This window comes from Bactrocera tryoni, unplaced genomic scaffold, assembly GCF_016617805.1.
Source record: "Bactrocera tryoni isolate S06 unplaced genomic scaffold, CSIRO_BtryS06_freeze2 scaffold_11, whole genome shotgun sequence".
Lineage (NCBI taxonomy): Eukaryota > Metazoa > Arthropoda > Insecta > Diptera > Tephritidae > Bactrocera > Bactrocera tryoni.
The window spans coordinates 3,935,527-4,180,959 of record NW_024395824.1 but is presented as its reverse complement, the minus strand read 5'-3'; the positions used below and the strand labels follow the sequence as shown (position 1 = coordinate 4,180,959).

Genomic DNA, 245,433 nt, shown 5'->3' with positions numbered 1-245,433 from the left:
GCCATATGTTGATGGAAAGGACTGTTTTTAGGGGTTTTCCAGCAATTATTCGAATTGCCTGCCGTAAAAACCATCCTTGAACCTCAACGAACATTTTAAAAAAAGAATTGGCAAAATTGGTCGAGGTGTTGTTGAGTTATGCGCTTAGCAACACATTTTGCGATTCATTTTAATATATAAGATAAAGCGCGGGCCGTTTCAAGACATATCATCATATCATTCAGTACAATTTAATGAATAGAATAAGAGGAAAAGGACGTTCTTGTATAGTATCGGGTGATTTTTTAAGAGCTTGATAACTTTTTAAAAAAAAAAAACGCATAAAATTTGCAAAATCTCATCGGTTCTTTATTTGAAACGTTAGATTGGTTCATGACATTTACTTTTTGAAGATAATTTCATTTAAATGTTGACCGCGGCTGCGTCTTAGGTGGTCCATTCGGAAAGTCCAATCAAGAAATTTTCAGTGAATGGGCCCTAGAAAAGTTGGCAGAAAATCCGCTTTTTTATCGACAAATTTTGTTCAGCGATGAGGCTCATTTCTGGTTGAATGGCTACGTAAATAAGCAAAATTGCCGCATTTGGGGTGAAGAGCAACCAGAAGCCGTTCAAGAAACCTGCCCATGCATCCCGAAAAATGCACTGTTTGGTGTGGTTTGTACGCTGGTGGAATCATTGGACCGTATTTTTTCAAAGATGCTGTTGGACGCAACGTTACGGTGAATGGCGATCGCTATCGTTCGATGCTAACAAACTTTTTGTTGCCAAAAATGGAAGAACTGAACTTGGTTGACATGTGTGTTTCAACAAGATGGCGCTACATGCCACACAGCTCGCGATTCTATGGCCATTTTGAGGGAAAACTTCGAGAACAATTCCATCTCAAGAAATGGACCCGTAAGCTGGCTACCAAGATCATGCGATTTAATCGCCTTTAGACTATTTTCTTGTGGGGCTACGGCCAAGTCTAAAGTCTACAGAAATAAGCCAGCAACCATTCCCAGCTTTGGAAGACAACATTTCCGAAGAAATTCGGGCTATTCTGGCCGAAATGTTTCGAAAAAGTTGCCCAAAATTGGACTCTTTCCGAATCGGATTACCTAAGACGTAAAGCCGTGGTCGTAACATTTAAATGAAATTATCTTCAAAAAGTAAATGTCATGAACCAATCTAACGTTTCAAATAAAGAACCGATGAGATTTTGCAAATTTTATGCGTTTTTTTTTTAAAAAAGTTATCAAGCTCTTAAAAAATCACCCGATATATATATGATCATTTAAAAAACTCGAGTTAAATATGGAGTTATACATATATAAAAATGATCAGGATGATGAAACGAGTTGAAATCCGAGTGATTTTAGTAAAAATTAAGATACCTTAATAAAGCATTGTAAACGTGTTCATTTGCAAAAAGGTGAGAAGGATTTAATAAATGGGTGGAATCGGACAACTGCCAAGCTCGCAAAACGCTTTTGAACGAAAATCTACAAAGTGCAACCACTAAAGTAAAAATGCAATGGCTCAGGAAATCGCAGTAGCAAGAAGAACACGTGGGCAAATTTTTAGAAAAAATGGGCGTGTGGTCGCCCTGTGAGGTGTTTAATGTAGATATCTTCTTAAATGTTCAAGTTATAATATCCAAATTCGCTAACAACCAGTCACTTAAAGACCCCAATTAACGCTGTAAAAAATAGGAGAAATCGCCCCCGCCCATTTAGCGGTTCTATTAAAAATTACTAAAAGTGCGACAATTCAATAAATAAATGCGCCAAGGGCAAAAAAATTTAAAACTGGTATAATACAAGAGGATTTTATGGACGATCCATATCCACCAAACTCCATCTGATTCTTACACTTCTCAGTTTTCAAATGAAGTACCAATGATTTAAACTATGAGCAAAGAATAGTAAGACTTTGTTCATAATTTTAACATTTATAGTTTATTCTTCAAAATCTATTTCGTCTCCCTCAAAATAATCTCACTTGGCCCCAATACACTTGCGTCAACGTTATTTATAATCCTCGAAATATTTAAAGTCAGTTTCCGGAATAACATTCAATGTGCGTAGCAATTCACGTTTAATGTCATGATTTGACTCAAAACGGGTTTTCCGGATCAGTCGTTAGAGTTCACTGAATAGCCAGAAGTCACATGGAGCTAAATCAGGCGAATTCAGTCATTCTGGCAAGATATTGGTTGAAAATGTGGCGAAAAAGATACATGCAGTAGGCTCCTTTGACGAATAGCTTCGCGAAAACGACACAATACAAATAGTATTCCTTGTTCCCCGTGGACAGTTTGGCCTTGTCAACAGAATCTTGATTTTTGACCTGCTAAGCTGTGGTTTTTCGGCTTCGGGCTACCTTTGCCGCGATATTTGGCCAATCTGATTATCTGTTATCGAATCGTAAACTTATACTAAATTTGATCGATAGAGGTGAGCAGTATCATGATCAGTTATGACCCCGGATCCTAAAAGGTAATCATGTATCCTCCCTGGGGTAAAATATAATGTCTCATATGTCACGATTTTAATTCTCTTTCCAGCACTGAATTATCTGACTTTACTTTTTCGAAATTAAAAAGACTATATTGCTTTCTCTTAATAAATATAATTGTAACGCCTTGTTTTAACGTATTTTAAAAGGTAGCTGTTGAATAGTTGCTTGAAATTTCTATTTCTATAACAGAACAGCTTTAGATCTCGATGCTTAAAATACTCTCTTGCATTTTATGACTCGATTTATTCCGCACGCGCTCCTCGCGACGGGAGGAGTGTAATCGCTGGGTTATTATTATAACCTTTTACCACGATCTCTTGTGCCAAATTACAGTTTTATGTCTTAATTTTCCGCTTAGTTATTGCACTTTATAGATGTTTGTTAATTGGCGTTTTGAGGACGTGGCAGTGGTTCCATAACGAACATTTACACCTAATTTTCAGGAACATATCTGAATTATTACTCAAATTATCATTTGCACAGATGGACAGACAAACGGACATACAGACAGACACACGAATTACCCCTCTTAAGAGTGAGCATTCTTTATTGGATCGACCGAATAGGCCTCGTCTAGCACGAGGTGAAGAAAATAAAGCAACCGTAGCCGAGAGTGTCCATGAAGACCGTGGAGTGTCGATTCGGTGCCGTTCGCAGCAACTCGGACTGACGTATGGAATGACTTGGCGCATTTTACGGTGAGATCTTAAATTGTTATCATGCAAAATACGGCTTGTTTTAAGAACTGAAACAGCTCGACCTTCCCAAGGGATTTCGCTTCGCTCTATGGGCTCATAAAAAGTTCCAAGAAGAACCGACGTTTTCGAACCAAATTTGGTCAGCGATGAGGCCTATTTCTGGCTCAATGGGTATGTAAATAAACGAAATTGCCGCATTTGGGACGAAGAGCAACCTGAAGAGTTGCCAATTCATCCAGAAAAAACAACAGTTTGGTATGGATTGTGAGCCGACAATATAACTAAAACTACGTATACTTCCTATACAACACAATTTTAAATTCCACCTAATTCTTTCACTTTTCAGTATAAATATCAAGCACCAATGAATACCATCTATTCAATTAAACTGTTCAAGCCACCATATACTGAATACGTGTACCCCAGTGGCTGACTTTTTGCCGAAAATATCGGTCAATCAGTGAGATATGTTATTTAAATTCGGGTAAAATATTTCTATGACAATAATATTATATTATATATATGTCAGAAATAGGTTGAATCGGGTCAGTATTTCTTTAAGCTCCCACATACCTAATAGAAATATTTTCGAGCTTCCAGTTAACTATGTCCCACATACATATATCGGCCAATCGGTGGGGTCATTTTAATGAAATTGAGAAAGCGTATTTTGCTAACAGCAGTGTATCTTTGTGCCTAAAATAATAAATTCGGAAGTAAATTTGTCTTAGCTCTAATATAACTGATATTCATGATTTCGAATTTTTTTCCGTTTGACTTTACTCCATATATAGGTTTGTTTCCCTCGCGGTTTATTAGTGATATTAAATTGCATATAAACAGTACAAATAATGACTTTACACATTTCCAGAAGCAAAATAATTTAAATTTGAGCTTCGGAAAGACTAATTTACAAAATTTGATGACCGGCAGAATGTAAGGTTTGATTACGCTTAGCTAAAAATCATTTTACTGCAGCACATCCCGTTAAACAACATTGCAGGGCTTATTGTTGTCTGCGTAAATAAAAAGATTTCTTGCTCTTGACACATCGACCGTTTATCCGCCCGCATAAAACGCCATAACTGACCTGCACAATAAAACGCAAGACCGTTATTTACTTATAAGGATCACATGAGAGAGGGGAATCTGTGAGTTTGGAACTTTTAAAAATGTGGGCGTTGTCCATTCTCTAATACGTTAAATGTGCAAATCATCCAAACCACTTATGCTAAAACGTTCTCAAGATAAATCTTTTCAGCACCTGACCTCATAGCCCTCACCTCTCCCCGCAAGTGTAAAAATACGTGAAATTGGGTTATAGCTCCGGCCACTTCCCATAAAACGGTTCTGTTTAAAACTACTAAAAGTGCGATTACCTTTAAATAATTGTGTTAGACACACAAGATTTTGCACCCGAGGTGATTCCGAAAAGGTTTGTAGGAGCCGGTGTAAAATTAGACAATGTCCGTGGTACTGTCCAAATTTTGGTTGACTTAATGCCGTAGATATCCTAGTAATATTAGTTTAACATTTAATATAGATTTAAATATAAAAAATTGATTTACGTGCTACTTCAATTGGAACATACTTTATGCCGAATATATTACACAATGTGGGAGCTACCATATGTAGGTATGTGTTTATTAAATTGCTTAAAAATATATTAACGAGTATACCTAAACAATTTATTCTAGACCTTGGACCACGGTAGTTTCTTTAACATATGAATTACATATCTCATCGGTGGATGATTTTAATATAACTTTAGCTGACACAATGTAAAATATAGCAATAAAACTAAATGAGTAAATAGCCCATAATATAATCTAATAAAATATATGGAGTGATTACAATTCATTCACGATTTCGTCGCAAATAAATGCTTAATGCTTTCACGAAATTTTCACACTATTGCAACATGTTGTTACAGAGTATAAAAGTTTTGCTAACATAACTTTTATAATTTAAAATAAACGAAATACTGACACGTGAAACTTCGATTATCCCGAATGTGTTGCAAGCCCAGCGGCCCAGCGTTTCAATTCTTCGCTAGTGCGACATTGTGGGAACGGCGTCTACTTTTTTTTCTGATGTTGCGAATGAGTGTTTTTTCACTTGCAAGTTTCAGCGGGGGCCTAAATAACGCCATTCCAAAGGACGCAGAAACCAGCGCAACCACTTTGTCTTTACAAAATTATGCCAGCAGCAAGTTCAGTAAGGAAATTTTGTCGATGACCTCTGGTGCGTTTAAGAAAAAAGACCTCCTTGTCCGCCCTACGACCATACAATGGATAACCATTTTCATTCGTTTGCGTATCTTTTAAGAGTGCGCGGTCATTTGGGCTGATATTGACGTCATATGACATGGCGTCTTGGAGGTTTACTTAGCTTTCAGAAAGCAACTAGCTCTAATTTAGAGTCATTCATCTTTATATATGGTACATATCCACCAAGAATTTAGATAGTAGTGTCCTACAGCGTGAAAACATTTTTAAATTTATTTCACGGACCAATATATGGAATAAGTAAAAGTCAATGCAGGTTACTTTTTAATTTGCGTTGGTTTGAGATATATTAAGTGCTCGATAGGTACGCACTCTGTCTTATACCGTCTGTCAGTCTCCGCGTCATCGTCTCCCACAGAAAGCACCTGTAAATATTGTGTATGTTCATTAAGTGGTGCTAACGGTGTTCCTGTGTGGTGATGTACTTGGCTTTGTACTGTGGACGTACACAAATATCTATCCACAGCGCGAATTTTGTCCGTCCCGAATGAGGTCATGTGAAATTCATAAGTTTCACTTGTAAATTATGCTTTCGAGGATCCCTAGGATTTTTTTTAATTATGAATAGTTACTTTGCCCCTAGAATAACACATTCCCACGTTTTTTTCCTTCCATTTTAATTCCCCACACTGCGACACACATTGCCGATACTGCAAATTTTTATGATTATTAGCCAACGCTCTGCTTCACGCTGAGCGAGTCGTCGAGCATTTGTCTCATCTACTGTCTCAGCAGCTCACGCTGATTAGCCATTAGCTAGGCATGCTCTCGATATCGAAAAATTGTTTCATCAGGTGTTTGAGTGGACTACTGTGTGACCATACGGTGAGCGTTGTCTTGCTGATTCTTCAGATGCCTCTGATGAACGTCAAAAGCGGAAGTTTATCTAGCTCTGACTTCTGCCTGATGTGCTCATTGCTCATATGTGCGCTGTACTGCATGTTCTGCAATTGTTATGGCTTGAGCTTCCTGTGAGTTTTTTGAAAGATTTGACTTAGGTTTACGGGTCGTAATTAGATATAAAACAAAATGTTAACAAGTAAGGAAGAGTTAAGTTCGGTTGCAAACGAACATATTATATCGGGTGATTTTTTAAGAGCTTGATAACTTTTTAAAAAAAAAAAACGCATAAAATTTGCAAAATCTCATCGGTTCTTTATTTGAAACGTTAGATTGGTTCATGACATTTACTTTTTGAAGATAATTTCATTTAAATGTTGACCGCGGATGCGTCTTAGGTGGTCCATTCGGAAAGTCCAATTTTGGGCAACTTTTTCGAGCATTTCGGCCGGAATAGCCCGAATTTCTTCGGAAATGTTGTCTTCCAAAGCTGGAATAGTTGCTGGCTTATTTCTGTAGACTTTAGACTTGACGTAGCCCCACAAAAAATAGTCTAAAGGCGTTAAATCGCATGATCTTGGTGGCCAACTTACGGGTCCATTTCTTGAGATGAATTGTTCTCCGAAGTTTTCCCTCAAAATGGCCATAGAATCGCGAGCTGTGTGGCATGTAGCGCCATCTTGTTGAAACCACATGTCAACCAAGATGCTAACAAACTTTTTGTTGCCAAAAATGGAAGAACTGAACTTGGTTGACATGTGGTTTCAACAAGATGGCGCTACATGCCACACAGCTCGCGATTCTATGGCCATTTTGAGGGAAAACTTCGGAGAACAATTCATCTCAAGAAATGGACCCGTAAGTTGGCCACCAAGATCATGCGATTTAACGCCTTTAGACTATTTTTTGTGGGGCTACGTCAAGTCTAAAGTCTACAGAAATAAGCCAGCAACTATTCCAGCTTTGGAAGACAAGATTTCCGAAGAAATTCGGGCTATTCCGGCCGAAATGCTCGAAAAAGTTGCCCAAAATTGGACTTTCCGAATGGACCACCTAAGACGCAGCCGCGGTCAACATTTAAATGAAATTATCAAAAAGTAAATGTCATGAACCAATCTAACGTTTCAAATAAAGAACCGATGAGATTTTGCAAATTTTATGCGTTTTTTTTTTTTTTAAAGTTATCAAGCTCTTAAAAAATCACCCGATACTAGTGAAACTTGCAAGAACCAAAGCCAGGAAAATAGTTTAAGGTGTAAAACAATCATATAGAGTAAAGTCAACAGGATGTTCGAAAATCCTTATATTAATTATATAGGGGTTAGGCCAAGTTATCCCACTTTAGTAGTTTTTAACAGTACCGTTGTATGGGGAGTGAGCGGGGCTTTCCATCGATTTCATTCATTTTCACACTATTTGTAGTAGTTCTTGTAATATTCGTGCCGGGGATTTCGAATTTCGTTGTTGTAGCTTCAGTGGTTAAGGAGATATGCACATGAACTTGTTAACTTTTTCAAAAAGGTTAACAGGTGCTTTTGCTACTGCCATTAATTTAGTACTTAGTTATGACACTTTATATGCTTTGTGTTAATGGCGATTTGTGGGCGTGGCAGTGGTCCGATTACGCCCATCTACGAGCTCGAATTTTTTTTGTACTAAGGAACCTGTATACCAAGTTTCAAGATATCTCAATGTTTACTTATGTTACAGCTTGCCCGGACGGACGGACGGACGGACTGGTAGACTGACAGTCAACCGGACGGACGGACTGGTAGACTGACAGTCAACCGGATTTCAACTCTTCATGTCATCCTGCTCATTTATGTATATAATTCTATATCTCTTTCACTTAGTTTTAGGTGATACGTATAACCGTTAGATGAACAAAACTATGATACTCTGTAGCAACTGGTTGCAAGAGTATAAAAATAATACTCACTGACCAATATATTCGGTACAAAATTTGTTGCAGTAATGAAAATTATGAGTAGAAGTAAAAGGGAGTTGGGGGAAATATTGACTCGATTTTATTTATTTTAACCTATACTACAGACTAATAAAATGCTCACAGAGTTTCATCAAAGTTCCTCACATACAATCATCAATTATATGCGGTAAAATCAGAGGCATGTTCGAAAATCCTGATATTTCTTATATAGGAGCTAGTTGAAGTTTTCACCGATTTGTATCCATTTTAGGCACAAAGAGACACTGTTATGAAGAAAACATGCTCTATATGCGGTGCAAAGTCACCCTAAAGTTCGAAAATCTTTATATTGGGCATTAAGAGTGGGAAGTATTTGTCCGATTTGAGATACAGACATACCATTATAAAAAAAGGATTATCCCTGACATTTTCGATCAAAAGTCAACTATAGGTACCAGTGGCTAAATATTCGGTACCTAGAGGCTTGAACAGATTTAATTTAATTTAATTGATTTTTTGTCATAAGGTCGCATACGATTAAGACATTATTCGTGCAAAATGTTATCACGTTAATTGCTTATTGATTTGTGTACTGGAAACTGAACGAATCAAGTGGAATTTAAAATTGTGTTATATGGGAAGTAGGCGTGGTTGTTGTCCGATTTCGTACGACTTTTACACTGAGACATAAGAATGTAAGAAGAATGCCGCCCACTAAGTTTTGTCGAAATCGGTTGATCAAGTCTCTAGATATGTAATTTCACCAAAAAGTAGGCGGTGGCGCGCCCATCGTCCAATTTTCACACCATCTCCCATAAAGCTCTCGCATACCATCTCGGTGATAAAATTTAATGTGCCTGGCCTATTTAGTTATTGATTTATCGCGATTTTAGTAGTTTTTAACAGCGTTATCCTCCGATTTCCTCAGAAGCCCACTTTTTCAAAAAAAAAAAAAAAACACTTTGCTGCTGCGATCCTTTGTACCAAAAGACAGCTTTATACCCTAATTTTGTGCTTAATTATGGTTTTTTATATTTTTCGGTTAATGGCGATTTGTGGGCGTGGCAGAGAGAGAATTTTGTTTTGTTGTACTAGAAACCCAAGTTTCATTGAGATATCTCAACTTTTACTCAAGTTACAGCTTGCACGAACGGGCGGACGGGCGGACAGACAGTCAAACGGGTTTTAACTTTTCTCGTCATCCTGATCAATCATTAAGTAAACGAAACTATAATATTCTGTAGCAACTGGTTGCAAGAGTATAAAAATTAATATCTTAGAAATATGTGTGAAATATTAATAGATGAAAATATCTATAGAAATTGTAGCTAAAATATTACCTCTACTCTATCTTAGTCTCGTTGAATAAGAAAAAATACCTCAGTCAAATAATTATACACACAAGTATAGTATATGCGAAATTGTTTTTCTGTATAACTTGTGTTGCGCCAAAGGCACTACAAACATACCTGGTATACAATTCGTTTAACATTAAAAAAACTCATGCTCGCACCGCTCTTTCTAAAGAAGTAAGTCGCAACTTACGTAAAACATAACTATACAAGGTGCTTTCCAAAGTAAGCAGGACTTAAAAAAAAACAAAACAGAACAAATGATTTTTTCGGCAAAATCAATTTTTTTATTCAAAATAATCTCCTCCTGCTTCAATACAATTTTTTGCATGGTCCAAAACCATATCGAACGAGTGTTTTAGTATGCCGGTGCAAGCCTTTTGAATGGCCTCTACGTCTGCATAACGCTTTCTTTTCATAGGCAAATACATTTTTCCGAGAAGCAAGAAGTCGCACCTGCCATATCAGGTGAATACGGGGAGTGATTTATGGTTAAAATGTGATTTATGGTCAAATAATCGTCCTTCGAATGTTGGATTCTGAGCAATTTTTGGTCGTCAGTCAATTTATGCGGAACAAACCGTGCACACACCTTTCGTAAGCCCAAATGTTCCGTCAAAATGCAATAAATCGGTGTTTTGGAGATGTTCAGTTCCATTTCCATGAATTTCAATGATGATTTCGGCTGATTTTTGATGAATTCACGCACAGTTTCGATGGATTTTGATTGGATCACATGTTGTTCGTCATTTATGTCCTCACGACCACTTTGAAAATGTTGAAACCACTCGTGCACTCTGCTATGGGATAGGCAATCATCGCCATAAATAAACTTGTTTCATCAACTGAAACGTTTCGGTAAAAGTTTTTCCAATTTTAAAACAAAGTTTAATGTTGGCTCGTTGTTCGAAGCTAATTTTTGCACCGATAACACATACATACTGACACTTAAAACGCAATAACTTCACTTTCACTCTATGAAATGTCATTAAATTCACTGTACAATCGATAAAGATAGCAGATTCTAACGCTCCAGTCGACATATAGATGGCGTCACCAGGAGGCGCTAGATTCAAAAAGTCCTGTTTACTTTGGAAAGCACCTTGTATATGCAAAATTAACTATTTGTGTTCTTCCTGGTGCCAAGTTAACATAGAACTTGAAAAAAAGAGGGGTATAAGACAAGAAAAATAAATTAAATTATTTGATTTTTTGAGAAAATGTGAAAATGTATTATCCGATGAGGATCGTGAATAGATTTACGGAATGAGTCAACCTGGCATGAAAGTTACCCAGTTCGAGGATCAGCGAGGAATTCCTGCAGAAAAAATGCATACATCATTCATGCAATATAACAGCTGTAAGCGCGCAACAACCCTAATTTTATAAAATATTTAAACTTAAGGAATATACATAAAAATACAACTCCAAGTATTTATTAAGTTTTAATTGTACATTAAAATGCAACCATATAGATGTATGTCCCGCAATTTGTCTGTGCTAGCTCATCTATGACTTACCCTTTTGCGTTGGCTTATTCTCTTTTGATTAGGTGGGGGAGTGGTACATACACCTCCAAGGAGCACAATTATTTTAGCGAACGATCGAATTATTGAAGTTAAATAAGTTACGAATCGATTTAAAATAAGTGTTTTACTTTGGTAAACGCCAACAACAGCCTTAGGCAACTAAAACATGCAATTTTAGCCGAACATGACAAATTTAATTCATATGTGCGTTCTTAACAAACTGATCTGAGTCAATAATTCATCGCGTCCAATTTGTGAAAATGCAGATTGATACATAAGTGCCTAAGTTCGAGTGTAGCCGAACATTTTATATTTTACAACATGCAAGAATCAAAGCCAGGGAAATATCTTAAGGTGCGAAACATCAAACAGAGAATCGGAATCCAATCAATTAGATTGTCTTATATGTACAAGGTCTGTCGCAAAAGAAACAGGACTGTTAAAAAAAAACAACAAAAAATTAATATTTTTCAAAACTTATATTTGTTTTATTCAAAGTAGTTTCCTTGTGCTTCGATACAGCGTTTAGCCCGGTCAATTAGCATTTCAGATGAGTGTTTAAGGTAATTTTTCGGAATGCTCTTGAGAATATCGGTCGTCGCCTTTTGGATAGCTGAAATGTCCTGAAACCAGTGTCCTTTCATGGGCAAATGAAGTTTTCCAAATAGGTAAAAATCACAGGGTGCCAGATCAGGTGAGTAGGGTGAGTGATTAATGGTTAATATGGAGTTTTTTGTCAAAAAATCAGTCACAAGCGTCGACCGATGACACGGCGCATTATCGTACAACAGGTGCCAGGATCCTGCCTCACGGTATTGTGGTCGAGCACGACGAATGCGTGACAAAAGACGCTTCATAACACCAAGGTGAAACACAGCATTAATCGTTTGGCCAGGTGGGACGAACTATCGATGTACAATACCCTCGGAATCGTAAAAACAAATCAGCATTGTCTCTATTTTTGACTTCTGAAGACGACCGACTTCTGATCGTCACAGAGGTCCTCACGACCTTCTTAAAATTGCTTAAACCACTCATGCACATTACTACGGGATAGGCACTGATCACCATAAACTCTTTTCATCATTTGAAATGTTTAAAACAAAATTAAATACTTGCTTTTTGTTCAAAATGCATTTTACGACCGATGAGCAAAAGCTGCTGTTACTTGTTGATCGATAACATCGATTGTGGTTATCCAATGGTCTTAAAATTTTTACGAAATGACAACAAGAGATCAAACTTTTTATTTCATATAGCCACCATTAGGTGGTGCCACCAGAAACAGTTATATTTAAAAAGTTCTGCTTCTTTTGCGAGAGACCTTGTATATTAACATGAAAGGCTATTATGTTATGCACGCATAACCTCCGAATTACAGGAGAGAAACATGTGAAAATTTGCTTTGGTATACTTTTACTCCGGAGTATGGGGTCATGTGTAGAAGTCACTCATAATTCCCGTCCTGCTGTATGGTGCAGAGGCCTGGATGACGAGTCGACGTTACGAGTTGTCGAAAGAAAAGTTCTGCGAAAGATTTATGGTCATTTGCGCATTGGCCACGGCGAATATCGCATTCGATGGAACGATGAGCTGTACGAGATATACGGCGACATTGACATAGCGAATTAAAGACAGCGGCTACACTGGCTAGTTCATGTTGTCCGAATAGACGAAAACACTCCAGCTCTGAAAGTATTCGACGCAGTACACGCCGGGGGAAGCAGAGGAAGAGGAAGACCTCCACTCCGTTGTAAGGACCAGGTGGAGAAGGACCTGGCTTCGCTTGGAATATCCAATTGGCGTCAAGTAGCGAAAAGAAGAAACGACTGGCGCGCTGTTGTTAACTCGTCTATAATCGCGTAAGCGGTGTCTATTTAAATTAAGAAGAAGAAGATACCTTTACTCCAGCAGAAGGTCTTAACGCCTTTCCGCAAAATCACTGACGAACGGCTGAACCGAATAGGGTGAAAATTTGTGAGGATGTAGAATTAAACTTCTGTGCGGTCAAAGGCTACTTTTTGTCGTTTTATGTTTAAAGTCAGAACAACTCATATATAAACAAGTAAGGAAGGGCTAAGTTCGGGTGTCACCGAACATTTTTTTCTCTCGCATGATACAGTGATAATTGAGATTTCATAATTCGTCATTTACATATTTTTCAAATACCGTATTTGTGTAAAGTTTTATTCCGCTATCATCATTGGTTCCCAATGTACTATATATTATACAGAGAAGGCATCAGATGGAATTCAAAATAGCGTTATATTGGAAGAAGGCGTGGTTGTGAACCGATTTCACCCATATATCGTACATGTCATCAGGGTGTTAAGAAAATATTATATGCCGAAGTTCATTAAAATCGGTCTAGTATTTCCTGAGATATGGTTTATGGTCCATAAGTGGGCGACGCCACGCCCATTTTCAAAATTTAGTGTTTCTGACGTTTTTTGTTAGTCGGTTAACGCACTTTCAGTGATTTTCAACATAACCTTTGTATGGGACGTGGGCGTGGTTATTATCTGATTTCTTCCATTTTTGAACTGTATATGTAAATGCCTGAAGAAAACAATTCTATAGAGTTTGGTTGACATAGCTATAGTAGTTTCCGAGATATGTACAAAAAACTTAGTAGGAGGCGGGGCCATGCCCACTTTTCCAAAAAAATTTCGTCCAGATATGCCCCTCCCTAATGTGATCCTTTGTGCTAAATTTCACTTTAATATCTTTATTTATGGCTTAGTTATGACACTTTATAGGTTTTCGGTTTTCCGTTTTTGCCCATCTTCGAACTTAACCTTCTTATGGAGCCAAGAAATACGTGTACCAAGATATCATCATGATATCTCAATTTTTACTCAAGTTACAGCTGGCACGGACGGACGGACGGACAGACAGACACCCGGATTTCAACTCTACTCGTCACCCTGATCACTTTGGTATATATAACCCTATTTCTGACTCTTTTAGTTTTAGGACTTACAAACAACCGTTATGTGAACAAAAGTATAATACTCTCCTTAGTAAATTTGTTGCGAGAGTATAAAAACATATATTACAAATCTTAAGCATGTGTTCAATATACATACATGTATGAATCATTTGAAAACGTTTACATTGGCTGCACCGAAGCTAATACACACTTCACAGGTGCATTTCTTTTAGTAACTATGTGTTCACTTTGTATATGCTATAGTAATCCGATCTGAACAATTTTTTCGGAGATTATGCTATTGCCTTATTCAGTAATCCATGTCAAATTTCGTGAAGATACCACGTCAAAAGCGAAAGTTTTCCATACAAGCCCATGATTCCGACCGTTCGGTTTGTATGGCAGCTATATGCTATAGTAAGCCGATCTGAACAATTTCTTTCGATATTACATTATTTCTATAAACAATAACTCATACCAAATTTCGTGAAGATATATCGTTAAATGAGGAAGTTTCCCAAGCAAGCATTTGCTTCCGATCATTCAGTTTGTATAGCAGCTATATGCTATAGTGACCCGATCTCAACAATTTCTTCGTATATTACATTATTATCTTAGAAAATAACCTGTGCCATTTTTTGTGAAGATACATTGTCGAATGTGAAAGTTTTTCATATAAGCCCTTGATTCCGATCGTTCGGTTTGTATGGCAGCTATATGCTATAGTTAACCCATCTGAACTATTTTTGCGAAGATTACATTGTTGCCTTAGAAAATAATCTATATCAAATTTCATGAATATATCCAGCACTTGATTCCGATCGTTCAGTTTGTATGGCAGCTATATGCTATAGTAAGCCTATCTGAACAATTTCGTCGTATATTACTTTATTATCTTAGAAAATAACCTGTGCCAACTTTTATGAAGATACATTGTCAAATGTGAAAGTTTTTCATACAAGAACTTTATTCCGATCGTTCGGTTTGTATGACTGCTATATGTTATAGTGGTCCGATATCGGCAGTTACGACAAATGAGCAGCTTCTCGATGAGAAAATGACGTTTACAAAATTTCAAAAAAATATCTTAAAATCTGAGGGACTAGTTCGTATATATACAGACAGACGGACATGGCTAAATCGACTCAGCTCAACATACTGATTATTTATATATATACTTTATAGGGTCTCCGACGCTTCTTTCTAGGTATTCCAAACTTCGTGACAAACTTAGTATACCCTGTTCAGGGTATAATAATATCTCATAGCTACTGATAAAGTACAGTCATATTTGATCATATGTATGTAAAGGGATTAACTGGTAGTTGTTACTGACCAAGAAAAAGCTGAATCATAACTTTATTACGCAAAGCTCAAAAATCTTCGGGAAGTATTGCAAAGACCAACTTTGTGTTTTCTCATGTCCACTACTATCTGGGCTTTAGCCGTAAATTTTGCCGGAATGTCGAAGAAAACATAACCATATGATTAGACGTGGGCGTGAGATACGCCAACTTCTACCTAGTCCTGCACTGTTATACTTCTTCTTTATTGGAGTAGACACCGCTTACATGGCTAAAGCCGAGTTTACTCCAGCGTGTCAGTCGTTTTTCCTTTTCGCTGTTTGGCGCCAATTGGAGATTCCAACCGAAGCCAGGTCCTTCTCCAACTGGTCTTTCCAGCTCTTCCTCTGCTCTTTCCCGCGGGTACTGCGACAAATACTTTCAGAGCTGGAGTGTTTTCGTCCATTTGGATGACATGATATAGCCAGCGTTGCCGCTGTCTTTTAATTCGTTGTACTATGTCAATGTTGCCGTATATCTCGCCGTGGCCAATGCGAAAAGGACCATAAATTTTCGGCAGAGCCTTTCTCTCGAAAACTCGTAACGTCGACTCATCAGATGTTGTCACCGTCCACGCCTTACACCATATAGCAGGACGGGAATAATGAGAGTCGCATCGAGAGAAGACTTTACTTCTCAATTACCTACTCAATCCGAAGTAGCATCTGTTGACAAAAGTTATTCTGCTTTGGACATGGAGGCTGACATTGTTGTTTCTGTTAATATTTTTTCCAAGATAGACGAAGTTATCTACGAATTCAAAGTTATAACTGTTAACAGTGATAATCGATGGGGAATCGCGCTCCCTCCCATTGTTGGTTTGATGACAGGAGATATTTCGTCTTGTCTTCGTTCACTACCAAACCCATTTAGGGAGGTACTTCCTGATACAGACGCCACTTTTGATATTGCCATTCGTCAGTTTACTCACCCGAATTAGTTTTTCGGGGATACCAATGCAGACATCGCAGTACAAAGGCAGCTGCTTTTCGTGTTGAGAAAAGCAGCTTAAAATCGACCAAGAGGTAGTGCGTGTCGATTCTTTTTTCATGGTCAGTTGTTGATTTTCCAGCCCACACTGATAAGGTTCAATCAGTTTGTTGATGGTGGACTTAAATCTTTTACACAGTACGCAGGATAGAAATAATATGCGATGTTGAGTAGGATTATCTTTCGGTAGTAATTGCTCGGGTATTCGAACTTTTTCATGGTCGGGCAATGGAACGTCCGCTCCAACGTCATCGATTGAAGAATCGGGTTTACCATCTCATGGTGTTATGCTTTCATTGCCATCCACCATGCTGAAGAAGTGTTTTTTAGTTGCTCTCAGCACCAGTCGCTGGACCTCCTTCGATTAGTCACCGCATATTTTCGTAGAATTTTCGAACAATACCAATATCGGCCAGCTTGTCAAGCTCTTCGTACTCACGCATTTCGGACTCTCTCTTTTTTGTCTGCAAACGCGTCTCGCGTTCCTCTTCAAATATCGGCATCTACCCTTTTCCGCACGTGTTTTGGATTTCCGCATGTGTTGTGCCGCTTCTACGCGGCACTCCTCATCGTACCAGCTGTTTCTCCGAAAATTAATGGTTTCGGTTGCAGCTGTACGTAAGGAAATTGAAATGCTCCCTTATAACGAGTGTTCACAGACATCATGATTGCAAGTCGAGTAGAAAATCGCTGGGCAGTCTGTTGTGATTGGAGCTCCTCGACGTCAAACCCTTCCTTGTGTTTGTTGAGTGCGTTTTTGCTGCTTAGATTTGGGTGCGTATCTTGGCTGCAACAAGATAGTTGTCCGAGTCGATGTCAGGCTTCTTTGGCCACCCTGACGTTAAAGTCGCCTAGCACGATTTTGACTCGGACTCGGACAACTATCTTGTCCTTTTCTTCCGACGGAGCGTATTCGTAAATTAGCGATATGTTGAAGAAAGAATTTCGCTTTGATGCGGATTATGTCTAGACATTCATCCTCCGGGGTGAATGCGTCGTAATCCTTAATGCGTTACCCATGGTCGTCAACAAGTGGGGAGTCACTCATCCAAGGTTGTTGTTAGCTTTTCATTAGGGGCGAGCGGTGTCGCGGATTCAGGTACATATATAATTCATACATTGACTAACATCCAACATCACCAGGTTTGTTGGAAAAACGAAAATTATTATACATATGTAGTACATACATATATGGGAGTTGACGGTAGGGAGATTCATTAAGGTACCTCACATACTATCACCAATCATATGGAGTAAAATTGCTGTGTTTGTTATAAGAGGGCTAAGTCAAATTTTGCCCAATTTTAACCAAAGAGCAAACCCGGTCTCTTATTTTCATTGACTCACTATGAAATTCGAAAATCGTTCTAGTGGGTATATAGGAGCTAAGGGAAATATTGATATATACTATTATCATGAAAGGTTTATCCAAAATTTCTATTATATATCTCACCCATCCACCGATATTTGTGGTAAAAAACAACCATAGGTACTGGGGTCCAAATATTCGGTTTCTAGGGGTTTGAACAGTTTTCGTTGGATTTAGACAATTTATATAATAAGGTTGCATACTATAAAGGTACTATTCGTGCAAAGTTTTGTTGCGTTGTATAAATTGCTTGTTGATTTGTATGCCGAAAGGTGAAAGAATCAAATGATATTTAAAATTGTGTTATGTAGGAAATAGGCGTAGTTGTTTCCCGGTTTTATTTATTTTTCCACTGTGACATAGCAATGTTAAATAATGTACGGAACTTTGTTGAAATCGGTCGAGCAGGTCGCAAGATACATAAGTATGTGATTTCACCTAAGATAGTGCGGTGCCACGCCTATTGGCCAATTTTGACCTTCTTCTTCTTCAAAGGCGTTCACACCGCTTACGCGATTTTTCTTTTCAACGGAGTGAAGGTCTTCTTCTGCTTCCCCCGGCGGGTATTGCGTCGAATATGTACTTTCAGAGCTGGAGTGTTTTTGTAGCACCTGTTGGCAATAGTTATTCTGCGTTGGATTTCTAGACTGTCATTGTTGTTGCTGTTAATGCTCCAATTCCGACCTATCCTCTCATTAAGCTGTCTAGTACCATGTCGGTGGTAATACTTAATGTCTCTGGAGTATTTAGTTATTGATTCACAGCGCTTTTACCATAGTAGTTTTTAACAGTACCGTTATGTGTGGAGTGAGCGTGGCTGTGATCCGATTTTAATTATTTTCAAATTGTCGGTAAAGATTCTTACAGATTTTATCTTGAGAAAATTCGTTTATTTTTGTTTGGACGATTTAAGAGAAATGTACATTAAACCTGTTAGGTGAAGGGTTTAGCTAACACGTGTCTCTTGCTACTGCGATCCTCTTTATTTTATTATAATGATTTGTTGTGGTATTGTATAGGTTTTCCTCCAATGGTGTTTTGTGGGCGTGGGAGTTGTAGGACAGACAGACACACAGATTATAACTTGTCTCACCTCCTGATCATTTAAATATATATATAAGTAAGCACTACTCACATGTAAAAAGTATTGTAACACAATAAGACTCAAACCAAATCGCTGAGACTGCGACACGAGCAGTGCAAATCTGTGGGAAACGCAACGTCAGCGAATACCCAACCCCTTGCAGAGGTAAACGTATACCCAGCGTTCGGTACAATTAATTGCAATTTTTGGTTCTATGCTGGAATTCAATAAAAAAGCTTAGCGACAGAAAATATTTTTGAAGTTATACTTCTTATACGAGTTCGGAAAAGATTGCGATAGATTCAGGTTGCGCAACCTTGCTCAATATGAATCTACGCAACTTTGCTCAATATGAATCTACGCAACCTTGTCTGCGAAGATGTTCGAGCAGCAAGCAAAGTGGTGACAATCGGCGATCGTTTGTTCGTTTCTTTCGGCACAGCTCGGCTTTTCTACCAACAACACAATGTTGCCATGTTTATGCTGTTGTTGTTTTTGTAGAACAATGTTTCAATTTTTGGTTGGTGACATATTCAATTAAAAATAAATTCTGTTGGGATTTGAACCTACGTGCTCGTCGCAACTTTTCAAGCGCTTACCACCAACACCATTGACACTTGTATTGCGTTTTCCTAATTATGGTTTGGTTATGCATGAAAAAAATATACTATGGATCGCCGATTGTTACCTCTTTCCTTGCTTTTTTTTTAAGTAGGAGGAAGCATCAAAAGCCGAAGTGCGGAACTTTAATCCGCTAAACCTAACCTACTCCCAACTCCAGACTCTCCCACGGAACCACCTGATTAGGTATTAATTGTATTATCCTCATTTCCCTAGCGATTTCGCCATCTCTAGATATTTGGGACACGTAGTACTCAGGGCTGAGTGCGCTCCTTTGCAAAGCATGCAGCTTGGATCGTTAGGTACATAACTTCGCTACATGTCCACCGGCTCCACAACGTGTGCATAGAGACGACCTGTCCACAGGGTTGCAACATTTGTGCGCCATGTGCCCCAGATGGAAACACCTGAAGCAACGGGGAATAGGGGAGTATTCCCGGAGTCGACATACAGACCACCCAATCTTTATTTTGCCTACCTTTAGCGCAGTTTTGGCGTCCTGGGCGCGCAGGCATAAGATAGCTATTTGTGTTCCGCTTCGGGTCTTTCGTATGCTCTTAATGTTTATTTTTCCCAGATTTTCTATTCCGCACTCTTTTTGCAAAGCTTCGCAAATCTCTTCTGGAGAAGTTATTTAGTCCAAATCCTTGCACATAATCATGACGTTGTGGGTTTTTGGCTGTATCACAGCCATTTCCCCGACCACTCCTTCTAAGGCACTTTGGAACGATTCGGCTTTTTTATCCGCTTGGTTTTTCAGTTGTAATAACAGATCTCTTTTCAACGTTTTTCTTATGTACGTTACGCTTGAGCCCAATTCCTCTAAGCCACTGTCGCTTTTTGTTTTCCGGAGAATATCCGCGTATGATGCACCATCCTTTTTCGTAAGTATGATGGCGTCTGGCCTCGATCTTATTTTCTGTTCGAGTGGTCTTCGTTTCTTAACAACGTCCACCCAAGCTTCGCTTGCGTTGAGTCTAACCGTTGTATTGGCTTGCATTAATTTCGCTGTCTCGCTGTAGGTGGGCTGATCCATTTTGTTAACATTTTTCGGCTTTTTTGTTGGAGGTAAAAAGCCTATTGTCTCACGCAGCCTTTTCGGGGTATTTACCTCCTTACCTATTGGGGAAACCTGGGATGCTTTCCCTACCATAATCCTTTTGGGTAGGTTTTTTCCGCCTTTCTCAGCCTTAGCATGTAGCGCCACTATGTTGCTTACCAAGTCGCGCATGGCCTGGTTTATGTGCCTTTGGCCAGCCATCATGTTCTCCAATTCCTTTATTTTATTACCCAACTGGTTAAAGTTTTGGGTAGTTTCGCTACTTTGTATTTTCTCAGAAGGTTTGCCACTTTCAATTATGTCGGCATTTTCGCATTCTCTTTTTGATCCAGCAGCGGTGGATATCTCATTTTTTCCGTTAGGAGGTGTTCTCATAATTTTTGAGTTTCTTTTAAAAGGATTCTCGGGGGTGCATCCACTACTGTTCTCAGAGGCCATACCTCAATGAGAAAATAGTTGGAAGCTACTGACAATAGGTATGTTCAGTCACTGCCCCTAAAACCTCGCTTATATTTTGAATAGTTGGCAATGCCAAAACCAAAGGGAATACGAAAAAGGAGAAACAAAAGGAGAACAGCTGATCAAAACAAAACGGCAATGCAAAAATTAAGCACGCGCTTTGTTTGGATTGCTGCTACAGGGGAAAAATAATCTGCTTTCAATAAAAAACACAGAATATTTGCGGGTAAGTGCAAATGAATTTTTATTAAAAAATACAAATTGTACTTATCTTTTCTTGAAGATTTTGTGTCCGTTTTAGTTATAATAGCTTCCGAAAGCCTCTTTCCTTGCTGCTGCTGCGCATATGTATGTTTGGATGCTTGTTCATTATTGAAGTTATACTGATTTTTCTTTCCTTTGCGAATTCTCAACTACTTTATGTGCCCTTTTGTTGAAATACCCTGCGTTGGACCATTTTTTGGAAATCGACCCGCGATGACGAAGTATTGTCGTTTTATCTGACAGCGTGAGGTTAAGAAGTTCATTTCTAATTTTGTCTTGTGGCATATTAGAAATGATGCTTTTTCGAAAATCGTTCGCTTACAACGGATAAAACGACTTCTGAGTGGTGATTTTAATGAATAAATTCCTTTTGGTTGAAATGCTCTGCGTTGGCCGTTGAAAAGTTAAGACTATATTTCTCAGGATCATTCATTTCTTCAAAGAAATTAATGACCTTTAGAAATATGCATATTTGCATTATTTCGCTGTCATTTCCATATTCCGAGCAATAGAATTTCTATGGCATAAGTAAAGTAATGGCCACCGATTATCACCCCTTGCCGCTGTAGCAGCTTCGCCTACAAACATGGGTAAATATGTATGTATGTATACGTATGATCGTGAATACATATCGACGCAGATTTTTGCGAGAAGCACCAGAAAGTTGTGCAATTTATGATTTTTAGCTTTTGCCATCGTCGCGAAAAGACGACTTGTTGGCAAAGGCATGCTCGGGGAGATAATAAATTATAATAAATTTATAAAATGTGAATTTAAGTTTTCTAGTTTTCTTTCATACAAAATGATATGCATTTCTTGGTATAACTTCATCCGCGCGTAGGGACTCCACGCACCTTTTTTTTTTATAAAACAAACTTGAAAGTTCTTAACTGGCGCCCTAGCAGGGACCCGCGCGCGAAGTAGCAAAAAGAGCCTTAAAATCAGTAAGTAAGCGAGTGCAAAACTTAATTAAATTAAAAACAAAAAATAGAATACACATAAATGCAAGAAAAAGCCTGAAAATAAAAAAGTAAAGCTACGCAAGTGTGAAAAAAATAATAATGTCTGTGTGACGAGTGGCTACAAACGTAGCACCACGAGGGATTCAGCAAACATCAAGACACCGCAGTATCATCCGAGACCCCGGGGCCAAAAAAATCCTATGGAAAGCTAGAAACTATTACTGTACGCTATACTAATTATTATTACAAAAAACTATTTACTCTTGTAACTAATTGATTTTACAAAAAATTTTAAAATTATTGAAAAAATGTGACTGACATTACAAAGGAAAAGAAAAAACTTAAATTACTGTAACAAGAAAATTTTTACTGTTGTAATTAATTGTTTTCACAAAAAAAAATTTTAATATTATTGGAAAAAAATTATTGCTATTACAAAGAAAAAAACTATTTACTGTTGTAATTAATCGATATAAAAAAATTTAACCCATTGGGAAATATAAAAGAGGAAGATAGAATCTTAAAAGAGTGTGATAGGGTCAAGAATACCCTTGTAATTTGTCGTACTCCATAAAATGGCTCATGATGATTGATGATTCGGATAAAAGGGTCTTAGGAACCTTCGAAAATCAGGGGACTCTGGTCCAGCGCCACGATGACATTGCGACCTTCTATCAAAAAGTTTACCGACACCTTTCCCTTATATTAGAAAAAATTGTATGTCTCGACTTCCACTGCTAAAAGAGTGAGTAATTGTGCGTGCTACACAAAATAAATAATTATCGTGGAAAGAGGCAAAAAGTTAACAAATTATGCTCATCTATCCGAAGGATCCAAGACACGGTATTCAGATGCAATTGACTATATAATTATAAATAAATTTTAAAAGTAATTCATTTTATTAAGACACCATCTCCAGGGCGGGGTAATTAAAAAAAAGCTTGAGGAAATGGAATAAATATGTACAAAACCCTTATTAAAAGTAAATACTCTAAAATCCGAAAAGCCGCTTAAGTCCACCGATATAAACAAAATACCGAATTTGGAAAATAAGGTTGAATGCTCAACGGATGAAGAAGAATTAGCTAAAGCAACTGAATGGATTTAAAAACAGACCGGTTAAAAAACGAAAAGCGGAGTATTCTCCTGATCTTCCGGAAAAAGCAGATGAAGCTACATTAAAACCGCTTCACCAAAAAATAATCCGCGGCCTCCACCAATTATGGTGTCTGCAGATGCAAACGGCAGCAATTATCAGCAACTAAATGCTTTTGCAAAATCGGAAGCAAAAAACAATTTTACTATCAAACTTTTAAATAATGGACTATATAAGGAAACCACTTTCTCCATAGAGGACTACAGATGCTTATCAAAAGCATTTTTGAGTGTAGCTTGGAGAATAAGCAAACACGGCAAATAAAAGTTATTATAAAAAATTTGCAGAATTCTTTTGATCCAAAATCTATAATTAATTACATAAAAGAGCAAGGATTAAATTCGCTGAGTGCTGTCAATCGACTTCAGTGGAAAACCAAAACTCTCCTCTAAAACTATATTAAATTCAATTGTTTCTATTGAACCGATAAAACTGCCTAAAATGATACCACAATAGAAAAATTGCCAACTATCGATGGTGCCTAGTTGCCAAAGAGTTACAAAAAATACGAGCTAGCACAATTTGCCACAAAAAAGTGTTGGTCTAGCATAAAAGATCCTGTAGATTTCGGAAAAAAATAATGAAACTCATCAACAAGAAGTTCCTAAAATTATAGCTGAAACATCAAAAAAATCTACTTTTGCTCATGTTTTAAAAGTAAATAACAATGATAATACTGTTATTTAATAGTTATATCCAATAACATCATTTTAACACAGATCTTTTAAAAACTCAACAAATAGGACGAATTCAACACCTCTTTACAAAATCGCTTATGCAAGCTTGAAATATATCTTTTTAATACCAAAGATGTCTAAATTAATAAAAATTCTGCTATGGAACGCAAATGGGTTAATTAAGCATAAGAATGAAATCGAAATTGTATTGAACTCGGAAAATGTTGACGTATGTATGACATCGGAGACACATTTTACCTCACAAACCTATATTAAAATTAAAAACTATGAAACTTACCATACAATTCATCCTAGCAATTGCGCCCGTGGCGGAAGTGCAATACTAATTAAAAATACGATTCAACATTTTGAGGAAGAAAAGTTTTCAACTGATAAGTTTCCAGCTACAACAGTGACTATGTACCGAGTTTAAAGTCTAATCTCACTTACCTCTCTGTATAGTCCTCTAAGGCATTAAATTCAACTTGAAGAGTACCAACAGTTAATAAACAGACACAGGTATACTATAGATTCTTAATGGGTGAAGATTTCACTGTAAATAACACGCACTTCAAGTCTCACGACTACAAAGAGGAGAGAACTCTATAAAACACTGCAGTCAACCGGAAGTTATGCATTCTCAACAAGCTTATCATCATATTGGCCATAAGATCACCAATAGATTCCACACCTAATAGGTTTTTGCAATGTCGGCAAATTATCCCGGAACTATTGGCCTATCAATCAGGGTTATGACCTTAACTCGGATCATTCTCAAATTTTTTAACCTACATATAGTGAAACCGTCATTTTTAAAAACAAAACAGCGGCTTTGTATAATAAACGTACAGATTGGGAATACTTAAGAAAGATCGTGGAATGTTTTGAAAGTAAATATGACTATATATTAAACACAGACCAGTTGGAATCTGAACTTTTACATTTTACACGCATCTTGGGAAAGTACACTTACAGTTAGGAAAATTGCTGTAAAATGTCAATAATAATAATAATACCCAACGACGCGAGGGGCGCAATCCGCAAACGAGCGGAATTAGCCGAGTCATAAAAGGCAAGAGAGTTTTAAGCGTTGCGATCTTAAGGTGCTCAGCTACATAAACAAATTAATAATTAGATTAAAGTAAGTTTATTATTTTTAAATGTTACTTGTTAAGAGTAGATAAAATATTTTTTTTAATGATGAAGAGTGAGTCTGTTAGATCAAATGTGCTGGAATGAGAAATGAAATCGTGACATATACGGCGGAATAGTTCGTTTAACTCATAATTTGTTCTAGAAAATTTTAAATGTAAAGGTCTAAACTGCCTGGTAGAGCGAGCGGCAACGTTAAAGTTAATATCAGATAAGAGAGATGGGCTACAGACTGACCCATTCCTTAGTTTTACAAGAAATATTACACCAAGCATCTCCCTACGACTAACGAGTGTCGGGAGATTTATAAGTTCTAAACGGTTAGTGTAAGAGGATTTAAACTGGAATCCCAATGCAAATGATTTGAGGCAAAAAGTAAAAATTGTTTTTGAGCGGACTCTAACTTCTCCGAATGGACTTCATAACTAGGGTTCCAAACCATAGACACGTACTCTAATATAGGCCTCACCAGAGATGTAAAAAGATTTTTTGTGGTAAGCGGATCTCTAAATTCTTTAGACCAACGTTTAACAAAACTAAGAGCGCCTTTATGAGGTCGCTATTTCCGCAAGACAAGTGCTCTATTCTTAGAGAAATAAAATCAGGACTTCCACAAGGTAGTGTGCTGGGCCGTCTACTTTATATTATATTCACGTATGACTCGTAGATTGTAATTGTACAACAGTCATATTTGCAGATGATACCGCGTTGCTTGCTGTTGGTAGTAGTGAACACGAGTCAACTACTAATCTCCAAAAAGCTGTAAATAAAGTCCTACAATGGGCCAAGAAGTTACAGCTAAAACTGAATGAACATATTGTTTTCACATACGACAAGATACAACCCTTATAAATTTTCAAAGACGGTGCACGAATACCGTACTTTAACTTCGCCAAATACTTAGGAATGACGCTTAACTCTAAGCTGCGGTGGAAAGTTCACGTGAAGAAATAAACAAATCAGTGTTATCGGTCGAAAATAAATTACTTATCTACAAACAAATACTCAGACAGAACAACTCTTTCATCCAACAATTTTAAAACTAAGACTAATCAAAGCGTCTTGGCATTGTAAATGTGCTGATATAAAGCGAGATCTGGGCGTAAACTCCGTTAATGCAGAAATATTAAAAATTGCAGCAATACATAGCAAGATTGCTACAGAATAGTAACGAAGAAGTTACCATGTTAACTTCTAGAGATAGACCTCCAAGACGACTCAAACGCCTCAAGACCGGCGATCTTTCCAACTTGCCAATATTCTTCATATTCATATTCTTATTCATAGTAATTATGTAACTTTGTAATTATACGTTTAATCATATTCAAGTTTCTTGTTAGTCTTGTCTTTTATCTGAACTAGTTGCAATGTATTAAGGGGTCCCGGTGGTCTAGAATTTTCAAAAAATCGATTTTTTTTGTTTCATAATTTGAAAGTATAGTCCTTTAAGAATAATATACTGTAACATTTTTGGAAGGATATTCGCATTATTTTAGCTTCTACAGCCGTTTTAGCAGGAAGCGCGCGGTCGAGGGGCTCAATGAATGGATGTTTCGTACGTCATTTATCTCAAAACCACTTTTTTCGGCGTGCCGTTGACGAAAAAAAAAAAAAACTATCCATCTGAATCACTTGAAATTTTAATATGGTGTTTCAAAGATCAGTGTCTATCGCTGGGACTACGATCAAATTTTAATTTTAAGAACTTCGATTTTTTTCGTTCTAAACCTGGTCCAAAAATAGCTGTTTTCAGAATCTGCACTTCAAAAGCGCGAAATTTTTTTAATTTTCGGCTTTTTTTTTTTATTGTAGTCCCAGCTATAGCTGCACTCCTACAGATTAATAACACTGTCGAACATTTTTGGGATTATTGTCTGGGGGGTGAGAAATTCCAAGTCAGGGTAATGGTACTAGGTCAGTATAGTAAAACCCTCAAAGGGTTTGGCGTTCGTATGTGTCAGTTTTTATACCCTGAACAGGGTATATTAAGTTTGTCACGAAGTTTGTAACACCCAGAAGGAATCGTCGGAGACCCTATAAAGTATATATATAAATGATCAGTATGTCGAGCTGAGTCGATTTACCCATGTCCGTCTGTCTGTCTGTCCGTCTGTCTGTATATATACGTACTAGTCTCTCAGTTTTTCAGATATCGTTTTGAAAGTTTGCAAACATCATTTTCTCTTCAAGAAGCTACTCATTTGTCGGAACGGCCGATATCGGACCACTATAACATATAGCTGCCATACAAACTGAACGATCGGAATCAAGTTCTTGTATGGAAAACTTTCACATTTGACAAGATATATTCACGAAATTTGACATATATTATTTTCTGAGGCAACAACGTAATCTCCGCAGAAATTGTTCAGATCGGTTAAATATAGCATATAGCTGCCATACAAACTGAACGATCGGAATCAAGTTCTTGTGTGGACAACTTTTACATTTGACAAGATCTATTCACGAAATTTGGTATATGTTATTTTCTTAGGCAACAATGTAATCTCCGAAGAAATTGTTCAGATCGGTTAACTATAGCATATAGCTTCCATACAAACTGAACGATCGGAATCAAGTTCTTGTATGGACAACTTTCACATTTGACAAGATACATTCACGAAATTTGGTATATGTTATTTTCTAAGGCAACAATGTAATCTCTAAAAAACTTGTTTAGAACGGATTACTATAGCATATAGCTTCCATACAAACTGAACACATAGTTACTAACAGAAATGCACCTGTGAAGGGTATTTAGCTTCGGTGCAACCGAAGTTAACGTTTTTTCTTGTTTTTTTATGACCTTTTGAACTTTTTCCTTATCTTGATGTTTTTTCGCTTAGTTGTAACATTTTGGCAAAAACGTAGTTTAACATAACTCGCGAACCACTATTATCTATTTTTCCAATCCATTAGACGGTTGTAGCAGCTTTTACACACTATATTTGGTACCCAATTTTCGTTCACTATAACATAAGAAAAAATTGAAAAGGTCATAAAAAAACTGACACATACGAACGCCAAACCCTTTGATTGTTTTACTATACTGACCTAGTACCATCACCCTGACTTGGAATTTCTCACCCCACAGATTAGCTGTTGTACTGTGAAATTTAAAAGGTCATAAAAAAAACTGACACATACGAACGCCGAACCCTTTGAGGGTTTTACTATTCTGACCTAGTACCATCACCCTGACTTGGAATTTCTCACCCCCCAGATTAGCTGTTGTACTGTGTAATTTATTGTGTTTTTATGTTTCAGATGTTCTGAAAAGTCAAAATCAACAACGGCACCGGGAGTCATTTTTTAAGATAGCTTTTCTTGGACGCCTTTTTTAATATCGTTAAAATTTTTTTTTTAACAAAAAAATATTTTTGTACTTTTCATAAGTGTATAAATAAACTGTAAAAATTTTAAATCGATTTCTCTTTTTTGAAAGAGGGTTCTAGACCACCGGGACCCCTTAATAAAATAAAATAAATGTCTCGACTTAAGCGACGAGTCCATACGGACTATGACAAATTCGTATAAAGACAAAGCCCTCGACACATTTGTTAGAGGGCTAAACGGAGATTAACATCGTCTTTCCAGCATACGAAAAGCGACAACCTTGCCACAGACTCTACATCTATGTCAAAAACTGTACAACATGACAAATAATAAACCATGCGAATTACACCCACAAACCCAATATTCAACCGCCACCACGACCTCCACGAAATAATGCTTTTAATAATTTTAATCGCAACAGAGCTTTTAACCCCGAGCTAACATATTTCTACTGGCCCAGACGAAATATCAATCAACATGCTTTCGGTCGTCAATCAAATCGGTATCTCCAACAGTCCAACAATTATATGAAAAATAATCAAGGATTTATATCCACGTTCAATAACTACGCGAATAAACCCCATTGCCCGATGCCATTACTGTAGGAAATACCTCCTTTAACAACAGACCGAACTTGCAACGTAAACCACCACCTCGATGGAAGTAGAGCAATTAGATTAATTACCAGAAAAGACCTTATGCCTTCCAGAACAATCGACCACCGAAACGTCCGATTTCCGCACAACTGACACATCCTCCAAATAAAATACAACGCAATTTCTTTACTAACACAATAGAGTTAGTCTCGAACGGATTATATGACGACGTTTCCCACCGGAAATCCGGTTGACTGTCTGTCCGTCCGTCCGTGTAAGCTGTAGCTTGAGTAAGTAATTGAGATATCTCGATGAAATTTTGTATGTGGGTTCCTCAGTACAAAAAAACATTACGAGTTCGTAGATAAGCGTAATCGGACCACTGCCACGCCCACAAATCGCCATTAATCGAAAACATATAAAGTGCCATAACTAAACACTAAATTAAGGTATAACTTTATAATTTTAAAAGACGTAAAAATTTGCCGCCATGTTGGCATTCTTTTAATTTTCCTATGTCACAGTGTAAAAATGGTCGAAATCAGACAACAACCACGCCTACTGCACATATGGCACAATTTTAAATTCCACTTTTTCTTTAACTTTCCAGTGCACAAATCAAAAAGCAAATGATATAACAGGAATATCTTTTTACCTCATTTGCCCTTTAATAGAAGTTGCTAACTCAATTTACTTCCATTTACACTGCTTACATTTATACACATACATAAATTGTACTCATAATTCTCATTATTTATGTCATTGCTCAAATCTTTTAAAGAGTAATTATGTTTGTGTACTGTGACCAAAAAATAAGGTGACATTGTATTTATTTTGAAAATTCTTTATATATTCTTCCAAATCAATTTCATCCCCTTCAAAGTAATCCCCTCCCGATGCAATGCACTTATGCCAACTGATTTTCTAATCTTCGAAGCACTGGTTGTAGTCACTTTCCGGAATGGCCTTTAGTTCCGTCATCGCTGCGGCTTGAATCTCCTCTATCGTATAAAAACGGTGTCCCCGGAGACTGCTTGGTGAACAGGCAGAAGTCGCACGGCGCCAGATCAGGTGACTACGGTGGTTGCGGAACGATATGGGTTGGCGAAATTATCACGAATTACGAGGGCAGTATGGGATGGAGCATTATCGTGGTGTAAAAACCATGAATTGTCTTTCCACAATTCCGGCCTTTTTAGCCGGATAGAATAATTTTCCTTGTTGACTGTTTGACCGGTTGGAAGGAATTCATAATGCACAACACCACGATAATAGAAGAAAACAGTAAACATGACCTTTATTTTTGAGCGACTTTGGCGCGATTTTTTCGGTCTCGGCTTTCTTTTGGCACGATATTCGCTCGATTGATCGGTTGTTTCGGGGTCATAAGCATAGATCCAAGTCTCATCGCCAATTATAATGCGTTTCATGACACCCTGGTAGTCGGAAAGCGTCGTTTCACACACTTCAACGCGACGCCGTTTTTCCAAAAAATTCAATGTTTTCGGTACCAGTCGAAATTTGATGCGCTTGAGGCCCAAAACATCCTTCAAAATGGTATTGGCTGAGCCTTTCGATATGCCAACTTCATCAGCAAGGTCTCTAATTGTTAATCGACGGTTTTCAACACCAAATCTTTGATTTGTTGAACGTGAGCTTCGTCGGTTGAGGTTGATGGTCCCCCTGGACGCTCTTCGTCTTCCGACACGTTCACGGCCGGCTTGGAACTCACTATGCCACTTGTAAACATTTTTTTTAGACATTGCCTCATCACCAAAGGCTTTCTGCACCATCCTCAACGTATCCGCAGAAGAAAATTGATTCCGTAAACAAAATTTAATGCAAATTCTTTGCTCAACAAATTTCGACAACGCAAAAAACGAAAAACTCACTTTTAGCAGCTCACAAAACGACACGTATCTCAAACACTAATGAATATTTTGACATGAAATTTGACATAAATGTGACTGACAGTACTACCAACCTAAAAAAAAAATAGTTCTCCAAATCCTTTGACGCGCGCAGTTTAAATTCAAATGTCACCTTATTTTTTGGGCACAGTAGATACATATTAACAACATTGCAAATAATACACACGCTAATGAATCGTATAACAGGAGCACATTGGTTGGTTATTCGGTCGGTCGAGAGAAATATAGTTACTGCTTGTACATTAATTTGTTTCACACCCCTGCATTTTTAAATAATAAAATAAAGCAAGAAACCCGCTTCTTGCTACAAAATTTTGCCGCCCAACGTAGGGCACTATAAAACAACGTAACGTTTTTAATGCAAAAAAATTGCTGTGAAAAATATGCATTTAAAGGGTTTTTCGGTAGCTACGCTACAAAAGTAGACCAATGGGTACAGCAGACCACGCTATATTTTTCCCTGTTCTTTCGACATTTATCTTCAGTAAGGTTTGCCATTTCATCATGGAAAGATAAACGATACAACAAAGGTTCGAAATTATTAAAATTTACTACCGAAATTCGGAGTCAGTGGCTTCAACTTTAAGAGTGGGTTTTTCAATAAGAGCGATACAACAGTTTGTTTCAATAAAACAAAAACGGTTTGCGTTATCAATGAAATTATTTATTCCTGTGAAAGTACATTCGTACGTACTCCATGAGTATCCATTGCATCCAGAAAGAATTACTGTTTGGTGCGGTTTATGGTGATGATCAAGAACGGAATTTTACTGTGAATGGGAATCATTACCGCTCAATGATAAACGAATTCATTTGGTCAATAGGACGGCGCCACAAGTCACACAGCAAATGTTACAATCAATTTATTGAAAACCAAGTTTGGTGAACGTGTTATCTCACGAAATGGTCCAGTCAATTGGCCGCCACGGTCGTACGTTTTGACGCCGTTAGACTATTTTTTGTGAGGCTACATTAAGTCGTTAAGCGACGATTCATAAATTTCGTAAGAATATCGAACGTGAAATTACCGCAGTATCGGCCGATTTATGCTTGAAAACCGCCGAATGGACGAATCGTTCTGCTACAAATCATTTCCATCTTGGATACAATGCACCCAAGTAGAACGCCACTGTCAGTTTTCGCATTCATCCGACTTTTCGTCACACCATAAGTTCGAGTCCACCAATCGAGTCCACGCAATCACTAAGCTTTTTTGTGTTCTTTGCTCTAGCGATAAACACAAAATTATTGAGTGTTCTCAATTTAAGGACATGAACTCGAATCAACCCTACGATGCCGCCAAGAAATGCGACCACAGTATTAACTGTCTAAGCAATGGTCATAGAGTAGCGCAGTGTGCGTCGAAGCATCGCTGCCGCACCTGTAACAGAAAGCATCATATGCTTTTGCATCATGACAACGCGACTCTGCCTACACTTGCAAGAAAAGTATCACATTGGCATTCGCAGTATAGCTGATTCAGTTACCAATCTTTTGCTACAGTTTGGTATCACACTGCATATTGCATACCCACCTGAAGCTGAAATTGACACAATAAACTGGAACTTGCCAGCCAACACAACTTTGACTGACGAAACCTTTATCAAACCTCGACGCATTGATCTGTTGCTTGGAACAGAGGCATTTTTTGAAGGTTTCGTTGTTGCTTAAATGAATTTAGCTTCATTGCAAAAAGACTGTTTGGCTGGCTGATTTGTATAAGATACCTGTTGGAAATATATATATATGTGGCAACACTTCCCATCACTATTTTCCGTTATCCTCATCTCTTTGCATACTACTTTGTAAACCTTTCTTATACTCGCTTCATTTCAGTCTATCACAATAAATCAAACCAACAGGTTATGGGCCCAGGGCACTGCTGTGTGTCGACATTCGCGAATTTGAAATTGTGTGTTAGACTTGTGCGCTCGCGTTGTTGTGTGTTAATATAGCGAGACTGTGTGTCGGTATTTAAATTCGTAAACGCTAATAATTATACTGTCCGTCGGTGTAATATAGTTTAAAAGACAATGAGCTCGTTTTTCCAAATAGAAAAATTGGACGATTCCAATTACGCGTCGTGGTCGGTGCAAATGAAAAATGTTCTTGTACACTCCGATCTGTGGGGCGTTGTGTGTGGCCGTGACGTCAAATCAGACACTATGACGATTGCGGAAAAAGCAGCATGAGATATTAAAAATGAAAAAGCATTGGCTTCAATTTTACTTTGTGTAAAACCGTCACAAATAAACCATGTGAAGCATTTGACAAGCGCATTGTTAGCATGGAATAAGTTCCGCGAAATACATCAGCCAAAAGGGCCTGCGCGAAAGATTTTATTGTTTAAAAAACTATTACATCTAAATATGCTTGAAGGGAGTGCTATTGCAAATCATATAAACGAATTTTGTGGAATTCGCGAGAGTCTCTCTGAAGTAGAAGTTGAACTTCCAGAGGAAATATTAGTGATAATTTTATTATCAAGTTTGCCGGCGCAATATGAAAATTTTGTTGTTGCAATGGAAACACGGGACGCATTACCATCATTTAATGCGTTAAAAGTGAAATTACTGGAAGAGGGTGCGCGGCAATGTGCAATTGAAGAAAAACAAGATAAAAGTACAGAAGTGCTAATGCAAGCTAAGACATGCGTATCTAGTAATTTCCAGAACAAAAACAAAGCAATGTGGTGAACACATAGACGGCGACAGACTGCAAACTACATCTGTCAAATATTAAAATACACACGTTCTTAAGGCCAGTGTTATTTTGACAGCTGCACGACTACACGACTGCAGGCCGACAGTTGTCGTTCTCGCTAACTTCAATATCCTCCTATTTTTGCCAACGACAGTAGGACGACAGTAGAGTTGACAGTAGAATGGAAGATAGAAAGAGGAGGTAGAGTGGTGATGCCACTAATATGTAAAATGTAAAATTATTCACAGCTCTAACAAACTTGACGTTATTTTACAAATAAAAGCATAAAATAGCTATATTATAGCTCTATTATATCATTTGTAATAACGATTGGTAATTTAAAGCAAAAATATTGACCTATTTACTTATTTTTTGCATAAAAAATTTCACTTTGAACAAAATATTAAAATTTCATTGAAGTGAAAGGAATTAGTATGGCCACAACGAAATTGTGTACATACAAAATGGACAACTGCGTTGTTTTGTGTACATGCCGGCCATTGTGTTGTTGTTGCTTCTCAAAATGTACATGTAGTAAGATGAACAACGACGTTTTCAGTTCACTGTCGTTCTGCTGCAGTCTGTCGGAGTCATTGTGTTTACACTTCAAGTGTAGCAAACGGTTTAGAAAACAACAACAAGAACAGTAAAAACGGTAAAAATGCCAAGTGTTTCAATTGCGGTCGGCGTGGACATTTCGCAGCAGCATGTAGACAGCCGAAAAAGAGTGAGTGCAAGCAAGAAAGCAACAGGGTTGAAAGGTCTTGCTTTATGATGCATACAAAAACGAATAACGGAAACGTGTCGGCGACGCATACTTGGTGCGTGGATAGCGGTGCAACTTCGCATTTGTGTTGCGATCGCAGCTTGTTTACAAAATATACGAACGCTAGTGAAAAAATTTGGTTAGCTGGTGGACAGTGTATTGACGCAGTAGGCCGTGGCGACGTTGACGTCGGCGGTACACTGATTACATTGAAAAATGTTTTGTATGTACCAGCATTACAATATAACTTTGTGTGTGAGCAAAGCAGTAGAAAGCGGGAATACAGTTTCGTTTGACCATGTTTGCGTCGAAATTAAAAATAACAAAAATTGCGTGTTATTGAAAGCGTTGAAGGACAATGGACTTATTATATACAAGAGCGATCATAACAAATGTTTAAGCACAGTTACACAAAACGATACAGAAAGAAATGCCTTTAAGTGGCATAATCGGTTTGGACACGTAAATTTTAATTGTTTAAAGGACATGTCAAGCAACCAATCAGTGTTTGGGTTAAAGATTGGTAAAGTGCCGAATGAAATAGTATGTAAGACATGCGCAAAAGCAAAAATAAATGTGAAACCCTTTCCTCAAGTTTCAGAAAAGCTTGCAAAACAGTTACTTTCTGTAGTGCATAGTGACGTTTGTGGTCCAATAAATTGCACATCAATTGGTGGTTCACGATATTTTGCTACATTCATTGATGACAAATTGCGATACATGAGTGTATATTTTTTAAAAACGAAAGATGGTGTTTTTGAGGCATTTAAAGAATACTAGGCTATGGCAGAAAAGCAAACCGGATGTAAAATTAAAAACTTGAGAAGCGATAACGGTTGCGAATATATATCAAATGTGTTTGATTCTTATTTAAAACAAAACGGTATAATGAGACAATTAACAGTGCCTTATACTCCGCAGCAAAACGGTGTAGCGGAACGTGCAAATAGGACATTGGTAGAAATGGCTAGAGCAATGTTAGATTATGCGAAAATTAAGCGAGCATTTTTGGGCAGAGGCAGTGAAAACAGCTGCATATATACGTAATCGAACAGTGACAAAAATTCTCGTGAACAAAACGCCACATGAATTGTGGGTGGGTACGAAACCCAGTGTATTGCATTTTAAAATTTTCGGTTCGACGGCAGTGGCTCTCGATAAAAAACAATCAAAAAAGTTTCACACTAAAGGTAAAGAGTGCATTATGATCGGTTATTCAGAAATAAGTAAGGGTTATCGTCTGTATGATCAAGAAAGCAGAAAAGTTTTTGTCAGCCGCGGTGTCATCTTCATCGAAAAGCCTAATGACACTCAACAGGCAGATACGAAACTCATCGAATTCGACGAAGGTGAACTGCAGGGCATCGTGTTGCCCACAGTGCAGTTACATAGTAAAAACAACGATGGCGAAGTAGCAGATACTCAAGTGGTAAACAGCGAAGGTGTAGAAAGTGACCAAAGTTACGACGACACCAATAATGTACGTGATGCAGTAGCGATTTGTCGAGGTAGGCCAAAATTGTTGCATACTGGCAAAAGAGGACGTCCGCGAAAACAATACAATGAACTCCATTTAATGTGTGATGAGTCAGTAGAGACACCAAACAGTGTTGCAGAGGCGTTGAATAGCGAGTCATGCATTTATGTAAGAAATTCGAAAAATGTAACGAATTTAATTGCAGTGTACGTAGATGATTTAATCATTGCGAGTTCGAATAAGTCTGAACTAATCCAGATCAAAGCCGACATAGCAAGCAAGTTTGACATCGTTGACGGTGGTCAGTTAACGCATTTCTTGGGCATGGAAATAGGGCGATGCGGTGAAACGGGAAGTTTGACATTGTGTCAAAAGCTGTACATTTTAAGGTTGCTTTAAGAGTACAATATGGAAGATTGTAGAGATGCTACAACTCCATTGGATGCTGGGTTTACGGTTCATTGCAGTAACGAAATGTGCAAGAAGGTCGATAAAGTGCAGTATCAATCAATAGTAGGCGCGCTAATGTATTTAGCAATATCAACTCGTCCTGACATCATCCATTCAGTTTGCAAATTATCTCAGCGTAATACAGATCCACATATAGAGCATGAAGCTGGAGTAAAGCATTTACTACGGTATTTGAAGAATACAGCGGATTTTAAATTACACTACGTAAAAACTGGAAAAGACATTGAGGGCTTTGCAGATGCTGATTAGGGTAGTGATCCAACTGACCGTAAGTCCTATACGGGGTATGCTTTCGTAGCAGCTGGTGGTGTATTCTCTTGGGAATCTAAGAAACAGAGCGTCGTAGCTCTAAGTAGTACAGAAGCCGAGTATATAGCATTATCTGCGGCAGCAAAAGAAGCAGCGTACATAACCAAACTTCTAAAAGAAATGGGTTTTGGCAAGAGCAGACCTATGGTAATAAATAACGATAATCTGAGTTCCCAAAGTCTGGTGAGGAATCCAATTTATCATGCACGGAGCAAGCACATTGACATCAAATTTCATCATATCCGGCAAATGTACATTAACAATGAAATAAGTAGATTTAAATTATATTTCAACAAACAATGTGATGTCAGATATGTTAACTAAAAATTTACAAAAGTTAAAGCATTTACAATTCTCAAAAGAGATGGGTATATATTAACAGATATAAGTAAATAATTTTTGCAAAGTGTTGAGAAGGAGTGTTGGAAATATATATATACGTGGCAACACTTCCCATCATTATTTTCCGTTATCCTCATCTGTTTTGCATACTACTTTGTAAACCTTTCTTATACTCGCTTCATTTCAGTCTATCACAATAAATCAAACAAACAATACCAATCGAAGCACAATACGCCTTCAAAATCATGTCTACTATTTAGCGACGAAAAAAAATGCATACCTTTGGGAGCTCGAAACTGTCGCCTGGAAAGCCAAACCTATGCCTAACCAACGGATTTGTGAACGTCATTTAAGTGCCACAACACATCAAGATACTACGCCGTCTTTTGCATTCGTCAGAGACTTATTCTCAGTACGTCTTGTTCATGGAAGAGTACGAACGTCTTGGTCACATGTCTGTAGTAAAATCGCAGAACTTTGATGAACCACACTATTACATACCACATGACGGCGTACTGAATCCTACATTCACATCAACAAAGTTACGAGTATTGTTCGATGCCTCTTACCAAACTATGACACAAACATCGCTAAATTACTTATGTACATTTAGTTGGACCAACGATCCAATCAGAGCTGTACATGTTGCTGCTGCGCTTCCGTTTGTATCTTTATACTATCACAGTCACTAAATATGCAGATACTTGCTAAATAAAAATGATCGTAAATTTCATTACATTCTTTGGCGCGCTTCTTCAGATGCAGATCTTCTTACAAACCAGCTCAACACTGTGACATATGGTACTGCTTCTGCTCCATATCTAGCAGTGCGAAGCCTTCACTACTTCGTTCTATGTTGATGATTTTCTATGTGGTGCGGATGACACAGATGCCCTACACACAGTAAAGGAAGAAATTCTTGAAGTGCTTTGACGCGGACAGTTTCCTCTATCCAAGTGGCATTCCAATCACCCAGATTTCATGGAAAACCAAACTATGAAAGAGCTAAGCATTGCCGACGATTTTACAGCAAGTGTACTTGGGGTGACTTGGAATCAACGCAACGACACTTTGTTGTTCTCATTCACACCAAAGCAAGTTCACAAGTCTGTCCCAAAGCGTACAATACGGTCTATCGCTTCATCGCTTTTCGATCCACTTGGAGTGATCTCACCACTCGTGATAATCTCCAAAATAATTCTGCAGGAATTGTGGCTGCTAAAATTAGATTGGGACGAGTCGGTACCCCAACATATACATCAAGCCTGGAATTGTTGCTTAGCATATCTTAATTCGCTTCCATTACTCAACCTGCCTCGCTATTGTTTGCTACCAAATGCGTGCATACGGATCGGCGATTTACACACACACAGAAAACTCCGGCGGACAGGTTTCTGTACATTTACTCACGCCGCACCAGTAAAACGAGAGTCTTTTCCAAAGTTCGAACTTTGCGGTCCCCACCTTCTCGCTTGCCTGTAAGCTTTTGGACTGACTCGCAACTAGTTCTACATTGGGTAAAACGACACTCTGTTACCATGTCAACGTTATTGGACAACAGGGTACCTGACATACAGGAACTGACTGCAGGGGGACAATGGAGGTATGTGCCTCCCAAAGAGAACCCAGCCGACCTAGTATATCGAGGCTGCCCTGCTGCTGAGCTCAAATCTTCGATATGGTTTTCTGATCCTGACTTTATGAGGGAAAATGCGATGAAATGGCCAAGGCAAGAAGACATTTGCTGTAGTTAAGGAGGTATATAAATTACTAGATTGATGTCATTGATAGTATCGGGTGATTTTTTAAGAGCTTGATAACTTTTTTAAAAAAAAAACGCATAAAATTTGCAAAATCTCATCGGTTCTTTATTTGAAACGTTAGATTGGTTCATGACATTTACTTTTTGAAGATAATTTCATTTAAATGTTGACCGCGGCTGCGTCTTAGGTGGTCCATTCGAAAGTCCACTTTTGGGCAACTTTTCGAGCATTTCGGCCGGAATAGCCCGAATTTCTTTTCGGAAATGTTGTCTTCCAAAGCTGGAATAGTTGCTGGATTATTTCTGTAGACTTTAGACTTGACGTAGCCCCACAAAAAATAGTCTAAAGGCGTTAAATCGCATGATCTTGGTGGCCAACTTACGGGTCCATTTCTTGAGATGAATTGTTCTCCGAAGTTTTCCCTCAAAATGGCCATAGAATCGCGAGCTGTGTGGCATGTAGCGCCATCTTGTTGAAACCACATGTCAACCAAGATAAGCTAACAAACTTTTTGTTGCCAAAAATGGAAGAACTGAACTTGGTTGACATGTGGTTTCAACAAGATGGCGCTACATGCCACACAGCTCGCGCGATTCTATGGCCATTTTGAGGGAAAACTTCGGAGAACAATTCATCTCAAGAAATGGACCTTGGTAAGTTGGCCACCAAGATCATGCGATTTAACGCCTTTAGACTATTTTTTGTGGGGCTACGTCAAGTCTAAAGTCTACAGAAATAAGCCAGCAACTATTCCAGCTTTGGAAGACAGCATTTCCGAAGAAATTCCGTCTATTCCGGCCGAAATGCTCGAAAAAGTTGCCCAAAATTGGACCACCTAAGACGCAGCCGCGGTCTTCAAAAAGTAAATGTCATGAACCAATCTAACGTTTCAAATAAAGAACCGATGAGATTTTGCAAATTTTATGCGTTTTTTTTTTTTAAAAAGTTATCAAGCTCTTAAAAAATCACCCGATATAAGCTCGTATCTCTATTGTCTGCGTCTTATCGTCTGGCTCTTTCGGTTCAGTGATAAATTCAGACGAAATTCTAGGACAAACGCCATTTCGCCATCTCCTGACGAATTATGACGTGTTGAATTATCTTCAATATTCAGTAACAACATTTTCCAAACGATATTCAATTGCTTCGAAAAAACCAAGCTCTAAGGAGTAACTTGAAGTTTCTCACTCCATTCTTGGACAACGTAAACGGTTTTGAACTCGTAAAGGTTGGTGAACCTTTGGATTATGCAAATTTACCAAACTTGCAAAAGCATCCGATTCTACTAATCAGCGATTCCCAATTTGTACTAAAGTACGTTCAATACCTAAATTTGCGAAATTTTCACGCAGGCCCAAAGGCATTGGTCGCCTTCATCAGATTAGAATTTTGGATTGTCAACGCTAGAGTTGTTGCTTGTGGCATCGTTCGTTCCTGTGTGCATGCGTTCGTTACAATCCAGTGTTGTTACAACAGGTAATGGGCACACTACCAGTTACACGTATTACACCTGCACGCCCATTTGAACGTTGCGGAATCGACTTTTTTAGACCAATAAACACATATCTTCGAATTCGAGGAAAACAAAGTCATACTTAGCCGTATTCGTGTGCCTCGTAACTAAAGCCGTGCACATGGTGGAGGTCTCCGACCTATCAACAAACGCATTTCTGAAAGCATTGATGCGAATGACTGATTGTTACCAATTTTGTGGGCGCATCTAACCAGTTAAAATACCTAAAACAGTTCTTATTCAAAACAGAAACGTTAAATTAAATCTATAAATATTGATTATCTGAATTTATTAATTTTCATTTTATTCCACCCAGGGCACCTTACTCCGGCGGCATCTGGGAAGCTGCGAAAGGGTTGCTAAATCGTACATTGCAAACACTAAATTGACATTCGAAGAGTTAAACACCATTGCTGTAGAAGTAGAAGCCATTAACGCCCGCTTTGTTCAATGTCATCAAATCTTAACGACTTTGGTGCACTGACAAGTCAAATTTTATGAGTGATTCTTTGCGTGGCTTGCCTGAGCGTTCACTAGAGCTCAAGGCTGTCTAACGTCTTGATCGTTACAACACAATCACTGCCATCAAGCAAAGTTTTTGGCGTTGCTGGTCTGAGGGCTATATAAACGAACCACAAGCCCGTGTAAATTGAACAACACCTTGACCTAATCTCATTGAGGGTGCTTTAGTGATCATACATGATGACAATCTGCCACCGCAACGCTGGAGGCTAGGTCGAGTCGAATCAACCGGGCTTGGACGAGATTGCCATGCTAGAGTGGTAAATATTCGAACTGTCAATGGCACCCTTTGCGCGCCAATACTGTTGGGCAGTTACCCGTGCTCCAGATAAAATATTTGCATTGTTATTATAAATCGCTTTTTATCTCATTTGCCCTTTAATAGAAGTTGTTAACTCAATTTACTTCCATTTACACTGATTGCATTAATACACACATGTACGCATACATACGTACATTGTATTCATAATTCTCATACTTGGGGGTGACCTTGTAAGGCATATATCGGCCAATATGTCAGATATCTTACGTAATAAAATTAGGAGAGCGTGGTTTGGTCATAACCCTGTATCTTTGGGCTTAAAATGTATACTATTCGGTGAAAACTTCACCAAGCTCCCACACAATCGGGGATTGTACGTGAGGAACTTTCATGAAACTCTGCGAGCACTTTATTAATCTGTAGTATTGGTTAAAATGAATAAAATCGAGTAATTATTTCCCCCAACTCCCATTTACTTCTTCTCATAATTTTCGTTACTGCAACAAGTTTTGTACCGAATATATGTGTATATTATTTTTATACTTTTGCAAACTAGTTGCTAGTACCATAGTTTTGTGCATCTAACGGTTGTACGTATCATCTAAAACTAAGCGAGAGAGATATAAGGTTATATGTATATATGGTATAAATGATCAGAATGACGAGACAAGTTGAACCACTTAACCCTTAATAACCCACTGGTACCGCCAGGAACCAACCGCTTAAATTCAAATTTCTGTTTAACGAATTTTATTTTAGAATTTGCTTGTCATTATAAGACCGTTAATTAATTCATGCGCCATATGCTAATTCTATCCCCACTTGTAATAAACGTCAGTTTGCATGTTTGTATTGAGTTGAGTGCATCAACCACATTTTTAGTGAACTTTGTGAAATCGCGTTTTTGCAATAATTTTTTTGTGAATAATTCGTTAAAATCGGAACGGGAAAAAATCTCAAAGTTTAAATAATAGTGTAAATAAGCTAAGATAAGTTTTATAGGTAAGTAAATTTTATTTGTTTGTAAGATTTGTTTGATTTTTTGGTTGGTTCCTTGCGGAACCGTCAGGCACCCGGAGTACGAAATTTTGCAAATATGAAATTATATACAAAATGATTATACTATGGCTTTTTTGTAGTTTTTTCAGCAATGTCTCGTAGAATACGTGATTTTCGAACTGAAGAAGAGCTAAGTGAGTTCGTTAATTCCATTGCGTGGTCGGAAAGCGAAGACGGCGCCGATTTTTCTGCTGATGACAGTGATGTAGACCCCGATTTTTACTTTAGTGCTGCTTTGCGTAGTGAAGATTTAGAAGACGAAGTGGCAGATGTTCAGAACATTGCTGACTTAGCTGTTGTTCAGAATGTGGCAGATATTGCAGATGTCGATATCGGCAATCCAGTTATAGAAGAAAATAGTGAACCAAATCAATGTAAAATATCCCTTTCTCTTATACGAAAGCTTTTTGTTTCTAAATAAGATTTTTATTAGGCATGGATGTTGCAGAAGAGCCAGTTGTTGTAGGTGATCACGCCCGATGGCTAGAGTATGCCACAATGTTTGAAGGCGTATGGATTGACAAAGAGTCTGATGTATTCAAAAAACCGTTGTGGCGAAAAAGAAATCTTCAATTATACGCTAATTGGATAAGATTTCGAGGTGATGAGGCTTTGACACCGGAGATATTGGCATTGCATTCGCCGCTTCAGTTTTTTACATTTCTTATGTCAGATGACATTATTTCAAATATTGTGGAACAGAGCAATTTGTACGCAATACAACGAAACATTGAAAAACCATTGAACACCACGTCTGATGAAATAAAACGTTTTATGGGAATCAGTTATTATATGTCGGTGTATAAATATCCCGGAATTCGATCATATTGGGGTAACTATGGTTTCAAGCCAATCATGGATTGTATGCCAAGGAATCGCTACGATAAAATTCGCCAATTCTTGCATTTTAATAATAACGATGAAATGCCACGCTCTAATCGTGACAGGCAGCCTTCCGCGTCATGCCAGCAACTGCCATCAACATCATCGGATGCTGCGCGCAGTTGCAGACGTAATCGGGTCTCTGAGGCAGTTGAAATATATGGACAAATACCACAACACGATTCGGGATATGATCGTTTGTACAAAATACGCCCAATACTCACGGCACTAAATAGGAACTTCAAAAAGGTTCCAATGCGAGCAAGATTATGTGTTGACGAGCAAATCTGTGCGACGAAAATAAAGCACTATATGAAACAATACATGCCAGATAAGCCGCACCCATGGGGTGATAAATTATTCCTACTGTGCGATGATTCCGGATTTTGCTACGGATTTGAAATTTATTCCGGCGATGACGACCACCGTCAAGACAACGAACCAAACTTGGGGGCGTCAGCAAATATTGTTGTCAGATTAGCCCGCTCGATTCCGCGATTTGTAAATCATGCAATTTTTTTTGACAATTATTACACTTCGATTCCGTTGATGGTATATTTGCGAACACAAGGCATCTATTCACTTGGGACTATTCGCCGTTCACGAATTCCATTGTGCAAATTACAGCAGAAATTTAAAAATCGTGGTGATTGGGAAGAATACGTTGCTTCATTTCACGGAATTGATGTTACAACTGTGGCTTGGAATGACAATAAAGTTGTCAACATGGCTTCAACAATGGCTGGAATAAAGCCATATCTTGCGGCCAATGGTGAAACGCCTGCGAATGCACCTACCATTGAACGTTACAACAAAAAGAAAAAAATTACAGAGAGCATTCAATGTCCAAACGTTATCCACGAGTATAACAAATACATGGGCGGCGTTGACCTCTTGGATTCGTCACTGGGTCGTAGTCATATTCGCATAAAATCACGAAAGTGGACAAACCGATTATTCTACCACATGTGTGATATGACTATCATCAATGCCTGGATGTTATATAAGCGACATCATGCGGACACCAATCAAACTGAACCCAAGATGGTATTGCACGAATTTGTGTCAGAAGTTGCCCAGTGCCTGACAAAATCTGGTACTGATATGAGAATTGGAAAAGGTCGACGAACAAATTTGGAAGTAGAAATATCTGCAAAACGTCAACGTCCCATGTCTGGTCCGCTACCACCACGTGACATTCGCCTAGATAACGTTGGGCATTTACCAGAGTATGTGAAGGAGGGAAAGCCGCGATGTAAGAATCCCAATTGCACATCTCGTACAAAAGTACGATGTCGAAAATGTGGAGTACATTTGTGTTTTACACCAGAAAAAAACTGCTTTGCTGTATTTCACCAGAACTAAAGCCAATAATGGTGTAGTATATATTTCTGTGGTGTATCCTGTATATCCTTGTCTTACAATAAAAAAGACAAATCGACATGCAACAGCACACAAAAACAATGACCAACATCGAAATAAAAAAGTTTTTTTTTTAATTCATCTTGTTTATTTTTGAAGTTCGGGTGCCTAGTGGTTCCGCTAGGAACCAACCAGGGTTTTTCTACCTAGCTGAGGTAAATTTCACTTGCAAACAAAGTAATAGAACAAAGCTTGTTCAGAATCATGAGTTTTATAACATATATTTTTTTGAGCTCAAAAAAAAAAATCAGGCTATTAAGGGTTAAGCTACAAGAACCAAATTTGCTGAGATAAATCAATAACTAAATACGTCAGAGACATTAAATTTTACCAATGGTAAAAGTATGAAAGAGATTAATGGGGGTCGAAAATTAGATTCGTGCAGTTTCCAGTACATAAATCAAGAAGCAATTAATATAACAATTCAAGACCCTAGGTACCGAATATTTAGACCCTATTTAGACCTATAGTTGACTTTTGAATGAAAATGTCGGGCAATATGTGACATATATAACTGAAGTTAGGGGATAATCCTTTTCTTATAATGTTATGTCTGCATGTCAAAAATGCACTGATAAAGCTTTTCGTGGCTACTTTGTACCCAATATATCAGCCAATATGTCAGGTATCTTAATAAAATCAGGAGAGCGTGTTTCGCATATAACAGTGTATATTTGTGCCTAAAATGGAAACAATTCGGTGAAAACTTGACCATCCTAATGAGAGTCAAAAAAGAGGAAAAAGTGCAGAAACTGGAAAATGTATCACGAAGACAGCCAAGAGTGAAATATTGCTGGAAATAAAGGAATCTCAAATGGAGAGTACGAAAGAATTAAAGAGTGAAATAAGCAAACTACTAGGAGATAAGGCACAAATCAAAGCCCTTTCCCACGAGACTATGGTTGAAATACGGGACCTGGACGAAATCACCACCAGAGAGGACATTGCGGTTGCCATTCGAAAACAAGTGAATAAACTAAATAGCTTTGACTTGAGTCAATAAGAAACCTCAGGGCGGCTTATGCGGGAACACAAGTAGCGGTAATAAGCCTCCCCGCGCAGGAAGTAAGGATACTGCCAGATGCGAAAAATTTAGAATAGGCTTGGTAGTTTGTAAACTAAGAGAAAAGCCTAATTTAAGAAGGTGTTCCAGGTGCCTGGAATATGGACATTTGGCGGCAGCATGTAGTAACTCTGATGTTAGGAGCAAGTGCCGTCTAAGATGTGGCGAAGAGGGACACTTCGCACAGACGTGCGACAAAACTCCGTCTTGTAGTGCTTGCAAAAATAGTGGTAGAGAAAACTCGAGCCACCAAATAGGCAGTAAGAAATGCCCATTATACCAAGAAGCGTACAAAAATACAATAAATGAAAGTCATTTTACTAAACCTAAGTCAGTGCGATGCTGTGCAAAGTTGCTTATGCAGACGGCGAAGGTAGACGTAGCAATACTATGCGAACAGTATAAAAACTTAGATAACGCTACATGGGTATCCGACATTATGAGCAAAGCCGCCATTTGTTCCTGCGGAGGCCAAACTTTCCAGAAAAAGCCGCCATTGGAAAAGGGCTATCTCACGCGAGCCAAGGTCTGTAAAATCAACTTTTATAGCTGCTATATATCTTCGAGTGCTTCACAAGCCTCCTTTGAAAGGATACTGGATGACCTGGTTCAGGAAGTCCTAACAATTACGAAGAACGTGATAGCAGGCGACTTTAATGCATGGGCTGTGGAATGGGGAAGTGTTAGTACAAATAAGCAAGGAGCCGCTCTGCTCAAGGCCTTTACAGCGCTCGAAGTGGGGTTATTGAACACGGCAAATAAAAACCCCTTTGAAAAAAATGTCCGTGGCTCCGTGATTGACATTACTTTTGTCAGCAGCCCGTTTGTACGAGCAGCAAACTGGGAAGTGTCTGACCCTTATACGCATAGTGACCACCTGGCCATTATAATGGAGATCGGAAAATCCAGGAGAGGAAAGTACAGACGCGTCAGTGAGGTGCAAACTAGAGGATGGAAAGCCGAAACTCTAGATGAAGATCTTTTCCGCTTCATGCTGGATGACAATCTGGCAAGTGTAGAAGATACGGCAGCCGGAGATATAAGTGAGACATATAAGCAAAGCATGTGATGCCTCCTTATGCAGAAAAGCGCTAACGTTCACAGAAAACCTGCCTACTGATAATAGTGAAATCGATAGCTTGAGAAATGACAGCAGCAAAGCCAGGCGAGTTTGCCAGAGAAGACGGAGATTGCCAGAATACGTCAACCTACATGAAAGTTTTAAAAGGAAACGCCATGATCTTAAAAAAGTTATAAAAAGAAGTAAACTCTCCTGCTTTTAAAGAACTCTGCGAAAACGTTGAGGACAATCCATGGGAAGATGCATACAAAGTAGTTGTGACAAAATTTAAAGAAGACAAAGAGAAAACACCGATATATCCCACGCTATTAAAAAGCGTCGACTCTTTTTCCTACGCAATCAAATATGTTTACGGTCATAGACTCACCATTGGTCACCGACGAGGAATTGATAGAAGCAGCCAATGGGCTGGGAAATACGAAAATTCCGGGCCTAGATGGAATCTCCAACAAGGCGTTGAAAATTGAGACAACACCCGCGACGAGTCTCTCTTCAGAGCTCTTTAACCGCTGTTTGCAAGAAGGCGTCTTCCCGAAAATATAGAAGAAACAGCGACTGGTCCTTTTGCAAAAATCAAACAAACCGGCTGGAGAACCAAGCTCGTATCGTCCTCTCTGCATACTGGACACGCTTGGCAAAATTCTAGAGCGAATAATATGTGTACGATTGGAATACCATCTAGAGCAAGAACTTCTAGAACTCGCCGAGACCAAATATGGTTTTCGTAAGCAAATGTCACCGAAGGACGAGATGGATGTACGGCACAAAATAATACTGAGCAGTCGTAACATTTGACGTTAGAAATGCGTTCAATTCTGCTTATTGGCCGTATATAATGAGCGCTTACTCGCTTAGAATTATCTCCACAAACCTGTCGAATAGACTATTACTTTATGACACCGACGAGGCACTAATAGAGTATAAAGTGACGGGTGAAGTACCGCAAGGCTCAATTCTGGGTCCACTGAAATATAAATATCGACGGCTATGTCGTGACTACCCAGCAGTCATTAAAATACCTAGTCGTTACAATAGACACGTAGTTCAACTTTTACACTCACATTGAGAAAGCAAGTGAAAAAGCAGCTAGAATAACAGTTGCCTTATCGAGAATGATGGCCAATATTGCAGGACCAAGCCAGGGCAAGCGAGCACTCTTGGCTAAAGTCAGTCAGTCAGTGCTAATGCACGCGGCGCCTATTTGGGGACCAGCAATACACAGTAAAACGTACGCTTATAAAACAAGATCTGTGACGCGGCTGAATGCGATAAGGGTGATTAGTGGATTTCGCACGGTTTCGCACGAGGCATCTGGGGTTATAGCGGGTTTCATGCCGCCAGACATGGTGCTGGAACACAAAAGAGTGTATGAGAAATCCATAGGCAGTAGAAGACTCCTGACAACTACAGAGCGAGCAGGAGAAAGACGGAAAAGCATATTTGAGTGGCAGAGGCGTTGGGATGTACCAGAAAAAGGAAGTTGGACGTACACTTTAATCAGAAATAGCCAAGAATGGGTGGTGAGAAAATACGGATTATTACTCGATGCAATTCCTAACCGAACACGGATGCTTCCGACAATATCTATATAAATACGGATACGATGACGGAACAGAGTGTTCAATCTGCTGTAATGGAAGTGAAAGCGCGCAGTACATTTTTTTTCCTGTCCAAAATATGAGGCTGACGGAGCAGATGTAGAGACTCATATAAAAGAGCGGGTGACCCGAGAAAATATCGTGCACCACATGATAAAACGTAAACATTTGTGGAATAGAGTGAAAACATGGTCAGGAATTGAGAAAAAAGGGAGACAACCCAATAGCTAAAAATTAATAACTAGCGAAGAATAGACGATAAAAGTATCCATGAAGTGTCAATCTTGGCTGAGCCTGATTCAACGAAGAAATGCCTAACGGCAGTCCCGTAGGATCAGAGAATTGCAGTCGGATTTAAGGGTTTAGTACGTGGGTGTACGGTACGCAAGTCCAGCATAGGATGATATTCTTTGTCGGGCGTGGTCCCGAAAGAGGTATAGCGTGCAGAATGAATCGTGCATGCCGTCGAAGACTGACGGTATCTACGAAAGATTTCCCCTCCAAAACCTAAGCAAAAACAAAAAAAAACAACTTCATTACACACCACATCTTCATCACACACCACTTGTTATATTCCACATCACGAATACAACAAACATGAAGACACCATACCAAACTAACAAAAGAGACCGATTGAGAGAGCACAAGTCCCTTTTGATTTCGATACGACACCGCCATGGATAAGATGATACGAAACTTTTTGATTCGAATTTTCAAAACTAACATTTTTTATAACATTTGCCAATGAAGCCACTGCTGAAAAATATTAGATTGGGTATTTTGCAATTTTCACACTACTCTATATTTTTTAAACATGAGAAACTAAAACAATTCATAAAAAGTATTACAATTTGTATGCTAGTGCTAATAAGTACGTAGGTAAGTAAATATGTATGTTTTTTATAATTAATGTAACAATTCAAAATAATAAATAAACAGAAAAACAAATCAATTCATAAAAAACATCACATATTCAAGAGAAATGTATTCAATATATATATATATACTTATATACTATAACTTAAAATAATATTGACATATATATTAGATATAATGTATATTTCGACCACACATTTCTTTATTTCTGTCATTTTCGATAAATTATACAAAAAACTAAGTTAAACACTTTGAAAATGCATATATAAATGTTAAAATGCAAAATCATTAAATAATTTACATAAACATTTATTTTATCAAAATATTTTCCCACAGTTCAATGAAATTTCATTTCACACTGATTTTGTCAGTTAATTATAGCGGTTTATTTATGGCATCCCGCCTTTTCTTATACCAGTTCGAAATTCCCTGATCTCCATCGCTGTCAAATAATCAGGGAACGCGTTTGAGAGAAAAATGAGAGCCAATACGAGAGTTTCGTATCATTTTATCCATGACAACGCAGACGAACGACCACGGGTCTCTTTTTATTCGATCACTTTCGCAACGTAATTTTTTCCGTTTATTAATATCAACGGTAAGTAGAGTGAAAAGGTGCTCAAATTATATATGGTCCATCGAGCCGTACCGAACCGCACCATTGGCTTTGACCAAAAATAAATACTGAACAAAAAAAATATGAATAATAATTAAAATTATGGTGAAAATAATATAAAAAATAAAAAAAAAATATAAATGCGGTTAAGTTTAGCGAGAAAATCGAAAAACCAAAAAAACATAAAATGAAATAAAATAAAAAGCAAATATATACATATATACATTGTATATGCACAAACATATGTATTCATGCATATGAAAAATAAAAACCGAAAAATCAAAAAACAAACCCAAAGGGGAAGTGACTAGTGACAAAATTGCGGTGACAAATTTTAAATATACGGTATATTGCAAGTGCAGTGACCCGTGACAATACCACAACAAAAAAATACAAAAGGTGACAGTGGATAAAAGTGCAGCAGGTTTATATGTACATGATCGATAAAATAATATATAAGTTAAAAAACGTTTAGTTATTTTTACTAAAAGAAATGTTTTCTGGGAGCTATGCTTCTTTATTTAATTCCACTTAAGAACTAAAATTTACAATTAATTAATTAATTTATTTATTTTATTTATAATAATTCATATAACAAAAGAGTTTTATTATATAAATACATAAACGCAGCACTGGCTACGAGGCCTTCAGCCTCTTTCCAACGGTACCTTCAAATCGCGGCGCCAAAGAAATCGGAATTGTGCCCTCTGGTAGACACATACAAGTAGGTAATTAGTGACATGAAAATTCTTAAGTGTTTCTAATGCAGTTTGATACCCTGAAGTCAAATCGGAAAACAGATTTTTTCTATCACCCACAAATATTCTGTAACTTGTGGCTTTATATTTTACAATTTCATTATATTGCATCAGCTCATATTTTTATACGATCAGGAATTTAGCCGGTTTAGACCGGTTCTGTCTGCTTGTTTGAAGGAAACAGCGTATTTGACGATAATTTATTTTACAAAATTTATCAGTAGACTAACGGTGTTCGAAGCGGTTACATGTTCTATGTTTGGATAGCAAAGCGTTTTTGAGTTCACATTCTTTTACGTTTCTGAAATTACTGTGTTTAAGATTTTTAGGTAGAATGCCTCCTAGGCAGTGCGTAAGTAGTGCCAACAGTTTTTGTTATGTGTGCGGTGAACTAACTTTTAAATCGCAAAAACGTAATTTTACTCCGCTTGAGCTAAAAGCTTACGAACAGTATTTTGGTGTTAAAGTTGGGGACCATAACATAGCATGTGCCCCTCATATCTGTTGTAAAACTTGTGTAACATCGTTAACAGCTTGGTTAAGGGGTTATATACAGTTAGGATTTTCAAAAAATCGATTTTTTTTTTGCGTTTTCTTAATATATATATATATATATACATATATATATCTGAGTATACACCAGTGATCTGCAGTGAATACTTGGCTTATGAATACACTCTCATATTCATGAATCACCCCCAATATTCACTCACACTTGCTCTCACTAAAAATATATCGCTCACACTTGGCTTGGCTTGCTTCTCTGTACACAATTGTTTGAGCTATTCGTTGCTTACCATTAGATGAGTTGTTTCTTTTTTTTTATTCAATTATTTCTTAAGCCTAAATGCAAAGCTTTATCTTACATTTTAGAAAGTGGAGAGCTTAGGTAGATGAGTCCCTGAAGTTTATACCTTCTCTAACCACGGAACTATGGACTGACAATTATGTGAACAGAAATTTTTTATGCGCAACACTTCATTTTTTCGACGGTTCCAATTTAAAAAACATAGTTTTGGGTATCAAGTCTATGGATTTCGAAAAATCAACAGGTATAAATATTCAGAACAAATTACTTTTAATTTTAATTCCATTGAAAGGAACTGAATTATCATTTTATAAAATAAAATGTAATTTTATATGTGATAACATAATAATGTAAGTATGTATGTATATGTGATTTTTTTTAATAATAGAGAAAATTAACACAAAATATGAAAATCCAGTTTTTTATTTCATTATATCTAGTCATTATTAGAACCAGTTACAAAATCCTTGTTGTTATACAATAATATAATAGTAACTCTTACTAATTTCGTAATGGATTTCTTAGCCTTTGGTTCATAGCGTTACGGCTCAAGTGGCTCAAGTGGCTTGTTGCCACAATTGAGCTTCTTCGTATATTCACAAGTGTTTTGTGTTCATGAATGTCAGAGAATCCTAAGCAAAGATTCATAAGTATTGTGAGCTCATAAGCAAACACTTGTGAATATATGCTTCATACAAGCTAAGCAGCTCACAAGCCAAAACTCTCTCTTTCATAATTGTAAGTGAGCAGTATTCACACTTATACTCATTCCGTGAATAATTTGCTTGCTTCATACTCAATTTTTCGCAAGTGGCTCAAAGTTGTGTTTAACTCATTCACTGCAGATCACTGGTATACACACACAAAATTTCAAGTCGATCCGAAATTCGAATTTCGAATATTTTCGAAGTTATAGACTCATTAGTGAAGGCGCGCCGACTACATGTAAAGTGCTTTCAAAACTTTAAACTCGTTTTTCTCGAAACGGTGTTTTCAAAGTCGGTGAGCAAGATTTCTCAGAAACGCCTGAACCGACCGGTCTGAAATTTTTACACAAGCTTCTTAACTATATTTTTTAGTAATTAATCGAAGGATTTCCCTTTCGATGAAAATTTCTTTTTTTTATAAACAATTAAAGACCCGAATTTTGGTCGAAAATCGAACCTTTTGCTTTGAGTAGCCGCCATTTTGTCAAATTTTTTTTTTTACTAATTCCTTCGATCAATCACTAGATTATTTATTATATAAATGAAATTTATTTGGTTTTTGCATTTTAGATGATCCAGTCCAGAGATATCGTGTTCACCGCAAGAGGCCTTTTTTTTGCGGACCTCTGCAAAATTGGCAATATCAACGTTCCCGATAACTATTTTTGGCAATAAAAAATATGTGAATATAGTTTAAGGTTGTTATAATATACCTGCCAAGTTTCAAATCAATAAACCAAATAACCAAAACCAAAAAATTCTTGAAAAATGCCTTTTTTCGACCTCCTAAACGTATATGACCCCTTAAAATGTTCAAATAATAAAATGCCTTTTGGAGAAAACCTAAAGACCATATTACAGACTGCTATTTTTGCCTCCCGCATATTAAAGTTATTGTACCGAAGTCTAAACATACGGTTAACACGTTCGCGTTCATTTGAATTTAGTGGGTGCCTGCCAGATAATCACTTAATTTCACAGGTTAATTTTCTTAAATAGTCTGAACAAATTAGGGAATTCCCGCCATTACCGGAATTCCCGCATTTAATTTTTCAAGAGCATTTTTATATGTGCGGAAGAAATTGCGGGAATTCCTTATATTAATTCTTTAATTCTTTATTTTTAATTCTTAATTCTTTATTTTTACTTAAATATTTTTATTTTTTATTAAATACAAATATTATTTTCTGGTATGATATATTTCAAAGCATTCGGCGGGGCATAGCGCTGGCTTGTCAGGACAGTTCTTGCATTGAAAGCTTGTCTCCTTCCCGACTCCGTTTTCTGAACACACCTTACATATCTTTTGGTAACTTTTGTTTTTTCCTTGATTGTTATGTCCGAAAGGTAAGGAAATTTTCTCCGGGAAGTGATGGGTACTCATGTCTATTGGACAAGTCGCACTTTGCGCTTTTGGAGGGCGACCGCGAGATGTTACGAGATTTACCAAATCCTTGCTTTCAGTAGCATTGGCTTGTAGATTGAACAAGCTTACTATAAGTTCTTCACGAAAATCTAGAAAGGAGCAGTTCGGATGAAACTGTTTGTATATGAAAAATGAGTTCGATACAGCCATGTCCAGTATGTGAAATAAAACCTTTTTGTACCATCTAATTGTTTTTCTGGGACTTGAATAATACGACAATAATTGGTCGCCCCGATCAATTCCTGCCATGTTCTCGTTATAAGCAGCAACGTCTATCGGTTTCATCTTCTTTTGGCCTCTTCTATTAGTAATTTCGATTAAACGTTTGTCTTTCCAATTGTCACATAAACATTTCCTGTTCTTCGCCAAATATACTCGCCTCTTTTCAGTTTCTTACTGATTATACATTTAGGGCTCGGCCTACGATTGGAATGTAAAGTGCCAGTAGAATGAGTTTTATATTGTAGTAGCGTATTGGACAAATCAACGCTGTTATAATAATTATCCATATACAAATGATAACCACGATTGAGGTATGGAGCCATAAGTTTTAAAACTACAGCTTTTGTTTTGGATCCTGTGATCTCTTCACCAATATCTTTTCCAGCACATATTTTTACATTTAAAATATACCCATCCTTTGTGGTAAGTTCGTAAAACTTTATACCATACCGAGCTCGCTTTCCCTTGTTGTATTGTCTAAAGTATAACCTTCCTCTGAAATGCATAAGCGATTCATCTAAAGACAAGGCTGTATCTGGTTCATACGCCTTTTGAAAGTTTTTCAAAACCAAATCGAGCATCGGCATTATTTTTTTCAGTTTTGTATCTTGATATTTTTGTTGATAAGGCATGCTGAAGCATCTTAGAATTTGCTGAAAACGTCTTCCAGACATTACAGCACTAAATATTGGTTGATAGTATAAGTTATCCTTCGAAAACATTTTCCTTATCGGCGGTTTTCGGTTTTGGCCTTGTAATAGGCACATGCCTAAAAATTGAAGCATTTGATATTTTGTTATTGCAGTAAATTGCATCTTAGGCCGCTTTCGCGTTGAAGGCTTAGGGTCATTATCTTCCAAGTGAATCCCATAAGCATTGGTGGAAGAAAGTAATAACTCCATGACGTCATTATCAAACAATTTTTCAAATATCATTAGCGGGGATGTTTCGCTATCAAATTCATCCTGAACTCCCCAAGTAGCAGCAAAGGGGAAAAGTGGTATTGGTTTTGTTGTTTCACGTCAAATATCGGTATCATCCTCGTAGATGGAATCTTCCTGATATGTTGTGTTATTTTCACTCTCATCGTCATCACTGGAACTAAACTTGTCCTCGTCTAATGAGTATTCGTCTTCTGAATCACCAAATATTTCGTCCACCAAATTTTGCAATATTTTATTAGTCATATTTTATTACAAAATACCATGTACAACTTAGGCAAAAATTTTATTTGTTTTAGTTTTGCAAGAAAAAGTAAACTTTCGCATTTGTCACACTCAGAGAATCAATTAATTTCAACCACATGAATTTCCTATGCACTTTTGTCGGGATTTCCCGCATTTCGTTTTATTGAAACTTCCCCTCAACAAACAACAAATGACTGGCACGTTAACTTTGAATGGGGATTCCCCAAATTAAATTTGTTTGAATTGCGGTTGGCCTGTCAGGGATGGTAGTTCACAACTTTACCAACACTAAAAATGTGCAGTGATAAGAAGTGAACCATTTTTGAAGGTTGAAAAGTCCTATTCAAATAGCGCGGGAATTCCCGCAATTGTTTTATTGAAGTATGTGTTAAGTACTGTAATTTACCATCAGTGAACAACTTCTTAATCCCAAAGCACCAGAAACTTGGAGTCTCGATGAAAAACAAGAATCGACTAGCTCTTCAAGTGATGTTACAGAAATCGCAAAGGAAATTACAACCAATCCTTTACTTGATTTACCAGGATGTTCAACAGTACCGCATTTCATTTCACAGGGTGAACTCAATGGCTTAGTTAGTTCGCCTTCAAAATCGCAGTCCGAACTTTTAGCATCCGGACTAAAAGATTGAACCTTCTCCAAAGTGATGTAAATATAAGTTATTACAGAAAAAGCAGAAAGACCTCACAAATTGCTTTCTTCAAGAAGGGGATCTAGTATACTGATCCACGTGATTGGAGTCTATTCATTAATTCCTTTTAACTTAGTTTAAAGGCGGTATTGGTTCATAACGGTAACAAATATCCTTCTGTGCCCTTAGCTCATGCGGTTTATATGAAGGAATCATATAAAAGATGCTAGATCTTTAGGGTTTTGTCAGGATTCTGATTTATTATTTAAAGATTGTATCTCGTACAATTTTATTTATAATTACATAGTTCAATTATAATAAATATACTCGTTTTGAAAGTTAAAATAAAATGAAAACTAAATGATTATTCACGAACGATGTTGACGCGACGACGTATCTACTCCGACTACCTTTCTCGTGTTCTTGGTGCGCTCGTTCTTTTGTGTTGCAGGGATGCAATTATGCGGTTGACCTTACACATATGAGAATATGAAGGTTCTTTTAGAGCACATCGTTATCATAAGTATGGTTGGGCAATATGTGGTGACCTAAAAGTAATAGCCCTTCTATGCAACTATGCATCTAGGATATACGAAATATTGTTGTTTCCTTTGCGAATGGGACAGCCGTGTGAGAGACTGTCATTACGTACAGCAGTGGCCAGTACGCCAGGCACTCACTCCGGGATAAAAAAAACTTTACCAGTGAACTTCTAGTTGATCCCAAAAAAGTATTACTAACTCCTTTGCTTATTATATTGGGCTTAATTAAGAATTTTGTTAAGGCAATTGGCAGAAACGGAAGAGGGGTTTTGTACCTGAAACAAAAATTTCCAAGAGTCAGTGAAGTAAAGCCATTCAAAAGGCTTGCACCGACATACTGGCGGCCATACCGGCCAACGAGCTAAAACAGTCGTTCGACATGCTTTTGAACCATGCAAAAAGCTGTTTTGAAGCTGAAGAAAACTATTTTGAATAAAAATAAATTGATTTTGCCGAAAAAGCCATTTGTTCTGTTTTTTTTTTTTTAAGTTCCGTTTACTTTGGAACGCACCTTGTATTATTGAAGTTTAGAGAAAAAGGTTTTCCTGATAATATTATACCTTTGGACCAAAAAAGGGTAAAATCGGGTTAAACCATTACATTACCTCATATCAAAGTGTTCGCAATTCAGGTTTGTACTGTGCCTAAAATGGATAAAAGCGGGTGAATACTAAGTATATATTTTAAAATATTTGGTCGTTTTTTGTATTATACTACCGATTTCTTCCATTTTCACACTGTGATATAAGAATATGGGAGAAATGTTACGTACCAAATTAAGTCTGAATCGTTCAATGGGGTCCCGGGATATGTCATTCCACCAAAAAGTGGGCAGTGCCATGCACATTGTCAAATTTTCACAACGGCTCAAATAAATCCATCCCATAACATCTCGGAGGTAAATTTTTAGGTCTCTAGCATAATTAGTTACTAATTTATTGCACTTTTATGCATCGGGGTTATCTTCCGATTTTATACATTTTCACACTGCTGGTAGGGGTTTTTACAGTATTTGCACTAGGCCAATTTGGTTGTTATTGCTTCAGTAGTTTAAGAGATATGTACATTAAGCTTGTTAGAGGGCGGAGCTACGCCCACTTTTACACAATTTTTCCCACAGGTGCCCCTTGCTACTGCGATCCCTTGTACCAAATCACAGTTCTATACTTTAATGTACTACTTAGGTATGTCACTTTATAGGTTTTCGATTAATATCGATCTGTGAGCGTAGCAGTAGTCCTATCACGCCTATCTACAAACTCGTAATATGTTTTGTAGAAACCCGTATACCAAGTTTCATCAAGATATCTCAAGATTACAGCTTGCACCGACGGACAGACAAACCGTCACCAATTACAATAAAATTTGGTATTTTGTTATGTATTATAGGTCATAGACCTTAGAAACTCCTTTTTTCTCATGGGCGGGATAACCTTTTTATTTGCTGGAGATTTCCGACAGAGTCTTCCTGTAGAAGAGGTACGCGAGCAGATATCATAAAAACATGCTTAATACCGTTACCCCTGTGGACATCGATTGAAAATATACAATTACGGACGAATATGAGAGCTCATCATCATCATGGAATTACTGGTGGTGATTTTCTACAGCAACTGCCTAACTTTGGGAAGGAATTTTTCCCACTCCAAATTTAAGCAGTATTTGTAATATTCTTCTGAATGAGTCTCTAGGCCCAATAGTCCATACTTTAAAAATTTTTATAGATGCAGAATACCCTGACATCAAGAACTTGCACGAAATGAAATTTCATTGGTTGTTTTCTAGGGCAATATTGTCACCCAGGAATGATAGTGTCACCGAAATAAACGATATAATTATTCCCTAAGAAGTAAAAAAATTAGAAATCGATTGACAACGTTGCTAACATCGAAGACGCGGTCTATTATCCCCAGGAATTTTTGAATTCTTTCAACCCTTCTGGACTGGCACCACATGAATTGACTTTAAAAATTTGAATTTCAATTATGCTTTTGAGGAATTTAAGCTCTCCTTGCAAGTGCAACGGGACGAGGCTTGAGGAATTGAAGAACAATTTAACTGAAGCAACCTTTATCACCGGTCCAGCAGCTAATCAACTAGCTCATATACCGAGGATTCCGATGATCCCAAGTGATCTGCCAATCCCATTTAAACGGGTTCAATTTCCGGAGAAAATGTCTTTCGTTCTAACTAGAAACAAGATTTAAGGCCAAATTTTCGAATTAGTAGGGACCGACCTAAGAAAGGAATGGATTACTCATGGCTAACAGTATTTTGGTCTATCGCGGGTCGAATGACATGCAGTAAATTATTTTTCAGGTGTAGAGAAACGAAAATAAATTGTAAAGACCTTTTTACAAAAATGAAATAAAAGAATAATAATACAAAAAAATATACTTTCATGTTCGAATATTCTTCATTTTACTCATTTTTAATGACACCACTCAAAAACGAGAAAGTATGTGAAGGAGAGTATGTACAAAATTATAACTTTTGAAATGATTGTTGAATCCCCTGGTGAAGCCGGGGTGGGCTGCTAGTGTAGTAATGAAACCCCTTGTTCAAAACCAATCAAATGAATTGTTGAACTGTATAATATACATAAGTTCTTATGCTAGAGATTGTAAAGGTATAACATGGATCAAAATTTCAAGTTGCCTGAAAAGGTAGGATAACCGTAAGGTGAAAAATATTGTAGATTATGTTCAATATGACGGGTATGAAGGGTATAAAACTGGTGATTGTGACCAAATTATTCGTTGTTACGACGAATTGCTAATCGATCAGTTTCTGTTTTTTATCATATGAGCTACAATTTACGATCTGATTTAGTTTCATTTTAATATCTAATAGTGATGAGCGATATTGCGACTTTTCAATATCTGAGATTTCAGTGACAATTTTAAAGCACTGTGGTTTTATATAGCCATTGCGATCATAACTAAGACAATGAAAATATGAAAGCATTTGTACTCTATATTAAATTTTTAAATTCATCACATAAGCTTCGCTTTTAACCAAGAATTCCGTAAGCAGTTGTAACTTCAGATTACTTCTTAAAACTTTGAAACTTATTTAACTAAGGCATGTATTAAAAATTTTTATTTAAAACAAGAAAAAACGTCGGCAAACTTCGGCTGCATTGAAGCTAATACGAGGTGTGTTCAAAAAGTATCGCGAATTTTGAATTTTCGCGGGTTACGTATTTTCTAATTTCTAATTTTTTGTGGCGTTATGTTGGTACTCATGTCTCTCACTTATGCCGACAAGCTCGGCCATTTTGAATGTTCATTTAATTGTTGACAGCTGCTTTGCTTGCACGTGTTTTGGATCGTCTTCGATTTTTACCTATTCAAGAAAATGGATCAAAGAACCTGTATCAAATTTTGTGTGAAACACGAAATTAAGAGCGCGGATGCATTCCGAATGTTGACTGTGGCATACGGAGAAGCTACCTTGGACCAAAACAACGTTTATCGGTGGTACAAAATGTTCTCAGAAGGCCGAGAAGATGTGAACGACGAAGAGCGTGCCGGACGCCCGAGCACTTCAACAACAGACGAAAAAATTAACGAAGTGGAGAAAATGGTATTGGCCAATAGTCGAATCACCGTTAGAGAAGTTGCTGAGAACCAAAACATATCGATTGGCAAGTTATGCGCAATTTGCGCGAAGCAATCCTCCAGAAACGCCCGGATTTGTGGAAGAACAAAAATTTGCTTTTGCACCACGATAACGCCCCTTCATAGGTGCATTTCTTTTAGTAACTATGTGTTCAGTTTATATGGAAGCTATATGCTATAGTAATCCGATCTGAACAATTTTTTCGGAGATTACCTTAAGCAGTAATCCATGTCAAATTTCAGGAAGATACCACGTCAAAACGAAAGTTTTCCATACAAGTTAACGGCAGCGGCCACACAGAGATCTAATGATAAATATAAACAAATTGTATCTTCCTACAGTATTACTGCTTGGTCAGCAGAATACTTTAATTAATAAGAAATCAATACATCACTTGTTTTGATAAGCAAGCATAATTCAATATTCCATTATTTGTTTTGATAATGGAATATTTGGAAATTCAATGCTCTGGCATTTCATCACTTATTGTAATGCCAAAGCATCTTTAGTAATAAGCATAGAATTGTAAGAATATAAACATAAGTGCTTTTACTAATAAAGTCAGTGTATAATCGGCAGGCGTATTGATAGATCATCTTGATGATCGAAGCGCACCATATATTATCGCACTCAAACCAACACTTGTGTTTTATTTCTACCGCGCGTAGCGGAACGGAATACATTTTTTGAATACTTCCCACGCAAGGGAAGTTAATTTACAAGCCCTTGATTCCGATCGTTCGATGTTTACGACAGTTATATGCTATAGTTAACCGATCTGAACAATTTCTTCGTATATTACATTATTACCTTAGAAAATAATCCGAACCAAATTTCGTGAAGATACCACGTAAAATGCGGAAGTTTTCCATACAAGCCCTTGAATCCGATCGTTCGGTTTGCATGACAGCTATATGCTATAGTTAGCCGATCTAAACAACTTCTTCGGACATTACATTGTTGCCTTAGAAAATAATCTACACCAAATTTCGTGAATATATCTTGTCAAATGCAAAAGTTTTCCATACAAGAACTTTTTTCCGATCGTTCAGTTTGTATAGCAGCTATATGCTATAATTAACCGATCTGAACAATTTCTTCGGAGATTACATTGTTGCCTTAGAAAATAACATAAACCAAATTTCGTTAATATATCGTCCCATCGTTCAGTTTGTATGGCAGCTATATGCTATAGTTAACCGATCAGAACAATTTCTTCGAAGATTACATTGTTGCCTTAGAAAATAACATATACCAAATTTCGTGAATATATCTTGTCAAATGTGAAAGTTTTCCATACAAGAACTTGATTCCCATCGTTCAGTTTGTATGGCAGCTATATGCTATAATTAACCGATCTGAACAATTTCTTCGGAGATTACATTGTTGCCCTAAAAAATAACCTGTGTCAACTTTTGGGAAGATACATTGTCAAATGTGAAAGCTTTCTATTCAAGAACTTGATTCCGATCGTTCAGTTTGTATGACAGCTATATGTTATAGTTATCCGATATCTGCAGTTCCGACAAATGAGCAACTTCGTAAAGAGAACATGATGTTTGCGAAATTTCAAAACTATATCTTAAAAACTGAGTGACTAGTTCATATATACGAACAGACGGACGGACGGACAGACAGACAGACGGACATGGCTAAATCGACTCAGCTCAACATACTGATCATTTATATATATACTTTATAGGGTCTCCGACGCTTCCTTCTGGGTGTTCCAAACTTCGTGACAAACTGAATATACCTTGTTCAGGATATAAATATTGGCATATTGCCCTTTTTATCGTTAAAACGACCGTAGAAATATTGGGTTGTTAGTTCCACTCTAGGATGCCTATTTGGAATATGTTTCCTTAAATTTCTTAACGATATTTTGCATTAAAGTTTCGAATTAAAAACTTTACATTTTGTATTTATTTCATGTACCACTTCAAACATCTGCCATACTTCACTTATTTTCTTTGATAAATTTCTTTCCATTACTAAAAATCATAAGAACGTAACACTTAAAAGTTAAAGCTGTTATGACGAAAAATCGTATATAGTACGTATTTACTATACTAGCTAATTTTCTGCTTTTGCGATCATAAGTAACTCTATTAAACTGTACGGTTAAAAAATGGCAATTTTCACAATCGCAATTAAAGGAATCGAACGGCTATCACAATTCACTGGATGGAGCTGCTATCGCAATTCACAGAATCGGAATGCTACAGGGTTTGTCCACAAAGTATTAGGACTGATTTTCTTCCGTCGCGGCTGCATTTAGGAGCGTGCGAGTTATAGTTTAGGAACAAAAAAAAGAGCTTTAGCCTTTTTTCCACAACCGCTTTTATTAAACTGAATCTTAAGACTGACTAACTTTACATTTCTAATTAGTTTACTTACTACTTATTCTAATGCTAACTGTACTAACATTCTTTGTTAGTTCGCTTCTAATATTTGGATTAACTGTTTTATCGTTCCATATTAGCTTATTTACTTATATATATTTATGTATATATATATTTTATATATATATGTACATTAGGGTGATTCAAAAAAAAAAATTATTTATTTTTTTCAATTGGTACTCGCAAAAATAGGTTCCTAGACACCTCTAAGAAAGCCTCTCCAAATATGAGTTTTTAATTGTAAAGGGAAGGTCCTCCGTTTAACGGTTTTCTATTTTTTCTTATTATCAGATATAAAAATTTATATCTCGCTTCCAACTACTTGAAAAAATATCTTGTTAATTAGGTTTTGTAGGAAATTGAATGCTCTAAAATATAGTCTCTTATGTTTTTTTCGTAAACCCAACCGTTTAAAAGATATTAACGGTTGAAATTTGACTATTTTTGGAAAAATTCTTTATTTCTTATTAATTTTATAACTCAATGAAAAAAAATTATTATGAATGATGAAACACATAGTTTTGTAGGAAATTTCTGCTCTATAAAAATGGTCTACTATGATATTTCGGTTTAGTTAACCGTTTACGAGATATTCATCGTCAAACATCAATGCATATTAGGGTGGATGAAAAAAAAAATTTTTTTTTCGTTTGGTACTTTGAAAAATAGGTTCCTAGACACCTCTAAGAAAGCCTCTCCACAAATCTATTCTTAATAATTTTTTTTCATTGAGTTATAAAATTAATAAGAAATAAAGAATTTTTCCAAAAATAGTCAAATTTCAACCGTTAATATCTTTTAAACGGTTGGGTTTACGAAAAAATTATTAGAGACCATATTTTAGAGCATTCAATTTCCTACAAAACCTAATTAACAAGATATTTTTTCAAGTAGTTGGAAGCGAGATTTAAATTTTTCTATCTGATAATAAGAAAAATTAGAAAACCGTTAGGCGGAGGACCTTCCCGTTACAATTAAAAACTCATATTTGGAGAGGCTTTCTTAAAAGTGTCTAGGAACCTACTTTTGCGAGTACCAATCGAAAAAAAAATTTTTTTTGAATCACCCTAATGTACATATATATATATATACTAGCTGACCCCGCATACGTTGACCTGCGTGAAATTATGTGTTTTGAAATGAAAAGAAAGTTGAATTTACGTTGGAAATATCAATAGCAACCGAAGGTATTAGCAATCGCCGTTTTTCGGGTGGATTATGTAAACTCGTCCTAAGGAATTAGTTGAGAACACACCTGGATGTCAATCCATGTATAATATCAAGGCATTTTCGAATAGAGCAATGTGCTCGCAAACGAATCACTGACGCAAGTTGAGAAAAAACTCGTCAATGTAAATTTTGTTGTTGGAGGTGTTTCCGCTGGCTGTACTGTATTCTCTGGGTTGAAAAACACTCTTTAGCCATTCTCCAAATGAACTGAGACGCACAAAATTCGAAAAACGTTCATGAATTGCAAAAGTAAATACCCTACAAAGTGCTTTATTGCAATTTACATATCGACCGTATCGTTCAAGACCAATATTGATATGAGTTTTGAATGTGAATTAGACAACATTGGAGAGTATAGTACGATCCATATGTTGTCAACTTCGATATTCACTACTCTAAGTTGTATGGTCGTCTGATGAGCTACAACGATAGAGTGGATATCCATCATTTCCAGTTTGCGATTCCGAAAGAAAAGCAAGTGGATAGTGTTTCGTGCATTTATTGTTAGACATACAAACCGAAGTGGGATTGTGGTGTCCGCAAGGTCCATGAACCATATTGGTTTCCATCACTTCGTTTAGTACTGGATCTTTCTCTACATCAGGAATTTCCGCAGAAATGATTTCATCCATTTGATCTTTGTATGTACGTCTGGTTGGTGGCATTGTTAAAAACGAAAATCCAACTGAAAATAAAATGATCTCATTTTTTTTTCTGTTTAACCATGTATACCAAATTGTAATATTGTGTAGTCAGCAAAAGTTACCAAAAATCGAAATAAGGTGAATTTAACTTACCGTGATTAATAAGCACTTATTAGCAAACAAAAAACTTCTTAGTCTTTAAAACAAAACGAACTTTATCAAAAACTTAATAAAATTTACATGAAAACAGATTACCACAATTTTTTTTTAATTGAATGACGTTGACATATAAATTGAATTACGTTTACATTTGTTACGCGCGTTTTTTAAAATATGCAAAATGAAATGTATATTTTTCAATCTTTCTGAGAGATTTTCTTAATATTTTTTTCCATAAGAACCTTGTACAGAGTATTAGAAAACTACAAAAAAAAAAAAAATCAGCCAAATCGGTTCAGCCATTCACGCGTGATGCCGTAACAACGCACTCGTTGTCCTGCGTGAAATTATGTGTTTTGAAATGAAAAAAAAAGGTTGAATTTACGTTGTGTTAAAAATCATTTATTTTCGATTTTTTTAAATTGTTTCAATGTCACGCAGTTTGATAAGCAATATTTTTTGGTTTCTATTCCGGTGCGTAAATGTACAGATGGGGAACTCGGGAATTCGAGAAAACCCATGCAATCGTAGTTGCGATAATTTGGCCAATTTGGCATAAACATTCGTGATGAGTTCATATTTCGTTGAAGTGAATTGACAAAAGGGAGGTGGAATTGATATCAAACCATTGGAATAGAAATTTGCCTATTTCCAATTCCTAACGAATACGATGTAAAATGTCTTCGGCAATGTACTTTTGTTTGTGTTCCATAATTGACGCGGATTTGAAGGCTGATATGTCGAAATGACCATCGCGAAAAGTGTGCGCAATGACTCAAATCAAACTGAACAACGTACATTTATTAATAGCAACCGAAGGTATTAGCAATCGTAGTTTTTCGGGTGGATTATGTAAATTCGTCCTAAGGAATTAGTTGAGAACACACCTGGATGTCAATCTATTGGTTGGCATTGCTTTCTGCGTACCTATTTCTTCGGCGATGCATTCCATGCATAATATCAAGGCATTTCCAAATAGAGCAATGTTCTCACAAACGAATCACTGACGCAAGTTGAGAAAAAACTCGTCAATGTAAATTTTGTTGTTGGAAGTGTTTCCGCTAGCTGTACTGTATTCTCTGGGTTGAAAAACACTCTTTAGCCATTCTCCAAATGAACTGCGAAACGCACAACAGTCGGAAAAGTCGATTTCACCAAACTACAATATCAAACATTGGCATGAGTTTTGAATGTGAATTAGACAATAGTGGCGAATATGGTACGATCCATATGTTGTCGACTTCGATATTCACTACTCTAAGTTGAATGGTAAATGTCCTGCCATTGTCGTCTGAAGAACTACGACGATAGAGTGGATATCCATCATTTCCAGTTTGCTTTTCCGAAAGAAAAGCACGTGAATATTGTTTCGTGCATTTATTGCAAGTTTTATATTGTGGTGTCCGCAAGGTCCATGCACCATATTGGTTTCATCACTTCGTAGAATTATGGATCTTTCGCTGCATGAGGAATTTCCGCAGAAATGATTTCATCAATTTGATCTGGTGTAACCACCATCCACCATTCAAAGAAGAATGTGTGCGTGCGGCAAACCTCGTTTTTGCAACTCAACAGAGTACATCCAGCATCTGACCGCACCATACTTGTATATACAATATATATATTATACATACGTTGCTTCAAGATAAAATCCATCAAATATAGTAGCTGTTGTTTGAAAAATCTTGCTGTATTATCGTGATGATCGCTTGCTGATTGACAGCGATCCATAATTCCACACATATGTCATCGCATCCTGGGAGTCTCATGTAGTTCATGTTGATACGTTGATGGCAAAAAGAACGCCGACCGATAATAGCGCGATGTCTTTGTTGCCTCGTAACAAATTTCAATCTGTAATTGATCACTTCGTTTGAAACACACATAAAGTTTTCACTGAACAATTTTCAATAATTTTTCTTTTAAATAGCCGGAATAAAAAAGCAAGCGACCGAAATTGAAAGATTCAAATAATTTGCAAAACAAAATATTGAAAAACAAAACAAAAAAGGATTGTATGAAAAGTCACTTTTTGGAAATTTCCAATTTTTCGACTTTTCCTTATGAAAAGTATATGGTTTTTTTTTTTCTATCTAACCCTTTCCAGATCCACAGCGAACAACTTCTGATTTCATGAAGATTGGTTTCGCCGTTCTCGTGCGTTAGCGTTACTAACAAACAAACAATCATTTTCACTTACATATGTACATACAAATCGGTTCAGCCATTCACGCGTGATGCCGTGACAACGAAAACGGTTTCATTTTTATATATAAGATATAGTATGTATATGTTTTTAGTTGAGTTAGCGTTAGCATATCCGAAATACGCTCACTCTCTTATTTCACAACTAAGCCTAATGTGGAACCCAATTTAAGTGTTTACTATATTTATAATTACTACATGTTTAGTGTATGGGAATGTAACTCCTCCACCCTTGGATTCGAGATTCTCCTGAATTTCGTTACAAAAATATATAACAGTTTTATTAAACTCTAATTAATTCAGTGGAATAAAATAAGTTCTTTTTTGTTTTTTTCTTTTTATAAATGTGTAAATTGTTAACATTTTTAATTTAAAGTTTTAAATATGATTTTAATAGCTTAGCGTATCTATGTATATTGCTTAAACAAAAGAAACGTTATTTATATTAATATTAATATAAATTATCATACGTAATTATTGTTTTATATTTTTACAATTTTATTTTCAACAATGGTAAGTACATATTTATTAAAATTGAGACGATCGATGGGAATATAGGTTATATAGTATGTACGTTTTCTAGATTTCTTTTAATAAATTTCGGTTCTTCTTTGTGTCTAACGCTTTCGTAATTTCGAATGAAACCTTCTTTCCTTGTTTCTAGGTAATTTTCCTTTCTTGTATTGTGTTTGGAAATGATCTTCAGTTTTGCTTCTTCTAACCGATTTTTAATTATGCTTTCATTAACTTTGTTGTTTTGAACATCTAAAGATGTAGCTTTTATTGTGGTATGAAATGAATTGTTATAAAGTTTTACGGCTTTACACATTTGAATAGTACTTGGAACTTTTTCTTCTAAATTTAGGGTTCTGATACGTTCGGTAAGAGTATTATTTATTCTTTCTACATCTGAATTTTCCGTATGGCTATGTGGTTTAGTGGCATGAAATTCTTAATTTTCTCTATTTAAAAATTCCCGGATTGGTTTTGAATTAAATTCATTATCGAAAACAAACTTTTTTATATGGCCTTTAATTGACAAAAATTTATTAATTTTATCTATGATCGTTTGACTATTTCTATCGGGTAAATGGAAAGAAATGACATGTTTTGAAAATTTGTCGATAAATATTATAAATGACTGTTTACTGTTAGCATAAGTATCTATGCGAACAATTTCATTAACTGTATTTGGTATTTCGGTAATTTAAATTTAACTTTGATCGGATTTCTATCATAATTTCCACCATTACATATGTCGCAATTATTTATTATTTCATGGATATTAATTTTTAGTTCTGGATTATATACTTTATGCTTCATTCCCTCGTAAGTTGGAGTAATGCCTGAATGTCCTACTTCGATTTTATGGAAAAACGATATTTGTCTCTTTAGTTCGTATTCATCTTCGATGGCTTTGGTAAAGTTTGTACAGTTTTTAAAAGAAATATTTTGATTGTTTGCGAAAGAATTTGAAAGTATTTGTTCCACTTCATTATGTTTTTTTTCATTGAGTTCAAAATATATAGCGATCTTACCTTTTTCAAAATGTTTATTTACAATATTAATAACGTTGTGAGAGTTAATATCTCTTATATCGATAAAAATGCGTTTGTTTTTGAAAATATTTTCTACTTCTTTTTCTTTTGCTTCGACAAAAATTAATTGCTTTTTGAAACAATTTACGACTGTATTGAGAATTTAAAGTGATTATAAAGATTTTCTTCATGAGAATGGCTAGTTTGGACTTCTATTGAAAGCATTGTTTGGTCTTGTTGTTCACCAGCGTTTAAATCTTTTATTTGCAACATTTTGTTAAGGGTCATTCCTAAATTTTCGGTATTCACCATGTTTATTTCATCACTGTTAATTTGACTTAGAAAATCTGCTATTTTATTTACCGGTTATATAATCGATATTTACATCGTACTCTCCCAATTGTACTAGCCAACAATGTAGTCTTGGATTTATATCCTTACCAGAATTTTTCTTTTGTAGCCATTTAAGTGGTTGGTGATCTGTTTTTAGATCGAATTCTCTTCCATTTAAGTAGGGTCTGTAGTATTTTACTGACCACACTATTGCTAATGGTTAGTTTTCGATGGTTGAGTAGTTTTTCTCGTGAGTATTTAATGTGCGTGAAGCATATGAAATTGGGTGGCCATCTTGTATGAGAACTGCGCCAATAGCAAAGTTGCTAGCGTCTGTAGTTAATTTATATCTTTTTGCAAAAATTGGATACCTTAAAATGGGGGGATTTGTAATAATATTTTTTAAATTTTCGAAAGCGGTTATATAACTTAGGTTATAAACGTTAATCTTTGCATCTTTTTTCAGATATGCGACCATAGGATAAGCTTTTTTAGAATAGTCCTTTATAAATTTCCTGTAAAAGCCGGTAATGCCTAAGAAAGATTGCTTTTGAGAAATTGGTAACTTTAATTTTTGATAACTTTGACTTATTTGGATTTGGTTTTATTCCTTCAGGAGTTAGTATATGACCTAGAAAGTCTGTTTCTTTCTTTTAAAAACTGCATTTTTCTAAACGTGTTTTCAATTTTGCTTGTTTTCGTTTTGTAAAAATTTTCCTCATATTATTTATATGTACTAAAAATCCAAATGCCGTCTAAGTATACAACGCATATCTTGTTTATAAAATCTCGAAGTACTGAGTTCATAAGACGTTGGAATGTCGATGGAGCATTTTTAAGACCGAATGGCATTCTTAAGAATTCGTAATGTCCTAACGGAGTAGAAAACGCTGTTTTCTTTCTATCGTTTTCATCTACCAGAATTTTATGAAATCCTTTCGCGAGATCGATAGAGGAAAAATATTGTGCTCTTCCTAGTTTATCCATGATACCACCGATATTAGGTATCGGGAATTTATCGCTAATAGTAATTTCATTTAATCTCCTGTAATCGACGACGATACGCCATTTTTTATTTCCGTCTGCATCCGCTCTTTTGGGGACTATCCACAAAGGGCTGTTGTAAGCAGAGTTGCTTTCTCTAATTATATTATGTTCTAACATTTCTTTTATTTGTTTTTGTATTTCTAATTCTTGAACTTGGGGATACCTACAAATTTTAAATGGGTCTATCGTTTGTTGTAATAATTTGATGTTTGATTTCATGAGTAAAAGAAAGTTTATCTCCTTCTTTGAAAAATAATTCGTTAAATTCTTGTATAAGATCTTTTATCGATTGGCTTTCTTCGATATTTAAATGATTCAAGTTTAAGTGTTTCATATCACTGAATTCGAGTGCGCAAATTTCCGCTTTTTCATATAGAAGTCGTTGATGAAAATGAATTATGTTTCCTAATATATCAATAAATGTGTTTTCTACATCAATTTTAGCTTTAAAAGAAATAAGAAAATTTTGTCCTATAATAGCTTCGTATTTGTTGCTGTTAAAATCTATTACTTTCCGTGATAAAGTACCTAAGACGTTAAATTCTTTCGGAAAAGGTGTTACAATTTTATATTTTATTTCGTTAATTCCTTTGATAGTTCCATAGCATAACGGTTTGGAAAGTTTTGCCTTCTGAAAATTTTCGAATAGGGCGTTTGGTTTTATGATGCTAGTTGTTCGACCTGTATCTAGTAGGCATTTAATTCTGTGATTTCCTATTGTTACTGTTATTATGGGGAGTTGAGGGTTTGAGGCGGTGTTAAAAAATCTACTTCTTTTTCTTCACCATTCCCAATTTCCATCAACTTTAAATTATTAGACAAACGACTTGTACTTGGATTGTAATCAACGCTCATATGAGTGCTTTTAGTTTGTCTAGGTAAATTTGGTTGAATTTTATTTGTAGAATTGTTGTACCCGTAATCGAAATTATTCCGATTGTTGTAAATGTTACTATTAAAATTTGTATTACGTATGTAATTGTTATTGTTCCCGCTTTGTTGTCTATTGTCGTTTGTTGGTTTGGTTTGTCTATTGTCTGAAATTTTATTATGTTCGTAAGATCTATAATTTTTCTTGAAACCTTCGTAATTTGCTTTGTTTTTATTGTCATACTTTCGATGTCTATAATCTATCGTTTTTTGTCCTGCAGCAATTTTAATTTTGAATATTTTACGATTATATCATTTAGTGTTTCCGTTTCGGTTATATGTGCCCTTAAAGGCCCATCGATTTTCTCTAACAGTATATCAACAAGGTCCCTATCTTCCTTTTTGGGGTTTGTAAATGCCCGGTTTTAAAGCATCAAATATGAAAATTTCGTTTATGTCTGCTTTACATTTTTCAAAAATTATAAATAATTCATTAAGATTACTTACTTTGACCGTCCTACAAAAATTGAATACCTCTGCGTATGTCTTCCTTGGACGAGATCCTTGTAGAATTTTGGCTTTGAGAGCTTCCCACAAGGAGTTGCCCTTCAGCTCTCTGTTTTTTTTCCTTTTTTTCGTTTGCTCTAATATTCATACAATGTTGAATGAGTTCCTGGTCCGTGCCGCAGATAGAAATGTTGGTTTCGACCGCTTTAATAAACGCTTTTGGATTGTGATGGTCGTCTTGTGGCTTCATTCGCCGGAATTGGTCCATGATGTCCCTTGATGCCATGTGAAATCTGTAGAACTCTGATTGTTGGTTCATTTGTAGTTTTAGTAGATTATGAGCATATTGTTGTTGCATTTCTTGTTGTTGGGTTTGTAGCAATTCTTCTTGCCTTACGATAACCCTCTCCAGCTCGGCGATGGTTTGGTTTAGATTCTCCATTGTTGTATTAGTTGAAAATAAGTCGTTTTAATTGTGGTTTGAAGATGTGGTCCGCGGAGTATTTCTTTTTGGACCAGTTGCGTCTTTTTATTAAGAAAACTTTAAACGTTCTAGAAACTTTTTTATTTGTATTTTGTTTCTCTTTCTAGATGCACATGAACTTAGTTAGTTGTATGCCGCTGTCCTTATAATTTTTCGCGTAACTGTATAGTCTTCGCTTTTAGAAATTTTCCTTTCCTTTTTTTATTAGCTCTGGTAATACATAAATATATTTTTCCTGTTTTCAATATTTTCACTATAACCAGTGTTACTGTGTTTTGTTTTATTTTGATGGTTATATTCGATTGTCCGTATATATTTTTATGTTTTAGAAATGTTTTTTTTTCTTTTTTTTTTAATAATTGTTAAATTGTTTAATTTTCACAAAAATATATTAACTCTTTCTCTTAATATATTTTCGTTCTCGTTTTATTTCATTTCTTTTATTTTATTTTTTCAATATAAATATATTTTTTGACACATGTGAAAAGAACGTTTTTCCAATTAAAAAAAATTGATGGAGAATAAGATAGGTAACACGCTTTACTACTTTATGCTGAAACTTGGCTTTAATTTTGTTACCATGTGATTTTTTTTAACTGTGAATTGGTTTTGTTGGTTCCGCAAAAGTATTTGTGTTTAACTTGCTGTTTGTTTTTTTTTGTGGCGTTTCACAAAACGGTTTTAAAAATGTAGTTGCTTTTTTTGAAACTGTGCTTTATACATACATATATATACGTATATACATATGTCGATACTGTACCTTTTAGACAATTTTGTTTTATATTAAACAGTATAATTTTACTGTTTTTTTCGAAACTGTGCTTTATATATACATATACATATGTATGTATATTAGGGTGATTCAAAAAATTTTTTCTTTTTTTTTTTCAATTGGTACTCGCAAAAATAGGTTCCTAGACACCTCTAAGAAAGCCTCTCCAAATATGAGTTTTTAATTGTAACGGGAAGGTCCTCCGCCTAACGGTTTTTCTATTTTTTCTTATTATCAGATAGAAAAATTTATATCTCGCTTCCAACTACTTGAAAAAATATCTTGTTAATTAGGTTTTGTAGGAAATTGAATGCTCTAAAATATGGTCTCTCATGATTTTTCGTAAACCCAACCGTTTAAAAGATATTAACAGTTAAAGTTTGATTATTTTTGAGAAAATTTTTTATTTCTTATTAATTTTATAACTCAATGAAAAAAAATTATTATGAATAGATTTTTGGAGAGGTATTCTTAGAGGTGTCTAGGAACCTATTTTTCAGAGTATCAAACGAAAAAAAAAAATTTTTTTTTTTTGATCCACCTTATATGCATTGATGTTTGACGATGAATATCTCGTAAACGCTTAACTTAATCGAAAAATCATAGTAGACCATTTTTATAGAGCAGTAAATTTCTACAAAACTATGTGTTTTATCATTCATAATAATTTTTTTTTTATTGAGTTATAAAATTAATAAGAAATAAAGAATTTTTTCCAAAAATAGTCAAATTTCAACTGTTAATATCTTTTTAAACGGTTGGGTTTACGTGAAAATTATGAGAGACCATATTTTAGAGCATTCAATTTCCTACAAAACCTAATTAACAAGATATTTTTTCAAGTAGTTGGAAGCGAGATATAAATTTTCTATCTGATAATAAGAAAAAATAGAAAACCGTTAGGCGGAGGACCTTCCCGTTACAATTAAAAACTCATATTTGGAGAGGCTTTCTTAGAGGTGTCTAGGAACCTATTTTTGCGAGTACCAATTGAAAAAAAAAAAAAAAATTTTTTTGAATCACCCTAATGTATATATGAATGTACATATGTATATACCGCAATTTCCGTTGTTACTGTACCTTTTTACTATTTTGTTATATATTAAACAGTATTATTTTACTGTTTTTTTTTGTGTGAATGTGAATGCGAACTGTGCTTTATATACATATATATATATGTATATACCGCAATTTCCGTTGTTACTGTTGCAAGCTGTAAATTTTAGCTTTGTCGATACTGTACTTTTTTGTGATACGTGACACTAGCACTTTTTAGCACGACTTGAAACTTTTTGTAAATGTTTAGCACTTATTTCGCTTCTCTCTTTCTTCAAGATTTTAATGCTTTTTGTTTAACGCTTTATTTTCAGTTAACATTTTTCATTAGATTTTTTATAATTTTGGGTGTGATTTTCACCAACAAATTTTCTGATTATTTTCACTGTAGCTTTTTAGGAAATTTGAGTTCGATTTTCACCAAAAAATTTCTTTTTGATTTTTCACTGTAGCTTTCGTTTGTTATAGATTTTTGTACCATTTTCGCGCTTTCCTTTTTTTTGTAAAATGAATATTTTAGTATTTATTTTAAACTTTTTGCACTTGTTTCGTTTTTGATAGAATTGTGTGCTATTTTCGCACTTTTCTTTTTTTGTAAAATGTATATTTAAGTATTTACTTTAAACTTTTTGCACTTTTGTTTCGTTTTTTATAGAATTTTGTACTATTTCCACATTTTCTTTTTTTGTAAAATGTATATTTAGTATTTATTTTAAATCTTTTGCACTTTTATTTCGTTTTTTATAGAATTTTGCACTATTTTCGTACTTTTCTTTTTTCGTAAACTGTATATTTTAGTATTTATTTTAAACTTTTTGCACTTTTGTTTGTTCTATATATCTTACTAATTTCACTGCTTTATGCATCGTTTAACTTTTTGTAATATTAATATTGATTCGTTTTTTTCTTTTCGGCATAAAACCATCGATTATTTTTTCAATTAAACTTTTTATTTATTTTCGGCAATGCGTTTGTTCGATTTCTTTGCTCCTTTGAGTTTACCCGACTGCGCCAGTTATAGCTTATGAATAAAAAAAAGGCTTCGGCCTTCTAATTAGTTTACTTACTACTTATCCTAATGCTAACTGTACTAACATTCTTTGTTAGTTCGCTTCTAATATTTGGATTGACTGTTTTATCGTTCCATATTAGCTTGTTTACTTATATATATTTATGTATATATATATATAGGTGTATATATATATCTGTTTTTAGTTGAACTGGCGTTAGCATACCCGAAATACGCTCACTCTCTTATTCCACAACTAAGACTAATGTGGAATTTTATGTTAGTACAATATTAAGTGTTTACTATATTTATAATTACTACATGTTTAGAGTATGGGAATGTAACTTGCGCGCACCGACTGAATTCGGAAGAGGGCGTTCCTAGCTAACGAACAAGTGGTTGGTCAGCTGTCTGCGAGCACCTGGAGCATCAGGACAACCGAGGTGTTTCTGTGAGTGGTGCATGCCAAAAATGAAGCGTTCGTTAAAGCGAAGGTACATGATTAAATTATGTATGAAACTCGGTAAATCTTCGACAGATCTTTTTGGAGGGCCGGGAAGAGGTCGCTGATAAAGTCCGTGCTGGGAGACTTGCGACTTGATGGTTCCAAAAGAGCTCACTGACGACAAGAAATTGCGGCAAGTGGAAGTGTGGCAAGCAATTTGAATCCAAGCAGCATGCCCGTGACGCCTTCAACGTTTGGAAACCGGCAGTAATTCTATATCTAGTATTTATCGAAAATATCTATTAGAGTCCGTACATAGCTATGTTATACTAGTAGAAGAGGAAGATAAAGACACGTACACGTCAACATAATTGGCCTACTGAGCGTACTATTCGCAACAAGTTCACCCAACTTGAGACCGAGAATTCATTATTGCATAATATTCGACCGAATAGACCACATCCAGCCGTAGCTGAGAGTGGAGACCGTGGAGAGTGGATTCGGCGCCGTTCGCAGCAACTCCGACTGACGTTTGGAATGACTTTGTGCATTTTACGTCGAGATTTTAAATTGAGAGCATATAGCGTGTGCAAGAACTGAAGCCACTCTACCTTCCAAGCGACATCGCTTCGCTCTATGGGCTCTTGAAAAGTTCCAAAAGGATCCGATGTTTTCGAGCCAAATTTTTCTTAGTGATTGGAGGATGGGGTCATGTGTAGAAATTCACGCAAGTGAGGAAAGTTCTCTGATCGCCATTCACTTGGGAGTGGCCAGAAACGATTCTTTTACATATGACTCAAGCAGCTCACGACTTCCGGTCTTTGACCAAGTATCCTCTGGGTAGCCTAAGAACATCCGTTCGAAGGTGAGCTAAAGTGAGAAGGCGAAACATCCTCTGCATAGGGTTGTGCGCTGGGTTTGGGACCCGCCACGTAAACAACAGTACCAATGAAAAACGACAAACAGCCTCGGATGAGAAACCCCTCTTTTGATGACGACCATGGCAAACGAAATAAGGACAACGATATCAGGGCATGCACCTGGAATGTCCGGTCCCTTAATTGGGAAGGCGCTGCTGCCCAGCTGGTTGATGTCCTCGTGAAAATAAAGGCTGACATCACCGCCGTCCAAGAAATGCGATGGACGGGACAAGGACAGAGACGAGTAGGTCCATATGACATTTACTACAGTGGCCATATAAAGGAGCGCAAGTTTGGTTTGGGATTCGTGGTGGGAAAGAGACTCCGTCGCCGAGTACTGTCATTCACTCCGGTGAATGAACGTCTAGCCACAATCCGCATCAAAGCGAGGTTCTTCAACATATCGCTGATCTGCGCCCACGCTCCGACGGATGAGAAGGACGATGTGACCAAAGATGCCTTTTATGAGTGCTTGGAACGCACTTATGAGAGATGCCCCGCCACGGTGTCAAGATCGTGCTTGGCGACTTTAACGCCAAGGTGGGCAAAGAAGGCATCTTTGGCACTACGGTCGGTAAATTCAGCCTCCACGAGGAAACATCCCCAAATGGGTTGAGGCTGATCGACTTCGCCGGGGCCCGAAATATGGTTATCTGTAGTAGTAGATTCCAGCACAAAAAAATTCATCAAGTCCCTGGCTGTCTCCGGATCGAAAAACTACCAACCAGATCGATCATGTTGTGATAGACGGAAGACACGTCTCTAGTGTTTTAGATGTGCGTGCGCTCCGAGGTCCTAACATCGACTCGGACCACTATCTTGTTGCAACCAAGATTCGCACCCGCCTCTGTGCAGCAAAAAACGCACGCCAACAAACACAAGGAAGGTTCGACGTCGAAAAGCTGCAATCACAACAGACTACCGAACGATTTTCTACTCGGCTTGCACTCCTGCTCTCTGAGAGCACTCATCAACAACTCGGTATAAGGGAACTGTGGGACGGCATTTCAAACTCCTTACGTACAGCTGCATCCGAAACCCTTGGCTTTCGGAAAGTGCAAAAGAACAACTGGTACGACGAGGAGAGCTGCGTCGCAGCGGAGAGAAAACAGGCTGCCTACCTCGCAACGTTACGATCGACCACAATTCGTGCGGGATGGGATAGATACCGAGATTTGAAGAGGGAAGCGATACGCATCTGCAGACAGAAAAAGAAAGAGGCCGAAATGCGTGAGTATGAAGAGCTTGATAAGCTGGCCGACAGGGGTAATGCTCGAAAATTCTACGAAAAAATGCGGCGGCTTACAGAAGGTTTCAAGATCGGAGCATACTCTTGTAGAACCCCCAAAGCTGATCTAGTGAACGATGCCCAGAGCATATTTAAATTCTGGAGGAAACACTTTTCCAGCCTGCTGAATGGCAGAGAATGGGCAACGCCAGGAGAAAGCGAACCCGATTCCCCAATCGATGACGATGGAGCAGACGTCCCATTGCCCGACCATGAAGAAGTTCGAATAGCAATTACCCGCCTGAAGAACAACAAAGCGGCAGGGGCCGATGGATTGCCGGCCGAGCTATTCTAGCACGGCGGCGAAGAACTGATAAGGAGCATGCATCAGCTTCTTTGTAAAACGATTGGAATTTAAGTGTGCTATGCCCAATCCATAAAAAAGGAGACAACACAATCTGCGCCAACTACCGTGGGATTAGCCTCCTCAACATCGCATATAAGGTTCTATCGAGCGTATTGTGTGAAATATTAAAGCCCACCGTCAACAAACTGATTGGACCTTATCAGTGTGGCTTCAGACCTGGAAAATCAACAACCGACCAGATATTCATCATGCGCCAAATCTTGGAAAAGACCCGTGAAAGAAGAATCGACACACACCACCTCTTCGTCGATTTCAAAGCTGCTTTCGACAGCACGAAAAGGAGCTGCCTTTATGCCGCGATGTCTGAATTTGGTATCCCCGCAAAACTAATACGGCTGTGTAAACTGACGTTGAGCAACACGAAAAGCTCCGTCAGGATCGGGAAGGACCTCTCCGAGCCGTTCGATACCAAACGAGGTTTCAGACAAGGCGACTCCCTATCGTGCGACTTTTTCAACCTTCTTCTGGAGAAAATAGTTCCAGCTGCAGAACTAAATAGAGAAGGTACCATCTTCTATAAGAGTGTACAGCTGCTGCCGTATGCCGATGATATTGATATCATCGGCCTTAACACCCGCGCCATTAGTTATGCTTTCTCCAGGCTGGACAAGCAAGCACAGAAAATGGGTCTGGCAGTGAACGACGGCAAAACGAAATATCTCCTGTCATCAAACAAACAGTCGTCGCCCTCGCGACTTGGCTCTCACGTCACTGTTGACAGTCATAACTTTGAAGTTGTAGATAATTTCGTCTATTTAGGAACCAGCATTAACACCACCAACAATTTCAGCCTGGAAATCCAATGCAGGATTGCTCTTGCCAACAGGTGCTACTTCGGACTGAGTAGGCAATTGAAAAGTAAAGTCCTCTCTCGACGAACAAAAGTCAAACTCTATAAGTCGCTCATAATTCCCGTCCTGCTTTATGGTGCAGAGGCTTGGACGATGTCAACAACTGATGAGTCGACGTTGCGAGTTTTCGAGAGAAAAGTTCTGCGAAAGATTTATGGTCCTTTGCGCGTTGGCCACGGCGAATATCGTATTCGATGGAACGATGAGCCGTACGAGATATACGACGATATTGACATAGTTCAGCGAAATAAAAGACAGCGGCTACGCTGGCTAGGTCATGTTGTCCGAATGGACGAAAACACTCCAGCTCTGAAAGTATTCGACGCTGTACCCGCCGGGGGAAGCAGAGGAAGAGGAAGACCTACACTCCGTTGGAAGGACCAAGTGGAGAAGGACCTGGCTACGCTTGGAATATCCAATTGGCGCCACGTAGCGAAAAGGAAAAACGACTGGCGCGCTGTTGTTAACTCGGCTATAATCGCGTAAGCGGTGTCTACGCCAATTAAGAAGAAGATTAGGCCCAAGGACGAAGAGCAACTTGAGGAGGTTCAAGAGCTGTCATTTCATTCAGTAAAAACAACTATTTGGTCTGATTTTTGTGTCGGTGGCATCATCGGTCCATATTTCTTCAAATATGATGTCGGCGAGAACGTAACCGTTATCGCAGCATGATAACCGACTATTTGGTGTTTGGAATTGAGCTCGTGATCTAGGTGAAATTTTGTTTGGTCACTAAGATCTTGTGGTATTACAGCGTTAGACTTTTTCCTGAGGTGATAGTTCGATTTAGACCTTTCGACTCAATGGATGGACAATCTGAGACGTAGCCGCGGCCAACATTTGAAATAGATAGACTTCAAAAAATCAATGACAAAGGATGTTCCTTCGAATGATAATAAACATTCCCAATGTAATTTGAAGCTTCTCTGTCTTTTCTTTTAAAAAAGTAGGAAATTCTAAATGGATCACCCTTTATGACATTCCTTATTTAGTTTTTTGGTATAATGTGGGATTGTTATATGAATAAGTTTTTATTGTCATTCTTTTCATTTTAGTAAATAAGTCGAGGCATCATTACACAGGACGTTCAGATTTTTGATGTTGCCTTTTTTACCGCTGCCATTTTAATAAGTATATCGTATCTTAAACGCTTTGAGTATGTAATTTGGAAAATGTTTACTTTTAGGATCATTATTTTATTGCTGTCGATCATCATGGTATTTCTGCAAGAATTTACGAAATGTCACGTGGTTTTTATTACTACGCCAAGCCTCATAATGAAAGACAACATGGAAACGATCAGCTTAAAACAGATTAGGCTAAATTCAAACCCCAAACTCAATAATTACGTATGTTTTAATCTGCGTAGTTTCGTAGGATATGAGTCTTTACTTAGCCGCCGTAAGCTATCTGTTTCACACATACTCCTAATCTACTATTTATGCAACTTTTTGTGTGCTGCATCGTTACCAGCAGTAATCCCTTTAGGTAAGTTATTAATACATATCGCAGGTAAATAAACTATCATTCAGAAAATATTTTCTGTTGCTAAATATCAGTACAAATATACGTACATACATACCTATGTGAAAGCGGAAAATATGTTCAAGTTTCAGAAAATTTTTATATTAAAAAAGAAAGGAAGCTTTATTCTTACTAAATAATTGATGCTCTCGCAATTTGGATGCAAAGGAAATATCTTCAGGCATTGGTTAATCTTAAATTAAGTAAGGAATATAGCCGAGTTAACAACAGCGCGCCAGTCGTTTCTTCTTTACGCTACGTGGCGCCAATTGGATATTCCAAGCGAAGTCAGGTCCTTCTCCACTTGGTCCTTCCAACGGAGTGTAGGTCTTCCTCTTCCTCTGCTTCCCCCTCCGGGTACTGCGTCGAATACGTTCAGAGCTGGAGTGTTTTCATCCATCTGGACAACATGACCTAGCCAGCGTAGCCGCTGTCTTTTAATTCGCTGAACTATGTCGATGTCGTCGTATATCTCGTACAGCTCATCGTTCCATCGAATGCGATATTCGCCGTGGCCAACGCGCAAAGGACCATAAATCTTTCGCAGAATTTTTCTCTCGAAAACTCGTAACGTCGACTCATCGGTTGTTGTCATCGCCCAAGCCTCTGCACCATACAGCAGGACGGGAATTCTGAGCGACTTATAGAGTTTAGCTTTTGTTCGTCGAGAGAGGACTTTACTTTTCAATTGCCTACTCAGTCCGAAGTAGCACCTGTTGGCAAGAGCAATCCTGCGTTGGATTTCCAGGCTGACATTGTTGGTGGTGTTAATGCTGGTTCCTAAATAGACGAAATTATCTACAACTTCAAAGTTATCACTGTCAACAGTGACGTGAGAGCCAAGTCGCGAGGGCGACGACTGTTTGTTTGATGACAGGAGATATTTCGTTTTGCCCTCGTTCACTGCCAGACCCATTTGTTTTGCTTCCTTGTCCAGCAATATCATCGGCAAACGCCAGCAGCTGTACACTCTTATAGAAGATGGTACCTTCTCTATTTAGTTCTGCAGCTCGAACTATTTTTTCCAGAAGCAGGTTGAAAAAGTCGCACGATAGGGAGTCGTCTTGTCTGTAACCTCGGTTGGTATCGAACGGCTCGGAGAGGTCCTTCCCGATCCTGACGGAGCTTTTCGTGTTGCTCAACGTCAGTTTACACAGCCGTATTAGTTTTGCGGGGATACCAAATTCAGACATCGCGGCATAAAGGCAGCTCCTTTTCGTGCTGTCGAAAGCAGCTTTGAAATCGACGAAGAGGTGGTGTGTATCGATTCTTATTTCACGGGTCTTTTCCAAGATTTGGCGCATGGTGAATATCTGTTCGGTTGTTGATTTTCCAGGTCTGAAGCCACACTGATAAGGTCCAATCAGTTTGTTGACGGTGGGCTTTAATCTTTCACACAGTACGCTTCATAGAACCTTATATGCCATATTGAGGAGGCTAATCCCACGGTAGTTGGTGCAGATTGTGGGGTCTCCTTTTTTATGGATTGGGCACAGCACACTGAAATTTCAATCGTTGGGCATGCTTTCGTCCGACCATGCCGGGCAATTTCTATTCGAACTTCTTCATGGTCGGGCAATGGAACGTCTGCTCCATCGTCATCGATTGGGGAATCGGGTTCGCCTTCTCCTGGCGTTGTGCGTTCCCTGCCATTCAGCAGGCTGGAGAAGTGTTCCCTCCATAATTTAAGTATGCTCTGGGCATCCAGGATATTCGAGTGTTAATAAATTTGTATGTTAAACAAAGCAGGGTTAAGTTTGGGACGGATGAGCACATTGTAGTCACACAAATTGAAGGGAACAAAGGCGAGGAGACACTTTAAGGTGTTATATTAAAAAAGTTGAGAAATAGTTAAGTATACATTGTTCCACGAAATGGTGAAAGGATTTTATCATATTTTGGTATCTTATTTGTTTATATTAAATATCATCTCAAATGAGCTCTACATACATTTATTACACCACTGTGGAAAACGTCAACCAGAGAATCGGAACTCATTATAATATGGACGTGAGGTTTGGACAAAGTTCTAGATACATTCCATTTTTTTTTAAGAGAAATTCGGCACTTAATTTTATGAAAATATCACATATTCAAATGAACATAAACGGTTCAAAATCTGGTGGTAGTATGCTCACAAATAGGTTTCCATTCAATTATAAGAAGATGATTCACACAATCACCAACATTTCAGGCACAAAGTCTCCTGGAAAAACTGGGCCAGGTGATATATGGGTTTAGGTAATTCGTGGACTAATTTCACAAATTTCCGGTTTTAAACAATAGTACATCGAATGCTATCATTTAATTTCTAAAGATACCCGGGAAAATTCTTACAAGTAGTGGCAAAATAGTACAAATGTAAGGAAGACATGCTCAGTGTACGCTAGTGTTGGTTTCAACATTAATTGCTCGACAAAAGGTCGAAAGAATTAAAATCATGTTTGGTATCTTAGACTCACTTAGTCTTATGACGATGTTTTATTTCATTTTCAAATATTAGTATCAAGATCAACCTAGTTAGCTCAAATGAGATGAATAATCTCGTAGGTTAGGTCTTTTACATCTTTATTCTTTGCCGCTAAAATTACTCGCTAACTCAACATTCATAGCTAGTAATGATGTTTGTTGATATGTTCGTCTTCCGATGAGACAAAGTTACAGAAATTATGAAGAAAATTAAATCAATCCGCTCGATTTATCAACAGTTACTCAACCATCACCGATTGTCAACAATTGCTCAAAGAAATCTTCAGCAGATTTACCATTAAGCAACGCAGTCATTCATTTCACAATTTTGCGTTGGCATTCCTAACCTGATAAATAAACTATTGCACATGACATAACACATGTCTTCGATCAAAAGTAGGTAAAGCATTATTATGTATCGCTTTATTCATCTCAAGATCGTTATTTCTGGATACGAATTTGAAGCAAAATATTTTCAGAAGTCGAAAAGAACTGGCTTTGAACATAAAAGGATACAAAGTACCCTATGTCCGTCCCCTGGTTCTAAGCTACCTCTCCACCAATTTTCAGCTAAATCGTGTCAGCCGTTCATGAGTTATAAATAGTGTAACTAACATGACTTTCTTTAATATATACATACCTGCACTTGTACTTGCAATGTATCAATTGGTTTCGCAACAGAAAAAATTAATTGCAAAAAGTACGAAAACCCTATGTTATTTAAATCGGAAATAAATTGTCGTTGCGGCACGGGTTATTATCAATATTAAGAGCTCATATGGGTTTCATAATTTTTTTTAGGGTATTTACTAAAAATTTTGAGGGCGCTGCAGACTCGAAAATAAATTTGGAAAATAACGGACACCCTATTGTATATAGATATGTAGTTTTTTATGGTTTTTTTTTAAGTAGTGAAATATTCAAATAATTCTTACAAACATAAATTTTGAACAAATGCTAATGATTTGGAATATAGTTTTTCTGTTTATCAATTGTGGTAAATTTAAACACAAAGAGGTAAGAAGTATTCTATGTCCGTCCCCTGGTTCTAAGCTACCTCCCCACAAATTTTAAGCTAAATTGATTCAGCCGTTCTTGAGTTATAAGTGGTGTAACAAACACGACTTTCTTTCATACATATGTACATATGTCGGAATACAGTTGTCTTCGATAGACATTGTTGTAGCGCAGCGAGTTTCGGTTTCACACTTCCCACTATCAAGTTTCACACTTCACAATATCAAGTCCTAAAAACGTTCGACTCTACGTCATTTTCTTCTTTTTGTGCTTACCACCGAACCACACTCGACGATAGCGACGTCACGCTGTCGCCCCGCTAAAACGGTACTTTTTGAAGTGGCAACAAGCAGACAACCAATCACAGCACAATCAGCGGCTGATGCAATATATCGGGTGATTTTTTAAGAGCTTGATAACTTTTTTTTAAAAAAAAACGCATAAAATTTGCAAAATCTCATCGGTTCTTTATTTGAAACGTTAGATTTGTTCATGACATTTACTTTTTGAAGATAATTTCATTTAAATGTTGACCGCGGCTGCGTCTTAGGTGGTCCATTCGGAAAGTCCAATTTTGGGCAACTTTTTCGAGCATTTCGGCCGGAATAGCCCGAATTTCTTCGGAAATGTTGTTTTCCAAAGCTGGAATAGTTGCTGGCTTATTTCTGTAGACTTTAGACTTGACGTAGCCCCACAAAAAATAGTCTAAAGGCGTTAAATCGCATGATCTTGGTGGCCAACTTACGGGTCCATTTCTTGAGATGAATTGTTCTCCAAGCCTCTCAAAATGGCCATAGAATCGCGAGCTGTGTGGCATGTAGCGCCATCTTGTTGAAACCACATGTCAACCAAGTTCAGTTCTTCCATTTTTGGCAACAAAAGTTTGTTAGCATCGAACGATAGCGATCGCCATTCACCGTAACGTTGCGTCCAACAGCATCTTTGAAAAAATACGGTCCAATGATTCCACCAGCGTACAAACCACACCAAACAGTACATTTTTCGGGATGCATGGGCAGTTCTTGAACGGCTTCTGGTTGCTCTTCACCCCAAATGCGGCAATTTTGCTTATTTACGTAGCCATTCAACCAGAAATGAGCCTCATCGCTGAACAAAATTTGTCGATAAAAAAGCGGATTTTCTGCGGACGTAAAGCGCGAAACACATTTCGAACCGAACACTGATTTTGGTAATAAAATTCAATGATTTGCAAGCGTTGCTCGTTAGTAAGTCTATTCATGATGAAATGTCAAAGCATACTGAGCATCTTTCTCTTTGACACCATGTCTGAAATCCCACGTGATCTGTCAAATACTAATGCATGAAAATCCTAACCTCAAAAAAATCACCCGATATTATTAACTATATATATGATAGAGTGGCCCAAATACCTATAAGGAAAAAGAAACGACAATGGGTTAAAGTAAAGAGTGGACAATGGGTTAAATTAAAGTGAAAGAGAATGAGAAAAAAACTCGAACAGAGTTGCGCAACACAAGTTGCTCGTGTAAAGGTAATGGGCGACAGCAAAAGAGAATCGCCCGAGAATTAGCAACAAAAGTTGCTTCATGTAATCGCGGACTAAGGAAATTTCCTAAACTGTATTTACATACACTCACACACGCATACCAACATCCACACACTATTAGGGTGCGCCGACATGGCCATCCTACCAGTACACGACCTCGTGCAATTTTACTAAAAATGCTACGTTACCATTCAATCAACTTATAAAAGTTTATTCAAATGTAACTTCCAATTTTTCATCTAATCTTATAATTTCCATTGATAAATTACACCTTCATATTTCTGTTTCCTTCTTAACTAATACAAAATCTTTTTCTTTAACACAGCTCATTTTCACATTGTCATTAACCACACATGTTTTACATTATAATATCCAATGCGCCACACACCATGATCACAACAATTGTTTTGTACTTGTGCCCACATTATTATTACAAACATCATTATAAGCCCTTAAGGCAACTGTACTGTCTCTTTGAACTTTCTTTCTTTATTACTGTCTCTTTCAACAGTGTCTTTTTCAACTTCTACATTACTGTCAATCAAATGCGCTACACGCCATGATCGAAACAACCATTAGTCTGTTTTGCACTTGTGCTTGCATTATGATATGAGTACTCTGCCATTTTCTTTGGCCAGCCATTCATATATTTTGTCATTCTTATTCGTTTACTTCACTCTCTTTAGTGATTTCAACATTCTCAACATCTTCATTCTCATTTTCTTCAGTAACTTCAACACCTTCAATACTTTCACTATTCTCATTTTTGCTCTGTTCTCCGTTCGCAACGGATTCTCTACTTGCAACAACATCCTCATCATCATCATCATACGGGCACTTCGCCTCTAGCAACCTTCTCAAATCTTCGCGTGCATATCCACAACTTACCCCATTGGTCAAGGATTCCAAAAAGGTACCTGTCACCTTTTAGAACCTTTACTACTTCAAGTCCCTTGAATTTCGGACTTAACTTGGTCTGATGTCTTTCTTCACCTTCAAGTAACACAAAATCCCCAACTTTGTGTCCAACTACTTTTGCCTTACCTTTACCAAACCGCCTTTCATCACAAAATGCAGTGGCTAACACATTCTTTCTGACTTGCACTTCCACGTTTGGCAGATCAACAAAATTTTCTATGTCACCAGGCGGAAGCAATCCTTATTTGTGTTCCACCTTTTTCAATAACATTTCTAAAGGACTTTCTTTCGTAATGCGGTTGGTTGTACAATTGATTGCCAACTGCACCTCTCCTAACACATCCTGCCAAGACTGAGTTCCAGTTTCAATCGCCGTTAGCATATTTTTTAACGTGCTCATGGTTCGCTCCACTTGACCATTAGCTCGACTTTCACCAGTGGCTATCAAATGCAAGTTTATTTTCTGATCTGAACAGAATTGACTGAACTTTGCACCTGTAAAACACCTTCCCTGGTCAGCTATTATTTGGTTTGGTACTCCAAACAATGAAACAGCGGATTGAACGGCTCTTATGCAACTCTCACTGTCTAATTTAAGGCTATGACTAAGATAGACGTATTTGGTAAAAGCGTCTACCTGAACAATAATATACTCCTTCTGGTCACTCTTGCCACTTAATTTTCCTGTTATATCGATGTGGATAGTGTGCCAGGGAGTAGTGACTTTTGGTATTGGATGCAATTCAGCCTGTATTCTCCCTGAGGTGGATTTTGACATTTTGCAAGTGATGCAGTTGTCAACAAATTTTTTAACATATTTTGACATATTGTCAAACTAGTAAAAGTCGTAAGCTTTATCCATTGTCTTATCAAAACCTAAATGCATTATTGACTCATGAACTTGGTTTACATCAGACCATCTGAAAGCTCGTGGCACCACTGGTAAACAACGGGTTTTGCAATTTCTCTTTATTTTCCGATGAAGAACTCCCGCCTTCAGTTCATAGGTTTTCGCAATATCTTCAGGCAGAGAAAACTCTTTTAATTTTTTTACAACTTCGACCATGTCCGAATCTCGACGCTGTTCGGCAATAAGCCAGTTGTTGGAAACTTCAGCTAAATTGACATTTTTCTCATCGACTAATTTTGTGGCCGAAGTAGACTTTGTTAAAGGAGGATTTCCCGATAAAAAGTCAACATGTACCATTCCTTTCCCTTCTCTATACTGAATATCGAATGTGAATGACTGCAAATAAACCCACCAACGCTGTGCTCTGGGGGTTAATTCTTGTTTATTTTTCGACGTTTTCAGTGAGTTGCAGTCAGTATAAACAATAAAGTTCCTGCCCAACAAATAATATCGAAAATGTTTAATGGAGTTTACAACAGCTAAGGTTTCCAACTCATACGAGTGACATCTTGATTCTCCGGGTGAAGTGGTTTTGCTATAGTATTATATTACCTGAGGTTTGTTATTAATTCTATGTAATAAAATTGCACCGTAACCACTACAGCTTGCGTCTGTATGCAATTCGATTGGATAAATTGGGTCAAAGATAACAAGAACTGTTTTTTCAGTAAGAATGGCAATGACCTTTTTCCGTATCTGCTCATGTTCTGTTTTCCAAATAAATTTATTTTTGTCTGCAGTTAAGAAGTATAACGGTTTCATTAATTGTGAAAATCCCTTATTAAACTGTCGGAAATAAGATGCTTACTCAATAAATTGTCTGAGTGAAGTGATTGACTGTGGAGGCGGAAGAGCTGTCAACGCTAAAATTTTCTGTGGGTTTGGACGAATTTCATCAGCACTTACATTGTAACCCAAATATTGTACCGATGTTTTCAGAAAAGAACACTTTGTTAGGTTGAATGAAAACCCAGCCTCGGTTGAAACATTTAGAACAAGCTGTAATCTTTCTAACGCCTCGCATTTTGTTGAGGCAACTATCATAATATCGTCCATATAGACGATAACAAACGAATTTGCTAAATCCCCTAGTGCCTGCATTACTAATCGTTGAAAAATCGAAGGTGCGTTTCTGAGCCCGAATGGCTTAGGTAAAAATTCGTATTGGCCATCTGGCGTTACAAACGCCGTGTACTCAATAGACGCTGAATGTAAGCGAATTTAATAATATCCACTGGCCATATCTAGACATGTAAAGTAATTAGCTCCTCCAAGTCTATTTATTTGATCTTGTATAAGTGTTAACGGGTATTTATCAGCGACTGTATTTGAATTTAGCTCTCTATAGTCAACACAGAGTCTGTCTGAGCCATTTTTCTTTACCAATAATATGAAGCTTGCATAAGATGAACTGCTTGGCCTAATTATATTGCATTTTAGTGATTCGTTAATTTTTTTTCGAACTAAATCTCGCTCACATGGACTTAAATGATATGGCCTTCTTTGTACAGTTTTTGTTGGATCAATAAATCTAGTTTTCATTTCACCAATTCTGACTTTAGTACTTGGGAAACCAGTTATAAATGAATTTGAGTACATTGCTAACAATGAATGTAGGTTTATTTTGTCTTGTCCCTCAAGCTCAGTATTAATATCGGCTGGCTCACTGCCAGTACATAAATTAACCATTTTGGTTCTTGAAATTTTAACTTGATTTGATGAAATAACAATATCAAAACCCTGATTAAGTATTTCACGAACAATGCCAATGTCATTTTGCATATCATCATCGCCTATTACATAAAACAAAATTTCAATACAATTACCGTTAATTTTTACATTACTTAATATTTGTGCAGTACTACATATTCCATTACTGCCTATACCTTTCAGCATAACAATTGTATTGAATCTTTTACCAGAAAATTTTATACTTAGCTTTTCCTTCATTAACGAACATTCCGATCCAGAACCAGAGGTGATTTCAAAAATTTGGTCCCTGTGATTCAGGCATCCTTTAGGTACTGCAACTCAATCATAGTACGCCATGGTCCATCCAATGCTTGAGGCAGATGGGCAGATTCCACTTCTGATGTCGGAATACAGTTGTCTTCGATAGACATTGTTGTAGCGCAGCGAGTTTCGGTTTCACACTTCCCACTATCAAGTTTCACACTTCACAATATCAAGTCTAAAACACGTCTGACTCTACGTCATTTTCTTCTTTTTGTGCTTACCACCGAACCACACTCGACGGTAGCGACGTCACGCTGTCGCCCCGCTAAAACGGTACTTCTTGAAGCGACAACAAGCAGACAACCAATCACAGCACAATCAGCGACTGATGCAATAATGAGGAACTTAGTCTTCTAAGGAAATTCCCCTAAACTGTATTCACACACACTCACACACGCATACCAACATCCACACATTATTAGGGTGCGCCGACACATATAATATATAGGGTATATGAGGAAACTATCGGTTTTGCACAATTTCGCACCGAAGAAAGGCTAATGTTATGTACGGAATATTTTTATCATTTTACAAATATATATGTAAATGCCATCGCTATAAAAGCTTTATTATTTATACTTTGGAATCAATCCCTATCAAAACAAATGACTTGATATGTAAGTGTGCTTAAATACCATTATATACCTTTTTGAATTTTTCAGTTTGGACATTCCATTCGAAAGGTATCAAAAGTTTAAAATTGTAAGTCATTTGAAAAATGTGACATGGTTGCCGCTCAAACTGCTAGGTTAGGCGCATAATTGATATTTGGTTTTCAAACTGACGTCGAGCAGGTTCAAGCTCTTAAACCATTTAAAAATTTGAAGAGCATAAAAAAAGTGTAGGACTATTATTATTTATTCAAACTACTGCAGTTTGTATACAAACATATCTTATGTATATTATCTTTTTATAGGATTACTGATTTCAATAATTTTTTCAGAATAGTTATTGATCTATTTGAGGGTACTAGTTTCAGTAAAAAATATATACACCTATTGCAACTTTTCTCATTAAATTATTACCTGTAAACATACATACAAAATTTACCTATTATTCCTACCTACCTACGATTACAATCTACCTTCAAATATATTTTGCCTGTTGAGATGCCCCTAATAAATAATAAGAGAGGAGTCAATGACAAGAAAAAAAGTGTTTTGTTTTTTAATTAAAGACAAAATATATGTACATATATGTATAATAGCCACCGCTATAAAAGCTGAGTAGCGCGGTCGATCCACTACGCAGCAGTCGTGTGTGGAATTAAATAAATTTTGCTAGAATATATTGTCTATACTGAATGTATATATACAATATACTTTAAATTCGTTTAGCAGGTAATTCAGCCCGAAGGATGGGGTCATGTGTAGAAGTTCACGCAAGTGAGGAAAGTTCTCTGATCGCCATTCACTTGGGAGTGGCCAAAACCGATTCATATGGCTAAAGCAGCTCACGACTTCCGGTCTTTGACCAAGTATCCTCTTCTTCTTCTTCTTAATTGGCGTAGACACCGCTTACGCGATTATAGCCGAGTTAACAACAGCGCGCCAGTCGTTTCTTCTTTTCGCTACGTGGCGCCAATTGGATATTTCAAACGAAGTCAGGTCCTTCTCCACTTGGTCCTTCTAACAGAGTGGTGGTCTTCCTCTTCCTCTGCTTCCCCCTCCGGGTACTGCGTCGAATACTTTCAGAGCTGGAGTGTTTTCATCCATCTGGACAACATGACCTAGCCAGCGTAGCCGCTGTCTTTTAATTCGCTGAACTATGTCGCTGTCGTCGTATATCTCGTACAGCTCATCGTTCCATCGAATGCGATATTCGCCGTGGCCATTGCGCAAAGGACCATAAATCTTTCGCAGAATTTTTCTCTCGAAAACTCGTAACGTCGACTCATCGGTTGTTGTCATCGCCCAAGCCTCTGCACCATACAGCAGGACGGGAATTATGAGCGACTTATAGAGTTTAGCTTTTGTTCGTCGAGAGAGGACTTTACTTTTCAATTGCCTACTCAGTCCGAAGTAGCACCTGTTGGCAAGAGCAATCCTGCGATGGATTTCCAGGCTGACATTGTAGGTGGTGTTAATGCTGGTTCCTAAATAGACGAAATTATCTACAACTTCAAAGTTATGACTGTCAACAGTGACGTGAGAGCCAAGTCGCGAGTGCGACGACTGTTTGTGTGATGACAGGAGATATTTCGTTTTGCCCTCGTTCACTGCCAGACCCATTTTCTGTGCTTGCTTGTCCAGCCTGGAGAAAGCATAACTAACGGCGCGGTGTTAAGGCCGATGATATCAATATCATCGGCATACACCAGCAGCTGTACACTCTTATAGAAGATGGTACCTTCTCTATTTAGTTCTGCAGCTGGAACTGTTTTCTCCAGAAGCAGGTTGAAGAAGTCGCACGATAGGGAGTCGCCTTGTCTGAAACCTTGTTTGGTATCGAACGGCTCGGAGAGGTCTTTCCTGATCTTGACGGAGCTTTTGGTGTTACTCAACGTCAGTTTACACAGCCGTATTAGTTTTGCGGGAATACCAAATTCAGACATCGCGGCATAAAGGCAGCTCCTTTTGTGCTGTCGAAAGCAGCTTTGAAATCGACGAAGAGGAGGTGTGTGTCAATTCTTATTTCACGGGTCTTTTCCAAGATTTGGCGCATGCTGAATATCTGGTCGGTTGTTGATTTTCCAGGTCTGAAGCCACACTGATAAGGTCCAATCACTTTCTTGACGCTGGGCTTTAATCTTTCACACAATTCCCTTCATAGAACTTCTTATGCGATGTTGAGGAGGCTTATCCCACGGTGGTTGGCGCAGATTGTGTTGTCTCCTTTTTTATGGATTGGACATAGCACACTTAAATTCCAATCGTTGGGCATTGTTTCGTCCGACCATATTTTACAAAGATGCATGCTCCTTATGTATCACTTCTTCGCCGCCGTGTTTGAATAGCTCGGCCGGCAATCCGTCGGCCCCTGCCGCTTTGTTGTTCTTAAGGCGGGCAATTGCTATTCGAACTTCTTCATGGTCGGGCAATGGAACGTCTGCTCCATCGTCATCGATTGGGGAATCGGGTTCGCCTTCTCCTGGCGTTGCCATTCAGCTGAGAAGTGTTTCCTCCATAATTTAAGTATGCTCTGGGCATCGTTCACTAGATCAGCTTTGGGGGTTCTACAAGAGTATGCTCCGGTCTTGAAACGCTCTGTAAGCCGCCGCATTTTTTCGTAGAATTTTCGAGCATAACCCCTGTCGGCCAGCTCATCAAGCTCTCCGTACTCACGCATTTCAGCCTCTTCCTTTTTCTGTCTACAAATGCGTCTCGCTTCCCTTTTCAACTCTCGGTATCTATCCCATCCCGCACGTGTTGTGGTCGATCGTAACGTTGCTAGGTAGGCAGCCTGTTTTCTCTCCGCTGCGACACGGCACTCCTCGTCATACGAAAACCATTGGCTTCGGTTGCAGCTGTAGTGCTCTCAGAGAGCAGGAGTGCAAGCCGAGTAGAAAATCGTTCGGCTGTCTGTTGTGATTGCAGCTTCTCGACGTCGAACCTTCCTTGTGTTTGTTGGCGTGCGTTTTTTGCTGCACAGAGCGGGTGCGAATCTTGGCTGCAACAAGATGGTTGTCCGTGTCGATATAAGGACCTCGGAGCGCACGCACATCTAAAACACTGGAGACGTGTCTTCCGTATATCATAACATGATCGATCTGGTTGGTAGTTTTTCGATCCGGAGACAGCCAGGTAGCTTGATGAATCTTTTTATGCTGGCCGGGTAATGATCGAAAATTCTACGAACAAATGCGGCGGCTTACAGAAGGTTTCAAAACCGGAGCATACTTTTGTAGAACCCCAAAGGTGATCTAGTCACTGATGCCCAGAGTATACTTAAATTATGGAGGGAACACTTCTCAGCTGAATGGCAACGCCAGGAGAAGGCGAACCCGATTCCCCAATCGATGACGTTGGAGCAGACGTTCCATTGCCCGACCATGAAGAAGTTCGAATAGCACTTACCAGCCTGAAGAACAACAAAGCGGCGGGGGCCAATAGATTACCGGCCGAGCTATTCAAACACGGCGGCGAAGAACTGATACATAAGGAGCATGCATCAGCTTCTTTGTAAAATATGGTCGGACGAAACAATGCCCAACGATTGGAATTTAAGTGTGCTATGTCCAATCCATAAAAAGGAGACCCCACAATCTGCGCCAACGACCGTGGGATAAGCCTCCTCAACATCGCATAAGAAGTTCTATGAAGGGTATTGTGTGAAAGATTAAAGCCCACCGTCAACAAACTGATTGGACCTTATCAGTGTGGCCTTAGACCTAGCAAATCAACCACCGACTAGATATTCACCATGCGCCAAATCCTGGAAAAGACCCGTGAAATAAGAATTGACACACACCTCCTCTTCGTCGATTTCAAAGCTGCTTTCGACAGCACAAAAGGAGCTGCCTTTATGCCGCGATGTCTGAATTTGGTATTCCCGCAAAACTAATACGGCTGTGTAAACTGACGTTGAGTAACACCAAAAGCTCCTTCAAGATCAGGAAAGACCTCTCCGAGCCGTTCGATACCAAACAAGGTTTCAGACAAGGCGACTCCCTATCGTGCGACTTCTTCAACCTGCTTCTGGAGAAAATAGTTCCAGCTGCAGAACTAAATAGAGAAGGTACCATCTTCTATAAGAGTGTACAGCTGCTGGCCTATGCCGATGATATTGATATCATCGGCCTCAACACTCGCGCCGTAAGTTCTGTTTTCTCCAGATTGGACAAGGAAGCACAGAAAATGGGTCTGGCAGTGAACGAGGGCAAAACGAAATATCTCCTGTTATCACACAAACAGTCGTCGCACTCGCGACTTGGCTCTCATGTCACTGTTGACGATCATAACTTTGAAGTTGTAGATAATTTCGTCTATTTAGGAACCAGCATTAACTCCACCAACAATGTCAGCCTGGAAATCCAACGCAGGATTGCCCTTGCCAACAGGTACTACTTCGGACTGAGTAGGCAATTGAAAAGTAAAGTCCTCTCTCGACGAACAAAAGCTAAACTCTATAAGTCGCTCATAATTCCCGTCCTGCTGTATGGTGCAGAGGCTTGGGCGATGACAACAACCGATGAGTCGACGTTACGAGTTTTCGAGAGAAAAATTCTGCGAAAGATTTATGGTCCTTTGCGCAATGGCCACGGCGAATATCGCATTCGATGGAACGATGAGCTGTACGAGATATACGACGACATCGACATAGTTCAGCGAATTAAAAGACAGCGGCTACGCTGGCTAGGTCATGTTGTCCGGATGGATGAAAACACTCCAGCTCTGAAAGTATTCGACGCAGTACCCGCCGGGGGAAGCAGAGGAAGAGGAAGACCTCCACTCCGTTGGAAGGACCAGATGGAGAAGGACCTGGCTACGCTTGGAATATCCAATTGGCGCCACGTAGCGAAAAGAAGAAACGACTGGCGCGCTGTTGTTAACTCGGCTATAATCGCGTAAGCGGTGTCTACGCCAATTAAGAAGAAGAAGAATTATTCAAAAAGTACCCGGAGAAATAAAAACATACAAATCGATAGACAATTTAATTGAAACAACTATTATCACCGGCCCAATATTACAATATTAATAAATATCGTTTACAAGGAAGCTCTTACTCAATAAATTATTTTTTAGGAGCAGAGAAAGTGTACTATAAAGGCTTTTTACAGAGCTTAAAAAAAAAATAATAATAATACAAAATCATAGACTTTTTTCAAGAACGTCCAAATTGTTTATTTAAAATTAATATTGAATTAATACAAAATTTATTTAGAAAAATTAAATTTTTTATTTGTATACGCTTGCAAGCGACTGCTCCGCTTGCTTGTTCAACAACGAGTGCTTCTCACTCGATAAAATTGTCGGTGACAGCTCGACCTCTCCTGAGATTTCGTCCTGGAAGGGCGATTCGTCGTCGCCATCTAACTCAGGGCTCAAGGTACACCATGGTTGAATATTATCTAAACTACAAGTGTTACAATAACGTCTTTGTGTATGCGTTGAATCTGGTAGATCTTCAATGATGTATCTACCGTAGTTTAGTACTTTCGCAACTGTATATAGACCTTTGAATACTGGATCCAGCTTATGTGACTCGCCTGTCGCATTATGAACTGATCGATGACCCCTAAGTCCCCGATATCGTATTTTCGTGGGGACTGACATCGTTTGTCGTAACGGTTCTTCCATTTGGTTCTCTCTTAATGCTCCGTTGGCTTTATCGCCATCATGTAATGGTTGTATCATCCTGTTATAAGTGAGGTATCTTAGATTGAAATAAAATACGAGTTCATTTGGCGTAAATTTGGTGACCTCATTACGTCAGGTAGGAGATCAGAGGTGTTTTTACAGCATTTTTATTGTGTTGAATATCGATGAACTCCTTGAATTGTTTAGAAGTGAATGCTGTACCTCGATCAGACGTTATCTTATGTGGTGGCCCAAAGATTGCCATCATGTCTTCAAGTGTTTTCAAGACTGATACTAGTTTGGTATTACGAACAGCTTTTAATATTACATTTTGGTAAAATAACATAAAATTACAAATATATATGAAAATCCTTACTTGCTGCGTTGAAATGGTGCGACTTGATCAATAAAGATATGCTTAAATGGGATCGGCAAAATATCGCTTGCGTACATTTGACTTTCAGCTTTTCCCCCTTTAACTTTGTTTAAACGACATTCATCGCATGCTTGTATGTATGACTTTACATACCGTCTCATTCTAGGATACCAAAAGTATTTACTTATTCGTTGTAGTGTTTTCTCTACTGAAAAATGCCCTTCGTCGTCGTGACATGACTTAACAACTCGCCATATTGCTGCTTTTGGAACCGCTAGCCTTAACCGATCTCCTACCTGACGGAATAATCGGTTGTAGTTCATCGTATAATCGGTTTTCATTTGTTTAATCGTAGCTTCATCTGTAGTTATTCTACCGTGAATTATGTTGTTAATACGAGTATGCCATAAACTCTCATCTTGGAGTTGCATTGAGTAAACCCAATCGTTAACCTCTGGTGTATTATTAAGCTGCAATACTTTCTCTGCTAAAGGGTTTAAACTGGTTGTGGTCTCAATCGGCGCTCGACTTAGAAAATCTTCATGTTGCATTTTCGAACCCGATCGATGTTTTAATGGAGCACCCAATAGATATACCCGTAGTCGTTCAAGCGTCCCGACAATGGCTAAAACTTCTAGTTCCTGTGAAGGATAATTTGCTTCGGCTGCGTTACATCGTCTGCTGTAGTAGTGAACTGGCTTCCAATTGTCATCTTCGAGTTGAAGCATAACCCCTGATAACCCTATGGAACTGGCATCAGTAAGCACTTCATGACTTTTCATTGAATCGAATCAAACTAGTACTGGTTGATTAGAAAGCGCTCGTTTCAATTTCTCGAACGCTATAGCATGTTTGTCTGTCCATTTAAATATCCGCCCCTCGCTTTAATAAAGTTGTTAGTGACTTTACCGTGCACCCGTAGTCTGGGCTGAATTTTTAGCTTATAATCTTGTTTCTACGAGTACTTCGTAAATTTCGTATAAGTTGAATTATCATTTCTTGGAAAACTATCGGAGCACATCGTAACCCAAACGGCATTGCGTTGAACTCAAATAATCCCTCCGGAGTTATAAATCCTGTCAACTTTTTACTATCCTCATGCAATGGAATCTGGTTGTATGCCGCCGTCATATCAAGAGTCGTTAAAAATGTATTGACTCCAAGCTTTGACAGTTGCTCCTCTATAATTGGCATTGGAAACTGCGTTTAATGCTCGCAAATTGACAGACATTCTGTTATTTCCATTCGATTTCTTTACAATTACCACTAGAACTGCATGAGGTGATCGCTTTTGACGTATGATATTATGCTTTAACAATTCGACAATAATCGTTGCCAATACTGGTCTTTGTATAAAAGGCACTTGATATTGTCTACCTACAACTGGCTTCTCGGTGTTCACCTGAATTTCCATACATGTAGTCTTACATCATCCAAATTTTGCCATGTCTTCTGCGAAACAGTCATCGAACCTTTGTAATAACTTACATATATCATCTAGCTCGTCAACATTCAATGTTTTGTCAATATCGTAAATTTCCGCAGGTTTCCTCTGTACTTGCATGCTGCCCGATTGAATAACTAAAGTACAATCTTTCTGGCATAAAACAACTCTTCCAATAAACACGTGGTATGCCATCAGGTAAATACTTCGTATTTATTTTGCAACCATCTATTTGTAATTCGACATCGATATCTGCTGTGCTAAAACTGTTGCACTTCCAAAACCTTCTAACCCCTTAATTCTCACTTAAAACTTTCTCAATCGTTGGCTTATCGGAACGACAAAACTTTGCTTCGTGCCCCACCTTGTTGCATTTACTGCACCTAGCTTTACGATGCGGTTTGGTACATTTTGCTGCGATAAGGCCAAATTCATTGTAACATTTAATAAAATTCTTGCCCGTATTCGCATTTTGCGCAGAAAAATGTTTGAAACTTATGACTTGGTGACCGCAATAAATACGACAAGTTCTCAAGTGACCGTAACAAATCATTGCATGTTGGTAATCTCATTGCCATAAGAGTTCGGGTTTTATTATTATTGTTTAACCCCCCAATAATGTACGCATTAATAGATGCTTCGTCAATCTTACCTCATCTACCAATATTAAACATTGCAAAATACATTGCGTTAACTCATGTCGTTTGTGCTTCAACATTTCCCTGTGTACTTCTGATGCGCTCATCGAGAATGGGAAGTCATGTTGGAAGGCTTCTACGAAAGCAGACCATCGCTGGAACACATTTTGTGCATCAAGCTATTCTTTGGACACGCCTTTTAACTTAAATTGAGCTTACAACAAAACCTCTTGCTCACACCAACCATATGCCTGTTGTAATTGCGTTACCTTTCCAATAAATTGCTCCGAAGTTAACGTTCCCTTTAATGGGTCAAAATCAGGTAATAATTCAATGATTTTGTTTCACTTCCGTTCACGTTGTGTCATAGTTTCCAATGGTGATAACCCTATTGTCGTCATTGTATTATTAGTTTCATGTTGTGGAGTCGTACGCATTGCCGCCTGGCCAGAGATTGTGTCATTAGATGAAAAATCGTAGCTATTTACATTGGCCGGAACAGTGGTTTTACTTGGCGCTAACGATGTATGTATGTCTCACCTGAACAGCCACAAGATCACTCACAGACTTGGAAAGCCCCGAAATCATATCACGCATCTCCTGAGTATATGCTGCCGACAATTCTATGTACAGCTTTTTTTTAATTTTCAAACGTTGTTACAATTAAAAAAAAAACTAGTTGCATTTGATTTTTTTTCCTTTTTTATTTGTTGGGGCTTTTTCCGTCGCCATGAACAACTCTCTGCTGCCTCTCTTTGTGATTTCTCTTAAAACTTATAGAATGGTTCGCACTGAATTACGTTCACTCTTTGCCCGTCGAGAAATGTTGAAATATTTCCATTACTCGTTGATTCTGCTAATTTCTCACTGCCGTTAGAAAAAATTACTTCCCCTCTTCTTCGTTCGTTCGCTAGTTACGTCGGCGTTGTAATCGCTTGCAAACTATTTCTTCAAACGTATTCTTTTCCACATTTTTTTTTTGGGTGGCGTTAGGGAAATGTTTAAACTTTTACTTGGAACTCAAAGTCCTCTTCTTCGCGGAGTGTCACTTATGATGGAAATAATGTATAATTTTCAACTTTTGGACCCCGTGAATCCGCCCTTGGTCGAAAGAAAGGTGCTGTCTTTCCAACAAAATTAGAAACCAGATTATCCCTCCGACTACCAGACCACTGCAGTGGGTTTCAGAGGAAATCATAGCAATAAAAGAATGCCTCTTACACTATTTATAACTCATAACGGCTGCACCGATTTAGCTGACAATTGGTGCGGATATATCTTAGAACCCGGGGACGGACATAGCTAGAATACTTTTTTTCTCTTTATGTAAAAATCAGTACAATTCACTAATACATAAATTATATTTTAAATCAAAAGCATGCGTTCAAAATTCATTTGGGAATCATTTGAACAGGTATTTTAACACATCTAACATAAAATAATAATAATAACAAATATCTTTATTATTATACTGATTGTTTCTACCGAGCAAAGCGGTTTATGTTTTAGGACGCACCATGGGGAACCGGTAAGACATTTTTATTATCAGATTCTGGCTGAACGACGCACCGTAGAACAGGTTGATTTGATTGAAAAATTTAAAGGAGAAAATGGTACGGTACACATAAGGACGAATTAACATGAATTTAAAAATGTATTTAATAAAAAACTATAAATATCATTGATAAAAAATAAATTAATTGTTATAAATTAATAACTTTGAAAATTACTTATTTGTTACAAACCTGAATTTAAAATTTAAGTAAATATAATAGGTATATTTTATGTTTACTTGTGCTTAATAATAACTTGAAGAAAACTCGTATTAAACGTTTTCAAATTTGAAAGTAATCCACGAGGATAGTCTTACACCGGAAGTAATGGATTCGTTTTTATTCATACGTATACATACTTATACTATTTTACTGCATTGAATAATGTACACTATGTCCTCATCAAAGCGTGGATAGCCAGTCGGTTCTGAAATCACTAAAGGTTTTATCAAATATAATGAAATAAGTCATGATCTCTTGGTGGATTTCATATCTCTTTCACGATAAACCTGCATAGGGTTCCACGACATAATGATATCAATGGTGAATGTGAAGCAGTAGCATCAGTCAGAGCTGGCCTCACCCTACAACTAGACTCTGAAAAAGAAGGAATTTATATGCCTCTGACTACTTGTAGATATTTAATCGACAAACATGTTAAGTTTCTGAAGTCAACATTCTGACCAGAAGCAGGCAGTCCTGGCGTAAATGCAATATGGTCCGCATAACTCTAGTAAGAGTGCTAACAGATCACTGTGTAATTAGCTGACAAACCAGCAGACTGGAAACACCACACAAAATTTATTTTAAAAGCTGTCAGGAGAAGAAGAGACTATAGAAATCTTCTATTCAAATTAAAGACTTCGTATAAGGAAAGAATCGACACTATTGGCAGAGGGTTTTTGGCGATGTCTCGTACAGGTATGCTCAAATAAAACTTTTGTACGGATGAACTTCATCAGGAGCGGATAAAACATAATGGAGGGATGGGATTTTAGTACCGGTAGTCTCACAATGGGCATCCAAAAGACAGACATCCAATCTGCCTCCCCCTTATTACAGTGGACTCGCGAAAACTCTAACTAATGAATTAACTAGTTGTTCGAGTCTTCGAATATTATGTATTTTTATTTATCTATTTATCTATTCGTTTATTAGTTTTTATACTTACAAAAGTGCTATTAAGTACTATTTTTCTTGCATTATTCAAAATATTAGAACTCTGTGGTTTACTGTTTAGCGATTCATGACTAGTTCATTCAAACTTTTTTATTTTCATAAATAATACAAGGAAGATGTGTATGTAAGATGTAAGTTGATTTCTAATTGTTAAACAAAATACAGTGATTTTTGTTTGACGTTTCTTATTTTCGGCCGAATCCAAACGGCTTTTAATTTTTCTTGGGCTAACTCTTTCAGCAGTTATGCGTTCTGCTTCATTTTCACCATACGCCTCAAATTCATCTTCAGGATTGCTTTCTTCAATGGATTCCTCAACAATCAGGTCTTTATTCCAGTTATTTATTTCTTCTTCTGTAAAAGTAACCTAATAAAAATTTAATGTTTTTAAACGTGTTTTTTTTTTATTTTAAGTCACCACCGTGCTTCCATTTGGTTCATTCATCGGAGAAAGTGGCTGCCAACAGTTGTTAACACATTCTAAAATTTGTTTTTCTTTTTTTACGATTCCCCAAATAGTGGATTTAGCAATATTGAATTTTTTGAATGGAGCTGTAACACATTCACTATTTTTGACTGCATTAATTATTTTAGCCTTTTTTGCTATGCTTAAAACATTTAATTTTCATACCATTAAATATACTTGACCTTAACCGGGAATGACATTGCTTGCTAATAAAGAATATTAATTAAAAGCGATGCAAACGTAAGAAAACAGCCGCCAGTATAGCGAATTCAAAAGAAAAGTACCGTTATTAGTGGCCAATAAGGCGCTTTTAAATAAAAAAAAGGTGCGTGGAGTCCTTACGCGCGGATGAAGTTATAATTCTTAGTGATATTCCAAGAAATGCATACCATTTGGTATTAAAGAAAACTAGAAAACTTAAAATCACATTTTATAAATTTATTATACACACAAAAAGAAGAATAAAGCAAAGTCTAAATGAAGGAACTTTGACTAGAAAAGTAGTTCTGTCTCTGTAATCATCTCTCTTTTGTAATCCATCAACACGCGTTGAAGGCCTAGCAGTTATCGGTGAGCGTTCAGAAATTGAAATCATATTTTCATCACTTATCAATATACTTACTACATGTGCGCGCATTGACTTGCATGTTCATACATTCATATATACTTATATGTACATATGTATATTTGCATACATTGCCGAATAATGCACAAGCATACAAACATACATATGCGTACACATATGAATATGTCACCAACAAAAAATTGATCTTCACAAGTCAATATGGCAGCCAAATTGGCGAAGAACAAGTGAAGTACATTTTACAACAAAAACGGTTGCATTCATGAACGCAGGGGCAAATTCCACAAGCGATCTCGCTTCATGCATAAAAACAGAGGCCGTAACATCTCCCCGTGCATGCCTTTGCCAACAAGTCGTCTTTTCGCGACGATGGCAAAAGCTAAAAATCATAAATTGCACAACTTTCTGGTTCTTCTCGCAAAAATCTGCGTCGATATGTATACACGATCATACGTATACATACATACATATTTACGCATTTTGTAGGCGAAGCTGCTACAGCGGCAAAGGGTGACAATCGGCGGCCATTACTTTACTTATGCCATAGAGATTCTTTTGCTACGAATATGGAAATGACAACGAAATAATGCAAATATGCATATTTCTAAATGTCATTAATTTCTTTGAAGAAATGAAAGGAATGAATGATCCTGAGAAGTATAGTCTTAATTTTTCAACGGCCAAGGCAGAGCATTTCAACCAAAAGGAATTTATTCATTAAAATCACCACTCAGAAGTCGTTTTACCCGTTGTAAGCGAACGATTTTCGAAGAAACATCATTTCTAATATGCCACAAGACAAAATTAGAAATGAACTTCTTAAAACCTCACGCTGTCAGATAAAACGATATACTTCGTCATTGCGGGTCGATTTCCAAAAAAATGTAAATGAAGACTAACTCACAGAAATGATCCTGTAAAGTATAGCCTTAATTTTTCAACGGCCAACGCAGAGTATTTCAACCAAAATATACGCAAAAATAGTGGAGAATTCGCAGAAAATGAAAGACAAACGAAAGAAAAAGAAGCATAACTTCAATAATGCACAAGCATACAAAAATAATGCAAAAGCAAGGAAAGAGGTAACAATCAGCGATCCATTGTATATTTCTTTCATGCATAACCAAACCATAATTAGGACAACTCAATACAAGTGTCAATGGTGGTGTTGGTGGTAAGCGCTTGAAAAGTTACGACGAGCACGTAGGTTCGAATCCCAACAGAATTTATTTTTAATTGAATATGTCACCAACCAAAAAATGAAGCATTGTTCTACAAAAACAACAACAGCATAAGCATGGCAACATTGTGTTGTTGGTAGAAAAGCCGAGCTGTGCCGAAAGAAACGAACAAACGATCACCGATTGTCACCGCTTCGCTTGCTACTCGAACATCTTCGCAGACAAGGTTGCGTAGATTCATATTGAGCAAGGTTGCGCAACCTGAATCTATCACAACCTTTTCCAAATACGTATAAGAAGTATAACTTCAAAAAAAACGCGTCTAACAATAACAGTGCACGCATGGGCCAGTGCACAACTTCTAGCTGGTTACTAAGGTGAACATGTTAACAAACAACAGTGCGAATATCCATAGTGCAAGTTTATTTACTAGTTGACCCCGCAGGCGTTGTCCTGCGTGAAATTATGTGTTTTGAAATGAAGTGAAAGTTGTATTTATATTGAGTTGAAAATCATTTATTTGCGATTTTTCTACATTTTTTTTCAATGTAATGCAGCTTGATAAACAACATTTTTTGGTTTCTGTACAGAGAAGATGGTTCTCCAACTCGTGAACACGCCACGTATATCTGGCCGTGTGAAAAACATAACATTTCCAGATTTATGCCACACACTTCTAGCGACTATCCTTGAGTCCTGCTGATTGTCATCTCAAATGCACTGGAAACTAAATACGTTTGAATTGAAATGGCAAATCGTTGGAACTAAAATTGCGCGTGAACTCAAGCAATCTTAGTTACGATAATTTGGCTAATGTTCTTATAAATATTCGTGATGAGTTCATCTTTCGTTGAAGTGAATTGACAAAAGGTGGGTGGAATGAATATCAAACCACTAGAGCAAACGGATCACTGGCAAGTTGAGAAAAAACTCGTCAATGTTGGTGTTGGCGGTGCTTCCGCTGGCTGTACTATATTCTCTGGGTTGAAATACACTCTTTGGACTTCTCCAAATGAATTGCGAGATGCACAACAGTCGGAAAATGTTCATGAATGGCAAAATTCATTGCAGTTCACGTATCGACGCATTTGAGACTTTCTGATTTCATCTCGGTTAAGGCCAATAACTGCTTGCTTTGGTGACCTACGTGCGAAAACATTTGATTTGAATACTCAACACCGATATGAGTTTTGAATGTGAATTAGAAAATAATGGCGGATATTGTACGTTTCATGTGTTGTCAACTTCGATATTCACTCCTTTAAATTGAATGCTGAATGTTCTGCCATTGTCGTCTGGTGAGCGACGCCGATACTGTGGATATCCACCATCATCTATTTTTGGATATTTACACTCGTACAGCAGTTAAAAATTAACAGTTTTGAAATTTGTTTTTTTACAAACCATAATCATCGGATTCCCTTCAAAGTGGTTTAGTCCATTTTTCATTTCATGCAACGGTTTATCCAGCTATAGTGAACAAGAAAACAACCCAACTTATATTTATATATAAGTTGTCGTATATGATATATTTTCGTGTACAAAATAATGGAAAATTTTTTGTTCGTAATATCTTATCTATATACAGGTATAACTATAAACTTAATTCTATTATTTTAAGGTAATACATACAACCATAAGATAAACAAAACAAAGCTATATGTCGCGAAAATATCCATGAGCAAAAAGTCTGTCAAAAGATCTTGAAATATTAACATAAGGATATGAAATTAAAATCAATTTCGTTCATATGTTTGTGAATTTGCAACGTGTTTTTACAGAGTGTTAAATGTCCAGAGGATGGAGTCATGTGCAGAAGTTCACGCAAGTGAGGAAAGTTCTCTGATCGCCATTCACTTGGGAGTGGCCAGAAACGATTCTTTTACACATGACTCAAGCAGCTCACTACTTCCGGTCTTTGACCAAGTATCCTCTGGGTAGCCTAAGAACATCCGTTCGAAGGCGAGCTAAAGTGAGAAGGCGAAACATCCCCTGCATAGGGTTGTGCGCTGGGTTTGGGACCCGCCAAGTAAAAAACAGTACCAATGAAAACTAAACGACAGCCTCGGATGAGAGACGATTGATGGCGACCATGGCAAACGAAATAAGGACTACGAATTGAGGGCATGCACCTGGAATGTCCGGTCCCTTAATTGGAAAGGTTCCGCTGCCCAGCTGGTTGATGTCCTCGTGAAAATAAAGGCTGACATCACCGCCGTCCAAGAAATGCGATGGACGGGACAAGGACAGAGACGAGTAGGTCCTTGTGGCGTTTACTACAGTGGCCATATAAAGGAGCGCAAGTTTGGTGTGGGATTCGTGGTGGGATAGAGACTCCGTCGCCGAGTACTGTCATTCACTCCGGTGAATGAACGTCTAGCCACAATCCGCATCAAAGCGAGGTTCTTCAACATATCGCTGATCTGCGCCCACGCCCCGACGGATGAGAAGGATGATGTGACCAAAGATGCCTTTTATGAGTGCTTGGAACGCACTTATGAGAGATGCCCCCGCCACGATGTCAAAATCGTGCTTGGCGACTTTAACGCCAGGGTGGGTAAAGAAGGTATCTTTGGCACTACGGTCGGTAAGTTCTGCCTCCATGAGGAAACATCCCCAAATGGGTTGAGGCTGATCGACTTCGCCGGGGTCCGAAATATGGTTATCTGTAGTACTAGATTCCAGCACAAAAAGATTCATCAAGCTACCTGGCTGTCTCCGGATCAAAAAACTACCAACCAGATCGATCATGTTGTGAAAGACGGAAGACACGTCTCCTGTGTTTTAGATGTGCGTGCGCTCCGAGGTCCTAACATCGACTCGGACCACTGTCTTGTTGCAGCCAAGATTCGCACCCACCTCTGTGCAGCAAAAAACGCACGTCAACAAACACAAGGAAGGTTCGACGTCGAAAAGCTGCAATCACAACAGACTACCGAACGATTTTGTACTCGGCTTGCACTCCTGCTCTCTGAGAGCACTTATCAACAACTCGGTATAAGGGAACTGTGGGACGGCATTTCAAACTCCTTACTTACAGCTGCATCCGAAACCATTGGTTTTCGGAAAGTGCAAAAGAACAACTGGTTCCTACCTCGCAACGTTACGATCGACCACAACACGTGCAGGATGGGATAGATACCGAGAGTTGAAGAGGGAAGCGAGACGAATTTGCAGACAGAAAAAGAAAGAGGCCGAAATGCGTAAGTATGAAGAGCTTGATAAGCTGGCCGACAGGGGAAATGCTCGAAAATTCTACGAAAAAATGCGGCGGCTTACAGAAGGTTTCAAGACCGGAGCATACTCTTGTAGAACCCCCAAAGCTGATCTAGTGAACGATGCCCAGAGCATACTTAAATTCTGGAGGAAACACTTTTCCAGCCTGCTGAATGGCAGAGAATGGGGAACGCCAGGAGAAGGCGAACCCGATTCCCCAATCGATGACGATGGAGCAGACGTCCCATTGCCCGACCATGAAGAAGTTCGAATAGCAATTACCCGCCTGAAGAACAACAAAGCGGCAGGGGCCGATGGATTGCCGGCCCAGCTATTCTAGCACGGCGGCGAAGAACTGATAAGGAGCATGCATCAGCTTCTTTGTAAAACGATTGGAATTTAAGTGTGCTATGCCCAATCCATAAAAAAGGAGACAACACAATCTGCGCCAACTACCGTGGGATTAGCCTCCTCAACACCGCATATAAGGTTCTATCGAGCGTATTGTGTGAAATATTAAGGCCCACCGTCAACAAACTGATTGGACCTTATCAGTGTGGCTTCAGACCTGGAAAATCAACAACCGACCAGATATTCACCATGCGCCAAATCTTGGAAAAGACCCGTGAAAGGAGAATCGACACACACCACCTCTTCGTCGATTTCAAAGCTGCTTTCGACAGCACGAAAAGGAACTGCCTCTATGCCGCGATGTCTGAATTTGGTATCCCCGCAAAACTAATACGGCTGTGTAAACTGACGTTGAGCAACACGAAAAGCTCCGTCAGGATCGGGAAGGACCTCTCCGAGCCGTTCGATACCAAACGAGGTTTCAGACAAGGCGACTCCCTATCGTGCGACTTTTTCAACCTGCTTCTGGAGAAATCAGTTCGAGCTGCAGAACTAAATAGAGAAGGTACCAACTTCTATAAGAGTGTACAGCGGCTGGCGTATGCCGACGATATTGATATCATCGGCCTCAACACTCGCGCCGTTAGTTCTGTTTTCTCAAGATTGGACAAGGAAGAAAAACAAATGGGTCTGGCAGTGAACGAGGGCAAGACGAAATATCTCCTGTCATCAAACAAACAGTCTTCGCACTCGCGACTTGGCACTCACGTCACTGTTGACACTCATAACTTTGAAGTTGTAGATAATTTCGTCTATTTAGGAACCAGTATTAATACCACCAACAATGTCAGCCTGGAAATCCAACGCAGGATTGCTCTTGCCAACAGGTGCTACTTCGGACTGAGTAGGCAATTGAAAAGTAAAGTCCTCTCTCGACGAACAAAAGCCAAACTCTATAAGTCGCTCATAATTCTCGTCCTGCTATATGGTGCAGAGGCTTGGACGATGTCAACAACTGATGAGTCGACGTTGCGAGTTTTCGAGAGAAAAGTTCTGCGAAAGATTTATGGTCCTTTGCGCGTTGGCCACGGCGAATATCGCATTCGATGGAACGATGAGCTGTTCGAGATATACGACGACATTGACATAGTTCAGCGAATTAAAAGACAGCGGCTACGCTGGCTAGGTCATGTTGTCCGAATGGACGAAAACACTCCAGCTCTGAAAGTATTCGACGCTGTACCTGCCGGGGGAAGCAGAGGAAGAGGAAGACCTCCACTCCGTTGGAAGGACCAGGTGGAGAAGGACCTGGCTACGCTTGGAATATCCAATTGGCGCCACGTAGCGAAAAGGAGAAACGACTGGCGCGCTGTTGTTAACTCGGCTATAAGCGCGTAAACGGTGTCTACGCCAATTAAGAAGAACAAGAATAGTTTTGTCCACTTAACCATTGTTTATGTTACCTTAGATTAATCGAGATAGATAAAGGATAAGGTAAATATAAATTATCACGATGACGAGGCGAGTTGTAATTCGCATATTTGCTGACATGTATGTCCCTCCTTCTGTCTGATCAAGCTGGAATTTGATTAAAATTGAGATATCGTAATATTTCGGTACACATGTTCCTTGGCAAAGCAAAGGGACTTTTTCATAGATAGGCGTTATCGGACCACTGTCAGGACCACAAACCCCATTAAGTCAAGACATATATGTGACATACTAAGGTTCTTCGTCTTTAATGTCGTTATGTCAAAATCGTTCTTCCTCTTCGCTTAGCGCAAATTGGAGACCGCAACTGTGGCCAGGTTCTTCGTCAACTGGTATCTCCTTTTTTTCGGCGCGGATGTTGTAATATCAATATCATTGGCGTTTGCCAAAAGCTGTACACTGACATAGAAAATTGGTCCTTCTCGATTAAGCTTTGCAGCTCCAATTATTTTCTCCATCATTGGATCGAAAAAGTCACACGATATGGAATCGCCTTGTCTTAAACCTTGTTTGGTATACAACGGCTTGGAGAGATCCATACCAACTCTGACGGAGCTTTTGGTATTGCTCAACCTCAGTTTCGTCGACGAAGAGGTGGTGTGTGCCGATCCTACTTTCATGAGTATTTTCCAAAATTTGGCGCATGGTGAATATAAGGTCCAATAAGATCCAATCAGTTTGTTGACGCTAGGCTTCAATCTTTTACACAAAACCTTGTATGTGATTGTGCTTATCCCAAGGTCTTTGATGCAAACTATGGGGTCTTCTTTTTGTGGATTGGGCAGAGCACAAAGATGATTATGAATGCACCTTATCAGTTCTTGGCCGCCGTATTTGAAAAGCTCGGTCCGCAATACATCGGCCCCCTCCGCTTTGTTGTTCTTCAGACGGGTAATTGATATTCGAACTTTTTCAAGGTTGGGAATTGGAACATCTGCTCCATCGTCATCGATTGGGGAATCGGGTTCGCTTTTTTCTGGCGTTATGCTTTCACTGCCTTTCTGCAGGTTGGAGAAGTGTTCCCTCCATAATATTAGTACGCTCTAGCCATCAGTCACTAGATCGCCTCCGGGGGTTCGAGAGTTTGCTCCGGTCTTGAAACCTTCCGTTAGTCGCCGCATCGTTTTGTAGAATTTTCGAGGACTACCCATATCGGCTCGCCTTCTTCTTCAATTCTCGGTATCTATCCCATACCGCATTGTAACGTTGCGAGGTAGACAGTCTGTTTTCTCTCCACTGCGACACGGCACTCCGTACCAGCTGTTCTTTTACATTTTCCGAAAACTAATGGTTTCGGTTGCAGCTGTACGTAAGGAGCTTGAAATGCCGTCCCATAGTTCCCTTATATCGAGTAGCTGACGAATACTCTCAGAAGCAGTAGCGCAAGTCGAGTAGAAGACCATTCCGCTGTCAGTTGTAATTGCAGCTTCTCGACGACGAAACTTCCTTGTGTTTGTTGACGTGCGCCGTGTTGAAGATTTTCGCTTTGATGCGGATTGTGGGAAGTACTCGGCGACGGAGCCTCTCCCACTACGAACCCCATACCGAATTTACGATCCTTTATATGGCCACTGTAGTAAATGTCACAAGGACTTACTCGCCTCAGTCCTTGTCCCACCCATCGCATTTCTTGGATGGCGGAGATGTCAGCCAACAACCAGCTGGATTGCCGAACCTTCCTATTTAAGGAATCCGTAATATATTTGCAAGGGTCGTCATCAAAAGGGGGTCTCTTACGTTAGCTCGCTCTCTAACGTATGTTTTGCAGCCCATATGATACTTGGTCTAAAACCGAAAGTCGTAAGCTGCTTCAGCCTTATGTAAAAGAATCGTTTCTGGCCATTCGCAAGTGAATAGAGCTCAGAGATTTTTCCTCACTAGCGTGAGCTTCTACACATGGCTCCATGCTCCACCGTAATTAAGCACGTATTTAAGATATGGAACTATAATTTGGTGCAAAGAATGTCTGTAACAATAGGCACGTATGAGTTAAAAAATTTGAAAAAACGGGCGTGGCCGTGCCCTCCAATAAATGTAGATCTCTCCTAAACATTTTAAGCAATAATAACCAAATTTACGCAGGAAAAATTAATAAAACAAAGTGTATGAAAGGAGAAGACAACTCCTTGCGCAATCCATGTAAAGCTACCGTTAACAAGTAAGAAAAGGCTAAGTTCGGGTGCAGCTGAACATTTTGTGCTCTTTCAACTTGCAAGTATCCAAGCCAGGGAAATATCTTAAGACGTAAAATGTCAAACAGAAGATCGGAATCCAAGCAATTTTATATCTACCTATACTCTTTGTCACTCATACACTGACCGACATATTCGGCATAAGGTTTGTTATAAAAACGAAAATCATTATGTGTAGTTTATGGAAGTTGGGGTAGTATCGACTCGATTTTATTTTTTTTATACTAAAAAAATATTCCCAAGGTTTCACAGGTACCTCACATACACACAAATCCCCCGCAAAGTCATGGGGTGTTCGAAAATATTGACAACTAGTCTAAACCCGCGGCTCCGCTTGCTCATTGTTGTCAATAATATCATTATACTTGTACATGATAACAATACTTGTATGATGGAATAGGCAATCTAAATGTTTTATTGATTTCGTAAATCAATTAATTTTTTTATCCATGATGACTAGGATTAAAAATAAAAAATGCATTAATTTTTTTTAATTGTAATGTGTAAGTTTAGCAATCAGTGCTCTAGTGCATTTAAGATAATAGTTCTGTGAGGGCTTTGGTTTAAAAGAGTGGAGTATAAAAAAGTTAATTCAAATTTTAATTTTTTATTAGACTATATTTCTGATATAATCCTTCGGTTGACATTTTTCATAGCAACTAAATTAAAATTTTTGGTTGTATTTATCTCACATATATACAAGTATGTACATATGTATATCATTTGAGGATGACTACAAAGTAATTTTCGCTAACGCGAAGCAAAATCTAGGAATAAAGTCAAGTGAGTCTATGAGTATAGTTAATTTAATACCAAATTTAATTGTAATCCGTTTACGATGTCGTCGAATAATGAATGTTAAATTCTTTCGAAACATTTTTTATATACAGTTTTGTGAATAACTGAAGGCATTTCTAGGGCTTTGATCGTTGCAAGTTGAAAGAGTATGAAATATTCGGTTACACCCCTTTTTTCTTTTTTATGTAGCCATTTATTATCTGCGCAGATTTGTTCCAGATATTGAATTGTTAAGAAATTTAAAATTAATACGAAGCTGTGAAACTACCAAAAGGAGAGTTTGTGGCCAGATGACACTTAAATAAGTACTTGTGCAAAGCTTAAGGAATATTTGTGAGCTATTATGCACTCATCTCAAATTATGATTAAATTTTTTCTTGTTCAGAAAAAACAATCATTATAATTCTTATACATATGTAAACTCTTCCGGTAGCTACATATGTAATGTTATTTTTTGTTTTTGAAGTTTAAAATATTTAAATAATTCATAAATATTGAAGACGTGCTTATGTTTTGAAATACAAGGTCTGTCGCAAAAGAAACAGGACTGTTAAAAAAAACCACAAAAAATTAATATTTTTCAAAAATTATATTTTTTTATTCAAATTAGTTTCCTTGTGCGTCGATACAGCGTTTAGCCCGGTCAATTAGCATTTCGAATGAGTGTTTAAGGTCATTTTTCGGAATGCTCTTGAGAATATCGGTCATCGCCTTTTGGAAAGCTGAAATGTCCTGAAACCAGTGTCCTTTCATGGGCAAATGAAATTTACCAAATAGGTAAAAATCACAGGGTGCCAGATCAGGTGAGTAGGGTGAGCTATTAATGGTTAATATGGAGTTTTGTGTCAAAAAAACAGTGACAAGCGTCGACCGATGACACGGCGCATTATCGAGCAAAAGGCGCCATGACCCTGCCTCACGGTATTGTGGTCGAGCACGACGACTGCGTGACAAAAGACGCTTCATACACCAAGATAAAACAGAGTATTAATCGTTTTTGGCCAGGTGGGACGAACTCTCGGTGTACAATAGGGTGGGTCGATTCCGGACTTTTATCGATTCGGGATTTCTAATGATGCGGAAAAGTTGCCTTACTACTTCCTGATTCCAATGCAACTTTTTGTTTTGAGATCGGATTGCATCTTCGGAAATTCGCCAAAAATCGTGAAAATGTCTACCTAGCGTCTGAAATACGCATCTCATGGCAAAATTTATAAAACAAAAGTTATTTGTCACGTCATTTGCTACCGAAATGGTAGTGATGATGGCCGTAGGACGAACCGTTGCCGAGGTACGAGCGAAAAGGCGGCGCGCCACAGCGCAAGGTGAAAATTGTTGCAGCTCTCAGCTAACCTGTAGCGCGTGGAGGTGGCTGCTCTTCGGGTTCCTCCCAAGTCCAACCCAACGAACAAACCATATGTCTGGCTTGTTTTAGTCTGAATCTGTGTCAAATTTATTGATAAAATCAGATTTTGTACTAAAGTTTGGCACTTGTTGCCTAGATTTCAGTGTAGAGCGTAGAAAACGATCACGAGATTGGGGGCCAATAACTTTAGAAGATGCCTCTGTCACCAGTTTGACGGTTCTCTCGACTGCCGCGGTGTGAGAGGGGAATTCACTAAATTTCCATACCTCTGCAGTGTCTCCCGACAGGCCTTTTATGAGTTCTTTGTTAGAAACTGAACAAAGAACTGGTGGAACAGCCAAGGTAATAGTGTTCAAGTTAATCATATCGTAATAATTATTAGCTTTGAAATTCAGCTTTGGCACTTTATTACATCTAACCCTTCCATTTACAGTGTCAGACTCTGCTTCTCTGGCTGCCAGAAGACGGTCAAGGGCCAACTTTCTGACTTCTATCCGTTCGTCAGTCATCATACTAAGGAGAATGTTTTCTGGAAGAGCAAAGAAAGCATTCTGTTGAATGGATGAATCGACAACCTTGCGCAGTTTAGCAGATAAGTATCTCGACCTTTGAATTGCAGCATAGAGATGGCGCGAGCCGTCTTTGTTTGAACTGTTGAATCTTATTGAAAACCACAAAGGTGAGTAAACTGTAAGTATGTACTTGACCAAAATCTTTATTTCCTTTGTTGGTTTGTCAGTAGAAATGTATAATCTCAGAATTCTATTTGCACAGGTGAGCCAGCGAGATTTGCACATGTTACTTGGATGCATCGACGCTAAATCTGAGGAACATTGACCGGAAATAACAGCTTCTGATATTTTATAGAGATAAGCTTGGTCTGTGCTAAGTTGGGTCGGATTAATAACCTCAGAAGGTAATTGGCAGGATGGAAAATTTTCAAATTTGACAACAGGCAACTTCTCACAATCAGGGAGCGTTTTACCTATGTCGCCAGAGAATGTATTTGGACTCTTTGAGACACAATCTATGTGTTCGAAAAGAGCACGAAATGGAAGTTCGTTAAAATGTAGAAGACAAACAACCCACTGTAATGGCCTACCTATTCTTTCTTCTAGTTTCGGAATGATTCCACCTTTCCAACCTGTGTTCGTGTTGGTGCTATCAGTACCGACAACTTCTAGATATTCCACATCAACTGAATTGTCTTGTAAATGTTGCCATATAGCTGGCGTCTCATCCTCAGCTGACCCGGAAGGAGAGGTGACGTGGCCAAAGTAATGACAACCAGGTTCCGCTATAAGAGAAATATGTTCCTCTTTGACAGTGTCGCGGTAGTACTTTTCTCCTTCGCTGACTTGTGAAAGTGTATTGTCTTTGCGGCCGTCAAAATAGAGCCCATATACAGAGTCAATACTTTCGGTGTTTTGGAGCTTAACTCCAACACTTTTGTTTGCCCGACTAATCTTGCATTTGTCAGTGACAATGCTAGACTGATCCTCTGTTATCAAACCTGCTTTTTTGGCATCCAGAAAAGCAGATGAAACAATCAAGGCCGCTGCTCCATCACTTACTCCAAATCTTTGGGCAGCTAAAGCAGTGTGTTCTAATACTAGTGTGTTTTGTTTGATTTTAGAGGATGGAAGAGAAAATTCATCATCAGCATCGTTTTTGGAAGAATCCATGTGCGACGCACTTACATTGTTGTCGTCTGTATGAGAGTCTGGCTGATCTGAATGGTCACGTGTTCTAGCTGATACTTTTGTGGTAAGTGTTGATGTTGAATGACGCTTTGAAAGCTTTTCTTTACGTTCATTTTTCTTTGTAATCTTTTTTGTTTCAGGTAGATCAACACTTCCAATGCGACCAATTCTTCTGGTTCTCTGGTCCAAGAGAAATGGTTGTTCATTGATAGGAACTTTCCTTTCCTTTGGACAAGTGCAAGAAGAAAAATAAATGCATTTACAAGCAGCGATGTCAAATAATTTTCCGGCAGAAGAGACAAAGTCGTCTCTTTTAGAGCTCAAACCTATTGGGTTCCTTAAAACATTTGTTTAAGACTCAGAAATTTCATATGGTATGTGGTGAGCGTTTGTACAACTCTGGTGTGTGAAACTATCGGAATAGATGACTTTTTGAAAGTATTTTCAACCTTTTTTGCAACTATTTCTGTAACCTCTTTACTCCTAGGTTCATAGTTGCCGCCTCGGAGTCGCCCTATACGAAATCTTTCAAACTGATAACACAAAAGAACATCCTGGTAAGTAGGTAACTGGGACTCAGAGAGATTGTACGGATATATGCCAAACACAGGACATTTCTGTCCAAATTTAAATTTAGATACAGACATTTTGAGTTCTGTGTTCTGTTGAGAGAATATAAGTGATAGCACGCGGCAAAATCAACGAAGAGAGTGAAGGAATTCGATGAAAAAATATTTATGTGGACACCAGTCCGAACAAATTAAAAAAAAAAGTGTCGTATGGCGCAGGGAAATGAATGTAAGTGATAGAACTCGGCGAAATCACCGACAAGAGTGAAGGAACTCGAGGAAAAAATATTTGTGTGGAGACTATCCGAACGTGTCCTTTGGCGTAGGTGAATGAATGTGAGTGATAGCACTCGGCGAAATCAACGTCAAGAAGTGTGGCCGCAAGCCGATTTTCACCTTGCGCTGTGGCGCGCCGCATTTTCGCTCGTATCTCGGGAGCGGTTCGTCCTACGGCCATGATCACTACCGTGACGTGACAAATAACTTTTGTTTTATACATTTTGCCATGAGATGCGTATTTCAGGCGCTAGGTAGACAATTTCACGATTTTAGGCGAATTTCCGAAATTTCGAGGCCGGAGCTGGGGTTGAAGATGCAATCCGTTCTCAAAACAAAAAGTTGCATTGGAATCAGGAAGTACTAAGGCAACTTTTCCGCAGTATTAGAAATCCCGAATAAAAAAAAGTCCGGAATCGACCTACCTTAGTGTACAATACCCTTAGAATCGTAAAAACAAATCAGCATTGTCTTTATTTTTGACTTCTGAAGACGACCGTCTTCTGATCGTCACAGAGGTCTTCACGACCGTCTTGGAATCGCTTAAACCACTCATGCACATTGCTACGGGATAGGCACTGATCACCATAAACTTTTTTCATCATTTGAAATGTTTCAGTAAACGTTTTCCCAAGATTAAAACAAAATTTGATATTTGCTCCTTGCATTTTACGACCGATGACCAAAAGCTGCTGTCACTATTTGATCGATAACATCGATTGTAGTTATATAATTGTCTTAAAATTTTGACGAAATGTCAACAAGAGATCAAGCTTTTTATTTCATATACCCACCAATAGGTGCCGCCACCAGAAGCAGTTATATTTAAAAAGTTCTGTTTCTTTTGCGACAGACCTTGCATAATTTTTTTTATTTGTGAATTGCTTATGAACTGTTAGGGCACAAAACGTTTTCTTGCTTTATTTTATTATTTAAAAATACGGGGGTGTAAAACAAGTTAATGTACCCGCAGACACTATGTATCTCTCGACCGACCGAATGACCAGCCAATGTGCTCCTGTTCACGTTTCATTGGCGTGTGTTTTATTTGCAATGTTGTTCATACATTTACAAGATTTGAGCAATGACACAAATAATGAGAATTATGAGTCCAATGTATGGATGTCTTTTTTTCTTTTTTGTAGTAGGAGGAAGCATCGAAAGCCGGACTGCGGGACTTTAATCCGCTAAACCTAACCTACTCCCACCTCATGTCTCTCCCACGGGACCACTAGACAAAGTATTACTTCATGGGAGAGAAGAAGACGTTTAAGTCTCCTCTATTGCACGGACTGTCTGACGCCTAATCTGTTCTAAATGTCTCAATTTTGTCATAATTTGATTTGCCGCTTTGCTGACAGCATTCCACTTTACAGAGGACTCGCACATAAGTGCTGTCAAATTTTCCACCGTGATACTACCTCCAGTGGTGGTTTTCAGCTTTTCCCTTATACTAGAAAACCGAGGGCAATAAAAGAACACGTGTTCAGAGTCTTCTATACACTCTGTACACGTCGGACAGTATTGACTAAAGTCATGACAATATTTGAATAGATAGCTTCTGAAGCAACCATGCCCACTGAGTATTTGGGTAAGGTGGAAATCCAGGTCTCCATGTTGCCTACCTATCCACGAGTGTATGTCCGAAATCAGTCGGTAGGTCCACCGTCCTTTGCATGAAGTTTGCCACCGCTGCTGCCACATTGCAATGCTTTTTATTCTCTCATCTCTTTTTGCTGTGGTAGACGTCTCTGATAAGTTATATATTCGCGCGAATTCGTCTCCCTGGATGTCAATCGGTGCCATACTGGCTAATACCTCAGCAGCGTCATTAGAAATGGTTCGGAAAGCACTTATCACTCGTATTGCTGAAAGCCTATGCACTGTGTTAATTGGTCTAGCATATGATTTGGTTTCTAGCGCCTGTATCCATATTGGAGCCGCATACAGGATCACTGAACTTATTGCCTTAGCTATTAAACATCGTCGGCTGGAACGCACACAGCCTTTATTTGCCATCATTCTAGATAACGCATTATATATTTTATTAGCTTTACTTGGCGCATTTTCTAAGTGTTCTTTGAACTTGAGTCTTGAGTCCACTATTACCCCAAGATACTTCAACTGCGGCTGTGAAGTAATCTCACATTCTCCTATGGTCAGCGATATTTTCTCCTCAATTTTCCTTGAGCTTATGAGCAGGACTTCTGTTTTCTGCTCAGCCAGCTCTAGACTCTTGGTAGTAAACCATCGGCGCAGACCATTTATGCTGTCATTGCATTTGATCCGGAGGTAATCCAGATGTTTAGCTACGGCTATCACTACGAGGTCATCCGCATAAGCGATTGTTTTCACTTTTTTTGGTTGCGGTATTCTTAACACCCCGTCGTACATTAGGTTCCATAACAACGGGCCTAAAACCGAGCCTTGCGGTACTCCACTGGAGATAGTGTAGCTCTGAGTGCCCTCGTCCGTCTCGTATAGCAATATCCTATTTTGGAAATAACTCATTATAATATTTATCAGATAATGAGGAGCATCTATATCGTGTAGAGCTTTTATTATATTTGCCCAATTTGCGGAGTTGAACGCATTCTTCCCATCCAGGGTTATTAGCGCGCAGTATTTTTTCCTGCCACCTTTCCATCTTTTTCCACTTATTGCACATTTTGCAGTATCAACTACTTCTCTTAATGCGTCAATAGTGATAATCCGCCGGCTTTTTGGATTGCTAACTCCAAGCGGTTTCTTACAATGCTTTCGTACACTTTCCCAATTGTGTCGAGCATGCAAAGAGGTCGATAAGATGAATGTTCTTCTGGTGGCTTTTTTGGCTTTGGGAGTAGAACCAGACGCTGTATCTTCCACGGATCAGGGAACACCTCTTCTAATATACACGCATTGTACATATTAACAAATAGGCTGGGCCTTAGAGTTATGGCTTCTTTAAGGGCTTTATTTGGTATACCATCTATTCCGGGCGCTTTAGAGTTTATGATGTTTTTCGCAATAACCAATAATTCGTCTTCTGTGACTAATAGGGGTGGCTCCGTAGCTTCGTTTCGTTTAATATTGGAAATTGAGGCATGTGTTGAGAATAACGCTTCGAAAACATTTTTCATAAAGGATGCGTTCTTAGGTTGCTGCGACTTATTTTAAACTTCGACATACAAACTTTGTATGCCGTTCCCCAGGGGTTTATGTTCGCTTCTTCACAGAGCTTTTCGAAACAGGATCTCTTACTACGGATAATGGCTGACTTCAGGAGCTTTTTTTGATATTTAAATGATTCTCTGAGTCTGATTTCGGTATCACCTCCCTGGTTACGCTGTATTCGGCGTCTAACTGAGTGACAGAGCTTCCTCAGCCTGGCGATTTCGTCGTTCCACCAGTACACCGGCTTCCTATTTATATTGTGTCTCGTCCTGCGCATAGTTGCGTCGCATGCTGCAACTAGCTCCTTTTGCACAGCGGATACTAAGTGGGCGGCATCTTCGCCTGATGCCTTTGCCGCACTCCAGACGCTTTCAAAAACGTCAGTATCAAAGTCTTTTTGCCGCCAACTTCGTTTTCGAGAAGTATTTCTACGACAGAGTTCCGTTTCCTGTGAGAACGAAACTTCGGCAATTATAGCCATATGGTCGCTATTTGTATACAAGTCTGACACCTTCCATTTAGTATGCCTGCTAAGCGCGCCGTTGGCAAACATTAGGTCTATTACTGATCCTTTATTTCCCTTTTGAAAGGTATTTTGTGTGCCACTGTTTAAAATCATAAGGTTTGTTTGACTCAAAAATTCTAGAATGAGCCGACCACGATGGTTTGTAATTCTGCTACCCCAAGCAGTAGACCATGCGTTGAAATCTCCCGCTATTATTATTGGGGATTTGCTTCTGATTTCTAGAGATAATTATGGGTTTCATTGGAGCGAGATGTGAAGGCTTGTCCTTTGCAGGCCCATATTGCTGCTTTGCCACTTATATCTTTACAATAAGTGCTTTCCGAACGTTGAGAATATTGTTCGCTTAATATGGCGACATCTATGTTTTCTTCTAGCACCGTCTGTTTTAGAAGGTCTTGTGCTGCAGCGCAATGATTGAGATTAAGTTGCAGTATCTTCATTTTTTCGTTGACTTTAACATATCTGCGTATTTAGAACAGGCCGTACTCAGAACAGAGTGTTCCCCTTTGCAGAGCATCAACTCGGGGAATTCGTGCATGTCTTTGCCATGTGACCTGGGGTTCCGCAACGAGTACAAAGGGATGACCTATCAATGGGGCTGCCACATTTGGGTGCTATATGTCCTAGTTGGAAGCACCTAAAACAACGAGTAATAGGTGAAAATTCCCGGAGACGACAAATAGACCACCTGATCTTTACTTTACCGCACTTAAGTAAAGTTTTGGCATCCTCAGCTCGTAAGCATATAAGAGCTATTTGAGTGCCACTTCGAGTTTTCCGCAAATTTTTTATATTTTGCTTCCCCAGGTTTTGGATCCCACACTCCTTTTGTAATGCCTCACAGATTTCTTCAGGGGTGGTTATCTCATCCAAGTCTTTACACATAATGGTAATATTATGAGTTTTTGGCTGTATTACGGCCATCTCACCAATAACTCCTTCTAGGGCACTTTCGAACGTGTCGGCTCTCTTTTCTGCTTGATTTTTTAGTTCAATTAGCAGGTCTCCTTTGAGGGTTTTTCTAATGTACCTCACGTTTGAACCCAGTTCTTCAAGGCCTCTGTCGCATTTTATTTTTTTCAAAATATCCGCATACGACGCTCCCTCCTTTTTTGTTAAGATTATAGCGTCTGGTTTCAATCTGATTTTCTTCTCGATCGGTTTCTTCTTTCTTACGACGTCTACCCATTTCTCGCCAGCGCGCGTGTCTCCCACACTGTCTTTGTGCATGCATTCAGTGACCTCACTATATGTTGCTTGCACTTTATGACTCATGTTTTTCGGCTTCTTTGTTGGTGGCAAATATCCCAATACCTCGCGAGGTCTCTTTGGGGCATTTTTATCACTTTTGATAGGAGATACCTGCGACGCTTTTCCTACCATAACTCTTTTCGACGGGTGCTCTTGCTTTTCTGCCTTGTCATACAAGCTTGTGATACAGCTTATCAGATCCCGCATAGCTTGGTTAATATGTCTCTGACCAGACATCATGCTTTCGAGCTCTTTGATTTTTTTACCCAGTTTGCAGAAATTACTGAGATTTTCATTATTTTCATTATTTTGGAGCTGCTCAGATTTGCCACCTTTGCCTGATTGGTCGGGATTTTCGCATATTTTTGCTGATCCAGCAGCGGTGGCCCCTTCAGGTTTGCCTTTTGGAGGCGTTCTCAAAATTTTTGAGTTCCTCCGAAAAGGATTCCCTGGTGGACATCCCAAACTGTTCTCAGAGGTAATAATTCTGCCAGAGAATAGTTGGGAACACCTGTCAGTGCGTAAGTTCAGTCTTTGCCCAAATAAACCTTACTTATATTTTGATGGTTGGCAATGCCGTAACCAAAGCAAAACGAAGAAGGAGAAAAAGGAAAACAAAAACAAGTAAGGAAGAGCTAAGTTCGGGTGTCACCGAACATTTTATACTCTCGCATGATAAAGTGATAATCGAGATTTCATAATGCGTCATTTACATATTTTTCAAATACCGTATTTTTTTTAAATTTTATTTCGCTATCATCATTGGTTCCTAATGTATATACTCGTATTATACAGAAAAGGCATCAGATGGAATTCAAAATAGCGTTATATTGGAAGAAGGCGTGGTTATAAACCGATTCCACCCATATTTCGTACATGTCATCAGGGTGTTAAGAAAATATTATATACCGAATTTCATTGAAATCGGTGGAGTAGTTCCTGAGATATGGTTTTTGGTCCATAAGTGGGCGAGGCCACGCCCATTTTCAATTTTTAAAAAAAGCCTGGGTGCAGCTTCCTTCTGCAATTTCTTCCGTAAAATTTAGTGTTTCTGACGTTTTTTGTTAGTCGGTTAACGCACTTTTAGTGATTTTGAACATAACCTTTGTATGGGAGGTGGGCGTGGTTATTATCCGATTTCTTCTATTTTTGAACTGTATATGGGAATGCCTGAAGGAAACGACTCTGTAGAGTTTGGTTGACATAGCTATAGTAGTTTCCGAGATATGTACAAAAAACTTAGTAGGGGGCGGGGCCACGCCCACTTTTCCAAAAAAATTGCGTCCAAATATGCCCCTCCCTAATGCGATCCTTTGTGCCAAATTTCACTTTAATATCCTTATTTATGGCTTAGTTATGACACTTTATAGGTTTTCGGTTTCCGCCATTTTGTGGGCGTGGCAGTTGGCCGATTTTGCCCATCTTCGAACTTGACCTTCTTATGGAGCCAAGGAATACGTATACCAAGTTTCATCATGATATCTCAATTTTTACTCAAGTTACAGCTTGCACGGATGGACGGACAGACCGACGGACGGACAAACGGACGGACAGACGGGCGGACAGACGGACGGACGGACAGACAGACATCCGGATTTCGACTCTACTCGTCGCCCTGATCACTTTGGTATACATAACCCTATATCTGACTCTTTTAGTTTTAGGACTTACAAACAACCGTTATGTGAACAAAACTATAATACTCTCCTTAGCAACATTGTTGCGAGAGTATAACAACAGCTGATAGACTAAGTCAAAACGACAAAAAGAAATTAAGTGCACAATGTATGTATGTATATATGTATGTATGTATGTAATGTAAGCAGTGTAAATGAAAGTAAATTGAGTTAACAACTTCTATTAAAGGGCAAATGAGATAAAAAGATATTTGTAACAACAATGCATATATATGTATTATTTTATCCGGAGCATGGGCAACTGCAAATTGGGTGACCCAACATCCCGGCCCCCGTTGAATGAACTGTCTTCCAAGAAACCAGAAAAATTGCAAATTTATGTACTGGAGATCTCGTCCAAGCCCGGTTGATTCGACCTGACCTAGTCTCCAGCATTGCGTGCCCCCGCCATGTACGATCACTAAAGCACCCTTAATGCACACAATACAGCTAAGTATGATTTGGTGGGAGGTTTTTCTCGAATTCGAAGATACTGTGGACCAATAAAGTTTACATACACCTAGTTCTATTAAATTACGACACGTTTATTTGTTACAAAATGAATAAATTTTGTGGTTTTTTGCCATCCATTTCAAAAGATGTATATTTACCATCAAATTGAGCATATCAAAATATTTTTTTTTACACAAATTAAAAAAAATGTATGCTAAGGCAAAAAACGGGTGTAATTTATATCAAAAAAGTTTACGTACACTAATGATTATTTATATAAATCAAAAGTAATTACAATAGTTTTGGCGGTTTTGTGCCTACATTTTTTTTATGGTCCGCACTCAATTTCTAGTATTATTTCCTGATATTTTGACCCACTAAGTCCATGATCCAGCTTTTTGGCCTTATTTCGATGAAATTCGATGTTTTCGAATACGGTTTTCCAAAAATTTCCAGATATTTTGAATAGGATTAATGTACGGTGATTGCAGGACCTGTGGAGTTATTTTTAATTCCATAACAACCCTGCACGTACAAGATAAGACGGGTGTTTTGGATCGTTGTCCTGTTGTAAATAGAAGTGGTCGCTATTAACAGCCGATTTAAGCACACTTAAAATTTAATTTTTTTTCTTAAAATGTTCAGATACATATGATTATTAATTTTTTTCACTAATAAAGCCCAAACGTACAACCTCAGATGATACCATATAACCCCAAACCATAACATTACCACAGTACTTTACCGTTGGCTACACATTTTTTCCTTGCGACTCCTCATTGATCATTCTCCACTTTTTTCGTGATCTATTCGAACCAAATATAGTAAATTTTGATTCGTTGGTGAATACAGTATTTTCCTATAACCAATACGGTTGGAGGATGGAGTCATGTGTAGAAGTTCACGCCAGTGAGGAAAGTTCTCTGATCGCCATTCACTTGGGAGTGGCCAGAAACGATTCTTTTACACATGGCTCAAGCAGCTCACTACTTCCGGTTTTTGACCAAGCATCCTCTGGGTAGCCTAAGAACATCCGTTCGAAGCGAAGTGAGAAAGCGAAACATCCCCTACATTTAATACAGTCGCCATATAAAGGAGCCCAAGCTTGGTGTTGGAGTCGTGGTGGGAGAGAGACTCCGTCGCCGAGTACTATCATTCACTCCGGTGAATGAACTAGAACACAATCCGCATCAAAGCGAGGTTCTTCAACATATCGCTGATTTGCGCCCACGCCCCGACGGAAGAGAAGGACGAGGTGACCAAAGATGCCTTCTATGAGCGCTTATGAAAGCTGCCCCCGCCACGATTGCAAAATCGTGATTGGCGACTTTAACGCCAAGGTGGGTAAAGAAGGTATCTTTGGCACAACGGTCGGTAAATTCCCCCTCCACGACGAAACTTCCCCAAATGGGTTGAGGCTGATTGACTTCGCCGGGGTCCGAAATATGATTATCTGTAGTACTAGATTCCAGCATAAAAAGATTCATCAAGCTACCTGGCTGTCTCCGGATCGAAAAACTACCAACAAGATCGATCATGTTGTGATAGATGGAAGACACGTCTCCAGTGTTTTAGATGTGCGTGCGCTCCGAGGTCCTAACATCGACTCGGACCACTATCTTGTTGCAGCCAAGATCCCCACCCGCCTCTGTGCAGCAAAAAACGCACGCCAACAAACACAAGGAAGGTTCGACGTCGAGAAGCTGCGATCACAACAGACAGCCGAACGATTTTCTACTCGGCTTGCACTCCTGCTCTCTGAGAGCACTCGTCAACAACTCGGTATAGGGGAACTGTGGGACGGCATTTCAAATTCCTTACGTTCAGCTGCAACCGAAGCCAATGGTTTTCGGAAAGTGCAAAAGAACAGCTGGTACGACTAGGAGTGCCGTGCCGCACCGGAAAAAAAACAACGTTACGATCGACCACAACACGTGCGGGATGGGATAGATACCGAGAGTGGAAAAGGGAAGCGAGACGCATTTGTAGACAGAAAAAGAAAGAGGCTGAAATGCGTGAGTACGAAGAGCTTGATGAACGAAGGTTTCAAGACCGGAGCATACTCTTGTAGAACCCCCAAAGGTGATCTAGTGACCGATGCCCAGAGCATACTTAAATTATGAAGGGAACACTTCTCCAGCCTGCTGAATGGCAGTGAACGCTCAACGCCAGGAGACGTTCCATTGCCCGACCATGAAGAAGTTCGAATAGCAATTGCCCGCCTGAAGAACAACAAAGCGGCAGGGGCCGACGGATTGCCGGCCGAGCTATTCAAACACGGCGGCGAAGAACTGATAAGGAGCATGCATCAGCTTCTTTGTAAAATATGGTCGGACGAAAGCATGCCCAACGATTGGAATTTAAGTGTGCTATGCCCAATCCATAAAAAAGGGGACCCCACAATCTGCGCCAACTACCGTGGGATTAGCCTCCTCAACATGGCATATAAGATTCTATCAAGCGTATTGTGTGAAAGATTAAAGCCCAGCGTCAACAAACTGATTGGACCTTATCAGTGTGGCTTCAGACCGGGAAAATCAACAACCGACCAGATATTCATCATGCGCCAAATCTTGGAAAAGACCCGTGAAAGAAGAATCGACACACACCACCTCTTCGTCGATTTCAAAGCTGCTTTCGACAGCACGAAAAAGGGCTGCCTTTATGCCGCGATGTCTGAATTTGGTATGCCCGCAAAACTAATACGGCTGTGTAAACTGACGTTGAGCAACACGAAAAGCTCCGTCAGGATCGGGAAGGACCTCTCCGAGCCGTTCGATACCAAACGAGGTTTCAGACAAGGCGACTCCCTATCGTGCGACTTTTTCAACCTGCTTCTGGAGAAATTAGTTCGAGCTGCAGAACTAAATAGAGAAGGTACCACCTTCTATAAGAGTGTACAGCGGCTGGCGTATGCCGACGATATTGATATCATCGGCCTCAACACCCGCGCCGTTAGTTCTGCTTTCTCCAGGCTGGACAAGGAAGCACAGAAAATGGGTCTGGTAGTGAACGAGGGCAAAACGAAATATCTCCTGTCATCAAACAAACAGTCGTCGCACTCGCGACTTGATTCTCACGTCACTGTTGACAGTCATAACTTTGAAGTTGTAGATAATTTCGTCTATCTAGGAACCAGGGTAAACACCACCAACAATGTAAGCCTGGAAATCCAACGTAGGATTGCTCTTGCCAATAGATGCTACTTCGGACTGAGTAGGCAATTGAAAAGTAAACTCCTCTCTCGACGAACAAAAGCTAAACTCTATAAGTCGCTCATAATTCCCGTCCTGCTACATGGTGCAGAGACTTGGGCGATGACAGCAACCGATGAGTCGACGTTACGAGTTTTCGAGAGAAAAGTTCTGCGAAAGATGTATGGTCCTTGGGCGTTGGCCACGGCGCATTCGATGGAACAATGAGCTGAACGAGATATACGATGACAATGACATAGTTCACCGAATCAAAAGACAGCGGTCCGGATGGACGAAAACACTTCAGCTCTGAAAGTATTCGACGCAGTACCTGCCGGGGAAAGCAGAGGAAGAGGAAGACCTCCACTCCGTTAGAAGGACCAAGTGAAGAAGGACCTGGCTTCGCTTGGAATATCTAATTGGCGCCACGTAGCGAAAAGAAGAAACGACTGGCGCGCTGTTGTTAGCTCGGCGAAAGCGATGTCTACGCCAATTAAGAAGAAGAAGAATACGGTTTGTTTAGATATTTTTTAGCAAACGTCGACCTCTTCTTTTCATTAATCTTACTTATGTATGTCTTACGACGTGCGATTCGTCTATGAAAAGCAGCACTATTCAACACATTCCCTACTGTTTGCGGATGATTTTTTTTGGGTACACTTCAAAAATGCATGAACACATGTATCTGAACATTTGATGAAAAAATTTATATTTTAAGTGTGCTTAAATCGGCTGTTAATATCGGCCACTTCTATTTACAACAGGATAACGACCCAAAACACCCGACTATCTCGTACGTGCAGGGTTGCTATGGAATTAAAAATATCTCCATAGGTCACGCAGTCGCCATACATTAATCCTATTCAAAATATCTGGAACTTTTTGTAAAACCGTATTCGAAAACATCGAATTTCATCAGAATAAGGCCAAAAAGCTGGATCATGGACTTAGTGGGTCAAAATATCCGGAAATAATACTAAATATTGATAAAACAATAATAAATAACAATAATATTACTAATAGATTGAGTGGGGAGCATACATCGATGTTTAGGGACAATAATAGCAACAAAATATAAGCAAAAAACCGCCAAAACTATTGTAATTACTTCTGATTTATATACATAATCATTAGTGTACGTAAACTTTTTTGATATAAATCATGCCCATTTTTTGCTTTAGCATTCATGTTTTTTTATTTGTGCAAAAAAAAATATTTTGATATGCTCAATTTAATGTTAAATATACATCTTTTGAAATGGATAGAAAAAAACCACGAAATTTATTAATTTTATATAACAATAAACGTGCCGTAATTTAATAGAACTAGGTGTATGTAAACTTTATTGGTCCACAATTCCGCAATGTTTAAATGATGGTGCAGGTGTAATACGTGTAACTGGTAGTGGGCGCATTACCTATTGTAACAGTACTGGCTTGTAACGAACACAATGCACACAGAAACGAACGATGCGACGAGCAACATCTCTAGCGTTGACAAACAAAAATTCTGATCTGATGAAATCGACCAATGCCTTTGGGCCCGCGTGAAAATTTCGCAAATGTAGGTATCGAACGTTCTTTAATACAAATTGGGAATCGCTGGGTAGTAGAATCGGATGCTTTTGCAAGTTTGGTAAATCTGCATAATCCAGATATCCACCAATTTTTATGAGTTAAAAACCGTTTACGTTGTCCAATAATGGAGCGAGAAGGTTCAAGTTACTTCTTAGAGCTTGGTTTTTTTGAAACAAATGACTATCGGTTGAAAAATGTTGTTGCTGAATATTGAAGATAATGCAATAGGATGCACGTCGTAGTTCGTTAGGAGATGGCGAGATCGCGGCTGTCGCAGACTTCCGTCTGCATTTTTCACTTAATCGAAAGAGATACAAGCTCATGCCATCAGTGATGTCGATCAAGTAATTTACCTGTATGTCAGAACCCTGTTGCCCACGAACGTTGACAGCGTAACAGTGTGTTGTTTTACCTAATGTGGAATTAGTTGCGAGTCAGTCCAAAAGAAAATAGTTATGCGAACAGAGGTGAATATGTTCTTTATATTAGCATACAGGCAATTGAGAAGGTGGGCACCGCAAAGTTCGAGATTAGGAAAATACTGCCTTTTTTACTGGTGCGACCCTTGATTTCGACGTGAGCAAATGTACAGCAACCTGCCCGTCGGAGTCTTCTGTTCGTATGTAAATCGCCGATTCGTATACACGAATTGATGCGTCGCAGAATCCGTATAACTGTATGTCGCGAGCATTTGGTAGCATACTATAGCGAGTCAGATTGAGTAATGGAAGTCAATTAAGACATGCTAAACAACAATTCCATGCTTGATATGTATGTTAGGGTACCCGTCCCAATCTAATTTTAGCAGCCACAATTCCTACATAATTATTTTGGAGGTTATCACGAGTATTGAGAGCACTCCAAGTGGATCGAAAAACGATTTCAGTATTGTGCGCCTTGTGACAGACTTGTGAACTTGCTTTGGTGTGAATGAAAACACTTGATGTAAAATCGTCGGCAATGCTTAGCTCTTTCATAGTTTAGCTCTCCATGAAATCTGGGTTATTGAAATGCCTCTTCAATAGAGGAAACTGTCCGCATCGAAGTATCTCAATAACTTCTTTCTTTAACATGTGTAGGGCATCAGTGTCATCCGCATCACATACAAAATCATCCACATAGAACGAAGTTTTTACAGCCACAGCGCCAATTCGAAATTATACCATTAGCTTATCTGCTAAGTAGCGAAGATGTGAAGTCACTCCATGTGCACGTGATGTAAAATCGTCGGCAATGCTTAGCTCTTTCATAGTTTGGCTCTCCATGAAATCTGGATGATTGGAATGCCTCTTGAATAGAGGAAATTGTCCGCATCGAAGTATCTCAATAACTTCTTCCTTTAACATGTGTAGGGCATCTGTGTCATCCGCATCACATACAAAGTCATCAACATAGAACGAAGTTTTTACAGCCATAGCGCCAATTGGAAATTATACCATAAGCTTATCTGCTAAGTAGCGAAAGCTTCGCTCTGCTATATATGGAGCTGCGGCGGTATCACATGTCACAGTGTTGAGCTGTTATGTGAGAAGATCTGCGTCTGGAGAAGCTCGCCAAGGAATGTAAAGAAATCTACGATCATTTTTATTCAGAGATATTTGCCTGTACATTTTGGTGGCATATGCTGTGTTAGCTTAACGATACAAACGGAAGCGTAGTAGCAACATATACGAGTATAACTCTGGTTGAATCGTTGGTCCAACTAAAAGTAAGTCATTAAGTCAGAAGTGTCGAAGTTTGGCAAGAGGCATCGAACACTACTTGTAACTTTGTTGATGCGCTTGTAAGTTTCAGTACGTAGTGATGTGGTATGAAATAGTGTAGTTCATCAAAGTTCGGCGCTTTTACAACAAACATGTTATCAAGACGTTCGTACTCTTTCATGAACAAGACGTACTGAGAATAAGTGTCTGGCGAATGCAAAAGACGTCGAATGAGACTCCAAGTGCAGCTGCATTGTCCTTAAATGGCAGCCTCATAATTATGCGTCCAGTAGTATTTTGATAAGTTTTGGCTATAAAATAACGTCAATAGAACCGATGATTAGGTGGTATAGTTTTGGGTTTCGAGTCGACAGTTTCGAGCTCCAAAAGGCGTTGCATATTTGTGGCGATAGAGTAGTCGCTAAATAGCAGACATGACTTTGAAAGCGTATTGCGCTTCGAAACCACCCAGCCAAATAGTGTATTTTGCAACGTAGATAAATTCGGGGCAAGTTTTATTTGATCAATAGCGAGAGCTTCAAAAAATGCCTCTGTTCCAAGCAACAGAGCGATGCGTCATGGTTTGAAGAAGGTTTCGTCAGCCAAAGTTGTGTTAGCGGGCAAGATCCAGTTTATTGTGTAAATTTTAGGGTCAGTTGGGTATGCAATATGCGGTGTGATACCAAACTGAGGCCAAAGTTGAGATGCAAATGCTCATGTGTGTGATTTAATTGTTGTGGTGGTTCGAGCTTTCAGATTGGTAACTGAATCACCTACACTGTCTTTGCGCGAACTCATCGGTCATGAAATTTACTAGAGAACATGAGTCGAGAAGAGCTATTCCAAGCTTCCATGGAATTTTTAAGTAGAACTATAGCTGTTGCTAAAATGACCTGCTCGTGGTCCGATGTCTCCATATGCGAATGCGTGGCTGCTAGTTGGTTATAGGTATGTATGAGGTTTGGTCGAATATGATGATGACGCTTGAAACGATTGCGAAACATGAAAAGATGTTGGACTTGCAAGTGTAGGCATAGTCACGTCCAGACACTTAATACAGTGGTCGTATTTCTTGGCAGCATCGTAGCGTTGATTCGTGTTTATGTCTGTAAATCGAGAACACCCAATAGTTTTGTCTTTATCGCCAGAGCAAAGAACACAAACAGGCTTAGTGATTGCGAATGATGAGTTTTGTACACGGATAGTAATCCGAATTGGAGGACTCGAACTTATAGTGTGACGGCGAGCAAAAACTGATAGTGGCGTTCTTAAACTTGGGTGCATTGTATCCAAGTTGGAAGCGATTTGTAATCTAGCGATTCGTTCCATTTTTTGCGAGTTTGCTAATCACATTTTCTAATGACAATGTTAATCAGCATTGCTTGTGCGATATTAAAGCTCGTGCCCAATGATTCTAACTGAATATAGCGGATGCTTTGTCGATCAAACTGCTTAATTGTTGATAGTTTGATTTCTTCCAAAAATGTCAGAGTGGGATTATCGAAGCGTTCCCTGAGTCTATCTAAAGCTTTCGAATAGTTTTCGCTGGTAACCTGGAAGGGTTTTGAGGTTTCCAAGTCTGAACCTTTAAGACACAACAACAAATAACTAAATCGTTCGATATTTGATAGTCTAGATTCCCGAGCGATAAGACAAATAAAAGATGCAATCAAGTTTTTGTTTTGCGTAATCCCGTTAAAAGTAGGCAATGATAACCTTGGTTAGAATGATGGCGTGGAAAAGTAGTTGGATCTGTTGTCTTGGGGTAAGGTTTCCTTCGTCTCCAAGTTGTGCTTGAATGCAAAGTGTGGCTGTGACATAACTATCCTCTAAATCTGCGAGAAGCGTTGACAGAATAGCGGCAACGGTGTAGCGGCCAAGCGCCCGATGCATCCAAGTGCTGGCAGAGCGAACGTTCAACTGAGCAGTGCAGTATAAGCTGAGTATGCGACGATCGGCTAATAAAGCAGCGAAGCTAACACCGTTAACAAAATATTCCAAACGGTGATATAGCGAATTACATACCATATACATGTAAACCGGTAAACGTATGTCGGATAATAAGTAATTTGTTTTTATACGTACGCTTTCCAATGAGCGGTAATTTCGGCAACAATAGATCTTAAAGTCTCACCAAGCAAATCATCCGGTTGCAAACCAATTATATGCAAAAGAATGGAAATCAGTCCAGTCCAACAAATGCGAATGTAACTTATGTTCTGCTTACTCCACCGATCTATTTGTTAGAAATGTAAGTGTATGCATATTTTTTCACAGCAATTGATGCAGCTATTGTTCAATAAACACATTTAAAGTTTTTACAGTTTTTTTGCATAAAATGGTTACGTTGTTTTACAGTCCCAAAATGTTGGAGTAAGAAGCGTTTTTCTTGTTTTGTTTTATTATTGAAAAATAATGTACACGCAGCAACTATTATTCTCTCGACCGACCGAATAATTAACCAATGTGCTCCTGATCACACAAAATTCTTTAGCGATATTTACGGTCAAAAGTAAACTATTGATTCTGGGGTCCACGTATTCGGTATCTAGGGACTTTAACAGATTTGCATGGATTTGGTCATTTTAATGATCCAGGCGGTAAACTTTAAAGGAATTATTTGAGCGAAACTTTATTGTTATTATAATTACTTCTTGATTTGTGTACTGGAAGGTGAAAGAATCAAATGGAATTTAAAATTGAGTTATGTATATGGGAAGAAGACGTGGATGTAAAAGGTGTGTTCGAAAAAGAACAAATGGTTTTTTCGGCAAAATCAATTCATTTTATTCAAAATAGTATCCTTCAGCTTCAATATAGCTTTTTGCACGGTCCAAAAGCATGTCGAACGAGTATTTTAGCTCGTTGGCCAGGATGGCCGCCATTATGCCGGTGCAAGCCTTTTGAATGGACTCTACGTCTGCATAACGTTTTCCTTTCATGGGCAAATGCATTTTTCCGAAAAGGAAGAAGTCGCACGGTGACATATCAGGTGAATACGAGGAATGGTTAATGGTTAAAATCACTTTGGTCATATAATCGGTCACAAGCCTCGATCGATGAGACGACGCATTATCGTGCAACATACGCCAACTTTCATCTCCGCGATATTCGGGCCGAACACGTCGAATACGGCCCAAATGTTCGGCCAAAATGAGATAAATCGATATTTTGGAGATGCTCATTTCCATTTCCATGAATTTCAATTATGATTTCGACTGATTTTTGATGAATTCACGCACAGTTTCATAAATTGAAGCGTTTTACCAATTTTAGATTCAAAAAGTCCTGTGTACTTTGGTATGCACCTTGTAGGTCGATTTCGCCCATTTGCGAACTGTGACATAGAAATATAAGAAGCACGCGACGTATTAAGTTTAGTGGAAATCGATAAGTCAACCGTTATGTGAACAAAACTATTATACTCTGTAGCAACAGGTTGCAGGAGTGTAAAAACTATTAAAAATGCGCAAAATCAATACGCTAGAGACATAAAATTTTAGACCCGAGTCCGTACGACAGGGCTTTATAGCAGCCGCAACTAAAATTTGAATATGGGCGAGGCCCTGACTAAATTTAGGGATCGGGAACGATTTTCAATTTTTATACTCTTGTTGCTACAGAGTGTTATACTTTTGTTCACCTAACGGTTGCACGAATCACATAAAACTAAAAGGGATAGATATAGGCATAGGGTTATATATATATAAATGATCAGGGTGACGAGGAAAGTTGAACTCCGGTTGACTATCTGTCTTTCCGTTCGTCCGTCCGTGCAAGCTGTAATTTGAGCACAAATTGAGATATCTTGATGAAACTTGATATGCAGGTTTCTTAGTACCAAAAAAAGTTCGAGTTTGTAGATGGGCGTAATCGGACCACTGCCACATACTTGACATAGGGAAGCGCAGTAGCCAGGGGAATCCTTGGAAAAAAAATTGTGAAAAAGTGGGCGTGGCCCCGCCTTCTAACAAGTTTAATGTATTTATCTTCTAAACCACTTAAGCTACAACAAGCAAATTCGCTGAGCACAATTATTATAAAATCTCCTACCAATATTGTGAAATTGGACGAAATCAGATGAAAACCCCGTGCACTCCCTATATAACGGTACTGTTAAAAACTACTAAAAACACCATAAATCAATAAGTAAATACGCCAAAAACATTAACTTTTATCATCGCGATGGTATGAGAAAGCTTTATGAAATTCGGTGTTAAATTTGAACGGTGGGCGTGGCACCGCCCACATTTTTGCGAGATCCTATATCTCGAGATCCGAAACTGATTTCGACAAAATTTGGTATGTTGAATTTTTTTCATATTTCTATGTGATGTTGTGAAAACGAGCGAAATCGGACAATAATCACGCCTACTTTCCTTATAGCACAACTTTAAATTCTGCTACATTCGTTCAGTTTCCAGTACACAAATCAAGAAGCAACGGGATAAAACTTTTCCCTAATAATGTCTTTAGTGTGTGCCATCTTATGATCAAAAATTATTTAAATCCAATAAACACTTTTCAAGCCCCTAGGTACCAAATATTTAGACCCCGGTACCTATAATTGACTTTTGACCGAAAATGTCGGTCAATGTGTGATGTACAAAAACATTTTGAATCGGATCAATACTTTCCTTAGCTCCCATATACTTAAAATAAAGATTTTCGAACTTCTGGGTGACTTTGTATCGCGGTGCCACACACCTTGTTCGACTTTTATACTAACGAATTGTTGTACCTTCTCGGGTGTAAAATATTAATGTTCTTAAAGCATGAATTTCTTGATGTGGTAGGTGGGGTGACTGATATTGGATTTCACCCACTTTCACAGAATGCGAGGATATGCTGATATGATTTGTTCTCATCTAGTCTGGGGGATTTTTATTTTAATGGCTTGTGAGAAACATAATGTATGTATGTACGTTAAACCTATTTGTGGCGAGGTCATTCCCACTTTAACCGCAAGTTAATGCCTAATTTAAGTTTTGTATATTGATTTATAGCACTTTTTAAGCATCCGCGTAACAGCGTTTTTGGACGTGGTGGTGCGATTTCGCCCATATACAATTTCAACCTCCATTCAGTGCTAAAGAACAAGGGTAGCAAGTTTATTCAAGTTATCGCTTGAACGAAGAAACAAACTCGTATAAAATAACGCTTGTGTAAGAACTGAAGACGCACGTATGGGCTCTTGAAAAGTTCCAAGAAGATGCAAAGTTTTTGAGTTAAAATTTCAGAGAAGAAGCCCATTTATAGATCAATGGCTAACCAAACAAGCAAATTTGGCGCATTTGGGATGAAAAGCAACCTGAGGAGAGATTTGGCGTGGTTTGTGGGTCTGCGGAATCATCGGTCCATATTTCTTCAAAAATAATGCCAGTGAGAACGTTACCGTCATTGGCCACCAAGATCGTGTGATATCACACCGATTGACTTTTTCAGCGGATATACATATCGATGCCTTACTTTCTCAACCTTGCATCTTAAAAAAGGTAACTTTTCAGGAAAGAAAAAAAACTGCTTATTTATTTACCGTCACTGTTTATGCAAAAATTTAAATGCAATTATTAAGGAATGAATTAAGGCGATGTTCATAAGTAAAAATAATATACTTATCTCTTTTAGTTTACGTATAAAACGAATTTTTTAAGATACGAGTTTACTGCATTAAAAATCATTTTCATTTTTGAAACTTGATTAAAAAGATACTCGTTTGCTGCACTTATATGTATACAACGAAGATATTTCAAAATAATTTAATGAAAACAATATTTCGTTTGAAATGAAAGTTTTATTGTTTAGAGAATATTATAAAAAAACAGAATTCATGTCATATTTTCTTTTAGAAATTGGTAGTTGCTGATTATAGAGGCCCGGTATTACTAAGTCATCATTGTGCTGCACTTGTGGTCGCAATTTACGATGAGGTAATAGTTTCCACTCTTCATCAAAACATAATTTATATTGAACTCCGTCATTTAAGGTATATTTGAGAGCTCGAAAATCAACAACGCATGGATCGCCTTTCTTAGTGCCTGGTCGAATTGACTTCAAGTAATTTATTTGAGAGAAATCACGGAAAAACTTGTGATTTAAATAATTAACGCGATAAGGTTGCGACAATCTGGATTGGTTTATAACCATGTTAAAATCAGCTGGCACATAGAGTTCTCTTCCTTTCTTCTTCCGTTCTATGGAGGCATGCACAGAATCGCACTCCATTTGAGTGTGGCCTACTACCAAATATTTTTGTTGAATTTCTGCATGGTGAGTTATTGCATACTGTTGCAAGGCATTCGAAAGTGTCACGTTTCGATTTTGGGCACAGCACCAATCACTGTAAATTATTATCGGTTTCGACTTATTTTCCAATTTCTCTAAAAAGTCCAACAAACAAGACACATAGCAAGTAACATTTTTTTCAAATCCGTTATAAATTGTGAATTGGTGCATACAGAGTTTTGTTTTGAAGTAGTTTGCTCCAGTTGAAAGTAGAGGAATTGTTTGCACTGCTTGCAAGTCTGCCGTGAACATTTGAATATCGCTTTTTAAACAAAGTTCCTTGACTTCGGATTTCTCTTTCCTAGCACGCTCCTTATTTTTTATATAAATCTGATATTCAAACTCTGGGACATTTGTATTTTTGTAAGGGCTTGGATATACTTATATTGGCTTTGTGTACAGCGTCTGAAAAGCATTTGTACGTGGCTTTTTCAGTCTCATCAATGTTGCGATCTATCAAATATTTTTCAAAATATTTGTAAACTTCTGCCCAAGTTTTGTACTGTACGTCGACATATTCCCTATTTGTACTTTGTCGGCAATAATGTGAAGGCATTTTAGGCAAATTCTGTAGAAAATAGTTCACGTGATTTACTTTGGCAACGTTTGTTTTGCTTTTTCGATTTACTGTTTAACTTTTCTTTACCAAGCCAAGGTTATTTGTATGTAGATTGCCTGTAACCCATTTGGACACGCTCCATTCACCAAGAGACAGCGTACCCAAAAACAATTTTTTACATACAATCTTGACCTCTCCTGATGTTTTTAAAGTGTAGACTAATGTGCTTACTCGCCGAGAAATAGTAGCAGTCGTTCTTGAAGTGACCGGTCTTTGAGACATGATAGTGACCAAAATACTTTAAAAATGTCCTTCCTATCTTCTTCTGTAATTTCGTTGCACTGCTTACCAAATTTTTGGGCACATATTTCCGAACGGCACCGAACTTTCACAGTTCTTTCTTTTCTAATTGTCATTACTCCAGTCTTTTTTTTGCTCCTCTTAATCGATGAATATTCTCGACCACGCATTCGCTTATGTTTTTGGCCGTTTCTAGTCCAGTTTTGCTTATCTCCCTGGCCTTTCCGTGCTCTTTTTATTTTAATGACATGGATTCATTCAACAATACTGAAGAAGATCCATTCTCAGTTAGATCTGATTCAGTGCTGGGATGGTACTCGCTTTCACTTGCGGAAAAGTCGGATTCTGAGGAGAATCCAGAGTTATCAGAACCTACTGAGAGAAAATGTCCTGTTTTCTCATTCAAAATTACGTTTCCAGTTTGTTGTGTTTCTGGTTCATGGCATTGATTCTTGATAACAAAATTACCGGTTTCAGCATCAAGAACGGCGATTGTTTTTTCAAGAATTTCTACAAGTGAACTATCTCTTGGACTTGTACCAAGACGGGTAGTCACAGACTCAATTCGAGTGCACGCAGTGCTGCAATTTATTGATGCCTCATTCATATTAAGTGCAGCTTAACTGGAATTTAAATTCTGTTAAAACTAAAACTCTTTCACACATGCCTTGAATGGCATTTTTTTTAATAATGAAAAGTAAACTCTTCTGAAATAAATATTCACCAAACAAAAAGATAACATAAACAACTGCAATGCAATGACTAAAACTCACTTCACACTTTTTTCACTACAAGTACTACAAGGAAACGGTAAATTTTTGTTTTTGAAGTTTCGTTCTAGCGTCGCCGACGAATAACGGGACTACATACGTTAAGCTGTAAATGTACATAACTACACGTATTCATGCTATAGCAAAAGAAAATAGAAAGATCTTTTTGGAGAATAAGAAAACGATTACTACTCAATTAAATATACATATTACTACTCAATTAAATATACAATTGAGATAAGAGTTTGACGCAGTTACGAAAACAGGATTGCATGAGATACCAAGTTTTGTATTCTTAATTTTTTTACGATAGACACAACTTATTGAGATAGGAAGTTGTTGCAGTTATGGAACAGAGAAATAGCAATCGTTTGATATGAAAATCTCAAAACCGCAATTTTTTAAGATACGAGGTTGAGAAAGTAAGGCATCGATATGTTAATTCTTAAGGCTATGCGAAAAATTTCGCTTCTATGCAGGCCTTGAAGCAAAACATCACGTGTATCATTCAGCAGCTACCAGTTGAAGTTCTCGAACGAGCCATCGAAAATTGGATTCAACGGATGAATAATCTGAGACGCAGCCGCGGCCAACATTTGAAAGAGTTTTTTTTATTGAAATGTAAAAAAGGTTTGGTTTTACATTTCAATCAAATTGCTACAAGTGAAGACGTAAACTAACAAGCAATACTTTTCTCAATTTATATGGTAAAACAATAAAAGCTCTATTAAAAAGCATTTTTTTACACTAAACTTTGTTTTAAAAACTAAATACAATAATATTTCTTATTTGACTTGAAGGTCATGAAACGTGGTTCTTTTTAGTCTGCGGCTGCTATTTCTACTCTCCTAGTTGTCGAGCTTCAGCATTTACATGGTTTTGTAACCTTTAGCCATGGTTCGATGGCGTTACGCGAATGATTACCCGAACCATTACTTCATTTCCAATATGTAAGGGGACATACATAGCACTTTTGTTAGTGAAGTTTATATGGATAAACTTCAACTCGTTTAAAGTAATATACTACCATTTCAGTGCCCTTTCTACAATTTGATTGATTGAAGGCTGCATTCTGTTCGACGGCTCAGCTTCATTTTTGCCAGTCGAAATGATGCAGGTATCATCTGCAAATGTGACGATTGTGCAGTTTGGCGGCGTAGGCATATCCTTAGTAAACAAAATGAATAAAAGTGGTTTCAGGACATTTCCTTGGGGTTCACCTGCTTTTATCTACTGTAAGTAGTAGTATATGATTGTCCCTGCTTGATTCGAAAGTAAGTTTTTAAGTACCTCAGCAGTCACCAAGTCGAAGCCGGGGTTCTTGGTTTAAATCTGGTTTTAATGATATTTTTTCACTTCTTTGTTTGTTGCTGGTTAGATTTCACCTACTTAATGCAAATCTTCCAGCGGCGGTAAAGTGCCACGGAACAGAAAATAACTTATCGTTTAAGTTAATTTCTCTGAAAACACTTTCGCTTTTTCCTCGTCGCTTTTGGCCCAGGATCCGTTTGGCTTTCTGAGAGGTGTATTCGACAATATTGGTTTCCTAACATTTTTTCTGCTTTTCTAAAGGAATAATCTGTATTTTTGTTTGGCATTAATTTCTTAATATAATTGGAAATATTTTGATTTGTAAATGACTTTATTTTGGTGCTGAGAAGCTTAGTTAAACTGTTTAGTTCTGTTTTATATGGCGTGATTTTGCCATTTTTTACGCTATTTTTTTTCTTTATGAGATCTAAAATCATAGCTGCTTTAAAGAGCTCTCTCCCCTTCGGTGTCGTAACTCTTGAGCCGCATTGTGTTACCACCCATGATGAATTTTCTATGGTGTTTTAGAATAAAATCTGTGTACAAATCCTTTTTGATATAGTCTCTAGGTGGGCTATAAATTGCAGTAATACTTATTTTTCCGAAACTAAAATCAACAGATATGGTCGTGGTTTGGAATTCAGGGACATTTATATTAATTTATTCGTAGGGGGATATTATCTCTAACAATTGTGGCACTCCCCTCCCTCGCAATATTATTTGGGTGGTTCGAGCAATACGACTTGTAGTTTTTGAACTTAACGAAAATCTCATTTGTAAAATAAATTTCTAATGTAAGACAAATATCATTTTTTTCAAGAAGGAGTAATGTCTCTAATCCTTTACTACGTTTGAGCAAGCCAATTGCATTCTAGGTCATAATTTTTATGGGTTTCATTTGTGTGCCTTATTTACGTTTTGGTGTCGCTCTATTTGAGTAAGACGTTCGTGGGGAAGTCTATTTTGCTATTCTAGCTTATTAAGCCTGTTGAGAATTAACGAAAAATTACCGGTAATATCACCAATGGCATTCGAATTTGTCTGATTTTCAGACATATGTATGTATATTGCTGAACTTGATTAGCACCTTTAGTTATGCTGGCAAATGAGAGTTTTCCAGATTGTTGACCTACATTAGTGACTTCCTTCTGAGGAGCAGTAGAAGCGGTTGTACTTAGCGTTTTGGTTGGTATTTCTGCTATTTATTTTGCTCGGTGTCTTCACATTCACAATAGTTCCCAGAGAGATTCTGACTATAGTTACAGCATTTTGGTGGTAGCTCGACAGGTTTTTACTGCTTATAGTTGTATGGTTTCTGGCGCACTTCACACACCTTGGTGACTTACAACAATAGTTTTTAGTGTGACCAAATGCCTGAAAGGATTTACACTGCGGTACAAGAATCTGTGGCTTAATGGGATCGAGCTTAACGATAGAATTAAAATTATGTTTGATTTCGTAGATATTATTAATGTTCTCCATAGATTCGAAGCAAACAAAAAACATATTTAATGCATTTTTTGTTTTATATTGAAATTTGTTTAGGACCTTCGTAACTTTAAAACCTTGCTTTTGAAGATCTGTTTCAGGCTCACATGAGTGATGAAGGTCTTTTACCATTACGCGTATATTGAGCGATTGTTTGTCCTCGTACAAGTACCGGGGAATATTCGTTTAATTTTTTTGAGAGTATTCTATAGTCTGAACCAGGGGTGGGCATATTAGCCCTCAGTGGCATTTTGCCCGTTCGGGCTCGAGTGCACATTTTGCGGGCTAAATTACGGGATCATCGCGGGCAAACATGAAGAGGGAAGGGAGAGCAACGTATTTTACCACACCATGTTTACAAATGAGAGCGCGCGCATATATGGGAAGTTGAACTGTGGGTAATAGCTGTAAAATTGCCTTACAATTTTAAGTTTCTTTGTAATTATTATAAATTTATAAAATGTAAGACAAATAACAAAAAGTATAATAAATATTTTATTTCAGTAATCATTTTTTGTTTAATATGTCTTTATAACAGCATTTAATTTAGTTTATTTCAAATAATAAATTCTATGTTTAAATCAAATAACCTACTTCTTATTTTAGGTTTGTTTAATTTCATTACTGAAAAAAATTATTCACAAGTGCAGGTACTTCCAAACATAGATATAATTTTCGATTCAAAAAGTTTCAAAGCAGGTTATTTCTTTAAACTTCCTAATAAAAAGTAATTTTTATAATAACTTCAGTTTATGAACCACTGTTTCTTTAAACACATATGCCCAAATGAATTTTATGAGAGCGCAATGTGAATGATAAGCAAACATCGCTTCTACCGCCCGCTTACCATAGAATTTCCAACGATTTGGGGTTTTCCCCGTAGAAACGCGTCAGCAGATTGCTCTTTCACAACGCAGGGTTGCCAAGATCGATATACTGTAGTAATTATAAAAAATGTCTTCAATATGTTCGAAATTTTCTTAAACTAACTCAAAATCAGAGTCGAATGCTATTATTTAAAAATATAAAAACACAATAAAATAAAAACAATAAAATTTTATATTATGAAAAATTATAATTGAAAAGTTAGATGTGTATACAACTACATATGGGTATTGAGTAATGGCAACATTGCAGAGAAAACAAGAATAAATCGCTTGCCGCTCGTAGCGAAAGGAGAAGCAGAATTCTATGTTTCTGCCATTACCGTTTGTATCCACTCTCAATCAATAATGCCATACAGCATATATATTTTTATTTGATGATTTTTTATATTTTTGAAAATATGTGTTCCCTTTCTTTAGCGCGTATTATTATTTTAATACATTTCCAGATGCAACTTAAATTTTTAAAATTTAACAAAACAATAACAGAAAAGAACCTCAATTCTTTGAATACTTTGATAAAACAACCAAACTGAAAATATCACAAATTATATATTTATGTAAGCATTTTCATTAAATGGAATTGCAATATGTTTAAACAAAATATATATCATGGTCACAAGTATCTTTTCTTGTTTATATATGCAGATATATAAAACTGCCTTGCGTATGTACGTGCACAACTTGAGAAAAGTATTCCCCAATGTACCTAAAATTAATTTTTACAACTGGCATCACTACCATTAACGGTTCTATCACATGTACAGTGGTGTGAACAAAATAGGAACAACCATAAGGTGCTGTTAAGTTTTAAAATGTGCTGTTTTCTTATTAAATAAAATTGTTAAATAATAACGCGAAGGGTTCGGTTATAAAAATTGTACTCAGCTCTGGTTGCCCAGAGCTCCTTTATTTATAGAATTCCTTATCCTAATTCATGTATGCACTACATGCAGAGTGCATACACATATCTTAATACTAATGTACTGTACATACGGAAGTTTTTCTTATCTTTTAAAAGTTTAGGATCATTTCCTTTACATTGCATGCATTAATATTACAGTCTCTAATCAATATACCTGTTCAAATATATTGAACAGGCTTATCTTCGCCAGTGTTGAGGCAGTACAAAGCAAATACATAAACGCATAGAGATACATACATTTATATGAGGCACGTATGGATTTATATGCAATACGTATACACTCAACAATTAACAAACAAAGATATTTACTTAAGATAACATATTGACCTAAGATATGCATTTAGGCAATTGAATACAAATGTGCATGTGCACTTGAAAACAACCCCATACCATGTAGCATTGCCATGGGTATTTGTACATACATGTTTATATTTATGACTGTATTTTTATGTGTTAGCGATAATGCATATAAATATTTGAAATATGATATCCGTTTCTACACAGATTTACAAAAATATCTCATTTACAAATGTAACCGTTAAGAACTGTTCAGAAATCTGAACAAAAATTGTTTTTTTTTCACCATGCATAGGTAAATAAAAACCAATATTAATGCGAAACTCTAAAACCTGCAAATTATGTTTACCTGTTTTTGTTCACACAACTGTACAATTCCGATATGAAGTAAACTTCCGCTCTTTAATTTGTCAATGTCAGTATTGCCGCAACCATTCTGCGATGAACATTAAATAACGGAGGAATGCAATTGATTTTTTTCGCAACTTCTTTTGCCCTTCCCTCCGTAAACTGATTTTCTCCTCATCTAGCCCTCGTGCGCCCTCCCTAGTCTGAACTATCTCAAAGATTTATTTTACATGAACTTGGGACAGTGAGCTTAAGTGTGTAAGCATTTCTTATAGCTACGTTTATCAAGAAACGCAATAAGGGTTGGTTAAAATGTTTCGATATTATAATTGGCGGAGGGCAATGACCTATTTTTGTAGCTTTTTACCTTCTGCTGTTTCATCCGGACTCGGAGACTTTAGTGTTACATCCGGTGAAGAATCTGCTTTGCGTTTCTTACTTTCAATACTTTTTTCTTTTATAATAGCCAGTTTGTTCCCTTTTCAATTTAAAAGAGATAATTCATTAAAAAATAAATGTTAAAGAATGTTCTTTTGAATGATATGATAGTTAACAGTCCCCATTTCATTTGAAATTTTTTTCATTGCAAAAAGTAGAGAACCTCGAAATGCATCACCCTTTACTATGACGGTCAAATAAAACACGCCTAATGTGACATGTGTTTAAATGAATTAAGCATCCACCCCCTCTACCCGGTAAAACTGGCGCATCCTAATAAAACAACGCAATTCATCACAGCTGATGACATTAAACACAACTCACCACATCACCAACCCACTCAACAATAAATATAGTTTAAAAAAACTAAAAAAACACGCTTTTAAAGCATATCAAACTAAAAAGTGAAAAATAATTCTTTGTATAAACTAAAAATAATAATGAAGGAAAAATTCCTGCATTATTGTGAAAATTGCGTGGAACGCTCGATATATGAAAAATATGTCACAAAGCACCCCACGCTTTGAATGTCAAGAATCGATTCTTAATCGACTTCGACTACTGAAGATCGATTCCGAAAAATCGATTATTTTACGAGAAAACTAGATTTTCGAGTAGAATCGGAATCGAGTTTACCATCCTTACTGGCAGCCTTCGCGTGCACATATAATAACCCCCGCACAATAACCACCACAAAAAAATCATTTTTTTCCATGTAATTTATATGGAAAACAGAAAATTTGAAATAGGCACCTCTTAATATTAATATTAAGAGCTCATCTTTTGAGTGACTTTCTTTTTCACATTTTCGAAAGTTTTTAGCCTGTTTTTCAGTTGAAAAAAAAAGGTTGACTCAGAACGACACACCCTAATACATACATATATACATACAAGTGAAGCTAAAAAAGCGTATTAAAAAGGATGGACAACGGGAAAGCAGACACACTTCGTTATACACACCCGTGCTTATACTTTCGATTCGTCTACTGGCCTAAGCGTCACATCGGCTCATAAGTTTATACCATTTTTCGATACAGCGTTCAAACGCTTCCACATAACTTTGGATCAGCCGTGATCCTTACTAACGTAAGTGTGCCCAATTACGGCCTAATACCTAATCCCGTGCTATTTCGTTTACAAGTTTTTTAAATAAACAAAATAAGTCAATGCTACCCATCATTCAAAGGACAGTTATTTTAAATTGTCAAAAATATATTCAACTTTACATTTGAAAAATGCCAAACCATAAATCATTTTATTTCATATTAAATTCACATATGTTAGTTGGCTGGAAGCAGTTGCCTAGCCGGTGGTGATAATTAACAAGTTTTGTTGTGAAAAGTGCTAAGAGTTGTGAAAAAATTGTTTAAGACTGATATTATAATTGGGTAAGTGCATATATATATATATATATACTAAAATATTTGTACATTATAGCATTTTTTACCGACATATATGTTTTAATATGAATTTTATATAATAAACTCACAAAAATGTTAAATGCAAAGTTAGAACGGAATTTGGTACATTGAAATTTCACCTGTACCGATCTACGTGCTATGAAACGGAATTAGGAACATATATCATATTTCGTTTTACTTTGTTTTGGGGTTGAAAATTAAGTTTTAATATATATTTAAATTCTTAGCTTAAAGTAAACTCAATAAATTGTTTAAAGATCAATTTCCCGTCCCATCGTTTTTTGAGGAAAAAGCTTATTTTTTGCGTAATGAAATTTCATAAATGAGCTTTAAATAAGTAAACACAATTCAGAGGCTTACTTTTTCTAAAGCTATGTTATTGGATTAACAAGACTTTTATTTACGATGATTCTTCATTGGTGGAATTTAAATTAGTTACAAAACAGTTTACATCAAATATTCTCGATAACTCCCTGCTTAATATTTATAAAAACATGTAGCACGAAAATAGGCTTCAGTTTTTAATTTTGTGCCTAATTCCGTTCTATAGGCCGCAGTTGGGAACGGTGTGTTTCTAATTACGTTTCAATTCATTTTAACAGAAATTTGAGTGCCGCCATCATGCCAAAATATACACAGGAATCATTAAATTTAGCCTTTGAAGCAATAAAAAGCAATCGGATGACTTGTTACAAGGCTTCAAAGGTATATCGTGCTCCGAAGCAAACTCTACTGGACAAAATTAAATACAAGTATTCAAAAGGCTGCCCAGGATCTCCAGCTGTGCTAACGACAGAAGAAGAAAGTTTTATTGTCAAATGGGTTTGTTATCTGGCGGAAATAGGCTTTCCAGTAACAAAATATCAACTTGTAAACTGCAAGCTACTAACTTGGTTATGAACTAAATTAAAAATAATTCCGAAGAATTTTTACAAAGTTTTGGAGAAAAGGTTGCCGTGGCTGAAAAGCTTAAACTGTTTATTGAGTGTAGCGGAACTTGAAGGGTGATGTTAAAGACAAAAACTTATTTTACTTTTGGAGAAGTGTTAAGAATGAGCAAAACAAGAAAAGCTGCATTAAAAGTATTTCTATTTCCGATCTTAATATTACGAGTATTTTAGCTGACCAACGACTGTTTATTGGATATCGAAAACATGAGTATTGATTTCTATAGATTTCAACGAAGAATTAGTTAACAAACATAATTTGAGTAGCTCAACCTCCATCTTGAGCCGTGAAGTCAAGCAGCGTGAAGTAGCACATATACTGGACAGTATACCTTGCCCAGTAGCTCAAGCCATTAACTTCGAAGATATCCCAACAACTGTCAACCATCCACCAAGACCTCAGTTGCCCCCTAGGGAGGCGAATGACAATGTAGACGTGGTTAATATTAATTCGAGAACTCCACCAAAAAGCACAGTTAATGCAATAGATATAAAAAAATCTGAATTTCCAACGCCTTTCAAAAATGCTCTTTTCTGGCCAGAGCCCCAACCAGTGAACCCGAACAAAAAATTTGTCAAGAAAAAATTAACCCCAACGGTCGCCACTGCTTCTGAATACATTGAGTATCAGCGACGCTTGGATGAAGAAATAAAGATTAAGAAAGAAAAGATAATTTTAAAAAAGAAATAAAAGCAAGGTTCAAAGGTGAAAGCAAAACGGAACATTAATAATAGTTTTAATCCAGGAGACTATGTTGTAGTAAGGTATGAAGGCGAGAAATTTCCTGAGCAGGTGTTAAAAGTTACTAATGGGAATCCAGAAAAATTTCAAGTCAAAACCATGACAATGAGTGGATCTAACTAGCATTGGCCGGGAAAAGAAGATATTTTAGAATACAACGCCGATGAAGTAGTTAAAAAAATTAATTTACCTCAGCCTATAAATAAGAGAGGAATATTTTCAGTACCTGATATGTAATAAAAGTGGGGGTTTCTCTTCCGAGGCTGTCGCTTTCTTTTCATTGGGGGTGTTTTTTACGTGACGGGTCCCAAACCCAGCGCACAACCCTAAGCAGGGGATGTTTCGCCTTCTCACATTAGCTCGCCTTCGAACGGATGTTCTTAGGCTACCCAGAGGATACTTGGTCAAAGACCGGAAGTTGTGAGCTGCTTGAGCCATGTGTAAAAGAATCGTTTCTGGCCACTCCCAAGTGAATGGCGATCAGAGAACTTTCCTCACTTGCGTGAACTTCTACACATGACTCCATCCTCCCATAATTCCCGTCCTGCTATATGGTGCAGAGGCTTGGGCGATGACAGCAACCGATGAGTCGACGTTACGCGTTTTCGAGAGAAAAATTCTGCGAAAGATTTATGGTCCTTTGCGCACTGGCCACGGCGAATATCACATTCGATGGTACGAGATATACGACGACATTGACATAGTTCAGCGTATTAAAAGACAGCGGCTACGCTGGCTAGGTCATGTTGTCCGGATGGATGAAAACACTCCAGCTCAGAAAGTATTCGACGCAGTACCCGCCGGGGGAAGCAGAGGAAGAGGAAGACCTCCACTCCGTTGGAAGGACCAAGTGGAGAAGGACCTGGCTTCGCTTGGAATATCCAATTGGCGCCACGTAGCGGAAAGAAGAAACGACTGGCGCGCTGTTGTTAACTCGGCTATAATCGCGTAAGCGGTGTCTACGCCAATTAAGAAGAAGAAGATATGTAATAAACTAAAATTTAATATTGAACTGACTTTATGTACATTAATGTAATTGAAATTATTTTATTTCACGTACAAGTAATTGAATGTATACAGTTTTACTAACTAAATACTTATTATTTTATGTTTGTATATCGCATCAAATGCATAGCTGACAAATAATGTCATTAAAATATTTGAAGTTATTTTATTTTATCTAACCAAGTAATTTTCTATGTGTTTTATGTGAATAAAAATGTTTCGTTGTGTTCCACGTATAAACTGTGTAAGTTTTACTAACAAATTGCTAGGAATAGTTGAAATAAGAACCTTTTCTAATGTAGCACGGAATAAGGGTCACTTTAGCACGGAATTAGGATTTTGACAAAATTTTAGAACGGAATTGGGGCCAATTGAGTGTTTCAGAAAAGCATTAATAACAAAAAAACGGTACAAAAATTCTATCATTTGAAAAGTTAATATGAAAAATAAAGGCTTTATTTACGATTTGTTTATAATTCTTCATTCCGTCTAACTTTTGATTCACTGTAATATGCGTATATTTCTCAATCTACCTTAATATGCTGTAATTAGGAGCATTTACCTTATATCAACATCACTTCGTTTGGCATTTATTGTAACCGGAATTTGTGTTAAAAATGAATTGTAACGTATTTCCTCTGAGCTAAAATAATCCGTTTCAATTAGTAACATCAATAGCGAGTTTAAGTGACTCATAAAAAGTTAAATACAGGGATGTGTGCTTCCCACTTAGTTGGGCACCAAAATATTCATGGCACCCAAATAATTAACAATAAAACAGAAAAAACTTTTTGGTAAGGAAAATTCAAATGTGATTTTATTTGTTGTGAACAACACTTGATACAAATAAGCTCAGAATTTAACAGCCTTCAAGTGCCCTCCAGTTTTTTCCACTAAGTCCAGTCGTATGTCATGAATATTCCTCTTCTTTGTTGGAATAGCCACCGCCTACGCAGTTATAGCCGAGTTTACAACAGAGCGCCAGTAGTTCCTCCTTTTCGCTATTTGGCGCCAATTGGAGATTCCACGTGTAGCCAGGTCCTCCTCAACCTGGTCTTTCCAACGGAGTGAAGGTCTTCCTCTTTGTTTTCGTCTTGCCCTCGTTCACTACCAGACCCATTTGCTACGCTTTCTTGTACAATCTGGAGAATGCAGAACAAACGACGCGGATGTTGAGAACAATGGTGTCAATATCATAGGCATACGCCACCAGCTGTACACCCGTATAAAAGATTGTGCCTTCTTGATTCAGCTCTGCAGCTCGAATTATTTTCTCAGGCAATTGATTGAAGAAGTCACACGATAGACAGTCGCCTTGTCTGAAACCTCGTTTGGTATCGACCGGTTTAGAGATTTCCTTATCGACAGCGGCATAAAAGCAGCTCCCTTTCGTTTTGTCAAAAGCAGCTTTGAAATCGACAAAAGAGTGGTGTGTGTCGATCCTTTTTTCGTGTATCTTTTCCAAAAATGGTGAATATCTGGTCAGTTGTTGCTTTTTCAGGCCTAAATAAGGTCCAATTAGTTTGTTGACCGTGAGCTTCAGACTTTCACACAGTGCGCTCAATAGAACCTAATGCGCTGTTGAGCAGGCCTAGTTGGCACAGATTGGGGGATCGCCTTTTTGGAGATTGGGCAAAGCACACTCAAATTCCTCATCAGACATGCTTTCATCCGATCATATTCTGCAAAGAAGCTGATGCATGCTTCTTATCAATTCATCGCCGCAGTATTTGAATAGCTCGGCCCGTAATTCATCGACCTCTGCCACTTTTTTTCTTCAGGCGGGTAAATTTTATTCAAACTTCTTCATGGTCGGGCAATGGAACGTCTGCTTCATTGTCATCGATTGGGGAATCGGGTTCACCATCTCCTGGTGTTGTTAGATTTTTTAGATTAGATTGATAAATGAGAAATGCACCGCGACCTTAGGTCTATTGTGCCCTCTCCTAAATCACAAGCCCTTAGCCCCACCATATTGATAAAGTCCAATATTCAGCCGGATGCTAGAGAGGCAATGCGAGCCCTATCCGGAAACATGGATCCAAGGGCCCTAAACCTGCGTCTACAGACTCTCCCTTGCTCCCTGTCGCAGAACCGGCAGTTAGCGCATGAGGATAGTCCCATGCTATATAAATGCCTATTCAGCTTGCAGTGGCCGGTGTAAAATGCGACCAGTAGCCTGAGTTTATTCCTAAGGAGGTTAATTACAAATTTACACCTGCTCTGGTTGTACTTCCACCAATTAGCAACTTGGCATGTGGCATACCATGCAATCGTTGCCACTGCTTTTCTCTGCCCACTCCTTCTTCCTTGCGGAAGAACTCCTTTAAGGTAAGGGGACCCACCCCAGTGAAGGGTTCGGGTCCTACCATATTGGTGCCATATTCGTTCATCAGCCAGTTCGTTACCGGCTATTCCTCTATTCCTCTGTGACCAGGCACCCAGATTAGGTGCAACTGGTTCCGTTCCGCTAGGCTGTTCAGCCGTTCTCTACACTCCTGCACTAGTAGCGATTTGATCTCCTAGGAGGGGATCGCTCTAAGTGCCGCTTGACTATCGCTAAGTATGGTTATTCGCTCATTACGATAGTTGCGATGGAGGTTTAACCGTACACACCGACTTATGGCAAAGACTTCTGCCTGGAAAATGCTCGAAAAACTTCCCATAGGTATGGAGAGCTTGGTGCGTGGACCCGCGATCCCTGCACAGATTTCCTCCGACAATTTCGAGCCGTCGGTGTACCAGCTCAACGTACTATTCCTCAGCATCAGCTCGAGAGTGGAGTCGTTCCACTCTTCCTTGCTGCCGAGGGTAACCTTAAACTTCTTCGTGAAGTTAACTGTTTTGGTAATGCAGTCCTTCGGGAGGAGGGCTAGTGGTATGTTGCCACTCATCTCTTCCATTCTCTGGGACGAAATTACCTTGCCTTTCTCACAACCCTCTGCCGTTATTTGCAGAAGTGTTTGCTTGGCTACTTGTCCTATCACTAAATAAAGTGGACTACGGTCGTCTTGGAGGGGTTGATATTCAATTAAGCCCCACTACACCACCCCCTTGCCAGGTTTAAACCTCTTTGTATTAGGTCGCAGAGAGTGTCCTCAAATTTACCTTTGGCTATAATTACAATGTCGTCTGCATACCCCTGGCAGCGGATCCCACGAGTGGAGTCCACTACAAGACTCCATAGCAGGGTGATAGCACACAAGGGTGGGTCGATTCCGGACTTTTTTCGATACGGGATTTCTAATAGTACGGAAAAGTTGCCTTAGTACTTCCTGATTCCAATGCAACTTTTTGTTTTGAGATCGGATTGCATCTTCAACCCCAACTCCGACCTTGAAATTTCGGATATTCGCCTAAAATTGTGAAATTGTCTACCTAGCGCCTTAAATACGCATCTCATGGCAAAATGTGTAAAACAAAAGTTATTTGTCACGTCATTTGCTACCGAAATGGTATATGTGATCATGGCCGTAGGACGAACCGTTCCCGAGATACGAGCGAAAAGGCGGCGCGCCACAGCGCAAGGTGAAAATTGTTGCAGCTCTCAGCTAACCTGTATTGGTCGCCCAGAAGCCACCGCGTGGAGGTGGCTGCTCTTCGGGTTCCTCCCAAGCCCAACCCAACCATATGTCAAGCTTGTTTTAGTCTGAATCTGTGTCAAATTTATTGATAAAATCCGATTTTGTACTAAAGTTTGGCACTTGTTGCCTAGATTTCAGTGTAGAGCGTATAAAACGATCACGAGATTGGGGGCAAATAACTTTAGAAGATGCCTCTGTCACCAGTTTGACGGTTCTCTCAACTGTCACGGTGTGAGAGGGGAATTCACTAAATTTCCATACCTCTGCAGCGTCTCCCGACAGCCCTTTTATGAGTTCTTCGTTAGAAACTGAACAAAGAACTGGTGGAACAGCCAAGGTAATAGTGTTCAAGTTAATCATATCGTAATAATTATTAGCTTTGAAATTCAGCTTTGGCACTTTATTACATCTAACCCTTCCATTTACAGTGTCAGACTCTGCTTCTCTGGCTGCCAGAAGACGGTCAAGGGCCAACTTTCTGACTTCTATCCGTTCGTCAGTCATCATACTAAGGAGAATGTTTTCTGGAAGAGCAAAGAAAGCATTCTGTTGAATGAATGAATCGACAACCTTGCGCAGTTTAGCAGGTAAGTATCTCGACCTTTGAATTCCAGCATAGAGATGGCGCGAGCCATCTTTGATTGAACTGTCGAATCTTATTGAGAACCACAAAGGTGAGTAAACTGTAAGTATGTACTTGACCAAAATCTTTATTTCCTTTGTTGGTTTGTCAGTAGAAATGCATAATCACAGAATTCTATTTGCACAGGTGAGCCAGCCAGATTTGCACATGTTACCTGGATGCATCGACGCTAAATCTGAGGAACATTGACCGGAAATAACAGGCTCTGATATTTTATAGAGATAAGCTGGGTCTGTGCTAAGTTGGGTCGGATTAATAACCTCAGAAGGTAATTGGCAGGATGGAAAATTTTCAAATTTGACAACAGGCAACTTCTCACAATCAGGGAGCACGTTTTACCTATGTCGCCACAGAGAATGTATTTGGACTCTTTTTGAGACACAATCTATGTGTTCGAAAAAGAGCACGAAATGGAAGTTCGTTAAAATGTAGAAGACAAACAACCCACTGTAATGGCCTACCTATTCTTTCTTCTAAGTTTCGAATGATTCCACCTTTCCAACCTGTGTTCGTGTTGGTGCTATCAGTACCGACAACTTCTAGATATTCCACATCAACTGAATTGTCTTGTAAATGTTGCCATATAGCTGGCGCGTTCATCCTCAGCTGACCTGGAAGGAGAGGTGACGTGGCCAAAGTAATGACAACCAGGTTCCGCTATAAGAGAAATATGTTCCTCTTTGACAGTGTCGCGGTAGTACTTTTCTCCTTCGCTGACTTGTGAAAGTGTATTGTCTTTGCGGCCGTCAAAATAGAGCCCATATACAGAGTCAATACTTTCGGTGTTTGGAGCTTAACTCCAACACTTTTGTTTTGCCTGACGACCCAATTTGCATTTGTCAGTGACAATGCTAGACTGATCCTCTAAAGTTATCAAACCTGCTTTTTTGGCATCCAGAAAAGCAGATGAAGTACAATCAAGGCCGCTGCTCCATCACTTACTCCAAATCTTTGGGCAGCTAAAGCAGTGTGTTCTAATACTAGTGTGTTTTGTTTGATTTTAGAGGATGGAAGAGAAAAAATTCATCATCAGCATCGTTTTTGGAAGAATCCATGTGCGACACACCTACATTGTTGTCGTCTGTATGAGAGTCTGGCTGATCTGAATGGTCACGTGTTCTTCTAGCTGATACTTTTGTGGTAAGTGTTGATGTTGAATGACGCTTTGAAAGCTTTTCTTTACGTTCATTTTTCTCTTGTAATCTTTTTTTTGTTTCAGGTAGATCAACACTTCCAATGCGACCAATTCTTCTGGTTCTCTGGTCCAAGAGAAATGGTTGTTCATTGATAGGAACTTTCCTTTCCTTTGGACAAGTGCAAGAAGAAAAATAAATGCATTTACAAGCAGCGATGTCAAATAATTTTCCGGCAGAAGAGACAAAGTCGTCTCTTTTAGAGCTCAAACCTATTGGGTTCCTTAAAAACATTTGTTTAAGACTCAGAAATTTCATATGGTATGTGGTGAGCGTTTGTACAACTCTGGTGTGTGAAACTATCGGAATAGATGACTTTTTGAAAGTATTTTCAACCTTTTTGCAACTATTTCTGTAACCTCTTTACTCCTAGGTTCATAGTTGCCGCCTCGGAGTCGCCCTATACGAAATCTTTCAAACTGATAACACAAAAGAACATCCTGGTAAGTAGGTAACTGGGACTCAGAGAGATTGTACGGATATATGCCAAACACAGGACATTTCTGTCCAAATTTAAATTTAGATACAGACATTTTGAGTTCTGTGTTCTGTGGAGAGAATATAAGTGATAGCACTCGGCGAAATCAACGACAAGAGTGAAGGAACGCGATGAAAAAATATTTATGTGGAGACCAGTCCGAACGTGTCGTATGGCGCAGGGAAATGAATGTAAGTGATAGAACTCGGCGAAATCACCGACAAGAGTGAAGGAACTCGAGGAAAAAAATATTTGTGTGGAGACTATCCGAACGTGTCCTTTGGCGTAGGTGAATGAATGTGAGTGATAGCACTCGGCGAAATCAACGTCAAGAAGTGTGGCCGCAAGCCGATTTTCACCTTGCGCTGTGGCGCGCCGCATTTTCGCTCGTATCTCGGGAGCGGTTCGTCCTACGGCCATGATCACTACCGTGACGTGACAAATAACTTTTGTTTTATACATTTTGCCATGAGATGCGTATTTCAGGCGCTAGGTAGACAATTTCACGATTTTAGGCGAGTTTCCGAAATTTCGAGGCCGGAGTTGGGGTTGAAGATGCAATCCGATCTCAAAACAAAAAGTTGCATTGGAATCAGGAAGTACTAAGGCAACTTTTCCGCACTATTAGAAATCCCGAATAAAAAAAAGTCCGGAATCGACCCACCCTAATACCCGTGCAAATTTTCACGTCCTTCCATGCTGTGGTTTGGGCGTAATGTACACACTATACATGCGATTTTATCCATTTTCTGCAAAGAAAAATATTTTTAATAGTGAAACACGATGGAGGATGGAGTCAGGTGTAGAAGTTCACGCAAGTGAGGAAAGTTCTCTGATTGTCATTCACTAGGGAGTGGCCACAAATGATTCTGTAAATAATGGCTCAATCAGCCTAAAACTTCCGGTCTTAAACCAAGTATCCTCTGGGTAGCCAAAGAAGATCCGTTTTACGGCGAGCTAAAGTGAAAAGGCAAACCATCCCTCCCCATGGCTATGCGCTGGATTTGGGATCCGCCACGTAAAAACACCCTCAATCAAAAAAAAAAAAAAAACAGCAGCCTCGGAAGAGAAACCCCTCTTTTGATGACGACCACAGCAAACGTAATAAGGACTATGATTGAAGGGCATGCACCTGGCATGTCTGATCCCTTAATTGGGAAGGTACCGCTGCCCAGCTGGTTGATGCCCTCGTGAAACTAAAGGCTAACATCACCGCCGGGCACGAAATGCGGTGGACGAGACAAAAACTGAGGCGAGTAGATCCTTGTGGCATTTACTACAGTGACCATATTAAGAAGAACAAGTTCGGTGTGGGATTAGTGGTGGGAGAGATCCGTCGCCGAGTACTGTCATTCACTCCAGTAGATGAACGTCTAGCTACAATCCGCATCAAAGCGAGGTTCTTCAACATATCGCTGACCTCCTATAAGAGTTTGGAGCGCACCTGCCCCCACCACGATGTCAAAATCGTGCTTGCTGACTTTAACGCCAGGGTGGGCAAAGAAGATATCTTTGGCACAACGATCGATATATTCAGCCTCCTTTATGAAACATCCCAAATTGGTCTGAGGCTGATCGACTTCGCCGGGGCCCGAAATATGTTTATCTGTAGTAGTATTTCAGCACAAGAAAATACATCAAGCTACCTCCCTGTCTCCGGATCGAAAAGCCACCAACCAGATCGATCATGTTAAGCACACCCCCCCTGTGGGCATCCTCTTCTTGTGCCAAGACGAATCCTTGTGTCTTCTACTGTAGTCCCAGCAATTCTGGTGCGCAGTACGGCCTTTATCCATCTACGCACCGGTGCTGCCACATCCCTCTTTTCCAGTGCACTGGCTACACTCCTGTGAAACCTGTTGTCAAAGGCACCTTCGCTGTCCAAGAGGGCGCAAAGCATCTCTTCCCCTCCCTCCAGTGAACTCTCTATCTCCGAGGTAGCCCGCTCTGTATGCATGCTGAGCAGAATTCAAAGGTGCACTCTTCGGCGCCTTCGACCTTATTTCATGGTCTACGATAATTTCCGTAGTTTTCAGTGGGAAAGAAGTTAGACCAATTGGCCTGAAGGATTTAGCCAAAGAATAGTCTTTCTTTCCTACTTTGGGTATGAAGATCATTTTCGCCGTAATCCATAGTTCAGGGATGTACGCCATTTCGAGGCTCTCCCTCAGCAGCTGAACCAGGTGTGGCAGCAGAATCTGCTCCCCCTGTTGTAATAGCGCTGGAAAGAAGCCATCCACTCCCGGAGACTTGAATTTCTCAAACGAGGTCATTGCCTACTTGATCGATTCCGCGGTATATAAGTGCTTTGCGATTATCCAATCCGAGTGGGATGGCCTGTGTTCGATTTCGGGTAGACACTGGTCTTCCCGAATTGTCTCCGGGAAGTGTGCCCGCAGAAGCTCCGTAGTTCTGTCTTCTGCGCTGGTCGTAAATGTCACGTCACTTCTTTTGATTGCTAGTACTGTGTCAGTCTTTCATTTATCCAGTGCCGTATGCAGCCGAGCCGTTTCTGGTGTGGAGGTGACATTTTCACAGAATCTCCTGAAGCTTGCCTGCTTTGCAGACCTAATCTCCTTATTATATAAGATGAGGTTGCCCCTATATTCTTCCCAGACCCCCGTACGTTAAATAGACTCCGTAATTTTTTCCTGAGATCTCCAAGTTTCGTTGACCACCAGGGACAGTTGCGTCTAGGGGAGGGTTGTCTGACCTCTACCTTTAGCGCGAATTTTACAATTCTGTGGTCTGATAGGGAGGGCTCAGTTGAAACCCTGCATTGTGAGACCAATCCGTTCGCTGGCTCGTTGCTCAAGGTGATGTCAAGCACCTCTTTTCTGCTTATTGTTATGAAGGTGGGTTCACACCCCACATTCTCTATAGCTAAGTTACTGCCTAGTACATACTCTAAAAGAGATTCACTTCTTGCGTTGCAGTTCGTACTGCCCCATTCCACGTGGTGAGCGTTCGCGTCACAGCCGATGATTAGGGGCAGCCTGTACCTCTTGCAGTACACCACCAGTCTTTCCACCACATCTGGGGGTGCAGTGGATACCTCCTCTGGAAAATAGGCTGATGCCAGGACGAAGTCTGTGCCTTCGTAGTCCCTGGCTTTCACCACCAAAAGATCCTGCGTCAGGAACTCTGAAATACAGAAGAATTCAATGTCATTCGTGACCACTATACAGGTTCTAGGTCTCTCGCTAGAGAGATCCCAGATCACGTTGTTGGACTAACCTCTCCTCTGTAGACCAAGGGCTCTTGGCTCAGCAGGATGCCCAGCATATTCGATGTGAACCTGCTCGTTATGACAGACGAAGCTGCCGCTGCGGGATGCAGGTTCACCTGGGCGACTTCCATGTCGGCGGCCACTATAGTAATGGTTCGATGAGGGGCAAATCTTCATCCTCGCCGTCATTCGCACTGCCATCCATCTGGTCTCCTAGCTGGTTCCTGAGTGGAGGGAAGCTCTGCTCCCTGGCCACAGCAACTCTCGTCAGGGACGTCGGAGGCCTCAGTAGGCGTAGCCTGCTCAACCGTGCTCACGCTGGGCTGATTCGCAACCTCAACCACCTGCATACTCTCCACCTCCTAGACCTCCACAGTCGCAGTCTCTTTCGCGTTACTATCGGTTGGTTGATTAGCAGCCTCATCTGTTTCCTTGCTCCCGGGGACTACGGGCTTGTGTGGTCTCATGACCACCGTGCTGAACCTGTAGTACAGGCGGAAGCTCGCTGCTCGGACGTTCTTGAATGACTCGTCATCTATGTACAAGTACAGTCCCCAACCTTTCATATCTCCTTTTTCCTCGACCTTACCGCTGACGACGCGCCAGGCCGAGCTACTGAGGACCCGGTTTGTTTTCTAGACCATACCAAGAGCAAACTCATAAGGCTTGTCTCCACACCGGGGGAGGAACATCGTCATGCTGTGCATGATCGGTAGGTTCTCCGCCCTTCTTGAGCAGAGGACGGGACCCTTCCAGCCCTCCAGCTTTGGTGAAAACTCCCGTGGCCAGTTAGCGGACGTCTCGTCCTTTCAGTCTACTTGCAACATATCTCCTTTGAACTCCACCCCAAGGAAGGACTCCGCGTATTCATTCCCTCTGAATACTTCTTCCAGGAGGAGGTCCTGGAGAACGGTAAGCTTCTCCGACTTCAGCGCCTCCTCCGGTAAGTTTTGAGGCAGTACAGCCATGCGCCGCTCCTCTTCCACCCGGGAGGAACCGGTGCGAGTGGTTGCCCTCCGGCTGTTCTCAGGGTTGTACTTACCGGGCCACGGTTACTAGCCCCGCTGCCTGGCGCACGAACAAATGCGGTCCTGTCACGCACCTGTTGTTGTGCTTTAACTGCTATTGAGCAGGGTGCCGAAGTGTTCTCTCTATAATTTTAGTATGCTCTGGACATCAGTCAATAGATCACCTCTTAGTGTTCTACAAATAATTGTTCCGGTCTTAAAACCTTCCGTTAACCGCCGCATCTTTTCGTAGAAATTTTGAGCATTACTTCTGTCAATTCGCTTGTCAAGATCTTCGTACTCCCGCATTTCGTCCTCTCTCTTTTTATACTCTCGCAACAAAGTTGCTAAGGAGAGTATTATAGTTTTGTTCACATAACGGTTGTTTGTAAGTTCTAAAACTAAAAGAGTCAGATATAGGGTTATATATACCAAAGTGATCAGGGTGACGAGTAGAGTTGAAATCCGGATGTCTGTCTGTCCGTCCGTCCGTCCGTCCGTGCAAGCTGTAACTTGAGTAAAAATTGAGATATCGTGATGAAACTTGGTACACGTATTTATTGGCTCCATAAGAAGGTTAGGTTCGAAGATAGGCTAAATCGGCGCACTGCCACGCCCACAAAATGGCGAAAACCGAAAACCTATAAAGTGTCATAACTAAGCCATAAATAAAAATATTAAAGTGAAATTTGGCACAAAGGATCGCATTAAGGAGGGGCATATGTGGACGTAATTTTTTTCGAAAAGTGGGCGTGGCCCCGCACCTACTAAGTTTTTTGTACATATCTCGGAAACTACTACAGCTATGTCAACCAAACTCTACAGAGTTGTTTTCTTCAGGCATTTCCATATACAGTTCAAAAATGGAAGAAATCGGATAATAACCACGCCCACCTCCCATACAAAGGTTATGTTGAAAATCACTAAAAGTGCGTTAACCGACTAACAAAAAACGTCAGAAACACTAAATTTTACGAAAGAAATTGCAGAAGGAAGCTGCATCCAGGCTTTTTGTAAACATTGAAAATGGGCGTGGCGTCGCCCACTTATGGACCAAAAACCATATCTCAGGAACTACTTCACCGATTTCAATGAAATTCGGTATATAATATTTTCTTAACATCCTGATGACGTGTACGAAATATGGGTGAAATCGGTTTATAACTACGCCTTCTTCCAATATAACGCTATTTTGAATTCCATCTGATGCCTTCTCTGTATAATATATGTATACATTAGGAACCAATGATGTTAGCGGAATAAAACTTTACACAAATACGGTATTTGAAAAATTTGTAAATGACGGATAATGAAATCTCAATTATCACTTTATCATGCGAGAGTATAAAATGTTCGGTGACACCCGAACTTAGCCCTTCCTTACTTGTTTTGTATGCAAATGAGAGGCACCGAGGACTAAACATTCGGTACCTAGCGGCTTGAACAGTTTTTATTGATTTGTGTGCGGGAAACTGAACGAATCAAGTGGAATTTCATCAACTAAAAATTGTTTTATGTCCTATTCCATTTTGAGAATCGGATAGACTAAAATCGGCAAGATTTTATTTGGAAGTGGTTTTATATGTAAAACAGACCATACAATCTTTCCCAATTAGACTTTAAAAAATGGCTTGCGCATTTTTTATACCATATGACATTCTCAATAATTCGATGTAACCATTTTCGGTAGAAAATACTGTTTTTTTATATATCTATGGGATTTATTTATATTTGGTGGAAGGCTTGCGGTCCATCAATTGTCCTGAAATATAAACATGTACTTATCTTCTCCAGTATATTGTCCATATTTGAAATGGGGTACTTGTCATTCACAGTGATATTGCGGTAGCATTTTAGGCGCCAACTTAATCGATGTCTAGAGAAATATTGTAAGAAAAAATATTTTTCGTTTTAGCATATATTTCATCTTTTTGTTATAGATTGGATTTTCGTGAATAGTTTTAGTTTTGTAAGTAATTGTAAATTTCTCACCTTCCTTGTAAAATAAAGTTTTGTGTTGTTCCAGCAATTCATTCAATGTTTGCTATTCTTTAATACTTAAATCTCCAAGCTTAATAATCTTAATAAACTCGTAATAATTCGGTCGTTGCGCGTGTTGTGTGGCACCTAGCCCCGTCTTGTTGGAACCAGATGTTTTCAAGATCAACTTAGGTTGAGTTATCATCTGTCTATACCGCTGTTGTTGTTTTTTAACGGTATATCAATCCCCGTTAGGATGATACGTGTTATCCAGGTTGTCGTCGACGTCATCTAGCGGGAGACCCAGGAAACGTGCTGTTTCGACGGGTTTGAAACAAAGGGAAAGGTGTGTTAGATTAGTGGGTTTGGTAGGGCATGCAAAGAGGTGGCCAGTGTGCGGAGACATACATACATATATTGGATATGTCCGGGTCAATTCTGGGTAAGTACGACTTTAACCTGCTACAGTGTACAGAACGAAGCTACGCTAGGGTCACTTGCATGATTTTACCCCAAGAATGCCATTCACTGGAAGGGAGTTGGTGAAGGTGTTGATAGCTCGACTGTGAATGGTTAGTTGCGTCCGAAGACCGGTCGGCGTCGATGTCGTCGACGTAGTTAAGGAAAGACCTCTTGATGTTCCTAGGAGGTAGTTCCGCTCCAAGCAGGTGGCTGCAAGGGCGATTTCTACGAAAACATCCTAGCAGGAACTGCTTGGAGAGGAGTTCTTTATGCTCCTTCACTAGGAGCATAACCGTCTCACTGTGTAGGTGTACGATGTGAGACATCAAGAGGCACCCTGTCGTGGTCCGGAGTGCAGTGCTCCGACAGGTCTGAAATTTCCTCATCTGCGTACCACTGCATCCAGGCGACCATATTGGTGCGACGTTATTGAGGACTGGCCGACCGATTGCCTTGTATGTTGCCAAAAAGTGTTATGTTCCGTGCAGTGAGGAAACGAGAAAGGTCGGAGAGGTAGTTGTTTAATTCTGAACACATGCCATCGACGTCAAGTTATTCGCTGTGGGAGTTTCGAGATGTAGAAGTTAAACAGTAGCGGGGAGAGGACACCACCCTGCGGAACCCCCTGTTTAATTCTTCTCAGTTTAGATGTTTCACTTCGAAATAGTACGGATGATTGTCGACCACTCAGGTAGTTCATGGTCCACCTCTTCAGTCCTGGAGAAAGCGTAGTTTGTTCGATGTCCTGCAGCAGGGTTGTGTGATTGACAGTGTCAAAAGCTTTTGACAAGTTCAACATTTCTGGTTAAGGTCGCGAACTATCTGGGCGTTTATGACGCTAAGTTCTGTGGTGGTGGCTGGCTAGGCTCAGGCGGTGAGCTTCAAGTGTCTCACTTTTGTCTATACTGCTCTCCATTGGCAGTAACGGTGTCACCATCTTCATTTCAGAAATACGAACCAATAATTCCTCCAGACCAAAAGCCACACCAAGCTGTCAATTTAGAAAAATAGAGAATGCTTTATGAATTGTCTTCGCACCAAAATCGCCAGTTTTGTTTATTCTCCGCACCACTCAGATGAAAGTGATCCTCATCGGAGAAGATGATTTGCTTAAAAAAGTGTTATCATTTTTAAGTTGTTCCAAGGCAAAATCAGAAAATTCACGTTGTTTACATTGGTCCAATGGCTTCGGATGCAAATACAAATCCTTTTTCAAAATCCGTCAGGTTGTGGTTTGAGACAGTCGCAATTCTTGAGAACATCTTCGAATCGACAAATTCCGGTCTTAAACAACACTTGCCTTAACGGAAGTAATATTTTTATTACTTCAGACAGTCCTCTGTTCTATTTGCCACTCGAACATTATTGATGAAAATGTAATCCTGATAGAAAACACAGTATAATAAAGGAGTGCAAAATTACATCTAACGTAAAATAAGAATGCAAATCTTTCGCTTTGTGGTGCTGAATTAGGTTGGGGTCGACTCGGCTAAATGCTGTCCTCGAGCAATATCTTTTTTGGTGGCATAAAAAGTGTTTCGATATGTTTAGTAGTAGCAAACTAAATTATAATACTTGTAAATGCAATAAATTTTATTCAGCATATTTCCCTTCAAGAGGGCAGACTGCGACTTTTTGATAAAAATTTTTTTAGTACGATTGACCTTTGCTTCTTTTTCGTCGATTACCTCTTTATGCGACGAAAATTTCTTCTATTCTTTTGAGATCTGAGAGCAGGAAGTAGTCGCAGAGGGCCAGCTCTGGAGAATACGGTACATGCGGAAGCAATACGAAAATCAATTTTTGCAATCATTTTCACTGACTTGTGCACGGTACATTGTCTTGATTGGTTTTTCGGCACTTTCGTCCTTTAAAAGGCCCAATACCGTTCTTGGGTTTTTCGCTGTTGAATTTCAGTAAAAACTATTCCATGAGCATCCCAAAATACAGACGCAATATCCTTGGCAGCCGACTGTTGCAAGACATCAAAACCGACCGCTCTAGAATCGAGCCGTAGCCCTGCGCCCATCGCAGCGTCATCCCGGTTTTAGCTTAAATTCGTTCCAACACTTCTTCTTCTTAATTGGCGTAGACACCGCGTACGCGATTATAGCCGAGTTAACAACAGCGCGCCAGTCGTTTCTTCTTTTCGCTACGTGGCGCCAATTGGATATTCCAAGCGAAGCCAGGTCCTTCTCCACTTGGTCCTTCCAACGGAGTGGAGGTCTTCCTCTTCCTCTGCTTCCCCCGGCGGGAATACTTTCAGAGCTGGAGTGTTTTCATCCATCCGGACAACATGACCTAGCCAGCGTAGCCGCTGTCTTTTAATTCTCTGAACTATGTCAATGTCGTCGTATATCTCGTACCATCGAATGTGATATTCGCCGTGGCCAATGCGCAAAGGACCATAAATCTTTCGCAGAATTTTTCTCTCGAAAACTCGTAACGTCGACTCATCGGTTGCTGTCATCGCCCAAGCCTCTGCACCATACAGCAGGACGGGAATTATGAGCGACTTCTAGAGTTTAGTTTTTGTTTGTCGAGAGAGGACTTTACTTTTCAATTGCCTACTCAGTCCGAAGTAGCACCTGTTGGCAAGAGCAATCCTGCGTTGGATTTCCAGGCTTACATTGTTTGTGGTGTTTACGCTGGTTCCAAGATAGACGAAATTATCTACAACTTCAAAGTTATGACTATCAACAGTGACGTGAGAGCCAAGTCGCGAGTGCGACGACTGTTTGTTTGATGACAGGAGATATTTCGTCTTGCCCTCGTTCACTGCCAGACCCATTTTCTGTGCTTCCTTGTCCAGCCTGGAGAAAGCAGAACTAACGGCGCGGGTGTTGAGGCCGATGATATCAATATCGTCGGCATACGCCAACAGCTGTACACTCTTATAGAAGATTGTACCTTCTCTATTTAGTTCTGCAGCTTGAACTATTTTCTCCAGAAGCAGGTTGAAAAAGTCGCACGATAGGGAGTCACCTTGTCTGAAACCTCGTTTGGTATCGAACGGTTCGGAGAGGTCCTTCCCGATCCTGACGGAGCTTTTCGTGTTGCTCAGCGTCAGTTTACACAGCCGTATAAGTTTTGCGGGGATACCAAATTCAGACATCGCGGCATAGAGGCAGTTCCTTTTCGTGCTGTCGAAAGCAGCTTTGAAATCGACGAAGAGGTGGTGTGTGTCGATTCTCCTTTCACGGGTCTTTTCCAAGATTTGGCGCATGGTGAATATCTGGTCGGTTGTTGATTTACCAGGTCTGAAGCCACACTGATAAGGTCCAATCAGTTTGTTGATGGTGGGCTTTAATCTTTCACACAATACGCTCGATAGAACCTTATATGCGATGTTGAGGAGGCTAATCCCACGGTAGTTGGCGCAGATTGTGTTGTCTCCTTTTTTATGGATTGGGCATAGCACACTTAAATACCAATCGTTGGGCATGCTTTCGTCCGACCATATTTTACAAAGAAGCTGATGCATGCTCCTTATCAGTTCTTCGCCGCCGTGTTTGAATAGCTCGGCCGGCAATCCATCGGCCGCCGGCGCTTTGTTGTCCTTTATGCGGATAATTTCTATTCGAACTTCTTCATGGTCGGGCAATGGAACGTCTGCCCCATCGTCATCGATTGGGGAATCGGGTTCGCCTTCTCCTGGCGTTGTGTGTTCATTGCCATTCAGCAGGCTGGAGAAGTGTTCCTTCCATAATTTAAGTATGCTCTGGGCATCGGTCTACAAGAGTATGCTCCGGTCTTGAAACCTTCTGTACCTTTTCAACTCTCGGTATCTATCCCATACCGCACGTGTTGTGGTCGATCGTAACGTTGCGAGGTAGGCAGCCTGTTTTCTTTCCGGTGCGGCACGGCACTCCTCGTCGTACCAGCTGTTCTTTTGCACTTTCCGAAAACCATTGGCTTCCGTTGCAGCTGAACGTAAGGAATTTGAAATGCCGTCCCACAGTTCCCTTATACCGAGTTGTCGACGAGTGCTCTCAGAGAGCAGGAGTGCAAGCCGAGTAGAAAATCGTTCGGCTGTCTGTTGTCATCGCAGCTTCTCGACGTCGAACCTTCCTTGTGTTTGTTGGCGTGCGTTTTTTGCTGCACAGAGGCGGGTGGGGATCTTGGCTGCAACAAGACAGTGGTCCGAGTCGATGTTAGGACCTCGGAGCGCATGCACATCTAAAACACTGGAGACGTGTCTTCCGTCTATCACAACATGATCGATCTGGTTGGTTGTTTTTCGATCCGGAGACAGCCAGGTGGCTTGATGAGTCTTTTTATGCTGGAATCTAGTACAGCGAAGTCAATCAGCCTCAACCCATTTGGGGAAGTTTCGTCGTGGAGGCTGGATTTACCGACCGTAGTGCCAAAAATACCTTCGTTGCCTACCCTGGCGTTAAAGTCGCCAAGCACGATTTTGACATCGTGGCGGGGGCAGCTCTCATAAGCGCGCTCCAAGCTCTAATAGAAGGCATCTTTGGTCACATCGTCCTTCTCTTCCGTCGGGGCGTGGGCGCAGATCAGCGATATGTTGAAGAACCTCGCTTTGAAGCGGACTGTGGCTAGATGTTCATTCACCGGAGTGAATGATAGTACTCGGCGACGGAGTCTCTCTCCCACCACGAATCCAACACCAAACTTGCGCTCCTTTATATGGCCACTATAGTAAATGTCACAAGGACCTACTCGTCTCTGTCCTTGTCCCGTCCATCGCATTTCTTGGACGGCGGTGTGTCAGCCATTATTTTTGCGAGGACATCAACCAGCTGGGCAGCAGCACCTTCCCAATTAAGGGTCCGGACATTCCAGGTGCATGCCCTCAAATCGTAGTCCTTATTTCGTTTGCCATGGTCGTCATCAAAAGGGGGGTCTCTCATCCGAGGCTGTCGCTTACTTATCATTGGTATTGTTTTTTGGCGGGTCCCAAACCCAGCGCACAACCCTATGTAGGGGATGTTTCACCTTCTCACATTAGCTCGCCTTCGAACGGATGTTCTTAGGCTACCTAGAGGATATTTGGTCAAAGACCGGAAGTAGTGAGCTGCTTGAGCCATGTGTAAAAGAATCGTTTCTGGCCACTCCCAAGTGAATGGCGATCAGAGAACTTTCCTCACTTGCGTGAACTTCTACACATGAACCCATCCTCCATGTCCTTCGTTCCAACACCCTTTCAGAAAAATTTGTGCTGCAATTTTAAATATATTTTTATAAATACGTATATAAATATAATTATAAATATATATACATACATATACATACACTATACAATATATAATTTATATCAGATACCAGCATTTCGTCAATTTCAAAGCTGATCTTGATAGTACGATGTCTAAATTTGGTATCCCCGCAAAACTAATACGGCTGTGTAAACTGACGTTGAGCAATACCAAAAGCTCCGTCAGGATCGGGAAAGACCTCTCCGAGGCGTTCGATACCAAACGAGGTTTCATACAGGGCTACTTCTTTCATGGGACTTTTTCAATCTGCTATTGGAGAAAATAATTCGAGCTGCAGAACTTAATCGAACAGATACAATCTTTTATAAGAGCGTACAGCTGCTGGCGAATGCCGATGATATTAATACCATTGGCCTCAACACCCGCGCCGTTAGTTCTATTTTCCCCGGAAATCCGGCACCCAGTTGCAATGCAACTCCACATTCATCTGACAAGGTCAGTTCTTCCCGCAATTGGGTTTTAACCACAACCACCACGATACTCGCCGAGGGACCAGTCCGAATGGGCAGGGTGGAGTTACTTCCAAGGGCTCCTGCTCCCCGTGGTACTAGAATTAAGTGTCCGGTGAGACCTCGTAGCCGAAGCTACTACCAGTTGAGCATCCATACGGCTCTGGACTGAGGCCTACGCCCCGTAAGCAGAAAACCCAAACTCAGACAAAATCTGAAGTCTGGTTTATCCTCAACGAACCCAACGTACAGAATGTACTCGTACGTCACCCAGCCGTTAGGACTATTATCCCAACGTTCTTGCCATCTACACCTAACCCTATTATCTACGAGCCTCTTGCTCGCTAGATGTCCATCCCTCTCCACATCGTCGTCGGAAATCCAGTCATTCCGCAGCAATGACACACTCAAGCCCCTTCTTAACCTGAATGCAACAGCACGCTGTATGACAATCAGGTCAAGAGGGGGTGCACCTAACAAAACCTGCATCGCATCCGTTGAGGCGGTGCGACACACAGGCAAACAAGCAAGGATCATACAACGCTGAATTGAGAGGAGTTTTTGAGACCCCCAGACTGTTGTGGCTACCTCCCACCATACACGGGCTCCATATGTGGCACAGGCCACAAGCAAGCCACGATATATTGTGCGGACAGCACGATGACCGAGACCCCAATCGCTCCTCAAAATGCGGCGTATTTTGCCTATGGTTGCCTGCAGTCGCACCTTCACGTTCGCCAAGTGTGGAGTAAAACACATCCTTTCACCCATGGTCAACCCCAGATATTTGACTTCCGTCACATATCTGATGCTGACCCCTTTCACGCGGACAATCGGTGGACGAACCGGTGACAACTTTCCCTTAAGCAGCATTGTCACCGTTTTTCCCCTCGATATGTCCACCCCCACACATACACCCCAAGTTTTCACGATCTCTAAGAGATCTCCTCGCGCCCGCTCTAGTTCAGACCGCGAGCGACCTTCGACCATAAGAAGAAGGTCGTTCGCATACGCACAACACTTACAGAGTGGCTCGAGCTGCCCAAGCAGAGTGTCCATCATAATGTTTTAAATATATGGACCACAGATGGAACCCTGCGGGCAGCAACGAAACACTCCAATCTCCACACACCCATTCATGCCGACAAGAGAGGTCTTTCTGTCAGAAAAATAACTCCTCCAAAGAGTAATTTCCGGACAGCCAAGCTGCTCCAGCCGTTGTGCCACTCGATCCCAGCTTAGGTATTCAAACGCCCCCGTGAAGTCAACAAATATGCCAAAGACATATTTGTTGACATTCTCCCTAACGACATTCTGAACATAAATCATTGCATCCTCTATACTGCGTCCTTTCCTGAACCCAAACTGCCTATCCGACCACATACCCCGCCATAGCTCCTGAAGCCGTTCCACCATGACTCTTTCCAGCACTTTTCCAAGTACTGGAAGGAGAGCGATGCCTATCCGCACAACTAAATTCATACCTAAGATGGGACAGCCTATCCGCCTGACAGTCCTCCTCTTCAAGGTTAGCTCATGCGTCCACCATTTAATTTTACTAGTCTTATAGCTTTCACACCTCTAAGTACCCTATCATTTACTTCTCAAACTACCTCATATAGAAGAGCAATTTGCTCGTCCACCCCCAACTCCTCAAATTTTCTAAGCGGTATACTAAATACCGCTTCCCTAACCGAGAGTCCATATTGGTTCCAGTCAGTACCAGTGGTACGCCATCGCCGCAATGGACTCTCATAAGGAGAAGGAGGGGATTGAGGGGTAACCATAATTTGAATCAAATTATGATCACTCAATCCCCATCCTCCCTTAACCTCCCATCTAACACTGAAAGCCCTACTTGCTGCATCAGTCATAAGCGTCACGTCAATGTCACTCACGCCCCCAGGCCCATCGAACGTATACCATTCGCTCGGCTCATTCAAAATGTGGAGGCTATTAGCCACCACCTATTTGCTTAAAGCCTCGCCTCGACTGTGGCTTTGGTATTCAGACGAATGCCAGGATACCTTACTAAAGCACATCGAAGACGAGCCATTCGCATCCAGCCCTATAATAAAAGGGCTACTACTCGCAAATAGTAGTAGCTTATCCATATAGCCCAGGTAGGGCTCTAGGGGCTCGCTATATTTACAATATAAACTAGCGACAATCATCCTACTGAACTCCCCTTCTATAGCTGCACATATACTCAATTGTGAAGAATCCACAACTACGCAATCGTAGCGTGGATTATTCACAACTATTGCGGTGTTAGCTCTAAGTCAGTGATGACCTTAAAACCCAAAGGAAGACCCCGAACCACACCGTTAGTGGCGTAGGGCTCCGGAAATAGAACAGTGCCACTTCCACCCTCAGTCATGCAACCCCCCAACTCACACATTACGGCATACGACCCCTGGCAGTTTAATTGGATGATCCCACCCATCAGTGGCTGGCGAGGGCGCGCTCAACAATGTCACAATAGATAGGACAGCTGACATCATAAGATGCCCAGGCTGGTCTACCCTTAAACTCACAGTTGCTGCAATGTGCTGCATTGACGCAACCGGAAGCTTTGTGACATTCTTGACCGCACCTCCGGCAGACATCTGCTTCCGCCCTATATTCAGCCACCCTGTGATCCCATCCCATGCAACGGAAGCATCCAGCGACGGAGCTATCCGGTCGCACCCTGAAAGAAAACCACTTTATGTAGCACCTACCTGCCTCCAGGAGGGCGGACATCAACTTGTCCGTTCCCTCAAGGACGACATTGGTGCTACCGTCAGTAGTCACCCTCCAGGGACGACTGACAATCCTTACGTCCGACCTCTGGGACGCCGGGTTGAGGTTCAGCCGGAGTAGTTTCTCCATGAATTCTTCATGGGGGATCTCCGTATGGACCCCCTGGACCACCACCCGACGACCCAACTTCCGGTTGACAGTCACGTCCAACCCCACCTCCTCGAATTTCTTCTTATTCGCCACTCTCTCCCTCTCTAGAACAGAGGGAGTGCGAATAACCGCCCCACCACCCTTAACCAACCCAACTTCGTGGACTCTCTCACCAAGTGAGGGACCCACCTCTCTCACCACCTTCTTTATAGTTTCCTTAGAGGAAGTTGCAGACCCCTTACTCCTTACCAGGACCGACCAGGTCTCCGCAGGCTTCTGCGTCACCGGTGCGATTGCTTCCAGCACAGGTGCTGGAGGTGCAGGCATTAACCTGTTCGGCGTCGAGGAGTGTCTCCCACAACTTCCCTTAAGGGCATCTACCTGGCCGCTAAGATAGACATTCTCGGTTGTGACCGTTATTAAGAGCGCCTCATATTTTGACCCACCCCACCCCTAACAACAACCGCTCGCCGCGAAATATCCCGCTTTATCTCGCCTCCTTTCCTGCCGCCATCTTTAGCGTGCCCGACGACCGTTTCTTTACCAACCGTTTTAGATGGTTGAACAACCGCTTTCTCTGCGGTGGCACCACTGGCACTCCCGCCACAGCTACCGCTCCCTCCCTCATCCCCGCAGACATTACGCGGCGACCCCATACGCGCAACCGCTTTTTCGGTGGTGGGCACATTGGCACTCCCACCACAACTTTCGCTCCCTCCCCCGCTTCCGCCCTCATGACGCGGCGACCCCAAACGCGCCTTACTCCGCGGTGGGAACCGTAACGCTCCCGTCGCTTCCCCTTCGCAACCCGACGTGGAATCATCCTCCACCGTAGAAGTCGCGGACTCTCCGCTTCCAGCGTCCTCCTCTTCCGTCCAGGACGCATCTCGCTTCCCGACTCACCTCTCAGTCGAACTGATCTGCTGGCGTACCACTAACGCAGAAGGCTCTTCGACAGAAAGATTCTGGAGCAGCTGCTCTCCAGGTGCGTGCGTCTGAACGCGCTGAAAAGTGCGACTCACGCGCAGGCTCGCTAAGTAACAGCGACCACCCAAGCGGTCGATTATTGCGTAATACCGCCGTGGCACAGCCCACAACCCCAACCAGTGGCCGGATGAAGGCCACTCAATTGGCCGCCGGCAGAACAATGTCCCCGTAACGGTCCGGAGTCGACCGATGTGGCGCTGAGCCGAATGTCACCGTGGGCTAAACGGTTCGCTGATACAACCGTTGTTCCTCGCTGGAGTCGCAATCTCCAACGCTGGACAGATGTTTGCACCCTTTGAGCAATCCTGTCCAAATCCTCCTAACACTGAGCCAACTGAACGCCAGATGCTCAGCACAGAACTACTGTAAGGTAGTCCAGTCAGCAAGAATGCCAACAACACGGTGCTGCACTGGAACCGTGCGAAGCTTCCGCCAATAACAACAACGTGGATGACCACGTTGCCCGTATATAAGGTAGTAATAAAAGAAGAAAACACGTTAACTTCGGTTGCAACGAAGCTAAATACCCTTCACAGGTGCATTTCTGTTAGTAACTATGTGTTCAGTTTGTATGGAAGCTTATGCTATAGTTAACCGATCTGAACAATTTCTTCGGAGATAACATTTTGGCTTTAGAAAATAACATATACCAAATTTCATGAATATATCTTGTCAAATGTGAAAATTTTCCATACAAGCATTTGATTCCGATCGTTCGGTTTGTATGGCAGCTATATGCTTCAGTTAAACGATCTGAACAATTTCTTCGGAGATTACATTGTTGCCTTAGAAAATAATATATACCAAATTTCGTGAATATATCTTGTCAAATGTGAAAGTTTTCCATACAAGTATTTGATTCCGATCGTTCAGTTTGTATGGCAGCTATATGTTATAGTGGTCCGATATCGGCTGTTCCGACAAATGAGCAGCTGCTTGAAGAGAAAATGACGTTCGCAAAATTTCAAAAGGAAAGACAGACAGACAGACAGACAGACAGGCGGACATGGCTAAATCGACTCAACTCGACATACTGATCATTTATAAATGTATATATACTTTATAGGGTCTCCGAAGATACCTCCTGGGTGTTACACACTTCGTGACAAACTTAATATACCCTGTTCAGGGTATAAAAAAGACTACTCACCCGTTATATTACGCCGAGTCAGTCCATAAAAACGCACAAAATTGTACAAAAAAGTGTGTACCCGCACAAAACACTCGCGGTCAGTAACCCTCACACCCAACGATCGCACAAACAATGTAACCGACCGTTACGTACACGCGCCAGGCAATAACGGTGCCAGCTAAAACGCGTAAACAAATTATCGCATAAAAGAGAATCGCAAAAAATCGCAGAAAAAACACTTCTAAATCACAACGATGCGCACGCATGTCTATCCGCGTCGACAGTTAATCAACGAATGACGTCACTAATGACAGTCATAACTTCGAAGTTGTAGTTAATTTCGCTTATATTGGAAGCAGCATTAACAGCAACTACAATGCCAGCCTCGAAATCACACGCAGGATAACTCTTGCCAACAGGTGCTACTTTGAACTGATTAGGCGGTTGAGAAGTAAGCCCTCTCTCGACGAACAAAATCCAAACTCTATAAGTCATTCATTATTCCGTCTTGCTATATGGTGCATAGGCATGGACGATGACAACATCTGATGAGTCGGCCTAGGAGTTTTCGAGCGAAGGGTTCTGCGAAAGACTTATGGTCCTTTGCGCTTTGGCTACGGCGTATATATCGCATTCGATGGAACGATGAGCTGTATGAGATATACGACGACATTGACATAGTTCAGCGAATTAAGAGACAGCGGCTGCGCTGGCTAGGTCATGTAGTACGTATGGACGTAAACACTCCAGCTCTGAAAATATTCGATACAATACCCGCCAGGGGAAGCAGAGGAAGAAGAAGACCTACACTCTGTTGGAAAGACAAGGTGGAAAAGGACCTGGCTTTGCTTGGAATCTCCAATTGGTGCCACCTTGCGAAAAGAAGAAACGACTGGCGCGCTGTTGTAAACTGGGCTATAATCGCGTAAGCGGTGTCTAAGTCCGTAAAGAAGAAGAAGATATATGTAGGGTTTAAAAACAAACTGCGGTTCTGACCATCCGGTGGATTAAAAGAAGAAAAGCCGTTGGCAAACTGTTTTAGTATTCGGTTTATTTCCCGGTAAAAACCTAAATACCGCTAAGAAACAAAACAGTTTGGTAATACTTATAATGAATAATTGATTACCGATAAATGCTTACCGGTGTGTTAGAATTAATTCAAATATTATGCCAGAAAATAGAAAAGAAAAAAAAACAACAAACACATTCGGGAGCTGTAGCACATGAAAATTTTCACTTGCTCTGCTGTGCTACCGCTCCCAATTTTTTGCTACCGCTACGCCAGAGCATAGCGCAGAATTTAATTTTTTGCTCCCGCTCCAGCTATAGTTTTTTACCTAACAAAACTCAGAGCAGAGTAGAGCACATACTTTACATTGTTATGCTAAGGCTATGCTGCGACTCCCGACAAAGTGAGAGCGGTAGCAAGAGTAAAATGAAATGCTACGATGAGGTAGCGTAGTTTTTCAAACGCTGTGTAAAACGACTGAATTCATGAGAGAATGAATAAAGAGAAATGCTTTGAGGAAAAATGTACAAAGTCACACAGATGTTGTAAAAAAGCATTCTCTGAGTCACATATGCGTAATATTGTATCATATGAACCAATTTTTTCAGAAAAATTTTAAAAATTTTAATGTTTTTTACAAAATCGGGAAAAACTAAATAAAAAATAATTTTAAATAAATTTATTATTTAAAAAAATTATATTAATTTAGACTATTATATTACATTAATTTCGGCTATTATAAAATAAATAATCATATAAACACGTATTGGGTCATTCCTTTCATTTCTTCAAAAAAATTAGTGCCTTCATGAAATATGCATATTCGCATTATTTCGTTATCATTTCCATATTTGTTGCAATAGAATTTCTATGGCATATACATATATTATTTCTTTGACACATTTGTCTGCATGTTTACGAAAGCAAATGCGAGCCACATTACATTTATAACAAGTGTCGCACGCAGAAAATCCAATCTGTGCCGAAAAAGATAAACGAATGGCCGCCGATTGTTACCGCTTCCCTTGCTGCTCGAACAGCTTCGCCAACAAGCTAGCGTAAATATGTATGTTTTTGTATGAGCTTGCATGCATATCGACGTTGATTTTTGCGTGCCACGGAAAAATATTTTGGAATTGACAAATATTGCAAATCGATAACAGCTATGTTGCCACTTTTCTCACTTCTTTCTTATTTTGTATCGATTCTACAATAGCCGAAGGAACTTCGTTCCTACCTGGTGTCCCACGACACCACACTTCTTTTTGTTATTATTTGATGCGCATGTTGTCACATCTAAATCAAGTTCAGCTTTTATTTACTCTCAACTTATATGAATACATATGACAGACCACAGAAGAAAATTTTGTTATGAACAATAATGTAATTTTTGAACAAACTATTTACATATTTTATGTTTTATATGATTTTTATTTAGCATTAGAATACATAACGAATCAAAATAACATATTTTGCATAAAAAAAATTCTTAGTATTGTGTAGAACACCCCCTCCTCCTAATAATCTCGGATATTTGTTTAGGCATCGATTCAAAAAAGCGTTGAAGATAATTTTTATTGATTTCTTCATTCCGCACAGCTTCAATAATGTTTTATATTTCTTTTAGACTTTTTGGACGCTCTTGTCTTATCATTTTGCCCAAATAATGCCAGCAGTTCTCAATTGGATTGAGATCTGGACTGCTTCCTGGCCAAGTGAGAGACTCTATTCAATAAAAAACTTTTTGTTTTGAAACCTGTAAGTGTTTGTAAAAAATTATTGAAAAATCTATTTCAATATTTTTATGCTTTGGGTGCCGCTTTGGCTCTACGACAAGGGACTGAAATATCCAGAAAATAAACTTTATCGGCGTGTTCGGACAACTCTTCAATAGTTGGCAAAACGCCTTCTCTCAAAATTCCAATTTATATTTCGGCATTCACAGACCTTTGCCGTCGGGTTCCAACAAATTAAATTTCGATTCATCGGAAAAAATAACATTTCCCCAATCTGATGTAGTCCAAGTTTTCTGTAATTTTGCCCACTCTACTCGCTCGTCAGGTTTTACTGTTTTCGGACGTCCACTGCCCTTTTTTCGAGCTTATCAATTAAAACACGTATAATTTTTAATTATAATACGCACGTACCAATCCCTTGTGCCCACTTCACGAGCTATTTGACCTTTGGATAATTTATTTTATATAAAGCCACGATTTCTCATTTCTTTTTTGTTGACCCCACCATGTTCAACTTTACTTGTTTTCACAACTTATTCAAAAGAAAATACCACAAATTCTGTAATAAACACGTGTGGACGCTAACGGTTTTAACAATGAAGGTAAAATAATATAGTCACATGACAAAGCAGCCAAATAAGACAAATAGTGAATTTTAAGCAAATAGTGACAATTCAAAATAGGAATATTAGAAAATTTTCGACTGCGTGGGTTTTTTTTTCGCCGAGTGTACGTGTACCAAAAATATATGCCGTGCCCTTAGGCGAAGAGAAGTTATAGAGAAAAAGAGTTTTGCACCTACATATGTATATATAATTATTTGGCTGAGATATTTTTGTCATTCTACTATATTTAGATACACATATTAGTAGTGGTAATATTTTAGATTCAAGTTATATGGAGTACATACACAGCTATTTTGAAAGATTCATATTTTATACATATTTCAAGGACTATTATATATTATTTGTTAAATTTTTTGTGTATCTAATTGCTATTCGCAAACTTAAATCAAACCTTTCACATAAGTAGCTAACAAATCGCTCCATCCATGAAAATTGCTAGACTGCTAAAATCTACTTATCATGCTGAACACCGCGACAGGCAGAAGTCAGAGCTAGAGAAACTATTGCATAAACTGATGATTGGGGTCAGCAAAATTTTATCTGCCTAGTTTCTCATAGAGCATCTGAGACACCGAAAGAGGTAGCTTTTCTGCGTCAAGCAGAAGGACATCGTATGAGGGTGCTAACCCGACAACACCGAAAGACATATTGTTGCGGATGTACTCTCTCGGAGTATAGGAAAGCAAACACTCACCGATATTATGGTGCTCTAAAGTACTGATTGATTTGCTGGCAGGACAAGTGATATCCTACTTCAATATCCCTCAAACTAACGCAAATACTCATTCCATATAAACAGTAGCGGATCAAGAAATAGTTTTTTGGGGGGAGGGAAAATAAACATTTACTTGAAACATGAAGATTATTATATTAAATATAATAGTCTAAATACAGTTTAATATCATGGTGGAAAAACTTTAATCGACCTTTTAATATAAAATCCTACTAAAGGTAACATATGTAAGTACTTTATTGCAATGTATAATACTGAAGTCAGTTCGTGTATTAAATAGAAAAATTTCACAAAACAAAAAGAATGTGTGCCAAGTTTTGGGAATCTTTCGAGAACTTCTTTCGCAGTAACTTCAATGTCATGATCTATCCATGTCATCTAGCACGTTCGTCCTCAGCCACGTTTCGATGTACCGAAGTGCGGAAAAACAGTGTTCAGAGCTCGCATTCGTCACAGGAAGTGTGCAGAATATGCGAAGAACACTATGAATTATGTGGTATAGCTCTACGTCGCAGTCCTTCAATGCTTCCAATGAAGTAGTCGGTAACTTGTTGTCTTTAGACTTTTGCTTTTGCCCCCAATGGCACTGCCAGTGATCAAGTTCACCTTTGAGCTTCAAACGTCGCACGACTTTATCATTACCAAAAAGGCCTTTGATCTATCTATCTATCAAGCTGTCAATAAGATTTTAGTTTTCTTTGGTTTTCAAATCACATACTCTCTTTGGAAGGAGTAAACTCAGTTGAAATACATCCAATACTCTCTAGAAAAGCGCGTCTTCAAATCAGTATCCAACAGAGAAATGTACACTGAGACCCCTTAGTATTCCTCGCAAGTTCTCACTCAGAAATTTTCGCATTTTGTTTCTCGGCTGCAGATTTTCGGTTATTCTTCGTCAAATTTAAATCGAATGTTTGCAGTATTTTCTTTTAAGAACTTTGTTTTCTTTCTTCAGTAAATTGAAATAAATTTTTTTCTCACATCTGAAGAAAGTATTGCCTACCTTTAGACACAAATCAAAGTATTATATTTCATAGCTGAATAGTTCGCTTTCAGGCGCGTCGTTTCAAATTTAGCACTATCTGTTACGGATCTGGTTGGATTTATTAACAATTTAATCTTCATTTATTTATTTTTATTTATTATTTTAAAAAATGGATACATTCTTTTATTTTGTTTCTGAAATAAAATGGTAAATTTCTGGATTATGTAGTATTTCTGTTACTTTATATTATTTGTTATAGCCCTTAATGGTACGCTGTAGAACCCCACTATCTCAATTTTTGGTGGTTATGTATGTTAAGGTGCGTGCCTCCATGGCACCTCCAAGACACAGTTGCGAACAACGGCAAAGTACACCCCGTTGACTTGGGTCACATGACGATCCTCCCATCATCGTAAATAATCCGCGCTATTTGCATAAGTATTATCAAGAATCATTTTCTTTCTTATGTACGTATTTACGAGCGGCCTGATTTATTCTTCATGAAGACATGTAACTCGCTCGATTCTTTAGTTTAATGGTAAATATAACATGTTAAATTTAACAATTTCATCATGGAAATATATAAAATCCAACAACGAGTAAAAATTATTAAATTACTACCGAAATTCGGAGTGGCAGAACGAGATTTTCAATAAGAGCCCTACAAAAGTTTTTTTTAAATAAAACAAAAATGGTTTGAGATATCAATGAAATTTTTGGATATGGCAAACCTTACCAAAGGAGCGGGAAAAAGTATGGCGTCGTTTGCTGTTCCTATCGGTCTAGTTTTGTAGTGCCCTATTGCAAAACCCTATAAATGGAGATTTGTTTGGTTGACTTGAATTTCCACAGCCACAGTGTCATAACCTAGCTCTGACCAAATCAGCAGAGAGCTTTTGTAGCGCTCTTATTGAAAAACCCGTTACTATCGAAAAAAAGGCAAATTTTCAAATAAAAAACTGCGAAGCTAGCGGGAAATAAAAACACCAGGGGGAACCGGCAAAATTTTCTTACTGAACGTGCTGCTTGCACTGTTGCGCAGAGCCAAAGTAATTGCGCTACCAGTTGCGTCCAGAATAGCCGCAACCTTGCTAAGTGGTGGCAGAATCGCACATACAGTGTCCAAGCTCACTCTGAACTTTGTAAGTGGAGAAACGTCCATTTGCAATATCAGCAAATGTAGTAGTCGTTATGCTCTATTTCAATGGTGCAAATTGACGAATGCACAATGTCGCAGTTTTTAAAATATTTAAAGCAATCAAATCTTCAGTGTGATCGTCTTGCTGGCAAGTGATTTCCGGCGGACGTTGCCGATTATTGAGCGAGGTTACGCGGCAGACGAGAAAAACGCATATTTCAAGGATTGACCGTTGTGGGATAAGATAGAGTGGTACAGCAGAATACTGATTTGAGGGTACAGCTGTTCAATAATCAGTAGTCTGAACTGTTCGCACATACACTTTTCGAGGTCGGCGGAGGTCGCATGCCGTCGGATACTAACGGCAAAATAACTTTTGACAGCCTGCTTTGCAATGAATGAATTGAACATTGTATATTAGATATATGGGGTCTAACGATTTTATCTATTTACTATTAACATGTCACATTTTAATATTATGCACCACATACTATTAACATGTTACGGCTTTGATATCTTCTAAAAAATAGATAAGAGTCAACTTTTCTCTTTCGATCAGCCCAGAATAACACGGCGTCACCATGATTAAGTTTTAAGTCCTAACTAAATAAATAAATATGTAATAACTATAGGCGGTATATACAATTCAGCGAGTATTTCATTTCACATTTTCTAATATAAAAAGGGTTTAACGGTTTTTCTGGATCTGTTATTGCCCAATTTCGGTACTGTTAGACGCAATTTGTTCATTTCAGAAGTTTATGCCCTTATAATGGACTAACATACTATGTATACACAATATAACATAAAATCTATATAACTAACACTTGTACACATAATCATATGGAATTCATCTGTTCATGTGTGAAATACGTTCATTACCACAAATAACCATACAAATCACTTCACTAAGCATACCCTTATAATCGATCAAAAACAATCAATATGTTACAAATATTTATTTGGACTTGATATGTTTTTCGTGTTGAGTCAAATTCAACCGCAGCTTCCCGTAAACCACTGATTACTGCGTTATGTGATAAGGTGTGCCACCATCGTATCATTGTAGTCAATGGTTATTGAAATTTAAACTGAATTTTTTACACCTTTGACGTAAGTTAAAAACCATTATTTAAATTCGGGCTCACATTTCCATTATTCTGTGATCCTATGCTTTTCATTTTAGACTTATTGTAAGGTTAACGTAGCATTCGCTCCAACCTAGGGTACAGACGCTGTCCAAAATATTTTCAATTTAAATCAGACGCAATCAGTATTTAGCTGTTTGAAACGCACATATTTAAACAGCAATTTCGTCCGTCACGGTGAATGAATTTGCCATTGTAACCTCTATGTCCCTCAGTTATCATTTGCTATAAAATATAATACTTTGCTGAAATATTTTCGTCAAACAAGACGACTGGCAACTTGGCAATGCCAAACTTTGTGATAAAGTTGTGAGTTGAATAGAACTGTTATCCTCTGTAGCAACGTGTTCCAAGAATATAAATTTAGGTTAAACCGCTCAGGACTTGCTCGACTAATTTTAGCCAAAATTTGGTGGTATAATTCTTATATTCAATATGAAAATGGGCGAAATCGAGCTAAAACCATTCCTAATTCGCATCTACCATCATTATAAAATCCAGGTGATTGTTTCACTTTACATCATCAATGAATGACTAAAACTGTGCACCTATAGTGTGCCATCTTGTGTCTGAAAATATTCAAAATAACTGTGTACTATAACTTTTCAAGCACCAAGTATCGAATATGAGGCCCGCATTTTTGTTTATATTGCATCAGTATATCGTTTTATGGTAAAAAGACTAATAATATTGGTATGTGCAATACCTGCCCACGCTCTGAGCAGCGAGACCCGGGTGCATAAAAAAACATTTTTCTCTGTTAATTTTCAAAATGTATTTAAAAAGTGCCCTTAAGTTAAATTGAGCTATTTATTATATATTTGGTACAGGTGCTATTTTTACAGAAGACCAACGAGATAGTAGCATTGAATATGCATTCAAATATGCCGTGTATCGTATAAATAAGGACAAATTGCTATTATCAAATACCCAGCTTATTTACGACATAGAGTATGCTGCGCGGGACGATTCATTTCGGACAACTAAGAAAATTTGTCGACAATTGGAATCGGGTGTCCACGTCATTTTTGGGCCATCAGATGCATTGCTTTCGGATCATGTGCAATCAATATGTACATCGTTTGGTATTCCACACATCGAGTCTCGCATTGATTTAGATGAAAATACTAAGGAATTATCTATTAATCTGTACCCCTCACAGCGACTCATGAATTTGGCTCATAGAGATTTGATGATATTTTTAAATTGGACGAAAACTGCTGTACTCTATGAAGACAATTTGGGTAAGTTAAGGAATAGTGCTAAGGAGTGGTGTGTTTATAGGATTTATATTTTACACTGTTCACGTAGGTATTTTCAATCATCAAGATCTGCTGCATGTAACTGCAGATATCCGAACAGAGCTATACATTCGACAGACGTCACCGAAAACTTATCGACAAGTTCTACGAGCGATACGAATGAAGGATATTTATAAAATTATTGTAGATACAAATCCTACAAACATAAATGCTTTCTTCCGAGCAGTAAGGATACAGTAAATATATTTCAACTACCTATCTTACACCTTTTCAAATAATTTCAGATTCTTCAACTACAGATGAATGATCATCGTTATCATTATATGTTTACAACATTTGTAAGTATAATAATTTGATATATTAATTACTAGGATATTCGAAAACCGTTGTTCTGCGAAACATCCAACTGATCAAGAATGTAAAGGCTACTATAACTGGTTAGAATGATGAATTAAGCCGAGGGTAAACAACTTCCTAGAATTTTGATGATGTACCAAGCAGAAAGCAGCTTTTGATCGATTTATTCCATATAAGTTTTATCACGACATACGTAACTGGGCGCTGTAATTGTTTTGAATCAGTCCCATTTGTATTGCTACCAATTGTCCGAAACCAAAAATATTTCTACATGCGTTGACATTAGGTCTCATTTTGTTTATTTGCTGTAGTTCTTATTGAATTTTCAGAGAGGGCTAGAAATATAGCAAAAAGGTTACGAGATAGTTATAGTAGTAACTATAGCACAATAAATATGAGTAACACTATCAAACAATTCCAAATATAAAACGATTTTATATGGGAAAAAATTGAAAGTGGTCGGTGTCTCCCCCTTCCTGTCGACTCTTTAGAACTCTAATGTGTTTGTGACTTGTAGAATTTGGTCTTTTTTCGTCGAGAGAGGACTTTCTACAAGTCACTCATCATCCCCGACTTGCTATATTATGCAGAGGTATGGTGAATGACATCCTCTGATGAGTCGGCGTTATGAGTCTTCGAGAGAAAGGTTCTGCGGAAGACTTATGGTCCTTTCGGCATTGGTAACGGCGAATAACGCAGCCCATAGAACGATGAGCTGCAGAAGATATACGACTACATTGACATAGTTCAGCGCATTAAGATACAGCGGCTACGCTAGGTCATGTCGTCCGAATGGATGAAAACACTCCAGATCTGAGGGTATACGCGCCATATCTGCCGGGGGAAGCAGAGGAAGAGGAAACTTCCACTCTGTTGGAAATATCAGGTCGAGAAGGACCTGACTACAAAAGACGAAGGACTGGCGAGTTGATATAAGCCCGGTTTTGTGAAACAGTTCAAAATATATCCCCATCTTAATAATTTTTATTGAGATAACCTTCTATTAGTTTTAGGCATAAGAAATCAACAAACAGAATTTATTGTGTATGACTTCTTGGGGCTACGATAATAATGTAAAGTTATATGTTCTATATTGTAAGTATATAGTTACAGTATTAAGACCCGTATATTCAACAAAGTAATTTGCAATTTAAAATGTACAGCATATTTAATCTGAACGAATGCCAGTCTTATGTATAAAAAGCTCTCAATCAAGCTCCCAGACCTTCTGGCCAGTCATACCAATACGTATGGCCTGGCATTGGACCGTAAACACTATTATCATTTTCAGCCATCTAGTTTGCGTTTTCGTATTTATCGATAAAGAATATATCTTTTCTGTTTGCTATCTATCTTTCACTAGTGCTAATACAATAATAAATGAAGCAATGACGAAGTTTATGTAAAGGTTTTAGAGCAAATCTTATCTTTCTAACGCTACATAGCGTAACACGATCACACTTATACGTACATCGTGAGATACTGATTACTAAATTCAAATATTAGAATAATTATGGACCAATTTTTGCTAGACCACAATGCAACAACTTTTATTTATTCGTTATAAAAAATTGGGAGAGTACTCGTTTTTAGTGCGTTTATCAGGGCCATAGTGCCCATAATTTGCTTTTTGATCGATAGTCAAACAATGCGGCAGTGAGATTTCTTCATGCAATATATATCGGGTGATTTTTTAAGAGCTTGATAACTTTTTTTAAAAAAAAAACGCATAAAATTTGCAAAATCTCATCGGTTCTTTATTTGAAACGTTAGATTGGTTCATGACATTTACTTTTTGAAGATAATTTCATTTAAATGTTGACCGCGGCTGCGTCTTAGGTGGTCCATTCGGAAAGTCCAATTTTGGGCAACTTTTTCGAGCATTTCGGCCGGAATAGCCCGAATTTCTTCGGAAATGTTGTCTTCCAAAGCTGGAATAGTTGCTGGCTTATTTCTGTAGCCTTTAGACTTGACGTAGCCCCACAAAAAATAGTCTAAAGGCGTTAAATCGCATGATCTTGGTGGCCAACTTACGGGTCCATTTCTTGAGATGAATTGTTCTCCGAAGTTTTCCCTCAAAATGGCCATAGAATCGCGAGTTGTGTGGCATGTAGCGCCATCTTGTTGAAACCACATGTCAACCAAGTTCAGTTCTTCCATTTTTGGCAACAAAAAGTTTGTTAGCATCTTGGTTGACATGTGGTTTCAACAAGATGGCGCTACATGCCACACAGCTCGCGATTCTATGGCCATTTTGAGGGAAAACTTCGGAGAACAATTCATCTCAAGAAATGGACCCGTAAGTTGGCCACCAAGATCATGCGATTTAACGCCTTTAGACTATTTTTTGTGGGGCTACGTCAAGTCTAAAGGCTACAGAAATAAGCCAGCAACTATTCCAGCTTTGGAAGACAACATTTCCGAAGAAATTCGGGCTATTCCGGCCGAAATGCTCGAAAAAGTTGCCCAAAATTGGACTTTCCGAATGGACCACCTAAGACGCAGCCGCGGTCAACATTTAAATGAAATTATCTTCAAAAAGTAAATGTCATGAACCAATCTAACGTTTCAAATAAAGAACCGATGAGATTTTGCAAATTTTATGCGTTTTTTTTTTTAAAAAAGTTATCAAGCTCATAAAAAATCACCCGATATATAGGTTCGTGAATGGTTTGATCTACGCATTCCTTTATTATAACAATGCTTCACTCAGTCAATTTTACTGTCACCCAAAAAACTTCACTATAAGATACATATATGGAAGGCGTTGCCCAGAAGAAAGAGATGTTTTATTGTCATAAAAGGAAAAGAAAAGCGTACAAAATAAAATGTTAAAGTAGCAGGTAGAGTAACCATGCCTAACGGAAACTCCGAAATGAGTGGCGGTGCTGCCATAGTACACCCCTACAACTAGGGATCTGCGGCAGTGTAGGCAGGTTTCAAACGGTCGATAGAAAAATTGACTGCTTTGTCCTTAATGTAGACGGTGAAGTATTTTTGATAGTGATGAATAACGTTGTAAGGAGGTGTTAACGATGGTCGTACCGCCATGTTACGAATGAAAATCTGGTCGCAAGTTTATAAATCTGAGTTCACGAATAACTTCTGAGTAGTACGTCGAGACGTGTTGACCGGACGTAGGTCGCGCATTATTTGTCGCAATTGAGTAGAAACTCCTCTTGTAGAACCCCCACAGGTGATCTGGTAACCGATGCTCAGAGCATATTAAAATTATGGAGGGAAAACTTTTTCAGCCTTCTGAATGGCAGTGTAAGCATAACGCCAGGAGAAGGCGCACCCGATTCCCCAATCGTTGAGGATGGAGCAGATGTTCCATTGCCCGACCATGAAGAAGTTCGAATAGCGATTGCCCGTCTGATGAACAACAAAGCAGCGGGGGCCGATGTATTGCCGGCCGAGCTATTCAAATACCGCGATGAATAACTGGTAAGGATCGTGCATCAGCTTCTATGTAAAATATGGTCGGACGAAATCATGTCCAACGATTGGAATTTAATTGTGCCCTGCCTAATCCACAAAAAGGGAGACCCCACAGTCTGCGCCAACTAGCGTGGGATAAGTCTCCTAAATAACGCAGCGAATTGTGTGTAAACTGATTGGACCTTATCAGTGTGGCCTTAGACCTGGAAAATCAACAACCGATCAGATATTCACCATGCGCCAATAGACAATAGACACACACCACCTTTTCGTCTTTTTCAAAGCTGCGTTTGAGAGCACAAAGAGGTGCTGCCTTATTGCCGCGATGTCTGAATTTGGTATCCCCACAAAACTAATACGGCTGTATAAACTGACTTTGAGCAATACCAAAAGCTCCGTCAGGATCGGGAAGAACCTCTCCGAACCGTTCTATACCAAATGAGGTTTCCAACATGGCGACTCCCCTTTGAGCGATTTCTTCAATCTGCTTTTGAGAAAATACTTCGAGTTGCGAACTTAATCGAACAAGTACAATCTTCTATAAGGATGCGCATGCCGATGATATTGATATCATTGGTCTCAACTCCCGCGCCGTTCGACGCTCCCGTTGGTTAGTGGGTGGTAAGGCGTAGTTCGTATTAGTTTGACACTGGCTAAATGAGATAAGCCTCTCCCTAAAGCCACTACCTCAACACAGCACACTAAGGCCAACACTCCAATACACCACACCAACAGGACCCTCACATCAACACCACCCACACTCGAGAGCACTTCACATCCACACACGCAAACACATACCACACAGGGTACTCAACAAAAAGGGTCATCGTCACAGTTTTCAGTCTCGTTTTGGTCTGCACTCGAAGCTTACACATTGCTATTTGATCCTCGCTTTTTCGATCGTCGCCTGCCATAGTTGATATTTACCGTCAGTGTGCTTACCGATTAGAATATTTTAAAACAGAGATTATGAGTTTACATCATAACATACCATAATACAAGTATACAAGTATGTATGAATATAAAAAATCTTTGTTAAAATTAAGTATAACCGAAACCGGGCGTTTTTATTTAAAAAAAGGTAAAAGAAAGTGGTAAGTGTCGTACGGGTGAAGTGAAGTGGGCAACTATTCAAACATTGGTCCTTCGAGCCGCACAGAAAGGCACTATTGGAAAAAAAGATTCAACGGTAAAGTTAAAATGACATATACATGTACATTAAGGTGGGCCCAAAAAAAAAAATTATTTTTTTGTTCTTAGTTACCATGAAAATCTCATCCGACATGACTAAAAACAAGTTCTGGTAAGACCTGAGCTCTTAATATTAATATTAAGAGGTGCCCCATCGACATTTTCGATTTCCCATATAAATAACACAGGAAAATTTGTTTTTTTTTGTTTGGAGTCAGGTCTTACCAGAACTTGTTTTTAGTCATGTCGGATGAGATTTTCATGGTAACTAAGAACAAAAAAATAAAAATTACCTATAACCGGGCGCGAAATATTATTTATCACACAAACATCTACACGGGCGCGAAGCTTAACACATATATAAAATCTAATGTCTATGTGAAAAATCATAATAAGCATGAAACAAAACAAAAAAAAACAAAAAAGCCAACCAACGAAGGGAAATTAACAACTTCGGAACAAGCAACAAAAAGGAAAAGAAACGGAGAGAAACCAAATTGGACGCAGTTGCATAAGCTGCCAACGCCCCGCCCCCTTTTCTTAACCGCATATAAAGCCCTCAAAGATCCCTGAAGCGGCACAAAGTAAGTGTATCGACTCCATCTATTCTTTTAAAAAACAAACTTGTACTTATTTGCATATATGTATGTTGAAAGTTACAGTTCATCTTTCTAAAAACTTAATTTTTGTTTAAATGAAGAGAATTTTTTTTAATTTTTTCCTAATATAAGGTAAATACGAAAGAACAATCACAAGAATTTGCTTTTATGTATGTACTTCGTTTCATTTGCCATTGACGATACCAGATAGTAATCGTACGATGCCACGATGCCGCGATGCCGATGCGCAATGTTACCTTCGCATCGTGGTAATCGTCAGAAGTGTTACTTAAAAACGTAATCGTACGATGCCTACCTTAATCGTGCAGGTCTGTGGTATGTACATCATAATATATGCATGAACAGTATATAATATAATATAGAATTATATATATATATTGGCATATACATTTCTGGAAGAAAGCTTAGTTATGCTTACACTTGCGTATACATACACACAAATTAAAAAAAAAATCAAGTATTCAATTGACAACATTTTCCGGCAATCACGCCTTATACTCAAAACAGTATAAGCAAGATTGCGCAAAGGCAAGCTAGGGCAATTTCGAAAATTAAAAGAGAAAAAAAAGAACAAAAACAAGTAAGGAAGGGCTAAGTTCGGGTGTCACCGAACATTTTATACTCTCGCATGATAATCGAGATTTCATTATACGTCATTTACATATTTTTCAAATACCGTATTTTTGTAAAGTTTTATTCCGCTATCATCATTGGTTCCTAATGTATATACTCGTATTATACAGAAACGGCATCAGATGGAATTCAAAATAGCGTTATATTGGAAGAAGGCGTGGTTGTGAGCCGATTTCACCCATATTTTGTACATGTCATCAGGGTGTTAAGAAAATATTATATACCGAATTTCATTGAAATCGGTCTAGTAGTTCCTGAAATATGGTTTTTGGTCCATAAGTGGGCGAGGCCACGCCCATTTTCAATTTAAAAAAAAAGCCTGGGTGCAGCTTCTTTCTGCCATTTCTTCCGTAAAATTTAGTGTTTCTGACGTTTTTTGTTAGTCGGTTAACGCACTTTTAGTGATTTTCAACATAACCTTTGTATGGGAGGTGGGCGTGGTTATTATCCGATTTCTTCCATTTTTGAACTGTATATGGAAATGCCTGAAGAAAACAACTCTGTAGAGTTTGGTTGACATAGCTATAGTAGTTTCCAAAATATGTACAAAAAACTTAGTAATGGGCGGGGCCACGCCCTCTTTTCGAAAAAAATTACGTCCACATATGCCCCTCCTTAATGCGATTCTTTGTGCCAAATTTCACTTTAATACCTTTATGTATGGCTTAGTTATGACACTTTATCGGTTTTCGGTTCCGCCAATTTGTGGGCGTGGCATTGAGCCGATTTTGCCCATTTCGAACTTAACCTTCTTATGGAGCCAAGGAATACGTGTACCAAGTTTCATCATGATATCTCAATTTTTACTCAAGTTACAGCTTGCACGGACGGACGGACGGACAGACAGACATCCGTATTTCAACTCTACTCGTCACCATGATCACTTTGGTATATATAACCCTATATCTAACTCTTTTAGTTTTAGGACTTACAAACAACCATTATGTGAACAAAACTATAATACTCTCCTTAGCAACTTTGGTGCGAGAGTATAACAACCGTTATGTGAACAAAACTATAATACTCTCCTTAGCAACATTGTTGCGAGAGTATAAAAAATATAAATAGGCATATTTATCAACGAAAATGGTTTTTTTTTTTTTTTTTTTTTTTTTTTTTGTCGATTGCTGTTTTGTTTCGGGCTCATACGCATAGATCCATGATTCGTCACCTGTGACGATCTTATAAACGTCGTTTGAAGCACCGCGATCGTATTTTTTCAGCATTTCTTTACACCAATCCACACGAGCCTTTTTTTGAGCGATTGTCAAATAGTGCGGGATCCAACGAGAACAAACCTTTTTTACGGCCAGGTGTTCATGCAATATCGAATGTATGCTGGTGGGAGAAATGCATAGGCATGCCTCTATCTGAAGGTATGTTACATGACGGTCTTGCATTATCAGTTCACGTACGGCATCGATGTTTTCTGGCACAACGGCTGTTTTTGGACGACCTTCAAGGAATTCGTCTTTGAGCGAGCGTCGGCCACGATTGAATTCGTTGTACCAGTTTTTCACAGTGCTATAGGATGGTGCTTCATAGCCATACATGCACTCTTCTCGTGATCATCCACGTCGAAAGTTGTGAAAAATGATCGCACGAAAATGTTCACGAGTTAATTCCATTGTTTGGCCGAGATGAATTTTTTAATTCCCTGTAAATAAAACAATTCACGATTAAATGACAAAACGTTCTGAGTGATGTTATGCTAAAAAATGTCAAACTTTCCAATGGAAATGTCAGACTGCACCTGGCAACACTTAGTGTTGCCCTAGGCCAGAATATATATAGCAGCCCTCGTGTACATATGCACAATATTCTTCACGTATGTATGTAGGTACATACACTATATTACATAACGAAACAAAGTGGGAAACAAAAATAATGTATCATACACACATATGTATGCATAAACAGTATCGTTAAAATTTTACAAATTTACATTTGTACCAAAAGTGCATACCTGCACTTCACCGATTTTCTCTTCCCGCGTTATCCATACGGCAAAATAATATACACACACATACGGCATAAAATTTGCCTTTACCGGTATATATAACGTACATAGTGTACAAAATTAAATTAAAGTTTCACAACTTATCGAAAATAATTACAAAATTTCGAAAAACTAAGCGGAGCGATAAATGCGAAAATTTAATTTATTAAAAATTTTAAATTTTACTAGTTAAAAACAAAAAAATTTCTGTCAAAATAAAACAAAAAAAACTTAAGAATTGGTGGAAAAAGCACATACACACGTATTGGCATTTTCAATTGTTCACACATACATATATACAAAGACCAAATCGGCACCTTTCCAGCAAAACTCCTTGTTCTTGTTAAAGCACAATAAAGCAGGATTGCGAACAAAAAAAAAATTTCTTAAGCATCTTACGTATGTACATATACACGCACATTTCCTGCAGACTCATATACAAATTCATTAACCTTTTTTTTCTCATTATCGCTCATATACGCAAGTACTTACTAACGAGTACGAAACAATAAATAAAATATAAAAAAACAAGAACAAACTAATAACACAACTAAGAGCTCTATTACACGAGGCAAGTTTTGTTGCGGCAACTCTTGATTTATAGGCGAGGGGGCGACGAGGAAAGGAGAATCGCGCCGAGTTTCCAGTGTTCAGCAACTCGCTTTGTGTTCTTATTCGTAACAGTTCGCTGCGATGGTTTTCGGCATTCGTGTTCTTTCTTTCGTAGTACATAGTTTTATTTGCGTATCTTTTTTTGAAATTAATATTTTGAATATATTTAAAAAATTTAATTTCATCTTTTGGTAAGTAATTTGCTAATATGTATACAAATATACATAATATAATATAAATATTTTAGAAAATGGAGTATGACGAAAAACACGAATTAATTAAAGATATTGTGAAATGTATGGAGGAAGCCATACAAATTGATTCAGACGATAGTAAAAAGGGTGATATATGTTTGTTTTAATAAATAAAATGAATTTCTTAATTGACAGAGCTGATTAATATATGTGATAGATTGGCCCAAATACCTATAAGAAAAAGGAAACGACAATGGGTTAAAGTAAAGAGTAGAATATTGGTTAAAGTAAAGTGAAAGAGAATGAGAAAAAAACTCAAACAGAGTTGCGTAACACAAGTTGCTCGTGTGAAGGTAATGGGCGACAGCAAAAGAGAATCGCCCGAGAATTAGCAAGTAAAGTTGCCTCGTTTAATCGCGGACTAATAAGAACCGGGAATTAGGAAAACGAAATAAGCGTTTGTTATTTGATACATTGCGTATATAACAAAAATACAAATTTTTATCTTAAAGATTTCACACGTATTTATTGTTATCAGAAGTACACTGAGAGAATTTTTTTCTCATATTTTCAATTTTCACATATTATCTAAATGAACGGATATTCTAAGGAATCTAAATAGGTTCAATATCTAAAAGTACAAAAAATGATTTTGAAGAAAAGAGCCCATGTACGTTTGCAGAATCTACACCCTCAAAGCAAGGTTCTACAAAGCAAAAAAAATGGAAAGATATTTCATATACAAAGTTTATTGTTGAAAGTGACAGTCTAATTCAATACTGCACTCGATTTTCATCTTCACCGATTCAAGACAATTCTAAATCGGTATTAGAAATCAAAAAGGAAAATCTAAGCAATTTCTGGACACGCCTCCAAGCTGCGTATGACGCAATCGTAGAATCTGACGAATCAGATCTACCTGAAAATTTCAAATCCTCAGCATACGCCATATATGAAAACTGCTTAGACCAGTACGAACAGACGAAAGCTATGATCTCCGATCAATTGGAATTAATTAAAGCATAGTTCAAAGCCAAGAGGCGAGTTCAGGCATCCATCTCAAGGTGCCTGCATGTGACACTGAAATTTTTCATGGTGGTTATGAACAATGGCCGTCCTTCCGGGACATGTTTACAGCCGTGTACAAAAACCATCCAAAATTATCACAAGCGCAAAAACTGTGCGAACTGTGTAAAGGAGGGCACAGGCTTAAATCTTGCGAGAAATTTAAAAACTAAATATTAACGAAAGAAACAATTTCGTAAGAACGAAAAAACTTTGTACCAACTGTTTGTCACATGCGCATACGTTCAAAGATTCCGAAAGCAAATTTAATTGCGTTTATTGCCATAAGCATAACTCAGTGTCCCACATTACAAATTTTTCCAACTTCGCTCAAAATAACGGTAATGTTAAACGAGCTGCGGGATTAATTGCAACAGAAAATTCCGACTTACAAAATTCCGAAAATTGCAGTGTATTATTACCCACGGCAGTGATCTCCATAGAGCACTGAGGAGAACTGTTTAAACTTAGAGCCTTAATAGGCCAAGGATCGCAACGATCATTTATAATATCTGGGGCACAAAGTAGGCTACAACTGCCAACAAAACTAGCCAATTTTGAAATTAGGGGAAGGGGCGGAAGAGTAGTACAAAACTCAAACAAAATCTGCTCCAATACCCTTATTTCTCCCCAAGCGGATAAGCGCATGCAAGCAGAAGCTATTGTCTTACCGCAACTAGCAAATATGCTTCCAAGCTATCATATAAATACAAGCATTGGCAAAAGGTTTCACACCTTAAGTTAACAGACCCCAACTGCAACACTCCCGATCAAATAGACATCTATTAGGCTGCGATCTCATACCAAAAATCATAAATTAAAAACAGTTACCTTTGGCGTAAACTGTGCCCCATACCTAGCCATTCGCACACTCCACCAACTGACAGAAGACACAAAGTCAGAATTCCCTCTGGCAACACAAGTGTTGAAAACACAAACGTATGTAGACGACATTCTGTCTGGAAGCCACAGTCTCCCACGGGCATACGAGTAGCTAGCACAAATATTTTAAAGGACATTAGAGAAAATTTATTAGACACTAATTTCTTTAAATTCGTAAAGGAAAGCACAACAAAAACTTTGGGGGTACAATGGAATGCGATATCTGACCAGTTTTCATACACTAGTGAGTCAATATCCGCACTATCAGCTATATTAAAGCGGCAAATTTTATCCTCGGTGGCAAAACTTTTCGACCCCGCAGGATGGCTTTCGCCAATTATGATACAAGACAAAATTCTAATGCAAGGATTATGGCTAGACGGAACTGGCTGGGATGAACAAGTGAAACCACTTCGTTTAGAAAAGTGGTCCCAGTTCGCGGGCAATTTGAATGATATCTCACAGATACAAATCCTACGATGGATAAATTATTATAAAATTATTACCAAAAATGTATTACCCTGGTTAGAAAAACCTCCACATGCATGGAAGACGTATATTGCCAATCGAACGTCTCAAATCCTTGATCTAGTTGGGTCAGCCGCTTGGCGACATGTAGCCAGTGCTGACAATCATGCCGTTTTAGGAACAAGAGGGTGCAATCCTATGCACCTTGCCACCACCACTCTTTGGTAGAATGGTCCTCGGTGGTTAACAGAATATCCGGATTCTTGGCGACGGTCGCCCATTCGCAACATAATTGTCCCAGAAAGTCGAAAAATCTACTCTTTTCAAACGACATTGGATGATACTGACATCCTTGAGAGATTTTCATCATACCCCCGAGCACTCAGGGTAATCGCTTACATGTTCGATTTCATCAAGCGACTCAAAATTAGAGTGAAGGGAGAACCCCCCCCGTATTTCTAGGGCGATACATTGACGCACCTAGACCTAGAAAAGGCAAAGGTCGCTCTTATCACTGATACTCAGTCGCGCCATTTCAGCTGCGAGATGTCTCTACTAAAAGAATCGAAGCCGATTGATAAAAAGAGATCACTTTTAGTACTAAATCCATTTCTGAATACGAAAGGTCTGCTTCGTGCTAATATTCGGCTTGCCAACTCAAGCTTGACATATAACGAACGCTACTCTCGATTAATACCAGAGAAGTCTCGACTTGCCTAATGCAACACATAATCCGGCAAGAGTTCTTTAGTCTCTGACTTAAGCCTCAAATAAAAAAGTGCTTTTCCATGTGCTAGATTTGCACTATGCATAGAAGAGGACGACGCAGATTATGGCAGCACTTCCACCGGAACTCTGCAACTTTGCTTTGCCTTTTACTATTACAGGTGTCGAATTTGCTGGGCCTTTACAAATAAAAGCGTCCATGCTAAAGTCTCTCACACTAATGAAAGCCTACGTGGCTGTCTTTGTCTGTTTTACGACAAAAACAGTGCACCTCGAGCTATGTAATAATCTGACAAAAGCGGCTTTCCTTGCGGCATTTGCTCGATTCATCGGACGCCGTGGTTTTCCGTCCAAGCTCATGGGCGAAAATGTAAAAACCTTTATCGGGGCTCAAAGAGCCACACAAAACAGTTGGTGGAATTTATTCAACAAGTCTCTCCTGAGATTGAGCAAAAATACGCTTCCCAAGGCATTAATTGGCATTTTATCCCCCCAAGAGCTTTTCACATGGGTGGTCTATGGGAATCAGCCGTAAAAAGCTTCAAATCCCACTTAAAATGGTAGCTGGAAACTTAATTTAATTACGAAGAACTTTCAACATTATTAGTTCGTACTGAAGAAAATAGTTCGAGCTGCAGAACTAAACAGAGAAGGTACCATCTTCTATAAGAGTGTACAGCTGTTGGCGTATGCCGACGATATTGATATCATCGGCCTCAACACCCGCGCCGTTAGTTCTGCTTTCTCTAGGCTGGACAAGGAAGCACAGAAAATGGGTCTGGTAGTGAACGAGGGCAAAACGAAATATCTCCTGTCATCAAACAAACAGTCGTCGCGCTCGCGACTTGGCTCTCACGTCACTGTTGACAGTCATAACTTTGAAGTTGTAGATAATTTCGTCTATTTAGGAACCAGCATTAACACCACTAATAATGTCAGCCTGAAAATCCAACGCAGGATTGCTCTTGCCAACAGGTGCTACTTCGGACTGAGTATGCTATTGAAAAGTAAAGTCCTCTCTCGGCGAAAAAAAGCTAAACTCTATAAGTCGCTCATAATTCCCGTCCTGCTATATGGTGCAGAGGCTTGGGCGATGACAGGAACCGATGAGTCGACGTTACGAGTTTTCGAGAGAAAAATTCTGCGAAAGATTTATGGTCCTTTGCGCATTGGCCACGGCGAATATCGCATCCGATGGAACGATGAGCTGTACGAGATATATGACGACATTGACATAGTTCAGCGAATTAAAAGACAGCGGCTACGCTGGCTAGGTCATGTTGTCCGGATGGATGAAATTACTCCAGCTCTGAAAGTATTCGACGCAGTACCCGCCGGGGGAAGCAGAGGAAGAGGAAGAGCTCCACTCCGTTGGAAGGACCAAGTGGAGAAGACCTGGCTTCGCTTGGAATATCCAATTGGCGCCACGCAGCGAAAAGAAGAAACGACTGGCGCGCTGTTGTTAACTCGGCTATAATCGCGTAAGCGGTGTCTACGCCAATTAAGAAGAAGAAGAAGCCGTTCTCAATTCGCGGCCACTAACAACACTCTCGCAAGATCCCTCAGATCTCACAGTCCTAACAAAAGGGCACTTTCTCAAAGGAGCACCCACCTGAGCCAGGCGTGGTGTCGCTATTCTTATTAAATCGATGGTAGAGAATTGAAATTCTCTATCATAATTTCAGCCGCAGATGGAAAGAAGACTAAATGACCTCCACAAGAAAAGGCCGCTAAGCCTGGAGATTGTGTACTTATTAACGATGATTGTCTCCCACCTACCGAGTGGCGGGTTGGCCGCAAAGAAAAGTTCCATTGTGGCTCAGACGGTCACATGCGGGTAGTTGATCTCCGTACTCAAAGCGGAATTCTAAACAGACCGCTGGTTAAATTATGCTTTCCACCAACCGCGGATGGTATCGAAAATCCGATACTAAACAATCCGAGCATAATACCGAAACACCAATAAAAATCAATTCAACCGCAACAAACCGTTAAAGATAACAATAAAAATTACAGAAGTGTAACGTGTGCCTATCTTATATACTACCTTGTATATTCAAATATCATTTTTTACAGAGATCAAAATGGACGTGGACATGCCTACCATACCAACACCAACTGTGCGGTCGGCACCCAACGTGGCACGTACTGGGCCTATTCCCACGACCCGCCCAACCAATGCTAGTGCATCGACCACCGCTCCTGGTAATGGCTCACGAGCAGCCCCATCAACGCTATCTGCACAAGCCGAACCGCGTGGCACTGTGCACACGCTATTTCACCGTACCTCACGACGCGATGCAGGTCGGCCAGCTGCCACGAGCAGACCAATGCAGACAAACCGGGCGCAACGACAGCGAAGCACTGCTGCGCATTCTGAGTCCCGTCCATGGCATCCGCAACGCATTGCAGCGACTCGGCACCATTCGAAAAGGCAACAACATCGCCATACCACTGGGCTTAGCAACGTAGTGGCAACACTTCAACAAATCCAGCGACTTCTAGGCTGAATATTCGCCTAGGGGGGCCGGGATGACGAAATGAGATAAGCCTCCCCTTAAAGCCACTACCTCAACACAGCACACTAAGGCCAACACTCCAATACACCACACCAACAGGACCCACACATCAACACCACCCACACGCGAGAGCACTTCACATCCGCACACGCAAACATATACCACACTGGGTACTCAACAAAAAGGGTCATCGTCACAGTTTTTAGTCTCGTTTTGGTCTGCACTCCAAGCTTACACATTGCTTTTTGATCCTCGCTTTTTCGATCGTCGCCTGCCATAGCATAATTAATGCCTTGGCTACTATTGGTGCAGTGCTGTCTGGAATTGGCAAAGGTTTGGTCACGAAATGAAACTGTCGATTACTGTTAAACATTAGCCATTACACACGAACAATGGGAACGGCCCCACGATGTCAATATGTAAATGGGGAAAAGTTCGCTAATGCATGTTCGACGTTGCAGAGCTGTTACTATGTGTCTCTTGAACTTATTACGTTGGCTGTTTAGGCAATATTCTGATTGTCGCGAGGAATTTTCCGGCAGGTAACAGGTTGCTCATCATCTTTGATGTTGGACGTGTACCAGGGTGCGAAATTTTATTAGTTGTCTGAAGTACTGCATGGCGGAAATTTTTGGTGATTGGTCAGATGCGATCGTTCGGAATATCACAGTACACTGTGCATTGAGATAGGATTAGAGCTCTTTGTCTGTCGATTGATCTGTGGCTTTGTTGTCACAAAGTTGATTGATTGAAGAGTTGTTTCCAAGGTTATTTCTTCGATGCGAGGCATCATATCGGCAACAACATTTTGTAGACCAGACACGTGACAGAGGTCTGTGGTGATTCGAGCAATAAAATATAGTTGTCGAGCTTGAAGATCCGAAGCTCTTTCGAGTAGTTGATGAAATGCGAAAGTGAGAGGCTTGTGGTCTGTGTAGACGTGGCATTCTTATCCTTCAAGTATGAAACAAAAATGTCGGATCGCGAGATACATACATAGCTGTTAGCTTCCTGTTGTAAGTGCTGTATCGCTGTTCGGCGTTGGCAGTGGGATGTGCTAGCAGCGTACATTTAACTCGGTCTTCCTTAATCGCTTCGTAATGTTTTATTTTTTTTTTGGTCCATACGAGAGCAGAGTGATCATTGCGCTTGTTACCCGGAGTTATGTCAAATAATGCTGCTTTATATTGGAGAGGATTTTTTAAAAAACGTTTATAGAAATTTACTATGGCGACAAAGCGGTTGAGATCTTTCGCTGAAGTTGGGAGTTTAAATTGTGATCTCGCAATCGTTGAAACACGTATCGAAGGGCTTTACCATGCTCCTATGTCGAGGTAATGGCTATGCAGATGTCATCGAGGTAGACGAAAGTATTCTCTACGCCGCGAAAGACTTCATTGATGACTCTTTGAAATGTTTGTGGCGAGTTCGAATTCTGCACGTGCTACATCAAGCTTTTTACGGACAAATTTCCTTTGATACCAGCACATTTCGTTGAAGATATTGTGCTAGTTGCGAATACCAAGTTTGTGTTTTTAATAATCAATTAACCCTCCAACAAAAAAAACTAAAGTATATACTTGCACCAGTATCCGCCAATACCCCTTATACTTGATCAATTAATAAGCAAGATTGCTTAAAATTAGTAGGCGAAAAAATTTAATTATAACATAAAACAAACACAAACAAAACAAGTAAGGAAGGGCTAAGTTTGGGTGCAACCGAACATTTTATACTCTTGCAACTTTCAGGAATCAAAACAAGGGAATAGTTTAAGATGTAAAACGTCAACCTGAGGATAGAAATCTAAGCAATTTTATATACATATACGTTCTATTAGGTTGTCTAATATCTCCCTTCCGCCTTTTTGTCTTTTGAATTTCGTGGCTATGTATAAAGCGCTACAGAGCTTGTTTCTGGCAATACTATACATTTTTGAAAGGTTTTGAGATAACCTAAAAAACGAGGCTATACATGTTTAGTTGGATATTGCGTTCAACAGTTATAGACGAGTAACCATGGAGTTCACTAACGCCGAAATTCACGCTATTTTAAAGTTTTCCTTCGTTATTGGCAAATCCGCTAAAGAAACGTTCTGTGAAATCAATGGTGTTTAGTGTGATGGAGTACTCTATCACTTCGAACTACGGAGGAATGGTTTCGACGATTCAGAGCTGGTGAAAACGACACCATTGATAAGCTAGGCGGCGAAAGACCTGTGACGACGAATACCGGTCAAATCATTGAAAATATCGAATTAGACCGGCATGTGGCATCTCGTGACAACGCCCAGAAGATGGGAGTTAGTCACCAAACCAATTTAAAGCATCTGCAGAAGGCTGGATACACAAAAAAGTCTGAAACGAGAAGAACTCGATCCATTTTTGAAGCGAATGGTGACTGGCGACAAAAAATGAATCACATACGACAATATCAAGTGAAAACGGTCGTGGTCAAAGGCCGGTGAATCGTCCCAAATAATAGCCAAGCCGGAATTGACGGCCAGGAAGATTTTGCTGTGTGTTTGGTGGAATCGGAAGGTAATAATCGACCATCATCTACTGGGAACAACTGGACCGCTTGAAGCAGGCGATAGACCAGAAGCGTCCAGAATTGGCCAACAGGAATGGTGTTCCACCAGGACAACGCCATACCACACACTTCGTTGATGACTAGTTAAAAGCTACGGGGGGAGCTCGAGGATGGAGAGGTTTTATCGCATCCACCATATAGCCGGACATAGCACCAAATGATTACCACCTGTTCCACGGCGAACGCCCTTGTTGGTATAAAGAGGCTTGTAAAAAGTGGCTGTCCGAGTTCTTCGCAAATAAGGAGGTGGGCTTCTACGTGGGGGGTATTATGAAGTTGCCGTCTAGATGGAAACAGATTATCGAACGAAATGGCGCATATTTGTACTAAATCCGATCATTGTAACACTTTTTATAAAGCATTGAATAAAGAGCAAAAAACATCATCGAACATCCTGTTGACTTTACGCTATATGATTCGTTTTTTTTTTAGTTTTCGAACATCCTGTTGACTTTACGCTATATGATTCGTTTTTTTTTTAGTATTATAAGTCACATGTTAACAGCATGTGGTATTGGGGGAAAAAAAAGAAACAATTTGGTCGGTCCTACCCCAAATTCTATATACTACATATAATAGTTTCCGTTTTTCTAACAAACCTTGTGTGTCTGTCAGCATATCAGCTATACATATATATTAGGTTGTCAAATATCTCCCTCCCGCTTTTTTGCTCTTTATTCAATGCTTTATAAAAAGTGTTACAATGATCGGATTTAATACAAATATGCGCCATTTCGTTCGATAATCTGTTTCCATCTAGACGGCAACTTCATAATACCCCCCACGTAGAAGCCCACCTCCTTATTTGCGAAGAACTCGGACAGCCACTTTTTACAAGCCTCTTTATACCAACAAGGGCGTTCGCCGTGGAACAGGTGGTAATCATTTGGTGCTATGTCCGGCTATATGGTGGATGCGATAAAACCTCCCATCCGAGCTCCCGTAGCTTTTAACTAGTCATCAACGAAGTGTGTGGTCTTGCGTTGTCCTGGTGGAATACTACTCCCTTCCTGTTGGGCAATTCGGGACGCTTCTGGTCGATCGCCTGCTTCAAGCGGTCCAGTTGTTCGCAGTAAATGGTAAAATTAAGCGTCTGGCCATATGGGAGCAGCTTATAGTGGATGATTCCGTTCTAATCCCACCAAACACACAGCAAAATCTTCCTGGCCGTCAATTCCGGCTTGACCACTGTTTGAGACGATTCATCGGCTTTCGACCACGACCGTTTTCGCTTGATATTGTCGTATGCGATCCATTTTTCGTCGCCAGTCACCATCCGCTTCAAAAATGGATCGAGTTCTTCTCGTTTCAGATTTTTTGTGTATCCAGCCTTCTGCAGATGCTTTAAATTGGTTTGGTGACTAACTCCCATCTTCTGGGCGTTGTCACGAGATGCCACATGCCGGTCTAATTCGATATTTTCAATGATTTGACCGGTATTCGTCGTCACAGGTCTTTCGCCGCCTAGCTTATCAATGGTGTCGTTTTCACCAGCTCTGAATCGTCGAAACCATTCCTCCGTAGTTCGAAGTGATAGAGTACTCCATCACACTAAACACCATTGATTTCACAGAACGTTTCTTTAGCGGATTTGCCAATAACGAAGGAAAACTTTAAAATAGCGTGAATTTCGGCGTTAGTGAACTCCATGGTTACTCGTCTATAACTGTTGAACGCAATATCCTAACTAAACATGTATAGCCTCGTTTTTTAGGTTATCTCAAAACCTTTCAAAAATGTATAGTATTGCCAGAAACAAGCTCTGTAGCGCTTTATACATAGCCACGAAATTCAAAAGACAAAAAGGCGGAAGGGAGATATTAGACAACCTAATAGAACGTATATGTATATAAAATTGCTTAGATTTCTATCCTCAGGTTGACGTTTTACATCTTAAACTATTTCCCTTGTTTTGATTCCTGAAAGTTGCAAGAGTATAAAATGTTCGGTTGCACCCAAACTTAGCCCTTCCTTACTTGTTTTGTTTGTGTTTGTTTTATGTTATAATTAAATTTTTTCGCCTACTAATTTTAAGCAATCTTGCTTATTAATTGATCAAGTATAAGGGGTATTGGCGGATACTGGTGCAAGTATATACTTTAGTTTTTTTTGTTGGAGGGTTAATTGATTATTAAAAACACAAACTTGGTATTCGCAACTAGCACAATATCTTCAACGAAATGTGCTGGTATCAAAGGAAATTTGTCCGTAAAAAGCTTGATGTAGCACGGGCAGAATTCGAACTCGCCACAAACATTTCAAAGAGTCATCAATGAAGTCTTTCGCGGCGTAGAGAATACTTTCGTCTACCTCGATGACATCTGCATAGCCATTACCTCGACATAGGAGCATGGTAAAGCCCTTCGATACGTGTTTCAACGATTGCGAGATCACAATTTAAACTCCCAACTTCAGCGAAAGATCTCAACCGCTTTGTCGCCATAGTAAATTTCTATAAACGTTTTTTAAAAAATCCTCTCCAATATAAAGCAGCATTATTTGACATAACTCCGGGTAACAAGCGCAATGATCACTCTGCTCTCGTATGGACCAAAAAAAAAAATAAAACATTACGAAGCGATTAAGGAAGACCGAGTTAAATGTACGCTGCTAGCACATCCCACTGCCAACGCCGAACAGCGATACAGCACTTACAACAGGAAGCTAACAGCTATGTATGTATCTCGCGATCCGACATTTTTGTTTCATACTTGAAGGATAAGAATGCCACGTCTACACAGACCACAAGCCTCTCACTTTCGCATTTCATCAACTACTCGAAAGAGCTTCGGATCTTCAAGCTCGACAACTATATTTTATTGCTCGAATCACCACAGACCTCTGTCACGTGTTATCGGTCTACAAAATGTTGTTGCCGATATGATGCCTCGCATCGAAGAAATAACCTTGGAAACAACTCTTCAATCAATCAACTTTGTGACAACAAAAGCCACAGATCAATCGACAGACAAAGAGCTCTTAACTTATCTCTCTAATGCACAGTGTACTGTGATATTCCGAACGATCGCATCTGACCAATCACCAAAAATTTCCGCCATGCAGTACTTCAGACAACTAATAAAATTTCGCACCCTGGTACACGTCCAACATCAAAGATGATGAGCAACCTGTTACCTGCCGGAAAATTCCTCGCGACAATCAGAATATTGCCTAAACAGCCAACGTAATAAGTTCAAGAGACACATAGTAACAGCTCTGCAACGTCGAACATGCATTAGCGAATCCTTTTCCTTACTTACATATTGACATCAAGGGGCCGTTCCCATTGTTCGTGTGTAATGGCTAATGTTTAACAGTAATCGACAATTTCATTTCGTGACCAAACCTTTGCCAATTCCAGACAGCACTCGCACCAATAGTAGCCAAGGCATTAATTATGCTATGGCAGGCGACGATCTGAAAAAGCGAGGACCAAAAAGCAATGTGTAAGCTTGGAGTGCAGACCAAAACGAGACTAAAAACTGTGCACGATGACCCTTTTTGTTGAGCACCCAGTGTGGGTATATGTTTGCGTGTGCGGATGTGAAGTGCTCTCGCGTGTGGGTGGTGTTGATGTGTGGGTCCTGTTGGTGTGGTGTATTGGAGTGTTGGCCTTAGTGTGCTGTGTTGAGGTAGTGGCTTTAAGGGGAGGCTTATCTCATTTCGTCATCCCGGCCCCCCTAGGCGAATATTCAGCCTAGAAGTCGCTGGATTTGTTGATAATACCACATGCTGTTAACATGTGACTTATAATACTAAAAAAAAACGAATCATATAGCGTAAAGTCAACAGGATGTTCGAAAATCCTGATATTAGTTTTAAAGGGAGTAAGTCTAGATTTCGATCAAATTTATTTATTTCAGGCACGAAAATACATTGTTACGAGTAAAACACGCTGCATCATTTTCTTTAAGATAATTCACATATTGGCTGATATATGCGGTAAAAAGTCACTAGGAAGTTCGATAACCTTTATATTAGATGTATGGGGCCGATTCAACCCATATTTGACCTACAGACAAACCATTGTCAGAGAAGTACTATCCCTGAACTTCAATTATATATCTCAGACATTGACCGATATTTTCTATCAAAAGTCAACCATAGGTACCAGAGTCTAAATATTCGGTACCTAGCGGGGTGAACATTTTTGGATTTGAACAATTTTTGGTCATACGGTGGCATACACTAAAGGCATTATTCGTGCAAAGTCTAATCCCGTTATATTATTTGCTTCTTGATTTGTGCACTGTAAGCTGAATGAATGAAATGGAATTTAAAATTGTGCTATATGGGAAGTAGGCGTCGTTATTGTCCGATTTCGCTCATTCTCACAACGAGACATAAAGATACAAAGAAAATATCACGTACTAAATTTTGTCGACATCGGTCAGCCGGATCCCGAGATATGGGATTTCACCAAAAAGTGGGCGGTACCACGCCCAGCGTCCATATTTCACACCGGCTTCCAGAAAGAATTCTCATACCATTCCAGCGGCAAATTTTTACGTCTCTATCGCATTTAGTAGGGATTTTCATCCGATTTCGTCCATTTTCACACCATAGGTAGGAGTTTATGTAGTATTTACGCTGAGCGAATTTGCTTGTTGTGGTTTAAGCGGTTTAGGAGATATGCACATTAAACTTATTAAAGGGCGGGGCCACTACCACTTTTCCAAATTTTCTTCCCACAGGTGGCCCTTTCCACTGCGATCCCCTGTGCCAAAAATATATTTTATATCTTAATTAGGTACTTAGTTAGGGCACTTTATATGTTTTCTGTTAATGGCGATTTGTAGGCGTGGCAGTGGTCCGATTACGCCCATCTACGAACTCGAATGCATACATATGCACATAAATGCATATTTGCCTTGTGCGAATATATTTGTCAATACACTTACTACAAAAACATATTGACAAAATCCTTAATATAAGTTCATAGTACAGACATATCAAATCATACATATCAGAACTCAATATTTATATTACGTAAGTTAAAAAAACTTTTACTAAGATTTTTATAAAAAAATATTTTTCGGGAGCTATGCTCCTTTTTTTGGGAGCAATGCTCCTTTATTTGGGAGCTATGATCATTTATTGAATTCTGTGTAAGAACTTAAGTTTACAATTAATTACACTTAACTCTAAACCTATGTTTACCGCTACAACGGGTATGGAGTTTGCTGACGCTGCGCTTCCCACAGGTTGCCACTACACGTGTCGCACTCTCAGTGATTTAGTTGGTGTCGTATTCTATTGCTTTGTATTATATGATATTAATGCATCATATGATACTTTTTAAATGTGTGGGGTGCTAACTTGTATATACCTGTCAAACAAATACAACCAGGATTGCACAAAAGCGTTATGCATATTCTTTGCCATCGACACATAAATAGCACACTTGGTCGTCAAATAAAAACAAAAAAACAGTCTTAAAGAGGCATGCGTTTTATTATGAAAATTATTCACTTTCATTTTACTAAAATATATTATATGTTATCATTAAAAAAAAGAAAACCTATTATAAATATTTCATATGGCAGCAGGGACACATAAATAGCACAAAGGGATTACAAAAAAGAACAAAATTATATAAAAATTATTAAAAAATGGCATAACGTCGTTAGTATTTTGTACTATATCCACCATTATTATTCACCCCTTGACATCTTCGCTGCATGCTGTTCACCAGTTTTTGACATCGTTACTTTGGGATTTAATACCAAGCCTCTCCCATTCCAGCCCATAAATCATTAAAATTACTGTTTTGCTTGCTATTTTGGTCTTGACATCATTTCATAAATTTTCTATTGGATACAGATCCGAGCTTTGCGCAGGCCAATTCAATATTTTAATTTTTTCATTGGCTTTACTACCTTTGCGGTGTGCTTCGGATCATGGCCTTACATAAATATCCAGTTTATGGTAATGGATTCAAAAACAATTGGCTCAATTTTATATTTCAGTATATCAAAATACTGAAACCGGACCATTTTTTTATTTATTCGGACAATTGGTCCGACGCCATGCCATGAGAAGCGTCCCGGGCCATGATACTTTCACCGCCGAGCTCACCGTTTATACCCAGGGTTAAGGGCTTGTCCTTGTGGATAACGTACAAATGTTTTTCTATCTGGACCCTTCCTATTTATCTCGATTTCGTCCCTCTAAAATTGTGCTAGTTTGCGTCTGTGAGCCTTTGCAAATGCCAGTCGACTTTTGATGTGGCGTTTTGACAGGAGTGGTTTCTTCCTGCTAATTCATCCAAAAAGTTGAGTTTCGTTGAGTTATCTACAAGCTATCTGGACACGTCCACACCATATTCGACATTAACTGCGATCATAACTTCTCTACACTAATATCGGATTTACGTTTTGACAGGAGTGGATTCTTTCTGCTAATTCATCCAAAAAGTTGAGTTTCGTTGAATCATCTTCCTACAAGCTATCTGGACACGTCCACTCCATATCTTGCATTAACTTCAATCATAACTTCTCTACACTAATATCGGATTTACGTGGTCTGGGTTCCTTGGTACCTTTTTTTGACACAAGATGGGTATTTTTTATTGCATAACAGCATTATATACCATTTTTCAAAAGCAATAGGGGTATTCTCTTGCTCTTGCAAAATCCTTGCACGGCGCAAGAATTGCATATATTAAAAATATAATTGCAACCCTGTTTTAGCTGTCATTTTACATTATGGCATATTACGTCGTTAAATTGTTGAGGAAGGTAAGTTTTAAATAGATTTTATTATTTCTATTTAAAATATAAAAATTTGTTACAGTTTTTTTGTTAAAAATGTATGCAGAAGGTGCGCCAATTCACAATAGCCATGCTTAATAGTCATTCACAACAAATTGACCGAATTAGCCATTCATATATCACTAGATTCTGGAATGGGTGCTCTCGTGCCCTTGTATATTTCGGTATAGTATTTTTGCAATCTGCAATCTTGCAAGAGCAAGCGAATACCCCTAATGTATTATTTCAGCAATTTCGGCAGGAGGTTTTGCTCTTTTGCTCATTTCGCATATAAGCGCTCTCCCATTTTAATGAAATATCGACGAAATACTTAGTGATTCGCAAAATTAAATTAAAAACACGAGCGAACTTCACACACAATTCAAAATAAATTGCGAGCTTAAAACTTTGCTATTTATTGTCCACTTCAAATCCACACTATACCCATTAAAACTGCCTCGTACAAAATTTAATAGAAAATAAACGGTATTTTTGAGCAGCGAAATGAGCTTCATAACGGTAACAAGTAGATACATACCACATTTTTATTGTTCATTTGCACATTTGTACGATTAAAGAAATTAAGAAATTGGATTCGGATTTGTGCTATTTATATGTCCGTGTGTGTATCTTCATGCATATGTTAGCCCAAACAATTTGTGTATACTTACAAATGTACTTGTACAAAGCACACCGATCTCTTCGAGCTCTCAATTGCTCACAAACATAAATAAGTACGTACAAGTCTATCTATTAGGGTGTACATAAGAACATACAGGCATGTGCTGCAATTCGTTTTCCCATGAAATTGTTATCGAAAACGTGACAACATGTTCTGAATTTCACTGTTCCGATTTCGTTTTCGAACATAAAATCGCATCGATTTGGCATGTGCCAGAAAACGAAATCGCTATTTTTTCCGTTTTGAAATCGGTTGGTTGTGTCTACATGAAAAAATATATTTGATAGTGAAAAAGTTGGAAAAATACTGATTATATTTTGTTAAAATGTATAAGAAAATCGCTTACTTTTAGGGGCAAGCATAAAACACAAGCACAAGATGAAATATTTGTAAATTTCATGGAACATGACCCTGATATAGCGAAAAATTTTGTTATGGGCGACCGGGCGGTACCCAAAAGAAAAAAATACTGAACTTGCCGCTATATTTACGAGTGTGGAAGGGATTTCCAAAGCGTTTTCATTGGTATACTTCTGTCAAGAAAGTATCGGGAATTTATAAATAAAACGAAAATTTTTCAATCATCATCCAAATATATTTTATCGCCTTCAAAGTAACATCAATTTGAATCGATGCACATGTGTCAACGCTTCTTTCAATCGTCAAAACATTTTTTATAGGCACTTTCCGGGATGGCCTTCAGGTCTCGCGTCGAATTTGTTTCGATGTCTTCAATTGAGTCGATGCGTGTTCTTCGAAGTGGATATTTCAGTGTGGAGAAAGGTAAACGTCGTCAGGTGAATACAGTGCTTACTCAATGATATTTGTTGAGTGGAATTTAACACAAATACGTTTATCAATATTGTAAAATTCGACAAACACTACTGAGGTCGACTGACATAAACAGCTGCTGTAAACACACTGGTTGACAGATCGCCATAATTAAGGACAGTTGTACCAACCTAGGAAAACAAATTTACCTGCCTTCCATATAAGCGGGAGATTTAAATGAAGAATTCCTGATGCTTTCTTGACGGGGTGTAAATAAAACTCTGATTCCTCGAATGAAGAAAGTGTTGTGCCGAGTACGTCAATACTCCGAAAAAGTCCTCGGCAAAACTTGATTCAAGATTGCATAAGGCAGCATATCGTAAAGGAAGCAGGTGCGGTTGAAGAGTTGTCTGGGACATTGGGGCATTTCCTCAAAAGTTTCAGAGCAACTTCAACAATTTTAAAAGAAGCGAATGACAACTTGCGAAAGTCTTTAAATAATTTATATACCCTTATTGGTAATCGAAACAGATTAGCAACGGAGCACAATGAAAATATTTAAGCGCATCATGCAACTTTCGAAAGAATGTATCTAGTTACAAATGTTCATTATCACGCGGTTTCAGCAATTTGATGTGCGTTCTGTCGACCGACCAATTACTGCGAGATTCCCAAATTTGTTGCAAAAATGTTGTTTAGACTGGCTATATTCATTTTGAGACCTTCGGAACTTTAACCACGTACGACCTTGTGTCCGTTACAACGTTTGTTTTAAAATTATCGACACAGTCGTTCTGTCAAGTGCGATATGGGAATCTTTTCCAATGGATCTTTGAAATCCCCCTCGTGCCAGAAATCTCAACGTGGCTGCTAAGCTTAGCTCAACGGCTATGGTCGTTGGCTTTATTTATGGCCTTATATCGTCAATAATTTTCTGAAATGCTTCTTTATATATCCTGTAGTATGAAAGAAATGGGTAAATTATCAGATGCTGCATGTTAATATTGTGCATACAGTTTAATGTATGTAATTTCACTTACACGGAAGGATTGGAACGATCTCTTAAAATGCGTCATGCAACTTTCTCATTATTTTTCCAATCATTTGGGTACATTAAATAATCACAAACAATAAAAAGATATTTACAAAGAATATTTCACATAAAATTATTATTAATTTTGGTTCGAACCAGAACAAAATCGAGTGGATTTCATCACACCTCAAATCAATTCGTGCGGTTTGCAATTTCGGTATAAAAATGAAATCGCGCGATTTCCTGCACATGACTGATAAATTATATTATTATAATATGTTGAAAGTGCGGTTTTAATAAAATATAAATAAATAAAAACTAATAACGTAAGTAAATAGGAAACTGTATTAATAAACTTTTACTAATCTTAACCCTAACAACAAAACAGTTATTTAATAAAAAGAGTATTCGGTCTCAATTACCACTACATTGAAATCCGTATATTCTAAGAAAAATTTCATTCTTTGACACATATTTTGTAACATAATATATCAGAAATAATTAATGACAACATAAAACAAAATACACGCTTAAAACAGGTTGATTCTTGGTCTCCGATCAATTAAAGCTAATAAAAGCAATTGCACCTACTCGATAATCGAGAGTAGAGCTGCCACAAATAGAAAGTCGAAAGACAAGTTGAGGCATCCACCTCTATGTGCCTGCATGTCACACACAAACATTTTATAAAGGTTATGGAATCCTTTGTAGACATGTATACAGCCGTTTACAGCAACCGATACAAGTTCCCAGTTCTCTCTTAATGAGGATAATTTCTATTTGGCTTGGGAAGCGCTAAGAGGAAGATACGAAAACGAAATAATACTGGTCGATAAACAAGTAAAGACACTAATAAATTTGTCTTAAATTCAGAAAGAAACAAATTAAAATTTTATTAAACCACAATCAAATGTTTTTAATGGTTCGCCGGTTCCATCGACACCGAACATACCCACAGACAGTTGTGACTCTATTCGCACATTTGGTAAATGTGTATATTCATCGCAGCATTACCAGAAAAATAGCTACTTTTGTGGGAGCAATACGAGACATGCACATCTAATAGAAAAAATGGAAATTTCTCTGACATTTAAAAGTTGTAATAAAGGTATTCGAAATCCCGACTTATACTTTCTGACTGTAATCCCTGTGTCCTAATTTATTCGAAAATTGTGGGCCAATATGTGAGATATTCAAAGAAAAGTAAGAGAACGTACCCACTCTTGACCACAAAATTGCTTGTAGGTAAGCTTGGATGGAACATAAAACTTATGAACGATATTTTTCATGATCTGATGTTTTAATTTTTAGTGGAAGATCACCATTTAAATAAATATATTTTTAATTTTTCTTTATTTTTTATGTTCATAAATACTTTCTCACTAAATCTCAAATCATCTATCATTTACTCCATCCTCCTGTTGGTTTTTTGATTATCTAAATCAGAATGCATCATATATATTTTGATATTCTGCACGCCATAACCTTAAATTTTTTTAAGACAAAACTATCTTATTCATTTGTCAACAAAAGTTTCAGTTTTTACAATTACTTCTGATAACTTTGGAAACTGCGGTAAGTATCCTAAAGCTTCCGAAGTATCATTCAGTTTTTTTACAAATTGTTTCGTCAACCCTAACTTAATGTGAGCTGGCATTAGCACTATTTCCGCTCATCATCACCGATGAATATAGTGCTTAGCATCGGCTATCCCATAAGCACATATAACACGAATAGTTCATGCGCCTACTCAGTCGTCCCATATGGAAATCCCCCCTTCTAATATTTAGTTCGTATATTACATACCAAATATTAATAAATTGACAACAAACCGAATCATATTTATTTACGAGTATGTATACTTTCGCGACGGCATTTGCTTATAGACTTTATGTGAAACCGTGTTTTAAGTACAAAGATCGAACATTGGTGTGGTTCCTAGCTAACGAACGAGCAGCTGGTCGGTTGTCTCCGAGCACCTGGAGAGTCTGGACAAACATTTCTGCGCGACGTGTTTCTGGTAGTGGTGCAATAGAAAATGCAGCGTTCATTAGAGCAGAGGTGCACCATTAAATTCTGTATGAAACTTAGTAAATCGGCGACAATGACTTTTGATATGATCAAGCAGGCTTACCCAGATGTTGATTTAGCAAGAAGTGGTGTGTTTTGGTGGCACCAGGCCTTCCGAGGGCCGGGAAGAGGTCGCTGATGAAGACCATGCTGAGAGACCGACAATGTGACTCGTGTACGTAAAGTTTTGAACTCAGATCGTCGATTAAGTATTCGTTTCATTGCCCAGATATTAAATTTATCAAAATCTATGGTTCAAGACATTGTGACGGAGCACTTTAACATGTGCAAGGTTTGCGCAAAGATGGTCCTAAAAGTGCTCACTGACGACCAGAAATTGCGGCGAGTAATTTAAATTTGAGCATCGGAAAGTTCAATTTACAAAATTTGATGACTGCATGTAATTGTTTTTTGCTTCGGGTCGTAGAGAGCTAGAAATCATTTTACTGCAGCACATCCCGGTAAACAGCATTGCGGGACTTACTGTTTTCTGCGTAAATAAAAAGATTGCGATACACATGAGCAACCCACGTATAGTTGTCCGTCGGAAAAGCAGGTGGTGCCCAGGTAAATGCCGGCTACTTTTAGAGTTTGCCTTTGACTTTTATTTATTATAATAGAGAAAGGCACTTTGAAAGTAAATTTTAGGCGTTTGATTGTGGGTATTATACGAGTTCTGGGTATCAATACCGTCTCTCATGTGACCTCTCCTGTAAGAATGGTGGCCTGCACGATGTGCGGTCTCAGCTCTATGGCTATGTACAATCTAGGCGCGTCCAGGTTACGCACCAGTATGACAGGCGCACCAACTCAGAGATTTAACTTGTGGGAGGGTACCCCTGACAGGTCGCAGGAATTTAAGAAAGTTACGTCGTCAGTTATCATCACCTTATCTATTGAAATGTAGGTCTCACCTCCCCTTGAACTGGCTCTAACAGTATAATATTTTCTATCAATTCGTTTTGAGCGCCATTATAGCTGTTTTGCACAACTACTCCTTGTTAGCCAGGTTTTCTTGTAAATCTAGAAGCTGCAAACCGGTGCATCATTCATTCGCCTGTGAGACATTGTGCATTCAATGAAAAAAACCCTGATCCACCAGTTACGCGGTTTGTTATTAAATTGAAAATTTAGTTTTGCTCCGGTAGTAACAAGAGTATCCTAACAGTATCCTAACTGTATCTTAACCAAGCTCATTGACCAAATCAGTAGAAAGTTTTGCCGTTCTTTGTGGGACATACTGAAATCGGGAAATAATTTTTCCGCCCATCACAAACATTTTATCCTAAAAAAGTTCGGTGAGGGTGGTAATAGATGGTGTTGCAACTCGTTCTCGTACATTTGCCTCTGTGAAATACATGCGCTCGCCGTTCGGTAGGTACATAGCATGACTGTTGGCCTTTCATGTAACGGCAAACCGAGTAATCATCGATGCTCCATACGTTTGTAGAGAGGTAGGAGTACAAAAAATTCAATATCTTTGGAATGGTATGAATGAACAATTTTTTTTTTGCAAATTATTAAAGGTGAATATTTTCCGCGTGTGTCACATATTTTTAAATTTTTTTTAGCGTGAAGAACATTTAAAAAATTTCAATTGTTTAACAAAAACTTATGTAAAATATTAATATTAAAGCAAATGAATCATGGAAAAATATTAGTAATACAGCACGAACATGTTTCTTTCACTTCACAAAATTTCATCGATTTATCTCTAGCAGTTTATGAGAAAATAATTTTACAATTTTATCGTCCACTAAATTTCAACCTTCAATAACAAAAAAAAAAATTTTAACGAAATATTTATATCACGGGGTATGCGTCTGGTCCCTTCCTAATGAACTGCTAGTTTTGACCCCTCTTTGTTCGAAGCTCATTTTCGCACAGATAACACAAACATACTGACACTTAAAACGCAATAACTTCACTTCCAATCAATGAAATGTCATGAATTTCTCACTTGACAATCGATAACAGATTCTAACGCACCAATCGACATATACATAGATGGCGCTACCAGGAGGAGCTAGATTCAAAAAGTCCTGTTTACTTTGGAAGACACCTTGTATATATATATTTTGTAAATGAATTAAGGACAAATTAAAATATATCTTCTTCTGTTTCGGTATCTTTTCCATGATGTGAACAGCGAACGAATTTGAAATTTTGAAATCTTCCAAGGAACTCTATTATTTTATTCTGTAAAATGTTATACTGACTATCATCTAGCTCGGTACATATCTCTTTTTTTCTTTTGTTAAATACTTTTTTAAAATGGTTTCCAAATTGTTTTTTCAGTCATTTAAGTTTATGTTTTACTTCCGTGTTTTAAGGTATGTTAAAATAATTTGGGTTTTGAACCTAAATGCACAGTTTCCAAAATTGGGATGTGGTCGTGAAAATCATCCGACTGTGGGTAAATGGTGTCTAAATCGTTTTATATATTCTTATACAAGGAACCAGTAGAGGCATTTTTTTTTTATTTTTTTTTTTGGTTTACGAGGAGGAAGCATCGAAAGCCTGTACTCCATGACAGTGAGAAACTTTAATACGAACTAAACCTCCTACCGTCCTGTACCATTCCCTCCGGTACCACCGTCAAGTAATACATTGGGAGGATGGTTTAGTGACACTCATATGTAAGTACATGATGGTCAAAATGCATTCAGTTACAAGTTGCATTTACTTGGCCCCACCTCTGTTTGTCTGATACCCGCCTCGTACGTTGTCCGTCCATGTTAGTGTGTTTGAGTCGTAGTTGGGATTTCATAATTCTGGCTGCAGCTTCGCAAGCAGCTTTCCACTTCTCTACTGATTCGGCCATTTGGTTTACAAAGTTATCGGGAGTTGGGTCCATACCGAAGGCATTTTTTAAATGTTGCCTCTCAAGGTTATACTTAGGGCAATAGAAAATCGTGTGTTCCACATTTACGACGGTCTCGCCTTCGCAATAATCACATATATCGTTATCTTCGTGTACGAATCATTTCAAATATTCTTTGAAGCAGCCATATCCTGTGAGGATTTGAGTTAGGTAAAAATTTACCTCACCGTGTGATTTATTTAGCCATGGTTCAATGTTGTTGATCATTCGGAATGCTCACCACCCGTTTCCGCTTTCTTCCCAGCGTTTTTGCCAGTGATTCACAGTCCTTGCAATTCCTTTTAGTGTTTATTTTTTAGAGCCTTCGTGTTGTAGCTCAACGTTCTTTCCTCGAAATAGCTTACTATGATGTTGCTAAGGTATAGAGGCACGGAGAAGATTTTTAGTGCACTCAATATACTCTACCAGGATGCCAAATTAAAGGCATTCTTTACATCCATGGTTACAACCATACAGTACTATATTGTGCCTCCTTTCCATCTTTTCTCACTTATAGCTCATTCAGCCATAATGCTCATAATCGAGGAAGCAGCTTTGTAAGCCGACAACAAGCTGTCGAGAAGTGTAGTTGGTCTAAAGGCTTCTTCAAGAAGGTCTGGGTGGAATGTTTTGGGTCGCCAGTTACTTCTTTTTTAGGGTCGGTAAACACTGTCGTACGTGTGTAGTTTTTATCTCGAATATAATTGCATAGTGATCGCTAAAAGTGTAATGATCACTAATTTCCCAGTGAGATCTGCGAACTAAACTCGAATGTACAAACGTTAAGTCTATCACAGATTGTCCTTCACCTTTGTTAAATGTACATTGATTGCCTTGCATTTAAAAGCTTTAGCTAATGAGAGGCAAAGGCTTTTAGTAAGGTGTTTCCACTGCTGTTAGTTCTTTTACATCCCCATTCGATAGCCCAGGCAATAAAATCACCAGCTATTATTACTTTGGTTTTGCATCTGGCATCGGCCACTAGGTTGTCGATAATACGTCTATATTCTTCGTCGTTGAGGTAGGTAGCAGTTATATATATTAATACAAGTATTATAAGTTATTGTTCGAACAAAACCATTAGAAGAAAAAGGTGATTCCAGCTGCGCAAAGTTAGGGCAACATTTCCATATAACCGCTTTATTTCGAGTGTCACTTATCCCGGTTACGCCTTGTTCGATTTTATATTTTTCACTTAGTAGAACCACATCAATTTGCTTTTTAGCAACTGACTGTTTTAATTAGTCATGTGCCGCTTGACAATGGTTTGCGTTCAGTTGTAAAAACCTCATGTGATCTGTTGAGCGTCCCTTCGCCACATCTCCTACAGAGTATGGACCCGTTCTCATTTGTGCAGTGTGTCCGTTTAGTTGCAGCAACATTTCACCACTTTGAGCTTTACGTATCTTTGTGACGATATTTCCGAATCCGCTGAGTGTTGAGTCGGACTTGATTTTCCGTAGAATCTCCTCATTAGAAAGGTCCCCGTTTTTTTTAAATTAATATCGCTTGGAGGTTAGTTTTTGGCAATTTTGCTAACTTCTGGTTGGCTTTCTTAGCTGGTAAATGCCATTGTGCCTCTATTGGATTTGTTGTTGTTGCTTTATTAATGGGTCTTTTCGTTGGCAGCGTGCTTAATTTTCTTATTGCTGGCGACTTTGCCGTGGCTTCAAACATATGTCTAGTAGAAACATCATTTGCTGTAATTGGTCGTTTGAACTGACCAATTAAACTTGTTCCTGCTAGGGTTTTTGGCGAATTGATACATTATCGTTTCTTCTACTGCTTGGGTTTGCAATTGTGATATCTTGTTTATTATGTTTCGCATGTGCCTTTGTTTTTTGTTATGGGTGAACGCGATTAACTTTTCTATTAATATGCCTAGACCAGCAAGCGTGCTCTCTCCTTCGCTGAGACTAATTGAATTTTCGCTGCTGGTGGTGCCTTGTGTTGGCAGGTCGGCGCGCTGATTTTGTTAGTTACAATTGTGACGCGAGACCGTATTTGATGGAGTCACCTCATGTGTAGTTATTTTATCCACTTTAAGCGTCTGGGCGTTTTTTCGATCAGACGATCGGGGGATTTTTTGGCTCTTGTGAACGGACTATAATCCTCCTTGTTACCAGTTATGGTATATGCTGCTTTAGGTTTAGCTGAAACTTCCTCAGCTATTCCTATAGCAGTTCACTAGTGCAACTGATGCTCGTAAATTCCTCAGGGTGCAATCCCCACTAATTTCTCTTGGCGTGGATTGTGGGATCTAAATAAGTATCTAAAGAGAGAGCTAAAAAAATGCGCTCTTCGCGATTTCCCTTTTGTGTGAACTTTCTCCCAAATAATTAAATATTTATAAGGTGTTTTAACATTCACCGCTTTTGTAGCTTTATTATGTTCTGATTTTTGTTTTTCTTCTAGTATCCTCTATTTCCTGTATCTGTAGTAGTATGTATCAGGCATCTTTGATATTAATTTTGTTAGTTTCTACGTTAATTCTGCTAAGTAGTCCGGATTTTCCAATATTTGTATTAAACTAACCTAATTATATTATAGTAACCTTACTGTTATTACCTCAATGAAGTTTTATTCAATACCTTACCGCTGGTGGGGGGCACAAGAAGACTTTCATAGGAGCATTATTTCATTCTACTTTTTACTTTATATTTTCATTGCTTATATACCATTAACGTTTTCATTGGTATTGTTTTTTTACGTGGCGGGTCCCAAGCCCAGCGCACAACCCTTGTAGGGAATGTTTCGCCTTCTCACTTTAGCTCGCCTTCGAACGGATGTTCTTAGGCTACCCAGAGGATACTTGGTCAAAGACCGGAAGTAGTGAGCTGCTTGAGCCATGTGTAAAAGAATCGTTTCTGGCCACTCCCAAGTGAATGGCGATCAGAGAACTTTCCTCACTTGCGTGAACTTCTACACATGACTCCATCCTCCACCAGGGTGGGCAAAGAAGGTATATTTGGCACTACGGTCGGTAAATTCAGCCTCCACGACGAAACATCCCCAAATAGGTTGAGGCTGATTGACTTCGCCGGGGCCCGAAATATGGTTATCTGTAGTACTAGATTCCAGCATAAAAAGATTCATCAAGCTACCTGGCTGTCTCCGGATCGAAAAACTACCAACCAGATCGATCATGTTGTGATAGATGGAAGACACGTCTCCAGTGTTTTAGATGTGCGTGCGCTCCAAGGTCCTAACATCGACTCGGACCACTATCTTGTTGCAGCTAAGATTCGCACTCGCTTCTATAGCAGCAAAGAACGCACGCCAACAAACACAAGGAAGGTTCGACGTCGAAAAGCTGCAATCACAACAGACTGCCGAACGATTTTCTACTCGGTTTGCACTCCTGCTCTCTTGAGAGCACTAGTCAACAACTCGGTATAGGGGAACTGTGGGACGGCATTTCAAATTCCATACGTACAGCTGCAACCGAAACCATTGGTTTTCGGAAAGAGCAAAAGAACAGCTGGTACGACGAGGAGTGCCGTGTCGCAGAGGAGAGAAAACAGGCTGCCTACCTCGCAACGTTACGATCGATCACTACACGTGCGGGATGGGATAGATACCGAGAGTTGAAGAGGAAAGCGAGACGCATTTGCAGACAGAAGAAGAAAGAGGCCGAAATGCGTGAGTATGAAGAGCTTGATAAGCTGGCCGACAGGGGTAATGCTCGAAAATTCTACGAAAAAATGAGGCGGCTTACAGAAGGTTTCAAGACCGGAGCATACTTTTGTAGAACCCCAAAGGTGATCTAGTCACTGATGCCCAGAGCATAGTTAAATTATGGAGGGAACACTTCTCCAGCCTGCTGAATGGCAGTGAACGCACAACACCAGGAGAAGGAGAACCCGATTCCCCAATCGATGACGATGGAGCAGACGTTCCATTACCCGACCATGAAGAAGTTCGAATAGCAATTGCCCGCCTCAAGAACAACAAAGCGGCAGGGGCCGACGGACTACCGGCCGAGCTATTCAAACACGGCGGCGAAGAACTAATAGGAGCATGCATCGAGCTTCTTTGTAAAATATGGTCGGACGAGAGCATGCCTCAACGATTGGAATTTAAGTGTGCTATGCCCAATCCATAAAAAAGGAGACCCCACAATCTGCGCCAACTACCGTGGGATTAGCCTCCTCAACATCGCATATAAGGTTCTATCGAGCGTATTGTGTGAAAGATTAAAGCCCACCGTCAACAAACTGATTGGACTTTAACAGTGTGGCTTCAGATCTGGAAAATCAACAACCGACCAGATATTCACCATGCGCCAAATCTTGGAAAAGACCCGTGAAAGGAGAATCGACACACACCACCTCTTCGTCGATTTCAAAGCTGCTTTCGACAGCACGAAAAGGAGCTGCCTTTATGCCGCGATGTCTGAATTTGGTATCCCTGCAAAACTAATACGGCTGTGTAAACTGACGTTGAACAACACGAAAGCTCCGTCAGGATCGGGAAGGACCTCTCCGAGCCGTTCGATACCAAACGAGGTTTCAGACAAGGCGACTCCTATCGTGCGACTTCTTCAACCTGCTCCTGGAGAAAATAGTTCGAGCTGCTGGCGTATGCCCACGATATTGATATCATCGGCCTCAACACCCGCGCCGTTAGTTCTGCTTTCTCTAGGCTGGACAAGGGAGCACAAAAAATGGGTCTGGTAGTGAACGAGGGCAAAACGAAATATCTCCTGTCATCAAACAAACAGTCGTCGCACTCGCGACTTGGCTCTCACGTCACTGTTGACAGTCATAACTTTGAAGTTGTAGATAATTTCGTCTATTTAGGAACCAGCATTAACACCACTAATAATGTCAGCCTGGAAAGCCAACACAGGATTGCTCTTGCCAACAGGCGCTACTTCGGACTTAATAGGCAATTGAAAAGTAAAGTCCTCTCTCGACGAACAAAAGCTAAACTCTATAAGTCGCTCATAATTCCCGTCCTCTAATATGGTGCAGAGGCTTGGGCGATGACAGCAACCGATGAGTCGACATTGCGAGTTTTCGAGAGAAAAGTTCTGCGAAATATTTATGGTCCTTTGCGCGTTGGCCACGGCGAATATCGCATTCGATGGAACGATGAGCTGTACGAGATATACGACGACATGGACATAGTTCAGTGAATTAAAAGACAGCGGCTACGCTGGCTGGGTCATGTTGTCCGGATGGATGAAAACACTCCAGCTCTGAAAGTATTCGACGCAGTACCCGCCGGGGGAAGCAGAAGAAGAGGAAGACCGTCACTCCGTTGGAAGGACCAAGTGCAGAAGGACCTGGCTTCGCTTGGAATATCCAATTGGCGCCACGCAGCGAAAAGAAGAAACGACTGGCGCGCTGTTGTTAACTCGGCTATAATCGCGTAAGCGGTGTCTACGCCAATTAAGAAGAAGAATATACCATTTTAGGAATGTAAGCTAAATAATAACTAAATATATGTGCATATGTATATGTTTGTATGTATATGTATATTAGGGTGTCCCTTATTTACCAAATTGATTATTTTTGACGAGACGCTCCCTAAACTTTTAGTTTTCCATCTAAACAAAAATATCAGACCTTAAAAAGCCTTGCCCCAAACACGATACATCTCCCATTTAAATAACATGGGATTTTGCCACTTTTTACGAATATTTTTTTTTCTCTGGAACTTTCCCGTTTATAGGCATAAAACAGTCATATTCTTGTACAGAATTGAATGCTCTACAAAAAAGTCTTTTTTTATTTTATTTTATTTTTTCTTATTTCTTGATTTATTTGAATGAGTTCGAATGAGAAAACATAATTGTAAATAGTGCCAAGAGAAAATTCCAAAAATAGTAATGAAAAACAATTTAAAGACGCATGTTATTCGCGCTCGTACAACAAGAAGGTAACTGGATGAATTTTATGTGATTTTTAACAATATTTTGCAAATAATGACTTCATAGCATTGGAAATCAGAACAGAACTGGAAATAGTAGCAGCAGCATTATCATCAGAAGCAGCAAATATAAATTGTTAAGTAAGTATGTGAAAATAAGTGTGTGTTGTTTGAAATTGGCCTGCGCAGTCCAATATAATACGCGATAATAAATACATATGTGTTTTATGCGTTTAAAGCGGCCTGCACAATCCAATATAATATGTGAGAACAAGTGTTTGTTTTATATTTTATATGATCAGATAATATTTATCTTTTTTTCAGATATTATTATCATTTTTATTTAAATAACATTTTCTTTCAAATATTTTTTACATTTCTATTAAGTTAATCTTTCTTTTTTGCAGCTAGTTTTGGCCTCTATCTTTGATGGCATTGAAAATATCCATGTGTTAGGTGAGGAGAGCTGTAACCAAAATTCTTGCGTAGGCATAATATTGACTTCACAGTAGAGTGGTATGCCTGTTTTATTTTTTAATAATGACATCTCACAAGTCTGCATATGTATGTCCTACGTTAAAGATAGGATGTACTTGTGGACATATTGTCATTCTCACCATACGTTGACATCTGTACAACAATTCATCAGTCATGCTATAGAAAACCGTTTTATTTTCGTTGAAAATAATGTGACGAAATACCCGTCATGTATTGTGGGGTATGGGTATTTTGTGTACATATGGAGTTTTGTTTTGGTAACTGAAGGTATTTTTATATTAAACAATATAAAATCTTTAGTAACTTTGGCTGTTGTGGTGGCTATATGTCCGAGTTCAAAGGGGTCAGTATCGGGAAGCCGCAAGCTCTGGTCAAGATTTTTTGAAATTAAGTTTATTTGGGCTTCAAACTTCTTAATTGGCAACAACCTTTCCATGAAGTTACCTCTAGAGTTCCAAAGGGCGCTTATAATGTCTCTTTGAAGCATTTCAAAGCTCTCCATTGTTGTGCTGAGTTTGGTGGCCGTTTCAATGAATAACTCCCTTTTCAATTGCTCAACGAGAATGGAACTCATTGAAAAAATTTAGTGGTTCATTATTTTAAAGTTATTCCAGTAAGCTTGATTTTGACGTTTTAGAACATCTAAGGTAACGTCTTCCACTGAAGATTGATTTCGCAGCAATCGAGCAAGTAATTTTCGTTCTCCTTAGCTTTCTCTATTTTTTCCGTAAGAACTTCTGCATGCTCTTCATCCATCAGTCCAAACAAGGAGTGGTATAATGACCTTATAAAGGGTAACACTGACATTGTCTTCCGTTGAATCCTCCTCCCCGTGAACGCAATGATGTCGTGAAGCTGTTCAATCTGTAAATATTTGTTGTGCAGCTGCTAAGAAATTGCGTTCACTTTATCCTCTTTAAATATAGTTGAACCCTTTAAATATTTCAGCGAATTTGAAATTTGCTGCTTTTCATCCGATTATTGAACAAGATCGATGTGGACAATTATATCCCACGCTGTCCTAGTCAACCCCAGAAGCCCTCTTTTTTCCAAAAATACGCCAGAACTATTTTTAAAATAACTTACATTTAAGCATTTTACCGATGGTAAAACTATAAGAAAGCTTAACAATGTTAAAATTAAGTTTTTATTTTTTATACGAGTCGACCGCCTTGGTATATCATCATTTATCTCAATCGGATCTTCTCTTATTTTTTCTTCGCTAGGAAAAGGACAAACATTGTGTATTGCTCTTTTTGATGTACCATTGCTTGTCCTTACGTCTACCATTCTACATTTGCCATCTTGGCCTAAAATGACGTTTTCAATACGTCCTCTTCGCCACTGTATTGGTGGGATAGGATATTTTCTTCTTTATGAAGTACCAAGGTACCAGTTTCAATATTTTCAAAAGGAACTTACCATTTATTTCTTTTTTTGCAGTTCATTTAAATATTCATTGGACCATCGCTTCCAGAATTCTTTTGAATTCTTTTCGACCGATTTCCAATGGTCCCTTAACCCTTGCTAACTTTGGTTTTAGTTCGTGTTAACGATAGTTGATAATGGTTCTCCTACCAAAAATGGCCTGGTGTTAATACCTGAAGATCATTTGGATGGTTTGATAATGGGGTAATAGGTCTTGAATTAAGTACGGCTTCTATTTGTGTCATGAGTATGGACATTTCTTCAAAAGTCATTACACCTTCAACTACTCGGAAAAAATGATTTTTAACTGATTTAACAGCTGCCTACCACAGTCCTCCTACATGTGGAGATCTTGCTGGTATATTTATCCAGGTTCTTTCTCTTTGATTACAAAATTCTGATAATTCTGCTTTATGAGAGTTTTTCTGAAATAATTTAAAAACTTCACGAAGACTATTGGCTGCTCCAATAAAATTGGTCCCGTTATCTGAATAGATTTTGTGAGGGCAACTTCCCCTAGAAATAAATCGTTTTAAGGCACCTATAAAGGCTGCTGAAGAAAGATCTGATACTACTTCTAAGTGTACTGCCTTCGTGGCAAAGCATACGAAGACACAGACATAAGCTTTATCAGCCTTTCTTTCAGTCCATTCCTACATAGGGGCCGAGGGTTTGCTTTAAAGCATCTAAAACTTTTATTTACAACTTTGCTTGCTAATTGTCTACCTCTTAAAATCCAAAACTTTTGCCTAGTTATTGCTAGTAAACCCTGTGGTCCAATGTGTAGATGCTTAACATACTTATATATAATTCACTAATAAACGAACGATTTCATCCTCATAAAGGAGAAGTATAGGGTGCTTAGCATCCTCTGAAAGATTACTACTTTGAATCCTGCCTCCTACTCTTATAATATTATTGTTGTCTACAATTGGAGCTAAAGTGGCCAGTTTGGAATTTTTTGGAATTCGTTTGTTGGAATTGTTTAGTTTTAGTTCTAGATCAAAGTATTTTTTTTTGTATTTGACAAACTACATATATAATTTAATGCTTGTCGTTTATAAAAAATTGTATTCATTAATGGTTTTTTCCCAATGGTATCTATAAATTTAAATATGTTAGCTATAACGTGTTGTAGAAATTCGAAACTACTTTTATGGTTTATATTCATTAGAATTGTTTGTTTTTCGGCTAGAATCATAGCAATCTTGGATTTCTTTATCTCTGGAATAATTAAATTATCATTGTTTACCTATTGTTGGATTTTATATTTATTTGTATAAATAATTTCCGGTCCTCTAAACCATAATTTGCTGGTGATAAGTTCGCTTGGTGTCACTCCTCTAGAAATAATATCAGCCGGATTGTCTTTTGAGCCGATATGCCTCCAATTATTTATGTTCGTGTTGGTTTGTATTCGACACAAATATCTGTAAACATCCTGGACCTAGCTGTAACCAATTCAATACTATTGTGGAGTCTGTATAAAAATAAATAGAACATTTAAATTTAAAACTTTCAACAATTTTTTGTATTAATTCTACTAAGAGGACAGCCGCACATAGTTCAAGCCGCGGCAATGTTATTATCTTTATTGGCGCGACCCGTGATTTGGCTGCAAGTATATTTATATACGTTTCACCTGTTTGGTTTTTAGATTTTGCATAAACTACGGCCCCATACGCTTTCATCTAAGCGTCACAAAATCCATGTAATCAATATTTACCGGTTCATTGCATAAAATACGTCTGGATATTCGTATTTGATTTAACAATGGAAGCTTTGATTTTAAACCAAGTGTCCACTATTTCCTGCGACGGCTTTTCATTTTTTGATTTCCACATGTGACGGGATTCACAAAGCCTAATGGGTCGAATAATTTGGAAACGTCTGAAAGAATGGTCCTATTAGTAATCTTGTCGTTGCACTTCCAATTGCAAGTTATACCAAAGTGGTCGTCGAATGGAGTCCAAGTGACACCTAATGCTTTAACTTCGTTGCTAGTTACCTTGTTCAAGTCAAGTTGATTTTTTTTGTCTTCAAGAGGAATATTTTTTAAAAGTTCAATGTTATTGGAACACCATTTTTTGAGGTTGAATCCATATTATGTTTTAAATTATTTTGATATTATCCGGGATTAACTTGACATCATCTAGACTATCTCCTCCTGTCATAAGATCATCTATGTAAAAATCTACATTAATAATTTTCACTCTATGGAAACTGTCCAGCATCTGCAATCAACAAAATATCCACGCCTTATCACGTAGCAATACGGAGAAGCATAAGAGCATTCCCTACGACACCCCTAAAAAACCTCTTTGCAGAAACTGGCTTGCCTACAATCGCTGAAAGAACAATCGATAGCTGCCGTCGTTTACTCCCTAAACTGCTATTTACTCCAAACAATCTTTTAAAAAGAGACGTAAAAAACGCGATGTCAAGAAAACGGGAGCCAAGATTCTTGCCAGCAATCAGTCGACCACTGAAATTCTTTAAACACCTTCAGATACCGCATACTTCAAGGCCTAGAGTATCCACTATCCGCCCACAGTGGTTGATTAACAACATTCCTCACACAATTAAAACGCTCCAATTTCCAAAAACAAATACACCACAAGAGAAACACAGAGCAATTTGTGCGAAAGTAAAGCACTTTTACAGCCAAAATGGATGGAACTTCTTATTTACGGATGGCTCTAAATCCCGCGACAACACATCATTTGCAATAACAAAAGAAAATGGAGAAATTATTCGGCACGGCCTACTCCACCCAATTTGCTCCGTGTTTACCGCTGAAGTCTCCACTGTTCTCGAAGCCATCACATATGCTAAGCTTCACCGAGGCAAGTTCATTATTTGCACCGACAGTAACTCATGCCTTGACGCCATCGAATGCCCCTCCAATGGTCAAAATGAGGTAGTCGCGATACGCAACACTTTAATTGCCACACCTCGAAAAATGAAACTAATGTGGATACCAGGCCACACAGGAATCATTGGCAACGAAAACGCTGACGCCGCTGCAAAAAACGTTGCAAAAACACCATCCATAATGTTTAACTATATGTCTAAAAAAGACATTTTGACTGAAGTCGCAAACGAAAGACGCCAAACTCAAATTAGCGATTGGAACACCTATGCTCATCACTACTCCGCTATCAATCCTAGCAGAAAGAAAGGAATTATCGCTGCCGACATAGCTCTCTCAACAATTAAACCATTTATTCGCCTACGCCTGGGGCACACAATTATCCCTTCGATCTTTTGAGAGAGGCTAACATCACAAACGTTCTAAAGGTGTACAAATTGTTGAAAGAGACTGACTTGTTAAAGCATATTTAATATTAAGAATAAATCGTAGTTAGCTCTACTAACACCTTAACCATTAACGTTATATTAGATTACAGACAGCCGAAGGCCCTTGTTGCTAGCGCTGCTAAATATTTATTTGTTAAATAATTTATTATTGTACAAATTTCTTAAAAATAAAAAATAAAATCAAATAAAAATTTTTTAAAAGTTCAATGTTATTGGAACACTATTTTCTGAGGTTGAATCCATATTATGTTTTAAATTATTTTGATATTATCCAAGATTAACTTGACATCATCTAGATTATCTCCTCCTGTCATAAGATCATCTATGTAAAAATCTACATTGATAATTTTCGCTACTTCTGGATAATCATTTCTCTCCATTTCTGCAATTCTCTGCAAACATTTAACTGCTAAATAAGGTGCAGCTGCAGTACCATACGTAACTGTTTTAAGAGTACGAGTATATGTTCGCAGTATTTCATTATCTTCATCGCGCCAGTAGATTAATTGATATTTTTCATCTTCTGGGCGAATCCATATTTGCCTAAACATTTTCTCGATGTTTGCTGTGAAAACATACCTATGTTTTCTAAACCTCAGTAAAATATTGAATAAGTCTTCTTGCAACTTAGGCCCAGAATGCATTATTGAATTCAAAGAAATATTCTTGTCTGTTTTATAGGATGCATCAAAAACGACTCTTAATTTAATTTGTTGTACTATCTGGTGTAGGTACGCAATGGTGTGGTAAATAATATTTCGATTTAAACATATTAACATTTTTTATTTACTCCATATGACCCAACCTTATGTATTCTTTAGTTTGATTCATACATTTATTTTCAACGATTCTATTTCCCAAAACTTTTTAAATTGATAGTCTAGTTTTTCATCGAAATATGTCACAACACCACAGTCAACTAATTTGGAGCTTATGTTAGTTGATCCGTATATCAACCACCCAAACACACTGTTCTGTAGTTTGTAATTAACATTTTCAATAGATAATTTCTCTTCTTTTAATAAATCAAAGAATATGTTCGCACCTAAAAGTAAGTCAATTTTACCCGGAACACCAAATGAAGGGTTGGCCAGTTTTATATTCTCTGGAATTTTTTTGACTTTTATGTATTCTGTGGGCACATTAGACACAATCTTTTGTACTACAATTGTGTCTAAATTTGTTTTGAAAGGATCTATCAATGACTTCAAATGAAGATTAAGTTTTTCATATGTATTTGTCGTGTTTTGACCAACTCTTCAATAATCATAGATTCTCTCCTGGAAGGAAGTTTTAATTTATTTTTTAATTCTTTGGTTATAAGGTGAACTTGAGACCCACTATCTAATAAAGCACGTGCCTTTATAATTTTTCCATCACGACCTTTTATACCATCAACTGCTGTTGTTAGCGGAACATATTCGCAATCACTTTTTAATTTATCATTTTTCGTATTTTTAATGATTGTGCTTTTGGCTTTAGAAGTTTTATCTTTGTGGAGCCATAAATGATGGTTTCCTTTACAAGTGAGGCAACTTTCGTCTTTACATTCTTTCATACCGTGCCCTGTTTTAAGACATTTGGTGCATAATTTGTGTTTCATTACTGCATCCCATCTGTCCTGTGCAGATAGAGCTTTAAATTTATAACAGTAAAATATATTGTGTGAATTATTACATTCCATTATGCATTTAAATTCTGCATTTTGAAATTTTGGTGATGTTTTTGAAGCTTGTGCTGCTTCTAGTGTATTCCCTTCATGATGCAGAAACGACTGTAGTGAATTTAAGGTAGGTATTTCCTGAGGGGTTTTAAGGGAATTTTCATACCTAAGTCTTAAATTGTTGTCTAATTTTTGCACAAGCGTATAATTTAATAAAGCTTGTAACAAATTATCTGCAGACAAAGTGAGACTTTCCAATGCTTGTGTACTTTTATAAATTTTTTCTTGAAATTTTCGCACACTAAAAGCAGTCTCAGTCACTACTGGTGCATCTAAAATTTATTTAAAATAAGTATTTGCGAGTAACCTTTTATTAGTAAATTTTTCATTAAGAAGGTTCCAGGCAACTGAAAAATTTGTTGAGGTTGAAGGTAAATTTGCAATGCAACTTGCAGCCGATCCTCTTAATTTAGTTTTTAAAATACACATTTTATATGTGTCTGAAACATTTTGAGAGACTACGAGTTGCTCAAACAATTCTTTAAAAGTTTGTCACTGAGCGTAATCTCCTGAAAAAATGGGAATGTCAACTTGAGGCAACGTAAAATTGGTAGCATTTTTTTTGCTAATAGATTTTAATTTGAGTTTGTAAAATCTATTTCTTAATTGATAGAATTTACTTGTTAACTCATCATTTTCGTGCTGGCTAATAAATTCAAGCACAGTATAACGAGTTTTTTCTATTAGTCTCTCTATGCTGTCTAGAGAGCATATTTCGTTTATTTCGCAGTCTTCAATATTTTTTTCTAACTCTGTTAATAAGAATTGAAGCCTGCGAACTAAACCAGGATTTGGAAGGCATTCCATTTTCCTGGGAGCACTATTTTCTTGAATTATAGCGATCAATTCGACAATGACCCTTCCACGTCATTTTTAAAATAATTATCTTTTTTATTTTTGGGATCTTGGGACAATTCGAAATGGTTTCGTTGAAACTCTGACCATTTTTTGTCCAAACTATCTAGGAGTTTTTCCAAATTTCCTAAATCTTCCTTTATATCCATACGTTTTTGAGTTCTTCTGCTAATTTAGTTTGGTTCTCCATTTTCCCAAAAATGAAATAAATATTTGTATATGAATTAAAGAAAATGAAAAATATTCTTACCTATTGTATTGAATTGAATTTGGTTATTAAAATTTTTTTTTTTGATTGCGATTTATTCAATTTTTTTTGCAATTTATTACCTTTTTTATTTTTGGCACTCACTATTATTATTATTATTTTGTTTTTTAACACACTTTCACTTTCACTTCAAAACTTTTGGAACTTTTTCATAAACATACTTCAAGACTTTTAAAACTTTTTTTTTAATTTCACTCGCGTGTTCGTAAAACAAACTTAGGGGTCACCAATTGTAAATTAGATCGCATAGGTTTCGGTTATAAAATAGTACTCAGCTCTGGTTGCCCAGAGCTCCTTCATTTATAGAATTTCTTATCCTAATTCATGTATGCACCACATGCAGAGTGCATACACATATCTTAATACTTATCTACTGTACATACGGAAGTTTTTCTTATCTTTTAAAAGTTTAGGATCATTTCCTTTACATTGCATGCATTAATATTACAGTCTCTAATCAATATACCTGTTCAAATATATTGAACAGGCTTATCTTCGCCAGTGTTGAGGCAGTACAAAGCAAATACATAAACGCATAGAGATACATACATTTATATGAGGCACGTATGGATTTATATGCAATACGTATACACTCAACAATTAACAAACAAAGATATTTACTTAAGATAACATATTGACCTAAGATATGCATTTAGGCAATTGAATACAAATGTGCATGTGCACTTGAAAACAACCCCATAACATGTAGAATTGCAATGGGTATTTGTACATACATATTTATATTTACGACTGTATTTTTATGTGTTAGCGATAATGCATATAAATATTCGAAATATGATATCCGTTTCTATACAGATTTACAAAAATATCTCATTTACAACTGTAGCCGTTAAGAACTGTTCGGAATTCTGATCAGTCTGAATATCAAAAAAGGGGTGAATCGGATCAATACATCCCTTATCCCCCATATACCTAATATACAGATTTTCGAACTTCAGGGTGACTGTGCCGCATACATCGGCCAATATGTGAGTTATCCCACTTAAAATAAGAGAACGTTTTTTCTTATAACAGTGTGTCTTTGTGTCTAAAATAGATAAATTTGAGCGAAAACTTGGCTTACCCCCTATATACCTCATACCAGGGGTTTTGAACATCCGAACATTACTCTATGTGATTAGTTTTTTAGTATCGAAAAAATCTGGTCGATACTAACCCAACTGCCATATACAACATATAGCGGTTTTCGTTTTTATAACAAAGCTTTTGTGTCTGTCAGTATAGGAGTTATATGTTGTATATACATATATATGCCGGAATGGCCTCAGCAATTCCGTTGACATTCTGTTTGCAAGACATTATTGGTTTAATTATTTTATTAAAACTGTAACGTGGACTGATTTGCGCAGTGAGTCCCTGAACACACCGTTTATCTCCACACTCCAAAAAGCATTGTATTGGCTGACGCAATTCAACCACCATTACATCTACTCGTTACTTTTTGTAATTCAGCAACATCCAAACATTCAGGGCCACACTCGGCAGAGCCTTTAGCTCTCACCTCGCTCTCAGTTTTATTCGTTTAGTTACAGTTCACTGGCGTTGGAGAAACAAAAATGCAAATGCTACTACGATCATAAATACACACGAAGTTTATTAGAAATGAACAAGTACAACAGAGCAAAGTAAAAGTGAACATACGGTATACACTGCATATATTAAACCACGGTATTCACTACTTATATTAAACTACAGTTGTTACTGCGCCGACCCGGCCTTCCTGACTATCACACGTCCTCGGGTGTGTCTAAAGGAAATTAAAGACGTAATGACTTCCATTTCTGTGACATGGTATACACTTCAGGTATCATCATTTATCAAATATAACATTCTTGAATGGCAGTTACCACAAGATTTAAATAGAACTTTACTTAGTACATTCTCCTTGAGGCTCTCTATAAACCTCATAATGATAACATGCATAATCAATATACACCAATACTAGATCCCCCCACAGCACCAACAGCGCCACCCGCCATGAACAAACATTTCTGTTCGCACTTGAGCTTGCAATGTAGTGACTGCGGTGCGATCTATTGCCTTTTTATTGCATTGACGTCTCTTTCAACGTCTTCATTGTCAACATTCGCTCCAGTACTAACTTCATCACCCAACTCTGTGACAACCTCCTTCCTTCCGTCCTTCAGGTAATTTTCTCAAATGCTCGTGTGAATACTTGTATGTCCTCTTGTTTGTTAATGATTTCAACACATACCTATCTCCGTCTAATACCTCAGCCACCAAAAATGGACCTCTGAACTTAGGATCTAATTTCGTTTGATGCCGTTCTTCACTCTTTAACAAAGCGTAATCACCGACATTATGCTTTACAATTTTTGCCTTATTTTTATCGAATCTAGATTTATCATAACAAGAATTGCGCTTAATATTTTCTAAGGCCTGAGTTCTTAAAGCAGAGACGTCCACGTTCTGTTCCTTGTTACTTATTGGAATGAGACCAAATGGTCGTGCCTCTTCTCCAATAAGCAACTCTAAAGGACTAGCCTTAGTCACACGATTGGCCGTGCAATTCAAAGCCAGTTGTATTTCTTTTAATGCATCTTGCCAAGAGCGCTTGCTGGTTTCTACTGCGGTCAAAAGACTCTTTAACGTACTCATCACACGCTTAACTTGTCCATTAGCGCGACTTGCACCGGTCGCTATTAAATGTAACTCTATTTTTTGGGAAGAACAAAAATCACGGAAATCCGTACTGGCAAAACATCTACCCTGGTCAGCGATAACACGTGTAGGTACCCCAAAAACTGATATTGACGACTTCAAAGTCTTTGCACAATTTGCAGCATCAATATTGACAGTATGGTGTAAATAAACAAATCTTGTTTTTTTTTTTGTTTTGCAATATCTTATTATTTATTGAATCTGCTAATTATTTTAAAAGCCTAACAATAAGTTATAAAATCTTAAATTTATTTAAAAACTAGACAAGCTCAAGCAAGTGTTTGAGCTGTTTTGGTGATACGTTGCTCCTTAGTACGCAGGCATATCTCTTCTTTTAAGGCGTGTTTGATCGCAGGAATGTACCAAAGCATTAGCCAAAGGGTTTGGGTGATCTCGGAGTTTAGATATATATTTAATTCTGCTATCTTCTATTTCTTTCTTTACCATAGAAATCTTTATGGATATTTTCATTACGCATGTACCATGGTGAACACGTGATTGTTCTAAGCATTTTTGATTGGAACCTTTGTATTATATCAATATTAGTTGCACAGGTCGTACCCCACAGTTGAATGCCATACATCCAAATCGGCTTTTTTTTTATGACCGCATTATATAAAAGCACTTTGTTGTCTAGGCTAAGTTTGGAGTTTTTATTTAAAAGCCAATTTAAATTTGCAGCTCTTATCTTCATGCAAGTTATTTTACTAGATATGTGTTTTCTCCATGTAAGTCTTCTATCTAGATGAATACCAAGATAAGTTACTTCGTTGGCTTGGGGTACTAAGATATTGTTCATTTTTACTGCCGGACACATTTTAGGTCTTAGTGAAAACGTAACATGCTTGCATTTTTGTTCATTCACATTTATACGCCAGTGCTGGCTAGCCATTCTTCGACAGACCTTAAGTGCTCGGCTAATATTCTTGATACTATTATGTGGCATTTATTACGGCTCACTAAAGCTGTGTCATCCGCAGAAGTTGAGGTCAATATATTATTAGCTGTAGGAAGATCTGCAGTATATATGATGTATAGAGTTGGGCCTAAAACACTGCCCTGGGGTACACCAGCCCTTATCTGTCGTTCGTCAGATATGAAATCTCCCACTTTTACCATAAATTGTCTATTTTTTTTAAATAAGACTCCAATGTTTTATACAATTCTAAAGGTAGAATGTTTTTAATCTTATACAAAAGGCCTTCATGCCACACCTTATCAAATGCCTGAGCCACGTCTAGAAATAAAGCTGAACAGTACTCTCTGTGCTCAAATGCTTTTCTTATGTTTTTCACAAAACCCGAATTGGTGCGTTGGTATTATATTATTTTCGTGGAGGAAAGGAGACATCTTTGATAGTAATGCTTTTTCAAATATTTTAGAAAGGCAGGGTAGAAGACTGATTGGTCTGTATGAAGACGGCTGTGTTAAGTCTTTCCCAGGTTTATCTATCAAGATAATCTGCGACTTTTTCCATGAATTAGGATAGTATCCAAGATTAAGAATTCGCACTGAAGAGCAAAGAGAGCACTTCTACAGCAATACTTGGTAACTCAATTAGCATTTTTGGGGTAATATTATCGTGTCCTGGTGCCTTTTTTTCTTTTTTGCGTTAAGTTCTTTTATTATTCTAATAATTTCAGTACATAGGTGAAGTCTTAAAAGACTCGAGTGACTCGTTACCTGTGTTGGGTAAGCTGGACAACTCGAAGTTGTTCTTTGGGCAATTTGGTTGAAATACCTTTTCTAGGTGATTTGCAAAACAATTAGCCTTTTCCTCGTCACTTCGAGCCCAATTTCCGCCCATGTCTCGTATAGGCATGTTGGAGTTAGTTGGTGGCTTCAGGAACTTTTGGGCTTTCCAAAGAGAATTTTGCTTGCTTGAATTTGGACACAGCTTCTTTATATACATTTCGGTATTGGTTTCTTCCTCACGTTTAAGCGCTTTTTTTTAATTTACGTACAGCTGATTTCAATTGAAGCTGAGTGGAAGGGGAGCGATTTATCTGCCATTCACGCCTTGCACGCCTTTTTTCGTTTACAAGCTTTTCTATTTCTCTGTTAATAATTTTTCTGGCACCAAGCGGCTTATAGTTTTTGTTTGGTGTTGCTAAGACAGCTGCTTTAGTTATTATATCATTGAGTTCTTCTATGCTTTCGTCAATATCTCTTCCTGTATTTATTTTGTACTCAACATTAATATGGCTACTCACGTATTTTTTATATTTTAGCCAATTCGTTTTATAAGAAGTTAATCCCACTTTTGGATTAACGAATATGGGTTGTTCACATAACTTTATTAGTACAGGAGAGTGATCAGAAGATAGATTAGTACATGTATCAACTGTTATAAGCGATTTATCTATATTTTTGATTACAGCAAAATCAATTAAATCTGCTATTTTTTTACGATCACTAGGCCAATATGTCGGCTTACCAGGATATATTATGTCAAGGTTATTGTGCCTATTTATAATAGTGTGATACAGTTGTCGTCCTTTCGGATTAATTAGCCGTGAGCCCCAATACGTGTGCTTTGCATTGTAATCTCCACCTGCTATAAATCTATGGTCTAGTGTTCCAAAAAAGTCTTTGAATTGGATGTCAGTAATTTTAAACCGAGGTGGACAGTATATGGCCGTCAGATTTAAGTCCCCGCAGCGATTTTTTATAGTTATTGTTGTAGCTTGTAATTGCGCTGTGGCATAAGATTCTGATGTGTGGTGATTTAACCGTTTTCTAACCAACACTGCTGTTCCTCCATGTGCCTTTCCATCTGGGTGGTTTGTAACATAGAGTCTAAATCCCGGTATAAAGAAATTGTTTTTGTTCGTAAGATGAGTTTCTGACAATAGCATTACATCGATACTATTTTCATCCAGAAATCTAATAAGTTCCAATTTATGTTGGTTAACACCGTTAGCATTCCATAAACAAATGTTCAATACACTCATTAAAAAAGTTTGCAACATTTGGTTTTGTGATTTGATTATCTCTTGAATCATATTTTGAATTGAAGCCATAAATTGTGTCATACATTGGATAAGGTTGAAAATCATAGTTTCAACGCTTCCATTTGGTTTGTTTTGGGGCAATTGCATTTGTGCAGTATTGCCTTTCACCACGTTTGCATAGCTTCCTTGTGTAGCATTGTCTTTAGGATTAACTGGTTTTGAAATGTGGACGGGGAATCTTTCATATCGTTTTTACCACTTAATTTTGCGGTTATATCCATATGAACAGTATGCCATGGTATACCAATTTTTGGGATAGGATGAAGCTCTGCTTGAATTTTACCCGACGTTGGTTTAGACAGTTTACATGTAATGCAATTGTCGACAAACTTACGAACATATGTTTGGCATTTCTCTGTATTTTACGATAAAGGGTTCCCGCTCGCAACTCATACGTTCTTGCCACATCTTCGGCAAGTTCATTATTACGCAACTTGGAAACAATGGATATTATTTCTGGGTCCCTTTGGTGTTCTGCAAGAAGCCAGTCGTCAGAAATTTCTGCCAAATTTATACGTTTTTCTACAGCCTTATCAACAGGATTTGGCTGGCGACGTTCTTTTACTAAAATACTCAACCACATGAGGCTTATTCTCGATTTTGTGCAATAGGATTGCCCCATAACCATCAGAACAGGCATCAGCATGCAGCTCTATTGGGAATTGGGGGTCAAAAATGGTTAACACCGGTTTATTTGTTAAACCAAAAATATATTTCTGGCGTATCTGCTCACTTTCAGGTTTTCAAACAAAACTACTTTTGACGGGGGTAAGAAAATATAAAGGTTTCATCACTTGTGAAAATTGTGAATGAATTGTCGGAAATACGATGATAACCCTATAAATTGCCTCAACTGTGTAACAGATTGAGGGGGAGGTAAAGCTCTTAACCCATGCACCTTACGTGGATTAGGTCGAATCTCTCCTGCTTTTATCTCGTCACCAAGGTACTCAACACTCGATTTTAAAAACGAGCATTTTGTAAAATTAAATGAAAACCCTGCCTTGGTGAGAACATCTAAAACTATTTTCAATCGGTCAAGCGCCTCCTCCTTTGTAGTAGCAACGACCATAATATCATCCATATACACGATGACAAAAGAATGAGCAAGTTCACCTAAAGCTGTCATGACAGCACGTTGAAATACTGACGGCGCATTCTTAAGGCCAAGTGGCATCCTCAAATATTCGTACTGACCCTTTGGCGTAACGAACGCAGTATGCTCTATAGAATCAGGATGAATAGGAATTTGATGAAACCCACTTGCCATATCAGGGCAACAAAAATATTTTGCCCCACGTAATCTAGCTATCTGATCACATATAAGTGGTAGCAGATATTTTTCAGAGACAGTATTTGCATTGAGTTCTCGGTAGTCAACGCAAAGACGATCGGTACTATTCTTTTTCGCAACGAGAAGCATCGGGCTTGCGAGAGGAGAACAACTAGGCCAAATAATATTAAACTTCAATAGCTCACCTGTTTTATTTTGAACAACCTCTTTTTCTTCCGAGCTAAGTCTATAGGGTCGCCTCTGCACGGTCTCATTTGGATCAACCAAACGTATTTCTAACTGACCAGTATTATTCCTAGTTTGCGGAATTCCATCAATAAAATAATTTGAATATTATTTTAAAACTTGCAACAAACACCCTTTATCATGCTCAATTAACTCCATGTCTTTATTTATAAAATCTTTGTAACCAATAGATACCGAACATGTATTTACGTTTTTCGAAATAAAAATATTAAAACTGTCAATCGACATTGCTACTCCAAAACCTTGGCTCAGAATTTCACGACCAATTTTCACGTCATACGTTAAATGACAATCTAAAATTACATGAAACAAAACTTCTACCGCCCGAAGATGTACTGCTACCCTTTGGACACACTGTTGCTATATGACCAGCAACTCCACATTTGAAGCACGTAAGCGTTGATCGATTTCTGTCCAGCGATGAACTGCTCTGCAACGGATTAGCTCTTGAAGTGTAGTTTGATTTATTTCTTTTTAAACCCTACTTTTCCACAAAAATGGCACTTCACATATGATGGTAACTTCAACTTCTTGTTTTCTGGATACGTAGAATTATCAAAAGTTGAGGAATCCTTCCGCTTTCCGAACGCAAAAGCTTTAAGTTCCTGTTGAAGCTCGTTTCTTGTTTTGATATTTGTTGTAAAAAGCAAACGCTGCAATCTGCTATCGAACTGCGCAGCATGCGCAAGAACGACAGACGCAGCAATCTCCTCAGTGTTCATTGCCTTCCATCTTGACACAAGGGATGTTACCAGACGACTTCCATACAACGAAAGGCACTCGCCATCTTTTGCACGACCATTCAAAATGTGCATCAATGTTGCCGCTGAAGTCTCTCCACCCACATAACGCTGCACGAACAAGTCTTTAAATTGCTGCCACGTTATGCCGGCAAAGCAAATTTGAGACAATCACTGCGAAGCGGCTCCTTCCAAAGACTTACTCAAAGACATGATGAGTGCACTACCCACTATAAGATTTTCGGTTAAAATCATGTCGACCGTTGTACACCATGAATTTGGATCAGCGCCAGCACAATCAAGATTGAACTTTGGAAGCGAAATAGCTTTTGTTTGCAAAGTTGCAGGTTTTTGCATTGCCTTAATTAGTTCCACGTGCAACAGTGCACGCCAACAATCGTTTGGAATTTCTTTAGGCGGAATCCATCCCACTTCTGATGCCGGAATGGCCTCAGCAATTCCGTTGACATCCTGTTTGCAAGACATTATTGGTTTCCTTATTTTATTAAAACTGTAACGCGGACTGATTTGCACAGTGAGTCCCTGATCACACCGTTTATCTCCACACTCCAAAAAGCATTGCATTGGCTGACGCAATTCAACCACCATTACACCTACTCGTTACTTTTCGTAATTCAGCAACATCCAAGCATTCAGGGCCACACTCGGCAGAGCCTTTAGCTCTCACTTCGCACTCAGCTTTATTTCTTTTAGTTACAGTTCACTGGCGTTCGAGAAACAAAAATGCAAAAGCTACTACGATCATAAATACACACGAAGTTTATTAGAAATGAACAAGTACAACAGAACAAAATAAAAGTGAACATACGGTATACACTGCATATATTAAACCACAGTATTCACTACTCATATTAAACTACAGTTGTTACTGCGCCGACATATGTATATATTATATCCGTATATAAACTTTATACCACAAGCCAGTATTTCTTTGGCTTTGATTGTTGCAAGTTGCAAGAGTAGAATGTGTTCGAACTTAGCTCTTCCTTACTTTTTTTTATTATTGTATGTGCATTACATGTAAATGCATATGCCTGTTTATATACATATGTATGATTATTGCCTCCGCAATAATCGCATGTGTCGTTGTTTTCGTGTCCGAATTGTTTCAAATATGCTTTGATGCCGCCATGTGAGGAATTGTGTTATGTGGAAATATACCTCACCGTGCGGTCTGTTTAACCATGGTTCAACGTTGGAGATCAGTCATAATGTCCTCCGCCCGTTTTCGCTTTCCTTCCAGCGTTTTTGCCAGTGATTCACCGTCTCTGCCCTTGCAATTTCTTTTAGTGTATTGTGCTGTAATCTGTCGTTTGTTAGACATTGAATCACCTTGGCCAAGAGGTCTAACACTATGTTCGGACCGACATTGAAAACATTTTGAAAACACATTTGTATGTTGTGGAATCTAAGTCATTCAGACCGACAATGTGTGTTTTCGATGAGTTTTCACTGACAACTATCAATAGCGGCATTCTCTTGCTCTTGCAAGATTGCACGATGACTCAAATGCAAAAATCCTTTACCGAAATATGCAAGGCGAGGAGAGCACCCATTGCAGAATCTAGTGATATATGACGGCACGGAAATAAACATGGGTTTTGGCCTGACATATTTATAGCCATTGCAAATAATTTTCTGCGTGTGTTTGTTGTTGTGCCGTTGCACAAAAAGGACAATTCTGCAATTTCTGCACCGTGCAAGGTTTTGCAAGAGCAAGAGAATCCCCCTAGTATGAGAATATCAAGCGACAGCTGTTTTTGTATATGGAATGTAAAGTGACAATTTAGGGCCGGCAAAATATGTCGTCCAAAAACATCGATTAAACTAGAGCAAGCACCGATTATAATGAGTGGAATGTAAGTTTTCAAGTAGTTCTCAGCGAAAACTGTGTTTTCGTTTGACAGATTTTACATGTACGAAAACACAAGTTTTCGTGCGAAAACCAGTTTTTCCCACGAAAACATGTTTTCGTTGTCGGTCCGAACATAGTATAAAGGATGTAGGCCCGAAATTATTAGGGCAGCATCTTCCGATACTGTGCGGAACGCAGGGCATACTCTCAGCGCGCAAGTGGCATATATAGAAAAAATGCCACAGTGATAAGATTTTATTTCGAGGGCTTTTTCCCATATCTGGACGCTATACAGCGCGACTGACTTTAGTACACCAGCTAATAGTCGTCTTCTATTTGGCTTTGGCCCACAGGTATTGAGCATTAACAGGGTTAAGGCTCTGCACACTTTTGTAGCTTTTTCGCATACGAACGCTAAGTGTTCCTTAAAGGACATCGTTGCATCAAGAATAATTCCAAAGTATTTAATTGCCGGTTTTGTAGTGATGCTTACACCTTTTGTACTGAACGTGGCAACTTCCGGACTTTTCTGCCAGTAATGAGTACCGCTTCGGTCTTGCACTCTGCTAGGACTGAACCTAGTTGCAAGCCAATCGCTTATTAACGCTATGGTCCTGTTGGTAGTCGAAACTATATGGTGTATGTGCTTTGCTATAACCACAACAGCGATATTGTATGCGAACCCAATGATGTGTACGTTTTTTGGTACCTTCAGTCGCAGTACTCCATCGTACATCATGTAGGGAATCGATCTTCAGTAGCCGAAGTCGATTAAGAATCGATTCTTCACATTCGAAAAATCGATTCTCGAATAGAATCCAAATCGAGTTTACCATCCCAACTGGCAGCCATCGCGTGCACATATCGAGCCATTACCGCCAAAATAATGTATCCCACACCATAATCGATTTTTGGTTTGTTATCGAAATCGATAGTTCAGCATCATTTGCATCATCTGTCAAAATTTCATGGCTGTAGATCAAACCGTTATGATTTTATAACAAAAACAATTTTAATGTAAATGCATATGGTGACTTGTTTACATTTCCTTTGAACGCTTGTGTGGGATACAATTAAATTCTCTTTTAAAATAAATGAAACACAAGGGGAAAAAAACACAATTTTTTGAGACTTTAATTAAAGATAGGCTTTAGAACAATATGTCGAAGGTATGAATTTGTTTTTTTTTTTGCAAAATATGTTTTTGTTTTCAATTATTTGATATTTTTTCAGCTCTCCCTGGTACCGTATAGCGATTCAGATGAATCTTTCGTTGATTTAAATGGTTTGGAAAGTTTAAAAGAAGTCGAGGAGGAAACGTGTGTTGGGAAAAGGGGCTACAGAAAGCAAAAGAGAATACCTAAAAGGCTGCAAAAAGTTAAGAAAAAAAATACGAGTGTTTTGCCCAACCCGTGCTTAAAGAAAAAATGTCCAAATTCGTGTCATGATAAAATTTCTGAAGATGAAAGAGTAAGAATAAATGAACATTTTTGGGGAATCGGCAACAAAATTAGACAGAAAGATTGGCTGTCTTCTTGTGTTAAACAAGTCGATATTAAAAGGCGATATGGAGAAAGTGACAGAAAAAAGTGCAGCTTTAATTATTTTATCAATATCAATAATAGCAGTTTTAAAGTTTGTCAAAAATTTTTATTGAAAACGTTGAACATTTCACAAACGATTTTAATATCCGTAATAAAAAATAGAAGTTCGTATAAAACTTGCCTTGAAAATATGAAAAAGCCAACTGCACACAACAAATCTGAGGAAGCAAGCATATCGCTAGTAAAATCCTTTATAGAAGAATTACCAGCGGTTCCTTCACATTATTGCAGGAACAAAAGTACAAAATTATATCTACCTCAAGAATTTCGAAACATAAAAACTGTACATCAGCATTATGTAGAACATTTGAAAACTCTTAATAAAGTAAAAAGTCAGTTATCGTTAAGAGTATTCCGTAATATTTTTAAAAACAGTTTCAATTTAGGCTTTCATTTACCAAAAAAAGATAAATGTATCTTATGCGAGAATTACAATAATTTAGACACAGAATCCAAAAAGCAATTGCATTCATCAGAAGAGTATCAAATTCATCTAAAGGACAAAGAGAAATGTAAGCAAATATTTTTGGAGGACCAAAAGCTATGCAAAGAGCATCCGGCTTATTTATGTACAAGTTTCGACTTGCAAAAAGTCTTAAATACTCCCTATGGAAAAAGTGTTACTTTGTTCTATTCTAGAAAATATTCATTCTACAATGAAAGTTTTTATGAGAGTGGTACAAGAGATGGGTTTTGTTTTTTATGGGGAGAAAAGGATGGTAAACGAGGGTGTAATGAAATTTGCACAACTGTTTTCCTAATACCTTAAATTAGTCGATGAAAGAAAACCCAGTCGATAGTCCATCTTTATTGTGATAGCTGCGCAGGACAGAACAAAAACAGAGCTATATGCTTGCAGGACATTAACCTATTTTGTTGAAAATTCTAATTTTGTAACTAATATAAAAATCACATACTTGTTGCCTTTAGACACACCATGATGCCTGCTGATTCGATACATAGTACAATCTTGAATCGTTTATTCGGAATAGGACTATTTGGGCTCCAAGTGAGTGGTACACCATAATATCAAATGCAAGAACTAACCCAAGAAAATATAATTGTATTGAATTAACTAAAAGTGATTTTAAAGACTGGAAGACATTTTCACAGGCGTTACTTCCAAATTCAGTGAAAATTCAATTTACAAAATTATGCTCTGTTACATTGGAAAAAAAAATTCAAATATTACTCTTAAATATGGCTACTTTGATGAATCTGAAACCATAAATTATGATCTAGATTCAATTCCACGATCCAGACGACACTCCCAAATAGTTTGTGAGGGACCTACTCAATTATATGATCATATATTAAACATTTCTTCTGCTAAATATAAGGATTTGAAAACGCTTTGCGATAAAAAAACTATACCCGTAAAATTCCAACACGAGTATTTAAATTTAAAATGGGATGGATCTGTTAAAGATTTGCTACTGATAGTATTTAGCGTTCTTTATATATGTTTATCTATCGTGATTCAAGTTTACGAGATTTTAATATGAATAACATTACTTTGTTAACAGAAAACTTTAAATATATGATTTACATTACTTTATTTTTGTTTTATCGAATATACTAAGAAATTTATGCATTTATTTTTTTTTAAATCAAATGTAATTTAATTTTAAGGACTGAGTAAAAAAATTAAATAAAAAAAAAACGGGAAGTCACTTCCTTAAAATAATTTTTTTGTGTAACCCACACACTTTTTTAATAATATGTTGCCAGAAGGAAAGCAAAAAAAATGTATCCCACAAAAACAACCGTTATGATGCAAATATCTATTTAAAATTATTAAAATTAAATGTATTACACAAAAAAATATTTACATTATAAATTTTAAAATAATGACTTTATTCAAACTGATTTAATTTAAAAAAAACCTTCCCCTGTAAAATTTCGAGTTTGTGGGATACATTTTTTCGGCGGTTATGGCTCGATATAATAACCTCCGCAGAATAACCACCACTAAAAAAATTATTTTTTTTCCATGTAATTTATATGGAAAACAGAAAATTTGAAATAGGCACCTCTTAATATTAATATTAAGAGCTCATCTTTTGAGTGACTTTTTTTCACATTTCCGAAAGCTTTTAGCCTGTTTTTCAGTTGAAAAAAAAGGTTGCCTCAGAATGACACACCCTAATGTATACTTGTACGTTTAGTGAACTGAATGTGTTTTCATGATCGTAAGTATTACTCCGCCCTTTGGTAGCAACGAACATGTTCAACTTTGAACATTTCCCCGGGCGGCAAATCATAGTCGTAAAGTAAGTGACGTTCACTATGACTATGCGCCTTCCTGTGTCATCAGTGATAGTTTTCTCGTAAATATTTGTTCATATGCACATCGGTTGATTCTTTTTCTTTAGCTTTGCATACTCCTCTGCACCGATTCTGTCCTTCGATGATAGTTGTACATGTTTTGTCGGCGGACATCCTATCCTTTTCTTCGTCTTGTCTTTTGGGTTCAGTTCTGCATCTTCTGTTTTCATACCTCCATCGTTAGCAAGTTTAATTTTCACGTTTTTATTTGGCGTTTCGAAGCCTGAACGTCTTCTTTCTTCACATATACTTCAGCATCATCTTCTAAAATGTGATCGATTACTTCAGCTTCGTTCTCATCTTCAAGCGCTTTAACTTGGACTTCACTTTCCCACATATCTCCAAAATGTGAGCCTGCCGGGAGATAAATGCAAAGGCAATAATTTAGTTGGTGTTTAAATGAGTTAAGCCTCCCCCACTCTATCCGAGTAAAGCTAGCGCACCCTACCACAACTCACCTCACCTAATAGGAACATCAAATTCAACATCTGGAAATAACTTGCACCAATACACCATAAATGGGGACAAATTGAAATTCACCACAGCAAATAGCCACTATCTAATTGTTTATACATATATGTATGTACTTATGTACACATTCGCTAACATACGAACCCGTGTCAACTCGATCGCCAACGCCGGCAAATAACTCTCGGAATAGGAACCTCGCCGTCCGTCCCGTGGATTATATTTTCAAACTATATATATGTATATATATGTTATAGAATATTAATTCAGTGATGTAAATAAAATTGTTGAAAAAATAAAGTGTTTACAAATAAAAACCGGATATTTTCATTTTAATTAACGCAGTGGTAGCTGCACCCCACTATATTGAGTGTACATTTAAACAGTTGGTTTTTTCTCAATTATTGAAAGTTCATGAAATTCTTCAAGGATTCTTCTTGGACTTCATTTTCTTTTCTGTCTTTCTCTATTACTTCTGTTGTTTATTTCTCATTTTCGGAAGATAGATATACTATGTAGAAGATATGTAGATAAAATGTTGAAACTTTTAAAAATTTTTTTAAAAGTCAAAGTGGTAAAAAATTTGCGGTTTTTCTTCCATGGTAAATTTTTCTAACAGCTTACACTCTAAGGAGAAATATACGTAACTTTGGAACCTCCTTCTTGTAATCTCGTTTTGCAATGTTTAAAATTCTCTCGAAATACTCTGCAGTTATTTCAAAGTACAATTTTTCAACTTCAAGATAAATTTCTGTAAACTAGGTACTTTGTGTGAAAATTGTGCATTCGAGGAAACCCAAATTTTAAAAGTTTGATATGATCGCTTTTTATTATTACTACCTGGATGAGATCATTCATTAATTTTCCTCTTAAATATTAAAATTTTTCTCAATGGCTTTGCTTAAATAGTGTTGGAAGTGAACAGAACCTTTTCGGATAAATCTGCTCGGGCATCAAAAATTTTCTTTCTATTTATACACATTGTTTTTTCCGCAACACTTTTCGTATTTATTGTTTACTTGCTTGTTATACTCTAAAGAAATCGTTGGAGGTATATTGATTTGGTCACCTAGTTCACCTTGCTGTGCCTCGACTCACAGCCGCTAGATAATTCTTTGGATGGCAGTTAGATAACTGCGTTTAGTCTGCTAAAACGGCTTATGTGATCAGTTTAATATGCGGGAATATAACCCGTCTTACAATTATTATTTTTATATTGTTAATATGCGGGAATACAATATCCGTCTTACAATAATTATTGAAATATTTAATTTTGCCTGTATTTTTACAAATAACAGGGCTTACTTTATATATTGCCTGTTTTATTAATACAGGACTTTTTCAATTTGGCCGAGCACTATATCCGGCTCAAAGGACCAAATGCTATTACCTCAATGAAGCCTTACAATACCTTACCGCTGGTGGGGGGCAATGAAAGACTAGCATCGAGGGAGAAGTATTTCATTCTTTGATTTTTATGTTTTTAATATGCGGGAATATACACCCGTCTTACCACCATTTTTAATTTGCTTGTATTTTGAACAGGGCTATTTTGTATATTGCCTGTTTTATCAACACTCCTTCTTTACTGGCGTATAAACCGCTTACGCGGTTGTAGCCGAGTTAACAACAACGCGCCAGCCTTTTCTTCTTTTTGCAAGGTGGCGCCAATTGGAGTTTCCAAGCGAAGCCAGGTCCTTCTCCACCTGGCCTTTCCAACGGAGTGGAGGTCTTCCTCTTTCTCTACTTCCCACGACGGGTACTGTGTCTAATACTTTCAGAGCTGTAGGGTTTTCGTCCATTCATACGCCATGACCTAGCCAGCGTAGCCGCTGTCTTTTAATTCACTCATCGTTCCATTGAATGCGATATTCGCCGTGGCCAACGCGCAAAGGACCATAAATCTTTCGCAGAATCTTTCTCTCAAAAACTCTTAACGTCGACTCATCAGATGATGTCATAGTCCCTGCCTCTGCAGTATAGAGCAGGACACGAATGATAAGGTACTTATGGAGTTTGTTTTTTGTTCGTATAGAAAGGACTTTACTTTTCATTTGCCTACTTAGTCTGAAGTAGCACCTGTTTGCAAGAGATATTCTGCGTTGAATTTCCAGGTGTTGATGTTGGTTTCAAGATAGACCACTAGACCCAACTGCTTCGCTGTCTTATCCACTCTGGAGAAAGCAGAACTAACGGCGCGGTTGTTAAAGCCAATGATATCAATATCATCGGCGTACGCCAGCAGTATTACGCTCTCGTAGAAGATGGTCCCATTTTTCTTTAGTTCTGCTGCTCGAATTATTTTCTTTAGAAGTAGGTTGGAGAAGTCACACGAAAGGGAGTCGCCTTGTCCGAAATCTCGTTGGGTATCGAACGGTTCGGAGAGGTCCTTCCCGATCCTGACGGAGCTTTTGGTGCCGTCAACGTCAGTTTACACAGACGTATTAGTTTTGCGAGGATACCAAATTCAGATATCGTGCTGTCATGAGGAGCTTTGAAATCGACAAAGAGGTGGTGTGTGTCGACTTTCTTTTCATGGGTCTTTTTCAAAATGGCATCGTGAATATCTTTTTGGATGTTGATTTACCAGGTCTAAAGCCACACTGATAAGGTCCATACAGTTTGTTGACGGTTGGCTTTAATCTTTCACAAAATTCGCTCGACAGAAACATATATTGGATATTTAGGAGACTTCTCCCACGGTAGTTGGCGCAGATTGTGGGGCCTCTTTTTTTATGGATTGGGCAGAACACACTTCAATTCCAATCGTTGGGCACTTTCGTCTGACCATTTTTTACAAAGAAGCTAATGCATGCTCCTAATCAGTTCTTCGCCGCCGTGTTTGAATAGCTCGGCCGGCAATCCCGACGGGTAATTGCTATTCGAAATTCTTCATGGCTGGGCCAAGCTCTTCATACTTACGCATTTCGGCCTCTCGCTTTTTCTGTCTGCAAAAACGTATCGCTTCCCTTTTCAACTCTCGGTATCTATCCCATCCCGCACGTGTTGTAATCCATCGTAGCGTTGCGAGGTAGGCAGTCTGTATTCTCTCTGCTGCATCACGACACCTTTCGTCGTACGAGCTGTACGTAAGGAGTTTGAAATGCCGTCCCACAGTTCCCATATACCGAGTGGTTGGCGAGTGCTTTCAGAGAGCAGGAGTGCAAGGCGAGTAGAAAGGCGACACGACAGTCCTCGTCATACCAGCTGCAAATTTGCGCTCCTTTATATGGCCAGTGTAGTTAATGCTTCACTCTAACGAGGACATCAACCAGCTGGGCAGCGGCTCCTTCCAAATTAAGGGACCGGACATTCCAGAAGCATGTCCTCAAATCGTAATCCTTATTTCGTTTGCCATGGTCGTCTTCAAAAGGGTCTGATTGTTGTTTTTCATTGGGTGCGTTTTTTACGTGGCGGGTCCCAAACCCAACGCACAACCCGTGGAGAGGATGTTTCGCCTTCTCACTTTAGCTCGCCTTGAAACAAATTTTCGCAGGCTATCCAGAGGATACTTGGTCAAAGACCGGAAGTCGTGAGCTGCTTGGGCCATATCTAAAAGAATCGTTACTGGCCACTCCAAAGTGAATGGCGATCACAGAACTTTCCTTACTTGCGTGAACTTCTACACATGACTCCATCCTGTTTCATTAATACAGGACTTGTTATTGCCTGTAATTTTTGCAGGACTTTTAATTTGACCGAGCACTAAAATCGGCTCGAAGGACCAAATGAAGTTTTATTCAATACCTTACCGCTGATGTGGGGCATCAGAAGACTTGCATCGAGGGAGAATTATTTCATTCTAATGTTTATTTGGTATTTTCATTGCCTATATACTATTTTAAGAATTTTATCCATTTATACTAAATATATGTTTGCATGTACTATATATGTAAATATTTTGTGCTATATGAGGTTGTTTTTAGGTATACAATTCAATACATGTTTGTGTGTGTGTTTAATGTTATCTGCTTTGGATTTTTAAAGCGTAAATTTACACTGGCCTGCAAACAAATATGTTTTGTTTGGTGCAGCTCTGTCCGTATCTGTAGTCGGTAAAGTAGGTAGTATTAACTGTATTGCTGCTACTAGATGTCAGCTGACAGCTCTGGTTTACCTAAAAGTCTTATTTTAATTTTTTCCGGTTTTATTCAGTCCGTCAATCTGATTATCACTTTTATGAGATTAATAGTACAAATTTATTATGGAAAGAAAGTCGAGTAGTTGCAGTAATGATCCTGACAAGGTTTGTTATATAACATAAAATAAAACAATATGTTTTTACTTGGCAGCACTATGTGCTTATGTTGAGCTTTATTACAAAACTGAAACTTAATTCTATTACAAGCCACCATCAAGCTTAGCTCGAGCCGTATAAGTGCCTAGTCATCAAAATTAGGTTTGCGCGTGTTTCGCTCACCTACCTAATAATTGGGAGAACGGATGCGGGTGTAGCGCAATCCATTGAGCTAATATTGCAATAAGAGTCTCAACTGTAAGTTGACTCCTAATTGTGCAGACATTGTTGTCAGCGAATTTATATAAATTTATATTGTGTTAACTCCTTCCTCCGAAATTCCAATCGTTCCCGATTGGTCTTTAAAAGTATGGTATGTCGTTAAGACTTTTATGTTTTGTTACTTTTCTTGTCGGCATATGAATCGCTTCCGCGTTTTGAATAGTGATTTCGGCAATTTTCTGTGTCCGAATTTTAAGAGTTATAATTATGATTATAACAACGACCAAAATCCCGAAATGAGTTAGCATACTATGTCGACTTGACTATTAAATTTAGAGAGCTAATTTTTTTTTTATTTTTAATATTAAGCTCTCTCATAAACTTTAGAGATAGTACTTCTTCTTACTCGGATCGAGTATTTGAACTATGGATTAATGCTGGCAATGGTCTCAGGCTGTGAGCTTCGATGGCAGTAAAATTTAAATTGTTAATTTTTATTGTTTCATTAAAAAATTTTACAATAAATGATCCATTTAAATGTCTCGTTACATTATTACTTTTAGTTAAATTTCCTTGAAAGTTATTTAGTAAAATTAATCCTGCTTTTAGTTCTTGAATGTTTCTTACATGTTCAGTATTTGTAATAATACAATCATAAGGTTTGTTTTCAATCAAATTTTTAATACACTTTTCGTTTTTTAAATCTTCAATTTGGTCTTGTTTGCATATTTTTACATTATTTATTTGTTTACAATCATTTTCTATTCCATAGTAATTTTCATTACATTTCAAAACGTTTTCAAATTTTAATTTCAAAATTGTTCCATTTTTGCTTATTGGTTTTATTAAAATGCAGTTACAAATTTCATTCCTTGTTTTTGGTACTTTTATTACATAAATTAGTAAATTTTGTTTCATAGCTATTTGAATATTTGCAAAGTTTAATGATTCTTCTAAAGAATCAAACGGAATGTTTTCTTCAATAAATATGTCATTTATCTTGTGAGCCTCTTCATTCGATATTATGAAACTGTTTATTATGTTTGCTTTGGTAAGATGTATTGCTCTGTTAATGTTTTCAATTTCTTCTTTTATTATATCAATTTTAAATTTATACTGAAGTATTAGTGAGGTTCGAAATGCATTGCTATTTTGTAGTGTTTTTAATATGCTGTTGCTTACATCGGTAATATTTTTAATTCTTTCAAAAACGTTTCTATTAATTACTAGCTGTTGATTATTGTTTTCTATGCTTTCTTCAAATTTACCATTGATCGCTACAAGGTCATCATCTATCACTATCAAATTTAATGACCTCTTTACTTTATATTTTGGTGTTATATTGTTGATAGTAATGTTAATTATTTTAATTTCTTCTGCAATGAATGGGTGCAAGGGATGGGACGGTGGGATATTTTTTGTGAAGTGGGTATTTATGTCCTCTAGGATTATGGAGTATTCGGTGAGGTTGATGAAATGAAGGATCCTGTAAGTTCCAGACTGCACTTTCCCGATGCCATTTTCGATGGTAACAATTTCGGATCGAGAGTAATCGAGTACTTCAACCGAAGTGTAGCAAAGGATGTGAAGGGTTATGGAAATTATTGATCTAAAAGGAGATATGATTATATTAGTTTCTTATACGATCCTTGTGGACTATTTTGCCTGATTCTGTTTTTACAGTGGAATGTCTGTTTTCCTTAACTATTTCCTCTTTGTACCTTTTTGAAAGTTTTGTTCCTAATCTTTTATTCTGTTTAACAAAAATTTTGTCTCCTGTTCTATAGTCAATAGTTTCCTTTCTATATTTGTTATGATATTGCAGGTCCTTTTCCTGTTTCTCTTTTAATTTTTCTGGAACCTTCTTCATAGTTTCTTCTCTATTAGTGGCATTTGAGGTAGGTCTACCGAAGAATATGTCAACGGTTGTTTTTCTGTAACAGAATGAACAGAATGGTTGTATTCGTTTACAGACCATTCCATTAATTCGTCGAAATTTTTATCAGAGTGTTCCTGTTTTAAGAATCTCATAATTTCTGACATTGTTGAATGAAACCGTTCTATTTGTCCATTCACCTCGCTTTTATAGGGTGGTGCAGTGAATATTTTTATATTGAATTCGTTTTCTAACATGAATTTTATTGGTTGAGAATTAAATGTCCTTTCATTATCGAAAACTATAGCCTTCGGAATTCCAAAATAAAATATTATTTCTCTTAAGGGTTTTTTTATACTGTCTATACTTTTCCCATCTATTTTCTTTATAATGGCCAATTAGGAAAACTTGTCAATAGAAGTCAGTACTTTATGTTTGTCTGTTGAGAAAATGTCTATGTGAATAGTATGACCTGGATATTCTGGTAAGGGTGTAGCTCCTAATTTTGCATTGTTTGGGTGGCGATCATATTTATTTTCTTTACAAACTTTGCATAATTTTGTGATTTTTTTTATTTTTTTCGACATAGCGGAGTAATAATATTTTTCCAAAATCTGTAGCTTATTTTCTTTTTCGTTTCTGTGAGCACGGTTATGTTCCTCGATTATTATTTTATCTTGGGTCTCGGTCTTAGAATTATATCTTCAACTATTATTTGTGTGAAACGAATTTTGTAATTTGCGAAATGTAGAGGGTAGATTGATTGTATTTTTAGCATAATGGGCTCTGTGGTTTTTATACCATTGATTACCGATGGATTAAGATATTTCTTTAAAAGCGATTTTAGCGATTCTTCATTGTAGGTTGTTTCAGTTATTAAGTGCCTATGGTACGTAGGGAAAACTATTTCGAATTTGTATGAATTTTTGGAATCTTCTGATATGAAAATTTGGTTCTTGAAGACGTTAATGGGTATTTCTACTGAAGAAATTAAATTTTCGGAAGAGCTGTCATTGCTGTGGACAGTCATTGAATTTAAGTTAGCGATTGGTGGTCGTAAGAGTAGGTCTGCGACGATGTTTGTGTTGCCTGGTTTATAAATGATTTCGTGGTTATATTCTTCCAATTGTGCCTTCCATCTTTTCATTTTTGCATTAGTATTTTTGTTGCTGAGAGCAAAGGTCAATGGTTGGTGATCAGTGTAAATCTTAACCTTTTTTGATCCGTATAGGAAGCATTTCAGGGACTGTAGAGCCCAAATTATTGCCAACATTTCTTTTTCATTGGCGGCAAAAGTTTCCTCTGCTCTGCTTAGAGTTCTTGACAGAAAGGATATTGGCCTACCGTCTTGGGAGAGTACGGCTCCTAGGGCGTAATTTGAAGCATCCGTGGTAAGCTCAAAAGCTTTTTCGAAATCTGGATAGTGAAGTATAACATCGTCTGACGTCAAGCAATTTTTCAGGTCTTTAAAAGCTTCTACTTGTTGTGCGGTTAGATTTAGAAGTGTCCTTTTAGACTGATTCTCGGAAACTCTTCCCAGCTCTCCTCTCAGTATTTCAGTCAGGGGTTTTGCAATTTGTGCGTACGCTTTTATAAATCTGCGATAATGTCCGGTCATTCCTAAAAAGGAGCGTAAATCATGGACAGTTTTGGGCCGTGGAAAATTTATTATAGCTTCTATCTTTTTTTGTGTAGTGCAAAATCCATTTTGGTCAACTATTATACCGAGGAACTCGATTTCCTTTTTGATAAATTCACATTTATCGAACGCCGATGTGTTTTCGTAGCACATCATCCAAAATGCGTTGGAAAATGGCAGGCGCATTTCTTAAGCCGAATGGAAGTCGCGTAAATTCAAATTTCCCATTGGTAATTTAGAAGGCGGTCTTCTCAATATCTGCTTCGTTGAGAGCAATCTGATGGAATCCACTCTTAAGGTCAATTGTAGAAAAATACTTATTTGATCCTAGATTTGATTGATTAGCAAGAATAGTGGTAATATCTGGAATGGGATATTTATCTGCTATGGTATCCTCCTTCAATTTACGATAGTCGATAACCATACGGAATTTTTTTAATCCTGAGGCGTCTTCTTTCTTCGGTACGACCCATACCAGAGAATTGTAGGGAGATTCCGATGGTCGAATAATGCCATCTTTAAGTAAGTCCTCAATTTGTTTGTCTATTTCTTTTTTTAAAGGCATTGGATAGGGGTAAGTTTTGGAATATATTGGCCTATCGCTTTTAGTCCTAATTTCGGCTTTAACGTTCGTGACATATGTATGTATGTTAATTATTTATCTGGTTCAGCAAATAATGATAGGCAAGAGTTAAAGAGTTGTTTTAATCTTTCGTTATCTTCG

The 245,433-nt window shown here is 38.5% G+C and overlaps 1 protein-coding gene, 2 non-coding genes and 1 pseudogene across 3 annotated transcripts; 2 read left to right on the top strand and 2 right to left on the bottom strand.

Moving 5' to 3' along the window:
* Positions 1–21,398: 21,398 nt before the first annotated feature.
* On the top strand, positions 21,399–21,606 carry LOC120779958. Its single transcript, XR_005705774.1, has one exon. It is a non-coding gene; the product is annotated as a small nucleolar RNA U3 (small nucleolar RNA).
* Positions 21,607–78,900: 57,294 nt separating this feature from the next.
* On the top strand, positions 78,901–191,699 carry LOC120779450 (glutamate receptor ionotropic, kainate 1-like). Its single transcript, XM_040111701.1, has 6 exons — positions 78,901–78,978; positions 79,034–79,335; positions 176,591–177,004; positions 177,072–177,247; positions 177,307–177,360; positions 191,287–191,699. The coding sequence occupies exons 2-6, from the start codon at positions 79,062–79,064 to the stop codon at positions 191,680–191,682; spliced, it is 1,314 nt and encodes a 437-aa protein (XP_039967635.1). The 5' UTR covers positions 78,901–78,978; positions 79,034–79,061; the 3' UTR covers positions 191,683–191,699.
* On the bottom strand, positions 101,433–101,638 carry LOC120779938. Its single transcript, XR_005705764.1, has one exon. It is a non-coding gene; the product is annotated as a small nucleolar RNA U3 (small nucleolar RNA).
* Positions 191,700–221,218: 29,519 nt separating the features above from the next.
* LOC120779550 lies at positions 221,219–231,068 on the bottom strand (annotated as a pseudogene).
* Between the last annotated feature and the right edge of the window lie 14,365 nt (positions 231,069–245,433).

Excerpts from the sequence above, each read along its gene's own strand:
- LOC120779450 (XM_040111701.1), top strand. The coding sequence starts at position 79,062 with ATGGTATTTCTGCAAGAATTTACGAAATGTCACGTGGTTTTTATTACT. Across the intron at positions 177,248-177,306 it reads TAAATGCTTTCTTCCGAGCA|ATTCTTCAACTACAGATGAA; the intron begins GTAAGGATACAG and ends AAATAATTTCAG. Across the intron at positions 177,361-191,286 it reads ATTATATGTTTACAACATTT|AGATCAAAATGGACGTGGAC; the intron begins GTAAGTATAATA and ends CATTTTTTACAG.